This window comes from Callospermophilus lateralis, chromosome 6, assembly GCF_048772815.1.
Source record: "Callospermophilus lateralis isolate mCalLat2 chromosome 6, mCalLat2.hap1, whole genome shotgun sequence".
NCBI classification, from domain to species: Eukaryota; Metazoa; Chordata; class Mammalia; order Rodentia; family Sciuridae; genus Callospermophilus; species Callospermophilus lateralis.
Window position 1 is genome coordinate 21,231,521 of NC_135310.1, and position 288,358 is coordinate 21,519,878.

Here is a 288,358-nt window from a genome sequence, read left to right on the forward strand (position 1 = left end):
ATATAGTGACAAAGTGATACTTGGAAAGAAAAGTTTTTCAAATGTTTTAAATAGATCATGGATAGAGCAGATTCAAGGAGATAAAGATCTTGTTTGGAAAGCAATGTGTTAAGACAGAGACAATGGATGTTTGGAGAGCACAGAAGGATGGCGTTGCTGGATTTTGAGTGTGTGGGAACCAGAGAAGGCTGAAATGATCTGAAGGATGTTGAGATTCCCACAAAGCACAGGAAGGAAAGATGTTCCTATGTGAGCCTGGAGTGGGTTTTCTGAGGCTAGAAACCAGGCTAGTATTACACCCATTGCTTTTATTCTCCTGTCCCACTCGGTCATCATTGCAAAACAGCCAGTCCTTGTCTTCAATTCTGATCCTTCTTCTTCCCAAACCTGCTGTGAAAGGCTCTCCTCTGAATCTCTGAGCTGCATGGCTCCAGGTGCCTGCTTGCAGCCTCCCAGGACTGGCTGGGGCAGGGTTGGTCAGTGCCTGGGTAATTAGTAGCTTGTTGAGGTATACACTTTAGCCACTGCTGCTCCTGTTTTTTTTTTGTTGTTGTTGTTTGATTTTGGAGGATTTCAAATGATAATTGATTTTTAAAATGTCTATTGCTCTCTCTTGCCCTTTCCTCATAAAGAAAAAAATGAGTCCCCTGAAAATGTTTGCTCTCAGTCCAGATGTGTGTGGCACAACCATAGGTACGTGTACACAGAATAGATGACTGGGTTGCCGTACTCTCCTGGAACTGCTGACCCTCTGTGGGGTCACACTCTCCACACAATGTGTGGAGTTCTCTCTCTCTGCTGCTCAGAGTCTTGGGTAGAAAAGATGTTAGTCCTTTTTGTGATTGTCACTCAAACTAGCAGGGTACTCACACAACTCTATATGATATCAGATCATCTATTTATCATGAACATGGTGGTTTTTTACATTAGGCCTTGAGGAGCTAGGCTGGCAGAGAAATTTATGTGACACACAGTATACATTGTACTTATATGGAATCTTGGGAAGTAAAATATGTCCAGAGCTTTACCCCATAACTCATAACTTACCCATTCTATATGGACATATTTAGGATCATTGGCCTCTTGTGAATACAAAGAAGACTGAAGACATAAGGAGCATGAATACATGATCATGTCCAATAGGGTCTTTTTGTCATATTGTCCCTGCCTTATTTTGCCATTGCATGTCAGTATTCAAATTTCAAAGGTAACTGGTATAAATAACTTAGTTAGGTTCTCTTACCTCTTCTGGGCAGAGACTGTCATGCCAGAACACCAAAGTCATAACTGATTGGGCTGTTTTTGTATCATCCTTTTCCCTAGTTCCCAACCAATGGGGTGGGGAACAGCTGGGCTGGGGTTTCTCTCCTTAGCAGAAGGCTGTGGGATACATTTTTAGCAAGAGGAGGCCTCTGAATATGGCATGCCTGATAACCTGCATATCCCCAACACCTGTCTCCCAGCCAGTGTGTGGGCTGCTACACTCCAAACCCATTTTGTACTTTGCTACTGTTTTTATCTGTTGGTTTATGTGTTTTCTGGCATTGTTGACGTTTCTCCCTTCGCTTCAATCGCCAAAATTCTACCTACCCTTAAAATACAATTGAAACTGCCCAAGAAGTGTTCCATGCTTATCTCGGAGGGGAGGGGGGAAATAAATTTTATCATTGTTTTAATCAATTAATGTAGCTATTTGAAACAGAAAATGTTAAGACAATTCAATAAAGCAAAGTGGATTACTCTATTAGGTTAATTACCATGACATTTTATGTGGCATTTATTTAGCATCATTATGTACTACTTTTTATCACCTATTCTCATGTCCATTTCTCATCTCCCCAACTGTTATATGTTATTTGAGGTTACATAATAGATGATTAATAAAAGAAAAAAGTCCCTTCTGTCATCTTGGAGAACTCTCACAGGTCTGGTTGTCTCTTATAATGTCCTACAAAACATCTCCACCTCCTTGGGGTACTAGTGGACCAGAAGTGTACTAAGGATCCACTCACTAGAGCTCTATTTTGTCAGTGAGGGGAAGGAGGATACCATATTCCATAACAGAGAGAAATATCAGGAGAACAGTGGACAAGGAAATACAATGACCTTGATGACCTAATTTTAAGGCAGCAAGTATTTCAAACTCTCAGAATTTTACCCATTCCAAGTAAAGCCCCAAAGGCAGTTAGGTGGGTTATCAGAATTCTTTCCCACTAAGGTACACCACTGCATAACAGCATACTCTGCTACTGCTTTTATCTGTTGGTTTATGTGTTTTCTGCCATTGTTAGTGTTTCACCCTTTGCTTCAGTTGCCAAAATTCTACCTACCCTTAAAATACAATTGAAACTGCCCAAGAAGTGTTCCATGCTTATCTGTGTAAGACAAGAGACTCACAAACTGGAATATTAATTTAGAATCTAGTGGGAAACCAAAGGCTGTGATAGTTTGACCTTTAGCACAGTCTATTTCAGACTAAATGTTATTAGGAAAGTACATTACACAAGGTTTGCAGTGAGAACAAGAATCTAATCTACAGCTGATGGCAGTTCCTCAGTAGAACCACAGTTTAAGTGAGAACCTAGTTTGGTGGGAAGCTGAAAGAAAAAAGGAATGGAATTATAAGTGTACCAGGGTAACTCAGGAGAGCTGGAAGGACACACAGCAGTTATATGAATTCGAGCAGCAACCATCAAAAGGTTTAAACAACTCGTGTATTTACAACTAAATAAATGCTGGTTTTGAAGCCTGCCAACAAGAACTCAAGTTGAGAAGTAGTTAAAATCTACTAAGTTAGAGAAAATACAAGAGAAAGAAATGATGTAAGAAGTGAAAGTTTTAAAATAAAAGAAATTACCTTAAAATATTCTACTCTTTCTCTGAAGAGCCCATCTACAGAAACAATTTTTAGAATGACGAAGCATGTCTAAAAAAATCCCATGGTTCAGCATTACATTTTATTTGAAAAGGGAATTTAAGTCTTTTAACCATTGTACAAAGAGTAAGATAGAAAAGTATAAAAAAGATGAAATGACTTTCTCATCATTAGACAATGAGTCAGCATGGGCTCAAATTTTGAAATATAGATCGCTTGGCACCAACTTCGGGAAAATGCTTTTGAACTCTAAAAATCCTATAAAAATGGAAAGAATAATTGCCCATAAAGTCTTAGTACCTTTCATATAGTAAGCATTTTACTCATTGTGTTGAATTCACTATATACAGAAAATTGCTTTTGTTCATTCCTTCTTTTTCTCTTGAATTATTTTATAAAGTATCTTTTTTTGAGTCTTGATATTACCTGAGCTTGATATAAATTATTTTTACATTTTTATTCTTATACTTTATTGCTTTATCCTTCCTAAATGTTATGTATTTCATTGTAACTAATTATTATAAGTGAAGGATATATGTTTCATAATCCTGGTTCATATTTAGTTTGTTTCCAGTTTTTTTATATATTACCAACAGTGCTTCAAAGACATTTTTTGTGTATATTGATAGAACCTCTCTCTAAAGATGGAACTTGCTGGACCAATTGGTAGGATGCATCTGTACTTTTGTAGATATGCCCACATGATGTTCCACAAACTTTGTTCCCATCAACAATGCATGAGAATGCCTGTTTTCCCCAAGCCCTGGTCAATGTGAGCATGTTAACTATTTTATGATGGACAATTTTATTCTTGCAAAATGTTATGTTATTTTAATGTCTTATTTTTTCTTAATGTAGTGAGCATATTGTTAACTATTTTAAAGTAATTTATTCATTTACTTGAATAGGCAGAATTAGTTTTAAAAATTATCTTTTAATTGAATTATTAATTAAGTGAATTATAATCTTTAAAAGTTAACAACACTTTTAAAAAAAGTGTATTTGATTTATATTGCAATGACTGATGTCACCCTCACACTAGACCTATAGTTTTTGGTGAGCCTCTTCATTTTTCTCATGCAAAAGCAGAGATGTGTTTGTGTGTGTGTGTGTGTGTGTGTGTGTGAGAGAGAGAGAGAGAGAGAGAGAGAGAGAGAGAGAAGTGCTTTATCACCAAGGTGACTTTTATTCAGGATTTCTTCACCAAGCTTATATATCTGTCCCTTCATTATCTGTCTTATGATGTTAAAATATTCATGAGTACAGTCTATCTGGATATGTGATGAGATTGGTATCAATGAGGGAAAATGTCAGAATAAGGTGAGGGTTATTCTCCCTCCCACCTTTGGAAGGATTATTAAAGGATTATTCAAAATTTTTCTTTATGATGAACATCTTTTGCAAATTCTTTCTGTGACTTCAGTTCACCATTAAACCTAACGTCTCTAATTCGTCTTAGAGATTCTTCTTTATTCTCAAGAATGGAAGATAGATACACTATCTGAATATTTTAGGGGGTTCTGGGGTTAGTAAAGGAAATTCCATGACAAAGGAAATAAATGACTTTTACTGAAAAAAAGTAAAAGTTTTTACTGGTTTTATTTTTTATCACGCAAATAAAGTCTACATTATCAAAGGAAATGTTCTTTGTGAGATCTTTTGGCAAATGATTGATGCCATCCCTGTGGCTGCTGGAAACGTCCCTGCGTTTGCACAGGCCACATTTCTCTAATCTTATTTCCATGAAAACTCCAGTGGAGAGTGACAGCCTATGTGGCAACACTTGACTGTGTCACATGACAACATGCAGATCAGAGTCCGACAAAGGAACCACACTGGTCTCTGTTGTCAATCTTATTGACAGAAAAATGAATCATTAAAAAAGGGCATGTGAAATTATAGATCTAATTTAGTTCCTGTGTATTAACTAGCAATTCGATAAGGCCCGAGAGCAGCCTTCATGCACTGGTTTAAAAATCTATTTAGTCTCTAGAAAAGACAGAGACCTGCTGATCTCTCTCCCCTTCTCCAAAACCTGTTTTCTGCAGACTTATAGAATATTCAGTCTTATAAAAGATGGAGGTATCATTTTAAAATGTTTCTCACATTTTTATTTTAGATGTTATTCAGGGAGAACAAATCATTTGTTTCCTGATTTGAAGATTTGGTTTTATACTTTGAAATGTTTCATTAAAATCTTTGTGATTCTTTTTAACTTTGGCACTACTGTTTAAAAAGATTTGCTTATAAGAGTCACCCATTTGACTCTAATTTTATCTCTCTATTGCTGTCACAAATACCATTGTTAAAAATTGCTATTGAATGCAGAAATAATTAGGGGAAATTTGACAAGCAGAGAGATTTATTACAAACCTAAATGCCTATAAATTCGAAAAGTAACTATAGTGATTAGTTCATCCTTCATAACTTTTGTTTTTTTAAGACACATCTTAGTGATATTTTTAGGTCTAATGGAAAACCAAATAGAGAAAACAAGGAGAATATCCTGTGATTCTAACTTTCAACAATATGCACTTTATAAAAAATATATTTTTTAAAAAATATATTTTTTTAAAAATAAGGAGCCACTCAATTAATGAGGAGTTATCAGTTGAGCTTATACTGCATATTCCCAAGATAGTAAGAGGATAGTATTTTCCTCTATACTAATTTTACAGACAGAACATGGCAACAAAGATAGACCATATTTTATGTTTTGGTGGCTGGTTGAAAATAAAATATTTATACTTTTTTAACATTAATAACTGCTAAGAGCCACAGCCAAGTAATATGATGCATGGCATTTTTGGTTGAAAGGTGACACCAGCAAGCCATTGAGATGATATGATTATGTTAAGATTTGCATTCATATGGATATTTTACTCCTGCTGTCCACCTCGGCCTGCTACGGGACTCCTGGAGAGTTCCCATTGGTTGGGGAAGTGCGGTAGGAGGGAATTTTGGAGGAGGACCTTCCTCTTGTGGAGTCGGGGCTCTGTTTGTGTGTTTCCACAGGGAGAACAGCAGCCGATTTGGATTCCAGAGAGATTAACCAAAACAATTTCTACAGATCAAAAAGAAGATGATTTGATTCAAATCCATAACAGCTGATATCCAGAACTCCAGCTTGGCTATTCTTACATCTGCGACAGTGATTAACCAGGATGCTTTTTTCAATATCTATTTTATTATTTCTTTTTCCCACATCATAAAGTTCTATTTTATTTTTGAGCTCATACAGACCTAGGTTAATGTTTTTCTGATCAGTTTTATTTTTTGACTGTGGAGTTTTTAAACATTGCAATGGAGATTTTACCTAGGTAAAGCTACAAGGCCTTTACTATTGTCTTATGTGTTGTATGTTAGGTGTGCACACTTCTGTTTTGTGTTGTATGTCTGTATGTGCGTATGTCCATATATCATACATGAGGAGCACTCATGAATAAATAGATCGGAATTTTTTTTTATTATTCACGTGATTTTAAAGGTTTAATTTAAATTGAGTAAACAGCTGTTGAAGATTGTTTTAATATGTGTACAAATAAGCAGGTTAACAGATCTGTTTGTTTACTTTCACCTCTCCTTTTCATTATATTTAATAATTCTGTTCAGGATAATGTAAATTGTTCTAAAAATTGTTTTCTTAGTACCTGTTGAAATGTTACATTTTTTTTTTTAAACATCATTGTCAGAATTCCTATTTTCATCCCAGTGCCGGTGAAGACAAAGATGAAACCAAACTACAACTTCTTCGATAATTATCACAACAAACTGTATAAACTGATACATCAATGAATAATAACTCAACAAGTAATGCTCAATCAATGAGTCAATTTATTTTGGGAGGAAATGGACATATTGATACATTCCTCTGCTTTGAACTGCTTACAAAACTTGCCTGGACTATGTATCACTTGTATGCACTGTGATCTAACTGTTGATGCAGTGAATTGTGGTAGTGCTGGCATATCTTTGCTAATGTGTCACCAGTGATGCAATTTTTCCTAAAGAGCCGTCAATTGACTTGGTGTCGTGGCATTTCTGTATCCTCCTCCTTTCTACTAGTGATGGTCTAATTTTGGGGGCCAACAGAGGTGAGGCAAAGAACCTCACCCCGCACCCCACTGGTGCATAGGCCTATCCACAAGTATGGCTATATGCTGGACCGGTAGTCAGTGACGGGTATGATCCAATTGCAGTGGTATCAACCTAAGACAGGAGGCTGACGCCTAAAGGTCAGTTTTCCAATGACAGGTAAGAACCATATGTTGAATTGGACAAACCTAACAGGCACGGTCCCTAGCCACATTGCTTGTTGCTTAATTAAACAGAAGGGGGGAGATGCTAAGAGCCACAGCCAAGTAATATGATGCATGGCATTTTGGGTTAAAAGGTCACACCAGCAAGCCATTGAGATGATATGATTATGTTAAGATTTGCATTCATATGGATATTGGACTCCTGCTGTCCACCTCGGCCTGCTACAGGACTCCTAGAGAGTTCCCATTGGTTGGGGAAGCGCGGTAGGAGGGAATTCCGGAGACAGACCTTCCTCTTGGGATCAGGGAGATCACGGCGTGGGTCGATCGGGAATCTTCCCAGACTCCTACGGAGCATTGGCGGCAGTTTCAAAAAATAAAGTTTGTTCCTGCTTGAGTGGCTCGTGATTTTGTGCCCAGCCAGACTGCGGCAAAAAACCAGTTGTACTAACCATATAGAAATACAATAGGTAAAGGATACCATTGAAAATAACAACAAACAGAGAAAATCTCTAGGTATTACATGAAAAGAAGTGTCTCTTTATGTGGACAAAACTAACCTTCACTAAGAAACACATGGATGACTTGAGTAAATGTCTTCCAAATTGGAAAACAAAATATTGTGTGAATGTCAACACTTTCCCAAATGATGTTTACATTTGATGCAATCCTCTTCAAACAATTGAATTCTTGAGAAAATTTTCTGAAGTTTATTTGAAAGTGAAACCATTCAGAATTGCCATTTTGGAAAAGGAATTATAAGACAGAACTTGCTAAAGACTTGAACATATTAAAAAACTAAAAACATGAAATATCATAGTATGTGTCATGATAGATATGCAGATCAACAAAACAGGGTAGATACAATAGAAAAAAACACCCAGATTAAAGTTTTTAATATATGATTTAATACATGATTAAAATGACATTTTCAATACTTTCCAATGAGTAGGGAAAAGAATGAAATAGTTGGATATGTTTTCAAAGGTCACATTTTTATTTTGCTTGTATCGAAAGTGCCACAACATAGTGCTATACTGGGCCTGGATCCAGATGAGCTGGGATGAGATGCTCTCAGTTACCAGAGTGGCTGGTAAACTCCACTGTAAGCACCCCAGAATACCATGAAAAATAGCAATTTCAGATGCAAAACATGCTAGAAAGCAATGGGTTCAAAAATTAAATGTAAATGAAACTGTTAAAGAACTACCAGAAAATATGATCAAATGACTTGGGTCCAGGAAGTCCTCTGGAAAATTAAAACAGAAGTTGTGAAGGAAAATGAGAAGATTTGATGAGATAAAATGAAAATTTCTGAATCTCAATAATAATAGAGTTAAAGGGCAAGTTGCTGCAGTCCGGCTGCAGCAAAATAACTGGGGGTGACGAGCAACTTGTATACATTGATATAGCAGGAGTGGGAGCCATTTATTGTAGGACAGGAGGGGTATAAATACATTCTACACAGCTTATCTTAATTAACATAAACTAGATACAGCAGTCACCAATAAGGAATCTCCACACTTAATGGCTCGCTGGTGTTACTTCTCAAACCACTCCCTCTGGCAAAATGCCAGGAGCCATCTTGACTTGTTTACAGACCCTAACAGCAAGTGACAAAATGTGGAAAATATCTAGCAGAGTGGAAATAATTGAAACATCCTACAAATCTATAAGGGAAATACAGAAGGCTCCATATTTTTAGAAAGTGAAAAGTATGAAAGAAATTTATACCAATGGTTTTTAAAAACCATCAGTTTTGGGAATATGTTAAAGATCATTTACATCAAATAAATGCAAATTAAAAGAACAGTGATATTTTTTCAATTATCAAATGGGTAGAGATAAAAAGATTCCTAATTCCCAGGGTTGACTAGCACATGGGACATTGAGCACTTTCATATATTACTGAGGAGTAAGTGATCTGAGATAAACTGTTAAAAAAATATTTGAAAATCAATTTTCTAGGCCTTTAGATTTTTTTATACACTAGGGACTGGGGTTGTGGCTTAGTGGAAGAGCACTTTCCTGGCACATATAGGGCACTGGGTTCAATTCTCAGCATAAATAAATAAATAAACAAATAAAATAAAGGTATTGTGTCCACCTATAACTAGAAAATATTTTTTTTAAAGTCCACAAACTATAACTTATAACTCTTAGGATCTATTCTAAGTAAATAATTAGAGATGGGGCCAAAGTTCACTATTAAATGTTCATCTCAGCATAATCTATAAAAGAAACAACTTAAAGAAATTTAAAAGTTCTTTAAGTGGAATATCATGAAAGTTTGTTATGTTTTTACTATGGCATTCTGTTTAGTCATTGAAAATGTATCGACTGATAAGAGAAGATATTCACACTATAAGGCCAGGCAATAAAATGCAAGTTTTAAAGAGTATGATACCATTTCTGTAAGTCAATCAATACACAAGCAAACAAAAACATAGTTAGGCAGATAGCAAAATGTAAATGATTATCTAATATGTCTAAAGCATAGATAACGTTTACCTCTTCTAGATTTTTTTTTTTCATTTTTTAAGTTAACTACACTAAACATATTTTTTTCTACCTATTTGTTTTAGTCAGCTTTTTTGTTTCTGTGACCCAGAGACCCAACAAGAACAATTAGAGAATGAAAAGTTTATTTGGGGGCTTACGGTGTCGGAGATCTCAGTCCATAAAAGGCCAACTCCATTCTTTGGGAGCTGAGGTGAAGAAGAACATCATGGCGGAAGGGTGTGGTGGAGGAAAGCAGCTGGGAATCTAGCACCAGGAAGCAGAGACAGACTAAGCCCAACTCACAAAATATATACCTAAAGGTATGGCCCCTGCAGCTGCACTGACCACCTCCTGCAGCCACACTCCACCTGCCTACAGTTACCTCTCAGTTAATCACTACCAGTGATTAATGCACTGATTGGGTTAAAGCTCTCATAACTCAATTGTTTCTCCACTGAACTTTCTGGCGCCATCTCATGCCGCAGTCTGGCTGGGCACAATTCAGGAGCCACTAGTCAAAAGAAACTTTATTTTTAGAACACACACACACCACACCACACAGCTCCTCAGGAAAAACCCTCAGAGCCCAACTGCCACCACTGGCTTCCCACAAGCCTCTCAACCTCCCCCACTCCTCCTGCTCTTGAGGCCTATTGGCTGGGTCACATGGACCGAGCCAAAAAAAGTCCCCCAATGAGCAGCTCCATGGTCTGAAAGGGCAGGGAAACAGCCCAATGAGCATCACTGCAGAGGAGCCAATCAGTTGGCAGCTAGAAGTTTGCTGGGGCCGCTGTGAGCCAATCATCAGCTGGCAGCTGGAAGTTTGCTGGGGCCCCTTCGGCTGTGGCTCTCAACAGTCTCACACATGAGCTTTTTTGGGGAAAGCTCATATCTATACCTTAACACTATTTTAAAAAGATAGATTTTATGAAAATACAAAAAAATTTAAACCATGGTTCATTCCATTTTAACTATGCTCATATATGCATGATTTGAGTTGCTGATGAAAACTGTGGCCACGTAACAGGACTAACATCAGAGAACTGGTATTCTATTATTGATTTGCTGCAATCATAGAAGATAGTTATGATTTCGAAGATGGCATGACAAAACAGGATCAAAATATTCAGTCAGATTCATGCACTAGCCAAGACTCCACAATTCTAGCCTTGCCATTCCACAGAGATAGCATTGCCTGAATAAATACTTTTTCAACATCTAATATATATATGGTAATTTTTATAAATTTTGAAAATTCCTACTCTTACTTAAATTGCAGAGCTGTCCTTCATTTTTCTGATGAAAATTATACTAAAATTCACTATTATTTTATATTTGTTATGATCAACTTATTTAGTACTATATTTCAATCTTATATATTAGTTAAGAAGTAGTTTTACTTTTAGAACTGTAAATAAAAAGGGAATGCTTGATCTAACCTGTCTTGGTGGCACATACTAAGTGAGATATGGCCTCTGTGTTCATGGGTTTGAGAACTTAAAAAATTAATGACATACTGTGATTTATTTGTTTTTTTCAGATGCAAAATACTGAAATCTAATATTTCCATAAAAATTATTATGTTGAAAATGTATTCTTTTAAAATTTATTAATTTAAGAATTAAAAGTCAATTTTATTATACATAGTTGAAATTTACAAAATGATGTTTGAGAGACATAAAATAATTTTCAGGATGAATATCTTTTACCCCCTTGATTAAATTTGTTTCTAGAAAAAAATTGTAATGCTACTATAAATGAAATTGTTTTCTGTTTTCTTTTCAGCTATTTTTTTATTTGTATAAATGCAATTAATTTTTACATGTTTATCTAATATCTTGCAAATTTACTGAATTTCTTTATTAGTTCTATCAACTATTTTGTGGCTATTTGGGATTTTCTACATACTGGGTCATGTAACTGGCATAATGCTAGCTTCTCCTTTTTGGGGGAGTGCCTTTTATTTCTTTTATTAACCTGATTGATCTCATTGCACTTCCAGGACTATGATGAATAGAAATAAGGAAAATGGGCATCCCTGACTTGTACTCAATCTTAGTGGAAAGCTTTCATTTTTTTTCCTGCTGATGATGATGTTAGTTGTGGGTTTTTCATAAATGCCCTTTATTATGTTGAAGAACTTTTCTTCTAAAACTGTTAAGTTTTTATTAAGAAAGAAAACTGAACTTGTCAATTGCTTTTATCTTTCATTCAGTTTACATATATTTCACATAAACTGACTTGTATTTATAAAACTAGTTCTGCAGACCAGGCCACAAGGTCAGGATGTATAATTGTGTGTGTTTGTGTGTGTGTGTGTTTGTGTGTGTGTGTTGCTAGAGGTGAAACTCAGGGCTTCATGCATGCTAAGCAAGGTCTCTACCACTGAGCCACATCCCCAGCCCCATTATGTATAATTTTTTGATGTGTTGGATTTCAATTGCTTATATTTTATTGATTTTTGTATCAATTTTCATCAGAAATATTGGTTTTCCATGGTTTTCTTGTTTGTTCACTTTTGTTTTTGTTTTTTTTTTTGTTTGTTTCTTGTGATGTTTTTGTCTGGCTTAGGATCAAGGTGATCCTGGCCTTGTAAAATGGGTTGGAAAATATTTACTCTAGATTTAAGTTTTGGAAGAATTTAAGAAGTATTGGTAATAATTATTTGACTGTTTTGCAGAATTCAGCCAATCTAGTTCTGAAATTGTCTTTGTTGGAAGGATTCTAATTACTTCTTCAATTTGTTTACTGATTATCGGTCTGTATAAGCTTTCTTACTGATTTAATTTTGGTAGATTATAGTTTTTAGGAATATTATCCTTGCTTATCTAGTTTGTTGGCGTTATAACAGTCCCACCTTTTTTAATTTCTAAGGTATCTGTTGTAATAATGTCTCCACTCTCATTTCTGTTTTTATTTATTTGAGTCTTCTCTTTTTTTTCCTCTTTAGTCTGCAAGGACTTTGTTGATTTTATTTATTCTTTCAAAGAATTAACTCTTGGTTTTTATTAATTTTTCTGTATGTCTGTTTTGATCTTTATTATTTCCTTCCTTCCTTTCTTGGATTTAGTTTATTTTTCTCTTTCCCTGAAGCATAAGGACAGATTATTTATTTGGGGTTTTTCTTCTTTTTTAATGTAGCCATTTAATGCTATAAATTTCCTTTTTATAACTGCTTTTGCTGTATCTCATAGGGTTTGATAAGTTTTTTCCACTGTTGTTTATCTCAATGCAATTTTAAGTTTGTTTCCCTTTTAATTTTCTTTTACCCATTCAGGTGCATGTTGTCAACTTTATATAATGTAAATTTTTCTAGATTCTTCCTGTTATTGATTTCTTATGTCATACTGTAGTGCTTAGAAATAATACTAGATATGACTTTTAATCCTCTTGAATTTGTTAAGACTTTTTTATACCTAAGATATTGTTTATCCTAGAGAATGTACTATAAACAATTGAAAAGAATGTGCATTCACTTTCTGTTTAATGGAATGTTCTGTATTTATCAGTTATGTCCATTTGATCTGAAATTCAATTCAAGTCCAATACTTGTAAAATTTCTGTCTGATTTACCTATCCACTCATTGTTTGAGCAGTTAAGTCTCCTACTATTTTTGTATTTCTATTTCTTTTTTCATGTCTATTAATATTCAGCCATATTTTATGGATGAGCACTATGATACTAGGTGCATATATACATATGCACATATAGATACACGTACAAACATACTTATAATTGTGTCTTCTTGATTAATTGATCCCTTTATTTTAAATAATGACCAATTTTGGCTCTTGGAACAATTTTTAACTTTACAGAAAATAGAAGCCTATTTTATCTCTTATAAACTAGCAACTTTGTCTCTATTTTGATTACTATTTCATTGGAACAAACCATCCCTTTACTTTCCACCTATGTGTGTCCATAATGTTATAATAGACCTCCTGTGGTTGTATCTTGCATAAGTTGTATCTTGTTTTTTTTTTAATCCATTCAGCTATTCTATGTCTTTTAATTGGAGCATTTAATCTATTATACCCAAGTTCATTATTGATAGGTAAGGACTTACTCTTGCCATTTTGTTAATTGTTTTCTGGTTGTTTTATACATTATTTGTTCCTCTCTTCCCTTCTTGTTGTCTAATTTTGTGGTTTGGTGATTTTCAGTGTTAAGCTTTTATTTTTCTCTCATTCTCATCTGTGCATTGGTTGAAATTTTTTGACTTTGTGATTATCACGGGGCTTTAAAAAACCATAGTTATAATGGGTTAGTTTAAGCTAACAAAAACTTAGTTTTTTGGTTACATACAAATATTCTAGGATTTAATGCTTCTATACAAATTACATTTTTGTTACCACAATTTATATATTTTTATATTGCATATTCCTCAACAGTTGATTACAGCCATAGTAATTTTTGACCATTTTGTTTGTTGCCATGGTAAGGAAAAATAAGATGTCAGGATTCTTAGTAGCTCAGACTTTATAGTTTTTCCTGTTCTCATTTTTTCCATAGTCAAAAGACTTAACTGCTGGGATTCTTCTCGATATTGGATCTGACATGGGCCCCAGGTGCCACATGGTGCTGTTTCCCAGAGCACAGGTGCTCAACACCACAGTGGAGCTGGAGGTCAGGGTTCAATGTCTTGTTGAACTGTTGTGAAATCTATGACATAGATGCAGGTTCACTCTCTTAGGCACAATTGGATACAACTGTTCCACCAAACCAAGGATCGTAACTCTGAGTCCCTTACAAGTAACTCAGGCTCAGGAGGTACAGATATATCGCTGACTCGCTCCAAGGGGTCAGAGTGATCAGAGGGCAACACTGGCACAGTTCCAGAGAAGATGCGGTATTCCAGAGGCTCAGGGCCAGCAGGCAGGGCATAGCTACAATTCAGGTTCCAGAACCAACAGGGTACAGTGGCAGCTTGGGCACTGGGACAAAGACTAATGTATAGTGGTGACTTTGAACCTTGGAGTGGTGAGACACAGTGGTGGTCCAGGTTTTGTGTGGCCAGGCACAGTGACATCAATATCTCAGGAATGGTGAGGTGAAGTGATGGTTGTGGTTCTGGAGACTGGGAAGCAGGGCAATGTTGGCTTCACTCCCCAGAGAAGTGGGTCAGCTCAGCAGCTAGTTGGAGGAAGGTCACTGCACTCTTCATGAGAGTATGGGGAGTTATAGACCAGCCAAGTTTATGTTTCCATAGGGAGCCAGCTAACATGTGGCTAAAGCACCAGTCATGACTGTTTCCTTTGGTCAAAGCTCTAAATACCTAAGGCTGAGGTACTGGTTTAATTCAGGTACCAAAGGAATGCACCTGCTTTAACCAGCTCAGGTGTGGCTTCCCCTCTGGGCTGGAGCATCTGGTCCCCAAGGGGCAGAATGCCAGTGAAAGCATCTGCTCCCCTGGACCAAAGCTCTAATTTTCTGGAGGCAGAGCACTGGATTGGTTCAGGCACATAGGGCCATGAATGCTCTGCCAGTTTGGTGCAGCTTCTCCTGATCCCAGAGAGGCAGGGCACGATGTGAGCTTGGGTGCTGCAGCCACAGCTGTTCTGTTGGGCCTTTGCACCAAGTAACCATGAATGTGGTATAGTTCCTGGAGTGGGGAAGATGGAGTGCCTCCTAGGTGTCTTGTTCCCAGGGGATAAAGAGCTATAGCCACTCAAATGGGGAAGGGTGCACTGCCATGTGGGTGGGCACGGTGCGATGATGTCAGACCTTAGGGATGGAAAGATATACTGGCTAACAGCCTCTGGAACAGCAGGCAGTCAATGGCTCCTATTGTGTGCAGTAGCAGCTTGGGTCAGTGAGGGTCAGGGTACAATGTAGGCTCCATCTCTGGAGTCCTGCAGCTGGGTACATTCCAAAGAGCTCCCTCAAGTTGAGTTCAGGATTTGTGAGGACTGTAGAATTCTCTAGTATCAAAGGCAACATCTGTCTGCCATGGTATTGGGGGTTGCTGGGGGACTCTTGGTTTCCTTTTCCCCAAGGGAGATGTCCTTTCTGGTTGTGAGCTGCCCTGGACTCCAGAGGTGGGGTGGCAGAAAGAACATGCTTTGTACCTTTCTCTAAATGGCCATCCTGAGTTTCTATGCTCCACAGATCTCTACTGGTCCATTCTTGTACTCCAACACTCACCTTTAGTCATTGTAATTGAAATTTAGTTGTTTGTTCATTGGGTTGGTCCATTGTTATGGAGGGATGAGCATTAGGCACTTCTAATTCACCACCTTAATGATATGTGACAATGCATATTCTTGTATCAAGTTTAAAAAATCGAAGTCAAATGATGGGGTTTAAAGAAGAGAGTTCATGTCTATGAGCAAGTACATTCAGCAAAATGTCTTAAACATTTTGGAATCTTTAAATACGCTTTTTATTTCAAGGGATTTGTTTGAATAAAATTGGTCAAGGATGATTGTGTGATTTGTGATATCATGTTGGTGATTCTCGGAAAATTCTGGTTACTTAGGCTACTTTTACTTCAGGTAGCTCTCCCAGTGAACTTGGGGCTGAACTTGTATCTGGAATGCACACATGAAAGGCCCTCCTGAAAGAAATCCAAGGCTCGTCTTAATGGATCATGGGTAGTGCTCCACAGCATGAGTCACTGGTGTTTTGAAGCAGCAATTCGGCCATAATGTGTTTCCATGGTTTCCACACTTATCACTGTCTCCCTTGGTAATGAGCACCAATAAAATATGACCTGACTGAATTATAGCAAGAGAAGAATCTGAAGAACACTCTTTTTATAGTTTCTTTTCTTATAAAACACTTGGCTGACTCCTTTTGCTAAGGCTATCCAAAAATTTACTGTTCAATGCAGTATGAGGTAATTGGCTTTTAGTATTTCAGGATGATTCTGTGCTGCAATCAGATCAATATTGTGTGCCTTGTCTGTGTTATTAGAAGAAAAGGAAATCTGCCTAGAACTGCTGGAGAGTGGCACTAGTAGGAAAAAGCTCAGTGCTGCCAATGTCCCTAACATGCTTGAAATGTGCAAATCTCCACAGGTCACTGCATGCAGCAGTAACCAATGGAACTGTCAGGTAGTAGTGAATTAAAAATCAATTGTAATAGAAGTGATCTTCCTTGGAGCTGCTTTGAGACACACATTATTCAACTTTCAGCTGCCCATGCTGGGTGATGGTAGCGATAGAAACAGTTTTTCATGCTGTGTGGTTTAAGGGTCACAGTTATATTGACATTGTTCGTGGAGGATTCAACAACTCATTATCTTTTCTATGCTAGACTCTCTTTTTGTTTCATAAAAATTGCACCATTATTAGGACAAAGGGCCTGCTTTCTGCCACCCTTAAACCCAAGTCCCCCTCCCCTCCACTGCAGTCCCTTCTCCCTCTCCTCTTGGTTTTCCTGCACCTGGCTTGACAAGCCCTTTGGCTTCCCTTGTTGGGTGTGGAGGTGAGGGCTTTACCAGTGGACTCTTTGGAGCCTGTCTTAGAGGGAGATGTGACATGATTTTGTTGTCATGAAGGACCTTTCATCTCAAGCTTTTGGCAGATTAGTACAGCAAGCCAGGGCAGCTCTTCCTGAGGCAGCGCAACCTGACAGCAGGCATCCTGGCTGCTTGGGCTTTTACTGTTGATGAAGCCTGAGTCATGCAGAGAAAATCCCTGGCAACAAGCTATAGGGGTCTATGTTTTTTTCCTGAGCACTGGGAAAGCCCTGTGGATTTAGAAAACTCTGGTCACAGCCAGATTATTCTATCATTTGCTAGTTTTGTAAGTTTAATCAACTTAATTGCCATCTCTTATGTACAGGGCCCTCATTCACAAAAAGGGCAAAAACAGTGATTTCTATAACACAGTAATGGTGAATTTTAAGTGAGATAATGCATCTAATGATGGGGCATATGATAAAACTCAATAAATGTCATATAATTGTATCATGGTTTTTGAGAAACAACATTTTTTTAATCATTGCACATTCCTAGCCATTTGAGGCATTAGACTACTTTTATTCAGGAAAATATGTATCTATATCTATAGATATAGATATAGATATATTTTGAAGGATATATATATATAAACACACATACACACACACACACACACACATATATCCTTCAAGAAGTACTTCTATCTTTCCAGAGGCTATTAAAATTCTATTATACTAATAAACATTAATAATGTATATGCTGAATGTCTGTTAAAATGTCTTATTATAAATACTTTTGCTTTCAGCTCTACAGACACGCTCAGAAATGGTATAGATTCTGGGGCAGATGACTCTATGAATTTCATGGTGTAAGGAAGTAATGACTCCCACTTTAGGCAAGTCTGAAAATACACCCTTCCTTGTCTAAACTAAGTGGCAAGTCCAAATCAGGAAACAACCAAGAAATGATTTTTCTGTACTCTTGGGTCTGTTTTCATTAAGTCTTTATCAATTATGTATTGAGTAGCTATTGAGTTCTATATGTGAAGTGTTATGTGCTATGTGTTTTGGGACTATATAAAACAAATAAGACACAGCCTGATGATCCCCCAGAGCATCCTATAGTAAGAATATATTACATGCAAAAAAAAAGTTGGTGTGAAAAATTGAGTTATATAAATACAGGAGTTCAGAACATTCCCTTTTACACACACACAAAGGCGCACACACACACACACACATACACAAAAGTTCAGATTTTGCCTATGTCTGTGAAGAGGCACTTAATGCCTAGGATAAGAGTAGACTAGGACCTTCAACCACTTGAAGGCTCCCTCCCTGGGCCCTTTTTAGAGATGGTGCATCCATTTACATAAGAGTAAAGTTATGCTGGATATTTTTCTTAAAAAATAATTGTGGGAACTCAAAACTTAATTGAGGGAGGATGCATAAAATAGAGATGTGATCTCTTTTAAACCACAAGCTGAAAAAATTGTTATCCTGGCTATACATAAATTTTATTAATGTAATTAATTTGTAGACATTTCTTGCTCTGATATTTTCTAATTCAATATTTTAAAGTGTTCATAGACTTTTTTATTTATTTTTATTATTTGGGGGGTACTGGGGATTGAACTCAGGGGCACTCAAACACTGAACCACATCCCTAGCCCTATTTTGTATTTGTATTTAGATACAGGGTCTCACTGAGTTGCTAAGCCCCTCAAAGTTGCTGAGTCTGGCATTGAACTCCACAATCCTCCTGACTCAGCCTCCTGAGCTGCTGGGGTTACAGAGTGCACCACCATGACTGGCCTGTTCATAGACTTTATATGTCATAGTGGATATTGTGCTGAAACAGGCAGGCATAAAAAGAATACCTTTGGGGAAGTGAGAGGAGAAAACTTTGTGAAACTCCAGGGAGCCATCTCTAAAGAGGAACTTCTCCAACTCCTCTTCCCTAAGTATTGGCATTTATTTTTCAAACAAAAATGATAGCAGAAAGGACCACTTTGTGACTTGAGCATTAATTAGGGAAAACAGGTCTCCCTATGACCCAGGAGATAAGAGGTATCTTAATGCTGATTGTTCCCAAACTTCACAAGACAACCTTTTGGGTGGTTCAGTTTGAATGTTCACAGAAATTTCTGTGTAATGCACTTCCACAAATATCATGTTGGCTAGTGGGAAGACAAATGTTATAAGGTAATTAAGGCCACTAGGGAAATGTAATAAAAGTGCTATTATTTCTGAAAATATGTTCTATAAACATGCGTTTGCTTTTTATACTACATGAGTTGGGCCCCATGAAAATGACTTAGGATATAGCTGGTCTCTTTTTGTGGCCTGTTTATGGGCCCAGAGAATGTGCATCTTCTCTGACCTCACCTGCTAAGTTGCTAATTGACCATTCCAATACAAGAAGTTTGTAACTGTGTGTAGAATAGTCATTGTGACTTAGAGATAGATAAGCAAGTTGATTTTCTCCATTGCTATGCTGAGCCTCATTTCAGTACTTTTTAAAGGTACTGCTTATATCAGGTGATTGGAGAAGTTCCTGATAGTTTTACTACATTCTCCCTTACAGAATTACTTTTTTGGTGATTATATTTTCTTATAAGTTAGAGTCACTCAATGGGCTGAATGAATGTGTAGAAATAAATAAAATTCCATTTGTAAAAATGAACTTGCAAATGTGGAATTTATAATTCCTACAACTAGACAAAAATACTCTGCAAAGCCACTAAGTTTTGGGCTTCTTATTGAATAGATCCATTTTGCTTCAACTGCTCTTTTCATTCTGAAGGCTGTTAGCATCATTTCTAGCACATGACAGTAGTGCCCTATACACATATGACAAAGTGATGCTTCCTCTTGGTATGTTGCAAACTATTTCACTTTTCTGTTGCCCAGCCAAGAATTTTTATGAATCTCCACCTACAATTCTGTGCTGTCATTTATTTAACATATAAATTCATATTCAGAAGACTTAATAACATATGCTCTGACTTTTAGAACACCTAATGACTGCTTTTTAGAGCACCTAATGACTGCTAGAACCTAAATAGGTTCCAAACCCTGCTATGTTGCAGAATGTAGGATTTGGCGTCAGAGAAAGTCTCAGGTTACCCCTGCCCTATATATTAACTGTTGCATGTCAAGTTAGCAATTCTGAAGGTCCCTGGTCAGTTGCAGAACTATATCACTGAAGATGAAACCAAGAAATACACCACCAGTTCTCACAATTTCCTCTGTGCACTTAGGCTGCATCCTTCAGATGGGAAACAGACCCACTGCCTCTTCTTAGGAACTTCTGCAGTTGTCAGAGGGGATTCCATGCATGTTTACAGGGAAGAGCTCAGGGACCCGGTACTTCATTCTCTAGAGCATAACCTTGCTCTTATGCTCCTTGTCACAGCTGCATACACTCCAAAGGAAGAGGCCAAGGGCTTTGGAGAGGTAGAAAGCCAAGCACAGAGTCACTGCACAGTCTTGGACTGGCGCCAATCACTCCACCCCCAAGTACACGTGGGATCGTGGGATAATGTGTTCTGCTCTTCAAAGCAGGTCAAAGCAGGTCATGGAAATTATTTTATGAAAAGTACCTGGGATGTTGCCAAGCTCTATTTTGGTTCATTAGACCATCTATTATTAACACATGGTTTCATAATGATCACATGGTCTGAATTCTTTCCTTCCATGCATATTGTGGTGGTTTCCCCCTATTTCTAGTGTGTGCTGACAGTGGAGGTAACCCATGGTGCACACTGAATTTTTAAATTTGATCATCAGAACACTAGCAGAAATTCTTTCTGATAAATGCAGGTCTTCGGAGCAATTATTGATGGACTTTGGCATTAGGTTCACCTTTCAGAAGATGAAACAAAGAAACACAAATTATCTTTATGGATGTGCATCTGAGCACTGGAAAGAAATGCAAGGTGAAGTGAAATAGTTAAGAACCTTGGGAGAAAATAACCATGTCCTTATTAAGTGGGGTTGAAAATACAGAGACCAACAAAATATTCCAATTTTTAAATTAGTGTGGGAAATGGTACAACTCATGACTAGAGATTTTAAAAAGTAAAAGCAGCTCAAAAGGTATGAGATTCAAAATACATTCTAATGCATAATTCTGGAAGACTTTGATAAAAAGGCAATTTAAGAAACTAGTATATCAGGTGAGGCCTTCCTATGTATTTTTAGAAGGATTTTGGTCCCCAAAGGAAGGGTTAGTATATACAGATGAAACAGTTTTACATACCCATGAGGCATAGTGTTTCCCAAAAAGATTGAAGTTTGGCACTATTTATACACTTTTGTAATTAACTCCAGCATCTCTCGGGTCATCAAGTTCCTATCATGGGTTCTAGAGTTTGGAGGACTTTTGTCACTGTTCAAATAGGAAGCTGTTTCTTGTGTTGCTGGTATATGTGATGAAACAGAAAAATACAGAGGGATCCAAATACGCAAAAATATGGTGGCAGAGACACCTAGTTGCCTTACCCCTTAGTGACTCTCCTTTTCTTCATTATTACAGAACTCTGATTTTATTTGGCAAGGGTGGACAATGTAATTCAAAGAAAAGTATACATTTTGCAGCCTCCTTTACACCTTGATATGACCTTGTCACTATATTCTGGGCAATAAATACAACAACAGGTGTTAATGTGACTTTTGGGTTGAAATTATTTAGCTAAGAAAAGGGGTCTTTGCATGTCTTTGCTCTTCTGGCTACTGTAGACTTGCAATGCAGTCGTGGTCCAGCCTAAACCATCTACGTCTGACTTCTTTTACTTTAGAGAAAAAAAAAATTGTATTTTGATTAAATTATGTTATTTTGAGGAATGATATATGTTATTTGCAGCTGAACTTAATCAATTAGGATTATAAGTAGATTTTAAGAGCAGGATGTATATGTGGGTATAAATCCAAGGTGGGGGGAACTTTAAAGGAATTCTATCTTCTTGAATGTACTTACAGATAGAAATGGTGATTTAAAGGAGAAAAGATACATTCCATAGGAATTATTATTGCCAAGTCACCCTCATTTTGGGGGACCTTGTTATTAGATTACCAGCTTTCACTTAGTAACTAACATTATTAGAGGATTTCTAGGTACTTTTTTAAGTATATTTTTGTGAATTATCTTCCACAGCCATTACATCAGGTTCTATTAAACTCTCTATATTGGAAATGATAAAATGGAGGCAAAAATATTTGAATAATGGACTTGATCTAATGAAACATAATTATTTAGCAGTGAAAAAAGAATAGAAACTCATGTGAGTTCAGAGCTCACTATCTTTCCTAGTATTCTTCACTGTCTTTCAATGTAGTTGTAAAGATAAGGTTGTAGTATACAATTTTATGCCAATAGGGTGGAGGAATGTGAGATATGCATTTAGATAAATTCAAGATGCTCAGTTAACACCAATTGGGAGGGAAGTCTGCTAGTACTTGCCAAAGTTTCTTACTTGATTGGTTTCTGCTTAAAATTTTTATTAATGACTGTGAATATAGAAGATATATTTATTGAGCTTGAAAGGACAGATTAGAATAAGTTTAGCCTGGAAAAGAGAAGGCTCATGAAAATGCAGTAGTCTCATTAAACACTTATTCTATAACTGATATATCATCAGTTCATATCCTGAAAGAATGGTGAGAATGCTAAGTGGCACAAGACTAATGGAGACAATACTTTGCAATATCACAATAAATTGACAGTTGTTTTTGAAAACTTACATATGAATTTACAATTTGATTCAGAAATTTCACTTCTAAGACATTACAAAAATTCACTAATGAGAATTTTTTAAAAAGCAGAAGATTGAACAAATGAATGCCAATTGACAAAGCTTTCCAATTGCACAATAATTTGTAAAAGACTGAAAAAAAACTCAAATTAATCAATAAGGCACTTATTAAATAAACTCTGGTATACTCACTCCACTGCATTGTAAAATCGAATGAGAAATTTTTTATATACTCTACTGAAAGATCTCTGTGATATAATATAAGGTGAATAAAGCAGTGTGCAGACAACTTTACATAGCATGCGACCTTTTACTTAGGAAAGGTTTATTGGAGGGGGATGAGGAGAGAGACGAATATATTCATTTATTAAAAATTAGAAAGAAAACCCAGAAATTATGTTAAATGCTGTATAAAGAGGGAAGGAACTTACAAGGATAGATGTTAGAGTTTTCTGAATATAGTTTGATTACACATGTACCTTTCTAATAATATAAATATTTTATATAAATATGAAATAAAATGATATCTAAAAGTATAATCTCATTTATAACTGAAAGGAAAATGTAACAAATGATATTAACTATGCATCTAGCTGATGGTGTTACTACACAGGAAGAAAATAATTCACGAAACTCTAGAAAACATTGATGTCTGTTCATCCTTAATGAATAACAACAAAATCTTAAACTATTTTTAATATTTATATTGTAGAAGCTGGTGTACGCATAGTTAATGTGAGACTGTTGGTTCTTATTAAATATAGGATAGTGCTAATAATGGATTCTTCAGTTTTACAGAAGGATATACACACAAGAAACACATATGCACATACATAAAGGTATGAATACGTGTGTGCATATATGTTTCTACGTAAAAGCTTTGTAGTCTGGATTTAAGGAGAATCAGTGTAAACTCGTGATGTATTTTCATCTTTAAAGACTTACAAGCAATGACTAATTCCAGAGCAGCCAGCACCTTCAGAATCCAGACTATGGTCTCTAAAACTAATTTTTCTACTAAAATAAAACTGACCTCCTTAGAAAGGAATGTTTGGTTCTCCATATGGGATTAGGAAATGTATAACAGCAACCTGGAATTTTGGCATACCAGAGAGGAAGGAAACTATCAAAGATTACTTGAGTTACATCAAAAGAACTGAAGAGGCCATTCAAATAGAAATAGACTAGTGAAAGGTGGGACAAGCTGAGGATTATGGAGGATAATAATTACAATGAAATAAAACACATCAAATTTACCTGTATTCATCAGTTCATAATAATATTTTAAAACCTCTTAACTTATTATATTTCTTGATGAGGATATTAGGGAACTAGTAATTTTGACATCTGGTAAATAAAGGTAAAGAAGCATCTACCTGCTTTACCTATATAAATTGCATTTCAGAATAAGCAAATAATTGACAAAAAATAAAAATAAAGAGGAATGATACAATTCAAACGTGCCACTTGTTGTATTAATAAATTTAAGTAAAAGTCATCAATGGCTTGAAAATTACAAAGAGAGAGGTATCCAGATAGGATTTTCCTCCTGGTGGAAGCACACAACGTCTCCTGGGACCAATTCTGAATTAATCCTGAGCTGGAATCTCTTCAGATTTCTAGATACAACAATTTTGCCTCTGCCAGGTGACAAAGGAAATACTAACAATATCATGGTGATGTAGAAAACTCCAGACCACTAAAAAAAAAAAAACCTCCAGGATAAATAATCTCGTTTCTTCAACAAATGAAATTTTAGTGAAAAACTAAAAATGAGATGGATAGGGCACTTGCAGATTAAAAGAGACTTAAGTTACATATTAAGAAAGTGTAGCATAGCAGTACGATCACCTTTGAATCTCGATTCAAAGGATCAAAGGGAGGAAAAATGTGAACACTAGAAAATTTAAGATACTTAGGAATTAGCTTTATTTGGCAGGGGGCATGACAATAGTATTGTGGTTTTTAAAAAGTCAGAGTCCTTATGCTTTAGAGAAATAGTGAATCTTATGGGTGACATTGTACAGTCATCCAAATAGGATTTGCTTCAAAGCAATCCGGGGAGGGAAAACTGGGTGAGGATAAAGGTGAAAGAAGATTGCCCACAAGTGGATCTATTCACAGCTGGGCAGTAGGTACAGGCAGGGCATCCATTATTGTATTATACCTACTTTTGTGTATGTTTCAAATTTTCTGTAATAAAATGTAAAAATTAAAATTTATCTCAATTTAAAATATTTCTGTTTACAAAAAAAAAATCTGCTAGAAATCTACAGATATAGAGGTTTAAAAAAGAAATTTATAAGAACAGAAAAAAGAAAATGAAACCTGAAGGAAAAGGCTAACAGAGTTTGAGGACAGGTCACACATTTGATTGGCAGTGGAGTGAAGAAGGAACAAATTGGATGTCCAGAAAGTAACTCCAGTGTTCCTTCTATTCATGGCTGACTCTTAGTCAAAGGGCATGGATGCCAAAGGAAGCCCAGTCGTTTCTGGGTCAATAAAGGGAACCAATCAGTCAAAGTTATACAAAGACATACTTGTTCAGAAAATAAAAACCTTTCCTAAAATGGAGACTATCAAGCAGCACATGAGGTTTTCTTTAGATTTCAGGCAGCTCAGGTCTGAATGAACACAGGTAGATGCTGGATAGCCACCTTAGAGGGATCTTGTAGGAAGAATTCCTCTATCAGCTTTGGAGGCTGAACCAAGGGAGCTTGAAGTTCCCTTCTTACTTGCTGATATCACCATTCTATAATGAGATGATGCTTCTGGTTAACTCCTGCTGGAGACTGGCATGTACCAGAAGCAGCACAAGAATCTGACCTGGAAAGAATTTTAAAAACACTTGATTTTCAAATACAAACTCTGTAGTCCCTCACAAACTCAAACTTAAATTCTCATATTGGTGATATTGAATAAGTATAGTTTTGCCAAGTTGGACTTTAGTACATTTACTGAATTCCTAGAAAGTAAAAAGTGCCCAGATAATAAAAAGGCCAGGCCCTTGTCTGCATGCCAAGTTCCCAAATGGGTTTGGTGCCTCAAACTCTTGCTTTCCCTTTGCTGTGAGTAGCCTGTGGCATGTATACTTGAGCTCATTTTTCTGCAGGAAACCAGCTCCTAGACAAGGTTCCATTGCCCACCTTGTAGAGCCATTTTTGATCTTTCAGCAACGTGTCTCCATTCCCACATATTTTTCTTTCAACTTTATTTCTAACTGAAATATGAAGATTTATTCTTCTTAAAAAATAAATTCCTACAGTCAATAAACAATTGGGATAAGTGCTGAGGGGGGCATTTTGCAATGACCCATATAACCGATTGAGCTATTCTGCTGATTCCAAAGAGAAACTGACCACATAGTCTACATCAGAGTGGGTCAGGGCCCTTACTGCCTCAGTGACCAGCATTCAGAACCTCAAAGTTTGTCTTGTAATTGATGAATTCAGAAGGATACAGTGTGGGCCTTCCAAAATTCTATAAGGGAGTCCATTCCATCTCTGTGACGTTCTTTCCTCTACTTTCTTTCTCTTGTCAGTGACATGAATCTCTGCCATTCTACATGGAATATTTCTGATCTAATTCTAATAGCTCCTACATTTCAAGAGATGGATATAAACACCAGATGGATATTACAAGAAAATTGGATTGCTCTGCAGTGAGTGATATATGGAAAGGCCATTTCCCAACCAAGCAAAATTGTAACAGTAAGATGTGTTTAAAATAAAATGCTTCATAGATCAAAGGTGATGCTGTCTTTGGTAAAGTGTGAAATTGTTCCTTCTGTTGGGCAGAATGTGGATCAAACATACACAAAAATTGGAACATGAGCAGTTTGCTAATTATTTATTAATTATGTTATTGTCTACCTCAACTATCTTTCTGTAATACAGCAGTAAGAGTCTTTAAAAGTCTATATATTAATATGTTTTCAAGCTCAGTCCAGAGGAAATCTGGATTTTTCCTGCAGAAAAATCAATCCAGCCTCTATAGTTCTAAAGAGCTGACTTTAAACAGGTACCGACTCTTCAGATTTTGCTGGATTTCCAACATGATAGATAAAAATGTTCTGCATCCATTACTCGATTCTATTTCCTCTTATGTTTCAGTCCATACATTAGTGCACCCTCTACTATCTTCCACTCATTCTTCCACCTTCCTTAATCATTTCAGCACCCGGTTTACAAGTTTGTTTCCCATGCTACTTCTGCCAAGATCCTAGGTGTCCTGGTCAAGTTATGACAGTTCTAAAACCCTAGCATTTAACGCTGAACAATCTGTGTTGAAGCTTCTGTAAATACATTTTTCTTCCCCTGTACATTGTAAATCTATTGAAATTGGCATTTCCCATGCAGAAGCCACAATGATGCACCACAAATAATATGAGCTTTTTGGATATTTGCTATGACTCAATATGTTAGAGGATGATTTTCATCTAGGGTTTACTTTCCTTACCATCCCCCTCCACCTTTAATCCTTCCAAGTCTAGTAGCTATGAAGCCTACAGCAATAGAAAAGAATGTTTAAAATGTAATCAAGCTAGGAATGGGATATACTGTTTTTTTAAAGGAAAACCCAGGAGGAACCAACAGGAAGCTGATCCCAGTGCAGTGTTTCTGCTCCTCTCTTTGTCTACCGTTCAGAGGCCAGATTTCTATGAGAGACCCCACTCTTCTTGCCAGCCTCAGAACTTTCCAAGACCCCTTTCCTATGATGAATCAAATGCACGGCAATTCACCCCAGGGGCATATCTACGTGGAGAGTGCAATGATTATTATATACTTATTTTTGATCGATAGTGTGATCTGAAGGGGTACAAAGGGGTTTTATTTGTAAGTTTTTGTTAAGTTCTTGCCCCTTCCTTGGCCTTTCCTTGCCCCTGCCTCTGTAACCAAACAAACAGCCCTGGGAAATCCTGGAGACAGGAGCAAAGGAAAGGACAAGGCAAGCATGAAACTAACATTTCCTAAACATCCTTAAGATTTTGCAAATTGGGCATTTGGCAAATTTGTTTTTTCAGTAAATTGGTGGTTCTGTAAATTGACTTGGATACTTGGCAAATTGTTTTTCAGTAAATTGGTGGTTTGGTAAATTGACTTGCCTCTCTAAAGCACAGTTATCTCCTAATTGTCTCTTTCTTAGCACAAGGTCATACTGCTGCTTTCATACTCAGTTGAAATAAGGAGGGACAACACAAAAGGACACTCTTGCACATTTGCACATGACAAGATGACATATGCGTACCTGTATGTGAAATCCACTTCCTGAATTTGAGTCATAAGGTGCAGATGAACTTCTCAACTTCATCCCCTTTTTTCACATTATAGTTTTGACTCACGTTAGGCCATCTTGAAAGCAAACATCCCCAGAGTTCATGCATTTAGACTTATTGAGCATTAATCATCACAGTTGAGTGATCATATTTAAGAATAACGCCAGCTTAAATTGCCGGTTCCATTTGGATGGCTATAACAAAATACCATAGACTGGCTGGCTTATATAAACAACAGAAACTTATTTCTTACAGATCTGGAGGCTGGGAAGTCCAAAATCAAGGCACAGAAAGATCTGGTTTCTGGTGCAGACCCACTTCCTGGATCATAGATTGTTATCTTCTCACTATGTCCTCACAAAGTACTAGGCAAGGGAGCTTTCTGGGGTCTCTTTGACCAGGCCCGCATCCCTTTCAGGGGGCTTTACTCTGATTATCTCCCAAAAGGTTTCACTTCTTAATACCTTCACATTAAGAATTAGATTTTAACATATAAATTGGGGGTGGGGGACAGAAACATTCCATCCAGTGCAGGTCCAGTGTGGCTATAAAACATGTTTATGCAAGTGACACCTCTCAGTAAATCTCAGACATCTTAAATGCCACATTTCCCTTTTTGCTTACAATGGAATCTAAGCCCTTTAGAAAGATCCAAAGACCCTTAAGAATCTGAGAAATTCAAGAGGAAAAAAACCCCACAGGAATGCAAATGAGAACAACAATGACATACATTTGTAATCTACAAAATTGACAAAGCCCAAGAAAAGGACCTTTACTGGCGTTGGCTCCTACTGTTAGTAAGAATACAAACTGACACAGTGCTTTTGGAAGAGCATTTGCAGACACACACTAAGTATCTCCAAGTAACCACTGATCTTTATTTTCTAGGGATATTTCCTAAGGAATTAAAATATAAATATATACAAAAATTACTAACCTAGTGATGTTTGCAAAAGTTCGTAAATGGAATATATTATGTTACATTTACATGACATGAAAAGGAATACTATGCAAATATTAGGAATTATTAAGATATTTTAAGGGAAATAATAGATATATATGTGAAACAATAGATTTTTAATCAGTATGTGTAATATAACACTTTCAAGCATAGCATATATAATGTCAGGAAAAATATCATCAACAAATGTAATATAAAATTAAGTGATAACCATTATCTTGAAGTTAAGGAGTTGTAAGAGCATTTTGTGTTTTTTTTTTTCCTAGATGTGTTTTTTCAAAAATTTCTACAGTTATGTCTTCAATGATATAAGCCCGGTTTTGACATTTCAAATTTCTTTTAAAATATTTAATGATTTTGTTTATAAGAAAGAGAGAAAAGGGATTAAATAGCAGCCCTATTTCCTTACCAGAAAGAATTCCATGCCTCTAATCTCCCTCTTTAATTCTTCTCTAGAACAGTTTTTAAAAAGATCACTGATACATTTGAAGGGAATTAACAAAACAAAGGCTTAAACAATAAAATGGAGAAAAGATGAAGCTCATTTAGGAAAAGCAGGCAATTTTCATACTCCTGCTCATTCTCTAAACACAAGCTGGCTTTTCTCTGTCTCTGTCTCTCTTAGGTGGAATACATTTCTCTTTCTTCCTCCTTTTCCTTTCTAAAAACAAGCTGTACTTAGCTCAGCAGGGAGCCTGTTGTAGGACCCCCGCCCCCCCTACAGGTGGGAGGATAAAAAATAGCAGAAAAAAAGATACATCATGCCTGTCCAGCCCCTAGCACCCTGGAGGCATTCAGGGGCGGTTCGGGAAAGGGTGCCTATAATAACCGTTATTATTTAGTCATAAAAAAAAAAAAAAAATCAGGGCAGTCCCTTTCAGAAAACAAACAGGAGCCCTGAGCAAGTGTCACCCAGCTCACAAGCAGCTGAGAGCTGTATGCAGCAGCAAATCAACCAGAAAAGCAACTAAGCGGTTTCCAGGGTTTCATGGGAAGGAAGAAGATTCCTGAGAGTCCGCTCTCTCCTCTGGGGAAATGGGTCCCAGACATTCCCGTCTTTTCCCGACTCAGGCCTGCGTCAGCATCCCCAGGCGCTGGAGCCTGCGCCCTCATCATTGCATAATCTGCTGGCGCGCCTCTCCGCCCGCACGCTTGACATCGGCGCCCCCTGCTGGAGAAGCACGAAAATGGCGTTTGGGCTATTCCTTTTCCCAAGTTTTCTCCCTTTCCAGGACACTTTCCTCATCGTGCAACCACAGGAAGGGAATTTTCTGCAGAGAAAGAGAAGAAAGGAAACTTAACGTGCATCACGAAGCACACCGTGGAGCATCCGCCCATGGTGGTTTTGGAGGAGGGAAGGCTGGTTCTCAGCATTTTCCCCACTCAAGCTTAGGTCCTTTCCCAGCACCTGCAGGAGGTAGGGGCCAGGCCTCAAATGGACAGAGCCCACAAAGGGCCAGAACGGATTTCTTAGTGCCCAGGAGAACGTGAAAGGGCTGTTTTTAAAGACTTCTCATGCTTTTAACTCTGCATCTTATCATAGAATCAGACTCTCAGCCTGAAATATGTCCTAAACCTCATTCTTTCCTTCCTTCATTCCTTAAAAAAATCACAACAAACTAGTCTGTCATTTCCATAGAACTACAGTGTTATCTCTCTTGCCATAAAATTTTCAGAAATATTTAAAATATAAATCTCTTTCAAAACCTATGACCCCAATATAGTTTGTCCCCAAGGGTTCACGTATTGAAGGCTTGGTCCCCACTGGAGTGATATGCGACATTTAAAAGGTGGAGCTTAGTGGGGACTATTTAGGTCTTGGGAGATGCTGCCCTCAGAAGGAAGTAGCTCTTAGGGAAATTGCTTAGTGCTTTAGAGAGGGTGGTTATAAAAGATCAAGACTGGCCCCTTGAGACACTCTGGCTTCCAATCTGTCCAGGTGATCTCTTGTGGTCACTTCCTTTTACCAAAGGTCTGCTTAATCTTGGGCTTTCAGACTCTACAACTGTGAACTAAATAAATCTCCTTATACATTTCTCAGCATCAGATATTTTGTTATAGCAGTGAAAAGCTGGCTAACATAACCCCTGAACCTGGGAAGGGTGCAGCCACACATTTCCCAAGCCACTGTGCACTTACATCACAGAAAGGTTATTTTGCTGAGAAATAGTGACAGTGACACGTTTTCCTTGCTCAGTTTGAATCAGATATGACACATGTCTCACTTGAACTGTAGCTAAATTGTGGTCAGGTTGAGGTGATGACACTGAGCAGAGATGGAGGGGCAGGCAGTGCCATGCAGGCCAAGGAAATGGACCTTTCTCAGAGTACTCTTTCAGAAGCGTTGAGGCCTTGCTTTTAATTTTTATCTGTGATTTATGCCCTTGTCTTCTCACGGTTTTCAATCCCAGCTGCACTAGAATCATTCAGGGAGTTTAAAAAAATCAATGGTCATCAGGTTCTGCACCAGACGGATTCATTCAGAATCTCTCAGGATGAGACAGAGCCATGTGACTTTCTTTCTTTCTTTCTTTCTTTTTTTTAAGGTTTCCAAATGAAGTATAGTTATCAGGCAAGATTAAGAACCACTTCCCTCTTCTTTATCTTCCCAGCTTATAGAACATGACTATATACAAAGTAGGAACTCAGTAATGTTTGATGAATGAATGAAGGCTGGGATAAGCAGAAACAGACAAATACCCTTTTATGACAAATACTAAACTATGTGATTAATCAATAAATGAATTATTAAAAGTAGGGGAAAAAATGAAGACAGTTGGGATAGAAAGCTCAGTAGATAGACTTCAAGGGAGAGGTCAGCTATCTAACACTGATGGAAAAATGCCCCACAGTAACCTGTGTTTGTTGCTGTTAATGGTCTAGTAAAATTCTTTCTGTAAAGGTGGTTTAGATATGAGGTGTCCCCCAAAAGCTCATGTGTGAGACAATGCAACAAAGTTTGGAGTGAAATGATTGGGTTTTGAGGGCCTTAACCCAATTAGTACATTAATCTACTGACATGGATTAACTGTGTGGTTAAGTTGGCAGGTAGGGTATAACTGGAAGAGGTAGGTAACTGGGGACATGCTTTGGGGGTTTATATTTTTGTCCCTGGTGAGTGGAGCTGTCTCTCTGCTTCTTAGTGTCATGTCCTGAGATGCTTTCCTTCGTCATGCCATTCTCCCATGTTGTTCTGCTTCACCATGGGCCCAGAACAATAAAGCGGGCCATCTATGGACTGAGAGCTCTAAAACTGTGAGCCGAAATAAACTTCTCCCCCTCTACATTATTCTTGTCAGGTCTTTTGGTCACAATGACAAAAAAGCTGACTGAAACAGGATGCCAATCCTGCCTGTGTTCAAGGAGTTGGCCCTACAGAAGGTTTTCCTGAAAATGCAGAGCATGCAGAGCTTGGCATGCCCAGAGTTGGAGAGAGGGCAGAGTCCCTGTCTGCTTAGAGGAGGCAGAGCACAGCCCGTCAGGGAGACTAAGGATCCCGGCACACCTGGTCTCCTACCCTAACCAGAAGGTGAACTCCTTGAGTCAAGGAGTAATGTCTTTCTCATACACTTCCTGGAAAGTTTTTATTTCCCCCAACATATAAGAGTGAACTGGCTTCCAAGATGGGGAACCTACTGAATAATTAAGGATGAAATTAAAATTCAATGGGATTGAAAATGGGTCTACCATTCTTGCAGTGAAGAATGGTACCAAATGGAGGCCTTCAGGGCAGGCATATCTCTAGAAAGAAGCCAAGTGGTGACGTCATGCCCAGAAGAAAAATCACCTTCAGTTGGACAGAGTTGGCCCTTAAACTTACATCTCCAGGCTTTCAGCTGACCAGTTACCACCCCCCCCCTCTCTCACACACACACACACACACACACACACACACTCACACACACACATTTCCTTTCTTATTTTCAGATTTTCTGTATTCAGAAAGTGGAACTAATATATAGTTTTTCTCATTGGCCAGGGCAAAGCAACAGCCATGTATCTTATTAGTCACCTCAGAATGATTTGCTTTATTATTCTAAAATATCATCTCTGACCCAGCTGACACTCCAAATACCACAAGTTTATTTAATGCACTGGAGTTGTTGGGTAAAATACCCTGATAGAGGTGGGAGATTTTAGGGAAGCCTTGAATACTAACTCATCACTGTTTCTGTAGAAAGTCTCGTCTAGTCTAAGAATCACACAATTTGTGCCTATGGTTACAATGCAGACTCTGGATGCTCATGAAATTGGGAGCTTCTCCCTTCCTTCAGTTTGTACCTGACCCAGGCCTGGGAGTCCAGAGAAAGGTAAGAAGCATAGTTGACCTTCTCCCTGCTTCCTAGTTCTGCCTCTGTCCTCATCTGTCAACTGCTCATGTTTTTAATTTCTCTGGAATTGGGTCCATGGGAGAAATGAATATAAAGAAATGGTAAAGGGTCAGTGGCTGATACATTGTCTTCAAGTTCTGGTCTCCTCTGGCCTCACTAGATATTTGAAGCTTTCTCGGGGGATATATGTTGTGAGTCTTCTGAGGTTCTTGACCATCAAGTCCCTCAAAGTGGGAAAGCACTGTTGCCTGTCACCTGGTGGTCAGGTGTGACTCCCAGATCAGTCCCTGGACTCACAGTTGTCCTCTGCTCTCTTCAGTTCTGCTAGGAACTGAATGTTTGTGTACCCAGAATTGCTATGTCAAAATTTAATTCCCAGGGCCATTGGGAGGCAATTAACTCATGAAGGTGGAGCCCTTATGAATGGGATTAGTGTCCTTCTAAGAGAAATAGATGAATAGAAGTGTGGTTTATATACACAGTGGAATATTATTTGTCCTTAAAAAAGGGAAATCCTGCCATTTGTGATCATGTGGATGAACTGGAAGGACAGTAGGCTAAGTGAAATAAACCAGACACAGAAGGACCAACACTACATGATCTCACTGACATGTGGAATCTAAAAACTTCAAGCTCATAGAAGTGGAGAGTAGAAGAGTGGTTAACAGAGGTTACGGAGTGGGGCAATGGAGAAACGGTCAGAGGGTACAAATGTTCAGATAAGGTGAATGAATTCTGGTGATCTAAGGTGCAGAACAGTAATTATGGTTAATAATGTATTGTATACTTGGAGTTGGCTTAGAGACTATATCATAAGTATTCTCACTACCAATTTTAAATAAGGTAACTATAAAAGGTGTTATATGTTAATTAGGTTGGTCACAGAGTGTGTGTGTGTGTGTGTGTGTGTGTGTGTGTCAAAGCACCATATTATATATCTTAAATATATACAATTTATCAATCATACCTCAATTATGATGAAAAAATGAAATAAAACATGAATGAAAAATACAAAAATAAAAAAATAGGCAATCTGGGGCTAAAGGTAAGAGACAAGAAAGTTGCCTCTAGCACTGTGAGAAATAAATGTTTTCTGTTTAAGCTACCCAGTCTGTAGTAATGTGTTATAGCAGCCCAAACTGACCAAGACAGGGTCAGATTGTGGCTCCAGGTATTTCCATGGTTGGCATTTTCTATATCATGCCGAGTCAACTTCCTCAATGTAGATATATTTCTGGAGGACTCAGTCTTTTGCCCTGCCTAAGAGAGGGGACGCTGGATTCTCATGAAGTTTGCTACCTCTCACTCTCTGCTTCTCAGATCTATCCCAGAATTTAGTCTTTAGGCCCTGCACATTCCAGGACAGATAGATCAAACTCTCCCAAGAGTCTCTTTAACTCCCTTCTTCTCACTTGGGCTTAAAGTAGCAGGGATGGGGAGAACCTATCCTTCCCTATTGTTGGAAGGATATGAAGGACACAAAAAACTAATTTCAGATGTTTTCTGGACCTTTCCACCTTACTCTCTCATAAAAGATGCAAGTAAGGTCCACCTCCTCACTTTAGATTATAGGAGTGCTTGTTATCTGCTGTGATTTTAAAATATGTCTATAAAGTACTTTATATTCCTTCTTTTAAGAAGTGGGGTCTAATTTCTTTAAATCTGAGTGTGGGTTTGGCTTAGTAACTTGTTTCTAGAAAGTAGAATCAATGTGTGAGATGTCTAAGATAAACTCATAAGGTCTTTTCACTTCTGACTTTCTCCTTTTCTACCACAGATGACTTGTTCTGGGGGAAGCCAGTTGCCATGTTGTGAAGACACTCATGCAACACTCTGGAGAGGTTCCTGTGGTAAGGAACTAAGGGCTCCTGCCAACAGATCTCTCCCAAGGTGAGGGAGCTCCCTTGAAAACAGATCTTTTAACCCAAAATCAGCCATTCAGATGGCTTCAGGCCCTACCAACCTCTTGACTGCAAAGCTCATGAGCTAGAATTATTCAGCTAAGTTGCTTCAAATTCCCACAGAAATTATGAGATATGGGAGAAGTCATGGTTTAGTCATAGATAATCATTTATCATCTTTGCCTAGAAAATAAGAACTTCCTCTTTTGAGAAGTACCAGGAAGCACTGCTTGTACCTGACAGCAGCTGCCAATGCCCAGCTCGTAACCCCACAGCACTTACCACTGCTCTTGATATCCCTGCTTCCTGTACAAGCAAATAAGAGTCTCCACATAGTGGCTTCCTTTGTCCATAGGAACCTACTCAGTTGAATGGGGACCACTAGAAGGACTGGTGAATTAGATCCTCCAGGCAAGGGGTCTGTGAATGATGGTAAGGGTTAGTGGATAAGCACCTCAGACACCTTCCTCAAGTGTGGGCAACTTGAAGGTGTCTCTACACAACAGTTCCGGAGCCACATCACATACTATTGTGTGTGTGTGTGTGTGTGTGTGTGTGTGTGTGTGTGTGATCAACCTATATATTTCAAAGTCATATTATGTTGTCTGAGTCAGGACACATTAAACTTAGGTTAGTAACATAAAGTTGTAAAACACATTTAAGGTCTTAGAGTGCTTATTTCTTATTCATGAAAAATGCAATAGTATTTGTTTTCCAGGTGAACTTAAACCAACAACATTAATAAACATCATGCAAAATCTAATATAGGACAGGAGAATTTTCATGGCTATTGTCTTCCACATGTTGCTTAAAGATGAATATTGCTGGATCTTGTGGCTCTGACATTTCAACACGTGCCCTCTACATTTTCTGCCTTAAGGAACTCAAACAATATGAAATCACAAAAGGGCTGTTTTTGCTCCAGCATGGAAATAATACTCGTATCGCATCTGTTCATATCCACTGGCCTCAGTTAGCCCAAACATCCTTTTCACTTGCTAGAGGCTGGCAAATATCATCTTTGGAAACCTAGACAGGAGATAAGAATCACGTATTAGTGGGCACTGTTGAGGTCTAACATATATAGCTGAATAAAAATTAAAATATTTTCAGATAGATCCAAATATAAATTATAATATTGTAACTAATGGTAGAAAACATTGGCTACTAGTTGCAATAAACTAATGGTGGATGAAATCTATTTAAACAAGAAAATAAATTAATCTGCCATAAAGGAAAAGTGGCAAATGTAATTTCAAAATATGCTACAAACTGTTAATATCTCTAAGGAATAAATAAATTCCAATAAATGGGTAACAAAACAACAATAAACCAATACAAAAATGGGGAAAAGATATTTGTAGACTGCCTAGAGAAGATGTAATCAAATTGACAATGATGTTATAATCTCCAGCAATCAATGAAAAGTTTCACTTCTCAGAACTATGGAAGTTATTTCAAATGGGTGATTCTAACTCCAAAGAAGCTGTGGGAAAATAGGCAACAGTTTAACATTATTGCAGGGAATGTGGATTTCAATAACTGTGTGCAAAGTAATTTTATTTTTATATAAATTTTGTGCAAGTGTGTCCCACAACTCAGCAACTCCACATTTAAAAACCGAATAAAGAAATCGTTGCACTTATGCAGAAGGATGTAAGTTTTAAAATGTTCAACTTTATATGTAATAGAATCAACATTTATTAAATTTCTAAAAATTAAATAAATCTATGAAGTGTGCTGAGCTTTTGGAATAGATTTTCCTATGCCACATATGACTGCCCTCTCTTAAGGAATTTGAAAAGTGTATATATTTGAATAAGTTTGAATATGTGTTTTTACAACATGACTGTAGAGCTCTGGGTCTAGCACCGGTTCTGTTTGCACACTCCAACTGCTGCCTGACAAAGATAACTTTCTAGTTTAGGATTCCAAGGTAAAGTAGAACCTTTTACCATGAATACCATCATTTTAAATAACAAATAGATTTTTTTTTTGGTATAATAGGTAAATTCCTACTATTAAGTTTTGTTTCTTTCTCATGTTGCTTTTTGTTTTCATTTTTTAGGAGAGACTTGGTCATGATAATGCTTTATGTGAAAACCCTGAGTTCCAGGTTTCCACTCATCTGCTGGCTGGAAAAACTGGTAAAAGGGGTTGGGAAATTGAAACTTGTATGCACTGCCACACCAGAGACAGGCAGGTCCTCACAGATAAATTAATGAGGCAGCAGCACACAAAGTCACACCAAGCTGATTTGGTTTACACCCCAGGGACAGCATTCTTTGGTTGAGTGTGGTACTTAGAAGTACTCAAAAAAAGAGACAACAAATAGACCTTCTTTTCCTTGAAATATAAACAAGAGCCTGCAACTGTGAAGAGGAGGAGGATGGAAGGTGGAAATTCAGGAGGGAGAAAAAATGTATAGCAAGCTGTAATTTTGTGGGAAATTGGAGTAAACAGACCTGCAACATCAAACTTTCCCCCTCCCCCACTTGGTCTTCCTTGGTTTTAGATCCTCACAGGTTAGGATTGTTCTGGTGACTCAGCCCTGCGTCTGAGGCTGGGAATCATTCCATACCTCAACAGAGCTTTAAACGTGGCATCGAGTTATTTCATAACTGAGTCTGTGTTTTATCACACAAAATTTCAGCCAAATTAAAATATAACAGATGGGAAAAGTCACTTGGAAAGGAACACTAATGAAGCAATTTCACATTCTCTTTGAAAGCCAGGATTAATATGCTGATTTCAAATAACTGAGGATATGTTTCGAACCCTTGGTAATATAAATGTGTGCATGCAGAATCCAAGCAGCAATCCATTCTTTGAAACCTGTGAGGAAAACCTCACCACTGCAGATGTCATTGTCATGATGTGTCTTCCCCATCACCAGGTGCTGAGCTTCTGCTGTGCAAAGCCCAACCTCAGACTGCTTCACCCACTTCCTACCTAGAAGTAAAGCAAGCAGAAAGCAACAGTCAGACAGCTCTGGCCACTCCAGAGCCCTCAGGCCAGGCAGGCCAGGCAGGCCAGGCAGGCCATATGATGTCACAATGTCACAGTCGGATTCTTGGCATCAACAGTTCACCAGTTTTACTCAGATTTCCATGGTTTTTCCTTGTTCGTGTGTGTGTGTGTGTGTGTGTGTGTGTGTGTGTGTGTGTGTGAGTTCTACACAGTTTTATTACCCATGTAGATCTGTGTACCCACCACCACAGTCAATATTTGGAGCACTTCATCAGTAGGATACCTTTCAAAACTGAACCAAATCCTGGCAGCAACTACTCTGTCCTCCATCTCCAAAATTGTGTGATTTCAGCAGTGTTAGAAATGGAACCAGTGTGTAACCATTTGTGATTGACTTTTGTTCACTGGCTGATTTCCTCTCTACTTCTAAGGTTGGTAAGGAGGGCCAAAGAATCCCTTACTATGCTTGCGTCTATTTCTCCTTTCAGTTCTGTCAGTTTGGGGGTCATGTTTGTTGAGATTCTGTTATTTGGTGCATACACATTTAGGATTTTTTTTTTCCTTCCTGGTGGACTGATCCTTTTATTATTATGTAACATCCTCCTTTCTCTCTAGTTATCTTCCTTGTTACATTGATCTAGACACTTCTTATGTTTTTTTAAAAATAATAGTTGCATGATATTTTTTCCCACATTTTAATATTTTACCCTTGTTGAACTTAAAGCAAGTTTATTGAAGCAGGATTGTTAGATTGTGCTTTTCCATCCAAACTTTGAATATTTACATCTTTTGATTGGTCTCTGCAGGCAATTTACATCATAGTAATTATTGATAGGCTGGCATTTCAATCTAGATTTTTTTATTGTTAATTTACTAGTTATTTTCCATGCCTCTTGTTCCTTTCTCTCTTCCTGGTGTATTTTTGAGTCTATCTTTTTGAGTACCATTTGTTGTGGTTGCTCTGAGAGTTATAATATGCATACCTGACTCAAAGAGGGCACTGGTTTCAATATTTTATCACACAAAATGCAGATGCCTCATTCTACTCCAGTCCCTTTACCATCTCCAAATGTCATCATCTTGGATGCAAGATGGTGCTGTGATTTTTGACTCAATCAGTTTCTAGAACTTGTGAGGAAAATGCTCTTTGGGTTATTCCTTCTTCCTTCCTGATGCTGTGATATTCCCACTTTTACCCCTTCCTTTCTTTTGAAGCATTTATTTTAACCACTCTTTAAGGGAGGTCTGCCCACAATGAATTCTTTTAGTTTTTTCTCACGTGAGATTGTTTTTTTCTCACGTGAGATTGTTTTTATTTCCTCATTTTCCATGAAGGATAGTGTTTACCAGAAATAGAATTCTGTCTTGACAATGTTTTCTCCTACAGTTTTTAAGTATTGTGCCTTCTGACCTCCCTAATTCCAAATGAGAAATCTGTTTCATTTCAGTTTATCTTCCAGAACAGGTCTATATAATTTTCCTCTTCTTGCTTTCAAGACTTTCCTTTATCTTTGCTAATTAAAAGTTTAATTACCCATCCATCTTGGCATATGGTTTTTGTTTTTTTGTTCTTTGGGGTTTTTTTTGGATTTCTGTTATCTGGGGTTCAGTCAATTTCTTAGATCTGTAGGTTTTTGATTCTTGTTTGATTTGGAAAGTTTTCAGTCATTATTTTTTTAAGCACTCTTTCAGCCTTATTTCCTTTTTTTCCCCTTTTCTTCTGGGACTCTGATGATATAAATGTATTTTTGACATTGTCTTAACAGAATCTGGAGTCTCTGTTCACTATTTTTTTAAAAGACTATCATCTATTTTCTTGTCATTCACATTATGTAAATTAACTTTCCTAAAATTAAAAATTTGCCAATTCTATCTTTCAAATCTCCCCTTTACTATTGATAGGGCTGGTTATCCTGCTTCCCACATGTTGAAGTTTGAACATTAGAGAAGCACTTCTGGGCAAGCATATAAAGCAGGGTTTATTTAAAAAGGGGTAACACAGACTTCTCCCACGAGGGAGAAGGGGGCCATGGCTGGTATCCTGGTATCCCCAGAAGAGAGGTGTTCTGCCCTTTTTATCTGTCCTAGGCTTCCTTTGTTCTCCTGCCTTTCCCCCCTTATCTTTCCTCTTCCTGCCTAGGTGACTAGACCCAGGAACTGCTTGGTGGGAGGGCCAAAGGGTGGGAAACAGGTGGGCTGAAGGGGGAAGGGTAGGATGGAGTAGACAAGGACACATTAACAACCTCATAGCTCCCTGCAGGGAGGGGAAATTCCTGGGACAGGTTACCTTGGCAACAGGTTGGAGCAGGGGTAGGTTCTTGATAAGATCCCTCAGGAGACAGTCTCCAACTTCCTAGTCTCACTCAAAATTGGCCTCCTTGACCCGACCTGACTGATTTACTCTCACGGACTGCCTAATTCTGGCTTCACTATTTAGTTCCTCCAACAACATTTTTCTTTTATCGTTTTCTACAATTCTGTAATTTCCAAGATCTATTTCCATTTGCTTCTTTTTTATAAATTTCATTTTTTTTTGCTGAAATATTCTAATTTCTATTATTTGAAGAGAATTTATAATTGGTTGATGAAGAATTTTTATAAAAGTCCTTTAAACTCCTTTTTCAGATGATTTTGAACAAACAAACTTTGATTTTTCTTTCAGTGTTGGCAATAATTCATTTTCTTATTCCATCATAATTTTCTTGATTCCAGATATTAACCAATGATATTTTAGACATTTTCTCTTGTTATGCTTGAATTCAGGACCCCCAAAGACCACCAGAGACCCAAGATCGATGTAAGCAGCAAAGAGGTGTTTATTGCGGGATAGCTCTGTCCTCCGCGCACACATACAGCAACTGGTGATGCTGAGAGGCCCTGAGCCCAAGGTTTTGCAGCATTTTTATACATTCTTTGGAGAGGGCAGGGACTACACATACATCATAGCCTCTTTTAGCAAATCATCACACACCTCAGGAAAATCAAATAACAACTCTAAAACATGATTAGCACATTCACTGGCAGGAACAAGTTGGGTAGGGGTGATTGGTCAGTACAAGAGGGGGATTCATTTGAACTGATTGGTTTAAGCCAAAAAGGGTGTTCCTGCTGAACTACATGGTTTCCCAACATGTTATCAACTACCATAAACTACTGGGAGGGTCATCTGGCATCCCAGGTATTTCCCTGTCTCATGCTGATTGGTGGCTGCTAGGGGACTGCTATGGGTCCCTCCTAGCCTGACTGAGTCAGGGACACCTGGCACAGCAGATCTCTCCTGTTATTTGTAGATAAACAACTTAGCTGGGTGGGAATGTGCTTAGGAGTGCTCTGTGGGTCTTTCCAAGGACAAAGGCCATGTCCCTTCCTTGGACAGGTTTTGCTCTGAGATAGAGGCTGGTTTTTCACTCTCTTATGCTAGAAAACTCTGGACTCTAATTTCTTTTTGAAGGCTGTCTCACTGATTAGTTTCAGCATGTAACTCTTCTCTATTTTTGCAGTTTATTTTAATTTGCAGAGCCTTTATGGTGATGTTTTCATTGCCTGGCTTATCTGGTGCTCATGGGTTTCTGTTGATCTTTGCTGGTATTGCCTCAGGAATGGATCTGGATTTCCTCAGGGAAGCTGCTGAGGGGTCTTAGTGGGAGTGAGGCATGATGGGATTCTTCTGTCTATGCCTCTTGACTTTTATTGTCTCTGGCCAGAGGAGAAAAGCCTCAGTCAGCTGACACAAAATGACTTTCTAAACGGGACCCCTTTCTCTGACTGGTTCTTTGCCTCCCTGTCGTTTTTCTGAGTGGGAAAAGAATCTTGGGTGCTTGGGGACCAAGAGGCTTCCTTGACCAGGTACCGACTATAGCTGAGTCCTTTCTCCTACTCCATTGACCTGTTTGGCATCTCAGTTAAAAAGGGAGTCCCACACTGAGAAACTGATGTAACTCCATTTTTGAGAAAACAGCTTCTACCTCAAGGCCTGTCCTAAGGGAGGGGGCGTGATCCTTGTCCTTGGAAAAACCCACAGAGCACTCCTAGGCACATACCCACCCTGCTGAGTTGTTGTCTGCAAATAACAGAAGAGATCTGTGGTGTCAGGTGTCCCTGACTCGGTAGGCTACCTGAGAACCCATAGCAACCCCTTAGCAAATACCAATCAGCATGAGACAGGGAAAATACCTGAGATGCCAGATGACCCCCCTAGTAGTTTATGGTGGTTGATAACATGTTGGGAAACCATGTAGTTTAGCATGTACAGCCCTTGTGGCCTAAACTAATCAGTTCAAAGGAACCCCCCTCTTGTACTAACTAATCACCCCTACCCAATTTGTTCCCACCAGTAAATGTGCTAATCAATGTTAAGAGTTGTTGTTTGATTTTTCCTGCGGTGTGAAATGATTTGCTGTGTGATGTTGTGCTGCATAGAGTATCCCCAAAAAACCTACAAAATCTCACTGAACAAAGGTGAAAAACCAGCCTCTACCTCAGAGCAAAGCCTATCCAAGGAAGGGACAAGACTTTTGTCCTTGGAAAGACCCACAGAGCACTCCTAAGCACATCCCCACCCTGCTAAGTTGTTTATCTACAAATGACAGGAGAGATCTGCTGAGCCAGGTGTCCCTGACTCAGTCAGGCTAGGTGGGAACCCATGGCAACCCCCTAGCAGCCACCAATCAGCATGAAACAGGGAAATACCTGGGATGCCAGATGACCCTCCCAGTAGTTTATGGTGTTGGGAAACCATGTAGTTCAGCAGGAACACCCCTCTTGGCTTAAACCAATCAGTTCAAATGAACCCCCCTCTTGTAGTAACCAATCACTCCTACCCAACTTGTTCCTGCCAGTGAATATGCTAATCATGTTTTAGAGTTGTTGTCTGATTTTCCCCTGCAGTGTGTGATGATTTGCTAAGAGATGCTATGATGTATGTGGGGGTCCCTGCCTTCTCCAAAGAATGTATAAAATGCTGCAAACCCTCGGCTTGGGGCCTCTCAGCGTCACCAGTTGCTGTGTGCACGCGGAGGACCAAGCTAGCTCGCAATAAACACCCCTTTGCTGTTTACATCCATCTTGGTCTCTGGTGGGCTTTTGGGGGTCCTGAATTCAAGCAATACAAGGACCAGGACTCACTTCTTGGGACCGCTGCTTTGGGAATGGTTGTGAGTCCAGGCTGGAGCTTGCAAAAAAGTGTTGAGAGCCACAGCTGAAGGGGCCCCAGCAAACTTTCAGACTGCCAGCTGATGATTGGCTCACAGCGGCCCCAGCAACATCTAGCTGATTGGCTCCTCTGCGGTGAAGCTCATTGGGCTGTTTCCCTGCCCTTTCAGGCCACGGAGCTGCTCATTGGGGGACTTTTTGGCTCCGCCCATGTGACCCAGCCAATCGGCCTCAAGAGCAAGAGGATTGTGGGAGGTGTGGAGGCTGGTGGTTGGGGAGTGTGGCTTGTGGGAAGCCGGTGGTGGCAGTTGGACTCTGAAGGTTTTTTCCTGAGGAGCTGTTTTGTTTGGCGTGTGTGGTTCTAAAAATAAAGTTAGTTTCTTTTGACAAGTGGCTCCTGAATTGTGCCCAGCCAGACTGCAGCAATAAAGACTCTTGTGTGCTTGCATCGGATTCGGCTCCTGGCGGTCTACTGGGGTCCCACGAATCTGGCATTACAACACCAGGTCTAGAAGAAGAATATTTCCTCTGGTTGCTTGCTTGTGTTAGGTTACCAACCGATCATACTAACTGTAGCAGTTCACCTAATATTGACAGAGGGATACCTAGTCTAGGAGAATAAATCCCTATCTTTGCTGCCTTTTTCTATGCTTAGTCAGAAAACAATAAGTCTGATGGGTGGGGGAGAGGGAAAGGGTTGCCCTGCTGCTGGGCTGTTCTCCAATGCTGGGGTTTAAAATAGGCTCATCTTCTTATCCACTTAGCTACGTTGGTTGTTTATTGAATCATTTCCAGACATTATAATTGGGTTAGTGAGAGGGATCAAAAATCAGATCAGAAGTCAGGATCTATCAAATAGATTTTTTAAAATCAAAAATAAATGGTCACCTAAAAATAAAAGGTATACTAATATACAAGAGCAGCCCTTGAAACTTTATGAAGAATTGTACCAAAATTTTAAAGCCTGGAAAAAGAAAACTATATTTCAAATTAATCAATGTTCTTGTACTTTATCAAATATATATTTCTTTCTTTTTTCCTTTTCCTTTATCAAAAATAGAGCATGGGCTAAATTCCAATTTGAATAAGTATACTGATCTTCCAACTTCCCTTGGGACTAAAAATCACATGTGGTTTTCTTCATGTTCTATCTTTAACTAGCGGAACATGACACTTTTGTAAATTGAGATAGATGCTGAGCTCTACCAAGGTCTGTCTGGAAAGGAAACACCCTAGAACACTCTGGAAATGAAACAATCTTCCTAGTTGACTTACACAAATATCCAAGCATAGGAAGCTGTGTTTTTGAAGTAACACTCTGTCCCTGGTTTGAAACAGCCTTATTTTCCTTGACATCTTTTTATCTGCTTAATACTTTTATGAAAATAAAGGAATAAAGAAATGTTTCCCGAAAAAAAAAAAAGTTAAAAACCTCATATTGACATTTACAAGTGCGACATTTGAATGAGGATCCTGGCTGCTACAGCAAATCTATGCTCACCTCAGCCCTCCCTCCTCCCACATAACAATTCTGCTGCAAAAGGAAAGCATCTCCACCTTTACTTCTTCATTGAAAACCTTCTAATTAAGTCTTTCTGCTCCTATTTCATTCGGAACACCTGGTGGCCCAGAATTCTGATATCATACATCATTTTGTATTTAGATGCTATCCTACTTTTCTTCAGAACATGGGATCTTCAAACATGGAATTGGCAAGGGGTTAAGATTCACAAATTATCTAACTCAATCTTTTCAAGAGAGCAAGTTTAAACCAAGGATTTACATTATGTTTAAGAACCTACAGAGAAATCAATTTCATAGTATCTCTTGATGATGCATTCTAATATTGAATAGCCTCTAAATTATTTCTATGTAAAAGTCTCTAAATTGACTACATATTTGGATAATCTTAAAAAGAAATCTTCATCAGAAGAAAATATTTTACTATTGTACTTCCTTATGATATTTGGAAACCAAAAATAAATTTCGAGAGCAGTAGTTCTTAGCAGTTTATAGGTTATAATTCTTGTAAGAATCTGCTGTAAATTATGAGTTTCTCTTTATATATATCTGAAACCCCTCAGGGTAAATGTTGTAGAGATCCCCAACAAGAGATGGAGAAAGAAGCTTGGTCAGGTCTGATTCTATAAGACTTCTCTAATCACTGGATCTCCATTGTTCCTGCTTCCATTCTCTTAGAATTTTTTTTAAATCTGTTGTACTCTTTTGGTAGTTGCAGGAGGTACAGAGATTGCTTAAAGCAATTGCAAAGTTCTCACATTAAAATCCTTTGCCTGGAGTACAGGTAATTTTCTCTCAGAACTCTCAAGCTGTATCTTCTAAACTTCAAAATCCCTCAAATAGGGATTTCAGGGGATAGTCTATCAGTATGGTTCTTTGAATTTATATAACAGAAACAAACTCTGGTTCACTTGAGTTGGGGGGAAGCCACTGAAGATAACAGCAGGGTGCCTAGTTTTGAAGAAAACCCAACTAGCAAGAATAACTAGTAGAATTAACTAGTAGTGTTAATATAATGGACCCCCTCATAGAGATGGTGCTCAGAACTTATCTTCAGCTCTGTTTTGGCTGCCAGAAAACACACACACACACACACACACCAGTAGAAGGAATACGGGTCAGGAAGAGATGAATAACATCCATGAGAGCAGCTGCAGGTTTATAAGAAATTAAGAATGTTACTGTCTTTGATATTTTCGTAATGACCATAATTATTCTCCTAACTCTCATCATTTTACATAAACCAGACCTTCATGAATTTGGAGGAACCAGGTGGAAACATTAGTCAGACAAAGTCAAGAAGGACATATTTTTAGTCACTTTAGATATCACCAGCTGGTTGGACTGCGATATGAACTGGGTTCAAAGGAGCTGGCTGTATCAATAACTAAGAAAATGGCAAAGAAACCACACAGGACACGAATGCAAGTTTCTAAAGCAGGACAGCTCGGTGACCCCAAGAGTCAGCTCCAGCACCGAAAGGAGCAAGACAGTGAGTGCACCTGGAACCCCTGTTTTTATTTAAGGGAAAGACATTCAAGAAAGTTCCACCCAAATAAGGCAAGGGATTGGGTTTTGAAGGGTGGAGTCTTGCTTGGTGATGTCTTGTGGTCAGCAGATTGGCTGACATCTTGGAAAACCACACCCATCTCAGGTACTATGTGGGATCACAGGCAGAGAGAGAGGAAAGGCACACATAGGTCATGCAAGAATGTCGGGCCAGTCCCTCATCTGCTCAAACGCACATTGCTCTCACACACAGCCCATGGATGGCTTGCAACATTCAGATGTGACCAAACAATGCAACCCAGGAGAAGAAATTCTAAGAAGATGGAAAGGGGCTGTGGAGATCAGTGGACAGAAAGGTCTTAAAGGATAGAATCAGACCTGACTGAAGACCTTTCTCTGCCTCCTGGTGGGGATTTTGCAGTGTTTACCATGAGGGAGCTGAGAACTGCTTTGAATCAGTAATGGGGAGATCACCCATTTTCCCCTTTCTCAATGAGAGTGTTAAAATTGTTTATTCTCAGATAAAAAATTTTGTTAATATCACTATCATATTTTAACATCACTCTTAAACTTTAAAGATTTTTGCAAAGGCAAGTTACATCCTTATTAAAAAGTAGGTAAAAAACAAAGGGGTGCCCTTCTGGACAAAGATAGAGGTAAAATATGTATATTTGAAAGCTTCTCACTTTAATTGCCTATTGAGCTTCCAGATCAATGACTTCCTGCCTGGCTTAATGATATATAAATCAAGATCCACTTTTGAAAATGAAGCCATCATCAAGATGGTTTGATGGTTCATGGTACACATCTTCTGTGGGCTTTACAAGATATTACTATTGACAAACTGCCATCTGGTGTTATTGCAAATTAAGGGTGAAACTCTTTCCTTTAAGCAATGTGAACTGTGGTTCTATTTTCACTTGAAAATAATTCAATCTGATATTTTTGAAAAGTGACTATAAGTACATACAAATTACATATGTAATTTGTGTTATTTTGAATTATTTGGACCATTAGGCTATAAAAATGGTTCAATTATAACCTATTAAAAACAATTCTGAGTTTTTGTGCAACATTCTGTGAGTATTTAAAATACATAATACATGAAAATTATGATATTTGGTTTTTTTTACACTCAAGGGTACTATAGCCCATTATTTAATAGAAAAATGAAATCTTATATCAAATAATATAAAATGGTCTTAATGGACAATTAGTTAAACAACAATAGTATAACTGCCCTTATCAGCCATATTATAAGCATCCTGTCCAGATTTCTAAAGGATAAGGGTTTTTGAAATGTGTCAGGGATATTTAAATATCTCATCAGGAATTTCAGCTTCCCTCAAGGAACTTTTTGTCTTATCTGCAAATCACAAATTAAACTACTTCTTTATCTTTATATTTATGGAAGCAGATATGAGTACTCAGGTGACTTAATGTTGATAGAAATGAAAAGGTATGGTAAATATAAGAAGACTATATGAATTGAAAATAAATCTTTGAATTCTAATTGAGTATTCTAAAATCTATAATCCTAGATTCTACTTTTAATAATTTAATGGCTTTAGATGATTTTCTAGAGAGATGATAGTTCTTAGGAAAACCTTAATATTATTTTCCAAAGTTCATTTTCTACATAACAGATGGTAAAGTATGCAGACTTTGAACACATGCTATTCTAGAGGTAATTGAATTAAAATTTAACTAAATCCATGGAGATGTTATATAAACAGTTCTGAGTTCCTTGAGAAAAAATACTTGGCAACAATATTATATTTTATTATTAATTAATGGAATGATCATTCATCAGTTTGTGCCTAATATGATTTTGGCCATTTACATAAGTATAAAAATAGCATGGGACTTGCCTTTTCAAAATTGTTAAAAATGTGATAGTGATATTAACAAAATTTACCCATTTTCACCAATGATATAACACCATGATTTATATTATTTAGTCACTTAAATATTAATCAGTCTTTAATATGACATAATTATTTGAATGTTTTCCCCAAAATCATATACATTTTTTTTGATGAGATGTCTGTGTATCCTTCTGAATATATCAATTACTCAGAGTAAAGAGACTTCCCTGTATTACCTGAATTACTGATTCTGAATAGTATGACTAAGAGTGAAAATAGGAAGTGTCATTATGTAAAGGTGAAATTTTTAAGCTGACTCTAAGCCGCAGAGCCCGAGTTAAAGTGTAAAGGACCGGACATTGTGAAGTTTCTAACTGCAGGGCTTGGGTTAAAGAGTAAAAGACTAAGTATTGTTAAAGTTCCCCTGCTACCCTCCAAACCTGTAATCTCTGTAGCTGGTAGGACAATACCCGAACTGCCCAGTAAACATTCTCACTGACTCCTCTGGTTGTCTAATAACTTGGGGTTCTGTGAAGCTGGCACGTAGGCACCTCGGGCCCCAGAACCAATCAGTTTAAATGTTCACCCCGCTTAAAAGTAACCAATCACCCCCGTCCAATCTGTTCCCGCCAGTGAATGTACTAACCAGGTCTCAGAGTTGTTGTTCAATTTTCCCGAGCCTCATGATGATTTGTTCTGATGTATGCAAAGCCCCCCGCCCTCTCCAAAAAGTGTAGTTAAGCTCTGCCTGACCTCTGCTCGGGGCTCTGGGCTGCTCTATCTTCCTGAGTGAGCCTGGAGCCTCAGCATGCTGAATCAATAAAACCCCTTTTGCCAATTGCATGGAGCCGGTCTCTTGTGGTCTCTCCCTCAGGCCAGACCCTTACAATCAGATATCAGATGGGAAAGGCATTTATAGATTAGATTAGTAAATATTTATAATTAGTAAAATTAATGAAAAATATTTGGTTTATTTGAATAAAATTAGAATTGTTTAAAGTTATGAGAATATACATATGCATGGTAGAGTTATTTGTTAAATAGTTTCATCTAAAAAAATAAATCATATGTGTGGTGATGCAGCCATATGGGCTCAACCAAAAAAGAAAAAAAAAAAAAAAACAAGGATATTTAGCTTAAAGTTCTAAGTGCATTCAAGATGCAATGGAGCTATCCTATGAAAATACACCTGTAGTTAGAAGCTGTTTTATCTAAATTAAAATGAATAAAATCTGTTATATAATTGATTAGACAAAAACTTTATAACAACAGATTGAAACAAAATTCTTCACAAAGTTAATTTCAGAAATGTCTGTGAAAACCATTATAAACCTCCTTTAATCTAAAATTTTTTAAAAAATCCATTTGTAATAGGGCCCAAGCCAGGGCATGAAGGTGGCAGGGCACAGTGTTTCTTCTATGAGAAATTCTCCCTTCTTATGTGACTCTTCTTGCCATTTCTCTTTTTATTTTCCTATTTTCCAAGAAGCAATGGTTGCAATGGTTTGTTTGGAATGAGAGAAGGATACAAGGTAGATCCTGCCTATCATAACAGATTATTGTGCCACCTTTGCTTGTGTGTAAGTAAATTATATGTGTGGGGCTCTGAGACTAGAATTTAACTTTTGTTTTGTTTTGAAAAATTCAATACCTAGAAGCCAGTTGAGAGCTAATTAAACTATCAGCAGTTTCCAGATTCATTTAAATGAAGACTATTACATTTCAAACAACACTTTAGTGGACACTGTTGTTATATAGAGAGGGAACTACAATCCTGTTCTTTAGTGGAGGCAATGAGTAGTGGAATCCCTCTGTGTAATGATACTTCATTATCTTAGAGTTGCACCCTGAGGATGATTGCTATTGTCTCAGAAACAGTCCTGTGTCCACAGAAGAGAAACACTGTTTTTGTTGTTGTTGTTTTGTTTTGTTTTCCGCCCTTATAAGAGCTACAGAGAAGTAGGAGAGATGACCTTGAAATATCAGGGAGGCTAATATAGATACTGTAGGTAGTAGGGGGCTACAGAAGAGTAAATGGAGAGATAGGTCTGACCCTTGGTCAATGGCCGAAGGGATGTGAGACACTGTGACATTCTTTACAGATATACCCTGCTTCACTTAATGAACCCAAGGGAAAGTATTTATATGAAAATGTATTTCACCAGTCATTTACTGTGATCCACAGACTTTACTACCTTATCTTTTCAACAATCTCTACTCTTTTTACACATGGAGATCATGCTCAGTGCGGACAAGACATTGTCTAGGGAATGTTATATTAGAACATATGTGGAGAGATTTTTAGCTGTCTCAATAATGAAGAAGAACCACTGCTAATGTAGTGGTAGAAGGCAAGGATATTAGACATCTTGCAATTTTTGAGATAGTCACATGCCCAAAAGAATTATCTTACCTTTTATATGATTTGAATGGCCCACTACTTGTTTTTGAAAAACAGTTAATAACCCCAGAACCTATCTTTTTAAGATACATAAAATCAAAGTAATTTTTATACTTTTAATGTTCACGGAATATTTGAGGATTTAAATAATTATGTACAAAAGAACAGTGTATATAATATTGTCTTTGGGAATTTACCCAGTAAACCAGATTCCAAAATGAGTCATACATGGCAATCCCATTCCAAATATTTGAGTCATGATTACAGACCACCTGTAAAAAGTGTGTACTTTAAAGAAGAACTAATACCAATCTTCCTCAAGTTATCCCATGATATAGAAAAGGAGAGAACACTGCCAAAGCAATTCTACGAAGCCAATATCATCCTGGTACCAAAACCAGTCAAAGACAACCAAGGAAAAAAAACTTCAGACCAATATCCTAGATGAATATAGATGCCCAAATTCTTAATAAAATATTGGCAACATGCTATAAAAAACACATTAAAAAGTATTGTGACCACATGGAATTCATCCCAGGGACAAAAAACTAGTTCATTTATTGATACAGAAATCAATAAATGTAATTCACCACATAAATACATTAAAAGACAAGAATCACATGATTTTCTCAATAGATGCAGAGAAAGTATTGGACAAAGTACAGTACCAATTCATGTTTAAAGCACTAGAAAAACTAGGGATTGAAGAAATTTACTTCAACACAATAAAGGCTATATACAACAAACCCAAGGCCAACAATATTTTGAAGGGAGAACAAAATGAAAGCATTTCCTTTAAAAATAGGAAGAAGACAAGGACGCCCACTTTCACCACTCCAATTGAAGACAGTCCTTGAAACTCTAGCCACAACAATTAGTTAAGAGAAAGAAATTAAAGGAATACAATTGGAAAAGAAGAACTTAAATTACCTTTGTTTGCTGATGACATGATCCTAAAAGACTTCAAAAATAAACTTTAGACTTCCAGAGCTTAAAACGATTTCAACAAAATAGCATGATACAAAATCAACACCCCTAAATCAATTGCATTTCTATACTCCAATGAAGAATCTGCTGAAAAAGAAATTAGGAAAAGTATCCCATTAACAATAGCATCAAAATAAAGTAAATAAAACATACTTGGGAATTAATCTAACAAAAGAGGTGAAGGACCTCTATGATGAAAATTACAAGACACTAAGAATTGAAAAAGACCTTAGAAGATGGAAAGACCTCCCATGTTCTTGGATAGGCAGATTAAATATTGTTTAAATGACCATACTACCAAGAGTGCTATGCATATTGAATGCAATTCCCATCAAAATTTTAATGACATTCTTTATAGAAATAGAAAAAACAGTTATGAAACTCATTTGAGAAAAAAAAGAGACCCAGGATAGCCAAAGCAAGAGCCATCACAGTGGCAGATCCCAAATTATACTACAGAACTATAGTAACAAAAACAGCATGGTATGGGCACCAAAACTGGCACGAAGATTAAAGGTATAAAATAGAGAAGACACAGAGACAAACCCACATAAATATAGGTATATTTACTAGACAAAATAACAAAAACGCATTGGAAAAAAAAGATAGTTCTTTAAACAAATTGTGCTGGTTAAACCAGAAACCCATTGTAGTAGAATAAAACTTAACCCCTTTCTCTCACCCTGCACAAAACTCAGGCAAAGTAGGTCAAAAGCCTAGGAATTAGACGAGAACCCCTGCAACTGCTAAAAGAAAATGTAGGCCCAACATTCCAACATGTTGGCTCAGGAACTGACTTCCTTAACAAGATTCCTAAAGCTCAAAAAGTAAAATCGAGAATAAGTGGGATGGCATCAAATTAAAAAGCTTCTTCACAGCAAAGGAAACAAGAACATGAAGAGAGAGCCCACAGAATGGGAGAAAATCTTTGCCACCTGCACCTCAGATAGGATGTTAATTTCCAGTATATACAAAGATCCCAAAAATAACACCAAAAGCAAACAACCCAATAACTAAATGGCAAAGGAACTAAGCAGACACTTCTCAAAAAAAAAAAAACCCAAAAAACAAAAAGTCAACAAATTGGGTTGGGGATGTGGCTCAAGCAGTAACACGCTCGCCTGGCATGCACAGGGCGCTGGGTTCGATCCTCAGCACCACATAAAAATAAAATAAATATGTTGTGTCCACCAAAAACGAAAAAATAAATATTAAAAAATTCTCTCTCTCTCTCTCTCTCTCTCTCTCTCTCTCTCTTAAAAAGTCAACAAATATATGAAAAAATGTCCAATGCCTCTAACAATTAGAGAAAGGCAAATTAAAACTACACTGAGATTCTATCTCACTTCAGTCAGAATGGCAATTATTATTAAGAATACAAGTAACAATAAATGTTGGCAAGGATGTGAAGAAAGGGTTTCACTCATATTTTGTTGGTTGAACTGCAAATTGGTACAACCACTCTGAAAAGAAGTATGGAGATTCCTCAAAACATGAGAAATGCAACCATCATTTGACCCAGTTATCTGACTCCTTGGTATATATCCAAAGGAGTTAAAATCACTATACTACAGTGATGCAGTCACATTAATGTTTATAGCAGCACTGTTCAAAATAACCAAACTATGGAGCCAAACTAGATGCCTTTCAATAGATGAATGGATTAAAAATGTGGCATATATACACAATGGTGTATTGCTCAGCCATAAAGAAGAAGACTTTATTACATTTGCAAATAAATGGATGGAACTGGAGAATATCATACTAAGTAAAATAAGCCAGTTGCAAAAACCAAAGGTCAAATGTCTTCTCTGATATGTGAAAGTTAATTTTAAAATAAGGAGGTGGAGGGATAAAAAAGAGAATAGAAGAAAAATCACTGCAGTACAGAAAGGGGAATGAAGAAAAAGGAGGAGGAATGGGATAGGGAAAGACAGTGAAATGAATATTATTGGAATTTCCTATGTACACAAAAGAAAATACCACAGTGAATCTCACTATCATCACATACATCCACAAGACAGTAATTAAAAATTATATGTATATATATGCAATTTTATATATTTATAAAATTTTATCTATCTATCTATATCTATATATCTATATTTATCTATCTATCTATCTATATATATATATATATATATATATAGAGAGAGAGAGAGAGAGAGAGAGATTACAGTAGAGTAGAGGGAAGGGAATGGGAGGGAGGAGAGAGGGAAAGGGAAAGTACTGGGGACTGAATTAGAACAAATTATATTCCATCTTTCACAATTGTGTCAAAATGAATTCTATTGTCATGTATAACTAAAAAGAACCAATTAAAAAATACTATGGTGGGGCTGGGGTTGTGGCTCAAGAGGTGGAGTGCTCACCTAGCATGCATGAGGCACTAGGTTTGATCCTCAGCACCATATAAAAATAAAATGAAGATATTGTGTTCACCTATAACTAAAACATAAATATTAAAAAAAAAAACTAGTCCTAACATTCCCGGTGGGCTGAACCACTTTAGTTTTTGCACAATGAAGGAGATTTATTGAAATTTGACTAAAAAAACCCAACAAACAAATGAACAACAACAAAAAACAGGCACAATTCTGATTACACATTTATTAATATTTTAAAATCCTTAACGTTGGAGACAAAATTTCTTCTAAGGACAATAGCTCTTTTTCTCATTGTTGAATTTTTCAAAGATAGTCCTCTTGACTCATTTATGATTGATCTTGTTTTACTACTAATTTGAAATGTAGGCAATTCGGAATGAGATATATAGAATATTATTACAATCTACAGATTTGTTAGCAATTTACTGAATCAGAACATTTTAAGGTCTAACAATTTCAAATAGTTTCTGAGAAATTTTTATTGTAATCTACATATCTGTTAGCAACTTTACTAACTCAGAACATTTTAAGCTCTAACCATTCAAATACTAACTTTAATACCAACGCATTAACATTAGGAACAATTTGTAAGATAGGGAAATTTCTATTTTCAATTACCCTGATACTTTATCAACAGGCAAAGCCCTAGATCACTAGATATATTTCTTCTCTACAGAAAAAGGGTGGCTCTGGGCACCTCCTGGTTACTTCTTCTTTCCTTTCTTCCCCTTTGCGTCAGGAGCTGGGGTCTTCTTCTCAGACTCCGCCCGCATTGCTGCCTCCTGAGCAGCCAAAGCTTCCAATCTCAGGCGCTCAGCTTCCAGCAACTTGTTTCTGTACTCCTCCCGGATGGCGAAGATCTTCTGTCTGGCTTCATCTAAGGAGTCCTGTTCCAAAACAAGGCCTCAAACAAATCAATCCCACTTATAAAGGTTTACTGCCAAAGTTAGGGAGAGGAGTATAATACCTTTATCCTTCCTTATGCCAACAGAAGGTTGAGGAAAATTATTGAAGATGAAAATCATGGTTTCAAGGTTTATCAATAAACAAACATGTGACCGTAATATAAGATTTTAACAAACTAATAAAAGCTGTGGTAGGAGGAAAATAAAGAGAAAGGTAAAGAAAGAAAGTATATAGGGATTTTTAGGAAGGAAACCATTTGCTTTAAATGAGTTGAGGTAATATCTATATAAAACAGCCCAGTGTTGCTCATCGAGTGACTGTGCTCAGTAGATGGCTAATTCCCCACCTGTATTCTAGCTCTCACAACATATATCTGAGCTGTACTTGAAGAACTTCCAAATAAATAGTTTGTTTTCTTTGTTGGCTTTTACTCACATCATTCTACAAAACTGCATTTCTCAAGGACACTGATCACCAGCAGGCGGCTAAATGCAGGAATGTTTTTTTTTTTTTTTGCTTTTGTTCATATTTAACCACACACTGTCCTCCTGGATGAACTGATTGCCCTTGGCTTTCAGGACATCACACGTCACCTTTCTTCTGTCTTACTAGCTGCATTTCAGTCACCTTTGCTGATTTCTCCTTGATCTCTTAGTGAGGAAGTGGTCATGCTGTTAGTTACAATTCCAAAACTGATGTAATAAAAGAAAACGACTCATGAACTGATACTAGCCTCAAGAGAACCTTCTAGAGATTCCTGCTCTTTTCTTCATTCTGAATTGTTCAAGAAATTTTCCATGTTTCTGCAACGGGTACAATTTTGTCAAGATATGGGGACCAATTACTTGTCAGAACAGACTTCCCAAAGCATCTGATGAAAGTACTGCCTCTACCATCCATCATAAAATTGGATTCCCTAAGCCAAATGCCCAAGGACAAGATGATAGCCTTGACATATGATATACAGAGAGAGCAAGAATGGGGGCGGGGAGACATACTAAGGTTTTGTGTAAAGTAAATTTAATCTGTGTCAGTATTCTCTTGAGAATTGGCATGTTTTCTCCTGTTTGATAAGAAATATGTTACTATCATGTTTCTCTTAAAATGGCTCCACTCAAAACTAGGGTTTTTAATTTGCACCTTACACTTTAATGAATGGGGTCTGAATTCAAAGTTGTCCCAGTTAATATGCAAATTTTGAGAATGCTAATTTTGAAAGGGTGCCTAGTGAGGTCCCTTTAATGAAGTGGTAATAGATGAGACAAATCATAAAATGAAGACATAAACCATTTGACTCTCTGGGGAAAGGTCTTTCTAGGGAGAATTAGTTAAGTTCAAAGGCCCTGAGGGGCTTGTGGGTGGGAAGCCTAATTCAGTATGGTAAAAGCAGAAAGATAAGAGGGACCTGGGCCTATGGCTATGTGCAGCTCTAGGGGTCATAAGTCTGTGTTTTGCCTACCTCCATTTTAAAAATACTTTGCCAAAACCATCCAATTTTCTTCCAGGTACTGGGTAGTATTGACCTCTGTACTGATTTTCTAGAGCTGCTATAACAAAGTACCACAAGGTGAATAGCTTGAACAACATAAACTTAGTGTCTCACAGTTCTTGATGCTAGAATTTCAAAATCCAGCTACCATTAGGATTGTTCCTTCTTTGAAGCTATGTGCCACAATGGGACTTCCTTTAATTAATAAAATGTGAATGGAAATAATGTGTCATTTCTGTGGAGCAATAGTAACACCTGATGTGCACTTTTGTTGTTTTAAGCCAGGGTTGGTAAACTAAAGCCTAGGGAACAAACAGAATAAAATTTGTTTTTCTAAGTAAAGTTGCTTTTATTTATAGATGATCCCATTCATTTAAGTATTACCTTTGATTTTGTGTTCACAATGGCAGAGTTGAGTAGTAGATGGCCCAAAGAAAAACTACACAGCTAGCAAAGACAAAAATGTTTACTCTGGGTCTTTACAGGGAATGTGTTTACCAAATCCTGTGTTAAACCACTGACATATTGTGGGTTTTGTTACCATAGGTAACAGATTATCAGATAATCAATTGATTATGATATACTATGGATCAGCAACTGCTGATCATAAAACACATCCTAGAGATGGCAAAGATGAAGTAGGGACACCAGATAGGGGATTGTCGCAGACTCTGAATGGATAGCAATGATGGTTTGGACTAGGGTGGTGGGGACAGAGGCAGTGAGAAGGGGTCAGACTTCCTTCTATTCAGTTATTGTATGATTCTTTTTGGGTGTGTGTGTGTGGTGCTGGGGATTGAACCCAGGGCTTTGTGCATGCAATGCAAGCATTCAACAAACTGAGTTACATCCCCAGCCCAGTTATTATGTAATTCTGATTGCTTTTGAATATTACAAAAGGAGAGTCAGCTGGGATCCATGTGTGCATAGGCTTATGACCCCTAGCACTCCACATAACCATAGGACGGGACTTCACTCTTACCTGTTTCCCCCACCTTTCTGCTTTTACCATTCTGAATTCGGCGCCCCATGAAACTCACCCTCATTTCTCCATACATGTCCAGGACTTCATCCTTTAACTTAGTCCGCTCTTCCTGATCCTCATCTCTAATGCTAAGCATTCTGTTCCTGTATTGCCGAAACTGATGAATTTCTTCTGCCTTTTGCATTGCTTGTAGCCGATTCAGCTCCTCTGTTTGCAGCATAGCCTCATCATTTGTTTTCCTTGATGTAAAATCAACAAAACAAATCCATGACTTTTGGTCACTCTAGAAGACACTTAAATTTAAAACTCAAAAATAAGCTAAAATTGTGTCAAGAATGTGGTGGTCTGAATCAAATCAAACATTAGGGATAGAAAAAATAAACTACTAAATTTTAATTGCTCCATTGACTGAAGCACTGATATTTCAGGAAGATATTTTGTAAAATGTCAGTAAATTTGGATACATCATTTGATGTGGTTATGGAACTGTTTAAAACTACATGAATATTTTGTAGATTTTCCCTCTTTTGAGCTTATGCAGTTAAATAATTTTAATATTTCCAAATTTACAAATATGCATGAGTTACTATCTCTCCATAAATCTGATTGTCTGGTTCTTAAGAAAACTGAATCTGTAATTGAATAATAGTGGCAGGTATGATGGGAATTTTCTGTAGCTCAATTTGACTTAATCTGGCCTCAAATTAAAGTTTTACAAAAAAGCATTTAAATGCATTAGTGATTGAATTAGTAAAATGATTGCCAAAGTTGATATGAAAAACCACATCGTTCTAAAAAATTTTTTAAAATTACTAAAAACATTTAATTTCAAAATTTCAGTTGCTTAACAACTGCCCATTGGCAATGTATCCAAAATTCTATAACAAAGTTGTCTGCATTAATAATGTTTATTAAAACTTACCGTACATATTGACTTAAGTCCACATATTCTAGTGCTTTTTGAATGAGTTCTGGAGGTATTTCCAAAATTGTTGGGGATCTTGACTGTTGCCCTGCTTAAAAAAGAAGACCTAGGTTTTTTTTTTTTTTGTTTGTTTTTTTTTTTTTTTGTCTTTTGGGAGTTTTTTGTAGGAGGAATTAAACCTAGGGGTGCTTAACCACTGAGCCACATTCCTAGCCCTTTTTAATTTTTTGACCTTTTTAATGTTTAAATTTGTTTTAATTAGTTATACATGACAGTAGAATGCATTTATGCACTTTGATATATCATACATAGATGGGATATAATTTCTCATTTTTCCGAGTGTACATGTTGTACAATCATATTGGTTATTTTTATTTTTTGTTTTTAAGGCAGGATCTCACTAACTCACTTGGAGCCTTGCTAAGTTGCTACGGATAGCCTCTACCTTGTAATCCTCTTGCCTAAGCCTCCCAAGCTGCTGAGTTTACAGGCGTGTGCCACTGCACCTGACAAGACCCAGGTTTTCAATAACTCATAAAGAAGTAAATCGTTGCTATCTCTCAATTTAATTGAAAATAATATTTTCTGTTAAAAAATAGACACCAATTTGACTTGACATTTACTATGGTTTTATCAAAAATATGCATAATGATATTTTATATTTATCCCCAGTATTGAAATAAAGGAGATAAGAAGATTAATGTACTCCATTAGAAGAGTAACACATGTTTTCTAATTGCATTTAAATGAAAGAAGAGACCATAAGCCTTACTTTAAGTTACAGAATGACCCAAACTTTAAAGAGCTTAAGCAATGTGTGAAAACTATAACAAGCACTATGGGAGTTGAGATATAAATGTTTAAGACATTATCCAGCCTTCTAGAAACTTACCATAAGTAATACATAAAAAATAAATATTGAAAAATTAACAGCAGCTAAAATTTTACTACAGTAGACCCATGGATTTAAAGCTTTAGATTCTGTAGGTACTACTCTTCTGGTCTCTCCGTACCATTAAATCTTTTTTAAAAACTTATTAAAACAAAATTTGTATACAATAACATTAACCCATTTTAAGGAGATAATTCAATCCATTTTGAGTACCTAGTTGTATGACCAAAAGGTAGTTTTAAAACATTTCCATGATTCTAATGAGACCTCTTGTGCCCTTTTGCATTCAGCCTCAACTTTCATCATTAGCTCCAGGCAACCATGAATTTTCCTTTGTCTCTATATTGGTAGCTTTAATTGAACAGTATCTCCCAAAGTTCATAGTTTGCATTAGGATTCATTTCTGGTTTTGTATATTGTATAGATTTGGATAATTGTATTGTGACATGTATTCACCATCACAGTTTTATACAAAGTAGTTTCTCTTCCTGCAAAATCCTCCATGCTCCACCTGTTCTTTCACTACACCCCTAACCCTGGCACCCACTGCTTTTATTTTTCCTCCTTTTATTGTTTTGCCTTTTGCAGAAGACCATGTACTTGCAATTGACAGTGTTCATAGTCTTTTTAGATTGGCTTCTTTCACTTAGTATTACGTCACTAAATTTCCTCCATCTCTTTTCCAGTTTGACAGACCGTTTCTTTTTGTGGCTGAGTAAGACTCCATTTCCTAGATGAACCACAGTTCATCAATCTCCCTATGGAGGTCATCTTGGTTGCTTCCAAATTGTGGATCTTATGAATAAAGCTGTGGAGTAAACAACCATATGTAGGGTTTTTGTTTGTTTGTTTGTTTGTTTTGTTTGTTTGTTTGTTTGTGAACACATTTTCAGCTCCTTTGGATGGATACCAAGAAATGCAATTGCTGTATGGTATGGTAAGAATGTTTAGTTTTGTAAGAAACCACCACAAAACTGTCTTCCAAAGTGGTTTTGACATTTTTTTTTTTATCCTACTAGCAATAAATGAGAGTTCCTATTGCTCCAAATCCTCACTAGTACTTATTAGTGTTCTAGATTTTGGTCATTCTAATAGGTATGTGGAAGTACTTCCTTCATTTACATAATGACCTAAGTAGAGCATCTTTTCATCTGGTTTTTTTTTTTTTTTTTTTTTTTTTTTTTTTTGCCATCTTCTTTAGTGAGGTATCTCATCTGTTTAGGTCTTTGGCTCATGTTGAAGTCCTGTTGTTTGTTTTGTAATTGTTGATTTTTAAGAATTCTATGTATATTTTATAAAGTAGTCTTTCATCCGATATATCTTTTGCAAATATTTTCTCTAAGTCTGTGACTTATTTTTGAATTCTCTCCATCGAGTTTCTTGTAGAGCTGAAGTTTTTAATTTTAAGAAGTTTACCTTATCAATTTTTTCATAAATTGTGCCTCTGTTATCACCAAACACCAGACCATTTAGATTTTCTTCTATGTTATCTCCTAGGAGTTTTACATTTTACATTTAGATGTGTGATCCATGTTGTGTTAATTTCTGTGAAGGATTATAAAATCTTTTTCTAGACTCATTCTCTTGCAAATGGATATGGAGTTGTTCCAGCACCATTTATTGAGAAAACTCTCTTTTCACCATTGCCTTTGTTCTATTGTCAAAGATCAGGTGACTATCATTTTAATTCATTTTCTGCTGCTATAACAGAATCCAAATGACTGTGTAATTTTAAAAAATTTAGTTCATTTGGCTCACAGTTCTAGAGTCTGGGAAGCCCAAGAGCATGGCTCCAGCATCTGGCTAGGACCTTTGTGCTGCATCATAACATGGCGGAAGGGCAAGGAAGTACCTGTGAGACAGAGAGAAGAGATTGGGTCAAATTCATACTTTTTCACCAAGAATCCGCTGCTCACATAATAATTGACCCATTTCCACAATAATAATGACATTAATCCATTGATGAGGATGGAACCCTCATGGCCTAATTACTATCAAAGGCCCACCTTTTAACACTGTTAAAATGGTAATCAAATTTCAACAAGAGTTTTAGAGAGGGCATTCACACCACAGCAGTTACATTCACTTGGGCCTCTCTATTCTGTTACATGCATCTATTTCTCTGCTCTGTTGCCAGTATCACTCTGTCTCCATTATTGTATCTTCATAGTAAAACTTGAAGTTGAGAAGTGTCAATTCTCCAACTTTCTTCTTCTTCGATGTAGCAATTGCCTTTTTGAATCTTTTGCCTATCCAAGTAAACATCAGAATCAATTTTTTGATATCCACAAAATAACTTGCTGGGATTTTGATTGGGATTACATTGAATTTATAATTCAATTCAGTCAGAATTGACATCTTGATAATATTGAGTCATTTTATCCATAAATACAGAATATCACTCCATTTATTTTGTTCTTTGATTTCTTTCATCAGAGTTCTGCAGTTTTATTCATATGTATATTTGTATATACCCTGGTAGATTATTATTGTTGAGGGTATTAATGTAAATGGTATTGTGTTTTTAATTTCAAGATTTACCTATTCATTGCTGATATGTAGGTGAGTTACTGATATTTATGTATTAGCAAAGCATATTGAAATCTTGCTATAACCACTTAATAGTTCCCTGAGGTTTGTTGTTGCTGCTGCTGTTGTAGGTTTTTGTCAACTCTTACAGATTTTCTACAAAATCATAGCATTTGTGAATAAAGAGACTTTTATTTCTTTGGGACAGCCTATTTTTATTTCCTTTTTTATTGGAGTGGCTAGGACATATTAATGGGGTACCATGTGATATTGTGATATATGCATATATTGTACAATGTTTAAATAGGGTAAAACATGTCTATTTCTTCAAATATTTGTAATTCTTATGACAAAGCTTTCAATATAGTTTCTTCTTTTTGGATATTATAGTTCATTATTGTTATCTCTGTTCACCCTACTGTGCTAAACAAATCAAAATGCCTATCTATAACTTGGTACTCATTCTTCCTACCCCCATACTCCTTAGCCTCTGTTAAGTACCATTCTACTTTCAACTTCCATGAGATCAGCTTTTTAATGAGTGAGATCATGCAATATTTGTTTTTCTATTACCAGCTTATTTCACTTAACATAATTTTGAATTCTATCCATGTTGTTGCAAATGATAGTAGTTCATTCATTTTTATGGCTGAATAGCATTCTGTACCAGATTTCCTTTATCCATTCACCAGTTGTTAGGCATTTAAATTATTTCCATTTCTTGGATATTATGAAGAGTGTTGTAATAAACATGGAGTGCATATGTCTCTCTGACATTCCAATTGTATTTCCTTTGACTATATATACATTAATAGGATTGCTGAATCACATGGTGGTTTCATATATATATTTTGAGGACCTCCATAATGTTTTCCATAATGGCTGTATTAATTTACATTTCTACTAACAGAGTACAATGTTCCCTTTTCTCTATATCCTCACAAACTCTTATCTTTTTACTTTTTGAAAAAAAAAACACTTCTATGGAAGCAAGATGATATTTCAGTGTAGCTTTAATTTGCATTTTCCTGATCATTAGTGATGTTGAGCATTTTTTCACATACTTGTGGCCCATTTGTATGTCTTTTTTTGAGAAATGTCTATTTAGTTCTACTGCTCATTTTCTAGTTGGATTGTTTGGTGTTTTGTTATTGTTTTGTTTTTATTTGCTATTTAGATTTTGAGTTCCTTATATGTTCTGGATATTAATTTCTTTTCAGATGTTTGGTTTACATGTATTTTCTCTTTTTCAGATAATCTCTTTACTATTAGAATTATTTCCTTTGGTGTGAAGAGGACCTTTATCCTTTATCCATTCACTTTATGTAACTTTATGTAATTTCATTTTTTTAAAAGAGAGAGAGAATTTTTTAATATTTATTTTTTAGTTTTCAGTGGAAACAACATCTTTATTTTATTTTTATGTGGTGCTGAGGATCGAACCCAGCACCGCACGCATGCCAGGCAAGCACACTACCGCTTGAGCCACATCCCCAGCCCTGTAATTTCATTTTTTGATGTAATAAAACTTAATATAATGACATTCGTGTATTTTTGCCCTTTTTTGTGCTTCTGAAGTGTTCTCTAAAATATCCTTACCAATTTCAATATTTTAAAATACTTCCCTTATGTTTTCTTCTAGAAGTTTCGTGAGTTTCAAGCTTTATGTGTAAGTCTTTAATTTTGAGTTGATTTTCATGACTTGTCAGATACAGAAATATAGTTTGATTCTTCTGCATGTGAATACCAAATTTCTCAGCACCATTTACTGAAAAGAATATCCTTTCTCCAGTGTGTGATCTTAGCAATTTTTTTGAAATGTAGTTGGCTGTAGATGGTTGGGTTTACTTCTAGTCTCTCTATGCTGTTCCATTGGTCTATGGGCCTGCTTTTAAGCCAATACTATGCTGTTTTGATTATTGCAGCATTGTAGCTTATTTTGAAATCAGTAAGCCTAATGTATCCTTTTTTCTTTTTGATCAAGATTGTTTGTTATTTTTTGTAATTCCAAACAAATTTTAGGATTGTTTTATCTAGTTCTGTGAAGAACACCATTGTTATTTTGATAGGGATTGCATTGAATCTGTATATTTCTTGGTGTAGAATAGACATTTTAACATTACCTTAGTCCTTGGATATGGGATGTCTTTCCATTTGGTGGGTCTTCTTCAATTTATTTTATCAATATTTAATACTCCCCAGGGTAGGCACCTTTTACCTGTGGTTCAATTTATTCTTTGGTACTTTATTTTATTTTTGTAGCTATTATAAATGAAATTGATTTCTTGGTTTTTATTTCATATAATTCACTCTTAGCATTCATTTTTCTATATTGATTTCGTATTCTGAAATTTTGGTTAATTTATTTGTTCTAATAGTTATTTTCTGGTGAAATCTTTCAGGTTTTCTATATATATGTTTTGTCATGAGCAAAGGTGATAATTTGACTTTTCTTTTTTTCCAATTTGGATATTGTGCATTGTTTTTTCTTCATGGATTGTTTGCTTTGGCTAGGATTTTCAATGCTATTTTGTTTGCTCCTTCTTTCCCTACTTCCTTTTCTCCCTACCCAGGGTCCCTTTTTTCTACTGTATTAGACTCTCTTCAATTTTCACGAGACCACTCACCCACCTTTATTTTCCTCTTTCCTTTTTAGCTTCCAAATATGAGAGAAAATGTACAACCCCTGAATATCTTATTTTGCCTAAAGTAATGTTCACGAGTTTCATCTCTTTTCCTTCAAATGACATAATTTTATTTTTCTTTATGGCTGAATAAAACTTCACTCAGTGTATATAGCACATTTCTTTATCTATTCATCCATTGTCAGATACCTTTGCTGATTCATAGTTTGGGTATGGTGAATTGTGCTGCTATAAATGTTGGTATGATGGTTTTAATTCTTTAGGATAAATACTGAGGAGTGCTACAGCTGGGTCATATGGTGGTTCTATTCCTACTCTTCTGAGGAACAGACATGCTGATTTCCAAACAGCTGCATTAATTTACAGTCCCATCAACAGTGTAGAAGTGTTCCTTTTTCTTCACATCCTTTCTAACACTTATTATTATAATTTGTATTCTTGATGGCTGACATTGGAGTGGGATGAAATTTCAGTGTACTTTTTTTAAAAAAAAAATTCTTTCCCTAATTTTTAATGACAGTGAACATTTTTTTCATATATTTGTTGGCCACTTGTAATTCTCCTTTTGAGAAGTGTCTATTTAGTTCATTTTCCCATTATCAATTGGGCTTTCTTGTATTAACTTTTTTGAGTTCTTTGTATGTTCTGAATATTAATCCTCTATCAGTAGAGTAGCAAGTAAAGGTTTTCTCCTGTTCTGTAGGTTCTCTCTTCACATTCTTATTTTCTTTGTTGCATCTTCTTAATATGCTATTCAATTTATTGATTATTGGCATTATTTTCTGAGCTATAGGGGTTCTATTGAGAAAGATATTGCCCGCACCTATATGTTGGAATGTTGACCCTGTTTCTTTTATTAGTTGTATAGTTTGTGGTCTAATTCGTAGGTCTTTGATTCACTTTGAGTTGACTTTGGTTCAGGTTGAGAAATAAGAATCTAGTCTCACTCTGCTACATATGGATGACAAGTTTTCCCTGCACCTTTTGTTATAAAGCCTGGCTTTTTCTCTGCTATATTTTTTGGCACCTTTGTAAAGGATCAGATGATTATCTCTTTGGGTTTGTCTCTGTGTCTTTTATTCTCTACCATTGGTCTATGTGTCTGTTTTTATATCAGAACCATGACAGTTTTTTTAATTACAACTCTGCAGTATAATTTGAAGACAAGTATTGTGATTCCTCCAGCATTACTTTTTTGGCTTAGAATTACTTTGGATGTTCTAGGTCTTTCTTCCAAATAAATTTTAGGACTTTTTTTTTTTCTTGTTCTGTAAAGAATGTCTTTGGTAATTCAATGGGGATTACATTGAATCTGTATATTGCTTTTGATGTCATGGACACTTTAACAATATTAATTCTGCATATCCATGAGTATGGGAGTCCATTCCATCTTCCTGTGTCTTCCTCAATTTCTTTCTTCAGTGTTCTATAGTTTTTATTGTGGAAGTCTTTTGCCTCCTTGGTTAGGTCTATTCCTAGAATTTTTTTGAGGGTATTATGAATGGAATTGTTTCCCTGATTTTTATTCTCAGCAGATTCATTATGAATGTACAGGAACCCTGTTGATTTTTGTATGTCAATTTTGTAGCCTGATCCTTTGCTGAATTTATTAACTCTAGCAGTCTTCTGATGGAGCTTTTTGGATCCTCTAAGTTTAGGATCACATCATCTGCAAACAATGATAATTTGACTTCTTCCTTTCCTATTTTTATTCCCTTTCATTTCCTTCTCTTGCCTAATTGATCTAGCTAAAGTTTCTAGTACTGTTGAACAGGAGTGTTGAAAGTGGGTATCCTTGTCTTGTTCCAGATTTTAAAGGAAATATTTTCAGGTTTTCCCCATTTACTATGATGTTGGTTTTGGGTTTGTTGTGTATGACCTTTATGATGTTGAGGTAGGTTCCCTTTATTACTAGTTTCTTCAGTGTTTTTATCATGAGTGGGTGCTGAATGTTTTTAAAAGCTTTCTCTGTGTCATTGAGATGACTAAATGATTTTTGTCCTTAATTCTATTTATATGATGAATTACAATTATTGATTTGTGTATATGTCAAACCATCCTTGCATCCTGAGATAAGGCCAACTTGGCCTCGATGTGTAATCTTAATATGTTATTGACTATCATTTGCTATCACTCTTCTACATGTGGATGACAAGTTTCCCCTGCACCTTTTGTTATAAGCCTGGATTTTTCTCTACTATATTTTTTCTACAATATCATTTGCAATACTTTATTTAGAAATTTTGCCTATAAGTTCATCTGGGATATTGGTCTGTAGTTTTCTTTCCTTGATGTGTCCTTATCTAGTTTTGATGTGAGTATAATACTGGCTTAACAGAATGCATTTGGAAGTGTTCCATCCCTTTCCATTTCAGAGAATAAATTAAGGAGAATTGGCATTAGTTCTTCTTTAAAGGTCTGGCAGAATTCAGCTGAGAATCCATCTGATCCTGAGCTTTTTTTGTTGTTGTTATTGTTATTGTTGTTGGAAGGCTTTCCTATAACTACTTATATTTCATTGCTACTTATTAGTCTGATAAAGTTTTCTATGTCCTATTGATTTAATTTTGGCAGGCCATGTATGTCTAGAAATTTATCCATTTTCTCTAAGTTTTTCCAATTTATTAGAATATAAGTCTCAAAATAGTCCCTAATGAATCTCTGTGATGTTTGTAATGATTTCTCCTTTTTCATTCCAATTTTTTCTTTTCCATTTTTCTTTTGATTAATTTGGCTATGGACCTATCAATCTTAGTTATCTTTTGAAAGCACCAACTCATTATTTCATTGATCCTTTGTACTGTTTGATTTATTCTAAATTTCACTTTTACCTTCTTTCTGCTTGTTATGAAATTTGTTTGTTCTTGTTTTTCAAGGACCTCGAGATGCATCAAGTTATTTACTCTGGATTTTTCTGATTTTCTTATGTAGGCACTTATAGCTATAAAAACTCCTCTTGGAAACAACTTCATAGTCCAGAAATAATTTTGGTATGTCATATCTCTATTTTTGTTTGATTCTAAGAATTTTTAAATTTCTCCTGATTTGTTCTGCCATTAATTCATCATTCAAAAGTGTATTGTTCAATTTCCATGTTTTTATATTCCTCTTCTTAAATTTTATTTTATTGGTTCTTACTGGTTAGACATAACAGTATAATTGATTTTGATAAAATTATACAAGCATAGGCTATATCTTATTCTAATTGGAACCCCATTTCTTGTGGGTAGGCACGATGGTAGGGTTCAATTAGGTAATTTAATATGCATACATAGGAAAATTATGTTAGATTTATTCTACTGTCTTTCCTATTCCCCTTCCTTTCTTTTATTCCTTTTTGTCTAATCTACTGAACTTCTCTTCTCCAACTGCCCCCCCCTCATTATTGTGGTTTAGTTTCCATACATCAGTGAAAACTTTTGGTCTTTGGGTTTGGGGATTGGTTTATTTCACTTAGCATGATATTCTTAAAATCCACTAGATTTTAAGATTTACTGGAAAACATCACAAAGTCATTCTTCTTCAGTGTTTAGTAATATTCCATCATGTATATATACCACAATTTCTCTATCCACTTATCTGTAATGGACATCCAGGTTGGTTTAATAGTTTAGCTATTGTGAATTGTACTGCTATAAACATTGATGTGAGAAAACTGGGTCCAATGGTGGTTACGTTCTAGTTTTTTGAGGAATCTCTGTACTGCTTTCCAGAGTGGATGTACCAATTTGCAATCCTACCAGCAATGTTTGAGAGTTCCTTTTTTCTCACACCCTTGCCAACATGTGTTGTTAAATGTATTCTTGATAACTGCCATTCTGGCTGGAGTTCGATGGAATCTCAGTGTAGTTTTAATTTGCATTTCTCTGATTGCTAGAGATGTTGAACACTTTTTCATATATTTGTTGATCATTTGTATTTCTCCTTTTTAGAAGGGTCTGTTAAATTACCTTGCTTATTTATTGATTAGGTTATTGTTATTATTATTATTATTATTAGTAGTAGTAGTAGTACTAAGTTTTTGTAGTTCTTTGCATATTCTGGAAACAACACTCTATATGAGGTATAGATGGATAAGATTTTCTCCCATTGTGTAGATTCTCTCCTCATATTCTTACACTCTTGATTCTTCCTTTGTCTTTCTTTCTTCCATTTTTTTCTTTTCCTTTTTTTTTTTTTTTTTTTTAGAACTGGGGATTAAACCCAGGGGTGCTCACATCCTTACCCCTTTTAAATTTTATTTAGATACAGGATCTAGCTGAATTGCTTAGGACCTTGCTAAGTTGCTGAGGCTGGTTTTGAACTCATGATGCTCCTGCCTCAGCCTCCCCAGCCACTGGGATTACAGGTGTGTGCCATTGTGCCCGACCTGATTTTTTCTTTTGCTATGAAGCAGCATCATAATTTGATGCCATTTCATTTATTGAATTTTTATTTTATTTTTTGTACTTTATGTGTCTTGTTCAGGAATTCAGTTCCTGTGCCAATATGTTGAAATGTTTTGCCACATTTTGTTTTTGTAGGTGCGAAGTTTCTGGTCTAATACTTAGGTCTTTGATCCATTTAGAGTTGATTTTTTTTTTTTTTCCTGCATGGAGGTAAAGATTACCTTTCATTCTATTACATATGAATTTCTAGTTTTCCCAGCATCATTTGTTGAAGAGGTTATCCCTTCTCCAGGGTGTGTTTCTGGAACTTTGTCTAGTATGAGGTAACTGTATTTATGTGGGTTTCTATCTGTGTCTTCTATTCTGTTCCGTTGGTCTTCTTGCCTATTTTAGTGCCAACACTATGCTGTTTTTGTTACTATAGTAATGTAGTATAATTTAAGGTCTGGTGTTTATGTTTCTATAGAGTCGCTTTTGGTTGATTTCTAATTTCATTTCATTTTCCTCTTATAAGATATAAGAAATTATACCTTTTTTTATTTTCTAAGAGTTGCTTTGTGGCCTAAAATATGACTCATTTTGGAGGAGTTTCCATGAGTCACTGAGAAGAAAGTGTATTTGGCTGTTGTTTTATGAAATATTCGATAGGTGCCTGTTAAGTCCATTGGATTTATCATATTTTTCAAGCTCAAAGAGTCTTTACTGAGTTTACATCTGGATGAAAGAGGTATGTTGAAATGACCCAGGATTATTATATTCTAATTTGTATAGTGTCCGTTCTATGTGATTAGATGCACCAACATTTGGGGCATAAATATTTACTATCATTATATATTTTTTTGATTGTTCCCTTTACCAGTATGAAGTGAACTTCTTTGTCTCTTCTGATTAATTTTAGCTTAAAATCTACTTTTTCACAGATGAGTGTGTTTTCTCCTGACTGTTTTCCGGCTCCACTGGAATGGTGTAAAAATTTTCATCCTTTCACTTTCAGCCTGTGGCTATCTTTGCCTTTCCGTGAGTCTCTTGGCAACGTATAGTTGGATCTTGTTTTTTAATTCATTCTGCCAATTTATGTCTTTTAATTGCAGAATTGATACCATTTACATTAAATGTTATCATAGAGTGATATTAATTCCTGTCATTTCAATTTATTTCCAATTTCTTTCTTGTTTCTCATTTGCTTAGAGATGCTGTTCAAAGGAGACTTAGTAATTTGTTAGTCATAAGGTTTTGTTTTTTATTTTCTCTGTGTGGATTTAAGTATTTTCTGTTGTTTTAGCTTAGTTTCTATGAATTACTTGAGCTTGTGCTTCTCTTGGAAGGTTTTTATTGCTAATTTTATTCTGAAGGATAGATTTTGTGAATATAGAGAAATTGGTTGACAATTATTTTTCTTTTTCTTTTTTTTTTTTTCAATACAATGCCTTTATTTTTATGTGGTGCTGAGGATCGAACCTGGATCCTGCCCGTGCTAGGTGAGTGCTCTACTGCTGAGCCACAATCCCAGCCCCAACAAGTATTTTTCTTTCAGGACTGGGAACACATCATTCCAAGTCCACTAGATTTTAGAGTTTGTGTTGAGGAATTTAAAGTAATTCCTTGGAAATCCTCTAAAGTGACCTGACATTTTTATCTTGAGGTTATTAAAATTCTTCCTTTGTTCTGTATTTTAGGCATTTTAATTATAATTTGTCATGAGGATGTTCTTTTTTGATATTGCCTATTTAGAGTTTTGAATACATTCTGTATCTGAGGGTCCTATCTAATTCCAAATGTTTGGAAACGTTTTAATCATTTCCCTGAAGAAGTTGTCTGCTGCAAAATTCTATATCTCACCACCCTTTTCAATTCCAATGATTCTTAATTGGGTATTTTAACATTGTCCCAAAGTTCTTGTTTATTCTGATCATAGTTAATTATTTTCTTTTCTTTAATACTGTCTGAATGTTCAAGGTCAGTGACTTTGTCTTCCAGTTCTGAGATTCTGTCCAGTGTAGCCTACTCTATCAGAGAAACATTCAACTGAACATTTTATTTGATTTATTGTGTATTTCATTTCCAGTATTTCCTCTCCTTACTTGTCCTCTACTGACTTGCTTAATGCATGCAATTGTTTTTATATGTTCCCTTAGAATTCAGCAATAATTTGTTATAATAATTTGAATTCTTTATCTTGTATTTCATCCATTTCAAAATCTCTGGAGTTAGTTGCTGATGAATTATGAACTTTAGAAAGCCTTGTGTTACCTTGCTTTTTCATAATTCTTATATTCCTATGTTGGATTTTATGCACATGTTGGGATAAACTTCTCTTCCACGCTTATATATGAGGCTTTTGTAGGGCACAGTATTCTCTTGCTAAAGAGTCCTAGAGTGATCTAGGTTGAGACCCTTCTTAGGTGTGTTATTTACAGACTGTGATCATTCTATCTGTTTTTGCTACAGAAGTAGATGTCCATGAGTGAGACCTAAGACTCCTCCTACAGCTATTCCTACTTGGGGCCTTGTTGGGGGTTTTGCCTCTTCTATTCTTTGTATTAAAGTGTAACTGAGGTTTGAGTGTGGTTAAGTTTTGTGTTGAGCAATGTACACTTTCTTTTAACTGGGTGTATTTCAGCAGCAGAGTTTCTACCCTGTGAACTGGAAGTGTTCCTTGAGATTTCCAACACTTTACTAAGAAGCAGGAATCCCATTTCTTGAATCAGGAGTCATGGATCAACTGAAAACAGCCTTCCTCTGATCCACTATCTCAATACCCCATTTGAAAAGCAGAGATTCCATTATTTGCTTTTTATAATCCACAGAGGTTTACGTGAGATAATACATATAAAGTCACTCTACAAATTAAATATTAATATAAAGGGAATTCCAATAAGTGTTAGTGCCACTGTCATGTGTATCATTGCTTATTAAATAGGCACTTTGTTTCCATCAGTTCAGATATATCAGAATCTCTTATTTGTACAGTAAGAGAGGTCTTTGAATGTTGTAATTTTCCTCTTTACTATAGAAATCACTCAAGGCCATGCTTTAGACTTGAAACCCTTCTTAACTTTAAAATTCTCAGAACGAGTCAGCAATATTGAGAGTAAAACCAACACTGTAGTTTCTGAGAATATTTCCTTCCTAAATATTATTCTTTCTAGCTTGAGTCCTGAACAAGTGGAGAAACAAAGAATAACCATTATTGTTGATCAGGTTAAATTAGAGATGAAATTTGATGTGAGAAGTAGAAAGACCATTTTCACAGAACCCCAGGGTTGGCAGACTCCTCCAGCCCATTTGGGTTGCTCAGGGAGAAGCACACATTCAGGCTCCCGTGGGGGCCAGGCTCCCAATGGATTCCTTCCAAATATATCAATAAATAAGACACTTAGCCCCAATTGGACTGAAAAAGTCAAGGAGTTTCTTAGGAATAATCTCTCATCATGGAAACCAGGAGTGTGGAATGTTGTTTCCCTGTAAACCCTTCCATCAAATATTTTGATCCATTTTAGTGAAGAATTATAAATCCACAAAGACACAAGTCAAGTCAATGTGACTCCTGTACCACTGAAAATTGCTCTCTTTCAGCATTTTATAAATAAAATACTTAAAATGTAAAAAAAAATCTATTATACAGCATGCTATAGATAAAAGAATGTGAATGGCATTTTCAGTATTTATAGCCACAGAAAACTTACACACAAACATACACAAAAAAATACCTGCTAATTTGTTTTTTATGCCCACTTTTTCTTTAAATATTTAGCAATCAAGTTCTTAATTATCAATTCAGACAAGTAAAATGAAAACCTTAAATCCAAAACACATTTTTTTTGTTTTATTAACCTTAGCATCACATATATGTTAAGGGTCTTTTATAGGATTCTTATTTCAATACTTACCGATGATTTCCTTCTTCAAACTTTGCTCACGCTCTTCCTTCCCTGGTGAGGGCACTATTCCACTTTCACTGCTAACAGTTTTTGTCAGATCCTTCAAGCCCTTGCTCAGTTGCCACTTCTTCCACAACATACTTCCTCCTCCTGATAGTAGTACATCCCTACTCTCTTGACGCTGAAGACTCTTTGCATCTGCCTCTTTCAAAAATGCAGTCATTTCTCCTACAACACGACATGTACATTGCTGATAAAGTTTGCATTCTACTAAATCATGGCAAAAAGTAACAGGGCTTGCATGTGGAAACACAGATTTTGGAGGAGGTGACTCAATAGCTTTGCAACTTATAACCACAGCACTAGCAAAACCTGTCATCTGTACCTCCAGAAATGGTGTGAACTGTGCAGGATGGCAGTGTCTGGAAGCTGCCTCAGGATGTCAAAAGTTTATAAAAAAAATGGAAGCTTTTCGGAGCTGAGACAATACAAATAGAAATGAGATCTTGGAACTACTTGGGTTGCTGTGAAGGTGAGCCCTGGAGAAAGTGCCACCAGCCCTGTCCCGACCACTGTACATTTTAAGATACTTCTCTCTGGGAATGGAGTCCTGTATGTAGGCACTTATAAAATTGTTCTAATTTATATTTGAAAAGGGATTCTGCTTGTGAAATCCTAAAGCTTGGTGGTTTCTCTTTAATCCACTGTTTCAGTTCCCTACGCCATGCAAAAACTGTAAAACTTACCACAACTTCCACATTAGGCAGACTTCATTTCCCTATTTATTAATTGTGGATGACTTAATTTACACTATATTCTGCTTTGAATGAAAGGCAGCAATCGGGTAACGCTTAAGAGCATGAATAAATGTTGAAACAAAAGCAAGACATACAGTAGTCAAAATTTGGTTCTTTAAAAATATTATCAAAATTGATGTACCCCTAGAATAAGACTGATCAAGAACAAAAGAGGAGGAAATTAAAATTTATTTCAATAATTTTGACTTAGGTAAAAATAGAAGAATCTCTTGTAAAAACAACCATGCCTGATACAGGAAAAAATAAAACTGCCAAATAGTGAGACACACAGAGGACATATTGTATGAATATAAATAAATGAAATTCAAGAATAGGCAAAATTAATTGATGGTGGTGGAGGTCAGACTAGTGGTTACCTTGAGAGAGAAAATAACTGGGAAGGAGAATAAGAAGACATTTGGGCTGCAGTGAATATTTTATGTCTTGATTTAATCTAATGGTGGTTCCATATGCAAAAATCAATCAAGCTGTACCATTAAGATTTGTGCCTCAACCCTGTGTATGTTTTATGACAAGGTTAGGCTTCTCAGAGCCTTGTTTTTAACTAGGGATTCTCCTTGGCCTGTTTTTCTCAGCTTTAGCAAAGAATCCTGCTAGAGTCTCCCTACCCAAGGTCCTCTTTCCTCAACTCTGATATCCAATCAAGTTTCTTTTCCCTAGTCATTGATACTAAAGTTTCTCTCAGTAATTTTCCACCCACTCTCCCTACCTTTGGGTATAAATACCCCCTTGTTTTTGTTATATTCTGAGTTGAATTCTATTTTTCCTTTCTATTTCAGTAGTCTTAAAGTCGTTCTTGTGTTTTACAATTGTCTGCATATTTTGTCCATACACCTTAATACAATTTTCAAAATAATTGAATGTATATTCTAAAGGACAAGAACTTGATCCTATTCACCCTTGTCTTTCTAGCATTACATTGGACTCCAATAATGGGGGGATGGGATTGGGAGTTAGAAATATTTCAAATTCTAATTTTGTCACTTTCTCGACATATGACTCAGGAAGAGTAAAGTGATTCTCTGAGCTTTGGTCTCTCTATCTGTAAAATGGAAGTAGTAATGGACTGCCTCATAATTATGATATATGCAAATGGGATAATACACAAAAAACATAATTCACAGTGCCCATTCCAGGAGTAGGGTGATATGGCTATTCACACTATTCATTTGAAAAGGGATATTATTCCCGTAACAATTATTGATTGACATTCCTCAAGATGTGAACATGGAATAACACAATTTGGAATGTGAATCCCTCGTGCCTCCATGAAAGCCCAGAGGGATGATAGGTAGAGGTAGCTAAGATGCTATGAGAAGACATTGTCATGGAGGGCCCATCTATGTGCTGGCTCAGTCTCTGGGTGTCTTGTGAACTTAGACATATTACTGAGGCACTCTGGGCCAGTGTTCTAATTGGTAAATTGGAAATAAATAATGGTGTATACAGTTGACTCGACATATTTGCAGATTCTGCATACATGGATTTGAACAATCATGGATCAAAAATATTTGAAAAAAGTTATATTGTCATATACTAGGTAGTTAGTCCTATGATTGATGCATATGTAATAAACATGTACAGAGTATTTTCTTTATATTATTCCCTAAGTGATATACTAAAAAAACTGTAGAATTTATATTGCATTAGGTATTTTAAATAATCTAGAGATGATTCAAAGTATGCAGGAGAATGTGCAAACACTACATTATTTTACATAAGAAACTTGAGCAACTTTGGGATTTTGGTATCCATTGAGGGTCCTGAAATCAATGCCCTGTATATGAGGGCTGACTAAAATTAGAATAATGTATGTTGACAGGCCCAAGGCAGTCGCTCAACAAAAGTACCTAGCTTTATTATGATGATGACGATTGTTATTATTTATTGTAATTGTTATTTTATAGGTACCAGATTTATAGCAGTAGACCTGCCTTCAAGTTTCATGCTAGTATTTTCTAGCTAGTTGTACTCTCACGTTTGGTTTTCTCTAAAATTGGAAAATCCTAACTACTTGGGAGGAGGGAGTAGGATATAAATGATAAAACAAGTGGAAGTGATTTGATAAATTAATTATTATATATACTGATCTGAAATTGCAAGGCCTTGCAATACTTGAGACTAGGGATTCTGAAACATTTCCTCTTCACCAAGCATGAAGCGCTGACTAATTTTTAAGAAGTGCAGGCAATAGCTTTGTGTTCAGAGGCAGCAGGGACAGGATCCACTGACCTTCTTCCCCAAATTTAATCTGGCTGTCAGGCAAAAGCAAACTCTCAGGGAAATCAGGTGGTCTCTTAAATAACTGGTTGAGGTAGAGCAAACGAGCTTGAGAGGCCTACAGGAGAAACATTATCAGTCTTTAAAATGCTTTGGAAAAAAAAAAAAAAACAGTACAGGCAACAACATGTTAGTGGTAGGTGAACAAAATAGGAACACGTGAATTGAATAAGGCAATTTGAACCAGGCTAAATCTAACAAATAAATTCAAATTTTGAGTCATCTGTGATTTTGACAGTTATTTTTAAAAAGAAATGAAGAAGCAGTCCTAGGCATGCTATCTTAAATCCAGGTGCTCCTGGATCTTTTTCATCTACCCCAATTACCCTGCGTGGGGACCTGAAACACTGAAACAGTAGTAATAGTGTTTCACTGGGGCAAAGATTCCTGCCTCAGGCAGAGAGTGGAGGGAGAGAATATTCCAAGGTAGAGCAGCGTATGCCTTCTATCTAGGGCTGGTCCAGGAACAGGCAGGCATACATTAAACATTGCTCTGAAAGAGAGAGGAAACTTATAGTTTGGATGAATAAGTGGCACCATTATGTGCTTTGGTTTTGCAGATCCTCTGGGAATCAGGAAGGTAATATTTTACATTGTGTCCAAATGTGGTCTTAACATATTTAGCTAGGCAATGTCTGATAACATTCAAGTATCATTCCTAAGAGGAAAATTGCATGATTTCACCAACATGGCTCTTCCTTCATATCATGCCTAATGATGACACGTAAAAAAAAAAAAAAAAAAAATGAGAGGTTTTCAGTCACATGACCTTAATGGCTCTTCCAGGCTCAGTGGTCTCCCAGGCCTGCTTCATGGCTCGGATTTCATCTGCTCGTTCTGTATCTTTTTTCACATCAAATAATTCAGTTTCACTGTGTTCAGAAACCAACCTCAAAATCCAGTAGGGTTTATTTGGATCTTCTTGTTGCAAATGAACAGCGGGTACCTGAAAGGTAAAATGAAACTTTGAGGCAAATGCTCTCCTCTTTTCAATAGGATCTAAGTTTTACACCCAATTCATCATTTTACTATTCGGTATTTGCACAGGAGAAATGAAATCATAATTCACAGAAGACTGTACAAGAATGTTTATTGCAGTTTATCAACTGATGAAAGGATAAGTAAATTATATATTCCTATAATTGATAATGTATTATAATATATACTCCTATATATATATATTCCTAAAGTTGCATACTACTTAATATGAAGCATTATGAAACTACTATTGTATACTATTGTGTGGATGAGTCTCTCAGGAAGACATCATATTGCAATGAAAAAGTTGAGCACAAAAGAGCACACCTTGTGTGATTCACTTGTATAAAATTCCATTACAGTCAAAACTACAGTTTGAAAGCAGGTGAGTGGTTGTCTGGAGGTGAGGTATAAGGAGGACAGAATTGACTGCAGTGAGTTTAAGGATGTTATATAATCTATACCTCGATAGGGGCATGAATTATATCATGGTTACAGTTGTCAAAAGTCATTGAATTGTACAATTAATATTTGTACATATCACTCTCTGTAAAATATACTTACAATTATGCACAATAAAGTTTAAATTATACTGATTGTACTCATAACATCTCTTCACAAAAATGAGAGCAGGATAGTTGACCATTTCCAGGTCTGTATACTTGTCATCCATTCATTATGAAAGTGAAAAACATTTTGAGCTTTCATAGGATCCTGGCATGGACCATAGGCTAGGGCAGCCTTGACACAGAGTGGGCAATTTCTATATAATTGATGCTCATTGATGGCAATCAGGTAGGGAGAGAGACTTTAGTTCTTCACATAGCCTTTTTGCCACTGTTATGGTTTAGATGTGAGATGTTGCTCCCAAAACTACTGTGTATTTAAATGCAGGAGGTAAAATGATCAGATTCTGAGAGCTTAACCTAATTTGTCTATCCTAGTTTGAATGGACGGTGTAGTAGCTATAGGCAGGTGGGCAGGGCTGGAGGAGGTGCATCTCTCCAGAGGTCCCTTTCCTTTCTCTTTTCTCTCTGTCAGTCCTGCCTCAATGGCATGAGCAGCCCTTTTTTTCTTGGTGCTTTGTCTCACCTTAGGCCAAAGGGATGGAGTTTGCTAAACATCAACTGAACTTCTTAACCTAACAGTAAACTTTTCCTCCTCTAAGATACTTTTGTCAGGTATCTTGGTCACAGTGATGAAAAGCTAACACAACCACTTTCTCTGGCTCGTATTCCTCTGTCATTGCCATCATGCCTGTTAGTATGCCGAGGTGTCTCTCAGATTTCTATGTATTGTTTTTTTTTTCTCCACCCTTTATCTTCTGACTGAAAAATCTCAATCAAGCTAGTTCTCATCAGGGGGAGAAGCCTTCTCACTGTGAACCAGCCTGGAGTCAGTTTCGGAAGTGGGATTTTCCAGGAAATCTGCTAGACAATTAAATAACAAAACTTACAAGGGCACATAGCACTTAGGTTGAGACTGTTAGTTATCCATGTGGAATAGTGCATTTGGGGAAGGGGATTGTTGGAACCATTGAATGACGTTTTCATGTACAGTTTGGTTTTAGTGCTACCCAAAAGACCTTGCTTTGTACAAAATTCCTCTAATATTCTGTTGAGACCAAATCCCACAATCAGAAATTCTTCTATTTCTTACTTTTAAAAGAGGGGAGTAAAGGGGGGGTGGGGAGGGGATATGAGGATAGGAAGGATAGTAGAATGAAGCAGACATGATTACTTTATATATATAAAGTAATAATTTTATATATATATATATATATATATATATATATATATATATGTAATCATATATATATATGATTGCATGACCAATGTGATTCTACAACATATATACTCAGAAAAATGAGAAAGGGTACCCCATCTATGTATGTTATAGCAAAGTGCATTAATGCATTCTACTGTCATGTATAACTAATTAAAACAAATTAAAAAATTTAAAAAAGAGTTTTTAGCTTTTATCATCTTTTAAATGGCTTGATAAATGAGTTTTTCAGAAACTTTTCCAGGATCAAATTTTGATCAGGAAAGAGAGAGCTATGAAGGTACTAAGGGAGCTGTGTGTCTTTTTGTTGTTTTTAGATATACATGATAGTAGAGTGTATTTTGACATATTATACACACATGGAGTGCAACCCATTCCAATTAGGATTCCATCTTGTGTTTGTACATGATGTGGAGTTATACTGGTCATGTATACATATATGAGCATAGGAGACTTATATCTGTTTCATTCTACTGTCTTTCCAATTCCCATCTCTCCTCCCTTCCTGTCATTCCCCTTTGTCTAATCCAGTGAATGTCTGTACTTCCCCAAATACCAGACAGGTCCAAAATACCAGACTGACTTGATCTTGCCTCTGCATGTTTTTGCTCATTGCCTCAGTTCAGGGCCTAGTTCTCCTAGAAGAGGTGGGATTAAATACCTACCCTTCCTACCATGGCACACACAACATCGAACACTAAAGTCCTGTTATCTTTGGCTTCCTGCATTTCAGTGTGGGTTACTTAAGGGTAAGGACTATATGATATTAATCTTAAGAACCCACATTCCAGTAATAGTGTCCTGCATACTGATAGTTCAATTAATGCTTTTCGATATTGAGCTGGTGAAGGGGTTTTGGGAAATATGTCCAAAAAAAGTCCTCAAGGTATCTAGGTTGCTGCTGCAATCAGAGAGATAGAATTATTCACAATTTCAACTTCTGTACAAATGAGCAAATAGGGAACCAATGAGCCAAGGTTCACTAAGTGACTCCGATAGGAGAAAAGACCACACCCACCTGAGGCTCAAAGCGAGGTGCTTGTTTTTCTTTGGTTGACCTTTCTCTGTCTGAAGACTTTTCTTTGCCTTTCCTTGTTGTTTTGGAAGTTCCCGAGGATTTTTGACCCTCACTGATGGTATGAGAATCTGGACTTCCCATGGTAATTAATTCTTCATGCTTCTCTCCATGAGCTAGGGAGACACAAAAATGGAAACTAGTGGCTATTATATGACAATAAAATCATTTTACGTAAGAAGCAGGGGAATGAATTGGTGAAATAAATTCATATTTCTTTTCATTCTTCAACAAGAAAACATATCTTTTATGAAGGTATGTTTAATTCTTTTTATAAAATTGAGTTATAATTCATCTACCATCAACACCCTAGGTGTATGTGGGTCAGTGGGTGTTGGCATCTAACAGTGTGCAGCAATCACTACTATTTAATGTACTTACATTTTGGAAGGCTTTTATTTCATTTGTTGAATAATTTCCCTGTCTGGTACCTGCAGTGCAATATTGATCTCATTTATCTCAGGTCTAATCTTTGCTGTTTCCCTCTTAACTATTTTTACTGCATCCCATAATTTTTGATATGTTTTGTTTTCTTTTTAATTTATCTCTAATACTTAGGTATTTCTTAATTTCTCTTGCTATTTAATCTCTGAGCCATAGGTTAAGGGTACATTGTTTAATTTCCACATATTTCTGAAATCCATAACTTTATTTATTATTGATTTCTAATGTTCTTCAATTATGGTCAGAGAACACATTTATATGATTTTCAGTCTTTGACATTTATTTAGAGTTGGATTACCTATAGTTTATCCTGCAGATCTTTCAAGTGCCCTTGAGAGGATATTCTGCTGTTGTTAAGGGGACTACTCTAGACATTTGTTAAGTCGATTTGGTTTACAGTGTTATTCAAGTATTTTATTTCCTTATTGATTTTCTGTTTAGTTGTTCTACTCATTACCAAAATTGGACTATTAAAGTTTCCAACTATTATTGTTGAATTATTTCTTCTTTCAGTTGTACCCATTTTTTTTTGTATTTTAAATTGTATTTTTAATATGTGTTTTCCTTCTTGAATATGTGACCCTTTACCCTTATAAAAGATGTCCTTTTGCTATTAGTGTCTTTTGTCTTAAAATCTTTTCCCCCCTAGCATTTGTATATTTACCCTAGGATTCTCTGGTTACTATTTACATAATACTGTTTTTCAATTCTGTTTTCTTCAATCTATTTGTATTTTTGAAACTAAAGTGTGCCTCATAAACAGCATCCAGTTAGATCTTGTTTTCATTGTATAATGTATTTAACTTGTATTTAAAATAATTACTAATAATGAGGGATTTATGTCTACTATTTTACTGTTTTCATCTAGGGCTTATCTCTTTCTCTTTTTCCCCCTCCTCCATTGATACCTTCTTTTGTCTCAAATAAATATTTACTAATGTACAATTTTAATTCCCTTGTTTTTTGTTTGTTTGCTTATTATATATTTTTATTTTCTTATTGTTTTCCTTGGGATTACAATTCAAATATTAATTTATAACCATCTACTTTGGATTCATGCAGTTTAATTTCAACAGCATACAAAAATCTTTGCTCTTATATAGTTCTGTCCTTTATGCTGTTACTCTGTCATTTTACGCATGTTGTGTCTATCAACATTGACCCATTATTGACTTTAGCTTGGAGTCAGCCTTGTGAGTGGGGTGTTTCAGGAAACCACCAGACCACTAATAATGATATGACTTTGGAATAAGACCTTGAAGAGCTCTAGCACCATTTTATTCCTAACGGCTGCCATCCTGGACTGAAACATAGACTATTGGTTTTTAATAGCATATATCTTGCTTTCCTTAAATAAACACTTTTTATTTGTTTTGTAGTTTTTTCATTGCTTTATGGAGAAGGTAATTATCAAAATTCTTACTCTACCATTTCCCCCAATATGCTCCTGGATTTGTTTGCTTCTCTAAACCTGCTAAGAATCTTTACACACTAATAGTCTGAGGCAGGGTCCTGAGAAAATGGGCAGTTTATATGTCAGTTCTCTCACAGCTGCCTGGAGACTTTGTTATAGTAGCACAAAATGGGTTACAATACCTTATGTTCTATTAATTCTTTTTAATAGTTAAATATCCAGGTGGCAGAGAGGCAAGTAATTTTTTTTGAACCCTACTATGTTTCTTCCTAGTTTGATTCTCAATGGGTCCCAGACAGAAAGATTCGGAGAGTATCTGTTTATGTAATTTACTCAGTTAATGTAATTTACTGCTAAGAGCTGAATCAGCATTCAAATTTAAGTTCAAAAATGCTGTCAGTCCTTTACAAAATCAAAGTTTTGTGAGTCACCCCATTAGCCAAGTAAAATAGTAATCGTAAAAAATCCGGATTTCATCAATTATTTGATGCTCTGATGTTACGTACTTTCAAATTGGAAGCAGGTCACACTAGTAGATGGCCAAGGGATGATGGGTATCACTTGTTCTTCTACTGACAAGACCAACTGCTAAGAAGTGTTGGGCCATAGAAAATTTCATGGTTAAATAATTTCATGACTTGGCAGTGAATCATGGCTCAGGCATTGGATACATTCAGTTTGCCAGGTAATTTGGGCCTAAGTTGCCCCTCTGTATAATGAAGATACTAACTCTGCACATACAATTCTAACACTAATCACTATCGAGCAGGTAAAATAGCATTCTACCTAGTATCATACACCCTGGGTTCCTAAGGTGTTTAATAAATTTCTGCTGAAATTGAATCTCAAGGTGTTCCTGAAGTACTTCTGGGGCTCTCTTTTCTAACTGCCCATAGTTAGTAATGTTTGAGTCATACCTTAAGGTGTATTTGATTCCCCTGAAACATACTTGATATGAAAATTTATACATTAATATGTATAAATTTATACTTGATATGTAAATTTATACCTACTATTTTGTCAGACACAGCTGGTGTGTGCTGCCCATTTTCCTAATGTTGTTAATATAAAACTAATTTCCATATTTCTTAATGGCATAACATATATTAGCTTTTTCTCCCATAAAGTACAAGTTCTTGGAAGGCCAGAACATCATTATATACCTCCTTTCAAATCCCTGATTTCACATCTATTATAATATGGAATTCATAATACGCATTAACTCTTGTCAGCTTCCCTATCACTCTAATAAAATTCCTGAGGGAAACAAAAAAAGAAAAATTTATTTTAGTTTAAGCTTTCAGAGGCCTGAAACCCATGGTCACTTGACTATTGATTTTGAGCCTGAGATGAGGCAGAACATCACAGTGGAGAGTGTGTGGTGGAGCAAAATATATATGTTTTTGATAATGATACCATTCATATGTGTTTCAGCAAATATACCAGAACCTCAAAGGCATAGGTCAGCAGCATAAAGATGGTAAACATAGGCAAAAGGAATTTAAATCCTGCCACAAATTTATCTGAAGGCAGATGATAGCACTAAGTTCCTCCCTGCTCAAAGTCCTCCAGTTTCATGTTTCCTTAAGTGAAAGGTACCTTGATAAGCAATATTTACTGCAACTTAGGGATTGAAATATACTAAAGGTGGCACTGTTGCCTCATGTTTACCAGAGGCCACATTTTAAAAAAAATTTTAAAAGAAATATCCTAGGTTGAATATTACTATAATTCGGGCCTTATTTTGTATTGTGAGATTGTGAGCTGAGCTATAAAGATGTGAATTTTTGAAAAAAAAAATCAAGTTTTACACTTATTTCTCACAGAAATTCAGTATTTGATATGAGTAAATAAAGCAACATTTCTATTGACTTTGGAATGAATATTTTAAACAATATAATAATAAAAAGAACTTGACCAATTTCTTCTTGACATAAAGTATTTATATTTTAAAAGCAAACAAATTTGATAATTTGAAAACATTAGTAAATAAATGTTTCTAAAATATATCATACCCTTAAAATTAGGATATGTGGGTTTTGAGTTGTAAATATAACTGAAGCATAGCAGTCAATGCATTGATATGTTTTAATAATCAAACTGTCTAAAAATCCACATTTACAAATATGCCATTAAAGATCAATTATTCTGAAGTTGAAAGCTGCCTTTCAAAGATCGTCCAACATTTTCTTCCACATAGAAAAACATCCTAATTCATTCTAAACACAATTCAGCTTTAGTTTCTTTGCTTGTTGCTTTTCAGCAACAAACATATTATTCAATAGAAGGTGTAATTTAATTTTAGCAGCTGCTCTTTCATACAATAAATTTTCAAATGTTATATCAGAAAAGAATACATATTGTTTCTCCTAAAGCCTTTCTGCTACTTAGAGAATAACATCTTTTAAAATACTACTAGGACCTAGGAACTTCTATACATGAATTGATTCTTCACAACAACCTTGAAAGACAGCACTAGTTATTCTAGTCTTGCAGGTGATGAACATCCTGATTCAGATCACTAAACCTAGGGTGGTTTAGCCACTGTGCTGTATTTCCCCAATTGATAATACTGTTCCTTTAAAATTTTTAATTCATTTTAACTTTGTTCTCTTACATAACTCTGTTTTTCTTACACTATTTGATATTCTGATAGCATTGTACTATATGGTGCTAACTTGCCTTGGAAAGCTTATAACATTTCCCCCAATATTTCTTCCTTTATTGTTGCATGTTCTTATAAATCCTAATGGATTTACACACCAGTTTTACCTATGAATACAATCTCAAATTAAATTTAATCAGAACATTCAGTAGGTTTTATTGTTGTTGTTATCATTTTCCAGTGCCTGGGACTGAACCCAGGACTTTGCAGGGGCTACGCAAGTATTCTACCACAGAGCTATGCTGTAGTTTTCTTTTCATGATTTATGCTGGGATTATTTATTCCCTGTCATGTAGTCTATATTTATACTTGCTATAAATGACAATAGTATGACTATTTTCGAAGTAGCAAGACAGGCATAACAAAATATTGCAACATAAAAAATCATGAAAGAAATACAGGCAATTCATGAAAGAAGCCATGCAGGAAAAAAAACTGGGATTTGGTTCTCACTCTTGATTTACTGTAATTTCTAGTTTCCAGGAACATAAGGTAAAATTTACTAATACTACAAACTGTCCTTAAAGAACAACAACAATGCAGCAAAAAAAAAAAAAAAAAAAATGAGAATAGCTTTGCTGAACACATTAGCATGAACAAAACTGTGCTGTTTTCCTATTATTTTGATTTATTTCTGTAATAGTGAATATTTTTATGTGCACATAGGTCTTTAGCATAAAATATTTAATTCCACTGATATTAAGCAGAAACTATGTCTCTACATCTTGGGAGGAGGGGAATACACTACCACAATTTGTACCACTCTTTCTAGCACTGATTTACACACATAAAAAAGAATTTTTTTTTAGGTATAGTATGTAAGGTTCAAGAAATTTTGATTTGGACCACAGGGGAGATGGAGATAGGTTAAAGGCTGATTTAAAGGATAACAAAAGCAATAGCCTGACAGGAAAGAATATACAGAGAGAAAGAGAGAGAGGGAGAAAGAGATGGTGGTGGCGGGGGGGGGGCGAGATAGTAATCCACAAAGAGGAACAAACAAATAAGATTAATAGTTTGTTCTCACTTATTTTTCATTTGAACATTGTGGGCATGGACAGTGGATTCCAAAATAAAGGCCTCTGAGTCACTGCTATAGGGAGGGAGTCTTTAAGACAAAGTTCAGGAGAGTTGGGTGGACCTAGGACACCTTCACTGGATCCAAAGGAAGGCCTGGGGCCTGCAGCACTGGGTCAGGGAGGCTGCTGCAAAGCAGTGACAGCCAAACAACCCAGTGCCTTTGTCACCATGAGGGAACCAGTGGCACATGCAGCATTAGACATGGCCTGCAAGGAGCTTTCAGCTTGCATGTGATGCTTATTCATGGAAAAACTCTTCTGGTTAGCAAGAACACCAGATCAAAATCTTGCCTGTTCTGTATTTCAGACATCCTCAGTGGTGCTGGGCAATGGCTGTGGAGGGGAGGCTGAGCTAGAATGAAGAGATGGTTCAACAAAATTCATATTCCATGAGATTAACTAGGGAATATGTCACAAGGTCGAATGTATATCATTATTAAGCAGTTGCACAGGTTTTTTGTTCATAAACCAGTTTTTGAGCACCTGAACAACTGCTTTGGGAGTTATACATGACACAGATGAATAGCAAAAGAAGTGGCCACTATGTGGCTCAGAGGCCACGGCTTTCCTTCTGTCTGTGTCAGACATTGATCAAAGATGACAACATTTTCTCACTGAGCACAAACCCAGCCTCAGAATCTTGTCAACACTGCAGGCCAGGGAGCCATCAGGATTTAGGCATACCTGCTGACACAGGCAAAACACTTTCACGCATCCACTCAGTGAATGTTAGGGAACTAACATTCTGTCTGGATCTTGTGACACAAAGATGAGTCTGGGAAAGACATGGTTCCTCTCCCCAAAGAGAAGAGCACTGCAGGGGAGGCCAACAAGGTCAGGATCTCCACACAGTCGAGGCACACAGAGTACACTGGGAAGAAGTGGGGACTCTTTTTATTTATTTTAATAATTTTTCTTTGAATCGTATGACCCACACTAGAATGTGCCCTTTTAATAAACGTAGTAATAACCGTTTTCTCTTAACTTCTGAATAAATGAAGCTCTATTAACACTTACCTGTTTGGGTCTAGGTGATAACACAGGCAAGCAAACACCTGAATAGAGTTTTTAACAACTGGTAAATAAGGCAATAATAACAAGAGTAGTTTACATGTCTCCTTTCATTCAGTCACTTAACAAATATTATGGAGTGCTAATCGAGTGGACAATACCTAACCAGTGGCTACACAAGGCATCAGAAAAGCAAAAATAGACAGAACTCCTTGCCTCCCAGGCTTCCATTCTAGTAGGGGAATTTAGATAGTAAGTTCCCCCTTGTCTGCGGAGAATATGTTCCACGATCCTCAGTGGAAGCCTGGAACCACAGTATATATATCTCTATATATAATGTTTGTTCCTATGTATACATACCTACAATAAAGTTTAACAAATTAGGTGCAATAAGAAATTGACAAAAATAAGTAAATATAAAATTCAATAATTATAACATGTAATATACCATATTAAAAGTTATGTGAATGTGGTCTCTCTCAAAATACCTTAATTCCTTATTGCACTGTGGTAATATGTTCAGTTCATGGTTGACCACTGATGACTAAAACCACAGAAAGGAAATTGTGAAAAGGGGAAATTACTGTACACTGTTAGAGGATGATAAGAGCAGAGGGTTTGTCTTGTCACATATATGATAGATGTGCACTAAAAACTCTGCAAAATACCAAGGAAGCGCTGATGTGGTCTAGCATGGAATATTAGGACTAAGGCTTATGGGATCAGGGAGCTTTTATTTTTGATGTGATTCTCTCTAGTTTTGTGTAGTTTTATTTTATTTTAAAAATAATGTACATGTATTATTTTACTAGGCAATTGGGCTTCAATTTTAGCACATAAATAGAAAACACACACTCCATCCCAATCTGTAATTGAAAGATTTGTTAATATTTGAAGAGCTTGTCTTTAGTTTTATGATTTTCCAATAACTATGGACAAATGTAATTTTAAAATGTAATAAAGTTTCCTGTGTGTTTCTTGAAAATGCTAAGGTATAATCAATATGTAATTTTTGCAAATTATACAAAATGTGTTTAAATTGGCCTAAATAATCAAGTAATTTTGTTTTTCAGGAACTAGGCAGTAATAACGTGAAACATAATTAACACAATGGGAAATATGGCAGGTCACAGGGGATAAATTATAGACAACAGTTCTAATAATTATGTGATCCACTTACTATTAAATATTTATATGAAACGCAACATGCACATACAAACATTTAGAGTGACATACCTTTGTTATCACTTTTCTCTAATTCTTTTAGTGCTTGAACAAATATCTGCTGACTTTCAGTGAGAGGCCAACTATTATACAATATCAAGCACTGTATGATATACTTGTAGTTCTGTGAAATAAAACACAGTGTTTAAGAACAAGCAATAAGAATATACACAATACGTACATAATAGAATTTGTTACACTGGGCATGTGATAAGTATATACTTTTCCTGATTATATGCTCATAATTTAATTCAATAACACCGGATGTTCTCAAACTCTATTGCACAACACTTCATAAGTTTAACACTCTCGAGGCTGGGGTTGTGGCTCAGTGGTAGAGTGCTCGCCTTGCATGTGCAAGACCCTGGGTTTGATCCTCAGCACCTCGTAAAAATAAAAAAATAAAATAAACATATATAAAAAAAGTTTACACTCTCATATCTCCACCTATGCCTGGCCATTGCTGTTTCTATTTTTTGCCAGTACAGTGGGTATAAAGTGAAATCTCACTGCTGCTGTATTTTGCAGTTTTCAAATTATTAAAGAATTTGAGTAGTTTTTTCATTCTCTGACTTTTAGGATTTTCTTTGTGCTCAGGCACAAAAATGGCCTCCTACCTCATCAGTTACTGTTTCTGTGGAGTAAAATTTCACAATTAAATCTGAAATAACTTTGGAGTCCACCTTTATTCATGGAGTTAGCTTTTGGTCTGGTTTTATTTCTGTCTTTGTAGAGGTCATTCCTGTAGCATCATCTACTTAATGGATTAACTTTCCTCCTTTTATTTATGATATCATCTTTATACTATATCAAATTTTCATAGAAACATGTTCTGTTTCTACTTTTTCTCCTACTGCTTCATTTATGTGTTCTTGTACTAATATTATTTTATTGCAATGACTATTTGTCTTAATATTTAGAAAGGGATGTCCCCTGTCTTTGCTTTTCTTTTTTAAAGTGGACTTAACTGTTTGTGAGTTTTGATTCATTGTTATTCTGAAAAACACAGTGGGAATTTTGATTAGCACCACATTGAATTTAAAAATTAATTGGGAGAATAAAGGATGTCTTAACAGCATTATGACACCTTATTGAAAAGCATGGACTGCTTCCCTGTGTTAGAGAAGCCATCTATATTCTTTAGTTGATCTTTTAGTAAAGGTCATCGAGGTGATTAAAACAACTTGATCCTTTAGTAAAGGATCAAGTTTTTCTATGTAGAGAACTTGTGTATTTTTGGTTAAGTTATGGTCTAGATACTTGCTGCTATTGTGAGAGTTGGCACATTCTACTGTCTGATGCATTAGTGATACTTGTAGAGAAAGGCTACTGAGTGTTATAGTTGTAGAAGCAGCAGAGCATGGTGAGTAAGGGTATAGCCTCACAAGTTGGACCTGTCTGGGTTCAGGTTTAGTTTTAGCACACACCTGGCATTTGGCATTGAACAAATCACTTAAGGTCTATGTGCTCTGGGTTCCTCAACTGTCACACCAAGATAGTGAAACTGTTTACTTCAAAAGATGATGGGAGGATTAAAGATCAATGTACATACACTGTAACAGGTACATAGTTGGTAAATAAGTAAATATACAAGAATTTGCTATTAGCAATGTCTTGCCAATCTTCCTAAAATCTCTTGTTAATTCTGAATTTGTCTATTCTGTTGGTTTCTTTGAGCATAAGTCATATGAGCATAAGTCTGTAAATAACTCAGTAATTCTTTGAAGTGGAATTTCTATTTTGTTTCTTCTCATTGTTCTAACTTTCCACCATCATAATGTTCCAGTATCATTAAATATCAACAATGATAGTGAGCATCCTTATCCTAATTTTAGTAGAAATGCACTTCAATTTTGTATGTTCATATATTGCTTTTGTATATAAGATTTCTCAATTAATTTTAAGATTTTTGGTATGTAACATTTGCAGTTTAGAAGTTCTATGCCTAGTTTGATAAGAGAATGTTTGAAAAATACCCAAAGGTTGTTGAACTTTATCAAATGTTTCAGGGTTATCTGATTGTTCTCATCTAATCTGTTACTGTGGTGATTTATACTGACAGATTTTTTTTTTTAATTGCAAGCCACTCCTGAACTCCTGAGATGAATGCTCCCTGATTGCCTGGCACACTAGAACTGATTATCTGTTATCTATACTTCTTCATCCATTTTTATAAATAAAATTTACACATTTTTCTTGTGTTACTCTTATCTAGTTTTGGAATCAGGATTACAGTAATCTCTTAAAAGGATTGTAAAGTTTAAACTTTTCTTCTGATTTTTGGAATAACTTACTCCTTGAAAGTTTGACCTGGCTTTTGGCACTTTGACAAGGGGAGTCTTGGGAGATGTTGATTACCTATTTAATTTTATAATTTTTTGTTCTTTTATTAAGATTTTATTATGAATCAGCTATGCTATTGTCCACCTCCCCTTCCCACACAGGAATTTGTGTATTTCCCAACCCCCATCCCTGCCAGGTTTTAAGTTTGCTAGCATAGAGTTGTTTATAATAGTAATAGCAATAAAAAAAACACCTATAGGGTGTAGTTATACATCAACTGTGTTTTTTTTTAATTTTTCATTTGGATAATTTATGTCTTCTCTCTGTTTAATTGATTGATTTTACTAGAAGTACATTTACATTATTAATCTTAGAAATAAGTACTTAAGGTTTATTGAATTTTTTTTTTTTGCTTTTTGCTCACCATCTCATTGATTTCTGGTCTAATTATTAAAATCATTTCTTCATCTTTGAGTTGATCTTGAATCCTTTCCTTTTTAATAGCTAAGCCCATGTAGTTCTAATCATTCAGACCTCCTTATTAGTTAATCTAAAAGTCAATATTACACTAAATGCTACTTTAGATGTTGTATTTAGATGTTGATTAAATTTTTCAACTTGAAAGTTTTCAAATAATCATTGAGTGATATACTTTGCATAATTTCTTATTTGATGTTCTTTTTAACAACAGGATTATTTGATATATTTTATCTAATTTTCACATTTGGGGACTTTTACACTATCCATTAATTATTACTTTCTATTTTATTGCATTATGCTAAGAAAACATAACTACATAGTACAGATAGCTTGAATTTTATTGGATTTTTAATCCACTAATTGCTTATTACACGGTCTGTATTTTTAAAAATATCCTGGGTGTGCTAAGAAAAATTGTGTTGGTGTTTTATATAGATATCTACATAATTAGATATGTAATTAAACTTTTCAAATCATCACTGTTATGATTTGGATAAGGACTTCCCTCCAAAAGTTCACTTGTAAGACAATGGAGCAATGTTCAGAGGTTCATTTCATGGATTAATTATTTGAAAGGAGTACTGTGGCTAGGTCACTGGGGGATAACTTTGGGGTTTGTATTTTGTCTCTGATACCTCAACCAGCCTCTCTGCTTCCCAGCTACCGTGAGCTGAGCAGTTTTCTTCAACCATGCCCTTCCATCATGATGTTCTGCCTTGTCCTGGACCCAGAGCAATGGAGTTGGACCACAGTGTATTAAGAACTCTGACCCCATAAGCCCAAAATGACTTCCTCCTCTAAGCTGTTACTCTCAGGTATTTTTGTCACAGAGGTGAAAAGCTGACAAATATATGCACCACCATTCTCATTTTGTTTTTCAGCTTGATTTATTAGTTTGTGAAAGACATGCATTAAAGTCTTCAATTGTGAATTGTGCACTTATCTTTTTTCCCCTGTGATCCAAAAGTTTTTGAGTCTTATTTATTGTCTCTTGGTAGTTAAGTGCCTCTGTGTTACTTAATATCATGTCTACTTTATTTGTTTTTTAATTTTCATATACTATCCCTGTTGAAGTCTATGTATTATGACATTTAAATTATTATTGTAGCTCTCTCTTGATTAATGTTTACCAGATACATTTTCCTCTCATTTTGTCTTTACATTATCTGTGACCTTTTATTTAAAAGTGTTACTTAGAACTACTTATACTTGAATATTATTTTTATATAACTTTAGAACTGTAGCTTTTCAGTTGATTACTATGTTGATATTTATTGTAATTACTGTCATATTATGACTTATTTCTGGCTCCTTATTTGCTTTTCAATTCCTTTTACTATTTTATGCTGTTGTTTTAAATGGCTGTGCCATATTTTATTCTGCTGTTTTAAAATAAATGCATTGTCTTTTTTCCTTTCTAACTTGGGTCACATACACTCACCTTTTATTAATGTGTAATTGTTATAAGAATATGACCTTTAGTGGTACGTATTATAACTTATTTTCAAACTAACATGATTACATATACATCCTACGGTTGGCATAGAGGTTAAGTTTGCCATTTGATTAAAGATCTTAGCATAGAGAAACTGTTCAAGAAAGTCTCATTCGTCAATTCAGGTTGTTCACTGATGACATAGCAGATAGAAAGTATTTGACAACTTCTAGGAAGAGAATCATTTTATTGTTAAATTTTTTTAGGAGCAGTGCAATTGAGTGATAATTTTTAATGTTAATATACCTGCTGTGGTGTGCTAGAATTTTCTTCTACAGATGACATAGTGACCACTTCCTCCTCCACCAGAGGCTGACCAGTATCTACTATTGCACTTCCAGGTCTACTCTTATAGGATTTCTGACTTCCCTGTGCAGATTTCTTCTTAGAATATACTTCTGGCTCTTTTTTGGTTGATAGGTGACTTGAAAGAATTTGCTTGCTAGCTGAATGAGAGAAATAGTAAGTATAATATTAATATGTGATATGCACAACTATTAACTAAAACAGTTATATCTCTTTATATTATGTTCAGAGGGAGAGGTTTATCTTAACAAGATAAAAACTACCACCACTGGATTCTTTGGAATATTCTGGCTTTAAAGAAATCTACTCTAATAATATGTGACCTGCATAGAGTACTACATATTCTGAACAACCACTGATTGCTAAAAGAATATGTTACGATCTCTTATTCATTTGCTGTTGCATGAATGACACCACACACCAGGCAACTGGTTTCCTTTAATTTTTAATTTCTATATTAATTATTTTGTAATGAACAGATGATAAAAGTACCATTGGGAACAATAAAAAAGGTATTAAATGTCATTAATTAAATTTTCAAATATACTTGGAGGTACATTAAGTGAATGAGAAAGAAATTCCATTTCTAGTCGTGACTGAATAATGGGCACTGGACGCATTCTCCTATCATAAAAAGAATGATAAAATTGGACAAAACTTATAAATCAACTCTTTTCAGCAACTGGACAATATACAGTCCAGGACTATAATCCTTGAGAGTAAGAAAATGTACAAGGTGATCTCTCTACTTCCCCAGATTTCTGCCTGAGCAGTAATGCTGCCGGGTTCAGAAATAAATATGGAGTTTGAAAGAACTATAGTTTGTCAACTGAGTAAGCAAAGAGACATATCTGAGCAGCAGAGGAGCTTAGGATATACACAAGGGTTCATTTGAATCTTTTGCTGAATTCTGATCTTCCTTTTTACAAACACTCAGTAACTCCTGGCAGATCATAACTACTAGAAGGGGGCAGGAGTGGGGAGTTAAAGGAGATTCTGTTAGTTGCACAGTATTGAGAGATATTGATGTTCTCACCTGCCAAAATGAAGTGAATTTAATAAACACACAGAATATGCTGTTGAGACCCAAGGAAGTCCAAGCTTCAAGAACAGAGTTAGCCTCATGTTAGGGTAATGGCAACTCAGGAATGGATTCAAAATATCTCATGATCAAATCTTGGTAGAAGCATGCTAAATTGTTAATAAATCAACTAACTTCCAGAACATAGTTCAACATTCTTTCAATGAGGAGAGCATAATCTAGATCATTAACAATGTTGCATGCACAATGTATAATACATAATTGATCTGATATATTAAGAAACAGGAAATGTGACCACATCTGAAAAATAAAGTCAACAAAAGTAGAAGTAGGAGAATTGTGAGTTCAAAGTCAGCCCTAGCAATTTAGTGAGGCACTAAACAAGTAAGTGAGACCCTGTATCTAAATAAAAAATACAAAACAGGGCTGGTGATGTGGCTCAGTGGTTGAGAGCCCTGAGTTCAATCCTTGGTGCAAAAAAAAAAAAAAAAAAGAAAGAAAGAAAAAGAAAAAGGAGATACATAGCTGACATAGATGATGGATTTAACACACCTGTAATCCCAGCTATGTGGGAGGCTAAGGTAGAAGGATTACAAGTTTGAACCCACCCTTGGCAACTCAGCTAGACCCTGTCTCAAAATAAAAAATAAAAAGGTTAAGGATGTAGTTCAATGGCAAAAAAAAAAAAAAAAAAAGTCTGTGTGGGTTAAATCCCCAGTACCACACATACACAAAATAAAAAACTTTTGCATAAGTTGTTAAGGGAAAAGATGAGAATATCTGATGAAAAATGGTGAACACCAACAAGAAAAATAAAATATATAAAGAATCAAAAGAAATCTATATTTAGCTATGTATGAAATATAATTTCCTATCAAATTGAGAATAACAGATCAGTGAACTTGAAGATAAGTAATAGAAATAATCTAAAAAGAAACATGGAGTGGAACAATGGATAGAGGCTAATGGTATGATATTGCAGTAGATTAAAAAGTGACGCTCACAAAACACATACATACACACAGCACCTCAGTATATGACTTTACTTGACATAGGGTAGCTGTATCTGTAATTAAAGTATGGATCCTAAGATGACATCAATCTGGAATTATACTCATGCTAAATCCAACAATGGTATCCTAGAAGAATCAGAAAAGAAGAAGATACAGAATCATAAAGAAAGACATGAGCCTTGTGAAGATTTTCGGTCTTCCAGAATGGTGAGAGAATATTTTTTGTTTGTTTGTTTATTAAGTTACCCAGATTGTAGTACAGTAGTCTCTCCTAATCTATAGGGATATGTTCCTAGACTCCTGTTTGATGCCTGAAACTGAGGATAGTAACAAACTCTAAGATGATATTTCCTTAGAAGACACAGAAACAAACCTATATAAATACAGTTATCTCATACTAGACAAAGGATCTAAAAACACATTGGAGAAAAGGTAGCCTCTTCAACAAATGGTGCTGGGAAAACCGGAACTCCATATGCAGCAAAATGAAATTAAACCCCTATCTCACCCTGCACAAAACTCAACTCAAAGTGGGTGAAGGACCTAGTAATTAGACCAAGGACCTTAAGCCTAATAGAAGAAAAAGGAGGCCCAAATCTTCATCATGTTGGCTTAGGACCTGGTCTCCTTAACAAGACTCCTAAAGCACAAGAAATAAAATCAAGAATCAAAAATTGAAATGGATTTAAACTAAAACAGCTTCTTCTCAGTAAAAGAAACAACCAGTAATATAAAGAGAGAGCCTGCAGGGTGGAAGAAAATCTTTACCACATGCACATCAGATAGCACACTAATCTCCAGGATATATAAATGACTCAAAAAACTTAACACCGAAAAAACAAATAACCCAATCAATAAATGGGCTAAGGAGCTGAACAGATGATTGAATACTATCCATTGATAAATATATGAAAAAATGTTCAACATTTTTAGCAATTAGAGAAATGCAAAAATCGAAACTACGGTAAGATTTCATATCACCCCAGTCAGAATGGCAATTATCAAGAATACAAACAACAATAAATGTTGAAAAGGATGTAGGGGGAAAAGGCACACTCATACATTGCAGGTGGGACTGCAAACTGGTGCAACCTCTTTGGAAAGCAGTATGGAGATTCCTTAGAAAACTTGGAATGGAACCACCATTTGACCCAGCTATCCCACTCCTCAATATACACCCAAAAGACTTAAAATTGGCATTGTATAGTGATGCAGCCACATCAATGTTTATAGCAGATGAATTCACAATAGCTAAACTGTGGAATCATCCTAGATGCCCTTCAATAGATGAATGGATAAAGAAACTCAGATATATATACACACAATGTAATATTACTCAGCCTTAAAGAATAATGAAATTATGGCATTTGTAGGTAAATTGAAGGAGTTGGATAATATCATGTTAAGCAAAATAAACCCAATCCCCCAAACCAAAGGCCAAATGTTTTCTCTGATATGTGGATACTGATGCATAAAGGGGGTGGGGGTGGGGAGGTGACAAAGGAAGAATGGAGGAACATCGGGTTGGGCAGAGGGGAAGGTAGGGGGTATGGGGGTGGGAAAGTTGATGGAATGAGATGTACATTATTATCCTATGTAGATGTATGATTGCACAAATGTTGTGAATCTGCATCGCATATAACCAGAGAAATGAAAAGTTGTGTTCCATTGGTGTATAATGAGTCATAATGCATTCTGCTGTCATGCATAAGTAATTAGAACAACAGCACCAAAAAAAATCTAAGGTGGGCAATCAAAAAAAAATCTTTCATTCACATATATATGATAAAATTATAAGTTAAGCACAATAAGAGATTAATTATGAATTACAGTAGATGGGGTAGAGAGAGAAGATGGGAGGGGAGGGGAGGGGGGATAGTAGAGGATAGGAAAGGTAGCAGAATACAACAGTTACTAATATGGTATTATGTAAAAATGTGGATGTGTAACCGATGTGATTCTGCAATCTTTGTAATGTCTTGAATAACCAATAAAAAAAAAAGAAGAGATTATGGTTAAAAAAAAAAGATGTAGAACATTATAGACACGATTAAAGCCCCTCGGGTCCAAAAAAAAGAGATTAATTATAATAATAACAAAATATAATAACATACTCTATTAAGAGTTGTGTGGATGTAGTCTGTCTGTCTCTCTCTCTCCCTCTCCCTCTCTCTCTCTCTCACTTGAAGTATTTGTACTTTCATATTTTCACTTAAAGGAAACATTTTCCAAATCCAAATTTCCAACATCACTAGTCTTGGGTATTGGGACTATTATTAAGTAAAATAAGGGTTACATGAACCTAAACACTGTGATACCCTGACAAAGATCAATGATGACCTGATAAGCTAGATAGGCACTAAGTGACTAATGGGCATGTAGTGTATAACGTGAGGACACACTGGAAAAAGGGATGATTTGCATCTTGGGCAGGACAAAGAAAAATGGTGCAAGATTTTATCAGACTACTCAAAATGGCACAAGATAAATTGCTATTGCTAGGATTTTCCATTTAAGATTTTTGAACCATACTTTATCATGGGTAACTAATTTAACTAATCTAGTTTGCTAAAGCAACCCAAGGAAAGTAATGCAGATATCAATGGTATGATGTACATATTTTCAGTCCTAGATGGAACTCCTATAAAAATACTTAGAAATAAATTTTAAAAAGTATTGCAAAATCTTCTCATTGGCAATATGAAAATTGCTGACAGAAATAGAAGACTAAAATAAATTGAGAGATATACCCATATTCATGAGCCAGAAAAACTCAAATTTTGTTAAGCTCTCCAAATTCAACACAAGCAAAAATAAAAATTGAAAGCTAAGATTTTCAAGCAAATTGTGTTTTCAGAGTAAAATAGATACTAAATCAATTGATTAAAACAGAGTCTAAAAGTAGACTCACACAGACGTGGTCAATTGATTTTTGAATACTATCGAGGTAATTCAATAGGTAAAATATTGTATTTCCAACATACAATGCTAAGACAACTGGATATACACATGGGAGTAAAAAGAACATTTACCTCATTCCTGATATCATACATAGAAATTATTTCAAGATGGATCATAAAAGTAAACATATGTTAATATTATACAACTTATAAAATGAGTCATGAAATAAATTATTTATCATCTTAGATAAAGCAATTTTTTATTAAATAAAACAAAAAAATACTTGTAATTTTTTTAAAACAACTTTGACTTTATCAAAATTAAAAGATTCTGTACTAAAAGTTTACTGTTAAGGAATTTGAAAAGAAAAGGCTTCGATTAGAAGATCATATTTGCAAAGTATATATTTGATGAAGGGCTCTCTAGAATAAAAAGGATAGTTTAATAAGAATAGGGAAACTCATTAAATATGGGTGTAATGTGTGCATAGAAATTCACTCAAGTTATATACATGACAAAAACACATATAAATATTTTTAATCATTAAAATCATTAAATACTTTAAATTAAAAAATAAAATTGCCCTTTAAAATACCACTTATATGGACATCATTTAGAAATATTCTGTGGACTTAGCAAAAGGATCCTTACTGTTTTGTGCACCTATTATTTAAGTAAGCTTCATGGGCTTTCTTCTTTATTGTTTGTTGTTGTTGTTATTTTTTTGTTTTATTTTTAAAAATTTTTTATTACCAGGAATTGAACTCAGGGACATTCCACCACTGAGCCACATCCCCAGTCCTATTTGTATTTTATTTAGAGAAAGGGTCTCACTGAGTTGCTTAGTGCCTCGTGGTTTGTGAGGCTGGCTTTGAACTCTCAATCCTTCTGTCTCAGCCTCCCAAGCCGCTGGAATTACAGGTCTGAGCCACTGCATCTGGCTTTATTGTTATTTTTATTTACTTATTTTTAAATTAATTTCTTGTGGATATACACGATGTTGAGATTCACTGTGGTGTACTCCTGTATTTAGGAAAATTATGTGAGATTCATTCCACTTCCTGTCCTTTTCCTATCCCCCTTACATCCCTTTATTGCCCTTTGTCTATTCCATTAAACTTCTGTTTTCCCCACTACCTGCCACCTTTACATGGGTTAGCTTCTACATATCAGAGAAAGCATGCAACCTTTGGTTTGGGGGATTGGCTTATTTCACTTAGCACGATAGTCTCCATTTCCATCCATTTACCAGAAAATGTCATAAAATTATTCTTCTTTATGGCTGAGTAATACTTCATCATGTACATATACCACATTTTCTTTATCCATCTGTTGAAGGGCACCTAGGTTGGCTCCATAGCTTAGCTATTGTGAATTGTGCTGCTATAAACATTGATGTGGCTGTGTCACAGTAGTATACTGATTTCAAATCCTTTGTATATATACAGAGGAGTCAGATAACTGGGTCAAATGGTGGTTCCATCCCTAGTTTTTTGAGGAATCCCCGTACTGCTCTATAGAGTGGCTGCACCAATTTTCAGTCCCACTAGCAATATACTAGTGAAACTTTTCCCCCACATTCTTGCCAACATTTATTATTAGTTGTGTTCTTCATAAATTAACATTCTGACTAGAATGGCATGGAATCTCAGTATAGTTTTAATTTTCATTTCTCTAATTGCTGGAGATGTTGAACATTTAGTTGTATTTTTGTTCTGGATAGAACATTGTATTAGGAAAAGAAAAAGGCTCACACTCCTAATCTCTGTGTAAAGTGGTTGGATATCAGAGTATTTGCAGTGGCTTGCAGCTCAGCCCACTCTTCCTAACCTTGCCCACCCACAGTTGTTAGGGAGAGAAGGAAAGGGGTCAAAAGTCTGTGTCACCAGTTAATGTCTATATTGCTTGGTAGGTCCAGATATATCCAACCCCCCAAAAAGCCCACATATACATATTAGACTGGAAATAGGTACAAAACTTACTTTATATATAAAAAGAAATTTATTTTTAGCAGTTTGCTAGCACACTTAATATAATCAACACCAGCTCTATTTGGAAGCAGCACCCAGGAAGCATGCTGATAACCAAATAGCTATGCAAAGGTCAAGTAGAAGATATAATCAATTAGAGAAATATAACAGGATGGCAGAAAAAATTCTGCGTATCAAAACAAATGTAAGTAGATTGTATCCTCTATTTAAAGTCTAGAATCTTGTATTGAACAGAAAAAAAACTCTATAAGAGAAAGTAATAACCAATTTTAAACTTATATTAATTTTAATAAATAGAATATTATAAAAAACAATAAATTAGAAATAAAAGAAAGGCAAAAGATCTTTCAAAATGAGAACATTCTTTTTATTATTAAAGCCCATAAAGAAGAAAATAAATTTTTATTTTTCTTCAAGGCAAAGAGTCTTTAAAGTATAATTATAACCAGTCTGCTGATAGTCATAGCCTAATTTGAAACACAAATGTCAGTGGCATAAAATAATGTTTTTTTTAATATTTTATTCTACTAGCAATTTTTACTGATTTAGATGGTAACTTGCTGTCTTATCTTTAAACCTTTAAAAAATGTTACAAAAAAACATAATTTATGGATCCAGATCCCCCTGTCCAAAAGGCACACTTACACTGGGAGCTCACAGTTTTCTCACTCCCCAGGAAGTTAAATGCTGGGATGAGAGCTTGACCTTTTCCAATGGAGCTCACCATAGCTTCTTCATTTTCTAGCACCTGAAGCTTGATGAATACGTCTGGCTTGGATGTACGTACCTGTATTGTAAGAGGATGCTGTAATGCCACCTTAACACAATACCTATTGGGAAAAATATGAACTTCATAAGCAAGTGCATTGTTTTTCTTCAAGTCAGTAAACAAAATGGCATAATTTTCTAAAAGCATTGTCAAAAAGTAAAACCACGCTATGAAGTCCTCTTTAGCAAAAGATCCCAACATGGTAGGGTGAAACAAAATGAGTCTACTTTTATCATCCTTAAATCCCCAAGTAGGAAATGCATCTTTTTGTTTGGATATGATGAGCCACTTTTGGAACTTGACAGACCCAAAAGCCACCATACTTCACAGAGCTGCAACCTGCTACTACCACACCAACTCATTCCATCAGATCCTCCTTCATGTTGTTGCACAAAGAGCACAGCTTACAGAGGCAGAAGCCTTGCATGCATCACTCTTCAGGGTTCTCATTTGATCAAACACACAGAGAAGCTGAAATAGCACCCACAGCCTCCACCCTCACCCTTTTCCGTATATATGAGAAACCTCAAAATCTAAAACTTGCCATCTAACCCATACTTTCTAACTCCTCCCTGGTGCCACTGAAGAGTTGTAGGGGCCTTGTTTGTTTTGTCTTATTTTGTTTTGTTTTCATTTTTCTATTTCTAGTGATTCCTTACAAATGCTCAGGACTTTATCAACTTTCCACTTCTCTACAAACTTGCCCTTCTGAGTATCCTGCTACCTGTATCATACACCCTCTCTTTGTTCCTCCTTGTCATTAACATTCCTACATGTGCAATTGAAGCAAATACATCCACCTTGCAGTCCGGATGGCCACACTTCCTTTCTGGGAGCCATCTCAGCAGATCACCTACTTCTGCTCTTCACACCATGTCACTTTCAGCAGTCTGCTCTGTCACCAACCCAAGCGCTAAACGTGTTCTCGTCAAGGTGTCAAGCAGCTTGTCACTACTGTATACAAACTTCAGTTCTCGTCTTCCTTGACCTCTCAAGAGAACTTGACAGGGTTGATTCTACCTTCATTTCCTCCTGCTTTAAAAATCCCCCCCCATGAGCAGAGCAACATTCCCTCTTTTTTTTCAGGACTGCTCTTTTCAGGCTTCTCAGACATTGACATTCCCACGAATATCAGAGAATCCTAATGTTCTTTTCTGAGTCTGATTCTCATTTTATACAATTTCCTGGGTACCTCACGAGCCTAAAGAGAAAAACAATTTTTAAATAAAAGTGTCCTACCAACCATATACCCGTGTCACGTGACTATTTTGCTTGTCTACTCTATTAAACAGCTAGGAAGGAGTTAATTGTCTTCCTGTTGACCACCACCTTACACATGACTTTCTCCCTCTGTATCCTCTACTGCATAAATGGCACTATCCAAATATTTGTCAAGCCCCAGGTATTCCAATAAATCAACGCTCTCAGTTTTTGCCTTGATTTGTTAAAATCCTTTTTCCTCTCTCCAGATCCAGGTCACTATAATGGACTGAACTGCGTCCCCTCCTCGCACAAAAGATGTTTTATAGTTCTCACCACCCCATGCCTCACAATGTCACATTATTTGGAGATAGGAGTTTTCAGAGGTAATCAAGTTAAAATGAGGTCATTTGGGAAAGAGTCCTAATGGAACATAACTGGTGGTTTTATAATAAAGAGGGGGAATTTGGGAATAGAGTCACATAAGAGAAACACCATGCAGAAACTGAAGCAGAGATTGAGGTGCTGATCCACAAGCCAGGTAGCACCAGCAATTATCACCAAACCACAGGATGCCAGGAAAAGTGAAAGAACAGATTCTCTGCACAGCCCTTAAGAGTGACCCACCCTGCTGACACCGTGGTTTCAGACTTGGAGCTTCCAGAGCTGTGAGACAATGCACTTCTGTTGTTTAAGCCCTTGTGTGGAACTCTATAATGCTACTTAAAATGATCAGAATTATAAAACTCCAGTTATGATTCTAATAATGTTCAACTTGGACACTATATTAAAATTCAACAAAATTCTAACAAATAGTCATTTCTAGGTTGTCTGGTTATGGATGACTTTTCTTTACTTAGTAATATATTTATATATTTTCCAAATTTTCTGTGCATAATAGTATGTTGTGGTTTAAATGTGAACTATCCCCTAAAAGCTCATGTGTGAGACAAATGCAAGAGAGAAAATTAGTATTCCAACAATGCACTCAAGACCAACAAATATTTAATGAAGGCCAATTATGTATCAGGTGCTGTGCTAAGTCCCACATTGAAGACATGGGTTTGGCCTTCCATTAATGTTAATTCACAGAGAAGTTCATGGGAAGGTAATTAGCTAAATTTGCATGTCATATTCTCAGAAAGAATAAAGGACTTGAACATCACCTGAGTGAACTATATCTAGAGTCTTTAATGCAAAGATTTTATTGATGAATATTATTATTAAAATGATAAATTTTTCTAAGTGTAGAAGTGGAGAGAGAATATCCCATGATAAGAGGAAAAACAAATACACAATAAAACTGTATGGTCTATATGTCAGGATGAGCTCTTTAGTTCCAGTGAGAGGTTTCACTGTGCTTGATGACTGGGTGAGGCTGATGAACTCCATTCTTTGTGATCTGGATTTTATTCTATAATTGTCAAACATTTTGACAAAGATTTTGTGGTAGGGAAATCACATTTAAATATGAGTATTAGAAAGGTGACTGCTCTAGAATAAAGTATGAGTATATAAGTGAATAAAGGGAGAATGATAGAGTAAAAAATGGAATATAATGGAATCATAGAATCCAGAAACAACAGTTTTATAGCTTAAACATAATAAAGGCCTGAAATAGTGCAGGGACATTGAGAATAGAGAGGAAGGAGAGCCGAGACATGTCAGAATTAGAATCAACAGAACCAGCTAATGAAAGAGCTTGGAATCCATGCACAGGATATTCAAGGAGAGTATAGATGAGCATAAAAGGGTCAAGGTGACAGGTAGAAGAGAAACCCCACCAGGAACTGAGATGGAGCAGAGATGGAGCTGAACAAGGAGAAAGAAGTATCAAGGAGAATGTGTAACTAAAGTCAAGTAGGATGAAGTCTAAGAAAACATCATTAACATTATGTGCAATCATGTAGTCTTGATCCTGTGAAACACCCATGTAATCACATTACTCTAAATTCATTCTTTCCAAATGAGTATAGAAATTGAAATTCAAAACTGATGCAGGATTTTCCTGCAGAATTAATTTTTATCCAGAAATATTAATATTTTTAAAATAATGTCTCTCCCCATCTATCATATACTTATACCTGAATAAAATTTTCTTATCATTGGGTATGTAGTAATCTCTGATTTCTTTTATAGTGAAGGTATTGCAAGGTGATTCCCGGGAGAGGCATGGGAGTGGAGTGTAGGAACCAATGAGACGTAGCTTCCATCGAGAGCTTGCTGCGTACATGTCACCCGTAAATGCTTCAGCCACAAATGTGTATCCCTTCTATAAGAAAGATCAATAACAGACAGGACTTATATTGTCACTGTTCTCTTAAATGTATAATATAGATTATAATATTAAATTGCTTTACTATCTTGATATTCATATAGATCCCAAGATCTCTTAATACACATGGAACCACTTTCAGTAGGCCTTGAAATTCCTCTTAGAAAGTATCATCTTAAATTTTTTCAGGAAAATTATTAACATTTTTTTGTGTGTGTGGTTCCTTAAAAATAAAATAAAGTACTTTATTGTGATACATAATTCTATGCTTTCTTTTAATTCCCCTAATGCTTCCTAAGGCAAATTTTAAAATGATTACATCATTCTGGAATAGCTCAATGGCTTCTTATTTGAGTTCCCACTCTCAAAGACACATCTTTCTCAAATACTGAGATGAAGAAATCAAGAATTCATAAGTGGAGTTCCCTTGAGATGTCTATGAAAGCTATGGAAATAACAGTGCATCTGATCCCAGTGAGCCTGGATTCGTATACCGAGATGAGCTCTTGAGATTGGAGAAAACAGACTATTAAAGAATATAGGAAATTGACTACTTCATTATAGATAAAATCTTGGTTCAACATAATTGGATATTTGGTCAAAATAATCAATTAATCACAGCTTGATATAACAAGATGCAAAATTTCAAAGAAATTCAGGATTTGTAAATCTAAATGCTTCTAATAAGGAATAAAAAGAGTTGTCTTCCAGTTATTCTGTTACAGAGGAAACTCTGATGCTTTTAGATTTCCAGAAACAAAAATTTGTATACATACAATCCAGAATGAATAGATAAATCTCAGTAGCTATCTAGGGATATCAGCCAGAAATCCAATATTCATAATGAGATGAGAATTCCAATACTGATAAGAAACTCTTGATATCATGTTTGGGGCAAATAAAAATTACATATGCAAAAGCATATTTATTCACAAAGTGTAATATGCATGGATTTATTGCTATTCTTATGTTTGAGTTTACTGTATTAATGCATTTAAAGAACAAAACATTGACTCTTGTGTTTGTAATTTTAAGAGAAAAAAGTTATAGAATCATCTGAGAGATATTGGCAAGTGAAAATCAAAGATAAACCAGTGCTAGGATTATAAGACAGGAGCTGGCTATGCTAAATGACTTTAGAACTATTAGAATAAAAGTGTTACATAAGGTACCAAGAATTGAGAAATCTCATAGGTGAGTATTCTGGAACATACTGTATGGTCTTGAAGAATCATGAAAAGAAAGAGAGCAAACTATTCTACTTTTTAATTACAATGTACCTGCAAACATGGACTAGTAAGTTTAATATTTAATAATGGTTTTTTACCAAAGTTGTACAGCAGATGATAAAAAGGATGCCTCATGAAAAAGAAGAAGAAATCAGATTTCTAAAAACCAACATGAATTTATGAGGTCAAGAACTAACTTATTTTTCTATTTCTCTCATTTTTTCTTGCTGCAGTCTGGCTGGGCACAAAATCACGAGCCACTCAAGCAGGAACAAACTTTATTTTTTGAAACTGCCACCAATGCCCCATATGAGCCCCGGGAAGATTATCGATGGACCCACCCGCGCTCTCCCAGAACCCAAGAGGCGGTTCCTCCTCGGAATTCCCTCCTACTGCACTTCCCCAACCAATGGGAACTCTCCAGGAGTCCCGTAGCAGGCAGAGGTGGACAGCAGGAGTCCAATATCTATATGAATGCAAATCTTAACATAATCATATCATCTCAATGGCTTGTTGGCGTCACCTTTCAACCAAAAATGCCATGTATCATATTACTTGGCTGTGGCTCTTAGCATTTTCTTTTTTTTTTTTCTTTTTTTTTTTTTTTTTTTTTTTTTTGCAGAATAGCATTCCATTGTGTAAAGATATAGCATTTTCTTTATCCATTCTTCTTGCTAAAGGATAACTGGGCAACTAGGCTGATTCCATGCACTGGTCATTGTGACTACTGCTGAAACAGGAAAAAGGTGCACACACCTCTTTGAGGGGAATAAAAATGTCACCTCCTTTGGATGTATGGCCAGTAAAGGAATCAGTGGATCATATGGAGTTCTATTTTTAGTTTTTTGAGGAATCTGCAAATAGTTTTCCATATTGGCTGTACTACTTTACATTTCCACCAATAGAGTACAAGAATTCCCTTTTCTCTGCATATTTGCCAGCATCTGTTATTGTCTTCCTGATGATAGCCATTCTACCTAGGGTGAAATAATATTTCATTATGATATTGAATTGGATCTTTCTGATGATTATTGAAATTGAGTGCTTTTTTTACATACTTGTTGGTCATTTGTGTGTTTTCTTTAGAGAATTGTCTGTTATTTTTTTAAGCCCATTTTTAGTTGGGTTTGTTTTATTGGTGTTCAGCTGTGTATTAGTCAGCTTTTTCACTGCTGTGATTAAAAGACCTGACAAGAACAATTTTAGAGGAGGAAAAGTTTATTTGTGGGCTCATGGTTTCAGAGGTCTCAATCCATAGACAGCAGGCTCCATTCCCCTGGGCTCAAGGTGAGGCAGAACATCATGGCGGAAGAGTATGGTGGAGGGAAGCAGCTCACATGATGATTAGACATCAGAGACACACACACCTCTTGTCAGATATAAAATATGTACGCCAAAGGCATGTCCCCAATGACTCACCTCCTCCAGCCATACCCTATCAGCCTTCAGTTTCCACTCAGTCATTCCCATCAGGGAATTCATTCACTGCTTGGGTTAAGGCTCTCATACCAGATCAGTTCTCCTCTAAACCTTCTTGCATTGCCTCACACATGATCTTTGGGAGACACCTAATATCTAAACCATAACAGGCTGTTTTAGTACCTTGTATATTCTGGATGTCATCATATATATCATATACATCATATACATATGTTGGATATATCATTTGCAAATATGTTCTCTCTTTCTGTAGATTGTTTCAATCCTCCTTCTTGTTTCCTTTGCAATGTGAACACTTCTTAATTTGATATACTCTCATCTGTCTATTCTTACTTTGGTTGCCTGTGCTATGTAAAAAATCATTGCCTATGCCATTGTCTTGCAGTGTTTCCTCCATTTTCTTATGGTAATAATTTCATAGTTCCAGCTTTAAGATTTGGGGCTTTGATCCATTTTTAGTTGATTTTTGTATATGGTGAGAGAAAGGGATCCAGTTTCATTCTTCCACATATGCAATACAGTTTTTCCAGCACGATTAATTGAAGAAACTGTCTTTTCCGCTGTATATTCTTGGTACCTTTGTCAAAAATCAGTTGCAGATAAGCGTAGTTGATTCCTGAGTTCTTTATTCTATTCCATTATTCTATGGGTTTGTTTTTAAGCTACTATCATATTGTTGTAGTAACCAGAACTTTGTAGTATGTTTTGAAGACAAGTATTATGCCTCTAGGTTTTAGTTTGTTTTTCTCATCTGTGTACCAATTTGTCTATTCTGTTTTGTTACTGTTGTTTTATGGAATTTTAGGGTTTTTTTTTCTATTTCTGTGAAAAAAGTCATTGAAATTTTGATGGGAATTACATTGAACCTTTAGATTACTTTGGACAGTCTGGTCATTTTAACAATATCAGTTCTTCCAATCCATGAATATGAATATGAACATGTATTATGTATCTTTCTGTCTTCCTTTCTTTCTCCTCTTTCCTCTCTCTCTTTTGCTGACCTCTATAATGTCTTTGTTCAATGTTTTACAGTTTTCATTGTAGAGCTCTTTCACTCCCTTGGTTAAGATTGTTCCTAAGTCTATTTGTTTTGTAGCTGATGTAAATGAAATTGCTTTAATTTCTTTTTAAACAAGTTCTTTATTTGGGTACAGAAATGTGACTATTTTGTTGATTTTTTATCTTGCTACTTTGGTGAATTTATTTATTGAAAGGTCCAACAATTTTTAGAATATTTAGGCTTTTCTATCTAGAGAATCATGTCATCTGCAAACACAGGTAATTTAACTTCATCTTTTCTAATTGGATTCCTTTATTTATTTCTCTTGCCTAATTGCTCTTGGTAAAACTTCTAGTAATATATCAAATAAGAGAGATAAATTAGATATCCTTGTCTTGCTCCCAATCATAGAGGAAACACACTTTCAGTTTTTCCCCATTCAGTATATTACCTGTCTGATTATATTATATTTTGATTTTATGATTTTGAGGTAGGTTATTTCTAGGCCTAATTTCTTGAGAGTTCTATTATGAAGGGATCTCAATTATCATGAAATGCTTTTTCTGTGTTGATTAAAGTGATCATATGTTTTTCTCTTTTATTTTGTTGATGTGTTGTGTCACATTTATGAACTCGTATATGATGAACTATCCTTTTGTCCCGGGACAAATCCTACCTGGTAATGGTATATAGGATCTTTTTAATGCACAGTTGAATTCAGTTTTCTAATATTTTTATTGAGGATTTTTGCATCTATATTCATCAGAGAAATAGATCTGTAGTTTGTTTGTTTTGTTGGGTGTTTGGTATAAGGGTAATGATGGTCTCATAAAAAGAGTTTGGCAAAGTTCCTTCCATTTCAATTTTTGTGAACAGTTTAAGAATTGGGCTTAGTTCTTCATTAAATGTTTTCTAGACTGCACCTCTAAAGCCATTGGGTCCTAGACTTTTATAGAAGAGAGATTTTAAATAATTTTTAGTTATTATAATCTCATTACATATATGTTTATAATTAATATTAGATTGTTTCTTTTCTATTCAAATTAGGCAGGTTGTATGTATTTTAAAATTTATTTCTTTTAGGTTTTCTGTTTTTGAAGCATATAATTAATTGCTCAAGGTAGTTTCTTCTTCTTATTATTATTTTTTATATTTCTGTGGTATCAGTTGCAAGATTTCCTTTTTGCCTCTCACTTTATTTGAACTCTCTCTCTCTCTCTCTCTCTCTCTCTCTCTCTCTCTTTCTTGGTTAGTCCAACTAAAGTTTTGTCAATTTTATTAATCATTTCAAAAAACAAAACAATCAAAACTCTGTTGTTCACTGATCATTCGAACTTTTTTGTTTTGATTCTCTGATCTTTATTCTTTCTTTCCTTTCACTAACCTTATTGACTTTTTGTAGGTCTTTCAAGTGCTTTGTTACATTGTTAAGACATTTCTAGGTTTTGGTATATGCATTATTGCTATAAATTTCCTTCTGTCCTGCTTTTACTGTATCCCAAAGATTTTGGTATGTTTGTTTTCAATTTCGTTAATTTCTATAAAGTTTTTTCCCTTTTAATTTCTTCCATTATTGATTGGTCATTTAGGAACATGCTATTTAATTTTTACTTATTTGTATATTTTCCATTCTTCTTGTTGATTTGTAATACTAATCTGAGAAGATACATGATATGATTTATTTTTAAACAATTATTGAGCCTTGATTTGTGACCTAATATACGATCTATGATCTATCCTGGAGAATGTTCAATGTGTTAATGAGAAGAATGTGTATTCTTCCTGTTCTGGGCAGTGGGTGGTGTCAGTAGCTGGCATGGTAGTGGCAGCAGAGGTGGAATTTGGCAGCTAGTGCAAGGAGCACAGAGAAGATCACAGCCCCCAGAACAATCCCTACCAGCACAAGCCACGCCCTGCCCACAGTGCCCAGTCCAGGGGTTGTGGCTGATATTGTGAGGAGGTCCTAGGGCTTCATCTGGCTTTGGTTAGTCTTATTCAAGGAAGGGCCTGCTGACATTAGTGAGTCTTGACCTCTGCCAGAGGCCTATGCCTCTGTTCTTCAGGAACCGGGCACAGTCTGTGGTATAGAAGTGGCTTCCAGCTAGGCCAGCAGAACTCGAACAGGTCTAAATGAGCTATTTCTATCCAAAAGGAAATCTAAGTCAAACTTGATAAACAGGCACACAATATCCATAATTTGTGTGAAGACAAATTTGTTACTGAAGAACTGGTTCTCTTCTGCAATATTTGTTTTGGCACAGGAGTTCTGCTGCTGGGAAGTATCATTTATAAGTAAAGTAAATTTCATAATACTATCATTTTTGTGGGCGGGGAGGGGAGGGGTGTGCCTGGGATTGAACTTAGGGCGACTCGACCACTGAGCCACTACTATACTATAATTTTTAGTGGAACTTAACTATAATATAAAAGGAATTGTGGGTTAAATAAAGTTTATAAATATGTGTTTAATGTACAGAAATTGATTTTATTACCAAGTTATTCTATTTTAAGTGAGACATGTATATATTTTCAAAAGTAGATAAAATAATCAATATAAATAAAAATAACTAAATACAAATAAAATAACATACTGATAAATTGGCTTTAATGAAATGTTTTAAAATTATGTTTAAATGTATAATACCAAATAGATAACTGCACAAAAAATTGTTTTTCATATTTTTTTAATAAGTATAAGTGTGAAACTTGCCCCATTTAATTCAAAGTAAAAATTTAAGCTCAAATTGCAATTTAATAATGTGTTCAAATTTAGTAAGATCTGACTATAATATCAAAAAAGTTTATTTCATGTAAAATAATTTAAAATGTTAAGGTTTTAATAAAGACATATAAGATTTTAGATTAGAATAAAATATCAGTGAAAACAATAAAAATTATTTTTAAGATATCTTTATACGTATGTATGTATAAAGATATCTTAAAATATATATATATGTATATATATATATACACATATATATCAACTGGATTAAATGATTTTATAAAGATTTTATTGTTTTGACTTTGATAAAGTTTTCTAAAATTCCCAAAAGAGTTCAAAATAACTATTACATTTTTATACTGTTAATATATTTTGAATTTATCTCTGCATTCCTACAAATATGTTAGCTATATCTGTCTTACACAAAGTAATGCATGGAACCATAGACTGAAATGAATCTCAGAAGTCAAATACAACCTCAACACAAACAGAAAAATGAAGAGGTTCAAAACCATACAGCTAAAGAATGGAAGGAGAGAGCTAAAACAGATCCTGTGGCTTCCAGTTCAGGTATATACTATCCTTTGTCATGATTCCTTGTTAGAAGGAATGATTAAAAACATGAACATAAGACTTAAATATATGGAGAGGAAATAGGGTTTGAGGAGAGATCAGAGATCAGGGTCTATCCTTCATTTATCAGGAGCATTGCCAAGTGGTTCTTGATGCCAAAGGAATTTATGTGGCCTTTGAAAGGACTAATGGGGGTGGTGAGCGGGTGTATAATCTCAATCTTCTGAAACATTTATGAGTAGAATAAAAACTCAGTGAGAAACAGAGATGCCAACTGATTTGTTTGGAGATAAGACTAAAATGGGCTCTATAATTCATTTCTGCTTCAAGAGTTTGAATGATTTCAGTAATTAGAATATCTAATGCTTTCTTTTTATAATATTTTGAGAGAAAAAGTGAGAGGTCCAAGAGGTACAGGTTGCACTGTAATTCACATTAACCACCTCCCCCTGTCAAATGAAGAGGAATTGTACCAAAAAAACACAGGACCCTGTTCCTATATTCCAAGTTGGTAGTCTTCGCTGCTGTTATATCACATGGGGAGAATTAATTTTACACGTACCTTATTCTTGGTATAAAGGTGAGGTACCACTTTTTGGAACACCTTTGGCACTTGTTCCATCGTGTCATTATTAACGACGTGTAGTATACAGACTGGAAGTGTGGTGTAGACTTTAGGGACCAAAATCATATCTTGAGGAAACAAAAATGTTTCTCTGCAATCACAAAATTATGGACTTAAGATTCTTAACTTGAGTCTTAAAGTTTGAAATTAGATTTAGTGCCAAGAAAATTTTTTAGAAGTTTAAATAAAGTTCCAACTAACTAAAAGGTTCACATATTATTTCTTTAGAAATTATCATTAATTATATTATTTTGACATATAAATCTTAACTACATTAAGAAATCCCATTTTATAATTTGTTATATTTTTAGCTGATATTCTATTGCTCAGAAGTGAAATCTATTTCTATACTACAAGCATATTAATGTGTTATATTACTTTAATCATATTTCTAAATGTGACTGTAAAATTCACATCATCATATTTAGATGGAAGGAACATAGATAAGGATGTCTATATTATTCTTCCATAACAAATGTGGAAAAATTTAACCTACTTATGAAAGCAAATTATAAACTGAGTTATTACTACTCTACTTTTACTACTATAAGTAAAACTCTACAGATATAAATACTGCATGCCATTTAAAGATGATATAATTCATCACTATAAAATAGTCTCACCTGAATACTATAAACCAAGAATTTGGTGGCTGGTCTGGATAGGTCACAGAATAGTCAGCAAAAGAAATCTTAGTTTCTTCATCTTGATAGCAAGGGTAAGATTCAATAGATTTACACTTGCTTTTGAACATTAGTCTAGAAATGTAAAAGTAAATTGAGTATAAATGAAAAAAAGGCTACTTTTAAAATAAACTCTTAAATAGAGAATAAATAGTGCAGGCAATGATTTGATAGATTGAGTCCTTAATCAAAGTATGGCCATGTGAGCCAGTACCTGGTGGCAAGGTAAAGGAGCCCATCCCAAGTCACTCCTAAAAGATGTCTCTTGAAGGCACCCTCAGTTGTCTGAACTCTAGATCAAGGGAGAGTTATTGGTGGTAATCAAAGTTCATCAGTGGAAAATGAGACCCGAGTTTATTGCTGAGGAAATCAGAAGCAGGCAAACCAGCTTTAGGTAGCAGCCACTAAAGGATCTAGAACTGAGGTAGAAAATAAGAGACTAGAATGGAATTTAATATGAAAAATGGGTTTGGAAAAATATAAGGGAGTGGTGAATGCAGCTGGTTAAAAGAATTATAGACTGCAGTCTGTCCACGTTTGCCCCCTGTAAGACTGGTGTACTCCAGAATTTCATGTGATGGGTCCTCTTGGGTCTTTTACCTCCCACCCTACCAAAATCTAGATCCAGCCTTTGTAGTACCAGCAATATAGGCTCTTTTATATGAAGTCTCAGGTATTTTCTGGAATAGAGGCTATAATGGACATAGAAAATGGTTCTCTATTAGAGGTCAATTCAGACCTAGAGATGTTCTTGGCTCCCAGAAGGCAGATGGTTTCATTGGTGGTCAGTGGAAAGCAAAGCCATGGAGCCCTTATGGAGGACAGAGTTCATGTAAGCCAGTTGATCCTCAGTCTTTGGTGATGGGAGAAAATTAGCAGGGTTATACCTGGAGGGGTTTATAAAGCCTTTTAAAATGTAACAAGAACAAAGAGTAAGGTTTGCCTGGGGTGAGGTAACTTCTGCTTATAGTCCTGGCATAAATATTAATAGTTCTCCATATTTTCTTGTCAAAGCCTCTGAATGTGAATGGCAAATGACATGATCACCATAAGAGGAATTAAATGTGGTGGTCTGCTGATGCAGAACACTGCTGTAAGGCAGATGGGACTGACCCAATCTACACATGGGCTTTGGTTGAGCCAACACAAGAACAAAGCAGGTCATGTGGAGCACTGAAATGAAACCTCCCACCATCTAAAGTAAGGGTGAGACTGAGAGTCTTTCTAAACTGTCTCTGTTCCCCCCACACACTGTGTGTGTTTTCATCTAACTCAAGAAATCCTAATAAATATAAGGGCATCCAAATCTTGATGTTCCATGTGGAATATTGTGAATGACCCATAAAGACATCCACAATAGAGGTAAAAGATCTAATCATAATTAAGACTTAATTTAGTCAGATTTTTATTGACCCCACTTCTTCACAGGGGAACTTGTTCCTTAGCATGCCCTTTACATGAAAAGTAGGTGTAGGATCTGACTAGATAGAAATCTTCCTGTGTATGGGTGTGTAGTGGTACATGCCTGTCGTCCTAGTGGCTTAGGAGGTGAGACAGGAGGATCACAAGTTTAAGGTCAGCCTCAGCAACTTAGTGACACCCTAAGCAACTCAGTGAGACCCTGTCTCAAAATAAAAAATAAAAATGGCTGGGGATGTGGCTCAGAGATTAAGTACCCCTGGGTTCTAGAAATCTTCCCAGGAGAGCCCCACAATGCAGAAGCAAAATGTAAAATGTACAATTTGCAGAAACAAATTGTAAAATTGCAAAACGTATTTATATATAATTTTCTATTTCTCTCTTGCCCACAAATAAAGTCAATTTTTAATTTATATTATTAGTCTTGTATCCAACTTTCTTCAATTCTCTTGTTAATTCTAACAGTTTTATGCATTTTTTGATGTGTTCTACATACATAATCATATTACCTGTTAATAGTGGAAGTTTTGTTTCTTCCTTTAAAGCCCTAGTGACTTCCGCTTTACTTTATTGTTGTTACACCCTTCTGGGAATTTCAGGACTATCTTGAGTGTAAGATATCTTTGTCTCATTACCAATCTCAGGGAAAACTTTCAAAAATTTCACTGCTAATCATGTTGACAATGGACTTTTTAGTTTAAATTTGTGAGTTTGCTTTTAAAAAAATACTAGATACCTTAACATATTAAAAAGGATTTCTCTATTTCTGGTTTCTTAAAGCTATTTTAAATTTTGAATGTATTCTATTTTTATCAAATGCTGACTTTGAACCTACCCATATGACTGAATATTTTGTCTCTTTTTCATTTTGTTAATGTAGTAAATTAAAACAGCTAATCTTCTAACGTTAATCTGCTATTGTCTTTGGGAATGTGGGGACAGTATTCTTTTTAGACAATGTCAATATTGATTTGCTAATATTTTATTACTTTTTTGCATCTGTATTCAAGAGGATGATTTGTTTGCAATTTCATTTTTTTTTTTTTTACTGTCCTTGTTGAGTTATAGATCGTGGTTAAGAGTTGGGAAATATTCCTTCCTTTTCCCTTTCCTGGAAATTCACCTTATTTTCCCTTTAATCGGCTGGAGATACAGCTCAGTTGGTAGAGTGCTTGCCTCACATGCAAAAAGCCATGAGTTCAATCCCTAGCACCACAAAAACAAAACACATCTTCCCTTAAATCCACTAGTTAAGCTAAATTGCATCATACTAAAGAACACATCATGCACCTTTATCCTATTGGAGTCTCAACTATATTATTCCTCTTGTTGTTTCTGAAAAATGCTAGAACCTCTGAACTTTTTTTTTTTTTTTTTTTTTTTTTTAGAGAGAGGGAGAGGCAGAGAGAGAGAGAGAGAGAGAGAGAGAGAGAATTTTAATATTTATTTTTTAGTTATTGGCGGACACAACATCTTTGTTTGTATGTGGTGCTGAGGATCGAACCCTGGGCCGAACGCATGCCAGGCGAGTGCGCAACCACTTGAGCCACATCCCTAGCCCAAACCTCTGAACTTTTAAAAAGATTTTACCAACTCTTGTCTCTTACATTACTATTGCCATGAGCTTATTCCTGCATATAGCTATTAGTTTGCTTGTCCTTTGAAGATAGCATGCTTTATTACTCTGGCTGCTTTTAAGGCTTGTCTTTTGATCTCTAGTTCTCAGCAGTTTGATTACACAGAGTCTAGGTGCAGTTTTCTTTATGTCTTTCCTACGTGGGGTCTGCAGATTCTCTTAAAAATATGGCTTGTTGTCTTTTATCAGCTTTTGGAAGTCCTCAGCTATTGTTTTCTTGCATTCCAGTCACTAATTACATATACTCTAGACTCAATGAGTGTGTTCCTCAAGTCCCTTGGACTCATTATTTACTTTTACATTCTTGCCTGCTTCAGTTGGATACTTTGCATTGACCTGTCTTGTAGTACATCTGATCTCTTCTTCTCTTCTGCCTAATTTGCTGTTATATCCACTCTTGCTTTCAAATATTAAAATGTTCCAGTATACACTTTCTGTTTTACTATATTTTATTAATAAAAGTACTAAACTTTACATCTAGTTTTTCTTTCTTTCTTCTTTATGTTCTTGAGCATTTCCATAATAGTCATATCATAGTTAACTATAATAGGATTTTTTTTTCTGCCACCTCCAATATCTGGATCAGGTGAGGCTTAAAATTACATATACATAAATAGTTTTCTCTTTATTTTATTCAGATTTTCCTATCTCTTGGAACAGACTTGTGGCTAGAATAAATTTTTCTTAAGGCTCAATCTGCTTCCAATTTGCCCCTGTTGTCCTCTAGGGATTTTATCTGATTACTTTGTTTGTTGGGACATCTCCCTTACCTGATCCTAAACTCTTAACTTTTGTCTTCTTGGTTCAATAAGATTTCAGGAGGCTTTGTTCTGCTTTTATATTTAGAATTTTAGCCATGTACAATTAAGACACAAACAAAAAGTAGCAATATTTTAGATAAACTGTAGTGAAATATTTTGGATAAAATGTAGTGGAAGTTCAAAAGCAGTGGTATTTCTAACTGCAATGATTCAGGGAAAACTCAACAGGTATCGTAGCATTTGAACTGGACCCTGAAGTACATCAATGTCACTATGGTGCCTTACCTTAAGAGTGAAACTGCATACTGTTCTAAATTCATTTCCAACATAGCCCAAACTTTTTGAAGTGTATCTGCAACACTAGCATTTTCCTTTGTCTCTAAAAATAATAATAAAAATAACAGTATTAAATCTGTGAGATGCCTGAAAGATCATCTTGTTCACAGTCTTCATTGCACAGATGAAGACTTTGAAATTCACAAGAGAGCTCCAAACTCACAAGCTTATTAACCAGAAAGATCATGTGTAAAGTATAGAACTATAAGCTTTTAGGTAAGATCTCTGCTCACCACGTTATGCTATTTTCCCTTCATCTTTAGTTTGAAGATCATAAACTGTTTTTTGATGCAGTGGAAGATACTCATCAAAAGGGTTATGTAAGGAGAGATTCTGTCACACCAGACGTTTCTTATGGAAAATCTTCATCCCGGAAAAAGCAATTCAATCCATTTTTTCTAAAGAACAAGAGCTAATAGGATTCCACTAATGCTTAATCTACTGCATTTATCCACAAATGGCTTAAAAGTAGGTGATCTTGTAGGAAAGATGCAACCCATAATCAGTACCCTACAGCTAACTTGTCACAAACCAACATTCTTTTTCTAATTATCCTACTTCAATTGTTTTTGTAGAGTTATGGTTTGATGCGAGGTGTCTTCCAAAAGCTCATGTGTGAGACAATGCAAGAAAGTTTTGAGGAGAAATGCTTGGGTTATGAGAGCCTTAACCCAATCAGTGAATTTCTCTCCTGATAGGATTAACTGAGTGGGAACCAAAGGTGGGTAGTATATGGCTAGAGAAGGTGGGCACTGGAGACATGCCCTTCTGGTATATATTTTGTATCTGGTGAGTGGAGTCTCTATCCTCTATCTCCCCATCCTGATGATCACGTGAGCTGAGTTCCTCTGGCATACTCTTTAGTCATGATGTTATGCCTGACTTTGAGTCCCAAAGAATCGACCTGGCTGTCTCTGGACTGGGATCTCTGAAAATGTGAGCCACCAGCTAAACTTTTTCTCCTCTAAAATTGTTTGTGTTATGTCTTTTAGTCACAGCAGAGAAAAAGCTGCCTAAAACACATAGTCTTTCCATATATATCTAAAGCTGATATCGTAAGATATTTACCTGTCTACCGTATATATACTTAATGCAAATGGGAACATAAGTCTCATTAAGCAGAAATCTTGTCTGCTTCACTGACTTCTATAATGCCAAAATCTACAACAGTGCTTCACTCATGAGATTTACTCAATAAATATGTAGTGAGTGAAAGAAATGAAAATACCACTAAGAACATTATTAAATGGCTCAAGTTTTCCAGTTTCTAAAGGGAAAATAAATCATTGTATGAATTTAATTTTAGAATATATATGGGCAACTAAAGGTATATTTTATCATACAGTTTGATAAATACATATATTTTTCTAATAGAAAAAATTAAAATCAGGCAATTGTAATATTTTCTGTCATAAAACTAAGCAGTGAACGTTTTTCCCTTGGTGTTTCTGTATAGTTTTGGCTCTTTACATAAATATTTTGACTATTGGCATTAAATGTTTCAAATAGAGATGTTTTTATAACAAATATAACAAATATTTTTCAAGATAACCAAAAAATTTTATTGAAGGTATTTTCCTATCAACATTCTGACAGAGATACCACAATAAAATAATTAAGTATGATTTCTACTCTTTTCTCTTAAGCTATAATATACATTTTCACATAAAATTTAAATACTAAGTATATTTGGTTTAATAAATCTCAGAATACACTTAAAATGCATTTCATGTATTCTCAAAGTGGTTACTCATATGGAGGCTTCTTTATTATTCATTCATACATTCATTCATTCATTTGAAATCCACTCTAGAAATGTAGAAATCTCTAACTGATGAGTGATACAGCTCCATGATAGTCACTGGTTAGGTATTGAGAGAACGATTAGTTCCTTCTTTGAAAGAATTTGCAATGGATTTGAAAACAAAACTGATCATTCCCTTGTTCCTTCATTATTCATGCATTCTTTCAGCAAGTATTTATTGTGTGCTGTGTGTCAGGCACTCTGCTAAATTTGGGGAACAGGAAATTGAGTGTTGATACGCTTATTGACTTCAAGTAATTTCAGTATTTGTAGAATGACAATTAATTAGCAGAGCCATAAAGTAGGATGACTGATTCTTAGATATTTTCAATTAGCACACATAAATACAGTTATTCTTATACACAACAGTTCATTTTATACGTGTTCAAAAAATACCTGGTGTTCTGGCTTTCATAAGTAATCTAATGTAAGTCCCTCTCCACATGGATTGAATTTTAATTGCCGCTGCCATTTCCTCGGGAGAATACTCTTTGTCATTTGATGATGGCAAAAAAAATTTAGCGTCTATCCATTCTGCTGGAAAAGAAAAAACAAACTCTGGGCAGAAAAGTCATATTTAATCCCTTCCCCAAATTTCAATGCTTTTGCCTACTAAACCCTCTGATATGTCCAAGGCCACCATGCTGGATTTATCATTACATTGAATGTTGCCTGTTGTCTGTTTCAGAATGGGAACATTCTTGAGAAGGGAAACATGTGAACTAGGGATACCTCAGTGAACTATTAGAGATTGCTCTGTGCAAAGAGCCAGAGGTTTTCTTGAGAACTGAAAGGAAGCATAAAAATCGAGGGAATGAAGACTGCATATGGGAAGAGGGGGAAGTAAAGACAATTGGTTTGGGAGATGTTCCTAGAGTTCCTTACATGATGCCACCTAATGAGTGGCTTTCATATCTTTTTAAGGTTAGGAGAAAATAAAATGGGGAAATTCTGGAAGTAGGTGTGGCAGGGATTAGGAAGGATACTCAGCAGATCCTAGGGACTCCTTGACCTCTGTGACTATATCCACGTAGATCTGTTCAACCTACACCACAAAAACCTGAAGCGCATTCTTTACCAAGTACTTATCTCTATAGGGCTAGAGATTCTTTGGTCAAGTATTTAAAATTAATACCTAAAGAAACATCCTCTAAGGAAGAATCAAGTAATTCCACATCCAAGACCATAGCACGGAATGCAAATTTAAAGTTTGAAAGAGGCTTTGCCATTTGAGCTTTTTTCATTAAACGCCATAAAGAAATATAAAAAACCTGAAAAAGATAAAATACATTTATACATTTTTGAAACCAAGAAAATGCCATAACCTGGCCGTAGAATCTTAATGATATGTAAAAAACATTTTTTAAATATATATACAATCTAACAGAAGACTCTTTTTTTGGCGGGGGTGGTATTTGGGATTGAATTCTGAGGTGTTTTATCACTGAACTCTGAGCTATACATCTCTAGCCTTTGATTTTTTTTTTTTTTTAATTTTGAGACAGGTCTCACTAAGTTGTTGAGGTTGGCCTCGAACCTACAATCCTCCTGTATCAGTTTCCCAAGTCAATGGGCTTGCTGGTGTGCATTATCACACCCAGGTAACAGAAGACTCTTCCAAGCCTCACTCACCTAGTAAAGATCAAATTATCATTTTCTTTTTTTCTAATTTAATAAAACTTAATTACTGCCATAAGTTTATGGTAAATATCCAATCACAATACAGTGTTAAACTGGTTGAGAAGATACAGAGTAAGATAAAAATATGATCCATGTACTTAAGCAAGTTCAACACCATATGTCATTATTAAAAGATGCGAGAAAGACATCATTGTTTAATATGGTAAAAAACAAGGAAATATGTCGCTTAGAGTTTTTATCACTTTCTTATCATACAGGTGTATTATTTTATATTGAAAAAGTTCTTGCAGATATATTTAGTAAAGTTTTTCAGCATGTCACATGGGTATACAACTTTTAAAATATATAACGGAAATGTTTTGTTACCAGAACACCCCCCTTTTTGTAAGGGATGCATGCATGAGGACCCTTTATATATTAAATCAGGGCTAGCCATGATAGGCCCAGGCACAAAGTCATGGGAAGCAGAGATGCTGAGTACCCATGGCCCTACTGCACAGTCTCTCTCTCCTCTAGGTGGTCATCTAACCTGTCAGTAACAGCAACTGACTATCCTTGACATGGTGCTTGATATTGTGACATCCTCTGAGGAGTCCAGCCAGTCACTTGGTGGCAAGTGAGTTTCCATGTATTTCCAACAAGGTGGTCATAGATTTATCTTTCCTAGAATTGACAACTACCATAGGAATGAGTATCATTGTCCAGAAAGTTGTAGAAGATATGATTTATAAACATGCAATCCAGTCTAACATACTCTTGGACCAACAAACAGGCTACACAGTGAGGATATTTAACCTTTGAGAATAGTCTTGTACCCAATGGTCCTAAAATTTGCTATAGATAGAATTGAATTCCTGGTAATTGGAATGGCACATGAAAGGCTAAGTAAGAAGTCATCTTGGAATGAGAGTGTCCATCTATTGAGCTAAGATCAATATGTAGTGCTTTTTGGATCTTGGCAAGCATTTCTTGTAATTATTCCTTGTAATTGTGCCCTAGGTAAATTATTCTCACCTAGGGGTGATTTACTCCCAGGTAAGGTTGCTGGGTAAAATATACTACACTGTAGAGGCAAATGCACATTTAAAATAAGAGCCCCCCTCATTTTCTTGGGGTATTTACTTTAGAAAACATGATTCTAAGCTCTTTCTTTCTTTTTAAAAGGTAAATAAGCCTCTTCCAGCTTTGAATTCCAGAAATGTCTTTCTTAAGGACCTGGGAACCAGCTCTTTGAAATGTTGTCATCAAGGAAGGTAACGCCCTCACCTTCCATTTTCTTTGGGAGGGTAGGAATCTGACTTCAGTGGGTACTATACTTAAGTTACAAAACTGCCCCTTGTCTGAAATGTGGGGAAAATTCATTTTTCTTTTTCAAAAAGACAATTAACTAACACAAATGGACACCCCTGATGCTTAGGGAATTTAGGATGAACTATGTGTGACAAATGGGAACCTTGGGTCTTTTTACTTGAGACCTCCCTGTTGTTTGCCTCTAGAGTATGTATGGGGGACTGCACCTACTTGACTACAGAAAAAGATGAGTTTTTTTTTGTCTTTGCAATCTCTTAGCTGATTGCCTGTGATGTTTATCATATCCTGTTTTCTTCAATAGAAAATGTTTTTTTTCTGTCTTTGTAAAAAGATCTTCGAGGTTGGAGAGAAGATTTTGTTTTCAATTGTTTCTTCAATAACACCCCATATCTACTTGTATTTGAATAACAAATAACATGAATATTTTTTAGAAATATTTTTTGTTATAAGCCTGTACTAAATATGGTGCATACTGTTTGTTTACATTAAATTCAAATTTAACTGCATGTTCTCTATTTTTTTTTGTTTACGTGACAATAGATTGTATTTTGTTATATGTGACAATAGAATGTATTTTGACATATCATACATACATGGAGTATAACTTCCCATTTTTACGATCATTTTCTGTCTGGAGACATTTTCTGTTGTCACAATTGGATGCTATTGGCGACTAGAGGGTAGATGCTATTTCACATCTTGCAGTGCACAAGACAGCCCCATCACAAGAATTACCTAGCCTAACAAGTCAATAATGTCAAGGTTAAAAAATGCAGACATATGTCCACTTGACTGCTGGGCAGCTAGGGTGTACAGGTTCAAGTATGCTCTCAGTCTCCCTTGTCAAGAGGCCACCAGGAAGCCCCTGCGCTTTACTCCTCCTGGCTGTTTGTGAAGCCAGAATGCTACTTAGCCCTGGCAGAGACACAGGTTCTACTTGAAAGAAAGTTAAAGTCCCCAAGGGCAACCACGTATCAATAGGGAAACAGTTGGTGGGCAAGGGTCTTAGTCTCTCCACCCTTCTGAGGGACAACCTATGGTTTATAAGGATGATGGAGGCCCAGTAGTCCATTGCAGCAATAATCACGTTCTTTAACCAATTTCTTCCTCTTTCTCATTCTCTTCTTTTCACTCCCTCATTTCTTCTTTCTGAAATCTCTTCCCAAATAAATTACCTCCATCCAGAATATTTTCTCGGGTTCAGATTCTGGAGGTCACCTGAGATAATATATTGCATTTCAAATAGAAAGCCCCTCTTCAGGAACATCCCATCTGGGGCAAGCTTACCCTGAAGTGCTGGACCATGAGCTCTTTGTCGTGGAGAGGCACAGGGTAATGAGCCGCTTGCAGATCCTTCAGAGCTGCAGATAATCTAACCTTGTCTCTGAAATTAGCAATCACATTTCCAACAGCTTTCATAATAAGCAGAGACTGTTCTGTGAATCGGTAGCTCTCCTATAAAAATGAAGAATATATAGGAGCCAACCTTGAGTTTATTGAAGTGTAATTAAGTTTATAAAAATTTGATTTCTGGGGGGAAAACAAATTTTAACTCTATGGTTGACCCAGCAGCTCTCAGTGGAGAACTTACTTGATCAAAGCCTTTTTACTAGACGCTGTAGTCTGTGGTCCATACACAGGAGGGATAGCTAGCTGACACTGGAGGTCAGGGAAGATTTCCACACAGTATTAACATCCAGACTTAGTTCAGAAAGATGGCAAGGAATTAGTTTGACAAAAACCAAGTGGGGTTTGAGGACTGAGGGGCACAGAAAATTGTTGGGAGAAAACCATAAAAACAAACAAAAAACTGAGAGGGTGAGCTAGCTCGGGCTGTTGGCTATCAACTCTGAGGAAACAAGAAGAGCAAGAGGGAGACAGAGGTTTCAGAAAATAATTCATAGTTTTAAAAATCTGAGAACTTCCTGAGGTGATGGAAGACTGTCTTGCATGGTGTGTGGTGGGTAGTGGTGGTTGCCTGGCAGGTACTTGGAGGTGCAGGAACAGAGCAAGGCCAGAGGAGAACCATGAAGTCAGCTTTACCTCTTCCCAGGGTGCATCACAGTGCTGCCATTGCATCTTGGTTGCCTGCAGAAATACTGTGGAATGGCTCAGCACGTGTTCCTGGACAGCACAGACGCCTCACTGGGGTGAGAAACTGATGCTATCTCAGTGAATTTACCTCCCCATTACCTCTTCCAAGTCCCAGTCTTAAAAAGGCTCATTGAAGCAGTGATTCCCCTTAAGGGGAACTTGTGGCCAAGACAATGTCTGGGTAAGTAGCAGCATTGAGAATGATGGACGTTATTATCCAAAGTACACGTATGAAGACATGACTTGGTGTGAACGTAACTTTATATACAAACAGAGATGTGAAAAATTGTGCTCTATATATGTAATAAGAATTGTAATGCACTCCACTGTCATGTATTTAAAAAATAAAATCAATTTTAAAAAGAAGAATCTATGAAATTAAAAAAAAGAGAGAGAGAATGACCACTCAGGACTCTGAGGAGCATGAGTCCCCCGACCCTGGGGTCAGTCTGTCCTTCTTTGTCTCTTCAGTAGGATCAAAGAGCCATGAGTACTGGGCTTGAGTCCCAATAATCTTTACAAGACACAGAAATGGTGCATCCAAGGAAACAAGCTCACACACCAAAACAATTAAATCTCTAGGGAGTTAAATCACCTGCAGGAAAATGAAAAACTAGATAAAACAGATCATCTGAAGCCAAATTATTCTAAAATTATAAGAATTTGAAATAAGCAGGATAAACATAGTCAAGGAAATAAGGGGCACCTGTATATAAGATGGACTTGCTAATGTTCCTTCTGTGCCTCAAAAACACATGGTGTCCCTGACATGGCACAGTGGAGAGAGGAGAGAGGGTGAGTGAGGCAGGGAAGCTGCCCTTGAGCTTCACTGTTGTTAGCAGACTTGCTGGCTGGCATAGAGCCTCCCATCAGTACAAGGTTGTTCACTTGAAGTTGGATCTATTTTGTTTTGTTTTGGCTGTTAGGGAGGAGTTCTTCCAGGTGAGAAAGTACCAGGAATTATGCTATGGGGAGGGCCATATTTTAGGCTTCCCCCAAATGCACATAGGCAGAGAAAAGATCTATAGCAAAGAGAAGACTTCAGAAGAGGTGCTGGCCCTGCTGGCCCTGTCAGAGCAGAGAAGCAAGAGAAACCAAGAAGAGACCAAGAAAAAGTGGCAACAGAAACTCCCATGAGCCCTTTGCCTTCTGAATCCCAGGGACATACCCATTTCTTAAGCCAAGGAAATAATGAAAGGAGTTTTAAAAATTTAAACCACATCAAACAGGACTGTACTGATTGTTTATTCTGCAAAGGAACAATGACATTATGAGACCTCCCTGAGAAGTCAACAGATGTGAAAAGGAACTCAACAGAGAAGAGGTCAGGGCAGTCACTGGAGGAAAATTAAATTATTTTATTTATATCTCTACAGAATTTAGATTGTCCACTATACACATTGCAGTTAGGCATTTCATAAAGAATATACCAAATAGTTTAAAAGGGCAAAAAGTAAATGAAAAATGGAGATAGAATTTCCTTCAAAATCTTTGAAGATAAAACACACAGAGAAGGCAGTTGCTAAGATATTTACCGGCTCAAAGTTGGGCAGCACCACATCTTCATCCCCAATGACGAAGGTCACCATGCTGCAGACATGTACGGAGTGTCCCACTGGGGAGTGCACGGTGAAGAGCAGCATGTGTCTCCTAAAGGGAATGGGTTCTGTGAGGACCAGCTGCCTCCTCTGCTGTCATGTTTGCCTTTATTAGTTATTTGAGAACAACTTGAACTCAAACTAGGATAAAGGTCTCTGAAGCGTTGAGTTTTACTATATTTTTTTTTACATAGATGGGATAAAGAACTTTGAGTCTTCACTCAAAAAAAAAAAAAAAAACTCTTGACGATCATGGAATATATATTTGACTAATTACATAGGACAAAAATAGTTATGCCAAATGACAAACTTGAACATGCTGGAGATACCTCCCACACATTCCACTCACATTATGAAAGACTGGCTTTGATTTTTTCCTAACAACAACAACAACAAATTATGTGCGTATAGGGTTTTGTCAATTTTACAGTCTTTTTCTTAAAAAATGCATCATTTTATGTAAGTTAATAGCATATCAGCTACCAGCTGCAATATTACTGAGAACAGGGGTATTCATGTTGATGGATGGGGCTTGTGGGATGAGGAATGTGGCTACAAGAGAACTCTTACTAATTCTCTGTCTTTGGTTGTGTCAATGATTGAGTGTTCAAAGTAACTTGGGAGAATCTTTTCTCCTAGAGTTTTAGGGCAGAAGTGAGAAATAGTGAAGTTTTAAAATTCCTCATTTTCTGCAAATCCTAAATGCTTGCCATATATTAGTTTAGCATTTGATTTCATTATGTAGGCTGTGCCTTTTGCACCAGAGCCATTGGTTTATATTGATCACATAGAATTAGCATAATTGATCATGGGGGGAAAATTAGGTGAAAATATTTCACATGAAGTAATACTCTGAATTTTATTTACCAAAATCAAGAAGCCATGCTCCTTATGTATTTTTTTTTACAATGGAATGTGTGATACATTTAGCCACCTTTACCTTAATTAAAAATAACATCTAACAAAAAATAACCACAGGTGGAACTCCAGACTGGTAGGGAGAGATGCTCTTTCTCAACTATGTTTAAATGGAATTAAGGAACACACTAAGATTTATGAGAAAAAAAAATGGATTTCTTTACTAATTAATATTAGAAATCTCTGGTTTAAATGAGTCTGAGCAGTTTTCTTAACCAAATGAGTTCCCAAAATTATTGGCAATGATGAATTTTCCAAAAGAGTGACCTGTGTATGATTGTTCTCAATTTATTCATTCATGGAATTATTTTTCTCAAGGATCTGAAGGGTAGATGTGTGCATTTTGAAATTGCTTGGGGTATCAATATCCTGGAGTTAGTTTGTATTGTTCACTTCTTCATGAATCAGAGGTTTAAAGCGCTTTCTAAGATTCAAAGTGGGGAAACCAAGTCAGTCCATACCCGACAGGCAAGCGCAACATTGCAGCCTTAGCGGCATACGTGTGGATCTTCAGAACAAGGCTTCGTGGCTTCAGAGACTTCCAAGAAATCGTCTCAGCTGTTAGGAGGCCTGGCTCTATGGGAGGGCTGTCCTTCATTAAGGCTATAGGAAAAGTGAAAATAAAATGAAATTTGGATGTAAATGTACAGTTGACCTTCACCACTATTGTTTTTTGGCCAGTAGCAATATAATAGTAATAACTCAGATATGAGAGATATTCTAAAAAATCTACTTCAAGCAAATAATTATTGAAAGGAACACTTAGTTGGAACCCTGATCCTCCTCCCTATTCTGTCTGCTTCCTCATTATCATTGCCTCAGGTGAATAAGTACTGAGCGGGAATATTATGAAAAGATGATAGGCAGGTGTTTTATTGCAGTAGATCATCATTTTATTATCTTTATGGCAGTAATTATGATACCTTCCAAGATACAATGGTAATAAAAGGAAATACCTAACATCTGGGGGCAGTAAGGAATTTCTCAAAGATAGTGTCAAAGAAAATCAAAGTAGCCCATTATTCATCTAAATTTGATTGTCAGTGTTTGAGTTTATGTTGAGATTGAAAGTAATTAACAAACTTAGCAAGTTTTCTTTTTAACATGATAAAGAATATGAACTAGTTTTCACCAATGGCTAAAGACAAGATACTTTTTGCCCTATATCCAGAAAACACTCAAGGCTACACTATGACCTGGAATGTTCCAGGACATGGTGACCTAAGAGATATTGGTGAGTTAGACATATTATATCAGATCACTGAATTTTGGAAAGTTAATTATACAAATATTAACTGGTCACTTGCTGTTCACTAGACCCTACTGGAATCACTGGCAACACCCTGGTGAAAAATAAAAGTCCTTGTCCTCAATGTTGGCAAGACAGTCAACAGTAAGCATTCAGTGCATAGCTATTGAACACCTGCAGCCCTAGGTGCAAATGAGTTCAAGAGAAATACTTTAACAAAACAGGATACAGAATTAAAGAATGATGCTTTTGTGTGTGCAATGTGCTGGCCTTGAAAGGAGTGGGTACAGCCCACCCACAGCAGGAAGGCAGCACACTGGAGTGCTGGGCATTGACTGTGGGAAGATACGAGGCTCATTTCTAAGCTTATGTCTAATTTCCTCCATCTCTTCATTGAAGTCAGGAGCATGCCATCAGCTGAAAACGAATGAAGGTAAGAGTGTGGGTTGAAAATCTGAAAATAGAGATTTAAAGGGCTGAAATAGTTATCAAGAAATGCTGGCAGAATTTATAGGTCTTGTGGAGATTTGAGCTCCTCAAAGTGAAGCGGGGTTAGCCAGGGTTTTGTTTTTTGTTTCATCTTCTCCAATCATATTCAGTTACTCTGTTACAAGCACAGGATAGGAATTGAGTTAAGTTTAACCAATATTGGGATTATTATCAGGAAAGCAAGATGAGAGAGGGTAAGAACAAGTGTGCTTAGGGTATGGGCAAAGCTATCATTATAGTGGGGGCCATAAAATTCATGTTGGAGGTGGGAGAGAAAAGGACACAAGGAGATTGATGGACAGAGAAGTGGTAGAGTACATGAATAGAAACCCTGGCAGGTCAAGAACTGGAGAGCTGGGAGTTCTAGAGAATGAATTTGAGAGTCAGGGGGCAGTGGTCATAGAGTGGGTGCTTGAAAGGAACACAATTAAGATGACACACCAGTGTTAAAGATAGTCTACAGTCTAATCATGAGTGTAAGAGGTTGTATTGATCTATTTGATGCTGCTATAATAAAATATTCAAGGCTGGGTACTTTATAAAGTAAAGAGGATTATTTATCTCACAGTCTGTAGGCCTAAGAGCATGATGCTGGATAGAGAAAGAATATGGAACCTGGCCATGTGCAGAAGGGTTCAGGTAGGGGGTTGGGGTGACAGGTGGACTCCATTCATAACAGCCCACTTTCATAAAAACTAATTCATTCCATGGGACTAATCCTTTCTGAGGGCAGCATCCCCAGTGACCTAGTCACTTCCCAATAGGTCCCACCTCTTAAAGGTTCCTCTACCCCAAATCACCACATTGGGGACCACACCTCTAGCACATGGACCTTTGGGGGATGGATGAACCACATGTGAACCATAGCAAAAGCCAACATGGAATGGAGGAAAGGATCCTTCAAATTTTCAGATAAAAGAAGAAAGGGTTCATGATTTTAATAGATGTTGAAAAAATAAAAAATAATGACAAGTAAAACAGGATGTGAACAGACAACTGTGACCAGGAGAGGAGCACATGGCAGGAGTGAGCAGTCCTCTGTGTCATGCAGAGAAAGCATCAGAGGAGGTGGCCTAGGTATTCCTGAATGACTTTTGAGAAATTCTAGGAAGAGAGGAAGCTCCTTCATCTATGCCTAAAAATATGATCAAGTGTTCTCTGACCAACTGCATGTGATCTGCACATTTGCACAATTGCTTCCCCAGAACCCTCTTACCTCCAGATTCCCCCCAGCGTACCAGTGCAGAAAAGCAAACCAGTAGCTCAATAGGTTTTAGACTATCCACAAACAGATAATAGGATACACGTTCATCTGAGAACTGCAAGAAAATTAGATGTCAATCATTGTACTTATTACCAGTCCATTCATGCTACTATTTTCTACTTCTAATGATAATATATAGTATAATGTCTGCTGTTTGAAAGAAACTTACTGCATTCTAAACATCATACTACTTTATGGGTTTAATAATATGAAAAAATCCTACTGGGTAAATGCTGGAGATAGTCTGCAGTGGTTGCATCTATAGGGACTCAGGGAGACAGTCCACCATATGAAAGAGAAGCAAAACTTTTTACCGGGCTAAAGAAAAAGGATCTTCTTATTACAGAAATGCAAGGGCAAGGAGCTGAGAGCTCAGAGAATGAGTTGCTGATAGGTGGTGAGACCACAGAGTAACTTGGCAGAAAATGGAAATGTCTAATGGGGATGTGTATAGGTAGTGTGCAGGGACATATGCGATTAAAATAAACAAAACCCCTCTTTTCCTTCTTTTCACAAAATATTCAGAAATGTACCCATTGCTTGCTAATGCCACCGACTGGGTTTTTAATTTGGAGATGCAATACAGTACTGAGTAAAACCAGAAGGTCCCTGGATATGATGACATAAAAGCTACTCATGATCTTAGTGCCTATATGGCACTATATCCCTAATTATGGACAAAGATCCTAATCTTCCTTTCAGAGCAGGTAACCAGCTACAGAACACTTTTCAAAGAATGCTCAAAATGTTTTCCTCTGCCTGCTTACATTTTTTTAATCTATTATGAGCAATTTGAAGTTCTTCTTATTTCCACTGCCTCTGCATACTGCTAATGGACTTGTGGGATTATCATCAGAAGCTGTATGGTTCTTGTATCAGTACAATTTAGTCCCTGAGGATACATTTCATAGTATCCTCCAAATTCCACTCAAAGTAGTGTTTGTTAATCAACTTATTAAACAATGCCTTAATGAGTTTTTATATAATTCCATGATAGTCTTGCAGTAGCAAACAAAAACAGTTTTTCTAAAGTGGCTAACATCAAGTGAGGGGCAGGAAGGGTGCAGAGAAGGAACCAGGCAGCAGGGATGGTCAGAAGGTCACACCTGGGTAAGCACAGAGCTGACAGAAAGCATGAAGTCCTGCGAGCGGACCTGATGTCATAGCCAGGGAAAGTCAAGGACACCTTTTCTGCTCTATAGGACTTCTAGACATTAGCTGGATGAAGAAAAGAAGGATGAAAGCAAAAAGTTGCTAGAAAGTAAAGAACATGGGAAAATATCCCACCAAACCAGACATGGTAGGGACAATGTGCTTGTGGTGGAGCAATTACATACTCTTCACTAAATACCAATTAAAACCAAATATAAATTTATTTATGCATCTCTTTAATTTATTCCCAAATCATTTTTTTCTTTATGTGAATTTGTATCATAATACATCCCCAGATTTAACCACTACAACATGGCCACATGTGGATCACATTTAGGGACTTGACCTTGTGGAGTCTTATTGTTTTGATAAGGGCTGAAAAGTTTAAAGATACTTGAGAAACTTGAATGTGTTTTTGCTAGTGAGATTCAACTAAAAACTTAGGGGTATAAAGTTAAAGGTAAGAGATAATATATTTACCTTAAATTCTGACTTTTGAAAGTTAATGCAGTAAGAACTTGGCTTGTGAAATACATATATATTCCTGAAGAAAAATATTTAAAACAGGTTATTTTCATCACATGAAAAGACATGTACCACATGTTCAGGTTCTTAGACTCAAAATCAAATAATTAGAGATAGAACGTTTAAAAATTGTAGAAAGAAATATTGAATCAGTTTCCCTAAATGGACAAAAATGATTCAGTGAAAAATTTATGTGTCTCTTAACAAACAAATCTTGAGGAGAAACTGAAACTGACCTAGGATGGGTTTTGTTATTAATGTACTGTGTGGATAATCAAAACATCCATTTTTTCCTTTCAAAACTGTTATTTGATAGGCCAACACCCAGCTAAATATGGCTTAACTCTTTAATGATAGCTAAGAATTAATAAACAATGTAACTATTACATTAAGTACAAAAATAAATCCTAATGTATATTGGTATAATAATGCAGCTAAGGATTTATCCAACACAGTAGGGTCTGATGATTCCCATCTGAATACTTACTGAAAGCAAACACAGAAGTCTTCAAAATCTAACCATATTTCTTTAGAAACACCATTATTTATTGTTACAAGTTCTTCCTGTGATTTTTCCTGTATTTCTGTTATCTGGCTGACGGCATCCTTTTCCAAACCAGTACCATCAATTTGATGGATGTCATTCAATCCAAGGTCTATTTGTTCATCTGTCCATTTTTATTTGGGGAGGGGAGACATTTAATGAGATAATCATTTACATACAGACCTCAAGTTTATGGAGACACATCTCATACATGCAGGTGAATTTGAACCTAAATTCTATGCAGATTAGCATGTTCAGAAATTTTGAATCATTGATAAATTTATGAACACATTCTTCAAAAATTGTGATGTTACAACATTAGTTAGCTTATGTACTTAAAATATATTCACATAAGTGAAGAAGGCTCAGAAAACAGAAAGGAAAGTGAAAACTTGACAGATTTGTTGCCACAAAAGCATTTCAGTAAGCCATTTAAGAGTTCCCAGTAGCCCATGATTTTGTGTCTCCTTGGGTTTTGGTAAAGCATTGTCATACAGCTCCTGTAGAATTCTTAAACCAACATTTTGTGTATCTACATGCCACATGACATCTTTCTGGATCTGCATCCTATTTGAGTCTTTCTGGATCTGCATCCTATTTGAGTCTTCAGCAACTGAAGATGACACATGATGTCAGCACTTTGACCATGCTGTGCACACATAGGAAGGCATGGGCTCTACGTGTCGATCCACATCAGATCCTTTTCATTTTTAATTTGAATTAAACATTAAATTAAACACGTAAAAATATATCTCACTTTTCCTAGCCCAAAGCAGATTAGACTCAAAAATCAGGGGAGGTGCAGAAGCGCTGTGGAGGAGAGACCCCTGTTTGCTGCAGTGTTTACTAGGGGGGGGGAAAAAGCCATGAAAGATTAATTCACCTTTTCCAAGTCCAACTTGTGATGAAGTATTACCCTGTGAAATGAAAGGAACACATTAAGAAATGATTTTTAGTGCAACAAAACACTACAGCTATGCGAAGCATTAAAGCTCTTAAGATTTTTTATTTTTTATTTTTTTTTTTAAAGAGAGAGGTGAGAGAGAGAGAGAGAGAGACAGACAGAGAGAATTTTTAATATTTATTTTTTAGCTTTTTGGCGGACACAACATCTTTGTTTTTGTATGTGGTGCTGAGGATCGAACCCGGGCCGCACGCATGCCAGGCGAGCGTGCTACCGCTTGAGCCACATCCCAAGCCCAAGATTTTTTAACATTTCTAGAAAACTGAACTAAAACCTAGACAACAGATAGTTGATTTTTAATCTTAAAATTAAAAAGGTGTGAATGCAATTGAATCATCAGCTGAAGATTTAAGCTTCTGATATTAAACAGAATATATGAATTTATAAAATGATAAAACCTTATATAATAAAAGTAAAACAATAATATCACTTGTCATGAGGTAACTTCCATAAATACAGAGAAACTGAGAGTATGAGTGTCAATTAGTGTACAGAACCCAGAAAGGCTGGTCTCACTTACAAAAATGGTTCTTGAATATTTTAATAGAGAAATCATGTTGAATTCATATGTACAACTCTGTTTTATTTAGAACACAACTAAAATAAATGTAGAAAAATGAAATGATGTAAATTTTTCTAGACTGACTATGGGTGATATATAATAGTTTGGATGATATAAAGTGAATGGAAGAAATACAAGAGTAGAAATAACAAAATACTGCATGCTAGTTTGAAGCACTTCTGTCTTTAGGACCCCAGAAACAATTAGCAGGTATTTGAAGAGGAGAGAATGAGAAATGAGCTAGAAACATGGAAATGGATTGATTTGACTGTATAAGCAGCTCCACTTCTCTCTAATCCCTTCTGCCTAAACCAGACACTGGAAAGTTTCTCATGGAGAAATGAGAAATCTCTAGGTCTGAATTCACAGAAGTGTGGAAAGCAGGAGAGCTTAGTGTACAGAAACCAGAGGGTTTAAATGAAAGTTCACAAGCTGAGTGTTGAGACTTCAAGTTCCTCTGTGCTGCTTGGCCTTGGGCTTTAACATGGATGGATATATATCCCTGTGGTTCCCCTCAGATGAAGATCAGGGGACTCTCAATTGAAGCAACTGATCCAGCAGCAAAGAAAAACATAGCGATTTTGACATTTGGAGCCAGCCTCTCCTCCAATTCAATCTTGCTCATCCCTAATTCTCCTAGGTTAAAGCCACCAGTTGACAAGCTGAGCTGTGCCACATACTGCTTCTGATCAGAAGATCTTAGCACCTTAAATTCCTTATGTATTCAAGTGCAATAAAATATCCTGAGTTGAGTCAAGGTTCTTTACAAAAAAAAAAAAAAAAAAGTCAAGAGTATGGATGAGGAGATTCATAAAAACCAAAGGGAGTATCACAGCACAGCTAGGGTTACAGTTTTGCTCCTCTAAATACTTTCCTTTGGAAAACAAGCCCTGGAGGGTTCTTCTGAGTTTAGCATGCTTTGTTCTAGAGGACGAGTACATGCACAAAGAGTAACTATAAGGAATGGAAAGCTTAAAAAGTGGATCCTGAGAAATGACACTCTTTTAAACATCAAGGTCTACCTTGGAACAAACACTTCAGTGACAAAAGATCTGGTATGGTCTACTGAGGGATACAGTTCGCTAGAGAAGTAATTCAATAACGCTTGTGAATGGAAATGTAGTCCCCAAGACACATTCTGTTTAAGGGGCAATAAATACAGATGAGTCAAGAACAATAACAGCAATAGGGGGCATTTAAAAAATAATGATATCAGAGATATCATAAAGAGAGGAGGATATTCATCTATCAAATAAGAAACTTTTACAGAAAGTAATAAAGAATAAAGAAGAGTTCGGCAAAATTGAAAATAGGATAATGAAGCAAATTCAATAGAAAGGTTATATCTAACAGGTTATATATGTAAAGGTTATGTTTAAAGTGAATACAAAAGACGAAGAGACAAACTATAAAACTTTGAGAAAAATCCAGAGGGAAACCCCCGGATCTTGGTGACCCTGAAGTAGAGGCAGCAAAATGAATAGCAAAAATGAATGTCAAAACAAAAGCAAAACAAAACAAAATGTTCATCAAAGGATGCAGTCCACATAGTAAAATGTAACCTACAGAGTGAGAAAAAGTACTCGCAAATCATGTATATGATAAGTATCACAAAAAGAACTTAAGAAATTCTCCAAAGAATAACAGCAACAATGAAACCCCCAAACAACCTTATCAAAAAATAGATAAAGGTGCTAGGCGCATGCCTGGGATTCAGGGGCCAAGGCAGGAAGATTGCAAGTTTGAGGCCAGCAACTTAACAAAAGCCTGTCTCAAAATAAAAAACAGAAAAAGAGTTGGAGATGTAGCTCAGTTGTGAAGGTCCCCTGGGTTCAATCTCTTGTGCTCCCCCACAAAAAGAATAGGCAAAGGACTTGAATACTCGTTTCTCCAAAGAAGATATACAAATGGCAAACAGCCCATGAAAAGATTTTCAAACTCATTAATCATCAGGGAAATGCAGATTAAAACCAAAATGAAACATCAACTCACCCCAAGAAGGATGGCTACCATGGAAAACAAAAAAATAAAATAAAATAAAACCCACAGGAAATAACAAGAGTCACCAAAAATGTGGAGAAACTGGAACACTTGGGACCTGCTGAAAGAACTGAAAGCAGAGTCTCAAAGAAAGGTGTATGTGACCATGTTATGGAGGCCTGGTCCATGACAGCCCAAAGGTGGAAGCCCCCCAAAAGTCTCTTGAGGGATGAATGCATATTTTGAATGTGGTGTATGAGTAATGGTCAATTTGAATTGTCAACTTGATTGGATTAAGAGATGCCCATGATTAAGAGAATTATGGATGTGTGGATGAGAGTGTGTCTAGGAATGATTGGCATGTGGGATAGCCAACTGAAATGGAGACCCTCCCTAAGTGTGGGCAGCACAGTCCAATAGGATGATGGCTTGGATGGAATAAAAGTTGGGAGAACAAGGAGGAAGCACCAAATTCAAGCTTGATTCTTCTTGAACTGGTTCTTGATTGCTGCTGCAACTGTCTGAGGATATCCGATTATCACTTCTTCACTCTTCCAAAGAGGACTCTGACAGTGATTCACCAGAAGTCTTTGGTCTCAGACTAGGGTATCACCATTGATCCCTCATGTTCTGAGGCTTCAGCCTCTTGGGCTACTGGTTCTTCCAGCTCTCCACCAGAAGACAGCCATTGAGGACTATCCAGCCTTTGGTCACGTAAACCAACCTAATAAGTCCCCTTTTTATAATTATACTTCTTGTTGATTCTGTTCCTCAAGAGAACCCTGACTAATACAGTATGCATATAATGGAATATTATTCAGCCTTTGAAGGAAAATAAATTCCTAACACCAATCACAAATGTGACATGATATTAGAGGAAATAAGCCAGTCACAAAAATGCAAATACTTTATGATTCCCCCTTATAGGTGGTACATAAAGCAGGAAAGTGAATAGAGATAGAAAGTAGAGTGTCAGTTTTCAAGGATCTGGGAGAAGAGAAAAGAAGGTTGTTGCTTAGAGATAAAGTTTAAGCCTTTAAAAATGAAAAGAGTTTTGCATATTGGTTATACAGCCATGTGAATATCTTCAATGCTACTGAACTGTACATTTGAAAAAGTTAAGATGATAAATGTTATGGGTATTTTAGCACAACTAAACATTTTTATTACGAATGTAAAGTAAAGGCAAATAGATGAAAAGGAAAGGGAAAAAATTCAAGCACATTAGTGGGTAAATTGAGAGGCGGTGAGTATAATAGAAAATCAAGAAAGCACAGAAAATAAGAAGGAATTCTCAAGGAAACAATGTAAGAAAATTCTTCAGAACTGAAAATCATAATTTCCCAAGGACCTCACAGAACATCCAGCAAAATTCATGCCAAAAGACCCAGGACAATCATTGTGAAATTATATTGTGCCAAGAAAGAAAAGATGATCCTAAAACTTTCTAGAGTGGCGCAGCAAGTAGCACACACATTAAGAATCAGAATGTCACCTGTATCGTCAAAAGCAATGAGTAAAAGTAGAAGACAGGTACTAACACGACCTTCAGAATTATGAAGAAAATGACATCCAAACTGGAATTTCATATCCTGCCCAAATATCAACCAGGTGGGAAGGTGGAATATAGGTACCTTCAAGCATACAAGTGCTCATAATATTACTTCTTTTACTTCTTATTGTAGGAGGTATTGGAAGATGTACTGCACCAAAATTAGGGTACAAACTAAGAAAGAGGACATGTTGTTCCCAAATAAACCCATCAGAGGGAGACAGAAGGAAATCTCAAGAGGACAGTTGCCAGTCATTAGTTTTGTATGAAAAGAAATCAGAGGAATCCAGGAGGTGATGTGTCCAAGATAAAAACTGACATTTATACAATAGCAGATGTGTTTTGTGGATTATAGTGATTAGAGGAATTTTATGTTTTTTAGAGCATGGGAATAAGCTTAAGGGGTTTAATGTGCCACACGGTGACTGTGTAGTTGATAAAAATGTATCAGATTATTAAGCATTGCTAAGAGAGAAGATTTTAAGTGTTCCCACAGCAAAACATATGTTAAGTATGTTGGTTACCTCAATTCAGCCATTCAGTAATATATACATATTTCAAAATATCATGTTGTACATGATAAATGTGCTATTTTGTCAATTGGAAATAAATTAAAAGGAAAAAGACAATAAGAAGAGTGAAAAGATTAGACAAAAACTTGGAAAAAACATATCACAACACATATAATTTGTAAAGGGTAACTGTTTCTATTGTACCAAGAGCGTCTATGAATTGGTAAAGAAAAACACTGAATCAACAAAATCATGGTATTTGCAGGTAAATGGGTGGCATTGAAGAAGATAATGCTAAGTGAAGTTAGCCAATCCCCAAAAAATGAATACTGAATATTTTCTCTGATATAAGGAGGCTGACTCATACTGGGGTAGAGAGCATGGGAGGATTAGATGAATTCTAGATAGGACAGAGAGGTGGGAGGGAAAAGGAAGGGGGCAGGGGATTAGCAAGGATGGTGGAATGTGATGGACATCATTCTACAAAGTACAGGTATGAAGGCTTGAGTTGGGTGTCAACATACTTTATATACAAACAAAGATATGAAAAATCATGGTATATATATATGTGTATTAAGAATTATAATGCAAAAAACCAATAAAGTACATGTATAAAAGCATGAATTGGTGTGAACATACTTTATATACAGAGATATGAAAAATTGTGCTCTATATGTGTAATATGAATTGTAATGCATTCCACTGCTGTCGTGTATTAAAAAAAAATAAAATCAATAGAAGATATATAAAAAAAGAAAAACATCGAATCAAGAGAAAAGACAAAAGCAAGTACCTCACAGAATCACACACAGAAATGGCAGTTAACATACAGGAAGATGTCAGCCACATTATCAGTTAAGTAGAAATTTAAAATAAAATGATCTGCTTTTCCTTACCAATCTGCTTAACAAAAATTGAAAACAGAATTTGACATCCTCTCTGTGAGGCTGCAAGAAAATATTTATGCATGCTGGCTGTGAATGCAGAATAATACCAAGCCTAGGGAAGATATTGACAATAACCATAATAAAATTTTATGAAATCTTATTTGTTTTTTTTTAAAGGTATAAGTTCATGCTGCCTGCTTCTTTCTTTATTTATTTATTTATTTTTTTATATTTATTCATTTTTTAGTTTTCGGCGGACACAACATCTTTGTTGGTATGTGGTGCTGAGGATCGAACCTGGGCCGCACGCATGCCAGGCAAGCGCGCTACCGCTTGAGCCACATCCCCAGCCCCTGAAATCTTATTTGTTGATCAAACCATACCACTTCATGTACTTCATCCACAGGAGCATTATTTATGGCAAGAAAAGATAGAAAAGGATCCAACAGTGCATTTATAGAGGTTGGTAGAAAAAAACTATGGTTCATTTACACAAGAAATAATATGTAGCTAAGAATAAAGACATTTCTCAGGTATAGATTAAAATTATCATATTTAATTTTTTAAATTTTTGGATAAAGAGAAGTTGTGGAATATTGTGTTTGTATGTGCGCATTTCTTTCCTTTCTTTTCCTTTTTTTTAAATCATGAAACTGGGATAGAAGCCTGGGTGATTTACCACCAAGCTGCATTCTCAGTCTCTTTTTCTTTTTTTTGAGACAGAGTCATGCTATGTTTCCAAGGCTGTCCTTGAACTTGCAATCTTTCTGCCTCAGCTTCTCAAGTTGCTGGGATTACAAACGTGCACCACTGCACCTAGTTAATTTCTTTGCATTTATGTAAAGAAATTCTAAAAGTTTCCTATGGAAGATTGAAGATGGAGAGATACATAGATAAAAGCAATGAATACATTATTTTTATTTTGGAAAATGTGAATATATTACCTATTTTATACATAAAACACCCCTTTACACCAAGTAGATTGACAAATATCATACAGTATTGAATGTTGGCCAGTATGCAGAACAAAGAAAACTCTCATTTAGTGCTGATAGAAGTGGGTATTGCTACACTCATACTGGAAAATTCCTTGGCATTTCATTATAAGATTAAGCAAGTGAATGTTCCATGATCAATTGATTATATTCCAGATTCATGTCATAGTTTAGATCTGGAATGACTCTCAAAGGCTCGTGTGTTAAAGGCTGGGTCCCTCAATGCAGCAGAGATCAGAGGTAGGAACATTGGGAAGTAGTTGGATCATGTAGGCTCTGATCTCCTCAATAGATAAATCCACTGAAGAGTTCATAACTGAATGGACTATGGGAGGTGGTGGAAACTGCAGGAGGTGGGGCCTATTTGGAGGAAGTAGGCCACTTGGGTGTGTTCTGGAAAGGTACATCTTGTTCCTGGCCCCTTCTGCCTCTGTTTTCCAGCTTCTGTGAGGTGAGCATCTCTGAAGCTCTCTCTGCCATGATGCTCTGCTTTATCATAGCCAAGCAGCAAACCTCTAAAACCATGAACCTCAATAAATCTTTTCTCCTTTTGATTTTCTCAGGTATTTTGTCACTTTACTGGAAAGCTTACTCATACAATATCCTAGAGCAATGATTCCTAATCTAATGCCATAGTTAGATAGTTGGGTTCATAGTTAGATTTCGAAAACCCAGTACCACAGATGGTTAACATGTTACATCTTTAACTGGATTTCAGCATTTTCTTCAGTTGTCAATTTATCATTGTAAGGAAGTAGCCACAATGTTAACAGCAATGACTTGGACCCTACCTACAAAAGAAATCAAAATATTTTCAATTATATTAGAGCTGTTGCAAATATCATGAAAGATCAGGTACGCCAAACACTACCTTGAAAGGAACAGTTACTAAACCCACTGTTGTATTTCATGTGATCACATCTTTCGGTCTACAGATGCTGCTGTGGCCTAAAGCTGGCCACTGTCAACTCTGCATAGCAGTCATTCACCCATCAAATAGTGAAGTTGTATGTTCTCACATTGCTAACCCAGAGAGCTATTTTGCTTTCCATTGTTCCCTATCAATAATCCTCAGTTAACTAATACATAGAAAGAGGTGAGTTGCTTTCACTGAGCACTAAAGTTTAATGTAATTGTAAAGAGGAGTCATAGTTCAAAAAAGATTATGAACCCTGTAACTAAAGAAATTTGTACATAGGTATGTAGGGGACATCAAATTATTTGTGGTAAACTGGGTACCATGGTGCAGGCCTGTCACCTCAGATATTCCAGAGGCTGAGGCAGGAGGATCACAAGTTTGGGACCAGCCTAGGCAATTGAGTGAGACCCTGCCTTAAACAAACAAACAAACAGGCTGGGGATGTAGCTCAGTGGTAATGTACCCTGGGTCCAATTTCCACTACTTGCCCCCAAAATAATCATGGTAAGAATGCTTACAACATTAAGAAATAAGAAGTGATGAATACAGCCATTAACACCATGATACATTTTCCAAAACTATGAGCATGGTTTTACAGTAAATACCACTGTTCAGTAAAATGAATGAACTGTGAAACACAATAAGAGAGGAAACTCTCAAATATGTTAAGGGAGAGAAATCAAAAAATTAATACAATCAAATTTCATTAAAATGATGTAACAATTAATCTGGGATGTATGTCAATTAGAAATACATATACACCCACGGCAAAATTAGAAAAGTATAGATTTGATTAATACCAGTGTCTGAATGACAGATAGGAAATGCCCCAGAGGAGACACACAGGGACTGATCAATATTCCATTTTCTCACCTAAGTCAGAGATACATTAGAAATTTATTTTAATAGTATTCTTTATGCAGTTTAATGCCTAATACACATTCTTAATATGCATACTATGTTTCACAATTAATAAAAAATATCATACATGCTGGCTGTGAATGTAACTAAAGGTTAGGTCAAATACCTGGGAAATCATTCCTGTTATTTGATTCAATTCTGGCTGGCTGGGGCTTACAGTTTCATCATTTTCCATGAGAGAAGGTAAACCAGATCCTGGAGTTACCCCTTTCTTAATAACAGATTGTACGTAATGCCTAATGGGGAAAAACACAAAACTTCCATAACTTTAATTTCAAGATTTAAGTGACTATGGTTTTTCAACAAGAGAAAGTTTGGATATTCTTCATTTTGTTGTTCTCCCATTTTTACAACCTGGAATTTTTTAAAGCTTCATGTTAAACCATGACCTTTATTTGATACTACTGAAGAATGTATATAAGTTCTCTAAAACACTATTTATATTAAAGTTATGGTAACCATCTGGATGTTGATGATCAAAACAGAAATCAGATATTTAGAATTGCTCTAGTTAATTATGAGGGTAATGTTCATGAAACAGGGCCCAGAGGCATAAGTTTAATTACAAATGCTGAGCACTAAAGTTCATAACCGTGATATTTATGGTATCTATACAAGTATTTTTAGTAATCCCTTTTGAATAATTATTATATTTCCCCAAATTACAGGCACAGTAAAAACACATGTGTCATATTATATATATTTAGACATGTTCAAAAAATAATTAACTTTGACATGTATAGAAGTTATAAACTATAAATTATATTCCCAACATGTCTGGCAAAACTAAACTACAAGCTCAAGTTTTACTTGTTGACTTGTTACCTGGAACTAAACTTCTCTGATTTACACAGATTGGCCACTAGAGTGCAGCACAAGCATATTTAAGAGACTCCCATTTTTCCATAGGCCAGAATGGGCAAACCTGGCCTGTTGCTACAGGCGCAGCCTTCCAAGGAAAGCAAGTTGTTACAGGGGCCACTTTGAAGGGCTTCCCAAGAAAGGGCTTGCTCTTATGTTGTTCTGGGATCTCTGACTGTACAGCAAGGCAGGACTAAGGACACTGTGTTTCATATAGGATGTGATGCTGTTCACATTTTTGCATTGGAGTCTGCCAGATAGCAAGGACATGCAGATGAATTCATCAGAGATCCAAGCAGGGAGTAGATTAGTTGGATCCAATCAAGCCATGAAGTCACCTGTTTCAGGTATTAGAATTTCCATCCACCTTAATCACATAATAAAGCTGAATGAAAGTAAAAGAAAATCAGGTAAGGGAACTGGGTTAGGAAATCAACTCATTTATGGTTCCCGAGGGCCCAGAGATTCTTCAAAGCTGGGTAAAATACGAATTGTGAGAAAAATTTTCCTGCTGGTCTGCAGCTACAGTTCTGATAGCCAGCTAGTCTCTGATTAGTACTCACACCCAGTCAGCTTAAAGATAACCCAAAATTTACTCGGACGACAAAATCATACTCTTAGTAGAGGGGAGAGCTAATTTCAGGTGTTAACTTGACTGAATTAAGGAACGCCTCGCTAACTGGTGTGTCTGTGAGAGTGTTTTGGAGGAGACTGGCAGGTGCATCAGTGGGCTGTATGGGAATGATCAGCCTTCAGTGTGGGCTGCACCACCCATCAGCTGTGGGCCTTGATAGAACAGAACAGCATAGAAAAGGAAATTCATTCCTTACCTCCTGGAACTGGGACACCCTCTTTTCACATCCTTGGAGATCAGATCTCCATGTTCTCTGGCCTTTGGACTCCAGGACTTGCACCAGCAGTTCCTCAGCCTCTGACCTCAGATGCAGTTATACAACACTGGCTTCCGGGGCTCTGAGGCCTTTGGACTTGGACAGCCACACTGTGGCCTCACTGGTTCTCTAGCTTACAGATAACTTGGGGGACTTCTCAGTTTCCACAAATGTGTGATCCTACTCCCCCAACAAATTCCCTCACACCTATCTATCACCTGTCTGTCATCTATCTACCCGTCCTATTGATTCTGTCTCTCAGGAGAATCCTGACAATACAGTGAGTAAATTTTAATTAACTTTTAATAAAATTAATAAGAAAAATTGTGAAACATAAACATTTTTTATATTGTTTAAAAAAATCCACATGTATGCTAGAGATTGATGGTTTGCATCTCTCCAAATTCAAATGTTAAAGCCTAATTTCCAGTAATGGTATTTTGAGGTGGAGATTTGGGAGGCCATCAGGTTATGAGAGTGGTGGAGCCTTCATGAGTTGATTAGTGTCCTTCCAAAAAAGACCATAGAAAGGTATATTTCTATGGTCTTTTTTCCACTACATGAGATTGCAGAGAAAAAAAATGTCATCCATGATACAGGAAGCACCACACTAGACACCAGCTCTACTGACATCTAATCTTGAACTTCCAGCCTCCAGAACTGTGAGAAATAAATTTCTGTTGCTGATAAGTTACCCAATCTAAGATATTTGTGTTATAGCAGCAGAAACAAACTAAGACACTGTATGTGGTATTTTGTAATAAATAAACGTATTTAGCATAGTACATAATCTAATAAGTTAGGCTTTTAAATGTATGGCTTAATATTTAATTTTAGTTATATGATTAAGTTAAAAGTCAAATGAAAATTTTGGTTTATAAACATTAATGATCTATATAGGAAAAATTAAGTGTCTATGAATACTTCAGTTTGGTTATATGACATTTTTGTGATGATTTAAATACTTGCCAAGATTTTTTTTTTTCCTACAAGTTTTGGGTTTTAAAGTACTCAAAAAAAAATTATATATACATATGTGTGTATCTGTACACACACACATATATATATAAGTTTTAAATAAAATTTACAGTGTTTAAATAAATTTAATGTATTTAAAATGTTCATAGAAATTGATTTACTTATTTAAAAAGTTTGAGTAAAACTAGATTTACAAATTTGTAATAGTAACAGATTTTTAAAACCAATGAAGAACAATTTTTTTTCTGTTTATTAACCTCTTCCTCATGGCTTCTCACTACTAACTGCTAATATTTGTCTACCCATACTATGTAGGAGTCCCTACCCATGCACCTTAGCATTCAATCATAAATTCATGAAACTCATAAAACTAATAGAACCTTGAAGGTAAAAGTTGTAATTAGCATTTCTAGTATTCTGAAATTTATAAATACAAGCTATAGAAATGTAAATTAACTGGGTATGAAGCAAAGTGTCCCTAAAAGTGGTCTGTTAGTATAACAGACTCTTTTCCCATCTCAATTTATAATCCCATCATGGATTATAGTATAGCCAAGAAAAGGCTAATGCTCCATCTGATGGCATTAGATGTGTGTCTATTATATCTTAAGATATCAGCTGGCCAACCATTTTTATTAAAAAGTGGAAAATACATTTTTTAAAAAGTGCCCACATAATGTACACTTGCTGAAAAACTTCAACATTCTCACGGTTGTATCATCACCATTCAGAGGAAGGGATTGAGTGTCAGCAGCACCCCAAAAGCTCTCCTAGAGTACCTTCCAGGTAGGGTGAATATTCCATACCACAACTGCCACCACAACTTCTAAAACTTGTATCATTCTGGAAATTTTTCTTTTCTTAATGCATATTAAAAGAATAATTGCAAACAAACCATATAGTTTTACACCAGATTTCTTTGGTCTATTTTTTTTCTTTCAAGATTCATTCTCTGCTGCTTTGTGTAGCAGTGTTGCTTTCATTTTATGTCTGTATATTATTACACTAGGTTTATCTATGGGTTGATTATGATGTGTCTAGTTGTGGTGTTCATTGTACTTTTATTGCTTGGTGTTTTCAGGAATTACTGAATCTTGACTTTAATTTTATACTTCTGGGGTTCTTTTGACCACTCTTATTATTTCCAAATATTTATCCTTTATTTCTGAGGGTACACTCTGTACTTCTTGATATGTACTAAACACTGCACTGGTCGTTTTCAACTTGTCGTGTGTCTTTTACTGTACTTGTTATATTCTCTCATCACCACCCCCACCATTTTCTCCATGCTTCAGTCTGAGTATTATCTCTGACCTATTTTCCATTTTGCTAATTCTCTTTCAGGCTGCATATAGCTTGCTATTTAACATACCTATTGAGTTCCTAATTTGGCTTATTATATTTTGGGGGTCTACAGGTTTTATTTAAAAAAAAAATTTACATACATTTTATATTTTTACAGTTCTGTTGAGGGATAATTGAAGTATGATTAGATTAACAAACTCACATATTGTTCACAACAAATAAGCCTTCTTTTCACATAAACTATATTTTCCTTGCTAGTAAATCATTATGCACTTCAACACTATTTTGACATTTCTGATAGGAAGGCTCACCCAGCCTTTCTCATGTTTTATGCCAGCCTGTTCAAAATAGGTCATATTTTACTCAATTTAAAATTTATCTTAAAATGAGTATAGATTACTATAAAGAGAAAGCACAAACATTCCTCTCCTATAATCACTGTATTGACACAAATTTAGTATGTTTGTCATCAAAGCATAATTTTCTATGAAATAAAATTTACTGAAAAGATTGAAATACTTTATTACATTATAACAATTAAATTCAATTGACCTTTCTGTTAGGATGAAGAAAATTTTATATACCTGTATTATATAAATAAGCCAGCTTTTCTTTATTTTAATCAACAAATAGAAGTACAGGTAGAGTTAATAAAAAAAAAAAAAACTAAAACTAACAGCATATAAAATAGCAAAAATAGCATTATAATAAAATGCTACAACTATGGGCAGGTTCCCATATACAATTATATAATTATTAAATGTTCATTTAAAATATTTGACTATTGATAAATTTGAATGTTGTTGATTTAACTAAGGGAGTTAGGGTTTTTTTTTTTTTTTAAGGGATTTAGCTTTTAAGTTTACATAATATTAAGTAACAAACTCATATAGTACATGTGCCTTATGGCTACCATATTAGATGGAACATAATAAAAAATCTTTAATAACTTATATCCCAAAATATTTTCTATTCAATTAATATCTAGGGAGTGCCTGTTATAACTGTGTTAAGTATCAAAGTGTTACAGTGCAGATGCAAAGCCCCTAGGCTGATCCTTGAGGTCTTCATTATCAATATATATAAACCAATGTTAAATAATTCTAAAAATCTGGTAATATTTCTCATTGCATCTAGAACATTAGAAAAATTGGGAAGAGGCAAGGCTACTAGAAGCAGACAATATTAAGTGTAATAAACAACTCATTCATAGTGTGGAATTAAAACTTCAACTAAACTAACAAAAGAAATAAAACCCAGAAAGGGCCAGTAGTTTGGGGTCATTGAGTGTTAGAGTAATTAATTGTATTTTCTCAAGTCCTTGAGGTTCGTTTGACATAATAAGACAGTATAGTAGTAATGCTGAATGTGATTGTCAAGGAAACAAGAAAGACTTTGAATATGCTCTATTAAGAAACAAAGAATTTAAAACTTTCATTATATGTGCATTATAAGAAGCTACTAAAGCACAAATTTTTTTTGACCACATTAATGACAGTGATGACAAAATTGCATTTCATTTATACTATATTGCAGCATCAGTTAAGACTAATTATATCCCAAGTGACAGAAGCTTTATTCATTGCAGCTTTAATAGAAAAAGAAATTCCGTGGGCTTTTAGGACTGAAAAGTACAGTGGGAATGAAAGCTAATGTACACAATATTCAGTTACATACCAAAAAACCCAATAACATAATGGAAATGGAGTAGGCATAAAACTGTTGCCAAATATTTGAAGATTTTTCATATAGAAAGGGAATAAAAAACGGAAACATTTTACTTTAGCAGCTTCACGGGTTATTTCTCTAGGGGAAAAAACTAAATTCATTTTGGAAACCTCCTGAAAGAACACATAACTTAAGAGATACAGGGTGAGGGGAGTGCTGTGATCTGAATGTGTGTTGGTACCCCCAGAATTCATGCTAATTCCTAACCCCTGAGGTAATGATATGAGGAGGTCGAGATTTGGGGAGGTAATTAGGTCACAAGGACAGAACCCTTATGAATGGAACAGGTGCCCTTGAAAAAGAAACTCCAGAGAACTTATTTACCCCTCTCACCATGTGAGGAGACAGCCAGAGGGCCAGAAGCACAAGGAGGAGGTTTTTTCCAAACATTAAGTCTACTGGCAAGTGCAGCTTTCTTAGGTTCCAGAATGATCAAGTAAAATTTTGTTGTTCAAAAGCTACCTGGTCTATGATATTTTGTTAGAGCAGCCCAAATAGATTAAGACAGAAAATTGATGCTGAGAAGTCAGGTTGCTGCTATAAATGACTACCTAAAAATGTGGAAGCAGTTTTGGAACTGCATAATAGGGAGAGGCTAAACAAAAAGCCAATGTTGCAATGCACGTACTTTAAAAGATGATTCTGGTGAAAGCTCACAAACAAAAGAGAACTGTATAGAAAGTCTCAGTCTTCTTAAGGAAGTGGTTATGAGATAGAAATTTAGAAATAAAGAAGGAAAAAAAAAAAACTAATTTCTAAAGGAGAAATGTCCTTGTTGCAATGTGGAATGGGTGGCTTGTGCACAACTCCTGAGCTGTGAGCTAAACAAAGGAGGCTGAGGGACCGAAAGAGACCATTAGCTCTCTAAAGCTAGGGGCTCACATCTGAAGCCAGAATTAGGCAGTCAGTGTAGGTAAATCAGTCAGGTCGGGTCAAGGAGGCCAATTTTGAGTGACTCTGAGAAGTTGGAGACTGCTCCCTGAGGGATCTTATCAAGAACCTGCCCCTGCTCCAACCTGTTGCCAAGGTAACCTGTCCAGGAATTTCCCCTCCCTACAGGGAGCTATAAGGACGTTAATGTGTCCTTGTGTACTCCATCCTGCCCTTTCCCCTTCAGCCCACCTGTTTTGCACCTTTTGGTCATCCCACCCAGCAGTTCCTGGGCCTAGTCACCTAGGCAGGAAGGAGAAAGATAAGTGGGGAAAGCAGGAGAACAAAGGAAGCCTAGGACATACAAAAAGGGCAGAACATCTCTTCTTGGGATACCATGTTACCAGCTATGGCCCCTTCTCCCTCACAGGAGAAGTCTATGTTACCCCTTTTTAAATAAACCCTGCTTCATATGCATGCTTTTCTAATGTTCAAACTTCAACATGTAGGGAAGCAGGACTTGTCACTGATAACCGGCGATATTAACCTGATCAACCTGACCACCAGAGATTTTGATGTGAACTAAAACCTACATGCCACACCAGAACCACTATCAGTATTTCCCAATCCCGAAGGAAGTCCAGTCCCTTTAGATCAAACACAGTTCACCTAATTATTTACCTTAAAAAATCTCAGACTTCAAGTGCTGTCACCACCCATCTTGCTTTCTAGATAGCACATGTTCTGAGAATGCTTACTTTTACATTTTGCTTCCTAATAAAGCTCTTCTTCTTGTCTTTGCTAAAACATGACACATCCCTAAATTCTTTTCTGTGATGTGTCAGGAGCCTGGAAGATCGGAGTAAAGGTCTCTTCTGCCTCTGAGAGACTTCCTCAAACTCCCATGTGGTGAGTTATAGGCACAGTGATGGTAGAAAAATAGAAATATGGACGGTAAGGACCAGTCTGTCGAGGTCTCACATGGAACATATTATGGGACATATTGTTGACTATCATTTTTATCAAGTGGGCAAGAACACAACTGAATTATGTTTTATGCTGGTGCTTTGTGGAAGGTGGAAGAGACTTTTACTAACTGTAGTCCCAGGAATCTGGGGGTTGTGTCCTCACATGAGAAGATTTCATAGTAAAATTATAGCAAAGCTTATTAGAGGAGAAAGTAAAAGATGCCCTCAAGGAAGAGGATAGGTTCCCTCAAAAAAGAGAATGCCCGCATGCTCCCTTTGTTCCCTAGTTGGGGATCTTAGGGAAGTTTCTAGACAGTCCCACCAGATATCACCTCTTAACTCTTGATTGACAGTAGTATTGCATCAGATTTCTAAGTCTCTATTGTGCATGGTCTTAGCCACAGGTACCCTAGCAAAACCCACTGAGAGGGATAATTTTGCTATTGTAATAAGATTAAAATAATGTTAAAGCTCTAAAGGTAACTCTTGGTCACCTTGGCCAGTATGAAATTGTTCTGACTGGAACTTGTATTTCAGATTTTAGGATCAATGGTCTTTGCTTTTAATTATACTGTTTTTCTGGATCTTGGAATCTTTGGTCTGTATAAAGGTCTTGTGTTCTTTTCTACAGGGAGGAGTCTTAGATTTCTCTGACCAGAGAATAATCCTGGGGATGACAGGGTATTTATAAAGAAATGTAAAATCCCACTGACTTAAGCCAGAGCAGGACCAGATTGGCCTCAGGTAAATAGCTTTTTAAAAAGCATGTGGGGGGCCTGCGAGTAAGCCCAGTCCACAAAGCACCAGCACAAAACAGTAAGCCCTGAACTTCATGTTCCTGCAACTCATGTCTGTCTGTTTCCTATCGAAATGAAATTGGATTTTTAACTAAGGATATTTCTAGCAAACTGTTGAAGTTGTGGTTCAGTTTCTCTTGACTGCTTACTGTAAAATGCTAGAAGATAAAATAATTCCAGAATTTTTAGTCAAAAAGGAAGCAGGACTAAAAATTTGGAAAACATTTGATGCATCCGTATTGGAAAAAAATAAACCGAGAGACAACACAGAAGGTGTTGCCACATTTGACCAGGAGATTGGGCTCAGTCACTGCACAGAATCTAGACAATGGGGAATTTAGTCCTTGTCTATTTAAAAACCATCTAGGGCCTATTGTTCAAGACAAGGGAAGAATGGACAGAGGCATTTAGCGGATCAGGAGTGTAGCTCTTCTCACCACATACCCTAGACATAAAGGCCCAGGGTGGGGAGGGACCTCCCTGCCCAGCACTGCTGCCCAGTGCTGCTTCACATCTCAGGCTCCACTTCCCACATTTGGTTGTTGGGATCCTTGGCCACCCCAGGAGTGGCTCTGGCAGGTGCCACACTAAGATAGGAGAGAAAGGGTAACAGGTAAGTGCTGGAGAGCATGATCTGTAAGGGGGCTGTAATGCAAAACAAAAATGCAAGCTAGTTTCCTCTCTGAATAACAATGAAATAGGACCACTAGGAGAGGAAGAGACAGGAGAGGCCACACAGCATGGTGAGAAGCTTGGGAGGCCAAGGCTGATGGTGACCAGAGGAATCCTCATCAGTGCCGTGACTGATGATTTAGGAGCAACAGTACCTAGGATTCCCTTTTTACTTATTTGGATTGCTCAAATATGACCAAAATACAAGGTGTCCCTCAATCTATCAAAACTTTCCATCAAAACTTCAGAAAAATTTGTGACTTTTTTTAATAATTGGGGTATTTTTCTTGATTTCAGTTTGTTTGGTTAATTGGTCATAAGAAACAGGGAATGCAGATTAATCAAGGTGAAGAGAGTTCTGAGTCTGACTGGGTAAGGAATGAGGAAGAGCAAACAGGCTTGGGAGGTGAAATGTCAATGAGGGGATAGCCCAAGAAGGCTTACACAGTTCAAGATAATAGACTCAATACAGAAATGTCCCCCTTCTCCCAACTACCATTCCACTAGGGTCTCAGAAGAAGTCAAAAAATAAAAGCAAAGTCATGTAGAAGTGACAAAATAGGAGTGCCATGATCTGGGCTGTACTACATTCCTCAGGGACTGATGAGAACAGATTGTTGGCAAAACATCAGGCCAGAAAAACCCTCAGTACCATTAGGAAAACCAAAAGGCACCCCCAAACCAGAGAGAGAGTACCCAGAACCTCTCCATTGAATTCTAAGTCAAATCCTAAGTCAAAAGCAGCAGAGGCTGGTGACAGACAAGGGCTGGGACCGTGTGGCAAGAAATGTTTGTAAGGGTAACTAAGCTAACCATACAGTCATCGACACAGCAGCTGCCTCCAAACTTTACCCTCCATTGTGTCTCCAAAGTGTGGACTTTCAACTGGAAGACTGCATGGGTGATGGAGGAAGAGGAAGAAGAAAGGACATCAAGCTCTGGATGAGCTTATGCCTGACAGGAAGAGGGGACCTTGATAGTCAGAAGGAAAGTCACCCACATCACAGGCTAAAGGCAAGTTCTTCACCTCTAGCACGAGCACCGAAGCCAGGATTCCTGTACTTAGGGCTCTAATTATTTGTACAAATATGTTTTTTGGAGATACAACCACAGAATCTGAGTCATAACTTTTTAATGGCAATTATTAAATTATATTGTAATTATTTACTTACTCATGCAACAGATCCTTCCCCCATCCCAAAAGCTGATATCTATTCAGAATGAGATGTCATTTTTCTGTCTTCCTGTGAAATATAGTGCTTGCTCTGTCAGTCTGCTTGGGATTCCATGACAAAATTAAAGCCATGTGCTTGTATGAGCTTTCCTCACAATGTGTGCTTGGAGAAGGCACTTCCTAGTGTCTCATACTTTAAAGACATTAACTTTATTGGATCAGGCCTGGCCCCATACTTATGACCTTGTTTAACTTTAATGACTTCTTGTCTTAATCTACTTTCTGTTGCTATACCAGAACACCTGAGAATGGGTAACTTAATTTTTTTTAAAAAAGAGGTTCATTTGGCTCATGGTTTGAGAGATTAGGAAATCCAAAATCCATGCTGCCAGCATCTGGCAGGGTCTTCACGCTGCATCATCTCAGAAAGGAAAGAGGTCAGAAAGGAGTAGACCAAGTGAGCACGAGAGGTCAGAACCCTTGTCTATCACATATCCCCTCTTGTCCTCTCATGATACTGACCCACGCCATAATAATGTCATTAATTCTTTTATGAGGGTTTGATTTTTTTTGTGTGCTGGGGATTGAACCCAAGGCCTTGTGCATACAAGGCAAGCACTCTACCAACTGATATATCCCCCCCTCTGAGGGTCTTGGCTTTTAATAAGCCTTTTCTTACTCTCCATCTTCCCATGTGTTGCTTTGGGTATTAGTTTCTAATGCAAGAACACTGGGGAACACATTCAAACCATTGCACTTCCTTAGAGGTCCCATCTTCAAATAGAGCCACGCTAGGGGTCAGTCCATCGGTGGAGATTCAAATTCTCAGTTGACAGCATTCTACTCCCGGATCCCAAATTCCTTCTCACATGCAAAAATACATTCACCCAGTCTCAAGAGCTCCAAATGTTAACTTGGCCAAACATCCACTCTAAAATCAAAAGTCCCAGTTTCCCCAAATATCATCTATGTCAGATACAATTGAACCTCAGGGTAGGATTTATCCTGAAGCAATAATCTCTTCCAGCTGTAAATCTGTGAAACTAGACAAGCTATGTGCTTCAAAATACAATGTTGGTATGGGCATAGGATGTACATTCCCATTCCAAAAGGAAGAAATGGGAAAGAAGAAAAGGTGACAGGTCCCAAGTAAATCCAAACCCTAGCAGGTCAAAGTTCACTGGATCTTAAGCATTGAGAATCACCCTCCTTAGTTTGCTGTTCTGCCTTCCATGCCTGCTGGGGTAGCAGTGTCACCTCCAGAGTACTGTGGGGTGGTCCCGCTGCCTCAGGCTGAAATCAAGGGCCTGGGTGGGAGAGGTGACTTCTGAATCCTCTCAGGGGTCATTCTTTCCATAGTTGAAGGTGCATGTTTGCAGCTGAATAGTTCTGTTGAGTCTCAGAAGTCACACAGCCTTTCCTTATTCAGTCCTATTCTCATCTCCTTCAGTACAAACTATTATTTCTGTTGGTGTCATCCCATTATCTAGTGATGGCTCCTATATACCCTTGGCCTTCTCCTCACAACATCCTTTCTCATTTTTTTTTTTTTTTTGCAATAAGATGGAGTTGAAAAATTTCCAAATCTTTAAGTTCTGGGGTTTTGTTTTTGTTTTTTACTTGATAATTCCTTCCTCAGTATCTTTCTCTCATCTTGAGTTGCTTAGAGATCTCCTTGGCTAAATATCCAATAACATTGCTAGCAAATTCTAACTTCCATACAACACTAGAACACAATTCAGCCAATTACCTTGTTACTTAACTATAAGGCTTTCTTTCTCTCCAGTTTCCAATAACCTGCTCCTTGTTTCCACCTGAGATCTCCCCAGGACAGCCATTAATGTTCATATTTCTACCAATATTCAGTTTATCGTCATTTATGTGTTTTCCGTGATAATGGGGCTTCCTCTCCTGCTCTCCTCTTTTCTTTTGGAGCCTTGTCAGCATCTCCTACCAACAGTTTCCTCCCAGCAATGTGCAATTTTTCCAGCATGTACCTCACAACTCCTCTAACTGTACCCCATTCTAAAGCAACACCCACAATTTTCAAATTGCCATTACACTGTATTACACTTTTTAGTACTAAAATCTATATTAGTTTGCTGACATAATAAAATGTCATAGGCTGGTGATTTAAATAAGAAACATTTATTTTCTCACAGTTCTGGAACAGGAAGGCTGAGATCAGAGTGGGTGCTGGCAGGATTGGTTTCATAGAAGGGCCTCTTCCTTGCTTCCTTGATGACAGTCACCTCCTCTCTGTGCACATGGCTTTTCCATGGTATATGTGCAGGGAGGAGGAGAAAGAGACAGACTAACAGACCAACAGCAAACTCTCTGGAGTCTCTCCTCTTAGGCCACTGATATTATCCGCTCAGAGCCCCAACCATAGGCCTCAATTAACCTTAATCACTTTCTTAAAAGGTTTCATCTCCAAATCCAGCCACATTCCAGGTTAGGACTTCAACATATGAATTTGGAGGGAAGAAAAACATTTAGTCTATAAGATTCACACATAAAAAGGTGAGTCAAAGATGTTTAATATTAATAAGTGAATAAGTGTATTCACAAGTGTTAGGACATCAAGGAAATATCTATTTATCATCTATTTATCCATCTATCTATCACCTATCTACCGACCTACCTATATTTTGCCTTTTCTTTAATGTTCTTCAAAAACGCTTCCATTTAGTGTCATTTTTTTAACAACACACACCACAAAGTACTGTATTTGTCAACAAGATGTATTTCTGAGAAAGAATGTTTATACTTACGTTTCTGTTGGAATTGTAAATGGAGTCATTCTGTAATTCAAAAATGGGCTTGAAATCTCAAGAAACTGTTCAGGCTTCTTTATTACTGGTTCTAAAAAGTAGCAGTTAGGAATTGTGACATACATTTTAAAAAGTCTTTTAGAATTGTATGCAGATCTTAACATTAAATGCAGTTCTGATTAGATTAATTATGCAACATATTTTTATGTTTATGCAACATATTTCAATACAGTTAAATTGAAATTTACAAAGATACTTAAGGGTTTTTTACTGAAACAGTTTATGATCTTGCCAATATTAATTTTTTTTTCTGTACCACATTTTTCCTAGAGTGTGACATGAAACAATTAAGTCTCGAGGGGGAAAGATGGTAATATCTTAAAGAAATATTACTTGGCATTTGCTGCTATTTCAAGTACAAGAATGATTTTTCTATAAAAGAAAGTTTTTTACTAAGAAAAAAAATGTATTCCCTTTGTTAGCCTCTACAACACAGTGACTTAAGACTGGAAGAGGAAATGGGAGAACTTACTGGAAGAACAGAAAATGTAATAAACTAAAGGTCAGAATAGAAACAAAAGCACCAGGTGAGAGAGGATCTGCGGACACTCCTAACTCTGAAGCTGATCTAGAAGAGGGAACCCAGCTTGTGACTTCCCATGGTGAGCACTGAAATTGGACATGAGGAAGAAAAGTGAGGCTATAACACAGTACAGACAAATTTTCTCTCATTATTCCATTGTCATCCTCCAAAATGATCTCTCTCCCTATTTTTTGGTTACTTTTTAATTTAATTATTGAGACTAATAGAGAGAATAAAGACAATTATATGACATCCCTAGAGTAAGGACACTGCTGGTATAGAATTTTACCAATCACGAGATTACCATCCCCAATTTACAGAGAATATGACATAGAATTACACAACAGTCAGTTGCAAAATCAGAGAACACCTGTATGTTCAGTATTCTTCCTTTCATTCTGTTGTTCCTTAATGCTCTGAATGAACAACTGTTTTTAGTGACTCACTGCATTTAACTGAAACATAGCATTTAGGAGGCAGGCAGGCAGGAAGAGACGAGGGAGGGAAAGAAGGAGTTCTTGGAACTCAAAGCAGCACACGCACTTTGTTGGTACCAACAAGTCACTGCTGAATTCAAAATAATATGTGGCAATGTCTGAAAGAATTTAGCAGAAAGGGGAGAGGTGGCTGAGCCTGAATAAAAAATAAATCCACCATTTCTCTTTTCCACCCCAAACAGACTTTTTTTTTTCTTTTTGTTCCTTTCTGGCAATGATAACCCATGTTGTGCTAGAGAAATCTTTGCTACCAGCTGTACTGGTGGTGTCAATGTAGGCAGAGAGCAAATGTGAGGAAAATTACATGGTTACCAGTTGTAATTTATATTTTTAAAATGTATAAATTATGGTGGGATATAAGAGGCGAGGAACAGGTAAATATTTCAATCTATGTGATTAGTGCAGTTTTAGGCTCCTGAGTACCACTGAGTCTTACAATTTCCTCTGTGACTGGGACACAGTTCTTTTGTCACTTGAAATGAACTATTACCCACCTTTGAAGTGACAGCAGGAGTTAAAGCAATGCAAAGACAGTCCCACCACTCATAAGGATACAAGGATGAATCCTGGGATCGACCGCTGAAGCATATCTAAAGCTCAGCAGCGATGCCTTTGGTAAGTGGCAAGTGTACATTCACTATGGCTCTGCCTTCACTGTTTCACTGTATTTCAGATGACCTTTGAATGAAACTCCTGCTATAGTTTCAAGGTTGAATAACCTCCAAAGACCCAGTGTTTATTTAAGGCGTGGTCCCCAGAATGGCACTACTAGAAGGTGGTGGAACCTTTAGAGGTAGGGCCTTGTGAGAGGTCTCGGGCCATTGCGGATGTGCCCTTGAAAGAGACTGAGGGCTCACAGTCTTTTTTTCTCTTCTTCTTCTTCATTGCTTCCTGGCTCATGAGATAACCGGTCTGCCTTTCATGCGTTCTGTGTATGATGGCTCCTTAGAGTACCAAACCAATTTTAGAGTGGAATCTTCAAAGCATTAGCCCAAATAAACCTTTCCTCCCTATAAGTTAATTGCCTCAGCTATTTAATTGCAGTAACAGAAAGTTGATCACTTATACAATCTCTGATGCAATAACTTCCAGAAAATGATGTTACTGAATTAATAGAATTATAAAATAATGAAATATCAGACAAAACAAATGGAAAACATGCAAAATCAAGGAGATGTACATTAAAATAATAACAAAATCTATTTTTGAACAGGATAATTTAAGCTTCTGGGAATGAGAAAAAAATAAATATATATATATATTTACACACACACACACACACACACACACACACTACACACCCACAACCCATAGCATTCCAGTTTTCCTCATCCTGTATACATGCTAAATTAGCTATGGGAAGAATATGTATGTTGAATAAACATACATAAATATGAATTATTGGTTTATGTCTCAATTGTTTGATTATTAGTGTTTGTTTTTAAATCCATCCCCTCATTTCATGTTTTTGCTTTAAAATTGATTTTGCACTTCTGGTCTCATTCATTCCTTTTCTTGCTCTCTTGGTCCTGCTTTTATTTAAACATTATGTGCATGGGAAAAAAATAGAGTAAGAACAAAGACTTGTAGAGAAAAAAAAGGGGGAAGGTTTTAAGACATGGACTGTGAGGAATTTAAAAATGAATTGTGAGAATATAATAACAGAATGGGAACACACTCCTCCCTCTCCTTAGCCCATGAGAACCTATTTATTTCTGAGGACAACCATCATTCACTGTGTCCATATGAAGGTACTAACTTGGGGGCCACTTCATAGTAGAAGTTCTATTTTTATAGAAGTTCTAATTATAAATCATATAACTCAAAGATTATGTTCTGCATGATATTCCGTGGTGATTTTCCCCTTGGAAATTTATTCCAGAGGCTTGATATACTCTATTAAGTTTCCATATTATTTACTACAATCTACTTTCCTATCATGCTAAGAATAACTCAAAGAGAGCAGTGATTGGCTGGACAATTTAGAAATGAACAAAAATGCTTGGTTTCTGAGATGTAGAGATTTAATTTTTTAGGAACATAGAATTTAGATATAAAATTCAAGTAGGTTTTAGGTGTAGTGATGGAGCTGGACCTCAACATTCATCTTTTATCACAAATGAAATTATTAAACTTTTATGAAGAGAACTGGTAACTGGAAACATTTCAAGACAACACGACACTACCTTGAGGTTCATCTGTTATGACCATCTCTTTTTTGGGGCGGATGAGCTTCCAGCGGGGTAAGGGAGGTGGTTTTGGCGGGGCTGTAAGGGGACATGACCTGCTTCGTGTCACCAGCACAGGATGGCTACAGATGTGGGAGAGTCCATATTCTCTAAGTTTCTCAGCAGAATTTGCCTAGGAAATGGAGAGAAGACGCAAAAGGATTCTTTCAATCACCTCCAGCTTTAAGATCATACTTTTGTCAATATAAAAATGCTCTTGCCATGAGACTTGACCACCCATTTTTGTATCTCCTTTATTATAAGCACTGTCACCATTTATATTTCTTTCCATCTTTTAATTTTGATGGAGGAGAGGCTAATGTTCTTATTTGAAAAATAAAAATGAGAGACTAGAACTAGAATCAGTTCTAAAAGCTCAAGATCCTCATGAGACAGCAACAATCTTAGCACTCTAGTCATTGTCCAAAATTTTCACCATGATTTTTATAGGTCCAAGTTTTAATCCTAGTGTTTATTATTGGGAATTGTTACCTAATATTAAAGACAATTCACTGTCCTAAATGTGCTCAGGTCAACTGGGTGACAGGCGGTTGCCTTTTCTAAGACTATTCCCTCACTCTCTAACAGAGGGCTCCCTCGTGGGAAATCCCCCTGATTAGTCATGACAGTGTGGCATTCATGCAAGTGCAGGGGACACAGGCTGCCCTGCCAAATCTAGGAGTGTTTCCATGTTCAAATGCTCAGCTCTCCTGAAGCCACTCTACTTTGGAATAATTCGGAATAATATTTACATAGACTTGGGTTACTGACTTCTGCCTAATATATGCCATCAGAAATTAAAAAGTGTGTGAATTTTGAAGTTATAAATACACACATACACACACACACACACACACACACACACACACACTATGTAGAGTACTAGTCTAAATAACACATGTATACCATAACTAAATTCTGACTTCCACAGCTTGCTTTAACACTTAAAATGCAATATTAATTACATTAAAGTTGGTTTTGCCAATAACTCTTCCTTCCTTCTAATTTTGCATCATTAATTTTGATGGAATAACTGCAATTGAGACCCTAAATTTACAAAAGGGTCACTTAGAAGGACCTGCAGTCTACCCATCAGCCTCTTCCAAATTACTGCTTCAGCTGGAATCTGCCTTGCTCTCAGGACTCAGCTCAATTTGTACTTCGCCAAGACACAAAACAGGTGGGGACACTCATGAGCTAGAACTGGGGGAATCATCCTAAGAAGGAGCTAATCAGTGAGTCCAGTAGAGCCATGTAAAAGTATCATTCAAAGTAAAGATAAAAGTGACTTAATGGTCTTTAGAGTGGCCTAATTAAGAAGTAGAGAAAAATTCTTCTTCTTATCCTTTTTATAAATTAGATTTTAGCAGTTTGCTGAAAAATATTCCAAAATTTCTGTAATTATGTCTTAAAGTGACTTTAAAAAAACTTTCCTAGAAACTTCTCCTACAGCTTGAACTTTGTCAGGTTTTAGAAGTTTCCATGGATCAAGTCAATACTTGAAAGTAACCCTTTCAATGAAATCTTTTTTTTTTTTTTTTAATTTTGTTTGTTATAGTTGTAAATGGGCAGCATGCCTTTGTTTAGTTTGTTATGTGGTGCTAAGGGTCTAACCCAGTGCCTCACACATTCTAGGCAAGCGCTCTGCCACTGCCCCTTTCAATGAAATCTTATGAAAGAATTCAAGGTCATTCAATAAAAACCTGCCTCATTTAGTATTTAAAAAGGTGTAGTTCTGTAAAAGTCACACTTTTGGGGGCACGTGCTTCTAATCCCAGCTGCCCGGGAGACTGAGGCAGGAGGATCACCAGTTCAAAGCCAACCTCAGCAAAGGTAAAATGCTAAGCAATTCAGTGAGACCCTTTCTCTAAATAAAATACAAAATAGGACTGGGGATGTGGCTTAGTGGTTGAGTGCTCCTGAGTTCAATCCCCAGGGACCCCCCAAAAAGTCACATATTAACAGTATCAAAAATAGAGGTCAGACTCAAAGAAGTATTTATACATTGAATAAATTAAACATTTTTTCAAGTGATATTTTTGGCCTACCTATGTTAATTTCTCATTATTGCAACAAGCCTTTGCATTTTTAAAGTCTTTCTTTATTGAACTGTAGAGTGTTTGAAAGTAAAATAATTTTAAGTATTTTGAAAATGTAAAGTACCAGTCCGAATAACTAAGTATGGTGTCAGCACCTACTTATTGAGTCATCTGCCAAAGTACCAACTTGACTTTAGCATGAGAAATTTTAAAAAGGCAATTTCTAGTTTTTCATTTTATTGTCAACGTACTACACAATGATTCTGATTTATGTAAAACAATGTTATTAATAAGAGTTCAATGATAAGAAATTTCATCGAAGAATTCAAAGTTCCTTGGATTAGCATTAGAGGCAGACAGGGATTTAGAATAGTGCTTGAAACACCCAGTAGGTGCCCAATAAGTTTTTATTGAATAATTCATAACACTTACAATAGATATTTCCTTTCCTAAACTCCTTTTACTCTTTTACCCCATTTCATTTCAAACTTTCTGAAGGAAGGAGCAGGAGCTTTGGCTCACAGAGGAACCTTTCTTAAAACTCCTAAGTCATCCATCTAAATAAAACTATAACCATTTAGAATACCCAAGTGGGGAGGATGTTGAATTGTGTAGGGTAATTCCTGGCATCTTGCTCCTTTTCAAGTTTTATTATAGTTTCTCTTGTCATCTTCTTCACTTATTTAAATAAATGCAAGTTATTAACTTTGTTTTACTTGATCTCATTGTCTTTGGGGTTATAATGTTTAGCAGTGTTCTCCATTTAATAAAATTTTATTAGGAAAGAGATTGTTTCCTATAGGCTTATTATTAAAACATTATATCTCTATTATAATCTGATATTTATCAGGAAACTAGAACAGCCTCATAGATACAGCTAACCTAGAAGAATCAGCAGGCAAGCTAGGAGAAGCATGACCCTCATATGACCGTCATAGCCTTGGGGGCAGGTTAATTACTGTTGCCTTTGCTGTGTTAATTGCAGATCCCCTGACAACTTATACTATTTCAACATCCAAGGTGCGGATTTATTAAGACCTGACTTCCACCCACAACTGCGGCCGCCTTTCCCGTGTCTCCCTTTACAAGCTCTTTGATTTCCAGTAGTTTCCTGAACCCAGTGGGGGCCTCCTTCACTCCAGCCTTTCCAATGTAAGATTCTCTCTGCTGCTAACACACTCTTTCTTGTTTACCTGCATAACTTCTCAAGGTCTTAGCTTAAACTGTTAGTTTTTCTTGGGAGTTCTCTAGTTATCCATTGGAAAAACTGACATTTGTGCTTTTTCTTCTCCACTGATTTTTTTTTTCATTCATTCATTCAATTATTCATTTGGTCACAACCCCAAACACACATGGTGCAGCTACATCTACCATGATGGAGGCACCTCATGAGCCTGTTGTTATGACAGGTTTCTAACTGTATTAGCAAAGTTTGATTAATTGTCTGATTGCCTCATCAGATTCTTAAGCTTTGTGAGGAAAGACTTGGTCAATCTTACTTACTTTGTATCTTTAGGACATAGCATATTGTTAGCATATAATAGATAATTAATAAACTGAATTAACCAGCAAATGCACATATGTGCTTATAGGATTTTTTTTTGTCTTTTAAATTCAAAATTAACTTTGTGTTTAATCTTAGATTTTCAGTAATACCACCATAAGTTCAATTAGATTATTTTGCATACTGTTGTTTGTTAAGTAAAGCATTCATCCTAGGCCTACATGTTAATGTTTTTAAAAGAATCTGAGTACCTCTCAAGACCCAAGGCCATAGCACTGTACAAAACACGCTAGTGCGGGCTGGGGATGTGGCTCACAAGGTAGCGTGCTCGCCTGGCATGCGTGCGGCCCAGGTTCGATCCTCAGTACCACATACAAAAACAAAGATGTTGTGTCCACCGATAACTAAAAAATAAATGTTAAAATTCTCTCTCTCTCTCTCTCTCTCTCTCTCTCTCTCTCTCTCTCTCTCTCACTCTCTATTAAAAAAAAAAACACGCTAGTGTTCTTTAATAGTGCAGATAGTCTTTAACTAGAATATCTGAGTCAGACCGCATCAGTGGCAGGAAAAGAGGTTAAGAAAAGAATCAGGGATGAGGTGGACAGCCCTAATCTCAACAAGAGACTTGATTTGAGAAAGAAGTTGGAAGCACACTTGGAATATTGTGCTACTTATTTTAAGGATCAGAACAAATTTCTGATTCTGCTATTGAACTATAGCTAATCACAGCTTCACTTTAAAATCAGAGAAACTGCTACTATCCCTCTACTCAAGATGGCATGCTGTGCCTGATCATTTTTATGATGTTATCACTGCTCCATGGTATATTTCTGCAGTTAGGAATGGCTCTATCTAAAAAATTGAATGAGGAGGAAGGAGAAGAAAGAGCAAGAAGAAGGAGGAGGATGAAAAGGAAAAGGAGGAGAAGAAGATAAAAATGATAACATTATGCTCCCAAGCTAATCTAAAAGACAAATACAATGCATATAGTAAAGTACTATGATCAGTATCCAATAGGAGTATTTACATTTCAAGCTAATTTTCATTAAAGTTTTAAAGCTCAGCTCTTTCGAACTAACCAAAGGAACATTCATATGTACTTATGTCACTGTAACTCTTAGTCTTATACTTTAAGGTAGTGACTTTAGAATGTAAGGAATCCTAGCAATTAAGTATTAGATGTCTAAAGTTCCAAAACAGTATTGGGACCCAATACACTCTAAATGCAATTTAGCATTTGTCAAAATATATTGTATAGAAACTTGATACACTTTACTGTTACCAGAGAAATGGAAAAAAATTTCCCTAATAACTAAAGGTAGCTTACAAATTATACAACAGCATAATATTATGCATCTACTAAAAATTATAATGACTAAAATGTAATGCCATGAGAAAAATGCTAATAATGTAATTGTTAAATGAAAAACTGGTTTCCACTCTATAAAAAAAGTACAGAGAGAATAGATACATAGAAGAAAATTAAAGGATATGTGCCAAAATGTCAGCAGTGCCTGTGCTTAGGCATGTCTACCATGAATATTTTGTTACTTTTGACCACATTTTCTAAAATTTGTTAAATTTGAAAGAAAACAAGCAAGTAGCATTTACATCATATTATTTTCGGATACAAGGAAGTTCATAAAGAGGCTTTCCAGCCAGAGTGTGGATTAATTTAAATCATCTTAGGTTAGGAAAATATGTGTGGTCTATGTATGGGAAGTTCATTAATCAGTATTCAGGAATGGTATGTATCATTTTCACTGACATTTATAAAGTCAACGTTTCCTTCTGTGTATAATAACAATTATTTAAAACTAAAGTGTGACTATTTTTTTCTCTTTTTAAAAAATCAGAATTATAATCATCTAAGATAATTTTGGATGTGCCAGGTCCCTATAAGTCAAAGAACCCCTCCACCCTACACCATCCATACACACCTTAAATAATAATGTATTTCTTGGTTTTGAATGCTTACCATCTTCTCTAATGAAAAAATCTTGTTTTCAAACAAACAGAGAGGTGTAAAGGTAGCATAAACAGCCATATGAGGGGACTGAATTCCTGAAGAACCTGTAAAACAAACATTGTCACAAGAAAATTCTAATAAAAATGGGTCTAAGCAGTCACGTTTTCACTGTGCCTCATGTGACCTCACATGGCAAAGGGAAGGGGGGAGAGAGAGGAAGGGGGGAGAGGAAGGGAGGGAGATCTGCTGTCTTCCTCTTTTTATTAGACCAGTCCCCACTGAATTAAGGTACCACCCTTGTGACCTCATTGAACCCTAACTACTTCTCTAAAGAAATTATCTTCAAATAGACTCACATTGGGGGTTAGGGATTCAACACTTGAATATGGGGGATACACATTTCCTTCTGTAACCTTCTGATCTCAGCTCTTTAAATGTATGCCCTTCTTACACGCAAATGACATTTATCCCATCCTCAAAGCACCAAAAAAAATCTTAGCTGATTTCTACCTCAATTTCTACCTCAGACAAGTCCAAAGTCTTGTATAAATATCTAAATAGCATATGGTTAAGACTTGAGGTTTGAGTCACTGCTCCATTACTATGAGCCTGTGACACTAGACAAGGTAGATGCTTCCAAACAGGATGTTGAGGCAGGCAAAGGAAAGATGATTTCATTCCAAAAGGAAGAAACAGGAAAGGAGGAAAGAGGAAGAAAAGACGGGTTCCAAGTAAGTCTAAAAGCTCACAAGGCAAAGTCCAGTCGATCTTAAAGCTTTAGAACAATCTTTGGCTGGATTCTCTGCCTTCTGGGCTCACTGTTACCCAATAGCTCTAAGTGGTGGCCCCAACCACTCAGACCTGGGTGGAGGCCTGGCCTGGTGACTCTTTGCAATGGATCCACTCATGAGGATATTGGCAGGAGTGTCCACCTGCTCTTTGTAGGGGTAGCCTGACTTACTGAAACAGGAAAGGTGAGCCTACCCACTGAGGCTGGGGTGGAAACAGTCTAGCTCCCTGGGCCTTCATGACAGTGGAAGCCCCGAGTGTCTTTGAATCACTTCAAGGGATCATTCTTCCCTTTTCTTGAAGGATAACACATATTTATTTTCAAAGCCAGACAGCTCTATTGTTCTGTTCTGTAGACTTCAGAAGTCCAACAGCCTTCTTTTATTCCATCCTGATTTCTCTATTCCCTTAGTTAAAATGGTCTTGACTCAGTGGGTACAAATTCATTTGTATTCCTGATCTTTGCTGAGATGTCTAGTTTATTTCTAATCTCCTTATAGAGTGATTGTCCACACATTCTTGGTATTGTTTCTATAACAAGATTTATCTCTCTCTTTGTGTTTTGCAATAGAGACTGAGGATTTCACAAATATTCAAGTTTTTTTTTTTTTGCTTCATAATCCTCATAATTTACCTCTCATTCTCTCATATCTCACTATATGTAGTAAGGAGAAGCTAAGCTTCATCTTCAACATATTTTTGCTTAGAAATGACTTTATGTAAATATTTTTTAATATCACTGATTTTACAGTGCCATCCCCATTAAAATACCAGTGATGTTCTTCTCAAATTAGAGAAAATGGTGCTAAAGTTCATTTGGAAGAATAAAAGACCCACAATAGCCATAGCAGTTCTAAGCCAATGCTTAGAGGCATCACAAGACCTAACTTGGTTACTACTACAGAGCCACAGTAACCAAAACTATATCGTATGAATATAAAAACAATTACATACAGCAATGGTACAAAATAGCAGGCATAAAGACAAACTCACACAGATATAGTCTTCTGATTCTTGACAAAGGTGCCAAAAATATACATTGGAGAAAAGACAGCCTTTTAACAAATGGTTCTGGGAAAACTGGTTATCTGTATGTAGAAGAATGAAGCTAGAGTTGCACAAAAGTCAACACAAAATGGATTGAAGGGCTAAAAATTAGACCAGAAACTATGAAATTCTCAGAATAAAACATAGGGTCAACACTCCAACATTTAGGTTCAGGCAATGACTTTCTCAATAGGAATCTAAAGTTCAGACATAATACCAAGTGTTAATAAATGGGATAGCATCAAATTAAAAAGCTTCTAAACAGCAACAGACACCATTAAGTTTGTGAAGAGAAAGACCTACAAAATGGGAGAAAATCGTTGCTAGATACTCTTCTGATGGAGGATTAATATCCAGAATATATAAAGAACCTAAAAACTTAATATCAAAATAACCCCCAAATAACCCAATTGATAATGGGCAAATTAACTAAACTGACACTTTTCAAAAGAAGTAATTCAAATAGCCAACAAATGTATTTTTAAAAATGCTCAATATGGTTAGCAATGACAGAAATGCGAATCAAAGCTGCACTTAGATTTCTTCTCTCTCCAGTTTAAATGGCAGCCTTCAAGAATAGAAGCAATATTAAATGCTGCAGAGGATGTGGAGAAAAAGGAACACTTTTACACTGTTGGCAGGTCTGTAAATTAATAAAACTAACATGAAAAAGAAAAAAAATATGGGGTTTTCTCAAGGAGTAGGAATGGAGCTATCACATGATGTAGTTAGACCATGCCTCAGTATTTATCCTAAAAATTAAAAAGTCAGCATAGTAGAGTGATATATGCATATTCATGTTTATTGCAGCACAATTCACGATAGCCAAACTATGGAACCAGTGTAGGTTTCTGACAATGGATGAATAGATATAAAAAATTAGTATATATATATACAATGGAGTTTTATTTAGCCATGAAGAATGAAATTATGTCATTTGAAGAAAAATGAATGGAACTGAGAACATTATGTTCAGTTAAATAAGCCAAATTCAGAAAAGTCAAGGGTCATATGTTTTGTCTCATATGTGGAATCTAAAGAGGAAAAGGGAAAAGAAAATTGGGGTGAGAATGGAGAAATCTCATGAAAACCAAAAGGAAATCAGTAGCACAGAGGAAAGGGACCAGGGACCAGGGGGGAGGGAGGAGGGAATGGCAAGGGGAAATACTGGGGAATGGCATTAGCCAAATTAGATTGTGTGCATGTACAAATATATAACAACTTATTACATATATGTATCTATATACAACTATAATGCACCAATGAAAGATATTGGAGGGAAGGGCTCTCTAAGACAATCTTGGCTCTTTCTAGAAGGCACCTCAAAACTCTTCCAGCCATTACCCGTCACAGTTACAAGGCCACCTCCATATTTGTAGGTATTTGTTACAGCAGCACCCTACTTCATGGTATAGTATCTGTATTAGTCAGGTATATCCAGAGAAACAGAAACAATGTGAAATATATAAAAGGAGATTTATTATAAGGAATTGGTTCATATGATCATGGGGGCTGACAAGTTCTAACTATAGTTCCTGTCTGAAGGTCAACAGACTCAAGTCCCAGGAATAGTCAGAGTTTCACTTTGAGTCTGAAGGCGATCAGGCAGCAGGAATTTTCTCTTATTGGGGGACAGCCAGACTTTTTCTCAGGCATTTAACTGATTGAATGAGGTCCACTTGCACTAGATCAAGCAGTCTATGTTATCCAGCCTACTCTGTTAAATATTAATGGCTTACAATCAAATATCTGGGCATTACATGGTTCAGTGAAGTTGACACATAAAATCAACCTCCAAATTCTTTCTTTCCTAAGTTCTGATTTTAAAATCTTTTAAGTTTAAAAGTGTTTTAGGGGCTGGGGTTGTGGCTCAGAGGTAGAGCAGCTGCCTGGTGTGGGTGAGGCACTGGGTTCGATCCTCAGCACCACATAAATTAAAATAAAGACATTGTGTCCACTTATAACTAAAAAATAAATATTAAAAAAATTTTAGTTCAAATTATATTCCATATTTGCATATTATACAATGAAAGTTTTTATGTCTTTCCTAAAGTTTCTTAAAGCTAAATATTTAATATTAAGGAATCAAATACTTTGCCATAAACCTATAATGTCATTGAAGCTCTAGACTCTATATGATATTCAAATAAAAGTTTGACTATGATGCAAGTATTTTGAGAGAACATTTTCCATTTATTTTATACTGTTGCATAATAAAATCTACAGAAACTTGGGAATTCTAAGTTAGGTCATAGAACAATAATTACTAGAAATATGAGGTAAAGAACATGGTCTTAACATATAGCTATTAATAATGTTGATGACAGAAAGAATGTGCTTTAAATTCTATGACAATAACATTTTTATGGGACTGCAATATTTAATGTGAAAATATTTAAAAAATCAGCGTTTATTCAGGGGTCAACTTCTAAATATTTGATAAGCATGTATCATGGCACAGACCATCAAATTGAAGCTGCTTATAAATACTGGTATCACAGTTTTGGTGTTATCATCTTATCACTAACCTATGAATTCTGGGTAGCAACATAATAAAAATGGGATATTTTGAGCTAAAATATTTACATCTTATAAAAGGGATTCAGGGGTCCAGAAACTCCCCAAAACAGGTAAAACATTGCACATTTGTGTGCATACTGAGTGCCTTAGTCTATTTTGTGCTGCTATAGCAGAATACCTCAAACTGAGTAATTTATAAAAAACCAAAATTTATTTCCTCACAGTTAGTGGCTGGGAAGTCTAATACTGAGGAACTGGCATCTGGTGACAGTCTTTTTGCTATAATATCCCATGGCAAAAGCCAAAGGGCAAAGAGACGATTAGACAGAAAAGAGGACGAAACTCCCTCTTTTAGAGTAAGACTACTTCTGTGATAACCAGTTCACTTGTGCAATAATGCCATTAATCTCTCTGCTCCACCCTCATGACCTAAATCACTTCTCATTAAGCCTCACCTCCCCCAAATTTTGCATAGTGGCCAAGTTTTCAAATCATGATTGTTGTGGGGCACATTCAATCAATGGCACTAAGTATTTGGGAAAAGAGAGAAGATTCATGATTTTCATAAGATTCTCAAAAGAGTCTGTTAAAAAAAAAGATAAGAGATATTTGAAAAGAGTCTCAGAGAATTCATATTTGGTCCATTATATCTCTGTAAATATGCTGATATCCATAATACTACTTCCTCATATCATTACATATGAAAAAAATGCTTTCAGAATATCTTAGAGGCAAATATTTGGATTCAGGAGCTCTGTATCTTTTAAAGAACAATTCATTACATAAACCATAGAATGTTCTTATTTATCTTCCCAGATGTTAAAGTAGTGTTTCAAAGTAGTAGTGTTGAATAAAAACAAATGCATACAATCAAGTCGAATAATTGATGAATAAATTTGAGGGAGAAAAAAGACCCACTTAAGGAGATGACATTTAAAATCCTAACCTCTAAAACTGCCTTAAAATATCTTTAGAAGTTGTGCAGTTTCCAAAACTGCCTTGCTAATTACATGTATTTTATTGCTTAGGAGGATTTCATTGGTATAATTTAGATGTTGCAATTTAGTGCACCTCTTCTTATTCCCTATATTTCAAAAGTCTCTGCTATAAAATAAATAAGATTGCTTAAGTATCACTTTTATCATTGATTTCATTTTATGTTAGATATTCACTGCCTTAATAAATAACAGTTTCAGCCTGAAACGATGATTCACAGTGAGATGAACTCCAAATTACTACATAACTACTGCAAATTCATAAGGGATATTTGTCTAAGATTATAATTCATTTTTCAGTGTGATATTAACTCAATTTCTTATAGTGACTAACTTTTATTGAATGCTTACTCCATGGTAAGCTCTGATCTAAGTATTTCACACAGACATGATTAAACCCCAGACAGATTCCAAGCAGCAATTCACGTCTCCCTGCTCTTCCCAATCTTCCGCCATCTTTAACAGTGTACCCTTAACCACACCAAGTTAGAAAAGGGGGACTTCACACAGGAGCATTTATTTCAGGGGTCATCTGGCAATGGTGCACATTGCTTCTGTTCCTGTTCCATGGGCTAGAACACAGGCACAGGCCACATTTTACTTCAACAGAGGCTGGAAAAATATGTTCTCAGAAGGAAGAAGAAATTATGAACAGCCAGCAAAATCTCTCTCATGGTCAGAAAACAGTCAACCTTACTCTTCCAACAAGACATATTCCAATCTTACTGATTTGTATTTTTTTAAAAACAAAATTTTTAACAGTTACCATGTTACTGAGCTATTTTATATTACTAAACATTGCTGAAGTTGTCAGAGCCATAAGAAATTAGGAGGCTGGGTCTTCCAAAAACCATTTAGAAATGAGCTTCCTGTCAATCATTAACACAGGTCTTTGACTTTATGTAATTTATATATACATAAAATATATATATACACACACATACACACACACATACACACACACACACACACACACATATGTACACTGTTTAAACCATTTTTAGTTACCTTAATGAATACATTTACTTTCAAAATAACAAAATAAAAAACTCTTAAATGCCACCTAGTTATTAGGGTATATATTAGATATATAAATGTAAATATATACATATATTTATAAACATACAAATATCTACATGATTTTTGACACGTTAAAATTATATATTATTTATAACACTTTAAAACTTTGAGTGACATATTATTTTAATAGCATCTGTGATAAATGCACTACTTTCATAAAATTAATAAAATAGGAGTACTTCATGTTAAACTTTCCATGATTTCTCAGTTACCTATGACATTTTATTTATGTCAAGTTGAATATAAATAATACAAATATCATGTAATTTTTTTCATAGAGTTTGAATTGTAAGTCAATTACCTTTTGAATGCTCATGGTCCCTGTAAAATCTGGTATAAGTAAAACAAAAACAGCTGTTTTAAGGAAATGAATTTTAACAATACCATCTCCCAAACCACTTACATTTAACTGTATGGGAGAAGGAAGTTCATATGGCCACTGTCTTTTATTTATGGTAGATAGAGTCCTGTAGAATTCATTTTAACATGGTATCTTGGACATGTTTAAGAATTAACAAAGACTTCAGCAATAAGTATACTAAAATGTATTTCTACCCACATGTACCAAACACTTTACTTGGACTTTAATACTTAATAAGGAGCCCTCACAGATACCATGCTCACTTTAAGAAATCAGAAGATTCTGATTTTAAGGAGCCTCCATCAATTGCCTGGTGCTTACTCTTTCCATAAAGGATTTGACTTAGGCAGTGGCTCCAATCGGAACCACGTTCTGTATATTGACATTGACCTTAACTATGGTCCAGTGGAAAAAAGGTACCGTTACCATCACTTTCACAAAGAAAGAAATTCGAGCAAATTTCAGCCATTTTAATAAAGATGAACTTTGATAATGTGATGTTTCCCACTATCAGAAAATATTACTTATTACAGAAAATAAATTTTAATGAAGAATTAAAGATGCAATAACTAGTGACTATTTTCTTTACCACATCACTGGACTCATTTCAGTAAACATCAGAGACCAGAACTATTAAAATCCTCTCTTATAAATCATTATAATATATTAAGGAAGAATACAAAATGAAAATAAACCAGATAAAGCACAGTACTGGAGGCAGAAAGACATATTTTCAACCATGCAATGAAGGATGAGCTGAAAATTGTAATCAACACTCTGGGAGCACTAAGATAGATGACCTCTTTGTTGGGACTACAGAGTCTCAAAAGAGATATTGAAATCTCCTCTTGAACAATCTGAAATGTAATTTTTTTATAGTATATGATATCATTAGAGGCTGTTGTACTAGATTGTTTTAGGTGGTACAGAGGATAAAGGTCCCCTGACCCAGGACCTTTGGAACCATCTGTCTATGTAAGTTGGAAAGATATTAACTAAAATGAGGGATATACGGTATGATTTTTATGTAGTAGATAGAATCCTGGGCATTTTCACTAAGAAAACATGATCTTTATACAATGAGACTGTATAGATCTGCTATATCTGTCCAGTCACAATGTGATACACAAAAAAAGTATGGTTGTCAGTAAACAGGCCACCACTATAGAGACCATGATTCATTAGTTATTTTCTGAAACTGTCAAAGAGCTGGAGGTACATACACTGTGAGCAAAGAATTACACACACACTTTTTCTTCAATTTGGATGTTACTAAACGAGGAACTTCAAATTTACTTGGATTTGGATGATAAATTTAGACTTGTAATCATCTTTCAGAAAAAATGCCCACATGGGGCTGCTTCTCCTTGGACTGTCATGCGGGAAGAACTTGGCTTGCTTCTGTCTTTTACAGAGGACCTGGCCGCGATGTGCACAGCCATCCTTTACATAGAGGGCCCAACACTTATGGGAAAAGCCCAACAATCTTTCTTAGATATTTCAAAACAGAAAATACATTTCTGTGCTTCCACATTTTCCAGCATTTTAGGGAACGACTAAAATAAAGAGCATTCTGAGACAAAGAGCTTACAATCGGAGAGGGACTGCATGGAGTGCTGTACATCTGATGAAGGTCTTGAACCATGAATCGAAAATTTGAATTTTTCCTTTTCCTTTTCCTTTTCTCCATCTTTACTCTTTTTCTTCCCAAGATCTTTCATATCTGTTTTCTCTAACATAGCAAAAAAATCATAAATCTTTTAACTAGTAACTCTCAAGCTACATTTATGAGTCATTGTATTAAAAAAAAAAGACCAGAACAATTATATTTTGAAAAGTAAAACTATAGCCACAACTTCCCCCAAACATAATCTCCTTTAATTAGAAACATCACAATAAAGCCAAAGAAATTTTTGAAAATCCACAAGTACTTTGAAAGACATACAACATTGCTTATTGTTATACATAATAACTAAATTATTATACATAATTTTGCATTTCATGGAGATCATTATTGGAATATATTTTATTTATATAAAATTAGAGTGTCATGTTAATTTTCTCAATTAAAAAATGAAAACAACAAACAACAAAGCACGGGCTGAGGGTTGAGTCCTGACTATGGGGCCTTCTAAGTCTTATGTGGGGCCTTCATCTCAAGGAAACATGTTTTGTTTCCAAAATATCTTTTTGTGGAACTGGAATTCAACCAACACCCACAAACCAACCTCCTTTTGCCAGCATGGCATGTGTAATAAAACCCATGAGCCTAGAACTATTCCCCCTGTTTGAATTCTTATGCATAAATGCATCTCTATGAAATATGTCCTCCTTTAATATAAAACCAAATTTCCTCCAAGATTTTTTTTTACTCACAATCCCTTCCAATTCTAAATCAGAATTTAAGATTTTGGTCATTTCATTCTATAAGCTTCTAAATTTATAATCACCATTGGTCACAGGGTTTATTTTCTTAAAACTTTGCATAAATTAAAAACAATGGGTATTAGAAACTTTATACAGTTCCTTAGCACCCAAAGTATACCTGTTTCATTTCTTAGCTTTAACAGATTTAACACCTATGTTTGATATAAAATTGAGGAAAACCATAACTTCAAAGGGAGGAAGAAATATTTAACGAGGAAACTTCCGTGCAAAGATATGTTATTAAATTTTCATTTTGTGGATTTTGTATAAATGTTAATTTGATTCAATGTGTCAAATTTGGTGTAGCAGTTTGTGATTTCATTTATAATTTTAAAATTGAACTTTAACAGTCTTCAGATACCTATGCTGAATTTATTATTTAAAAATAATCTACTATCTATTGAAAATAATAGAAAAAATTAAGCTGTTTTACTTAGAAATTTGGATAATATGTAACAGTATTTACCAAAATGTGTTTTTGGCAAATATCTTAAGTAGTTGTTATTTCTCTTCCATTTAAGTCCAACCATCAGGCAAAACCCTGTTCTAAATAACTTGCTAGCTGAGTCCTAATTCTACAATCCTCTTCATATCAACTCAAATCTCCAGGACACTACATTTTTCATCTCCACCTCACTCTCAGCTCAGAGTTAAGCTTTCTATTAATAGAGAAAGTAGAAGTCTTTTGTCAGAAATTCTCAACTTCTCCCAATTAAATAAACCTGTTTACCCACCCACATCTGTATCAAACACCCCTGTCCCTATATGACCTGTGTCCAGCCATTAAAATGGAAGAGCCATTAGTCTTCCTGGGCTGGGACAAACCCTCCTGCTGGACTATGGATCCTTCTCCTCCCACATTCTCAGGAAAAGTATGCTGTTGAAGTCATCTCCCTGGATCCTCCCAATCATCACCTAAAACCACTGCCAGAGTTCTCCCTGATTAGGTGAGCAAATATATATTCTGTCTGGGTCCCACATTATTCCCTATCAGTTCCACTTTGTGACTCTCCTGTTCTTCAAGAACTTCTATAGATTATGTTATTTCCCAATTACTTCATAAGTGCCTCCGCTACATACTTCATTCCCATCAGTCCCCAGTGTCTGATGACATTCCCATTAAAACATCGAATGGAAAAAATTAAGTTCTCTAGTTCATCTCTCAACAATACCTGACAATCTCTCTGATTCTTGAAACATCGTTCTCCCCTCTGATTTCAATGCCCACATGCTCTGTTTAGGTTTTCCCTGCTTCTCTGACCCTCCTTAGTTTTATTCATCATTTTGTACTGATCTCTCAGATGTGTAGGTGTTTCAAGTCTCAGCGTTCCTAGTCTTCTCACACTATACTTTTTCCTTGTGAAATATCTTCTTTAGTTTTAGTGTGCACTTGTCAGTGACTCCCAAATGCACATTACCAGTCTTGAAATCAGTATAAGAAATTCTCTTGTCTTAAAGGCATTTCAAAATCAATATATTCAAAACCATTTTGTGCTCTCTCCTAATAGGTGCTACATCTATCCAGGTTTGCAATTCAAAATTTTCCCAATTATCTTTGTTAAGTTCTGCCATTTTTTACTTCTTAAATATCATTTGAATCAACCACCTCATCTGCATCTGCACTGCCACTACCTTCTTCCCCATTCAAAGCTTCCATCTTATAAGCTGATGTGACAGTCACCAAGTTGGTTCTTACACATTTGGCCCACACCCCTGATATCCTGTTCCACCTCCAGACTATTTTTCTCAGGCATCAGAGTGATCCTTTGAAAGAGCAATCAGATTGTGATTCTATTCTAAACTCACCATTGGCAGTCAGTAACTCTAATGACAAAAAGATCAATAACCTTGGTGCGGCCTATATGACTTGATCCAATTCTTTTTCTTGAGCCACATTGTCTCTTCGCTTCCTCTCCTACTAAACACATTTTCTACCCACTCCTTCAACACATGGTCATCCCTCCGACTGCCTGATAATCGTTACACTCATTATTTACTCTGTCTGGGTTCTCTTTCCTCTACAGTCCTCATCTTCCTCTAGGTGATTCCTCAAAATTCCTGGAGAATCCTTCCCTGATGGCCTAGAACAGGTACCCCAATGAATTGCCAAAGATCCTATATTTCCTTTCAAGGCTCATATTTTAGTATGTGGTTATATACTATTTTTGACATCATTAATGTTAGTTTCTTTCACTAGACTGTAAGTTCTAGAAGGCAGATTTCAATTCTTGGGAAACAACTGGTATTCTAATCAGCAAGCAGTATATTTGAATGAATTAATGAATGGATGGATAAATGATAATTTGTGAGTCTACATGAGAAACAGCTTCTAGAAGCAAATCAGTTTGGAATATACTGGGTAAAACTAATTTAGCCAGGCTTCTTTTCATAATGAATACATGTTAGATCATTTCAAGAGGGGTCTATAGGGAAAGATATCACATACACAGGTAATTTTGTTATATTTTTGAGGAAAATCTGAAGTAATAATTTCTGTGCAGTATACTGGAGGAAATGCTGGTGGACAAGATCTTAATAAAGAATAATTATAATAAAAATCAATATTTTATAAATAAACATTTGAAAAATCATTGTAAATAATACCAAGATATACAAATAAGTTGACTATTTTCTAGTACATTTGATTCTACTCCATTATACAAGCATTATTGTTCATATAAAATGTTTTAGAAGACACAAAATAAATAATTATCCAACACATTTTTCATCTTGACAAGAGAAATGATCCTGTATTTCATAAAATTAATCAAAATTACTTTTCTCCAGATTTGAACTTTCACTTTAGAATAAATATTGGAAAAATCATCCATGCTTGTTTCACCTTCCCTGGAACAAAACAGGATAACTTTTCCCCTTTATTGTTTGGGTCCATCACTCTGTACATAAAAACATAAGAGAAAAATGTGTTTGATAAAAATTTAGAATTTGGTGTCTCTTCCTATATTAATATTTTATCTCCTTATATGATAACACAGAATTAATTTAGTATCATTGAAGTAGAGAATCACCTTTAATGTTTAAGGAAAGCAAAATATGGAACAATAACTTATGCATGGTAAACACTGCTGTAAATTCTGAAGTCCTAAGAGAACCATGTTCATTACATGGCAGTTTTTACAACATTTAAGGATGACTGTGACACTCAAGGAGCTTTAGGTTCACAATATGGCAAGGGATTTACACGCAGTGTCCATGTTGAATGAAACTTTGATGTAAAATGTCTTACCCTTTGTAACCTTGTCACCTTTCTCAGGAGGTTTGAGAGCTGTCAAGGAACCATCAGTTTTGAATTCCTTTGAGTCTTTCACTTCCTTCCCATCTTTGACTTCTTTGCTATCCTTTGTGTCTTTCCCTTGTTCTTTTAGTTTGTTTTCTATCTCTGCTATTTTGCTTTCAGAGTTGAGCTCATCTGGCAGCTTAAACTCCGGCAATATTTCTTTTAAGAGATCCCAAACTTTATCCATATATCCAGGGCTTAGAGAAAAAAACATCAAAAATAACTTTCAAAAGATACCTTTACACTTCATATCAATAAATTATTGACAATTTTCTATTTTTTTAGAGTAATTTTAATCATTACATGAATTTTTAGTTCGAAAACCTCCACCATCATACATTCATTCATGCAACATGCTTTTACAGAATACCTACTGTGTGCTGGAGTTTGCTGACACTAAGAGACCAAAAACAGTTTTACTCGTCTCAAGGATCACTCAGTCCAGCAAGGGAAACAGGTATGTTGAAACCACGATGGGGAAAAAAATGTATATTTATGTGAGTAGCAGGTGGTCTCCCATGCAAAAGGGAGACCTAATGGACATCTGTCTGAAAAGGAATAAAAAACAAGAAACAAGTGTGTCCTGCTACCACCTTCTACTAAGTACTCAGAACTAAAAACTGAGAATGACCAGATTTCTCTCCTTAAAATCCTGATCAAATAAAATCCAGTGTCACTTTGATCTTATCTTCTCTCCCTGCAGTAAATCATGTTTTCTCCATTTTCATCACTGCTTCCTCAGCAGACTGCCTTAGAAAATCCCTCTGGAATACTGCCCAAGCCAGTCTCCTTGCTCCAGTCCTGCCATTTGTTGTACGGCTCTGAGTTATATTCCCAAATCACAAATATGATAAGGTCATCCTCTCATCTAAATTCCTCAATGACATGCTTTCCCTGTGAGGATACTGTGAAAACTTCTTAACAAGCCGTAAAGGGCTGTGTCTATGTGGCTCCTGCTTATTTCCACCCCAGACCCACTCATCTTCTAGAATTCAGCAGCACATAATCCAGCCACACAGAATCAAGTGCTGCGCTAAGATTACTCTATTCTCTCTCCCACTCCCTTGCTGTTCTTCCTTCTCTGAGTTGGTTTTCCTACCTCAAACACCTTCATTAATTTCAATGCCTTTGATGGTAGTTTAAGTATGATGTTTGGGGAAATTACACTATTTGTTTTTGATCTAAATTCCAAAGACTCTTTTATACACATCTAGTGTGGCCTATAAAAATACTTTTCAAGTTACTCATTTATCACACACTTACTCTATGCAGTTACTCTGTGTCATTGTTTAACCACTTTAGGCATAAAATTTAGTAAGATTAAAAAAAAGAGTCATTACTCCCTACTCTCATGGACCTTAACATCCAGTGAATGGATACAGCAGAGAGAGAGAGAGAGAGAGAGAGAGAGAATGAGAATATAGCATGGAGTATAACTTCCATTATGAAAATGAACCAAAAGCAGATGGGATATGGCATAAGTTGCTAAAGGAATAATTTAGGTTGGATGGTCAAGCAGGCTTTGTCTGGGGAATTGATATTTATGGTGATTGAGACCCAAATTCTGTAACATATTCAGCAAAACAGATATCTGATGGACAAGAATTCCAGGCAAAACAAAACAGAAAGAAAACAACATAAACAACAATGGCAGGAACCACAACTCAAGAAAAGACCCCAAGGGACCATGAGTTGTAGCCAATGAATGGTTGCTAGGATGGAAATAAGGCCAGGGAAGAGATAAGAGACTGTGTAAGAGTCAGCATGGTGTGAGGACCAGGGTGAAGATTTGGAAACTTCATTCAAGGGTCATAGCTAACCACTGAAAGGTTTAAAAGAAGGTGAGGGATATGATCTGACCATATGTGTGTGTATACACACATATGGTCAGATCATATGTGAGGAATATGACCACCAGATTAAACAGTGTTGAAGTATATATATCTTATATATGAGAGGGGGGGGTGGGGTGGGGGGAGAGGGGGAAGGAATGTTTGTTTATTATGTTTGTTTTTTTTTTAAACTACTCTGGTTACCATGCAGAAAATTCACTAGAGGACGTTAAAATGGACCCAGAGAGGCCAGCTCATCCTGTGAGCTGAGGTGGTGAGCTGAACTGGGAGGGTAATAGTGAGACACAGAAAAACAAATAGATTCAGCCCAAGTAGAGAAGCTACAGTGGGCAGAGCTCAGTGAAAGACTGCTTGTGAAAGGTGAGGAGATGAGTGATCAAGGAAGATTTCTAGAATTTTCTTTAGGTTGAGAACTAAGTGGATGACGGTGCAATGACCTCAGAAGAGGGATGGTAGGAAAGGTACAGGTTTGGGAGACTGAGAATCTAGAGTTCCTTTCTGGATATTTTGAGTTTGAGATACACTTTTGGCACCAATGTAAGCTATATCATTTGGAAAGCTGTGTACAAGTGAAGTCTACAGTTAAGAAAATACAAGGCCTGGATATAAAAACTTGAGAGTTATAAACAAACTGTTCATTAAAGTCATGGGACAGGATCTCTTACAAACCATCATTTAGTGGTTGAGGAACTATTCAGGAAGGCTGGGAAAGACCAGCAAATAAGATAGGAGGAGAACACAGGGTTATTATGGAAGCCAAGAATATCAAGTGTTGCAAAAGAACTTGTTCAAGAGAGTCAAATAAAGGGATGGTAAGCAAATGGGGGAGTGGGGAATATGACCACCAGATTAAACAGTGTTGAAGTCTTTATTGACTTTACAAAAAGCCATTTCATTGGTATGACAGAGAGGAAGGAAAGTTCGATGAGAAGACAGTGGGAGGTAGGAGGATAGTGGTGTATATTGACCCTAACCCTACCCTAACCACTCATTCATTTGACATTCTCTGAGAAAAATCAGTGAGATAAACTCTGATTTGAAAAGAATAGGGTTCTCTGTGTGACTGAGACTGGCTTGAGTATCTGAACTGCCCTCTAGTCCTCTTGGATTCCCCATATATTGCAGCCTTCAGTATATTTTATCTGTGCATTTAACCCCACTACAGCTCAGCAAGATTGATTTTACAATTTAATTGAGTGTTAAGAGGTTGTAAATTTTACATGGTCACACAACTAGCAAATGAGAAAGTCAGGATTCAAAAAGAATCCCAAACACATGTTGTCATTTTTTTTTCTATCTACAATATAAAAAATGCTATTCTATAAAAATGATATGTTCAAATGTTACCATGGAATGACAGATAAAACTTCTTGGACAATTTGACTTAAAGATGAGGTGGCAGAGTGCTGTATTCACAGATGGGCCACCCATCAGAAAGGCAAATGATTATCCCTCTATTTGAAATTGTCTGATTTCTAACAACTACTCTGATATGTCTTTAATTCTGTGTTTCATGGAGAATTAGAATCAATTCCATTTTTTATTTTCAAAGATAAAACTTTACTATCTGTAAAAGAAAAAAAAATAGGGAAAAGATCAAAATTCACAAATAGAACAGTGCCTGCCCTTGGTGGTCCACATGGGAGAATAGGAGGAAGGAGTTTTCTGATGGAGTTGCTACAAACACACTTTCTCCCTTACTGATTTTCCTATGGAAAAAAATGTAGTCAATAAAAATTTGAAGTCTTGACACCCTACTTTTCCTTGACTTGCAATTATTACTATGAATTATTACTACAATTATTACTATGAAACCAAGAATAGGACTAATATTTAAATTCTTCTTATTAACAGAGACATCCGACTCCTGAACATGCCGTGGGCCTTTGCTCCTATTGTTTTCCTTTTTTCATCATCTTGCCTTCCTTTCTCTAATCTGCCCCAGACAATGCTAAAAGCTCAGGTCAAGTCAGAACCTTGTCCATAAAGCCTTACCTGACCCGTCCCTGCCCTCATGGCAGATGGTGTCTGCTCCCATGTTTCAATCTGTGGGGGGTTATTCTTCTATATAACAAAACATTTCTGGACAGTTTTTTTATATACTGTTTCATGACATCTTTTTTTTAAAATTAAATATGCATTTATCTACTAATTAACTTTTTTAAGTTTACAGTATAATTGTAAGGTAAAATTACTTGAACATTATGGCAGAAACTTCATATAAAAAAATTCAACAAATTATGACATAGTAGACAAAAGTGTGTATCTTTTACTTTCTTGTTGTATTTAGAAGAAGATTGATAAATTTTATGATCTGGGTTTCCCTTATTCTTCACTTACTATTATTCTCACTTATTCAACCTGTTTTCAAAGATCGATTATTAACTACCAAGCATCTTTCTAGATAATATTAAACAATCTAATGAAAGTCATTAGAGATTGCAAAGGCATTTTGAATAATTATGTCTCTACCATAATCTAACTACTTTTTTCTGAGTAGATGCCTTTTCTTTCACCTACTCAATCTCAGTACACCATCCAGAGTACATCATATTATCTCCCATTTTACAGATGAGGAAACTGGGCTCTGAAAATTTATATTACTTGCAAGATTCTCATAGCTTGAAAGTGGAAGGGTAAGAAGTTAAGTCTCACTATACTGTTCTAACACCAAAGCTCATGTTTGTTATTTTTTTTCCCATTATGTTAGTTTCATAGACATTTTGTCAACAATTATAATTCATGTGGTATCTTTATATTATGAAAGTATATGAATGCCTTTAATATTCACCTACAATTTTACTCTTTGCATTCCATCAACACTAGAATTAAAATTTTACAGAAGTTCATAGTCTTTCAATTTCATTCTCCTTCTACTTCTTTCACTAACATTGTCCACACTACATCAGAAAATCTTTTGGATACCAGAAAAGGGATTTGAAAAGGTGCCATTTTTTACTTCTCCCTAAGATACAAAGATCAACTTTCTTTCAGGAAAATTATCCATCAAGGAGGGTCACAACTAAGACAAACACAACTAAGAAGCAGCAGATAACAGGCAAGTGCTCTGTCTTCCTTCTATTTTCCTAAAATCAGAACTTAAATTTGCAAAGACAGAAAGTATCCTACCTCCTTTCTCACTTGTCTACCAGAAAGAATAGAAGTTAGCCACTAAAGGTAACAGTGGACTTCATCTGCCTAAAGATGGTGTCAGAAGAATCTATGTCAACAATCTTTATGCCCGTTCCAACTTTTATTTGCCATTCACAGGTTACCATTGTGGAGACTGAAAGTCTTTCATTTTTCATATTATTTCTCTAAAAATTTACTGTTCTTTAGTGATGATACGGATGCGCTGAATTAAAAAAAAACCTCTTTTTTAATATTTATTTCTTAGTTATAGGTGGACACATTTTATATTTATGTGGTGCTGAGGATCAAACTCAGTGTTTCACGCATGTCAGGTGAGCGCTTTACCTCTGAGCCATAACCCCAGCTCCAAAACCATCTCTTTTAAAACTACTCGTTTTTTCAGTGTTTCCCATTTATATGTGACATATCCATTCTTAGTAAGCTTCTAGGTTTATTATTATTACTATTATTATTGATGTGTCTTTTGTTACAGGGGTCAGTTTCAACCAAGAATCTGTGGGGGGTTATTCTTCTATACAACGAAGTAGAATTTACCCTGAAATACCCAATGAGTTTTATGTAACACTGTAAATGTTATTCTCACATATGTAAAACAGAAACTTCATTGAAATTTTCTTAATGATTAAGAATATTTTAAATACATCTTGGGAAGAAAGAAAAAATAGATATGAGCGACTTAATAGTCAAACTTACTGAAGAGAAATTACTTCCGGTAACCACCCTGTGAGCGCATGAATAACTGTGAACTCTCCCAGTTCTCGCCTCTGTGCTATGTGAATGCTAAAAGAGAAAACACATCATGCAATACTTACCAAAATTTGGAACACAGAGGAATATATAAGAACTAGAATCACTAATAAACAGCAGCATAATAATCAACATAGGGGGGTCATAATGGTTATACATTATAGTACAAGAAAATATTGTCTCATCAGTTAGATGATTCATTAGAACCCTAAGTATGTCCCAATGGTAAAGTTAAAAATATATGTGAAAAACATGCATATAAGCTATATTTTAAAAAGATCTAAAATTAATATTAATGCCATATAACTTTTATCTTATGAAATATATAACATAAAAAGTGCATAACTCATTTCATATTTTTAATATATGATTATATTGTTCTTTTGAGACTACAGCAGTGATTTTCATTGTTTCAATTCAATAAGTATTTTAAGTGGCCTATGAGGGTGTGTGTTAAGTCAGTCTCAACCATGGTAGGCCAAGATGGGCATCAGAAGTTCTTAATGAATTCCTTATATAACTGCAGAGAAACTGGACATCTGGTTCACCCTATAAAGAATAGTGGACCTGCCAGTATAACATAAAGTCAGAGGTAGTGTTTAACCAAATAATACTATTCTCATTTGCTCTCTTTATTTATATATATTTTTGGAGGTGTTCATACTATTTACATTCATGAACAGAAATGCCATACCTCCATTCCATTCAGGACTCACAGCCACAATCCACTATACATCAACAGTGGTGGCAATGGCACTCACCAACACCTGTGTCCTTTTCTTCAGAAAGGAATCCTGTCTCACTCATATTTAGCAGTATTTATAGATTTCCGTTGGTTTGTTGTATATGGATTATGAATTGCTACATATCTTAAATGATTTTATATATATATATATATATATATATATATATATTTAGAAAGAGAAAATACCACTGTGGTCATATATAAATATATTTTTCTCAAAATCTTTGAGACTTTTAGTGTACATTTTGTGTGTACATACACACAAAATCTTTGAGAAAGACAAAATGTCACTGTAGTCACACACACACACACACACACACTGTTGATAAATTTCACAAAGTCTAGTCTGAACTCCTTTTTGTATGATTTTATTTATGAATCAACTGCAAACCTTATAGAAATAATGCTCTTTTCTTTACATGTTTCACATGGATATTTAAATAACTGTTATGATTAGATTTTAAATTTAAAAGCTAAATCTCATATGAAAATAATCTCTATATATCATAAAAAAAATTAAGAATGTATAGAAAAATATAAATTGTACCATGTAGGGCAGGTTTCTACAAGAAATCCATGAAATGTATTCCACTTAGCTTGGTCCTTTATTTTCAAGTTGGATTTGTTCATTTTATTTAAGTAATAATAACCCTGTTACTCACATTCCTATTACATGCTACTGAACTACTGCTTTAAGAAAGACAAAATGCCACTCTGGTTACCCAGATTGTGTATTTCACGCCTCCTGGTCTTGCAGTTCCAATTCTCAGAACTTCAAGTGAGGTCTGAGAATTAGAACCATTGGGAACATCATCACCCTTATGATTATTGTCAAGTAAACATAGTTTCCACCAATAAGAATTCTCATTTAGTATTCATCTATCATTAAAAAAAAAAATCATTGAAATTCGGGCTGAATGCTGGGTAAAACAAATTCTCAAGAGAAAATTGAGGGTTAGTAAGAGAAAAGAGAGATGGAGAGGTGGCAGCAGGAAGGACTGTTTTTGTTTTGTAGCCTCAGGAGACAAAAAAGAAGCTGAGCCAAAAGAAAATCCACACAAAGCAGACCTGGCTTCTGACTGACACTGCTATGTTTATTACTGAAAGGGAGGGGGCTGTGCTTCAAGCAAATAGCTGACAGGGTCTGTAAAACATGTGGGTGTCTTCTATTGAATTCTGAGTTGCTATGACAAGCTGCAGTAAGGTATGAGAACCAGGCTTGTGCAGTACGTGTGAGGATTCTCCCACTGAGCAGTGATAAAAGGTCGCCATGCATTACCAATTCAAGCTCCTATGTTCTTTTCTTTTTTATTTTATTTTATTTTATTTTATTTTATTGATTTTTGCACTGTGAGTTGCATTGCTAGCACCAAGAGAGAATGACTGCTTGTCTATTGACTTCAGCAGACATGCCTCATGATACGTTGGGCACACAAGTCATATTGGCATAGAAGACACGAGCTGATTTGTAAGCATATTGAAGCAAATATGAGTAGTTCTTATCACGAACATTTTAAGAAGGACCAATGTTACCAAAGTATAAGGAGCACATTGATATCATTCTGAAAAGTCCAGATTTTTCAAGTTGTGTAAGATGTTGTTGAATGTAGAGAACTTAGAACTTTAACCAAATCCTAGTACATATTATTCAGTATTTAGATGAACCAATATTTCCCCCTAAAAAACAGTTTCTTTTTCTCCCATTAAACGGAAACTATTTTTCACAATGTATTTTCCATTTATAGTAAGAGAGTCTGGAATCAAATAATTTTCAGTATTTTTCTTGAGGGAGTTTTGTGTGATAGCTGACTACCCAAAACTTCAAATCAGTGGCTCTGGCATATTAGCTTTTGTACGTGAACGTTCACACTGTTGGGAAGGAAATCCTTTTTAAAAACTAAAGCAAATCAATACGGATGTTCAGTTGCTCTTGTGTGCCTTTTTGTTTTTATATAAATGATGGATAATTTCTCACTACATACTCAACATTTGCCAGCTTGATGATGGCTTTAGACAACAGCATTGGCCAGAGTTCAAATTCACAGGTTGAAACTGGAAGCAATAGATTGTTATCTTCATCAAAAGGCATGATGTCATCAACAGTTATCTTTCTCCAGCAACCCTAAAATAAAGAAGGAAAGAATGTAACATTATCAGTGATTTATATTATTTTTCTCATATATTATCACACACTGCTGACATTGTAACTTGCTGTTGTATAAATTTATGTCAGCATCTCACATTTGAAGACTGATACTGTTTTTTAGTAATATATTGGTGGGGCATTTTAGCTTATGATTTATTTAATTATAGCACATCCATATTAATATTGTCCTTATTTATGAGGGCTTGTGAGCACATAGTGCAGTAAATTAAAATGTTTCATATAGCAAAACCAAAACATTATACAACCAGGGATTAGTTTAGGCATAATTAATTTACTTTATATTGTCATAATGTAAATTCCTCAAATATAACTTTAATAATTATGGCTTATTCTGATATGTGCTACTTGATCTTATACTTTAATTCCCATGTTATACCTATTCTGAATTTTAAAAAGCTAATATTTTAATATGAAGTAAATTCTTATCTCATTTAATGAAATCAGTGTATATTTGCCTATATGCATATTACTTTCTAATCAAAAACATGAAACAAAATGATAACATTAATTATTTTGAACTTTTAGAGATTTTTTTAATTTTAGTTTTATGTGCTAACTTTTATTATGAACTTATTCCTCAAAATATTTTGCCCTGTTGTGTCAACCATTATAATTTCCAAAATATACATAACACATGGTCTACTACCGTTAATTACTTAAAATCTAGTGGGGAGTGCACGTATGCCAACAACACAGAATATCATATGTTCAAAGTACTGTGGGACAGAAAGAGAAGTGCAACATTTGGAAGTATGGAAAATGAAGTGAGACTAGAATAAAGATTCATGAAAGCATGGTTTTCTCAGGTACATGTGAGCAATATGATAAAAAAAACTTTAAAAAAAATACAACACTCACCACCATCTTTAATTTCATGTTGCTTTATTTAGTGGTCTATCTCTTTTACATTCATCGTTAAGAAATTATGTAGAGTTAGCCAGGGTCAAAGGCAGGGGTATGATACCTGCCTTCTAATTTCAAATGAACTGACCAATAAGAATTCACAGAGAAAGAAGCAAGATGCAAGAGGACACTGTGTGATTGACACCTATTTAAGATAACTAGAAAAGGCAAATTTATGCAGATAGTAAGAGGTTGCAGGTGGCTAGGACAGGGGAGAAGAATGGGACATTATTGGTAATGAGTAGAGAATTTCTGCTTGGGATGATGCAATTTCTGGAAACAGGTAGTGGTGATGATTGCACAACAGTGTAAAAATACTTAATGCTGCTGAATGGTGCACTTAAATGATTAGAATATTAAATTTTACATTATGTTTATTTTATTTTTTTTAAAAGAGAGAGAGATGGAGGGAGAGAGAGAGAGAGAGAGAGAGAGAGAGAGAGAGAATTTTTTTTAATATTTATTTTTTTAGTTTTCGGCGGACACAACATCTTTGTTTGCATGTGGTGCTGAGGATGGAACCGGGCCGCAAGCATGCCAGGCGAGCGTGCTACCGCTTGAGCCACATCCCCAGCCCCCATTATGTTTATTTTACCACAATAAAAAAAGCAGCAATTGGTGTTCCCTTCCTACACTTCAATTTTAAAGACAATTTTTTAAAGGGATCAGGATTCCTACAAAGGAAAAGTCTTAAACAACTATGAGTTGTTAATCTAGACCAATTCAACAAAAAACACCTGCTCACAGATGATCAAAGGTAACATTTTTCTGTTAAGAATGCTTTTATTATTAAACACTACTGAATAGTGCATTTAAATGAATAGATTATACAGCATGTGAATTGTCTCTCAAGAAATCTATTTTTAAAAAGCACAGGAATAGATATTTAGCATTAACATATTTTTAAGTATAATTTGACTAGACCTATAGCTATTTTCATGGTAATATTTTTGATCTACTGATATTACACATTGCTTCCTTAAAGTATAACAAATTAAATTGTACAGTTTTGATTTAAATATGCATATAAATGACACATTTAAGAAAACTAGACCAGAAGGGAACTGTGTAGAGGGGCCAAAAATTGTGGTAAAGTATCTACATTCCAATTTATGTAGTAAAATGTTAATATTAGTATGATATATCAAGATTATTGTATTGTCTTGAGCAACTAATAAAAAATGTTAATATTAGTTGAATGTCATAAGCTGTGCATATATATTTTTTTCATTCCTAGGGAACCACTGGAAAACAATGTGCAAAGAGATACACTGAAAGCACTATGATTGTATAGGTAATTCAAAAAGGAATCCTAAAGAACATTCAAGAACTGTGTTGGAGGATTCAAAAATGGCTAAAGAATCCATAAGTGCAAATTTAAAAATAAGAAAAGTCATAAGCAGATAATAAAGTGGTAGACATATCACAATCTATAAAAAAAATATAAGAGTAACTTGAGTATACTTATCAAAATTAACAATTTGCATTTTCTTAACAAAATAATTCCACATGTACGAATCCTAGAAAAAAAATCCATATAAATGGGCAAAACATATATACATAAAAATGCTCTTTTAGAGCCTTGTTTGTATTGGTAAAACACTGGTTATGACCTATTAATTATATTAATGTAGCAAAATACATTTACTTATTTATATATCCATAGAGTCGATTATAATATACATCAGAATATATTAGCATAGAAATGCCCATGGCTAGAAAAAAGAATCGTTTACAGAACAATAAGTATTATATGAACTTACAGTTATAAATTACATATAATACATTTATGTAAGTTTATAAGAATAGAGGAAAGCTCAGGAGGGTTTAGGTGAATTGTTGACTGATTGTCTGAGTAGGATAGAATTACAGGGAACTCTTTTCCTGTCTTGAACATGTTAATAGCTTTTGAATTTCCTTTACTAAAAGCATGGATAATCATAATAATTAAACATTAATATAGCATTTTCTTTTTGAAAGATAGTAATTGATAGAAAAATAATTTGTCCTACCTTGAAAACATTGTTCCTCAAATTTAATAAACACCAATGTCACTGAGAGTTGATTTAAAGAGCAGCATTCAGGTTCTTCCACCAAAGGGACTTGGGGGGTCAGAGGTGAGACATAGGAGGCAGGAGTTTATGAAGCACCAGAAGTGCTATAGGTGCTGAGAGTTTTTTGTATCCCCAGTTTAAGGATCCCTGAATTCTACAACTATATTGTATTTAGCATTAGTGTCAATGAGAAATAAGAGCTAACCCATTTTCATATGAATATATTGATAGCAACTGAGAAAAATTGTGTCAATGTCTCTTTTTTCCTATTTATCAGAGACAAATGAAAGCATAGAGAAGTTCAGAGAAAAGCCACCGACAGCAATTGGTCTTCTTTCAAAATAGAGAGGAAAGGGCTAAATTGCTTCTTTCAGGGAACCAAAAGGTGCTCATGCTCACTAGGAAAGCAACTGGTAAGATGCTATGTGCCCTCCACATCATTATCAATGACAGTGGAAGAAGAGAGGAAATTGATCTCTCTTTTATGACCCTGTTCCTACTGCTGCTCAATACAATTTTTATCTGGCTGATGTCAAAGAACATTTTGTAATTTGCTTAGAATCCAAATTGGAAATAATGGAATGCTTTTATGGAAAAATGACATTCTGGTGTGAAAGTCAGAATTTTGAATGTCATGAAGAAAGGCCCTGCAAGGTTGCTTTACCCCAGTGAAGACATAAAGGCAAATACTTCAGGAGAACACAGGAAAGGGGAAGAAGAAATTCTGTAACAAGACAGGCAAGGAAAATCTATCCCCAAGAAGAAAAAAGTAAAAAGGTAGGAAAGCATCAAGAAGGTGAAGAATAGTGAAGGGCAGACGTCTAATGAGGGACCAGGAAGACACCTGATTTAGTCTAACTGCTACAGTCCTAGCCCTATAGAGCTGAGACAGACCTAAAGAGATAGGCTAAATGATTGGATCAGACTGAGATTTCCAAAGTGGACTAAATATTTTTTCCCAACCTTATATTTCAACATGAAAGCATCATAAATTTTAATGCATATGAACTTGAACTTACCATCCAATAAAGTTTCACAACATACTTTCCATAGCTATTGAACAAAGGCATATGACCCTTCACAGCCTTGCATAGGGAATAGATATGTTCCCAGGGTTTCCAGAGAAGAAGAGGAGGTTCCCCTGGAGTTCCTTTAAAATAATTGCTCAAAATCCCTCCATTGAATATCTTCCACACTGCATAGATTTCACTGATAATCCACCTCATCAGCTAGGAACAAACAACATTCATGTTATTTGGCTACTTTTCAAAGATAGATACTGAATTTAGAGGGAAATACAGTAAAAAAAAATTACTTCAAATAGTGATATTAAAAGTCATTCCACATTTTGGTTTTTCACATACCGAATAAAATCATAGGTTTTGCTTTTCTTTTTAGGAAATACAGTTACATTACAAACTAATATCTAATAAAACAGGCCTCAATTTGACATTGACATTTGTTCAGCTCTATGTGTGTGTGAAAGTGAGAGATTGAATTTATCTGAGAGATCTAAAGGCTTTAACAAATAAGTGAGATAAGATAGTAGACTTTACATATTCTCAACACACACAACAATATATGGGATGATGGATATATTAATTTTCTTGTTGATGCATGTTCTATATTGTATATGTATTGATAATCATCAAATTGTATACCATAAAGACATATGATTTTTTAATTGTTAGCTATAGCTAAGTATACTTTGATGTATACTTCAAAAAGTTGAAAAAATACAATTCTCAATTACAGAAAAACTGAAAGGTGGTAAAGGTAGACTTGCAATTGACTTCCTGAAAGGTCTTCTGCAAGGAGACTTAAGACAATGCTTCCCTACATACCTCGCTGCAGAGCAAATGCTCATTTGCTGAAAACAAGTCAAACATAATTTCATTTTTCACAACTACTGGAACCTGAAATAAAAAATATATGTATAGATATTACTCCATAAAAAACACACACAAAGGAAATACAACCTAATGAAATAGGCCAAAACTGATCTCATTTCTTTCAAACAAAAGAGAAAAAACACATAAGCACTTTATTCCCTAAGATAATCCTTAGAGCTGTAAGTGACATTAATTCAATGTAACACTGATAAAACAGAGTATTTTAATATGCAAATAAAGTATTACAATATATTATATACTCAGATAAACCTAGCATGCATACACACAGAGAGAGTTTAAAAAGTGATTCGAAATTTAAATTAACCACTCAAGTAAAACCTGAAGCTTAGTTAACATCTGGTAGCTGGAAAAATATCTTCATCTTGCATGAAAAATATTAGCTCTGAAAGTTTTTTTAAAATCTTGTCCACCTTTAAATTCTATCACATTTTAAAATAAATTTGATGGTCATTATTTAATTTGGGTAATTTAAAAAAACAAAAAAATAGGAAAATATTGCTTATAACATTTTAAATGAGTTATAATTCACATTAAAGCTTATATAGTTAACATTACAAATTAAAATGCAAATGGTCTTGATTATAGAATCAGATCTTTATGGAAGGTAATGTGATCTTTTATCTTCAATCACTTATACAACTAGCATCTTTAAAAAGTCAAAAAATGATTTTTTTTTATGTTTGAGAAAAATTTACCTAAATCTATTTTGAAGATCTGGATTGAATCTTCTAACCATAAATCATAAACATAGTTTTTTATAGTTTGACTATGTTGGAATGCTCCTAAAATACCTTAGCTTTCCAGCAAGTACCAATGTGCAGTGAACGTGATTACAGATATTAGATACTTAAATTTTGAAGCATTAGACATAATAGTCCTGCCGACAGAATAAAAATGGGCACTGACATCATAAAAGATAACAGATATTAAGCAAAGGTCTCTCCAGTGGCATTCCAGTGTCTCTATTCCCTCCACCTGTACTGGGGTGAGAGAAATCTTTAAGATGTTTTACAGTGCTCAACATGATCAGTGCTCAAGGGTCTGGATCACTGACTTCTAGTGCTAAAAAATAAGCACATCTGATCAGTCGCTCTGTGATCACAGCTTACTAATTAATTCTCTTGGTTGGAATGACCTTTGTCAACCCTGTTACCTTAAAGCCAGGATTTAAAGATCTTAGTAACATAACTTCTGACTTAAATCATGTCCTTTGATTTTGTCTTTTGCTTAGAGAGTTCTGTGGTATGTTCTGTATTGTTTTAAATGTGGGTTGCAATTATTTAGTGATTCATGAAATCAGCTTAGGGAAACAGGATTGCAGAAGGAGAGAGAGGATAAAATAGAACATATCTTATATAAGAAGATTGTTATTGCCTTGTGAAATTTTTGTTTCAACTTTATATATATGTACATTTAATGAGCATCAATATTAAAGATAAAAGGTAGGTATCGTTGTAGATAAGGACAATGAGGCTTGAAAGCCACTATTCTAAAACATTTCCTACTTAGCCAGACTTTCAATTCTCCCTGATCTGGCCCACATTCCAGCATAATGGATCAAGATGAGTGTGCAGAGGAAGTCCATGTAGAGAGGCACAGAGAGGCGCAAGCACTGTGATACAGTGGCAGAAGTTCCATCCACAATGAATGTACTTTTTTCATTACCAATGTATCTCTCAGAACTAAGAGCTCTTTCACAAAATTTTTCTAAGTATTCGAATTTATAAAATTCTCACAAAAGTAAGCCATGAATATATAATAATTATATGATATACTATATAATTATTAATATTATTACTAATATACTATTTTTTGGGGGGGGGACCAGGGATTGAACTCAGAGGCACTCAAACACTGAGCCACATCCCCAACCCTATTTTGTGTTTTTCTTTAGAGACAGGCTTTTTGCTGAGGCTACCTTTGAACTTGTGATCCTTCTCCCTCAGCCTCCCAAATCTCTGGGATTACAGGCATGCATCACTAAGCTCAGCTAATTACTATTAATATCACTATCAACTGTGTTATATTGACATCACAGAATTTATATTCTTCATGTCAGTGTTATCTAATGTTAACACTGATTTAAAAGCATGCCTTGTATATATTTGACTTATTTTATTTAAAATGTCTTACAAGGCATTGAACACATTTTGATGAGCTAGGATGTGCCTTTTTATTTTCTTGTTTTAATAATTTTTTAAAATTTGCGAATATCCAGTTTTGTCAATTAGTATTGTAGATAAATGATATTGCATTAGTATCACTGCCAGTGGAGGCTAGAACTTTTAGGAATAAAATGGCTTTGTGTAGAGACAGAGATACAATAGATTCTGAAAATATACAGAATCAGCTCCACTACAACCATTTGGTTAGGACAGAATAATTTATCTACTGGTTTTCTATGCATTAAATGAAAATGATATGAGATCCTACAAGGAAAAAACGCATTAGTGATTATTAAACCCCTGGAAACAAACAAACAAAAAAATACACTCAAACTAACATAGCTATTAAGAAGTTAGACTAGTGTGTTTTAAAGTATCTAAGTGCTGTTTAAAATGAAGGTTTCTCAGATGATGTCCCAGTCAATATGATTCAAGTGGGTGAGCACGGAGTCCAGAAATGAAGTGGCCTTTGGAAAACGCTTACAGAATCCCTGCAATAGAGGAATCCAAATGCAAGCCTTCTGGACTGGAAAATTAATGCTAATTAACACTACAGGAAGCAGACCTCCATGCCATGTGAGTTTGTGCTAAGCAAAAGTAAGAAGAAAATCTGTGCATCAAAAATGAATGAATACTTCACATAACGTTTAAGCAATCACCTGTCATTTTGGAGAGAAGTAGAAAACTCCTGTCTCTCAAGTAATTTCTTAGAAATCAGCACAAAAACATATTAAACTATACTGGTAAACTTAAATTTCTAATTTAAATCCCCCAAACAATTATTTTTCTTCTTATTCTATGCCATAGGAAAAAATTCCTCTAAGTTGTTTAAATATAGCATTTTTTTATCATGTGGATATTGTATTCCTGTAGTTAATAAATATTTTGTTTAAAAATAAAAATAAAACTATTTCTTACCCGACTCATTATAAAATCTTGTGGCCTTTTCCAGGAATAAATTTTCAATGATGGTGGTAATTCAATCTTTCCTTCAGGGTCTTCAAACAAATGCTATATAAAAATATAAATTAAGTTTTTTTTTCATGAGGTTTTATTAAAATACAAACAACTCAATCTTGATAAAAACAAGTAAGTATATAGATGTGATCAACAATTAAGGATATATAAAGTAATTTACATGTTTATTCTCAGAGCAAGTTCGTGGAATATTTGGAGGATTTAATAATTCTGTATATCATTGACAGAACCTTGATCCCTGAGCAGCAGTTTGATTGTAGAGGCAGCAACTCAAACAAGCACAAACTGCTCTGGAATATAAATTAGATATGGTGGGAAAATTATTTTGAATGAGCCAGATATGGACAAACTTTCCACTGAAAATATTTTTATTTTACTTGAGAAGGACTGAAACTATTTACTTAGTTGTCAGCTGCAGGAAACATAAATAAGATTATATGAGGGCTGGGGTTGTAGCTCAGCGGTAGAGGTCTTGCTTCACACCTGCAGCACCACATAACAATATATGAATAAAATAAAGGTACTGTGTCCAACTACACCTAAAAAATAAATATTAAAAAAAATTATATGAAACTTCAACCTTTGACTTGACTTTTGATTATTAATTATTATAATTAATCTTGTTCCTTTGAGAGAATGACTTTATATAGAGTGCAGCTGTATGAAATAATACAAATAGTTCTTGAATTCTCATTACCCAATTTCTCCAATAGAAACACTTTGCAAAATTGTGTAGTATAGTATCATAACCAAGACGTTGACCTTGACACAGTCATGTCCTAGAACAGCTTCATTGCCACAAAGATCCTTCCTATGCCTTACATAGCTACACCTACCTTCCTCCTTTCTACCCTATGCTTCATCTTTAACGAATGGAAAACAGTTTGCCCCACTACTGTGTAGATAGAATCATAAAGCATGAAATTTTTTGGATTGGCTTGTTCCCCCTCTCATCACAATGACCTACAGATTGATTAGAAATGTTGCATGCATTAACAGTGTATTCTTGTTTGTTGCTGACTAATATGTCACAGCATAGGCATTTATTTGTTTATCACATAGGTTATTTGGGCTGTTTATTGGCTACTACCAGTAAAGTTTCTATAGACATTCATGTGCAGATTACACATTTTTGTGAACTTAAACTTCTATTTATCTGGGATAAATATCCAACAATACAATTAGTTCATTAATATTTTAATCCTATCTCTAGAAAGATATTCATATGTCAATTCTCCAATACTTACAGTCTAGTAAGCTAGATATACTTCAGGTAGCTACTATGTAAAAGTTCTCAGAGCTCAGAAGGTTCTGGGGAAAATGGATTCTTACAAGAAACAACATGAAAAGTGCTAGAATTAAGAATAAAACACTTAAGGAATATCAGCATGGGAAGAAAAGGCAACTGTATTTCACCTAATAAGGGTAGGGGCAGATGAACCGTTTTGTGGTTTTCTTAGTAATCCTATTTTTACCCTAAGACTGGTGTGACCTAAGAAATGGACTAAATTTGAAGGCATTGACTGTTCACTTGACAATATAAGTACATATGCTTATCTGGAACATTTGGCTTATTGCCAACTTTAAGATGCAGGACAAATTCGAAGACAAATCAGGACACTTCAACATCTAGCCAAAGGGCCCACAGAAAGAATCTTAGAAAAACTGAGGTTTCTCAGAGGACTTACAGACTTCTGGGTTTCCCTCACTTTGATTGGTTTTCCTTTTTTCTTACAAATATTAACTTAGTTATTTTATTTTATTTTTTTTTAAAGAGAGAGAGAGAGAATTTTAATGTTTATTTTTTAGTTCTCGGCAGACACAACATCTTTGTTTCTATGTGGTGCTGAGGATCAAACCCGGGCCGCACGCATGCCAGGCAAGCGCGCTACCGCTTGAGCCACATCCCCAGCCCTTAACTTAGTTATTTTAAAATACTCTCTATCTGGCAGTCAAAGCCACCTGTGGATCAGTTTCTATTATCTGATTTTTCCTATTGGTTTTCAGCTACTTGGTTCTTTTTTCTTCATGCTTGGTGATTTTTGATTGAATAATATATACTAGATATAAAAATGAATATAGTCCCTCAAAAATGATACTTTCTTCCAGAGAGGAGGATTTTATTTCCTTTGGGCAGGTAGAATATAAGATGAATTTGACCCAGTTAATACCTGTTCTCAGAATTGGTGCAGCAACATAGTACCTATTTTGGGGTTTGATGTTCAGCCCCATGACTCATATATGCTGCCCCCAAATGAAACAGACATCAACTTTCCAGCATAGTTACTATTGCTCCATTCTTTATGCTTCCACCCTGAAAAGTGTTCTAAATGACTTGACCTTGCTTTAATAACACTATTAAATCCCAGAACTCGATACCGGACCTTTCAGAGATCCACAAGCCATTGATGAACACAAGTAATTTTTATACCTTATGTCAAAGTTTTCAGGCACTGCTTGCTCTCCCCTTCATATTATTTCTCTGAACCTGGAATGACTCATCATTAGGTCTTTTCCACAAGTTCTTTTCCAGAGCTCGATTGCTCAACTAAGGACTTTCATACTTTATGATGTAAATTCTGAAAGCAACAGCCAACACACACACACACACTCCCCATAAGTTGTGAACTGCTGCTAAAAATACATAGAATAGTTTACATTTGAATTGAGAGGTTCAAAGACCTTTTGCTTCTGCAAGTTCCACAATGACTTTAGGTATGGTACAAAGAATGCACACCCACACAAATTGCTATTTTGGAAATCGTTCTGCAGGTCCAATAGAGCCAGCAATTAGATACATTTAATAAATATCCTTTGTGAAAAAAATTTACTGACATGAATCATGCAGTTTGTGCTTCTACCTTTTCTGAATAAAATTTAAAAGTTAATATTGACCACTTTAGAATTATCTATGCAAATGAAAATATGATAGTTCAATCTAGCCATTTTGGCAATTTTGTTTGTGTTTTGAAATTTTTTTGTTTTACAGATATTTTTTAATGAATTGCCTCACCTAATAACCAAGTCATATTTTAGATATAACCCAGACCTACAGAAATCTTTAGTAATTGAATATAAATTTTTTAGACCTTTTTTTTTTTTAGTTGTAGATGGACACAATATTTTTATTTTATTTATTTATGTGGTGCTGAGGATTGAACCCAGTGCCTCATGCATGTGAGACAAGCGCTCTACCACTGAGGAACAACCTCAGCCTGAACATAAATTTTTAAATAGACAAAATAACCTAAATTCATATGGTTGGAAAATGGAGAAACTCCACATAGCCCCAACCTCAGGAATACATCATGCTTATAAGACTAAAAGTAAACAACGAACAGTTCAGATCCAGGTATTAGGAGGGGATTCTGAGTTCTTATTCGGTTCTTATCTCACCATAACATCTCTTTAAAACCATCTTTCCTAAAATCTTCAGAGAACAGCAATTGTGCGGCAGATTCTCATTATTTATACCACCCTCTCTAGATGCCTGGTTTCTGGTTCCATTGCCTAGACTGCTCTCTCTCTCTCTCTCTCTCTCTCTCTCTCTCTCTCTCTCTTCATTTCCCTTTATTTTATTAGGACTCCAATCATATCTCATTCCTCCCATTTACCCTAAAGTGATTTACCTAAGCTCAAGACTAAGGCTTGGAAGAACAAAGAGATAAGGGAGACCAGGTTGACAAAGACAAAATTTCTCTTTGGAATGGAGACTGTGGAGAAGAAGAATGAATACACTTTCCTGTTAACAGATCTTATTCCATTCTAAAACTAAAAACCCAAAGGGGATCTGTCTAATCACTGGTAAGCCTACTTACGAACACAGGGCTTTTCCCTGTCTTGTCCTTTTCTTTTCCACTTTTGCCTGCATCCCACTTTTCTGCATTGATGTCAGCTTCACTCCATTCTGGCCAGATTGGGAATTTCCCCTTCTTTTGTTCACCAGAACTGGGTACTACATTGCTGCCAAAAGAGTACAGCCTAAAGAGAAAGGGGCGGGGATTAGTTTAATTAAAATATCCAAGATAAAAATATTGAACTAATTGCATGACATACCTTTATTATCTTGTCAGCAGAATATATAAAAGACATTTGTCAATCAGACAGCTTCTATATGTTTAGATTCTACAACTGAAATGACCCCAGACAGATTATTTTAGAAGCATATTTTGATCATAAATCAATCCCTGCTTGTTAATGCAAGATACTCAAAATAAGATATGAATAGAACTTTGTATTTATATTATCCTGAACACATAAAGATATTAAATATAATTCACACTTCCAAAAATCCTTTACTCATAATAGTAACAATTCTGAAATATCAGTTCAAACATAATAATTTTGATTTATCCCATTATAAAAGTACTACATGATTATTATTTTAAAAGAAATAAACGAAATACAAATCAGGTAAATAAAAACATATCCCCCCTCCCCCCAACACCACCATTAATGGCTACTATCTATCCTTTCAGACCAACATGGAAGATACACATATTTATTCAAAATTAAAATCATTCTGAATTTTCTTTTATAATATATGTTATCAGTATATTATTATATGTTTAACCATGTCTATACATGGATATCAAAGTAGTAATTTAATGACTGCATATTCTAGTGTATATTCTATAATATGCCATATTTTGTTTAACTGAGCCTCCATATTTGGAAATTTGGGGGCTTTGATTTTAAAAAACATTCATTTTTATAAACAAGGTTATTTAACAAGGTGATTATCTTTAATTATTTATCATTGATTATCCTTTATTGATCATTCATTATTGTTAATTTAAAATCAAAAGTAAGAATCTTACTTAATTTCTCAAGTTTTTAAACTGCTTATGAGGCTAGAATGCTGCTTCAGATCTTGGAATAAGCATTTGGAAAAAAATAACAAAGACATTGCCCTTAAAATGTTCAAATTCTAGGGGCTGCTTGTGGCTCTTGCCTAGCATGCACAAGGTACCAAGTTCAATTCTCAGCACCACATATAAAGAAATGAATAAAATAATGATCCATTAACATAAAAAGTTCACGTTCTAGTGAGTTGTAGATACAAAATAAATAGCATAAATCGAGGTAAATATTTACCATTGTTTTAACAGTAAAAAATGCTCAGGGGAAATATAAAACAGGAGAAAGAAAACTAAAAACTATGGTAAGTGCTCTTTGAAACAGTAAAGGAAAGGATCTATAATAAGGTAAGAATTAAGTAAATAGTTAAAGTAAGTCATGGATCAAGTCAAGTGGCTATCCATAGGAAGAATGTTCTAGGTGCAGGAAATAGCAAGTATAAATATCACAGAGGAATCCTCCAGAAGCAAAGAGTATGCTGGCTTTCATTAAGAATAATTTGGAGACCAGTATGGCTGGAAGGTGACTGGAAGGGGAAGTGAAGGGACCTGACTCCAGAGAACAACAGGAAACATGAAGATGGTACATGTTATTTGAAACAGGGAAGAGCAAGACAGGTGGCCAAAGCGGGGTAGAGTAAGAGGAAAACATGGTAGGATTAAATTTTGAGCATTATTCTTGAGACAAGGGAGACTTCTCAGAAGGTTTTAAGACAACATGTGAGAGTTCATGGTGGCCTAGAGCAGGTGATGACTGCAGAGAAGGCAAGGAGTAGGGATGTAAAGACCTTGGGACGGTCAAGACCCAGGACAGGAGGTGGAAATGTCTGGGGCTTAGAGTTACTGGAAAGGTTAATGTTAAGGCTACTTATCAGTTAATAGAAAAATAGTTCAATATGTTAACAGTTTCCATAGCTGTGTATCTGCCTTGACACTCTGCATTTAAATATCAGAAACATAAGGAGGAAACAACTAAGAAAACTGAGGGGAAAAGCAGTATAATGATCCCTGCCCCAAAATATATACTCTTCCTAGTCCCTGGACACCAAAGATCCTTGACCTCCCATGGCAAAAGGGAGTTTGTAGGAGTGACTAAGTTAAGTATCTTGAGATGAGGTTATTCTGGAATATCTGGATGGGCCCAATGTCACCCCTAAGGTCCTAAAATGTGGAATAAAGAGACAGAAGAAGTCAGTGGGGAAAGTGACTCCCGAAGAATGGTCCAAAGCAAACTTCCTGGCTGTGGAGGTGAAAAAAGGTGGCCACAGTTCAAGGCATGCCAGAGTGTTCTAGAAGCTGGAAAAGATAAGAAAGGAACTCTCTTCTTGAGCGTCCAGGAAGGAAGGCAGCCCTTCTGACACCTTGAGCCTAGCTCACTTTGGATTTCTAACCTTTGGAATTTGGAGACAATAAATATGTGTGATTTTAAGCCACTGAGCTTGTTGTATTTTATTAGAGCAGCAACAGGAAACTGACCTCATGAGAAAGGTAAAGCATAGCCAAAGGTGGTGCCCTGAAAACCAAGTGAGGCAGGTCTTTTTTTTTTTTTTTTTTAATGAGGGAATAAGCAACAGATCCAAATGCTGCTAATTGTTCAAGAAATGGGAAATAAAAACAAATAGATGTTTACCAACAAGACACTTGAATCCTCTCTCCCAGAAGGCGAGGGCTGGTGGGAGGACTTTCCTGGATGTTACAGCAATGCTCTCCTCTCGTCTATTCCTAGTGCTTCATTTTTATGGCACCTGACAGCTCTCTCCTGAATGCTTTATTCATGAGCTTATTGTGTGCTCCTCGGGCAGGATTTGGGCATTCCACAGTGGTAGGAAACTTTGGAGTTTTTGTCAATTTCCTGTATCTTTAGCAAGTAGAACAGTGTCTGAACAAAACAGGAAATCTGTCTCTATTTATATGAAGTAGAAGAAGGAATGTCTTTTGTCTCTTTACTTTTACAGTTCCTAATTAGAGTAGCTTCAAATTGGGTTATGTAGGTAGAGATGCCCAGATGCTCACCCTCCTATTTCTGTTTCTTTGGCAGTTTGGCTGATAATGTGTGCAATGATGCGTTGGCAAATACGATGTGGGGAGATGTGCTGTATCCCTCCTTCAGGCTTCTCAGACATTCTGTCGCTCTCTCCCTGCTTAATGCTGGCTGTATGCTATGAAGATACCTTGGAAAATGGTTACACCACAGATAGAGGGAGCCAGGAACCCTGTTCAGCAAATCCTGTTCAGCAAATGCAAACTACCACTATACATCCTCCTTCAGGCTCTGTTATGACTGATAAATATCCTTCTTGCATTATGTTGCTGAGGTGTGGCAGGTGTTCGATATTATAGCTAGTATTAATAGCATTGACTAATGCAGAGCATAGCTCTTGGGATTTCAATATCATCTTAAATCATATAATATATATATACATACACACACATATACATATACATACATATATATGTATATGATAGTTATATAACAGATTATTTTTCTATCATCTTAATTTTTTTTTTAAAGATCAGTTTTTAAAACTCTTTTTTTAACATTTGTTTTTTAGGTGTAGATGGACACAATACAATACCTTTATTTTTATGTGGTGCTGAGGCTCGAACCCGGGTCCCGCCCATGCTAGGCAAACGTTCTACCGCTGAGCCACAATCCCAGCCCCTATCATCTTCAGTTTTCTAACTCTTGATTTTCTTGTTTGTTGTGACTTCAGCTTCTTTTGTGTATTTTTTATACGTTTGTCCTTCTTAGAATTTTCCTCTCCTCCTCTACCCTTCTGCTGAGGTCATCTGTGTTGAGAGTATGTTCCTTCAATATAATATTGAGTTTTCTTCTTTTGGAAATTCCAGTGACTAAGGCCACCAGGACTACAGAAATACTAACAAAGCGGCTATCAACCCAGCAAGTCCCAGTCGAAGTGTTCATTTCTCGCGCATGACTTTCTCTTTCTTTGGAGTTTACTGTCCTCTAAAGGGATTTAAACTCTGAAAGCCATGCCTTCCTCTGAGGTTGGAGCACTTCCTTTCCTCATTTGGGCTCAGGACTGTGTCCTACATGTGTAAAAATGAAATATTATAAAGGAATGGCTCAGGAGAGATTCCTTGATCTTCAACTCCCTCCTCATTTCTGGATCCTAAAGATTCTTATTAAAATAAAAGCACCTCTAGGTATCATTATTTTCTAAAGAAAAAACTCAAGCTACTATCTTACTGGAAAAGAAAGTCTGAGAATATATACATTGTTACGGAGAAGTCCTAAGAATATGTGAGGTAAAGATGAATAGAATAACTGACAAGGAAAACTCTAAGTTCTTCATAGTATTAACAGAAATCTCAAGACATTATAAAATCTTCATTTTATTGAAGATTGGGATACACCTACAGATGAAAAAAAATTGGTGATTTTGTATCCCTAAAAAAATAAAAATGATAAAATAACTTCTTTCAGGAAGCTCAAAATCTTAAAACCTATTGTTTGAAAGGACCATCTAATTTTTAAAGAAGTAATGGCTCCACCAAAATTGTATTTTGCTTCTCTTTTCATTCTGTTAAGTGTCAGTAAATGTTCTGGCTCCCTTTATCACTAACTGGCATGCTTTCCTCGGAACACATCAAAGGTGTTTCCACAGAATAATACTTAAAAGATCTGATTAGAGGTGTCAAATCAGTCCAATAGATCACCTGTAGTGTTATGCACACAACACAAATTCTGTGTGAATACAGTCCAATGTCAAATGAACTGTAGGCTTCAAATGACCATGTCACTTTTGAAACTTGGCACAGGCACAGTATGTATGCCTTTGAAGTCTGCTGGCAGAGTGACCCTAGTGCTCTGGCATACTTGGGAGCCTCTAAGTATTCAGAGCACGTTATTCCTGGTCTCATCAATTCTGAGAATGAGCTAATTTTTAATCACAAAGCAATCAAAGAATATTTAGGAACTCATAATATTGGAAAATAAATTGCCAAGCTTTAGAAAATTTAAACATGCAGCCCTGAAAATCAGCTATCCACAGCTACTTTATTCATTTAGCAGTATAGTCAATTAGTAGTAAATGATTCAATTCATTAAAATTACAAGTTGGGGGCTGGGGTTGTGGCTCAGAGGTAGAGCGCTGGCCTACCATGCGGGAGGCACTGGTTTCGATCCTCAACACCACATAAAAATAAAATGAAGATATTGTGTCCAACTATAACTAAAGAATAAATTTTAAAAAATTACAAGTTGGATAAAAGATTTCAAAGATAAATACAATAATATGGTGAAAATATTACTTTAAAAAACATCTTATTAAAATCAGAAAGGAATGTTTATAATATAAAATCTGTATATTCCAAATGGCCAATGTGGGATATTCTAAAATAAGCCCATGTTTGGAGGGAGGAAAAAATTTGGATAGCTAGGCAAAATGCTGGATCCCAGAGGATAAACTCTAAGTGTGAGTGAGTCTGTTTCCAGAGGAAAGAGGCTAAGCACAAATGAAGCAAATGATTATGACTGAGAATCATTGGAAAATATGGGTGGACTAATTACAGAAAGAACTTGTTTAATTTGGGGGTGAAATATCATAATCCACAGGTAAATACTAGGAAATGTATTTGGACAGTAGCAAACCAAGCTTGAAAGTCTACAAATCTATCCTGGAAAAGAAGCTATAGTTACCCTATAAATGTTGGAAGATTAAAAGCAGGTAGCTAGAGGGTTCATAAGCACCTAGTCTTGAACCAAGACAGGCACAGCTGCCCCTGTAGATTATGGTATAACAAGCAAGGTGCCATTTCCTGTAATTCTATGAGGAAATAGAGAAAAATGAAGGGGGGCAGCCTTCTGCACAATGTGTGTTGTCACCAGCTTCCAAGGTGACAGAAAATGGTCCAAATTTCCAATGTTGAGACTTAGGAGGACGGGCTAATATAAAACTTAGGAAAAAAATGCTCATGGCAAATGTATCCATTAATCAGAAGAGACTGCTTTTGTATTGGAGCAAACTGCTACAGGTCATCAGAAGTTAAATATAGCAGGCACACTGTGGTTCGGTTCTAGAACTCCTAGGGACGGGTCAGAGTTCAGAGGAAAGAAGCATTCTTCAGAGAGTTTGTCAACTGATAAGAAATTATTTCAATATTTTAAGAGCCACACTGTCCTTCTTATGAGAGTACACCAACTGCATTTCAGCAATTAGTAGAGTTGATCATCCTGAAAGATTATCAATGGCAGAGAATTATGTGCATGAGTTTAAATTATCTACAACAGATGAACTAAAAAACTAAAATTATGAAGCAAAATTAAGAGAAAATTATATATCAACTTTGGAGAGAGATATTGAAGAATACCTAAATTAATGAATATCTATATATACATATATAAATATATAGAAGCAATATTGGTAAGACATTAGTGCACCCCAAATTGACAGAGTTTCAAGATAATCTAAATCAAAATCCTAGCAGGTTTTTACTTAAAGAGTTTGACAAGTTGATTCTAAATATCATATGGAAGCACAAATAATCCTGAATAGGCAAAACAACTTTGAAAAAAAAAAAAAGAAACATATTGAAGGACTAAACAATATTTGTTTGTAGTCTCATTAGTAAAGCTACATTAATTGCATTAATTGAGATGGTAAGATGGTGGCATTAAGACAAACAGATCACAGGAATAGATATGAGAGTTGAAAAATAGGCCCACATGCACATAGAGACAACTGATTTTTACTCCAGTCACAACCTATGTGTGTAAGGGGGTAGGGTAAGAAGGAAAGAAGAGGAGCCTGGAATTTTAAAGCATGAATTAAGGAAATTCAAAACATAACTTCACAAGAGCAATATTATCTGTTCATAGACTCATAATACGTAGTTAAATTTAAGTCTACACTCTGTCATATACTTGATTGTCAAGTCATACTACACAGGATGTATTTTGTCTCCATATTCTCTCCTTCAAATACACTATTTTTGGAAAAAAATAATTTGGAATTGGAAAAACATCAAAGTTGTCTTTATGTATAATAATTAAGTTTATTAAAATATATTTTATATTTTATAATCCTATTATTAACAAAATACTAAAAAATAACATTTTTGAAACCTAAAAGCACTCATTAACCACATATTTTTCAAAGGCAACAAAATGACAAGATTATAAAACACAATAAAAGTTCCTTGAAAAATTGTCTTTAAGGAAAACATTGGCTGGTACAAATGTATACAGCCATTGGAGACTTTTAAGCATTAATAATAATAATAAAAGCCCAACTGAATCTGCTTTATGGAGACACAGACACATTCATATATCTGCTTTAATTAGATTATTTTATGGAAGCTGCTTGTTGTAAGGGTATTAAAATTCCAATAAAATGAAGGTCTGGAATTTTGCCATTGTTTTCTTAGAGCAAGCTGTTCAGTGTAAGAACATGATTTTATTCCTAGTGGGAGGCAGTAGACTTAGGCAATGTGCAGTCAGATGCCTTCCTAAGTAAGTTGTGTCAAAATAGCCTGAAGGAATCTGAATATGAATAGAATTACACAATTGACTTAATTTGAGCTCAGGGCATTCTCAGCTAAGGGCATTCTTCAGAAAATCAAATATGTAAGGAAACAAACTGCAAATGGAAAGTGTTTTTAAAATCAAAAATATTTAAAATCTTCTTTCCCTTCTTTTTCACCAAAATTCTTTAAGTAGATATTCAATTTGAAAATTCAACATTTTTCCCCAATACATTGCGCTTGAGTGAATACAGAGATTTAAAAGATTTTTGTTTCAATCCTCAAATAATTTAAAATTTGGGCTAATAAATACAGGAAATAGGCAAAAATGCAAGGGCAAAAGTTAAAGAGTGTTATAACAAAGTTAAAAACGAAGTGCTTTCTTAGCACTCCCTCCCACAGGGAAAGTCAATGTTGTCTGCAGGAAAAGAAGACCTTTGGAATAGGATGGGATTGGGGTGGTGTGAAGGCCACTGCAGAGGCAGAGAGGAGATGGGAAGGGGGGTGGAGGAGGAAAGGTGGAAGAATGGTAGTATATTAGTAATGGGCTGATGCAGGGGTAGGAGGGAGCTGAAACTGAAGCTCTCTCTCACTCTCTCTCCCCACCCTCCGCCTGTTCCTCTACTTCTCCTTTTTTTCCTTCCTTCAATCTATTTTTTTTAAGCAGAAACATCCTACCAGCCTTTTGGTATAGTGAGAAGATTACTAATAGCATTTACAAATAAAGTAAATTGGATAAGAACAAACCTGACTAAAGGCCAAGGGATTTGAATGTTTTCTTTGTGGTTCTACCTGGAGTTAGAAAAGTCCTCAACTTCAGGAAGTCAGGGAAGAAAATAAATGGGAGCCAAGGATAAAAATTAGAATAACAAGGAAAAGAGCTGGATGTAACAGGAAAGGAGAGGAAGGGGTTAGAGGTGACTGACCTCTGAGTTAGGGTGACTGGAAGTTGGTGATAACATTCTCTAATAGGAATAACACAGGAGTGTGGCCTTTTGCGAGAGAAGAGGAGGCCTCTGGTTTTGTCAGGTTTGATTTGGAGCAGGAGGACACACCTGAGTGGGTTTACACAGGAGCTTATTTTCATGACAAGGATCACAGATGTTAATTTAGCTGAATTAAATCAGGAAAAGTTGTTTTTGATGATCAAAAGGAAGTAAAAAGAGATTTTAAGTCAGACCATCGGAGAATGACTTACTTTGGGGTGTGGAAGGAAGAAAACAAGATGGGGCTAAGGGGACAGAGAGGAGCAGAAAAGAGCCAGAAAGGGGAGATTGAGCTGCAGTTCTGTGTGTTCCCTTGTGGGTGCCTGAGCAGCCTGGCATAGGCTACTGTGCTGCTCTGGCCCCAAGTCAAGTATGCAGGCCGCTAGGATCTTCAGCTTCTGCCATTTCCCAGGATATGACACCTTCAGCAGCAAAGCTGAGATTTATGAAGAGCAAACATTATCATGGTATGCAAATACACCACACAGCCTTCCTAATGACTCCAGTCAGAATCCAGGAAGGGAACAAACAGGTCTGTAGGACCCAAAGGCTCCTACATGCACAGGCTCAAGCCAACCTATTTTTACACAGGCCCAACTATTTTTCTCATAACATCATTTCTTGTGGTGTAAATTAGTCTTAAATTCTTCCTAGATCTCGGCCCAAGGTACAGCAAGCATGTAACTTTGTCTCATTTATTCATCTGCCTTTTCCATCACAGTACTATGAGGAAGTGTCCTGCTGCCAATTTGTGCAGTACACAGACTTAACCCTTGACCTTAACCTTATCCAGTTAAACTCTCACTGCATTTCTGGCTCATGCCTGGGACAAAATCAAGCAAAATAGCCACAGTCCTTCCTTCTTTCTCTCCCTTTCCTTGTACATCCACAAGGGTTTGATGAATGTATTTTATTAATGACTAAACTAATATGTGCTCTATCCTTGGAGTCAATAGATGGTGCCCCTGAATACCCACTCTACTAAAAGGAGTCCTCTTGGAGTGGTGTTACTCAAATACAAATGCTGCAGAATGACTGAAGGTGAAGAGCCTGGTGGCAGCTTTGGGTTAACCCTGGCTCCTGAACCCTCTCCATGAGGCTGTGGATGGAAGCCAGGACTGTGGACTGGAGACTGGGGGTTGAGGTTTGGGGGCAGAAAGGGCCCACTGGTAGTCTTTTGAGGACTTAACTGAAGTGATATATAAAATTCTGATATTAATCAGAAGAATGGAAGAAAAATAAAATATTTGAAATACTATTCATTTTGACACCAGTAACCAAAACAAAACAAATTGTAAATATTTATTTACTTTAAAAATATAACATGTATTAATTTAGTTCATTCAATAATATAAATTAATGTGGCTACAGCTATATAAAATGGAATTCATTAGCTTGCATCTACCCTGGGAAGGAAGGTTCACAATAAAATTCAAGGAAGGACCCATTGGGTGAAAATGAGAGACTGGCAATATTTCATCCTGTCGGGAGCCATTCTCACATGTGACTGGGTGACTCCCGGTTTGGGTCTGAGGCTTCTGGCTGTGTCGGAATTTTCCCGGCCCTCTCCTGTTGAGAGAACCCATCCATGTGGGGGTGTGACTGACCACTGACCCCGGGGGCCCAATCACTGACCCTGACCTTGGAGTGCGGCCCCCCTTCAACCTTCATTGGATGAAATTTTCCCCTGAATTTCTTGTTCCCCAATAAAAGGCTACTCCCTGGAGTGCTCTTTCTCTCTCTCTCCTGCTAGCCCTGAGTAATCCTTGCTGCCCTGCCGGGGCGGTTAGAGGTGGGAACCAGAGAGGGGAGCCGTCTCGGACCTGGTCATGGAAAAAGGTAACTGAGTCTGTGTGTTTATTTCGATCTCTGCTAGCTAACTTTTATGCCAAGAACCTCATTAATGAAACCATTGCACTGGCCGCATGGTGGATCATCCAATCTTTCAAGTTATACAAATTTGTCAAACATATTTTTAATCTGTCTTGGAAATAATTTTTAGTCATTTTATCTCACATTCAGTGGCAAAATAAGTTTATTATATATTATTTAAATTATTTACTTGATTTAAATAATCTGTGGCCTAGAAATGTCGAAGTAACATGAAAGTCAATTGTTTTTAAATATTCCCTTTTAATAGAGCATCAGCCTGTTCATCCAGAAGCATTAGCAATGATGTTATGAGTGTCAAAGCATAAATTTGATTGTTTTTAGTTAACAATGAGTAACTCATTCTATGAGTTTATAAATTTAAGTCTTTTCAAACTAACCTTTCTACCTGTCCAATAATTCCCCAGAGCAAACTTAATCTGCTTCTGCCTCAAAGCTAAGAAAACTGAAATATGGGCAACTATGTTGAGAGCCACAGCCGAAGGGGCCCCAGCAAACTTTCAGACTGCCAGCTGATGAGCTGAAGGGGCCCCAGCAAACTTTCAGACTGCCAGCTGATGATTGGCTCACAGTGGCCCCAGCAACATCTAGCTGATTGGCTCCTCTGCAGTGAAGCTCATTGGGCTGTTTCCCTGCCCTTTCAGGCCACGGAGCTGCTCATTGGGGGACTTTTTGGCTCCACCCATGCGACCCAGCCAATCGGACTCAAGAGGAAGAGGATTATGGGAGGTGAGGAGGCTGGTGGTTGGGGAGTGTGGCTTGTGGGAAGCCAGTGGTGGCAGTTGGGCTCTGAGGGTTTTTTCCTGAGGAGCTGTTTTGTTTGGCTTGTGTGGTTCTAAAAATAAAGTTAGTTTCTTTTGACAAGTAGCTCCTGAATTGTGCCCAGCCAGACTGTGGCATTTGGTGGCCCGTACAGGGAACGAACCCGTGACCTTGGCATTATTTGAGGTAGGAGGGCAGCGAATTTATCATACTTTAAATTTCAAAACAGTGAAGCAGCTAAAAGAGGCTGTAACAACCTATGGTCCTCAAGCACCCTTCACTATAAGCTTGGTCGAATCCATTACCAACTTGAACATGATGCCAGCAGATTGGGCTAATATGTGTAAAGCTGTGCTAAATGGAGGACAATACCTGTTATGGAAGGTTGCCAATGAGGAATTTTGCAAGGAGACGGCTAGGCGAAATGCAGTAGCTGGTTATCCTCAGAGAAATCTAGATATGTTGTTAGGAAAGGGACCTTATGAGGATCAGCAGCAACAAATTGCTTATGATCCTGGTATATATTCACAAATTGCTGTAGATGCAGTTAAGGCATGGAAGACTTTACAAGGACATGGAGGTTTACAAGGTCAATTATCTAAGATAATACAAGGAGCTAATGAATCTTATGCTGAATTTGTAGATAGGCTTATTCAAATAGCTACCAGAATTTTTGGGAATATAGAACAAGCAATGCCATTAATAAAACAACTGGCTTATGACCAAGCAAATCGTTGGTGCAGAGATATCATTAGACCATGGAAACATGAATATTTAAACACATATATTAAATTATGTAGAGACATTAATGAACAAGAGCAAGTCATGGCAACTGCAGTAAAACAGGCTTTAGATGCCAGAGACATTAATGAACTAGGGCAAATTGTGGCAGCTGCAGTAAAACAGGCTTTAGATGCCAAGCCAAGAACATGCTACAATTGTGAACAAACAGGACATTTTAAAAGGAATTGCCCCATAGGAGGAGGGTTTAACAAAACCGGGTATTTGCCCACGATGCTGCAGAGGGAGACATTGGGCTAATGAATGCCGTTCTCAAATCACCATAGAGGGTACTCCATTATCAAAAAACGAACAAGGACCAAGTGTTTATCCACGATATCATGGAGAAAGGCATCAGGCTCCATTGCCAAAAAATGGACAAGGGGGCCCAATGCTCCGGGGCCCAAAACCACAAATATACGGAGCACTGGAGGAACCCAGCAACCCCATCAGGGTAGTGCCCAGGACACTTTGTCCATCAGATCCCTCATCAGACAAACCAGAGGGAGCGCACGGTTGGAAATTCGTGCCTCCGCCAGAGCAGTACTAACTCCAGAGATGGGAGTTCAAATCATTCCCACAGGGGTAAAAAGACCTCTTCTCAAAGGAACAGTAGGCTTATTATTGGGATGCAACTCTTCTACTCTAAAAGGACTTATGATAAGTCCTGGGGTAATTGATCCCGATTATGAAGGTGAAATAAAAATTATAGCTAGTTCTCCAAACGGTATATCTGTAATTTCACCAGGAGATAGAATAGCACAGTTACTAATAATACCAAGCCTACATGATAAATTTTCCAGTCATGCTGTAGAAAGAGGTTCCAAGGGATTAGGCTCCACAGGTGTAGATTGGGCTATGCTGTCTTTAAATTTAGATTCTCGCCCCATGCTAAAACTAAATATTCAAGAACATGAATTCAATGGGCTACTGGATACAGGTGCAGACCTTAGCATCATCTCTCGTCAAGAATGGCCAAAACATTGGCCATTACAACAAGCCACTCAAATGCTTCGAGGCCTAGGAGTGGTGACTAAATCCCATAGAAGTGCAATGGTATTAGATTGGAAGGATCCTGAAGGATGTGAAGTAACTATACAGCCATATGTATTGGATCATCTTCCTATAAATTTATGGGGACGAGATGTCCTAGATCAATTAGGTTTGACATTAACAAATAATATCAACCAAAATGCACCCACTATTATGACTAGACAAGGTTTTAGGAAAGGAAAAAGATTAGAAAAACAAAAACAAGGTATAGCAGCACCAATACAAATAGATCAAGGAACAGACAAACATGGGTTGGATTTTCAGAAAGGGCCACTGAGACAATAAAAATTACTTGGAAATCAGAAAGACCAGTATGGGTTCCTCAGTGGCCCCTGACTAAAGAAAAGATACAAGCAGCCCATAATCTGGTCAAACAACAATTAGCGGAAGGACATATACAACCTTCTGTATCTCCCCATAATACTCCCATTTTTGTCATCAAAAAGAAATCTGGTAAATGGAGATTACTGCAAGATTTAAGAGCCATTAATAATGAGATGGTTATTATGGGACCTGCTCAATCGGGGATTCCTCAATTGTCTGCTTTGCCAAAAACTTGGTATGTTTTAGTTATAGATATTAAAGATTGTTTTTTTCAATTCCAATTCATCCTGAGGATAGTCCACGTTTTGCATTTACTATCCCTGCACTGAATCATGAAGGTCCTCATCAGAGATATGAATGGAAAGTACTCCCTCAAGGGATGGCTAACAGCCCAACTATGTGTCAAATTTATGTTAACAAAGCAATCCAGCCACTTAGAAATCAAAATCCTGAACTACAAATATTTCACTATATGGACGATGTACTATTAGCACACAAAGCTAAAAACACATTGCTAGAATATTATGCCACACTTACAAACTTATTAAAAAATTATAATCTAGAGATAGCAATAGATAAAGTACAATTAAATTTTCCAATTAATTATTTAGGAGTTCTATTATCCTCAGCCATGGTCCGTCCACCAAAAATTCAAATACGAGTAGATCAACTCAAATCACTTAATGACTTTCAAAAGTTATTAGGAGACATAAATTGGATAACGTCTTATCTAGGTATACCAACAGGAGAGTTGGGACCTTTATTTGATATCCTAAAAGGTCCATCAGATCCAAATTCACCCCAAATGTTAACGCCTGAAGCAAGAAAGGCATTAAAAATCATTGAAACATATATGGAAAATATGCATTTGGATAGAATTGATATAAGTTTGCCTTTATTATTTATTGTACTACCAACAAAAAATATTCCTACAGGAGTATTTTGGCAAGAAGGTCCATTATTATGGATATATTTATCTTATTCTCCTAACACTATTCTTACTAGGTATCCTGAGGCTGTAGGACAATTAATACTCAAAGGAATAAAAGCAGCAAAGGGAGTGTTTGGAATTTCTCCCAATAAAATTATTACTCCATATACTATGAATCAAATTGATGAGTTAGCTAATGAGTTAAATACTTGGGCAATAATCATGTGCAAATCTTATGTTTCATTTGATAACCACTTACCATCTAATCCTTTATTGTCTTTTTGGTCATCGCATCCTGTAATTTTTCCAAAAATGACAAGAAAAATACCTATCGGGAATGCTCCAAATATATTCAATGATGGATCAAATAATGGTACAGCAGCAATAGTTACACCTGATCAAACTTTTACATTTTTAGTACCCAAACAATCAGCTCAAAAGGTAGAGCTTAATGCAGTATTACAAGCTTTTGTGATGTTTAAAGATTCTGTATTTAATTTATTTTCCGATAGTCAGTATATAGTTAATGCTATAGTATCCCTTGAAGATGCTGGTAGGATTTCCCCTTCCTCTACTGTTTTCTCTTTGCTTTCCACTATACAAAGTCTAATCTGGGACAGAAAAGATCCATTCTTTATAGGACATATCAGGGCACATACAGGATTGCCTGGAGCCCTTAGTTTGGGCAATGATTTAGCAGATAAAACTACACATGACATACATATTTTCTCTACACTAGAAGAAGCTACAAATTTTCATAAAAAGTTCCATGTCAATGCTAATACTTTACAAAAGCGTTTTAAAATAACTAAGAAACAAGCTAGACAAATAATAAAACAATGTCAAAATTGTGTGACTTTTTTACCACAAGTTAATCTTGGAGTCAATCCTAGAGGACTGATACCTAACCATATTTGGCAGATGGACATCACACACTTGCCAGAATTTGGAAAATTAAAATATTTGCATGTTACAGTTGATACTTCTTCTGGATTTTTGATGGGCTCCCTTCATGCTGGAGAAAAAACTAAAGATGTTATAGCTCATTGCTTACAAAATTTTGCCACTGTGGGCGTTCCAAAACAGTTAAAAACAGATAATGCCTCTGGTTATACTTCAACCTCTTTTAAACAATTTTGCTCATCATTTGGCATTACTCATATAACAGGAATCCCATACAATCCACAGGGACAAGGCATAGTTGAAAGAGCTCATCAAACTATTAAAATGTACTTATTAAAGCAAAAAGAAGGAATTGGGAAGGGGTATATATTCCCCAAAGATTAACTTAAAATAACCCTTTTTACTCTAAACTTTTTAAATTTGGATTCATCAGGGCTTAGTGCTGCGGAAAGGCATATGTGTCCAAAAAATGTACATAAGCCCAAGGTACTTTGGAAGGATATTCTAACAGGACAATGGAAAGGTCCTGACCCAGTAATTGTCTGGAGTCGGGGGTCTGTTTGTGTGTTTCCACAGGGAGAACAGCAGCTGATTTGGATTCCAGACAGATTAACTAAAGCGATTTCTACAGGCCAAAAAGAAGATGTGATATCCAGAACTCCAGTTTGGTTATTCTTACATCTGCGACAGAACCAGAATGCTTTTTTCAATATCTATTTTATTATTGCCCTTTCCCATATTTTGTTTTTTTGAGCTCATACAGACCTAGGTTAATGTTTTGCTGATCAGTTCTATTTTTTGACTACAGAGTTTTTAAACATTGCAATGGAGATTTCACCTGTAAAAAGTTATAAGGCCTTTACTATTATGTTATGTGTCGTATGAATTATGTGTGCACACTTGTGTTTTGTGTTTGAATGTACGTATGTCCATATGTCATATATGATGAGCGCTCATGAAAAAATGGATCCAAATAATTTTTTTTTTATTCACGTGATTAAATGGTTTAAATTGGGTAAACAGCTGTTGAGGATTGTTTTAAAATGTGAACATAAAAGGAGGTTAACAGATCTGTTTGTTTACTTTCACCTTTCCTTTTCATTATATTTAATAATTCTCTTAAAGACAATGTAAATTATTAATAAAATTGTTTTCTTTTAATGCCTTCTGGAATGTTACATAATTTTTTCTTTAGCCATTATTGCCAGAATTCCTATCTTCATCCCAGTGCATGAAGACAAAGATATAACCAATCTACAGCTTCTGCAATAGCCATCACTGAACTGCTTACAGAACTTGCCTGGAATAGGTATCACTTATATGCATTGTGAACTCACTTGTATGCATTGTGAACTATCTGTTGGTGCAGCGACTTCTGGTAGTGTTGGGGTATTTATGCTGATGGTGTCATCGGTGGTACAATTTTTCCAAAAGGAGCCGTCAGCTGGCTTGGTGTATCTTCCTCCCTTCTGCTTGTCATGATCGTTCAGCTAAAATTTGGGGGCCAACAGAGGTGAGGCAAAGAACCTCACCCCCCTGCTGGTATGAAGACCTCTACACAGGTGTGGCTGTATACTGGACTGGTAGTCAGTGACGGGTAAGATCCAATTACTATGGTACCAACCTAAGACAGGAGGCTGACGCCTTGAGGTCAGCTCATCCGATAACGGGTAAGGACCATATGTACTATTGGACAACCTAAGGCAGGCACGGTCCCTAAGCCACATGCTTGTTGTTTAAACAGAGAGGGGGAGATGTTGAGAGCCACAGCCAAAGGGGCCCCAGCAAACTTTCAGACTGCCAGCTGATGAGCTGAAGGGGCCCCAGCAAACTTTCAGACTGCCAGCTGATGATTGGCTCACAGTGGCCCCAGCAACATCTAGCTGATTGGCTCCTCTGCGGTGAAGCTCATTGGGCTGTTTCCCTGCCCTTTCAGGCCATGGAGCTGCTCATTGGGGGACTTTTTGGCTCTACCCATGCGACCCAGCCAATCGGCCTCAAGAGCAAGAGGATTGTGGGAGGTGTGGAGGCTGGTGGTTGGGGAGTGTGGCTTGTGGGAAGCCAGTGGTGGCAGTTGGGCTCTGAGGGTTTTTTCCTGAGGAGCTGTTTTGTTTGGCTTGTGTGGTTCTAAAAATAAAGTTAGTTTCTTATGACAAGTGGCTCCTGAATTGTGCCCAGCCAGACTGCGGCACAACTAAATTTTTTTTTTTTTTTAAAAAGGCTTTATTGCCAGATAAATGGTTCACAGTTAATGTCAACTTTGAATGAATTACTACATAAATGTTCAGGTGAAGATTATTTCAATGGGAGATCTAAAGGCAGGCACCGTTAAGATGAGGGCTTTTTGGCTGAAGGTTTTATTAAGAATTTGCTATTGACATGTATCTAAAGCCCTGATCTGCACCAAATGTTTCCTGGGAATGGGATGCCTATGACAGGACCTCTTCCCTCTGGCTTTTCATGGTCTAACCCTCCAATTCAGAGGGATTTATGGCTTGGCTACTATGCCTGGATTCCAGTTCAACTCAGTCAAATCACACATGCACTTATTAAACACACACTGTGTCAGCCCCCAGGAGAACACAAATGACTTAGGTGAGGTGTTCAGAAATCTGTCCTTGAATCTCATGGACACACATTGTTTTCCTTTTCTTTTCAGACATGATGACATCACCGCCACATTATACTGCCACTGCAGGCTGGAACCTTGGCTTCTGCAGTCTTCAACCACAATTAGCTCCCATGCCAGCAAACCCAACCCTCTTTCACTGTGTTTCTCAATGTATCAGGAGTGCCCAGAATTGGACATGCCCCATTCTCTCAGACCACTGCCTTTTGTTGCTACGATGATTTTATTAATCCAGCACCAGATCCATGTTTGTGGAATTATACCTCATAAATCATTAGTTGGTTATTTAAAGTCATTTGCCTCCCCACTACATAGAGTTCAAGTTCTTTAATCTGTCCCTCTCCTACACTCACTTTAGATCTTTGATGTATCAGCACTGAGTAAGTTCATAACCCTCCACCCAGCCAAGGAGCACCATCTCACTGCCCAGTAGCTGTTAAAGCTTTGGAGGAGCAGCTCCAGAGGAAAGCAGCTTCCTCTCCTCTGGCTCACACAACCTCACCCGGAAAGTCTCAAGATTTCTTTTACCTAACCCCAAGCCGACACCTATGATTTCTAATATGCCCCTCCCCTTCACCATACCAAAAATCATGATGTCACCATATATTTCCTACTTACTTCTGCATGAATCTTATCCCAGTCTAGTTTACAGATCCTTTGATAAAACCTACCATGTTTCACAATCCCTTACTCTTCAGGACTTACTGGTAACTTGAGAAGGAGATATGCTCTTTAAATGGTTGGGAAATGTACATAGAGTTCCCTCTGGAGAAGTTTCTATAAATGAAATTAACCTCTTAAATTTGTTAATTGACTTGAGTTGTTAAGATCCACAAAGGTCAACTGGGGAAATCACAAAGCTCAGTATGCACCTGGTTTCCTTCCTCCAGGGTCCCTTCTCCTACCTCTGCCTTTCCATGTGGATCTAAGGAGTGACCCTGGAGCTATACAGGGCACCTCCTTACTCTGACTTGCTTTCTTTGGAAGGTTCTTTTTCTGATCTCTGCAGGCAGAGGATCATCTCACTTACCAACCACGCTGCTTATTTTGCTGAACCTGCTCTCTTGAATCTCACGTTAAGAACTCACTGAATATTCAGTAAGATATTTATTTCATGTTGATTTAATATTATTATCATAATTCAGCTTTTGCAATAGTCCTGTCTTCAAATTTCATAGAAACAGATGTTAGTCTTTTCCAAAAATTCTACAATATTTAGATGTGCCTTATGTTTACAAAGAGATTCACTTGAAGCCTAAAAAAATGCATTTCAATTCTGTTTTGGAAAGGGGTTTGAAGATATTTCATCATCATTACTAATCTAAAAGTCTACATGGCTCTCGTTAGTAGAACAGATTATTTGTTTTTCCATCTTTGTTTGAATGTACTATTAGAAGTAGAACAAAATTTGGGATCAATAAATGCCATATTGTATTCCAATTTCAAACTGCCCATTAATGTGCCAGATATTGTAGTGTAGGAAGGTCTGTATTAATACTTCTAATACCATTTTCCCCACATTTTATTGGACGTCTACTAACTTTTAATACTTAAATCATATGCCTTATTTTGCCTCTGATGTAATATCTGTGATATACAAAGGCTTCTGTTCAGTATTTCGAGAAGATAAAATTTTTGTCTTGATATCACTACAAATTCTTCTAGAGGCATCTAACTGGTTAAAGAATCTTTACCGTGCCTACTAGTTATCAAATCAATTAAACGTCAAATCAATGCATTTGGCTGGGCACAGTGGTGGCACCCCTATAATCCCAGGGGCTCAGGAGGCTGAAACGTGAGGTTATGAATTTAAAGACATTCTTAGCAATGGGGAGGCACTAAGCAACCCAGAGAGACCCTGTCTCCAAATAAAATACAAAATAGGGCTGGGGATGTGGCTCAGTGGCTGAGTGACCCTGAATTTAATCACTGGTACCCCCAAAAACAAAACAAATCAATTAATTTAATGTGTTTATAATTGTGAATTATTGTTAGATATCATTGCAGACTGAGTGTCTAGGATCCCGCAAATGCATATGTTGAAACCTGAAGTCACAAAGGAGTAGTATTAGGACATGGGGCGTTTGGGAGGTAATTAGGTCATGTGAGGCTCTCAAGATGGGGTTAATGTCCTTATAAAAAGAGGTAAGAATGAGCTCTCCCTCCTTCTCTACCCTGTGAAGGTGCAAAACAAAGACAGCAACATGTGAACCCACAAGAAGGTCCTCACTAGAACCTGACCATGCCATGCCCTGATCTTGGATTTCCAGCCTTTACAACTGGCCTTCCAGTGTTGGTTGTATAAGCTGCCCAGTCTACAGTATTCTGTTAAAACAGGTCAAACTAAGAAGAGTAGAGAGAACAAGAGAAACACCCTGTGAAAGGGTGGTACAAATTATGTTAAAATCTGTTATGTGAAAAAGTTACAACTTGGAAAAACCAATTAAATCAAGACGTTAAACCTTTTACTGTAACAAAATGCCTTTATTATGGACTCAGAAGAGTTTTTAAAAAATCTATAGACTCATAGGAGTTTAGAATAGTAGGAAAAATAAAACAGAAAAAAGAACAAGAAGTGTGTGGTGAAAGCCATTTTAATTAGATACTGCTCTTTAAAGACAGAAAACAAAAGTCAGAATATAAAATGATGTGCCCAAGACCACAAAAATCACTAGTGCCAGGGTCATTCCTGGAAGAGAGATTTCATACTGGAGGTTACAGAGGACTAGAGATAAAAAGTAATAACAATGACTGAATCTAATGTAAAAACTGGCGACTCAGTAACTGGCATGATTTTCATTGCTGATTCATGGTCATATTTACTTATGAATTAAAGTCATAGGTCATTCTGCTGTATTCCTAGTGACTTCTTGGTTTTTGAACTGTGCCAATAGCTGAGCAATAGGAAAGGAAAGGAGAATTGGAATTCCAAAAGAATGAAAACCAAGGTAGGTAGCTAACCTATCATCTCATTTAATAAACAGAAGAGCTTATTATGTGCTAGTCACCTTAGTGGGTAAAAGTCAGACATGGCCCTTGACCAAGGCTGACACATGGTTTTAGGGCAAATAAGAGAAGCAACAGATGGCAGTTCGGGAGAATAGAGTGTTATGGGATGCCTTTTTCCAAGGCTCTGAAAACCTTTTTTCTTATTTCTGCATCCAGGATGAGTGGGTTGCTTTTATTGGATGTGTAACTACAAGGTGTGGTTAAGGCAACATAAAAATTTCCTCTAAATTTCCCCAGTGTATCTCAAATGACAGTCATAGTGGAGCTTTGCTAGACTTTGACCCCTGTACCTTATGGCAGGTAGCACTTTGTTTGTCTTCTGTCTATGATTTTGCCTGGTATCTCTGATTACTTCTTCAATAAACCTCAGAAGATAGACCTGATTTACAATGAACTCTACATCCTATCATTTAAGGCTACTGCAAAATCTGATTTGGTATTTAATGCTTAGTAGTTTGTAGCAAAGCCTAGCTTTTTAAATTTTTAATAACAGTCCTTTTTCTTCTATTTTCATAAATGAAAGCATATTGATAAAGTTCAATTCAGATATTTCCTGGAAGAGAGAAACATGTGAGAAACACATTATCATGACAAAAAGAAAACAGAATTCCTGGCAAGGGACAAGTCAGTGACCTACCAGCAAGGACCCTGTCTCTACTGTGCGCTCCACCCTCACAGGGCAGGGCCAGGTCATGTATTCTGTAGCATCTGGTTTTATCAGTTTCTTCATGGGAGTTAACAATTTCCTCTCTTTCAGAATATAAACCCAAAATTAATATGAACTGGAAGTCAAAGATTTTTCCCTAGCTCCTAACGAGTTGTGAGCCTTCAGTGTGCATTAATCATCATTGCATAATTATCATTGAGTAAGCTATTTTTTTTTCCTTTGGTGTATTCAAAGTTCTTTTGCAATACTGTTACAATCTCTTAGTCAAACACTATCATGCATGCATTTATTCACTCGTTTAATAAATATTTGTATGACCCAAGAGCTATTCTAGGCATTAAGAACTGACAGTGTATAAAAAGAAAGAAAAAAGTCTTCATGAGAACTACATTCTGTTAGGAAGACAAATTTAAAGACATAATTTTAAAAAGATGAAATATGTTCAAGAAGGAAAAACAAACAAACAAACAAAAAAGCCCAATGGAGAAAAATAAAGCACTGAAGGAAGATAAGGAGTGTTTTGGTTTTGATTTTGGTTTGGGCAGGAAAGTGAGGTTTGTAATTTTAAATCAGGTGTTCCAAGAGGATGACAGGAGAAGATGACAGGTAGGCAAACACATGAAGGGGGTGAAGGAGAAATCATATGAAGATCTGGAGGAAAGAGCTTTCCATCAGCAGAAACTGCAAGTGCAAAGTCCCTGGGGTGAGAACAAGCTGGAGGTGTTTCCAAAAATATAGAAGATGCTACTTAATCTGAAGTTAAGTGAACAAAGTTTAGATTAGAGAAGAAATAGAGACCTAATCCTCTAGGACTCTGTAGGCCTTGAACCTATAAGAATGGAAGCCATTAAACAACATTGAAATGGTCCAATTTGTCCTGGTACACAGAAATAAAACAATCATGTTGAAATCACTTACATATACAACACAGTATTTGAAATTTAAGGTAATAACATGAATGTATCATCTTCCAGATAGTTGGAAATCTGCCTGGGACTAGAGAATTACAGATGTTGGAACAAGTCCAGAAAAAGAGTTCTCAAAGTGAAAGAGTTTAAACTAGGGATCGGTGAACAAAAGTCCAATATGGGATTCTTTAGGCAAGGAAGGAGATGCCCAAACATCAAGGGTGTAAGAAAACAATTTAGCATCCACCCACTTTAGGCATTGCATGAAGAACATGATGATCCCAATCAAGTAGGGTCAGGTCTTTGGCATTCTCTCAAAGCTGGAATGTACTAGAACTTATATACATTTAAGCCATAGGATATTGTTTAATATTAATTACTAGTTATTAATTCCTAACTATTAAATAGTTATGCTATTGATGACCAGATATCCCAAGGGAAAAAGATCGACAACACCTTATACCACCACGCAGAAAGGAGCATCATAAAGATCCCACGAGCTGTGGTCTCCTCAGAGTGAACGTTAGTAACTCGAACTATGCACCTAAACTATTTTAATTTTCTGAAGCCACTTTATATCTGATTCCATCTGATACAAAGTAGGGGATCACCATTAAGATGAAAACTTTCTCTCTCTCATTATTGGGTCCAGGTAGACATTGCCTTTACTGGAAGTCTTCGGCCCCTTCTGTAAGGAAGCTACAACTTTTGAACTGCTTGAGTGGGGGCTCCGTGCAGAGGAAGGAGGTGGGGGATCTCAGGGTGGGAGTCAGACACAGTGAACTTCCAAAGCAAGAAAACCAGGGCCTCTGGGGTAGGCGGTGGCCCAGGTTTCCAGGGCAGATAGAGAAGCTGCAAGGGGCCCAGCTAACCTCCTGCCCTGGGTTCGCTCAGGGAGGCAGTCCCAGAGCCAGTGGCTACTGGGGGAGGTGGCGGGGTAGGGGGGCGGATGGGCAGGCAGAGTCCCTTACTCTTTAGACTTTTCCGATCCGTGCGCGGAGTTGATCCGATTCACCTCTTTCTTTTTGCCTGGTTTGGAGGTCATGGCCGGGCTCAGAGCGCAGAGCCGCTGAGCACCCAGGGCACCGCGTCCGCGGTTGCCAGGAGACAGCGCTGCGTCCTGAGCGCGGGGCGGGTCCTGCCTGGAGCGCGCAAGCCGGCTGCAAGCCTGTCACCAGTCCCAGAGTTCAGGTCCCCACAACCAGGTGGAAGCCGAGAGCTGGTGTATGGGGAGTAACTGAGGTGCCAGGCGAGGAATTAGTTGGATTGATGGCAGCTTTGATTAACTAACTGGAGTTCTGTTGGGCGGACTCTGCCTGGCTTTGTTCTTCTGAACTTAAGACACATGTGGCCTCTCCCAGGTTCAGCCCTTTGAATATTAGTATTCAGTGGATATTATTTGAGTCCCGCCCCGCCCCCCCCCCAGGTCTTCTCTTGGCTAACATAAGAAGTTCCTTGAATAATTCTCAAGGAGACATTAAGGACACACCGAGTTTGCCCATGACTTAAAACTACTGAGATTCAAAATATGAATCTGGTGGGCGTAGGGGGTATGTTCCCTACAGGAATGACAAGTCAGGTCACCCTTAGTCACTTAAGGTTAGATGATGTAAGATATGTAAAATAATCATGCAGGTGTCTTAGCTATTCATATAAAAGAATAAATCCAAAGGGTACTTTTCTAGAAAGTCTGTGGAGCCTGACCACACAGATCCAAGTAAACTAAGACTATTGAGACTGGCGCTTAATTATTAGTTAATCTATGAAGGTATTTATTAGTTATCTTGTCTTGGCTAGTTCTTCCCTTTGGGCCTCAGTTTACCCATTTATAAGCAGGAGATGCTAATACCTAATTCACAGTTCTGTTTTGAGGATAAATAAGAAGCATGTAAAACATTAGGCACACCATAAAAGCACAGAAAAATAGAGGTCACTCTCTTACAGATGACAGCTCAGATGACTTCAAGGAGCAGACAGATAACATGAATAAATGAAGCCACCCAAGTAAATATTAAGTAGCGGGGGCCTATATTTAGTTTGGAATAACTTTCATATTCATTAAAACAAAACAAAATGTTGTTCTGTCCCAACGTAGCTTCACTTCAGAGAGACTTCATGCACAACCCTAAGAACTCTAGGCTGTCTCTCCCACAAACCTACAAATCTTTACATAAAATAAATACTTTCTGCTCTTGGGAAGAAGGTATTTCCCAGAGTCCTAGTTGTGTAGATGAGAAGCAGAGAGGAAGTGAGCCTTGGCAAAGAAAATCTTTTGATTTCTCTGACAAATGAATGCCTATCCCCCTCCACCCAGCATAGTCTATGCCTTGTCAAACTATTCCAAAATTATTACTATTGAGGGTTACAGAGATGACAGTCAGTAACTTCATTGTATTCCTATATGCAAATTAAATGAATTTAGTCAAAAGTATTAATGTTCTGACTGCAGGGGTGGCCTAAAAATCTCTATATATACTATATCTGAAGGCAATGAAATCATCTTCAGAGCCTCCCTGCTTATCCCAGGACTGGAATTTCCAGAGAATTATCCTGAATGATAGTTTCTCACTAAACAATGAGGAAATGTAATTTTACACCAAATCTTATTAGAATTATCAAATGCATAGTCATAAGCATATGAAAAGACTCCTGGTTCAAAATAGCACAACTTAAGACAGGTGAGATTCATCTTGAGAAATGGCTATCCCTGAAGCCTCTATTAATGGCTGGAAGATACCAAAACCTGTAGAGAAGAAAAGCCGTAGAAATCAAAAGAACTACATACCACTCACATTTGTAGGAAAGCACTTCACGGCAAGAGAAGCAAAGTGTCTTGCCAAAAGTTACAGGGATGATTATTGATGGAGTTTGGGCCACAAGCACTAAAATAGTTAAGTGCTGACTTTTAAGTCAAACATCATTCTTCCACTTAGAATCTGCTTTCCTAATAGCTGTTAAAATAGGATTAACATAAGGGGATTGTCATCAGAATGGAATGAGAGAACTTGACAAGTATACAGTGCCTATGATACGCATATGTGGAATTTCTCTTCTTTCTGGAGTTAAAACACTGGTCAAGCTATGATTATAAGAAGGAAATATATTCCTTTGTAAAAATCTAGACCTTAAGATGATATTTATATGTGTCAGTGCAAAAATGTAGCTGCTCTTTTTTAAAAAAAAAAACAACAATTTTTATAATCACAACCAATGTCACTTTGGAATAATAACAATAGCTGTGATTTACTGAGCGCCTGTGACATGTCAGGTTTAGGAAGAGGTTCTAACTCCTTTAGAGACAGACCTAGATTTAAATACTGATTCTTGTTAGCTGAGTAATCCTGGGTAAGTTGTTCAACTTCCATTTTCTTCATTTGTGAAAAAGGAAGAATAATACCTCAAATATGATTGACACATCATAATACTATATCATAGATAAAGAAACTTCAGTGCAGAGAGGAAATGAGCCTTGGAAACCATAATGCAGAGAAGATGTGGAGCAGGTGGTGAATGATATAGCAAGACAAATCATGTCATGGCCTAGACTCCCCAATCTACAGGCTAACTGTTCAGGTTCTTACCTTTCAGTTGTTTGCCCTGAACCTCGATACAGAGATCAACATTCAAAGACTAAGAAGCAAGAGCTTTAGAGCTACTAGGCATAGCACCTTTCCCCAATCTATACTTAATTTGGGGGGAAGAGATATTTGACTTAGGGCAGCAGCAGCCCCTGCTCCACAGGGAAGTGGTTAGAAATACTTCCCCATATTAGCAGAAACAGAAGAAGCAGGAGTCTCTCTGCTTGGGGTGGGGGTGGGGGGTCTGTCTAAATGGGGAAGTGAGCTTCATTAACCTCTTCTCCCCTAGCCACTGGGAGTCCTGGATGGCTGGAACTGAGTTAGGGAATTGGCGAATGGCTGAAGAGCAATATTTTTATTTCTCAAAGCCATAGTTCCAGGAAGCTTCAGAGGTTTAATTCCATGGCCTTAGGGAATTATAAAGATGGTGCTGTTAAGCCACTTCTGCACAATTAGGATTGTACAGTGACTTGGACTTTAACCAGTCAAATGAGCAAATGTTAAATTCCACATGCTCTGAATAAGTTGGAGGTTGATTGTCATTTCAAGTTCAATTTTCTCATTTCTTTAGAAATTCATATCCTTTCCCTTTATTTTCTATAGAGCTTTATTTGTTCGTATTTCTATATTTCTATAATATTCGGCTTCATTTTTTATCATTATTTATGCCCAGGTTCTTCTCTTTTACTGGGGTGCAACCTCACTCAAAGCCAGAACAGTTGTAATATTTCACCAAATGTTACCGCTGTTTAATGGTGAGGAGTCCTTGCTTCCCCGAATGCTGAAGTATAACACCAGAGAAGCAGGCCCAGGTAAGTTTAGAGTGGAAAGTAGAAGCTTTATTAAAGGACAGCAGAAAGGACTTCTCCCTGAAGGAAGAAGGGGACCCAAAATGTGGAATCCCCTCCCTTTTTTTATAGCTAAGGTTTCTTTCAGCTTTCCCACACTCCTGTCCATTGTTTCCCTTTATCTTGCAGTGATAGAAAGCAGGTGGGAAGGACCAAAAGGTGGGAGACAGGTGGCTGAAGGAGTAATCTGGGCAGGAAGGGCCTGGGGCAGCTTTTGATTAGCATTGCCCTGTTTGCTGGGAGCTGCTTCGTTAATATTTCCTGAGGATGGGCTCTGGGCCTTGGGGACATTAACATTTCAATTTCCCCAAGTGCTGCTCTGCTTCCCTGGACTCCATTCTCAATAATGGTCTCCGTTTTATTTATCTTACTCCGAATATTAGACCAGATTTACCTAACTACACTGACTACCTATCTTTAAATCTGGCTTCATAAATTCAGATTCAATGTGAAGACCTTAAGCCCCTGATAATTAGAGCTCAGAGTCATTGACTACCTGTTATATGCTTAGCAGGCTTCTAAGCAAAGCAACTTGCCTGAAGTCCAAAGCACTCAGGGAGTGGAGCTAGAATACAACTTGACTCCTCAGCTCCCTTTTACATTGCCTCCTTTAAGAGTTTAACAACGTTTACTAAATATTATTGAAAATAGTTTTGTAAATCACAGTTTAGATTCAGTTGTTTATACTAAGGTGCACTCTCTGCATTTGTTGTAGAGGATTTGAATCAGGGTAGATATAAAACCCTTTCATATAGTTTTCCTGACATGGAAATTTTCATTATTCTGAATAAACCTTAATTCATAGTTTTAATGATCTTTGAAAATCTGAAAAGAGATTTTTTTAAAATGGGGAAATATGGAAATAAGAATTAGTCCCACTTAACAGATTGTGCTCAAATTATTTTCAAATTACAGCATCACAGAAAAAAAATCTTAAGAATATTTAGAAGAGTACTAAAATATCCAGCATTCAACAAGGGAAAGTTCATAATGAATGGTATTTAATAAAAATGACCAGGTATGAAAGTAAACAGGAAATGATGTCTCATTAAAAAAATCAATCACTTAAAAATGACTTAAGAATATGGATGACAGAATTGGCTGATGAAACAGTAAAATACTTATTATAACTGAACTCTATATGAGTGAGAAGCTAGAAGTAAGTTGAATATGCTAAGTTCATTTTAGAAACATTTAAAAATTTAAAGTACAATGTTTATAATGAAAAAGATATTAATGGTTGATGGTTGATTCGATATTGCAGGAAATAGATTAGCTAACTTGAAGACAAAACAATATAAATGTCATTTTTTTCCTGACTTTTAGTTTTTGTGCTTATCTAAAGGTTTAGTTTAGATTTAGTTTTATGCACTGTGAATTTCTAAAAAGGTAAGTAAGATTTGGTTCCTGCCTCTGAAGAACTCATAATCTTGTGGGGCAAACAGAAACTGGAACTGATATTCACAAAACAATGCCTGTGAAATTTACAGGATAGCCATGAATCAAACTCTGAGGCAGCCCTAAACCACATTGTAACTGGAAAGAAGTCTCTGCTGAGATCAGGACACAGGGCATAGCAAGGGACAGATAGATAGGAAGCAGGTGAGAGGGACCATTCAAATCTGGACCATTGAGCAGCCCTGGTAACTTGGTGCAGGAAGAAGCTCTGGATGGTAGGAGATGATGCTCTGAGGAACCTAGCACAAGAGAAAGAGCAGTATAAAGACATAGGGAAAACCTCCCTATTTTCCCACTCTTGCAAAAGTGTGCCACCAAATCAATTTAAAAGAGTCTACAGAGACTGCATGGCACTAGGGTACTGGCACTTAGACTTAGCCTTCAACTTACCTTCATTCTGTGTTAGATGTCTAATGTTTTAGGCAAGCTATTTAGATTCTCTGAACCTCATTTTGCTCATCTACAAAATGTTTATAAATTTCATTCATCCTCTGATTATTCTGATTTGTGATTAAGACATCTATGTTAAGCAAAAACAGAGCAAATAAAACAGTGCAGCTATTCTCTTATGAGGCTCTGTCACTTCATCTTTGTGAAGTTTCTAAAATAAATTGGCAAAAACTAAAGTTGCAAAAAAAGAAACTAATAAAATATGTGCTATGATGATTTGTAAGGCTTATAAAGAATTCTAAAAACTTTGGGAAGGATAAAAATTCATCAGAATTAAAAAGAAAACACAAGAATTTCATGATTATAATCAGCTATGTTATTCTCCCCAAAGAACCTTCACTTTATGTACCTTGTTAATTTAGTTGGAAGTGAGTCTCTCTTTTGACTTAGTTGCTTATAGTTCTTTACATTGATGATTCTTATTCAGTTTTCTATGCATTTATATCTCATATCTTACAAAGACTATAAAATAAAATTTAACATTCATTAATATGATATAGTTTTTTTTAAAAAAACAAAAAGTTAATTAAGAGTGTGGAGCAGAAAAAAAGTTTAAAATATTTTATCAGAAAATTGTTCATTTTAGAAACATAAAAAAGTAAAGATATGTAGAAATTTTCTAATTCCAACTTCCAGAAATAGACACTGATATCATTTCCCACAAAATATACAAAATTATTTTATAAAATCAAGATTATACTATTTGACTTTCTCTTCTTAACTTTGTTGGTAATATTTACCCATGTAGTTTAATGGTTTTCTACATCATGAATTTTAATAACTGTGTAGCAAGCCAGCACATGAATCTACTTACCTATTGCTCTCTTGTTGAACTTTTAAGCTATTTTCTATATTTACCTAATGTGAACATCAGGCTATAGTATAGAGGAGATTAACAGGAATGAGGAACTGAAGGCTTGGACTTTGGTTCCAACTGTGAGTGGTTCTGGTTAAATCATATCACTTCTGCAAATTCTAGTTTCTCTCACTTGGAACATTTTAGGTGGAGTAAATGAAGGTCCAGTTCTTGTTAGACCTAAAGTACTGATACCAGCCCTTCCAGGATTACTGCACTGTGGTGGGAAGGTCTTGGGTGGGGCATTGCAATGGGCCATCTGAACCACCGGAAAGTATCATGAAGACCTGTGCACTGTTGGGCTGGTTGCAGAAATGAAACAGCAGAAAGTGAGCTGTGGCAGAGGCCCAAGAAAGCAGTAAAAAGGTAACAAATTATCTTTGGTTCTGTCCACCCTTTCCCCACTGAGGGCTAAGAAGATGGACAGTAATTTGTCATCCTCTGAACTCCAAGTTTGCATTGGTCATTCAGAGGGATATTTTTCACTGATTACATTTATGCGTATTTTCTGCTTTATAACCAAGTTCTTAAAAATCCTATGATTTTAAAATGCACATTGCTTGAAAAGTACTTCTTTTAAATTAAATTTGCTTTATCAAGAAGTCAATTAAAAAACACAGAACTAAAGTTTAAGGTTGAAAGTGGGAGAAGCATTGGATAATAAAGATAGGCCTAATAAACAGACCCATCCATTCTTTAAATTAACATGTATTTATTGGACATCTGCTATGTTCAAGGTCCAGTTCCAAGGGATGAAGAGATATAGGGAGGGGTACAAAATAGACAGAAAGCTCAGTCCTCGTGAACTTATATTCTAATGCACAGAGACAGATAATAAATACTTCATAAATAAATTACATTGTTATAGTATTTGATGGGGCAAAGGGATATAAACGAAATAGGAAAGATGGAAAGGAGGAAGGAAGTTTTTTTTGTTTTGTTTTGTTTTTTTACATTAAGGGCACAGGAGTGACCACTCTGATAATGTGACATTTAAAGACAGACTTGAAGTACATAGAGAGTAAGTCACCTGGACCTATGGGGGGTAAGAGCATTCTCTAAACTGTCAGCAGGAAGTGAAATTTTTGAGATAGAAGGGTACATGATGTTTTTTATGCCTCTGTGAGTAGAACAAACAGCAGAGAAAAGGAGTAAAAGGTGAATTTAGAGAGGTGCCGCAGTCCAGCTGCAGCAAACTAGCTGCTGAGGCAGCAGGATGACAGGTCCTACAGATTCTATTATGGATGTGGTATTTATTCTGAGTCAGATAGAAGAAGTTAAGAGAATTTGGGGCAAAGACGTGATGTGATGTGATTTAGGCTTTAAAACGCTCTCTTCAGATGCTTTATTGAAAATAGATGTGGGTGGGTGTTGAGGAGTGAGGAGGTTAGGAGCAAGGGAAATCCCATTAAAATGCCTAAGTTAATTTAGAGAAATGCAATGTTTCTGACACTGGGATAAATTATAGGAGAATAAGACTCAGTGTGATTATTGGTGTATTTTGTAGCCACTAGGATATCTCTGATAGATTGAACACGGTATACAAAATAAAAGAGGAATCAAAATGACACCGAAGGTTTGGGCCTGAGCAACTGAATGACTGGAACTGCCTTTTCCTGAAATGAAAGAGATTTTGAGAACCTAAGGTTTGGGCAGAAAATAAGAAGTTGAGATTTGAATGTGGTTTGCTAGAGGTTAGGAACTCGAGCACTGAATTGCTACCTTCCTTTTATAGAGGGATATTGAGTTAGATAATTGAATCTGGAGTTCAAGCAATAGGTCTGAGATAAAATGGGAATGGGAGGGGCGATCATCATAAGACAAATTCTCTAAAAATCTTCACTCATTCCATAAAAATATTTTAATTTTACAAGAACATAGGAAACAACTCAGTTAAGTCAGAAAATGATTACTTTTAGGACAGAATGCTGAAAGAAATCTCTGGAGACAGAGTCTCATGCTCAGAAAACAAAGTTTATTAACAGGGAAAACCTGCCAGGCTGCCCAGTGGAGTGGCGCAGCAGTCAGTTTCTTGAATAGAGTTTTTATATCATTTTTTTTTCTTTTAACAAGGAACAAGAGCAAGATGGAAATGGCCTTGAGTGTAGCAAGTTGGAATTGACCTTGAGTGCAGGTGGCTGGGTAATAACAGAATTTTGAATATAGGAACCTTGTGTGTGTGGGGGGGGTGGTTTATGGGAACAGAGTATTTAAGGTTCCTTTCCTTGACAGTTTATAAGTTTTGGTTCTGAGTCCCAGAATCAAAATGGAATTACTAATGCTAGGATATCCCATTAATTACTAAGGATATGTGCTTCTTTTCTTTTTTTTTTTTTAATTTTTATTGTTGGTTGTTCAAAACATTACATAGTTCTTGACATATCATATTTCACACTTTGATTCAAGTGGGTTATGAACTCCCATTTTTACCCAGTATACAGATAGCAGAATCACAACGGTTATACATCCACTGTTTTACATATTGCCATACTAGTGTCTGTTGTATTCTGCTGCCTTTCCTATCCTCTACTATCCCCCCTCCCCTCCCCTCCCCTTCCCTCCCCTCCCATCTTCTCTCTCTACCCCATCTACTGTAATTCATTTCTCCCCCTTGTTTTTTTTTCCTTTCCCCTCACTTCCTCTTGTATGTAATTTTGTAAAACCATGAGGGTCTCCTTCCATTTCCATGCAATTTCCCTTCTCTCTCCTTTTCCCTCCCACCTCTCGTCCCTGTTTAATGTTAATCTTCTTCTCATGCTCTTCCTCCCTACTCTGTTCTTAGTTACTCTCCTTATATCAAAGAAGACATTTGGCATTTGTTTTTTAGGGATTGGCTAGCTTCACTTAGCAAAATCTGCTCTAATGCCATCCATTTCCCTGCAAATTCTATGATTTTGTCATTTTTTTAATGCAGAGTAATACTCCATTGTGCATAAATGCCACATTTTTTTTTACCCATTCGTCTATTGAAGGGCATCTAGGTTGGTTCCACAGTCTTGCTATTGTGAGTTGTGCTGCTATGAACATCGATGTAGCAGTGTCCCTGTAGTATGCTCTTTTTAGGTCTTTAGGGAATAGACCGAGAAGGGGAATAGCTGGGTCAAATGGTGGTTCCATTCCCAGCTTTCCAAGAAATCTCCATACTGCTTTCCAAATTGGCCGCACCAATTTGCAGTGCAAATAGTCTCCTTCATCACTAGTTTTTTAATTCAATCCATGCGGCTAAGAGGAAATTCCCACTTTAGGATATTGTCTTTTATTGCTTTAGATGATTATTTTACTTTATTGAAAACATCACGCTAATGTTCTTCTTCTACTCCAAGAAACTATTCATGTACATGAAACTTGTGCTAGAAAGGATGGAAGTTTCACAAGCAATCATTGGATTTTAAACTTAGGATCTCATTTTGTCCAGGACTGCATTAGAAAGTGGGGTAGTGGGCACACCCTCAAGTTCAAAGAGTGAAATGACTTACTCAAACAACTAACATAATTATTACTTACTTACTTATTACAACAAATATCTATGAATACTATGTGCTGGGTGATATTCTGAAGATTGGAGATAAAGCAGCCAGCAATGAAGACTGTCACACACAATTTAGAACCTCTGGAGGGAGCTCGAAAACAAACAGGCAATGTACGATATGACAGGAAATTATAATCATCAGGAAGAAAAACAAATCAGAGTAAAAGTAGATTCAGTAACTCATTATATGAAAATTTGGGAGGGTCTAAAATGAGGGGGATTATATTTTTCATGTGAGAATAATATAAACAATATATCTTTAAAGAATATTGCAAAAAGACTTCAAAAAATTTCTATTTCTGTAACAATGCTCCTTCCCGTGTGACTTATCAAATGCTCTCAATAAGGGCAGAGTCTCTATTTATTCTTTGAAATATGTATTTAGCCATGTGATTTCCCTACTGAGACATTAGTAAACATGACCCAAGCAGAGGTTTGAAATGTGAAAGTGAATTGGAGCTTGTCTTTTTTTTGGTTTTGTAACCTAGAAATGTAAAGTTCTACCAGCTTCTCAGACACCCAAGGCCAAGTCATGACCACCAGATTCTCAGTTAACAATGAATTAACCATCAGATATACAAGTGAGGCAGCACTGGATCATGTGGCTTAGGTCAGTGTGATTTTATGTCACTAAGCTATACAGCAATTTGTTGCAAAGCAAAAACTAACCAGATCAAATACCAACACTGGGGAGGACACAAAGCAATGGCAACTCTTGGTCACTGATGATGGAAATTACTTTGGCAAACTCTTTCAGTTAATTATGAAATTAAACACATGCCTACCCTTTTAAGATCCAGCAATTTCAATCTTATATATTTATCTAACAGATATGATAACATGTGTTTACACAGAGATAAGTGCAAGAACATTCACAGCAGCATTATCCATGATATTAAAAATTGGAAATAGCCCAAATGACCAGAAACAGGAGAATAAAAAATTGCAATATATTCAGTAATCCTATTTGAGAACAAAAGAAACAAACTATGATGCATACCTGGATAAATCATTTAAAAAATTAAATCCAGTCAGTAAAACAACAGGAGAGAAATACTATGTGTATACTTAGGTTTCTCCTGAGAAAAAAAATCAATAGGAGGACATGGATGATGGATAGATAGGTATTTATCATGGGAATTTGTCCATGTGAATATGGAGTTGCAGAAATCCCATCATCTAGCACCTGCAAGCTGCAGAACAAGCAAAGCTTATGGTATAATTCAGTCTGAATTCAAAAGTCTAAAAACTGAGGTAAAAGTGGTGGTATGTTAGTGTACTCCCAGAGTCCCAAGAAGCTCCAGTGCTTGAGGGCAGGTATGGCTATTCCAGCTAAGGAAGAGAAAAAGAAAATTCACCATTTCTCTGACTTTTTGGTCTATTAATCCCTGCCTCTATGAATTAGATGATGAGCACTCACCTTGGAGAAGCCCATCTGCTTTACTTAGCAATTCAGATGCTAACCCCTTCCAGAAATAGCCTTGAAGACCTTTACCCAGAAATAATGTTTTACCATCAATCTGGGTACCATTTAGCCCAGTCAAGTTGACACATAAAATTAACCATGGCACCCTATGTAACTGCATTTTTTTTTCCAGGAGAAATATATAAGGAAAAAGAAAGGTGAGAGTGGAATGTGCAAGGATGTGATTAAAATGATAAGCCACAGCATCTCAGCTACATGTGGGAAAAAACTGAGGCCTCAGAAATTGATGAACAGTATACTGGAGGGAGAATCTATAGAGTATTGGTCTTGGATGGGTTAAAATAAGCTAGAAAGAAAGGAAGATTTGCTAGAGGTTTGAACACTTGAAATTTTCACCTTATTTTTTGTGTGAAGAACTATTTTATTTTATTTTTTTCTCTTCTCTCCCCAATATTTCTGCATTGGTTTAAAGTCCCAATTAAATCTCAAGTCAGCTCCGGAGGTCTTTATATGCAAAGTAGGCCAAGATGCTACAATATACCAAATGATCGACTATGGACCACAGCAAAGTGCAATGGAATAATTTTCTGAACAGAAACATTAAAAAAAACCCCACAAAATTATTAGAAGCAAAATCATCAAGAACAACTGTTCAATTTTTTTAACTAAAATAAATGGCTTCTACTCTGAAATATCCTGAGACATTTATGATCACTTGATTTTGAAATACAGTCCTTCCAGGTAAACAGGGCAAGAATGGTCAATATTCTTTTTCTTTTATTTTTTCTTGATTCAGATACTGAGGGAGTATACATTAGCAACTTAACTCAGAGTCACACAGCTAATAGTTTCCCTCAAAGCCATCCCTTCAAATCATGGTACCTAAGACAGTTCTGCTAACACAGAGTGCACCATGATTCTCTTCAGATGACATTGGGAAACTTATCAATCCACAGGAACACATGTTTACCTTTAACTCAATGGTAGAATCTGAGATAAAATCCAACAACCTTAAAAGGGACAAACCAATGTAGTTTTATATCACTGAATCCTCCTGTCCAAATATTGACAGATACACTCAGATGATAAATTCAAAAACTTACCTCAACATGTAGAGACTCCTATTCATAGTTACCTGAATCTAAAAGTTTTCTTTTAGGGTGACTAAGTTTACTGTCCTGTGGGTTATCTGCTTATGTTTTAATGTATTTTTAAAACATATCAGTGGTAACATAAAAGTTCAATGTCAAACAAACTTCTTGACACTGTTCTGTTCTCATTTTATTAAAACATCCAAACTTTATTGAGATAAGTGTCTAAATAAAAGTCTTGTCTCAATACATAAGTTTAGGGAAAAGATAGCACTTCAATTTGTTATATTGAAGGTTTTTGCAGATTTTTTATGTACTTTTTGTCTAGGACCCAGTGAAATATAAATTTGATTTCAGGAAGAAAGATCAGGGCCACAGGCAATCTATTGAGTTGCTAAAATTACCTTGAGAAAGTTTTGATTGGGGAGCAGATGCCATTGTTCATATAGATCAAGTTTCCTGACTTTCTATTCATGTTGCTATCTGTAATACTCGGCTTTTAACACAATTTAACATAATCCCTATGCCAGATGAGCATTGTGATTAGCAATTCCTGCACAAGGAACCAGGCACGATTTAATAGCTTGAAGCATCCATTTTGCTATTCCCCATAGTTCTTTGTGTTGTCAGGGATCGCATGGGCACTTCTAGTTCTGAGTTGCTACTTCAACTACAGCTATCTGGAGGTCCTGTGGGACTCAAACCCCAAAGGTACCTCACTCACTTGGCTGTCAGTTAATGCCAGGTGACAAATGGTCATGTTGACCATAGCACCTTCACATGGCCCCTCACAGCGTGGTGGCTGAGTTTTGAGAGGCAAGCTTCCAAGACTGACAGCATCCAGGGAGCAGAAGCAAAAGCTGCCTGTCTGTCCTCTAAAAGGTTGAGACCAGAATTAACACAGTGGCATTTTTTTTTTTTTTTTTTGGTCATATCTATTGCTTAAACAGGCACAGAGTCAGACTTGATTAAAGTTGATGGAAAATAAATTCCACTTCCTAAAAAAGAGAGTTATAAAGTAATATGGCCATCTTGAATTCACTACTTTCGATTGGATTGTACTCCTTCTTGCAAATTCCTATGAAGTCCTACTCTTCAATGTGATGGTATTAAGAGATGAGGCTTTTAAGTGTCATCTAAGTTTAGATGACATCGAGAGGGTGGGACATTTGTGATAGGATTAGTGCCCTCCTGAGAATAGACACCAGAATTTGAACTATGAGAAAAAAATTTCTGTGGCGTAACCTATTCAGTCTATAGTGGTTTTGCTATCCTAACCTGACCAACACAGGCACCAGACTTCTTGTCAATTAGTACAGCTATTGATTCACAATATTTGTCTTGGTGAAAATATTTTCTCCGTCTTCCATTTCTTCAATGTTATGCCAGTGACATGATAAAGGATACTACATTCACAATCAGTAGAAAATCTATATTCTTGCTTTTATTTATGGGTGATTAATTTTTTTCTGTATGATACTACCATGAAGGCATAACTTGAACAGTCACATTTGTCCCTTCACAATAGACTTTTTTTTTCCTTCATTTACTTATGTGGAATTAAAGTCAGAACTGCCAGAATTTCTTTCAGATTATAAAGCAAGATCTCTCTACCACGAGGTCATGTTTCCATCTTCAATCATCAGCTCCATCCTACACAGAACATTAAGTGTGAACCTGGATGACCTTTCTCATTATTTATTCCCAATTTCTAACCTCTGCGTGGTAAAATTATAACTGAGTGGGAAGCAATTTCTGTTCAGCTCAAAAACTGTTGAAGTCTTTCAAGTAATTTGCCCATAGCAACAGAGAGAAGCTGCATGTGACACTTGCAATTTAATACTGAGCTCTGCAAATTGCACAGATAAAATGTTTCTTTCTTTTTCACAAAAATTAATGGTTCAAATCTCAGAGTAGGTTTACTCCTATGTATGAAACATAATATTCAAAGTCATAAATTGCAAATCTAAATTAGAAATGTAGTATTTTCCCTCTCATTAGCACTTACCTCTTTATTTTCAGATTACTTATTGCCATATATAGAAATATAGCTAATTTCTCAATAAATCCATTTTTAGAGTTCATCTGGATCCTGCTGCCCCACTGCTCTCTGGTCTCCATGGATTCTAGACAGAAGCAATTGCCATTCTCGTGGGGGATCTCCTATGTGACATGTCACTTCCCCCTCCCTACTTTCAACGTTCACTCTTTTTCTTTAGGTAGTCTGACTATGACATGTCTAGGGCAGATGTGTCTGCATTTATTCTATGTGGAATCCCTTGAGCTCCACAGATGAATGGATGAAATTTTTTCATTAAATTTGGGAAATTTGCGTGATTATACTTCTTCGAATGTAATCCTCTGGGTTCCTCTCACACTGTATCATGCTGATGTTGGCATGCTCTGTGGTGAGCTCTTTTCTTTGTTCTTCCTTGTCTTTGGTTTTTCCGACACAGTCATTCTAATTGTTAAGTTCACTTATCTTTCTTCTACCTGACTGAATCCGCTTTTGAGTCTCCCTGTGGAATTTTTCATTTCCATGTCACAACTTCTATTTGCTTCCTTTTCTAGTTTCTGTTTTTTACAGTCTATATTTTTCCATTAGCATTTTATACATGGCTTTCACTGGCTCTTGGACTATAGGTAAAATAACTGAGTTAGAGTAGCTCTGGATCTCCTCAGGGATGCATTTCCTGCTTCTTGTGTGCTTTTTTGCACACTGAACAGAGATTTCCTTAAATGCCTGGAACCACAAAATCTTCAATCTTTGCCGAGAGCTATGCCTTCCATACCCACAACAGTGATTTACAACTCTCTACTTTAGCCTTTAATTCCTGCTTCCACAGAGACCTAAGGACAGGAGGTGAGAGCTTAGAGCCTTTCTCAGGTCTCCTGAGAACATAGGCACGGTCCTAGGAATAGACAGACTTCCAGTGTTATCAGCGCTTTTCAAAGCCCTTATAACACATCTAATTCCTCACCTTCTCTTGATTTTTAAATAGACCATCTTTTGCCCTAGTATAATATGTGCTTCAGCTCCCAGAGACTAAAATTCCTACCTGTTAATATTTTAGACAAATGCCCCCCTAAATAATAACTTTAGCAGTATGTTAATTTGGAGTCAGGTGAAATATTGAGTGTATTGAGTTGATCTTCCAGGAAACAAGTAGATAGATAAAAATAATAGTCTGAAATCCTCTAGTACCAGCAACAAGTGTTGTTGTTGTTGTTGTTGTTGTTGTTTTCCCGAAGTTGTGTCTGAGCTGGGAATAGAGGGTGGGATAAATTTAAAAGACGAAGAGCTCTGGGCTCTACTAAGATTCCCTATTGTTCTTGAACACATTTTCTGAATTGCTGCAAGGCTTTGGCTACTTTTCAGAGTTCCAAAAGAATTCATTCTCACAGTTTTGTCAGGTTTTTCTTTGCTTTTATCAGGGTGGTGTGGAACTTCAGAACTCCTCTGTCATTTTTACTGTTTAATATTAATTGTTTAATATTTCACAAATGTGAATAACCTAATCTGGGCCCCATTAAGTTTTATAAGAGTTTGTTGTTGTTGTTGTTGTACTTTTCTTGGCTGAAGATCTCCCTGGTCCCAATTACAACTCCTTCTAATCCATCTGTGGCATTCCTCATGCTCATGCTGCAGGGTAAATTCTGCACTCCTGTTATGGTATGAAAAGCTTGCTCCTAAGTCTGTCCCACCCCTGAGGGCAGGCTATGAACACAACAGCTTTACTGCTTCACACTGGATGTTCCCAGGTGCCCCATTCTCTCAGCATCTTGGGTTCTGATTTTATTTCTTCCCTTCTCCCCCACTGTCGGAGGTACCCTACCCCCGACAAAAAGCTTCTCACATGTGCAGGACAGTTTAAATGCTTTTGAATCATAACAGGGGCACTGTCATTGGATTAGAGGGAGTTGTGATTAGAACCAGAAAGACCAGTGAAGAACACTATTTCAAAAATTCTACAACATAAGGAGGCTCAGATTAAGTCAGTAACAATTTGTGAAATATTAAAGATGTAGCATCAGCAAAAAATGGTTAGATGAGGAATTTCAAAGTTTGCCCCTCCATAAAAGCAATGAAAAAAACCTGTCAAAACTGAGAATAAATAGAGGATCACTGTCGGGAGTCCACCTCCAGCAGGGGGTCTCAGGAGACCAGTGGATGGTGAGGAAAGGGGCTGGAGAAACAACACAGACACAAGAGTGAAGGGGCTGAATCCCAATCTTTACTTGTGAAGTTAATCATATATACTTTTCATTTTGGCAGGCTCACAGTACTTTGTCGTTTTTTTTTTTTTTTTTTTTTTGTGGTACTTTTCTTGGTTGAAGATCTCCCTGGTCCCAATCACAACTCCCTCTAATCCAGCTGTGGCATTACGTAGCTACAAGAAGAATGTATCTTGGCTTATGCATAAGCAAGCATTTTTACTTTCAGGTCGCGTTTTGCTTTGAGCTGTTTCTGCTTAGTTAGCTTTTCATAATAGTTAGAAATGTCCCAGACTATTGGCCTATACCTTGACTATTCTTTCTTGACTTACTGACTAGAACCGGTGCTGCAGTTATGGCAAGTGGTTAACTTGAAAAGAGAGGCTACTAATTTTAATCAAACAAGAGTAAGAGCACCAAGCCATTGTGCACAGGAACAAGTTGCCCAGTACTAAGCACTAATCTGTCTTCTTAATATTAATTTTTCTTCTCTAGATTTTAATTTAATTTCTCAAAAACTTCCTTGATTTTTCCTACAGGGGTTTCTCATTAAACATTAATAACCCACTTGAATCAAATGTATGAAATATGATATGTCAAGAGCTTTGTAATGTTTTGAACAACAAATAAAAAAAAAAAAAACAATTTACATTCCACAACTGAAGCACTGCATTTAGAACAAACAGATTTATTCTTTAGAAGTAGTTGCATTAATTGGGAAAGTCATGTTTTTTCCTTCATACTTAATGGTCATATGAGAAGTCGCAACTATACTTATTAAAGGAATACAAAAATAAACCAGCCCATTCCCAGAAACATACTGCGCTCCTCCAGAGGATGGATGCCTTGCGCCATCCACCTCAGTAGGGCCTTGCCTTTGCCTGAGTCAGGGGAGGGGCGCAGCAGATCACATCCTCATCATATACCTGCATTGTGGAATTTTTATAAGGATTAAATAAATTTACATGTATAAATTATATACATAAACTGCATACATGTTTATTATTATGTTTACCATCATATAAATATAATGGCTAATGGCTGGCTTGCTTCTCTGCCTACACTAGACAGTGGACAGAATGAAAGAGGAGACTCATTACTCCTTAGAATTCCCAGTGTCTAGTCCCATGTTTGATGCATGCCTTTTTCATCTATTGCAAGACATCTTTTACATTTAAAAAATTAAGCTGAGGGCTGGGGGTATAGCTCAGTTGGTAGAGTGCTTGCCTTGCATGCACAAGGCCCTGGGTTAAATCCCCAGCACCACAATAAATAAATAAATAAATAAATAAGTTGATAGTTGATGAAGTCTTACAATTTTATTAGCTACACAGAAGACTCAACAGGATTACTATTGCTTGAACATAGGAGAACTTGCTCATTCTCAACCAGGATTCATGAACTCAATTGAATTTTGTGTATTATTGCTTCTGAACATGTTGAGTTTAACTGTTACTTAACCTCTTTTCAAAACATTAGAGCATAATTGGCTTTGAAATAGAAAGTTTCTCTGTAGCATTGAAGCATCAAATTGATATTACTAAAGAAAAACTTTGTTATATGAGGTACAACAAATTTCATTTTTCTGTGTCTGTTGCTAAATAACCCAACATCAAGTGTTCATTATATACCTAAAAAAGGATGACACTGATTCAGTTGCTTATATAACTGAAGTCATCAGAATAAAAGAAAGAAAATCCAAGACAATGAGAAGCTGGTGGGATCAATGTTTGAAGGATTATCATTAAGGCATCAAACATGAATTTATCAGAAGCATTTCTGCTATCCTAAACTTTTCATATGCAATTTGATAGAAGATAATATGGTGTGATGCATATAATTTGCAAATTATATCTTTTCAGAGGAACATAGAATAGTGATGTGTTTTACTACATCTTTGACTTAACGGTATACTATAATAGCTACTCTGGAATTGTTTGTTGTATAAGTAATGAGTCAGCTCATCGGAAGGGGCTTTGCCACACAGAATCATTTTTGAAAAATGCCTTATCTTTTGGAACCTCTAATCTTCTCACCTGTAAGAATATGGATGTTGCGTATCTTATTAACCAGTAAGGATCAAATCCACACGAAGACACATGCATACACACACATAATGAAAGGGGACTTGTCACATAGTATGTGCCAAGTGTGCTTATCTCCTTCTTTCTGACAGTGTAGTACGACCTGGCAATGCAATTGTCTAGTGGTAAATCATTGAATTTTGGGCTTAGCTATTTAATTTCAGAATGAATTCAAATTTGGATGACACCAGAGAGGATTTTGAAATTAATAAGAGCTAGTTCACACAAATTAACAGGGAGGATGCTTAATTCCTCACTTCTCTTGACACATGAGGACACTGGGAAACAATAGTTGTGTACAAGCCAAGAAGCAAGTTTTCCCCAGACAACTAAACTGCAGGTGCCTTGATCTTGGACTTCTTAGCATCCAGAACTGTGAGAAGTGCATTTCCGTTGTTTAGAAGCCACCCATTCTGTGGTCCCTTGTTATAACAGCCTGAGCACACCAAGACAAAAAATATTTCTATTTTGTAGATTAGAAGGTCAGTTAGGATTTTAGTAGTGTTATGGTCATAATCAGGAAGCAGTTATTAGAATGCCTATGTTCCTTAAATGATTGTTTGGAAAAGCTATATAGAATCACTGGTTCAGGAAAGTCATGTATGGGGGATATATTATCAAAAGCAGGTGGAATAACCTTTTTTATATTGCTCAACACATCATGAGCACAATCATAATAATGAATCATTCCCTGCTAAATCAAAGATACACATTGCCTGAAAAGGTTTTATTGCTACTATTTAAAATCGATTGCAGTTATTTTAGCACTTAACTTTCAAAGTACTCTTAATAACCGATAAGTTTTCATATACCTGCATAAAAGATGTGTACTTTTCTGTATCAATGCCTTCATCTGGTTAAGAAAGAAATACTACTGAACCATTCTGCTTCTAACCTGTAGTTTCCAAAGTTTTTGTTTTATAAATATTACTGCAATGAACATCCTTGCTAAATAAATTAAATTGAAAGTCATTCAAGTAACTGTAGGATGAATGTTTATGTGGGAACACAATAAAATAAATAGCATCTGTGACTTCTGATAGGCACTGTCTTTCACATAAATTGCATTGAATTTCACTCTTTCAGCAACATGAAACATGTTTTGCCACAACCTAGCAGTTTTAGCAGATAAAGTTTTGTCCAATCAAATCACATTTCAGTGTAGTTCTGAATTTTCGGTTTTAAGCATTTTTTCACATGTTGAATGGCCATTTGTAATTCCTCTTCAATGAACTGTTTCTGTTCACTCTTTGCTCTTTTTTATTAGGTTGTTGATCTATTTGATTTGTAAGATATCATTAAGAATTAAAGAAAACAGTAAGTTAGCTGTTTTATGGGATACTTTTTCAGGATTATCTTGTAAGTTCAGTTGTGGTGATTTGGGGCCATGTATTTATTTATTTTTGTGTAGTTGAATATCAGATGGGATAGTCTTTTTTGTCATAATTAGAAAGGATTTTCTGTTTCAAAACTTTAGAAAAAGTCCCATGTTTTATTTAGGAAGTTAAAATATATTTTTCATTTTAATTATTAATTTACCTGGATTTTTTTTTTTGGATGAATAATGACAGGGGTCAACATATTCCTTAGATGGCTATCCAGTTTTTCAACCCATTTTATTAAGTAATCAGTTTTTCCTTGCTAATTCGAATAACACCCCATCCTATACTACATTCAGATTTACTTTTGGACTTTCTAACTCTTTGATCCACCTTACTCTTCTGAGGCTGATATCAAGCTGATTTGCATTGATAGATACTCATTTCAACAGGGTGTTGAATGGCCCAAGACGATATCACAGAAAGAAAACTTCTGGTGTATAGAAGAAAAAGTGAATTAAATTAGTGGTTTGAATGATAATATTTTTAATAGAAATATTATAGTAGCTAAATTTTAGAAACAGTATTAAAACACACAGGAAGTGTTTCTCAGCTAGATTGTTCTTGTCCACTCTACTGTAACCTGATACTAAATTGATGTTCACTAGAATCTTCTTTGATAGTTTTCCAGGATAGGTTATCCATGATGATGATGTTGTTCTTTTTACTTTCAAAAAAAGTCCCATGTTTTATTTAGGAAGTTAAAATGTATTTTTCATTTTAATTATTAATTTACCTGGATTTTTTTTTTTTTGGATGAATAATGACAGGGGTCAACATATTCCTTAGATGGCTATCCAGTTTTTCAACCCATTTTATTAAGTAAACTAAAATGTGCATTTATTTTTCCCTACAATTTCTTGGTGATGATGTTCAGGTTCTTATATCTGGAAATGAAATCTCACATCCTCCTAGAAGAAGGGGCTTTCGGAATATTTCTAGAAGTAGACATGTATTATTTAAGCAAATGCTTACTCATATTTTCTTGCATTCCCATTTCACATTATGTGGCTCAAGAAATGAAACAATGAATAATGTTTTTCAAGGTAAAAAAGTAGTCTCTTCATTTTTTAATCTGCATTTCAGTTACATTGGTTCTTCATCAATATCAGGATTTTCCTTGGAGCTGAATGATAAAATAACATTGTAGGAAATAACATATAAGAAATATTCAACCTCTTCGGGCTGGGATTGTGGCTCAGTGGTAGAGCACTCACCTAGCATATGCGAGACACTGGGTTCAATCCTCAGTACCACATAAGATAAATAAATAGAATAAAGATATTGTGTCCAACTACAATTAAAAAAATTAAAAAGAAATATTCAACCTCTCATTCATGCTAGTTCAGTTACTTCATCAGAAGACTCCAGCAAAGTTATTACATCCTCCACAATCATTGATCATTAAGAGAACTTGAGCTATTCAATAATTAATGATTTTGATTCCATTTAATTTCCTTTTTACATGTAATACCTCATGTTCTACCTGTTCAAATATTTCATAAATGTTGAGAACTGACAGTTGTAAAATCTCTTTTATGTCACATAATTTGTCTTTGACTCAAAAGAAGTGATTAAAATGGCTTGCTATTTTTATTCTTCTGTCCAGTAAATATTACTTTACCTGGGACTATAATTACTTACTGAATATAAAAATAATATTTACAAGATGCTAAATTTCTCAGTTTCCAACATACTTGTTTTACTGTCAATAACAATTTCATGTCACTGTGTTAATTTCTGTGAAGGACAAGAAATCTCTCTGCTATTAAGTAAAACAGAAGCATTACAGAATTTGTTATTAATGTACCATGTTGTCAAACTTATTATTCCTGCATGTCCAAAAGTTTAAAATATAAGACTCAGAATAGTATACTTATTATCATTATGATTTTTTTTTAAATGCACAGAATGTAGTTGGGGAAAGAAAAAAAAATTCAGTAACATCATCTAAAGGAATTTTTACTATAATTCCTAACTGGAGAAAACCTAAAAAAATTATCTTCTTCAACTTCTAAATATTGTTGGAAGTCTATGATGATACTTTTAGATTGTCCTTTAAATTTTTAGTTCTTGTAAACAGAAAATCCGGCAATTGTCTTGTTAGAATCTTGTAGCAAATCTTTTAATTTGAAGTCTGATTAACAGAAAAAAACGTTTAGAATATGAGGTATTTTCTTCAGAACTTATTTTTTCCTATTATTATTTAGATACTTCATTTTTGTCTGGCTTAAAGTTTATCTATCACAGATGTTGTTTATATGTAGTTTCTATTACTTTGATTCCGTAAGGAGCAAAATAAACATTCTTGTTTTAATTTACTAAGAATTCCTAGGAGGAATCTTTTCTTGAATATTCTTTGTCCTAAATGGAATCAAACAACTAAAATGGAGATGGACCCTTTACAGGATAATTCATTAATGTTATGAAAACTAAGTAATTTATTAGTGATTTCTACCACCATGAAGAGTCTGTAATTGAGAATTCCCCTCTACTACTAAGAGAAACATTCTTGGACTCAGGTAGGTTTCATTTGACATCATATTTATTTAGCTTGAATATAGGCCATCGAACAGCACAAAACATTTACAAAGGCATTGCACATGTCCAGGTACAGTTTTCAATCCCCAGTAACTCAGCACACATGAAAGATCCAGAGGAGGGCAAAGGCGGGTGCACCATCTTGTCTCAGAAGGCCCTTCAGACTTGAGCCTACCCAGTCTTCTAGAGCTTATCCTTCAATGAAACTGCTTCATCTATGCTGATTGCTCTTTATAAATAATATTGGTGATGAATTAGAATTTCTTAATTTACTATGTAGTCCTCAGCCAGTTTTGTCTTGAATCCAGTGAAGACTTGAACAATTTTCTGAGTTAATGTTTCAAGGTGTATTTGCCAAGGCTAAAATTCCCCAAGGGCCTTTTGAAAAAAATGCTAGTGAACCATTTAATAATGTCTTCCTTTAAATAATTTCAATCTTACATTTAAAACTTTCATTTACTTTATGTTAATTATATATTAATACAATTTTGAATTATATTACATTTTTGGAAACATTTTTTACTTTAAAAAGAATATGCCATTTTTAGCTGAATATAATCTCCTAATAGTGCTATTAACTATCAACATACATCTGTATTTAACTAAAGGACATTTACCAGTAACTTTTGTACACAAAACTGTTTTCACAAAAGTTACAAGATGTTTACATAAGTTAAGATAGAAGACAGTATATAATGAAAAGAGAAAGTGAATGAAAAAACATGCATCTTTAACTGTTAAGTAACCTGTTTTGTTAGTGCACATATTTCTTAAATTATATTTGCCATAACAATAATTTAATCTTTTAAGTATAGATAACATATATTGTTTTCAAAATAATAATATTGTCTTTTACATTTAATTTGCATCTAATTTATATTGATCCTTCACAATGTCACTATTTCTCCTAGATATTGAGTTTCGGTCACAACAGATACACATACACACACACACACACTATATATATATATATATATATATATATATATATATATATATATATATATATATATCTGGGAATTCCTTACTTCTATGATTCATAAGTTGTAATACATTTTAATAAAATTCTGTTTCAGCATTATGAAAAAATCATGTAGTCCTCTTTTGATCTGTTTCATGGTACATTTCATTAACAGCTTTCCTAAGGATCTTAATACTGAGTGATTATGTGCCTCTTAGGCATCTTACATTGATTTTTATTGTCGTGTTGATTTCACTTGTTAACTATACACAAGGGGCTTTTGTTCTATATTTTGGCTTTTGAAATCCCTTAAAAATTTTGTACTCTGTGACTTATTCTAGACTTTTATATTGTTGTTTTTTATGATAATGCTTAGAGGGAGGGGGGCAGGAGGTTAAGTTAGATTTTCTTTTCACTCTGCCCTGCAATTCACATTAGTTCTTGCAACTAGCCCCATTGTTTTTTTAATCAGCACTCAAGCTCAGTGATCTACTATGAAGGATCAAGGTAGATTTTTTCCCCCACATGTAAAATTAGATTCTTTTTCTCCTTGGGGCAGTGTAAGAAATTTGTTTGCCTTTGAGTTAATTTTCATAACTTGGGATACAATTTTTAATTAGAGTTCTTTTACTTTCTTACATAAGTGTGATTATTTTGTCTTACCAAAGTTTTTGGATATTATTTATATTTTTCCTGTCCCTCCCAAAACCTTAGTAATTACTGTTTTCTAGTGAACTAACTTCTGCTTTTAAAATTATTTTTTCTGTCACTGGTCTTTAAAAAACCATTTAAAGTTTTATTAAGATATGATTAATACACAAACATTGTACATGTTTAATATATCCATTCTGACTAGTTTAGATGTATGTATGCACTTGTGATATAATCAACACAATTGCGATTTTAAAAACCTATCTATCTCTCCAAATAGTTTATTTTTTATGGATATGTGCTTTGTTTCATTTGGGGCAAGAATACTGAGCATAAGCTTTGTCTTCTTAATATATTTTTAAGTGAAAACTACTGTATTATTATTTATTATACCCATTGAGGAACAATTCCTCATTTTCCCTTTGCCCTGGTAACCACCTTTCTAGACTCTGCTTCTCCTAGCTTGAGTATTTTAGATCTCTCACATAAGTGGAATCATACAGTATTTGCCCATTTGTAATTGGCTTAGCTCACTTAATAGACTGTCCTCTAGGTTTATGTATGTTCTTGTAAGTGGTAAAATTTTCTTGTTTTTATGGCAGAGTAATATTCCCTTTTATGCCCATAACCACATGTTCTTTGTTCATGCATCTATGGACTTGTGGCTTGCTCCCATATCTTGGCTGCTGTGAATGACACTGTGATGGACATGAAGGTACAGGTGCCTCTTCAAGATTGTGACTTCAGTAGTTTTGGATATATATATCCAGAAGTGGGACTGTTGGATCACGCTCTACCTTGGCTTTTAATTTGATGAAACTCCATAACAGCTTCACCATTCTTCCTTCCCATTAATGTGTAAGGCTTCCAATTTCTCCACATATGTTGAGAGCCACAGCCGAAGGGGCCCCAGCAAACTTTCAGACTGCCAGCTGATGATTGGCTCATAGCGGCCCCAGCAACATCTAGCTGATTGGCTCCTCTGCAGTGAAGCTCATTGGGCTGTTTCCCTGCCCTTTCAGGCCACGGAGCTGCTCATTGGGGGCCTTTTTGGCTCCACCCATGCGACCCAGCCAATCGGCCTCAAGAGCAAGAGGATTGTGGGAGGTGTGGAGGCTGGTGGTTGGGGAGTGTGGCTTGTGGGAAGCCGATAGTGGCAGTTGGGCTCTGAGGGTTTTTTCCTGAGGAGCTGTTTTGTTTGGCTTGTGTGGTTCTAAAGTTAGTTTCTTTTGACAAGTGGCTCCTGAATTGTGCCCAGCCAGACTTCGGCACACATACTTGCTAACACTTGACTTTTGTGTATAATATAATCTTAACAAGTATGAATTCATACCTCATTAGGGGTTTTGATTTGTAAAGCCCTAATGATTATCGATGCTGAGCATCTTGTCTTAAGACTTTAGTCTTAAGACTTTTTTTTTTTTTTTCCCCAAGCCTTTGTTAGAATGTTTCTATGGCGATGCCTTGTAGAAGAGTTTTCTATTTTGGATATTAGCTCTCTATCAGATAGATGGTTCAAACATTATATCTCATCTGTAGGTTGCTTTTTTACTTTGTTGACTGCTTCCTGTGCTGTGCAAAAGAGTTTTAATTTGTTGGGGTCCTACTTATTTATTTCTGTTTGATTTTTGCCTGTGCTTTTGGTATTAAATCCAAAAATTACTTGCTGTGATTGATGTTAAGGAGTCCCCCCCCCACCATGTTTTCTTTCAGGAGTTGACAATTTGGGGTCTTCTGCTTAAGTCTTTGATTGATTTTGAGTTGATTTTTGTAAATAGTGTAAGATAAGCATCTGATTCTGTTCTTTTGCATGTGGATTTGAGGTTTTCCCAGCACCATTTGTTGAAGACATTTTCTTTTCCCAATTGTGTGTTCTTGGCATCTTGGTAAATATCAGTTGACCATATATGAGTGAATTTATTTTGGGGTTCTCCATCCTGCTCCATTGGTCTGTGTATCTGTCTTTATGCCAGTACTATTTTATTTTAATCTTAAAATCAGGAAATGTGATGCCTCCAGCTTTGTTCTTTTTTGAGATTGCTTTGGCTACTTTAGATCTTTTGTAGTTTCATTTAAGTTTTAAGACTGCTTTTTCTATTTCTATAAAAATGCCACTCTCATTTTGATAAGAATGACATTGACTCTCTCAATGGCTTTGAATAGGGTGGACATTTTTATAATATTACTTCTTCCAGTACACTAGTACAGGATATTTTCCTATTTAATTGTGTCTGCTTTAAATTTTTCATCAGTGTTTTTTAGTTATCTGTGTATCAGTCTTTCACCTCCCTGGCTAATTTTATTCTTAAGTATTTTATTCCTTTTTATGCTCATATATATATATATATATATATATATATATATATATATATATATATATAGGGGGGGGCGGTTAGCACTTGATCACTGAGCCACATCCCCACCCCTATTTTGTATTTTATTTAGAGACAGGGTCTCACTTTTTCTGAGGCTGGCTTTGAACTTGTAATCCTTCTGCCTTAGCCTCCTGAGCCGCTGGGATTTTTTTGTGCGCATTGTTTTAAGAGAGTTCATTTTCAATGCATAAAAGTTCAATAGCATTTTGAATGCTGATTTTCTGTCTTAATTCTGTACTGAACCAGTTTATCAGTTCTAATAGATGTGTGTGTGTGTGTGTGTGTGTGTGTGTGTGTGGAGGGGTATGATTTTCTGTAGGTAAAAACATGTCATCTGCAAACAGAGACATATTTACTTTTTTCTTTCCAATTTAGATGCCTTTTATTTTTATTTCCTTTTCTTGCCTAATTGCTCAGACTGGGACTTCCACAACAACTCTGTGAGATCAAATGGCAGGAATCAGCACTCTTACTTTATTCCTGATCCAAGAGTAAATGCTTTCAGATTTCCCAGAGTATGATGCTACCTATGGGCTTTCCATATATTATCTTTATTACACAGAGATACAGTCTTCCTAAACTTAATTTGTGGAGTGCTTTTATCTTGAAGGGATAATTTATCCCTTATATTTATTCTTTAATTATTTAGAAGGAAACATTTTCCTTTGGCATTATGTTATCTGAAGCTCAGAACTTTCTATATAGAATATTTTCATTACAGTGATTTCCCAGACACTCTGTAATTTTGATTTTGACTGTCTCCTTGGACTGAGATATAAGTCCATGTTAGGTTTGCTTTATTTCATTTTGGGGGGTATCTTTCTGATCATATTGCTTCTGGTGATTGTTGATAATGCTCTTAATATTTTTAGGAGCTTGGTACTTCATTATGGTTTAGTCTAGTTACTTTTATGAGATTGATTATTTGAAGATCACTTCTGTATGTTTGCAGAAGATCTATCTTATGTTAATTCTCATTTGTTTGAGGGAAAGTTCAACTGAAGTCTCATACTACAAATGTTTTTCTACCCCACAGGTCTTAGAACTTGCTTTATACATTGATTATGTCATGATATTCATACTGAATTATTCTCTCTGTAATGAAGTGTTTTCTTGTGTTTCATTTAGGGCTTCTTGCCCTGATTTTTTTTTTTTATAAGTTTGACCATTTTTTTTTAAAGAGAGAGAGAGAATTTCAATATTTATTTTTCAGTTTTTGGCAAACACAACACCTTTGTTTGTATGTGGTGCTGAGGATTGAACCCAGGCCGCACGCATGCCAGGCGAGCATGCTACCGCTTGAGCCAAATCCCCAGCTCCATTCTTGCCCTGATTTTATCTTGCTTGATTTGTGTCTTCTTTTGGTTTGCATTACTCTTGTATTATCTTTGACCATCTATTGTAATCAGCTTTTTGTCTGCTATGACCAAAAGACTGAAAGGAACAATTAGAAGAGGAAAAATTTATTTGGGGGCTCATGGTTTCAAAGGTCTCAGTTCATAGATGGTCAACTCCATTTTTCAGGGCCTGAGATGAGGTAGAACATCATGGCAGAAATGTGTGGCAGAGGAAAGCAGCTGGGACCATGGCACCAGGAAGGGGGTCCACAGAGAGCCAGCAAGCACTAGGGGCAGGTTCTGTGTTTAACAATGACAAAATATAATACCCAATGGCATGCCCCTAGGGACCCACCTCTTAGCCACACCCTTCCTGCCTACAGTTATCACCAAATTAATCCCTATCAGGGGATTAATGCACTGATTGGATTAAACCTCTTATAACCCAGTCATCTCTAAACTTTCTTGCATTGTCTCACACATGAGCTTTGGGGGACACAACATAACCAAACCATAACACCATTCTATTATTTTTCAAACCATGCGTCACTTTATTTAAACATGTTCTAAATACATAATTATTACACCTCCATTGTTCATACTCCCTTGTTTTCCTTGATATTTAAAAACATTGTATTTACTGAAATTTCTCTTTGTGATCCTGTATTCTGTATCCCTTACTCTGTTTTCAACATTTTCCTTTGTACTGTTTCTAATTGGACCTTTATTTTCTGACTCTTTTCCCCCATTTCTTCTGATCTAGTAGAAGTGGAGCTTAGCTAAGTTGTGGCACAGGCCTGTAATTCCAGTTGCCTGGGAGGCTAAGGCAGGAGGATCACAAGTTTGAGGTCAGCTCTGAAACTTAGTGAGATCCTGCTGCAAAATGAAAGTATAAAAAGGGATGGGGATATGACTCAGTGGTTAAAATAATTCATGGTTCCATCTGCAGTAGCAGGGGGGGAAAGTGTAGCTGGTATTGGAGTATGTATTCATTTCTTAGGGTTATTTTAACAAATCATCACTACCTAGGTGGCTTAAGACAGCAAAAATATAATCAGTAGCCCTGGAGGCTAGAAGTCCAAGACCAAAGATGTCAGGGCAAGTAAAGGACCCTTCCTTGCCTCTTATTAGCATGCGGTGACATTATTATTATTAGCTTATTAGCTTGGTGACAATCTGTGTTGTTTCCCAGCTTGGAGACAAATCTCTTCAATCTACCGTCTTCACATATATTTACCCTGTGTCTTCACGTAGCTGTCTTCTAATAAACACACGATTGATATTGTTCCTTTTTGTCCTAATATTTTTGTAAAAATTCTGATCTTGTTATAAAGTCAAGAGTGCTAACAATGTAAATTCTTTTATCAATGTAAATAATCTTGGAATATACCAAAACATTTTGTAAGGAAAAAGCAATTTTGTTTTGGTAAATAGCACAATTATTTTAAATGTGGTGCTCATCTTTCTGGGGGGAAGATGATGGCCAGCGTCTCAATAAGGGGTTCTTCTTTCTGCCCAGGGAAATCCAAGCCACCCACATATCACCCATCTCAGGTGATACGTGGGCCACAGCAGAGTGGGAAAGAGATTCACATTGTCCCTGGGCAATTGACCAGAGGAAATGACCACTGGCCATTCCCAGACACCAGATGTCTCTATCCATGAGGCTACCATGCATGGTGATATACATGCAACCCATTAATGGTTTGTGACACTCATCATTACTAAAAAATTATTTTTAAATGTCTACTATTGATTTCTATATATAAAATCTTGTTTTAGAAATAGTAAAACTCTCACATTTTAAGGTGACCCCTAAAACAACTATTAGAACAATTACCAGCCATGTCATATTGGACATCTTATCTGAAACATCACGAGTGGGAACAAAATGAAAAATTGCACATAAGGACTTAATGGATTTTGTCTACTGTTGCTTTTTTAATAAGAACAAATTGAGTGGGTAGAGAAACTAATAGGTGACTCCACTTGACAGAACTCGTTTCATTTCCCTTCTCAACTTCATCATTAACCTTGGTTTGAAAAGAACAAGGAAGCATCAAAAAGGAACCTACAAATATATCATTTAGTAAAGGTTAAAAGACAGACTCTTTTATAATATGCAGTTCCAAAAATATCATTGTCAGTAGTCACCTAGAAGCTTGTCCACCCCTTTAATGAGACAAGAAAGCATCTGTTTCCCTTCTTTTTCTGTTGATTTAGTATATGGTATGAGGAGAGAAGAACTGTAGTCAGCACCTCTGAGATGTAACAATGGGATTGGGGAGCTAATAATCCAATAGTAGTTCATGCTCATGCATGGACATTGCTTTAACTAAACTTAGTCATTACATCAGAATTGTGCCTGGCACCCACAAGTCAGGAGAGCCATAAATCAGTTAAGGAACTGGGCACAGGATTGGATTTCCTGTACTGTGTATGGATTTAGCTTAATTTGTTTCATCCTAGAGCTGAATTAAAATATGCATGGAATAAATTATTTGGGGAGCCTTCATTAAATTGTGAAATACCTTGAAAATTTCTTGCAGAGTGAAATACTTATTTTACATTACTTTTGTACTTAAATAAAAATGTGTGATGAGAATGCATTGAAATAAATATTTTTATATACAAATACACAAATAATATCAGAACATAACATTTTGAACTTAGCCTGGATTTAGCAATCAGTCTTCAGTCTTCACCTGATACTGGGATGAAGTATAAGATGTTTAAATATTTGACCATAAGCTAGTTTCTACTTAATCTATTACCATTAATTCAGAACATTCTGGGCTTACAATTTTATGTCCCTGAGGAATGACTTATATAACTACCCTTTCATCAAGTCTCTGTTTTACTGTAATTCCTTTCCATATAAGCTCTACTATTGCCATATTGTACATGCATTGCATTTATCATCAAATCATCTTCCTGTTAAATAAGATTAGATAAAAATGTTTATATAGTACTACAAAACAGTCTGAGAATATATTCAGTTTTCAAAGATGTTATGCTAGGAAAAATTAGACTCTTCTTCTAGCTATTAAAATTATTCTGAATCAAACCAGCATGAAAGTACAATGGCACTGTATTTCTATAAGAGAAAAGTTTTTGAAGGCTACTTAAGTTTGTAATCAACAATAACAAAAAAAAACCCTAAATCCAGAGAAATTAGTCTTTCACTACAGATAGACAAGAAAAGCAGTATTGAATTGAAATTGAAGTTAGATTTAATCATCATCATTATTATAAGACCCCATTTAAAGCAATTGCTGTATTCCTTTAAAGTTCTGTAGGCTCTCAAATCACAATTTAACAGCATGACTCTTAAGACTATAGACAGAAAAGCAAAGGTTCTATAAATGCATGCTATAAATTCACGCAAATAATCCTGCAACTACAAAACAGCATCATGTTATTTTATTTTTTACAGTACTGGAAATTGAACCTAGGTATGTTCTGTCACTGAAATATGTTCCCAGGGTTCTCCATACGTTTCCCAGGCTGGCCTCATTGCAATTCTCCTGTCTCAACCTCCAGAGTATCTGAGACAACAGGTGTGTACCACAATGCCTAGCCATTGCATGTTATCTCAAGAACATAATCATAATTTATTAGATTGTAATATAGAAACATTTAAAACTTCAGAGCCTGATGGTGGAATGTGATGGTCATGTAATGAAGACACGAATTGGTTTGAACATACTTTATATACAACCAGAGGTATGAAAAAAATGTGCCCTATATGTGTAATATGATTGTAAAACATTCTGCTGTCATTTATTTTTTTAAATCAATACCAAAAAAAATAAAAATTCAGAGCCATTTTGACAGCAGTAAGAAGACTGAAAAACAATGAATTTGATGAATCTGGTTTGGGAAATGTCAATGGAAGTGTTGGAGAATACCAGGTATTAAAGTGACTTTTCAGAAATAGTGGATTGAATCACTAATATGTAAATTGAGTCAGTAGTCCTTTAAATGTAACTCTAGAACTGATCATCTCATCTTTCTCCTCTCCCATATATGTACCACATAAAGAAACAGAAATTTAAATTTTTCTTTCTTTTTTTTTTTTCAGTGCTGGGGATTAAACACATGCTAGGCAAGAACTCCACCACAAAGCTACACTTCCAGAACTTGAATCATGTCTTCACAGGTTCATCTTTCAAAACAGAAGCTTATATAGGAAAAACATAAGGTGGTTTTACATGCATATAAATCCTATTCTACAAATGGCAGTTGTCTGTCTTTGAATACTCTCTAAAATGAACAACAAAAATTCACCCCATGGAAATGTAGACATACACTTTAATTCTAAGTTTGATATTTTGTGCTATTAATCTTTAAGCAATTAACAGATTTGTTAAATAAACCAGATATGTAATATCTGGGATGGGTAAAATCAGTGATGATGTGATTAATGTAGTAAAAAAAAATAGTATAATTCAAACTACTTTTTGTTTTTTTAAAGCACTATGTTCCAAATGGAAATGCTCCTTTCCATTCCAATGATAGTGCAGAAAACACTGTGATTAGTGTAAAATAAATTGTCAATAACACTTGTAATACATTGCCATAAAAATGCAAACACTGTCTAAAGCTAAACTCAGCTTTGACCAACATCACCAATTCTGGCACCTCTCTGAGGCAAATGCAACCTTTCCAGATGGCTCACTAAGTCTTTAAATTCTTTTTACATGTTTTTATATAAATGTTACCACACTACTGTACAATATCTCCTACTATGGATATAGCATTGACTGTTTTTACTTTTTTTCCTACAGAAGGGCATTTAGATTGTTTCTATTTTTTCCCATAAATGTATATAAGCAATGCTGTGGTGAAGAGACTTCTTTATCTTCTTCACCGTATACTCCCAAGAAGGTACTTATCCACAGTTGACAGTAAGAACAAATACTTTTAAAATGTTAAGCTTAATTCCCTGTGTTGAAAATGAAGGGGAAGAGACTCTTAAACATCCTTTTCCGAGAGTTATTTATATTAAAAACCTTTCAAGTTATTTCTCTGTTTGAAATGCGCTAATTCTTTTATAAACTAACTTAGCCACTCACTAGCTTTCTTGAGGACCTGGGAGTCCATCTCTGAAATGTGATCATCAGGGAGGATAGTCCTCTACTTCATAGCTTCTGTAGTGGGTGGGGTAGAAGCCTTGAACCTGGTAGGTACCTCACACCAAGTCACAAACCTATCTTTTCTCATACAGCCCTGAGAAACTGATCTTTTCTCTTTTTTTTATTGGTTATTCAAAACATTACAAAGATTGCAGAATCACATCGGTTACACATCCACATTTTTACATAATTCCATAATAGTAACTGTTGTATTCTGCTACCTTTCCTATCCTCTACTATCCCCCCTCCCCTCCCCTCACATCTTCTCTCTCTACCCCATCTATTGTAATTCATTTCTCTCCTTATTTTTTTCCCATTCCCCTCACAAACTCTTATATGTAATTTTGTATAATAATGAGGGTCTCCTTAGATAAAAACAGCTGGCTAATAAGGATGATCATCCAATTTCTAAGTGGATTTAGGATGAACTGCTTAGTCCTTCTGATGGAGGACTAGTTATTGTTTATATTGAGATATGTAATGTGCTGAATCTCCCTGATGGAGATAACTGTAGCCTGAATATATAAAAGAATGAAATTTCCTCTTGTCTTTGCAAACTCTTATTGGATTTCCTCTAATTTGCATCACATTTTGATTTAACACTTATTCAATAATAGAACACTCATTTATCTTATATCTCTACAGAGAAATTTTCTGGATCAGGAAGGGATTTGGTTTTGAAGTATATTTCCCTATTGATTAACAGGTTCACTTCTTGGTAAGACATGGACTAGTAAGGTAAACTGAATAGCAGTTTGGGGAGAAAATTTGGTAGCATCTATTTAGATAAATTAAATTCAACAGCAATATATGAGTACCTATTTTTATGTATGTTCATGAATATGAAAGACATAATCAAACTTACACATTTTTATGAATCTAATATTACTGGCTTTATTTTCTACTTTTTTCCTTACTAATATTTGACACATGCATACCTTTTCTGTAAAAATGGTGGTTTTGCATCCTTTGCCCATTTTTACTCATTGCCTTTGTTAAGCCTCACCAAATTGGAGAGATTAATTTGTTTTCTTTTGTCTGTTGCTTAACTTTGCTTATATCATCTTGCTCCAGAAGATTTGCTGTAATCAAAAGTATTTGTCTTTTCCTCTTTGGCTTTTAACATTTGATAATGTAAAAAGATCTTAACATCAAATTTTCTCCATCCACGCCAAAGTTTTTGTACTATTGTTTCTTATGTTTACATTTAAACTAATTTCCACATTATATCATGTTGAGAAGTGAGATTGAATTATGACTTACTTTATCCACAAAGGGTTAACTGGTGGGAGCAACAATACTTGGAGATAACTCTAACCAGTCAAAACCCTAAGTCTCTGTTTCATTCAGTTCATGAAAGCAAATTTTTACTGCTTTTCCGTTGTTCAAAGTATTCAGACTTTATAATAACAATGATTTATAAGTGGAAAGAAAGTGCTATATTTTGAGTATTCATGTTTTGATTAATACCATACATTTTAAACTGAATAACATTTTACTATTGCTATTAAATATAGGAAGTTTTCAACAAGAACATCAGATTTTTTTTTTTGTAAAAATGTATTTCTGAGCTCCATCCTTAGAAAGCTACCTCTGCAGGCCTGAAGGAATTTTCATTAAGCAATATGAATGTTTCATATGTTTCTCAAGAAACAAATTATACCTTGAAAAGTTACAATTTTTGACAACAATCACTTTTAGAAATATTATTGAATTACTGACATACATGTAGCAGATTAGACCATTGGTAATTTCATGACATGAGATTAACACAATATTAGTTGAATTATGATTATTAATTAAATCAACATCTTCTATTTCTTTACCTCAGAAATTCTGATTCTATGTAGAATACATGTCTAAAGAGATCATCTGTGTGATTTGGATTTAAGGAACAGAACGATCTATGCCTTATGGCCAAGAGCAACTTCTATTTATTGACAGAACACACCTGTGAGTGCAAGTGCAGGCCTGTGTTGATTTTCTCCCTATTCTCAAAAAATGTGTGGATCTTTTCTACCAAGTTCACTTAAAAAATGAGACAAATTTGGCCAACATCTCATTTTGTGTTACTTTTGGATTATGACACAAAGACCTTTAACATTTCTTTGAAAGAAATAAGTTGGAGCTTTCACATAATATATCTTTCAAAAATAAACAGCAAAAATGAACAGACACAAAGTTTTCTAAGGCAGAAAGTATCTTCTTAGAACGTTAGTTTAAAACACGGGCTTTAGTTAAAATATTTATTCTTTTCCTCCTTTGGGTTAAGTGGTAATAGAAATATTGTGAATCGGCCGTAGGTTTCTCAAGCATTATATTTTAAATGTCTAAAATCTTCTATAAAAACTAACATGACTTGGTTTCTTTCACATCTCACAATATAGAAGCTGAAGTATAATTTTATGTACTCTGAAAATAGCTGCCTTGTGACCATTGCCATTACAGACCTGCAAAGCCTAACTCTGGTTAGAGCAAATTCCAACAGCCAGTCAAGGAGGCCCTTGGGGAGCAGCATAAGCACACAAGGAGAGAGGAGAGAAGAAATGGTCATTCACATTGTTTCTAAGTGACAGCAAACAAAACCGAAGGAGGCTCCAACATACAGGTGTTGCGGGAACACTTTCTGAGTAATTAGGAATGGCACCTTAAAGTGTTAAAGGGGGAGTGTGACCCATTCTTCACCAGCCTTGACTGCTATAATTACATAATTAAGGGTAACAATTTTACATAAAGTACTGAAGTTCTGAATAGAAAATATAATTGCAGCCAAGCATGGTGGATCACGCCTGGAATCTCCCTGACTTTCTAGGCAGAGGCAGGAAAATTGTAAGTTCAATGCCAACCTTGGCAACTTAGTGAGACTCTATCTCAAAATAAAATATAAAAAGGACTAAGGATGTGACTCAGTGATTAAGTGTCCCTGGGTTCAATTCCCTGTACCAAAATAAGAAAAAAAAGAAAGAGGAAATCAAGTTACTAAACATGAACTTCCAAGCATTTGTGTCTAACACCCTCATTGTAGAGTGAGGATGGAATATGGGGACAAAGACATACTCAAAATGTAAGGAACACCACAGGGAAGCTTTATTACCACCCCGAGCGCTTACACTAAGAGCTACCATTGGAATCATTTACAGAGCTGTTTAAAGGGATGTAAACATGATCCTGCAGATGATGGCAACAATAACAAAAGCCTAGGTGGGGGTCATCTATTTAGCTGCAGGGCCACTAGCAGGGATACTTCTCCAACTGTTCCACTTTCAAATGAGGAGCGGTGCCATGTGTAGTTGCACTGTGATGTGCACCTGTGGGGAGATTAACAGTGCAGAGGGTTACTGATCACCATTCTTGGGCACATGCTTAGGACTGAGGCAGGCACATGAGAACCAGAAGCCACGTCAGCAGCACTGGGATCTGCGTGCTTCTGTCATGCTCTTCGGATCCAGTTTAATTATGCCCTCATCATTTTCTTCACTAGAAAAGCTTTGGTGGTTTGTGAGAATATTCTCCACAAGGAATCGGGCGGCTTCATCTATGTTTATGTTATCCTGTAATACAGAAGCAAAGAATAGAATCAGTGGTCTGGTCCATTCTTAGAGTAAAGCATTGAGTACTAAGGACAACTAGGGAAATTTGCCAGAGGGGGCACTGTAAGTATACCAGTTACCATTTTCTTTAGTAATAAAGTGCACATTAAGAGTTCAATGCCACTGAGTCATGTGTCTATGAAAAGAACCCTCTTCTTTTTAGCATGGACACCCTATTTGATGTTCCTGTTGTAACTTTTGTCATTGAGGCTCAATGTGCTATCTCAATGGTTGAAAATGTAAACATGATCCTACAGATGTTGGCAACAACAACAAAGACAACCTAGGGGTCATCTATTCAGCTGCAGGGTGACTAGCAGGGATACCTGTCCACCTGTTCTACTTTCAAATGAGCAGCAGTGCCCTGTGGAGATGCACTGGGTTGACACATAGATGGAAGGCATTCAGATTAGAAAACCGGTACCCTTGAATGCTGTGTTAGTCAGCTTTTTATTGCTGTGACTAACACCTGAAAAAAAAATCAACTTAAAGGAAGATTTATTTTGGCTCATGATTTCAGAGGTTTCTGTCCACGGTCAGCTGATTTCCATGACTTGGACCTGAGGAAAGGCAGAACACTATATGGCAGAAGGGTGTGGCAGAGGAGAGCTACTTACCTCATGGCAGCCAGGAAGCAGAAACGAGAAAGGAATATGATTCACCCTTCCAGGGAACAGCCCCAGTGACCTACTTTCTCCAATTATACCCCACTTCCTGGAGTTTCCACCACCTCCCGATAATCCATTCAAATTATGAATCAATCAATGGATTAATCCACTGATGTAGCTGAAGCTTCCATGATACAATCACCTTCCTAAAGGTCCTACCTCTGAACACTGCTGCGTTGGGGACCAAGCTTTCTACATGTGAGACTTTGGGGGACATTCTAGATCCAAGCCATAACAAAGATGTAATTCAAATATTCAGTATACATTAAGAAGAAAACTGCGAAAGGGCTCAAACCACATAAAAAAATGTACCACACTGTTCCTTCATCTGTGAGTACAGATTGCTACTTTTAGTTGTCATGCATAAATTAGACTGAAATGATGTTGTGAATGTGTTTCCATTAAGGATATCCTAAGGAATTATTAGCTATCACAGCATTTGTGTGACTATTTTAGAAGTTATCAGAGAACACATAATAAGCAGCACATAGCAAATACTGTTCTTGCTTTCTAAAATAAGTTCAGATTTTGCAAAATATCACAATAGTATGATTTACTGTATACTCTTCACTCATTCCTCAAAAGTTAACAGCTTAGATAAACCAGAGTACAACTTCTGAAATCAGGAAATGAGAGAACAACCTTAATCTATCAACCTTACTAAATTCCACCAACTGTCTCAAGGCCTGTTTCTGACGCAGCTCCACAAGCTATATTTTGTTGCCACGGGCTCCTTTCATCTGGAATGGTTCCTCAGTGCCCTCTTGGAGAACACTAGCCAGAGAATACCCCTCATTCTGGGCCTGCCTGATGTTTCCTTATCATTCAAGTTTTACAGGACTAAGATAGGAGCCTGTGTCCTTCTCAGATTATCAGGAGACACACGAATTAATGTCATGCTGCCAGGCTTATCAACTAAGATGTTACCAGCTTTCCCCTTTGTATTCAGTAAGTGCAAATATGTAAGTACTCTGTTTCTCACCATGCTTTTCCTCCCTGATGTTAGATCTATTATTTCCTCCTTAAAACAATTATTATTACTGCAGGGTTTAACGGTTGACTTTTTAATTCCATCATTCCTTCTACATTTATTATTTGAGACTCCACTGTTAAGTAAAGGTTCTTCTTCAAGTATTTAACATTTATTTATGCATATTATGGATTATTTGCTTCTATAGTTTAAGCCCATTACACTAGACATTATACTTTGTTGCTCTTATATGCAGGCTCCCATGTCTTTGTGACATGCTTCACATCTGGTGAATCCTTTTTTAGTTTCTGGAACCATAAAACATCTCAGGTACTTCTTTACATGTCAGTTCCCCCAGCCATGGAGTCAATTATTTTTCCAGTCATCCTAAGTCTTTTTACTTTAAAACTATTCAAAAAAAAAATTTCTGAGGACTAGGTAGGTTCATTCATATTATAGTGTCATTGCTTCCAACCCCTCTCAGCAGATAGAGCTAGTTAAACACACACACACACACACACACACACACACACACACACACCTACACATCTTTACCTTTCTGTTAATCTCGGTTTATAAATATGTGTGTATGTATGTATATGGAACTATACATATTTATATATGAAACCTGTTTATATTGGAATCTCCAATTGAATTCAATACCATGAGATTCACTATTTGTGTCCCTTTTCTCAGACCAGGGAAACCTGGAAGAGTTGTGCTATTTGTTTAGGTTTCTTTCATAGCATCAATAGTTCTTTAAAACTTTGTTCCCAAGATAAGAATTAACTTTAGTAGAAATATAGATCTTCAGATGTCCAACTGTTATCCAATCTACATCATATCCATCACATCAATAATTATAAAATTCTCTAGCTGCATTTGGTTATAATTCCATATTTTAGTAAAATCAATCTCAAAGTTTAAAGTCAGAAAATGGTGGTGTTTTTCCATAAAAGGGAAAGGAGGAAATTCACAAATTCAAATTGTCTTTTGGCTGTATTCCTATTAGAATGCTAACCACTGGAATCCAAGCAAAAATCAGATGGCTGGCTCTAAAGTATAACTATTAATGACACTTAGGCAATACTTGAAGCTTGACTCAAAATTTTTAACTTAAAATTCATGTTACTGTTTTACTTTCTGAAGATTCCTGGCTTATTACACAGGAAATTCTTTAAAAGCCATTTTTAATATATTTGTAGGGAAGCGTAGAACATACCTGACCCTTTTAACAAATTTTCCTCTCACCTATCCGTGTAATTTCATTTGTAAATTAATAAAGCAGATTGCTTACACACTCTCAAATTATACATCACATAACATCATCATTTATGACACTTACATGTAGAAAATATGTAAGAAAATATCCACCTATTAGCTGAAATATTAAGTCAAATAAAACTTAAAGTGGAATTTTATCTGCAATATAGAAAAACTATACAACCAAATAATATGCTTGCATAAACATTTTCATGTACTGTTATGCTTTTTTTTTTTTCTTTTTAATGAAGCTAGAAAGTTAAGGCAATTCACTCAGCAGACAGAGCTGCAGCCCTGAAAAATTCCTTCTCTTTGGAATCCTTTCCTCTGGACACTTCATCCTTCCTGCCAGATGAGTGCTGATGCACCATCTCGGGACTTCATCTTTCTTGTGATGCAATTTTTCATTTGTGAAAAAAAAGTCAGATGCATATTTATCTAAACAAGGAGTCTGTGGCATAGGTATGCACACTCCTGCCTCCAGGAGACACTCTTTTTGTCCTGAGACTCCACCATCACTTAACATCCCAAGGTGACCCCTCAGTAGAGTCTTTCATTACTTGATTTCATCATTATGATCACCACTGACATCAAATTATCTTTCATTTAAAGGAAAGTTTCTAGTAAAACCAAAAGTAAACTGGCGTTCAGACTCCAGAAGAGGGAGGTGATTTGGAGGAACAATGATACACATGCACACACATGCTTATACATAAAAGAAATCTACAGAGCACATTCTAAAAGCTGGAACTCTATTATGAACATCAAATTCAGGATTTGGTGCTTATCATCACAGGATTTTCACAAATATCATCATTATTCTATTTAACCCTCTTATAGAAACATCTGCTGTGCCCAACCTTCCCCATATTTTGTACTTCTCATTTTCACCTTCCCTTTTTTATACACCTAGGTGGTTAAGCTTTTGAAAATTCACTTTACTAGGTTTTCCCCTTCAAACAAACATTTCATCCAGCTCTCAACAATGGAAGACAAAAATTCTACTATACTATTCATGAAGAAGCTTGTCACATACATTGACAGCTTCCTCTTGTTCCATCTTTCCTACACAGTTAATCTAAAGCTTTTCAAATATCTTCTGAATAAATATGCTTGCTGACCGTTCAATGTCTTTGTTTATCCTCTATATGACATACACCTTCACCAGAGGCATGTTTCCACATTCTTTAAGCCTTTTGTAAAAGTCAAAAATTCTTGTAACTGACAATATACCTTATCTCTCACTCCAGTAGCATAAGAAGTAACTCCATTAAAAAACCTCACAGAAAATGTCACTTGATTTGCTTGATTTACTCATTTTCGTTTTAATGCAAATATTCGGCTGGCCTTTGACTCACTTCCCCATTATCCAGTTTTTAAGCATTCCTGATACAGAATGGGGAAAGCTATAATATACCCATGTGTTGCTTTTTCTGGCCTCCGAAAACCCTTCACAGAAATCCATCTAAATATTTAACAGTTACAGCTCAAACTGAGAAGGTAAGCAGAAGGGCAGATTCATCTAGAGCAGATCTCACCTTGGCAGAGGTTTCAAACCAGCCAGTGAAGCCATGGTCTTTGCAGAACTGGTCCATCTGGGGAGGACTCTGGGCAGCATCCCTCTTCTGGTCACACTTGTTAGCTAAGAGGACTGCAGGAATAGGGCTGCCACTGGGAAGATGAACTTTACTATCCAGATCATTTTTCCACTTTAAGACTGCCTCAAAAGTGGAGCCTCTGGATATATCAAAGACTACAAAAGCACCAACAGCTTCCTTGTAATACACTCGGGTCATGTTGCCAAATCGCTCCTGCCCTAGAAATAAATATAAAAATAGAGTAAACACTCTTAATTCTTAAGAGTCATATCTAGGTCTGACCCCATGCCCAAAGAATAATACTGTCAGCAAATACCTCCCATTCCAGAGCAACATAAACCAGTGAGATTAAGGTCATCCATACAGAATCAGGACCTGCAAAGCAGAAGAGGCTGACAATTTGCTTGAACACATCATTAACTAGTTTCTGTGTGTGTATAACACCTATGTGATGAATTCAGCATGACAGTACTGAAGGCTACAAAGTTGGCCATTTCTTCATTCTCTCTTTTTAGTCTAAGAGAGGATAAACAATTGAGGAAAACAGAAAGCTGGAAGCGGTTCTGTGTGTATATAACACCTATGTGATGAATTCAACATGACAGTACTGAAGGCTACAAAGTTGGCCATTTCTTCATTCTCTCCTTTTAGTCTAAGAGAGGATAAACAATTGAGGAAAACAGAAAACTGGAAGCGGAGGCAGAGACAAGAATAGCAGAAAATTGAGTTTGCAGGAAGGAGATAAGGGCAGTGGTCAAATGCTGGTCAGAATGATTAGCACTAGACAGGAGATTAAGCAGATCATGCTCTCATCTTTCCTTCACATCTCGAGGCTAAACCCTCTTCTGAGTCAACAGGCAAAATTGAGCTCCTCTAAGATGCAGAAACATGAGAACCTACAGTTTCAGAACAAGAAGTGACAACTGGTTGTGATTATAAGCAGGATAAATTGCAGAGTTCTTCAAATCTCATTGACATTTGAAAATATTTCAACTTATGGTAAACACTCTGGATAAATTATGTTCCTTCCTATATTTTTGCTCATGCATCACACAGGATTATTACAAAGCATTATCTCACAATCTGTGACCACACTAACCTTTCACATAGCAAGGAGCTTATCTTCAACTGACAGATAAAAAGACAGACAAAATTATAATACCAACTAATGCAGGTCTTCTGACTCCTCAAGCCTCTAGGTTAAGATCCTTAACTATCTTGTAGCTACTTTTGACTTGTTTCAGGTGTCAAATTACTGACTAGGCTAGGAGGGGGTTAACCAAATCAATGTGAGTCTAAGATTTATAACTCCTGAATCTATGATAGGATATTTTCCTGTTAAAACACATGATGGATGATAAACAAGCTTTATCTGTCTTTTATTGATGCAATTTTAATCTACACTTTATTCCCACAAATGAAAAGCTACCTTAAATTACAAAATTCTTTCTCTTCCAAACACCACAGTGCATCATACAATGTTATATATTGCTTTATAGAATAGGGAAGAAGAATATGACAACTGTCAAGCTATCTGAATACATTTATAGTTCACTTGCTTTGTGGAAATTCCTCACATGGGTGTATCTAAAGTAGTATTACTATAGTCCAAAGGTCAGAATTTTATTCTGACAAATGGACACATATAAAACCTTGATGTTATAATTCATAGTTTATTGGTAAGATAAATCGCATCAGCCAGCTATAGAGTTCATTTAATCAAAAGGCTAATATTTATAAAAAGTTAACATTGCACCATTTTCTGTAAACATACATATAATAATCATAGAGGGTATGCCAACCCAGGATATTTCAAATATTCAAAGTCAAAATCACTGTTCTTCAGAAAAACTACCTATAGGTGCATTAAAATGGTTCAGACTTCAATTTCTACTGAAGATAAGTATCACCAGCCACTTCCATTTTTAGGCATTTTAATTATTGAACATGAAAGGACAGGAAGAGTAACTGCAAAAAGAATCATGGCAAGAATCATGGCATCATTAAGATAGATTAAGAAACATCAAAGGATTAAGATTTCAAGATATTTACATAGTTATAAGAAGTTACTTCTTTGGACTATCCTTTTAATCTAGCAAAGAGGATAGGGTGGCAAATCAGTAAAAGAAAAGTATAAACATCCAGATGTTACAAAGAGCGACTAAGCTTTGGTGACTACTGCTTCTTTTAGTGAATCACCTATAAATCTCAAGTAATTCCTTTTATTAATCACACTAAATGATGTTAAAATTTATTCATATAAACTTTCTGATAAATGTTAATCAATTTTCTTTAGATCCTAAGGTGAGGATTTAAATCTCTCTGACAGCCCTCATATCAGCTGCTTTGTCTTAACAAGGACACAATGTCAAATCGAAAAAGTGTCAATTAAGCAAATGAAAAGTAACTAGGAGATTAAAAAAAAATCTGAAAAAGATTTGTACTTGGAGTAAGTACATTTAAAAACTCTCAAGAATTCCACAGAAGAAGGTGAAAACTCAATAAATAATCGAAAGAAGGAAACACACACTTTACCAAAATGCAGGCAATTTCTGCCATGCTGAATGTCCTGGGTTGAGTCCTGGTGAAGTCTTGTGACAGGAGAGGCTGGGTAGTGGAGGAGGTCTATGTTTATGAAACACACTCATAAATTTTGCTGCATTGGGGTGCACATGTGCAAAGTTAAAGCTTGCTTAATCAGAACCTTGGGGAGCATCTTCATAATAGGTTTGTTGAATGAGTTCAGGTTAGTTCAGGAAGAAATATAACCAATAACATCTTCTTTGAGCAGTACTGAAATGGTCATGACTAACAATAACAGGGAGGCACCCCAAATTATCTAGTCTGACCTCTCTTATTTTATAGATGAGAGAATAAATTCCCAGGAGCTGAATTTACTGGGTTGATTTGTCATCTACTATGCTGCCTAATCTGAGTCAGATGTTTGCTGCAGTAGGCATTTCTGCATGTGGCCTGTGTGTCCACAGACCTTCTGCAGTGTGAGCATTTAGTGACTTGCTTAAGGATGGCACAGTGCTACTACAGAAGTCATATCTCCTTCTGTATGTCATGTTGGGCTTCACCCACAGAAGCTAAGGAATGACTTCCTTTTGCAGAGTGCATTAGTAACTAATATTAGGGACATTATTGTCATCCACGTGCTGTTGGAGTACTGACAACACATTCCTAGTAACTGTCATAATGTCTTGACCTGTGAACAGTGTGCTACTGCCTTCTTTGGAGGAAGGAATGGTGATTATAACTGGACATCTTAGCACAAAAAAGAGGAGAAACAGAGCACAGAGCTAGTCTACAGGAGCAAAAGATACTTAAATATTCACACAACCTATTCTACATGTGTTGGCAATAATTGAAATGTTTACCTTAATAATCAGAGATACCCAATAAGAATGGCACTAAGAAGAGCATCAGAGCCAGGCACAGGGGCACATGTCTGTAATCCCAGCAGCTCAGGAGGCTGAGGCAGGAAGACTGTGAGTTCAAAGCCAGCCTCAGCAAAAGTGAAGCACTAAGCAATTCAGTGAAACCTTGTCTCTAAATAAAACATAAAAAACAGGGTTTGAAATGTGGCTCAGTGGTTTAGTGCCCCTGTGTTCAATCCCTGTTAACCCCCCACCAAAAAAGAACATCAGTGTAGGGATGGTAGAGTAGTGTAGTTCAGTGGTAGAGTGCTCACCTAGCATGCACTAAACCTTGGGTTGGATCTCCAGCACAGAAAACAAAACAAAACAATAACAATATAAAAAAAAACATAAATAGAACATCATCAAAAGAAAGAAATCAAGACCCTGTCTCAAAATACAAAAATAAAAATAACTGGGAACATAGCTTAGTGGTAAACCATCCCTAGGTTCAAAGTACAGTAACAAAAAAAGAAGAACTTAAAAACAACAAAATTAGTGTTTCCAAGAATATGTATTCCCATTAAGTTAAAGACAATATACAAAACTATTTGCTTTATCTCCATCAAAGCTAATAAAAATACTAAAAATGAAAGTATTTCCCTTCAGATATGATAAGAAAAATATTAAATTCTTCTGTTATCAGAAAAACAAGTTAGAGATATTTTCTCTAGGGATTTTCATCACTGGTTTTGTTTAGATATTTAATATCTGTCTCTAAATTTTATATTCATGCTCCCATATAATTAGGTAAATGTATGAAGTTGAAGAATATAATGCTAAGTGAAGTAAGCCAATCCCAAAAAACCAAAGGCCAAATGTTTTCTCTGATATGAAAATGCTGACTCATAATGGCGATGGGCAGGGGGCATGGGAGGAATACAGGAACTTTAGATAGGACAAAGGGGAGGGAGGGGAAAGGAGGGGGTGAAGGGGTAGGAATGATGGTGGAATGAGTTAGACATCATTACTCTAAGTACATGTATAAAGACATGAATGGTGTGAGAATACTTTGTGTACAATCAATGATTTCAAAAATTGTGCTCCATATGTAAAGTATGAAATGAATTGCATTCTGCCATCATGTATAACAAATTAGAATAAATAAATAATTTAATTAAAAAGTTTCTATTAATGTTAGTTGAAATTCAAAATATAAATCCCATAACCCAAACCCAATCAAAATGCTAGGATGAGGGGATGGCTAGCTAGTTTTCCAACTACAAACACTTACCTTTTCCCATCCACTGAGAATTACCAAGCTACACATTACTACTCAAAGTGTTTCACTGAAAATGTATAGTTCCTAGTTAATAAATGGAAAGTTATTCAAAGAAAATCCCTAAATCTCATTGTACATTTCTGGAATGAAGTATTTACAATAAGCTACCTCTAGCCATTGGTTATAAATGAATAATTATCTATCTAAATCAAAATCACTTATTGATTGGTGTCCAAACTCCTAATAGCCTTTTCCTTATGAGTCACATTTAGTCCACAGGAGCAAAATTATCCTTTCTCTGTCCTGAAAGTCCCTCTTGTATCCATATACCAGCCTTAACTAGAAACTCCTGGTGGCTATGCAGGATGAGGATGTGATGCCACTTCTGGGAGTTGCTATGAATCTGAGAAAGGTACTGATAGGTCATGGAGAGAATGTGAGGGAGTATTGGCAGCAGGGAGCTTGTCTGGTAAGTGCAGAACTGGAGCATCTCAAGAAGATGGGCAAGATGTAAGGGGGAAGCAAAACCAAAGGCAGAACAATGCTTCTTAATTGCAGTAAAGATCAGACTTGCCCAGGGTGCTCAGCAGATTGCAGTTTTCTAGACTCCAGGAATTCTGATTTGATAGTCATGAAGGATTGCTAGTTGCCTATCCCAACTTCCCTTCACAGAATTTTATCTGGGGAGACCATGTCCATTTGATCAGACTACAGAGGCAAAGGACATAGTCTAAGGATAGCCCAATGGTGAAAAGCTTGCCTTTGTCCATGAAGACTTGGTGGTGCTGCTCCCAGTCCTGGAATTCCCAACCATAGACTTATGTATGAAAGAAGTAGCTCCTCTCCTGCTGAACCATCATGCACAGGCATGTTTATCAGATGAAGTCAAATCTGTTGACATGGTAGATGCTTAAAAATCTGCATCTTAAGCACCTAAATGATTCTGATGGAAGAGGTACCATATAATCACACTAAGAACACTTAAACTCTTGGAATAATTTTAAGAACCAAAAACCACTGTAGAAGATGCTAAGAAAAAAATGTGTGGAGAGAAGTGAGTGGAAGTAATAGGAAAGAAGATAATATAGATCAACTGTCAGAAAAATCAACAGAAGTTCTGAATGAAATCTTCGCAATCCAGTTATTTTTCTGTGGTTGTCTCTCTCAAAAGAGTGAAGACCTACGCTTAGGTAACTTGAGCATAAAATGCAAAAGGCGTTTGAAAATGCAACTGAAAGGATGCTAAAGCACCTTTCCTTGGTCCTCTGTCTCACCCTCCAGAAATTTCTTTGCATTTATATGAATACATTTTTCTCACCACTCCAGAAAAGATCTGTACACCTATAACAGAATGTGAAATTGCCTACTTAGCCCGCTCTCCATAACCTAAGTATTGATTAAGTGTGAAGTGCTCACTATTTTAAGATTATGCTATTCCTGAGATATAAGCCTAAGTCTTCAAATTTTCTTTCTTCACTCGCATTTTTTCTTTCTATCTACTTCAGTATGTGCCAACAATATGTAATAATTTTTAATTTTCTATATTTTATGATGCTTTGACATCTTAAGGCCTTGCAGGCTTGGGGAGGTACTGCCCCTACCAGAATTTACTCATGTGTACAGATTGCAAACTACATGACTGCAAGCACAACTTTCATATGCAAACCAACCAATCCTAAATATATAAGTCCCCATCAGTCTTCACTTAGCAGGCTCCTGTAGACTAGGACATTATTTCCCTGCCCTAAATCACCCCAGGGACAGGTTTCAGACAAGAAGTCTTATCAGAACACCTCAGAGACCATTGAAATTACTCTAATTATCCAATCACAAACTTGCTTAGCTTATAAACCCTTGCTCAGATTCCACATATTCTTTCTACCTGGGCAATGGTCCCTGGTACTTCTTCCTATGGCCCTGTATTGCATAGTATGACTCCTCATCTATGGAACTGTGTCAATAACCAAACACTTTCAATGTCATTTGGCTCCTGGTCTTTGGCCTCATCATACAGAAATAAAAATAAAATTCTGGGTACATTATAAAACAGAATGAGTATTATAGAAAATTCCATGTAAAAAGTTTATCCTGAAATACATTTTAAAATAATACTCCAGCCCTGGAATAATAATAATACATGGCTTACAGGTTAGAAAACATCTATAATTACTGCCTTGCTTTTCCACAGTGTGTGCTACAATCATATACCAATAATACAACTTTGTTACATGGCAGAAGAGTGCATGGTTTAGAAATAGTTTTTCACAATATACAGAAAATGATGTAGCCAATCAAAAACTATCTACTTAAGAATTTCTGAGTCTCATAAGTAGAGAAGTATAATAACTATAAATTCCACATTAAAAACAGGAGGAGATAGTGATTATTGCAATGAGTTATATGCTCCCATTTAGTGGTAATCAGACTGTTGAAAAACTATAAAAGAATTTTACTATTAATCTTACTAGTGAACCCAAACCTCCTATACTATACTATCAAGTTTATTGTATTCCTATCTCAGAATCATTAAGTCTGTCTCTATAGCATTTTTACCTGTGTCTTTTTGTTCAAGTTGGTATACTTCTCTGTTTATACTCTGGGGCATCCAGAGCCTATAATGCAGTTCAGAAGAGAAACATTTCAGGCAAATATCTTGGAATAAAGGAAGTTTTAGAACTTCCTATCAGCATTCCACTGTCTCTATTAACCTGAGTATCTTTCAACACAAAGGGCTGATTGAGGCTACTGAGAATGGTAACATATTCAGAAGGGAAAGGCCACAAGCATATCATTACCAGGAGAATTTCCATGAACAGTTATACAACTATGCTGTTATACTAATCAACTATCTGTCTGGGCAATTGTGAATGACAACCCAGACTGTGGACACAAAGGTGTCTCAGAACTTAGGAACTGAGAAAGATTTCAACATGTCAAGTGGAACAGCAGGCTTTGAGCCTCAAAAAGGCTCGGATGGCAAGATTGTACAAGAGCCTGATCACTCATATGTAATTTAGCTTGAAAAGAGCCTTTTAGATGAGTGTATGTAATCAGGCACCAATAAGCACCAGGAAAATTACTGTAGTATCTGTGTGAGACAGAGATTAGAAATAACTACCTAGACTAATTCTCCCAAACACTGACTCTTCATATTTAGAAAATTACTGAACGTTAATATCCAAGACTGACAGCTTAAAGGTCAGGAAAGCATCCAAGGTAGTATTTCATATTCTTTCTCATGAAGGTTTAATGGAGAGTTATGAAAAAGAGTAAGAAATTACTAGGTATTATAATTGGCAAAGTAAAGATGGATGAAGGCAATCAGGATCAACATTCTGCTTTAGGATTGGAACTGAAATAAGGGAAAATGAATTTAAATATAGCTTTATAGTGTTATATAATTTATAATATCTTCTAAGCAAGCATTTTGTGTTTGGGTAAAAATTATTACATGAACTTCAGAGTAGACTATTCCCAATTTGTCCTTGGTCCAAAGAAAGGTTGCAAATCACTTTAATCAATACATCAAATTTAAAGTATAAATGGGCAAACCTATTTTAGGATTTTAATCTGCCTGGAAAATTCCATAGTTGCTAGTAGCAAGTCTTACAAATCATGATTACTCAAATATTATTTATCTACACTAAGCATTGAAAGGAGTATTAAGGATATCTCTTACTACATCTGAATTTAGTGTGCATTTATTCAGTTCTTTTTAAAATATAATTAAAAACTTTAATATTAGTATATTTGCTCTGTATTAGCAGCAGTCTTAAAGTAGGTATGAACTTAAGAGGCAGCAATTTGTCTTATACAAAAATAGTATTAAACTACATCTTTATTTTAAAACATGGCTTTAAAATGCCATGAAAAAAATATTCATTAAGTTTTACAATTGAAAAGTTTATGGTTCTTATTTTGAAAAGTTTAACTAAATCTGATTGGCTACATTTATAGAAACCATTCAACAATTCTTGCTTATTATATTTGCCAAAGCTTTCTAGGACACATACTATTGGCATAACTACTTTATGCCCATACCCAATTTGAAAGCCTCCAAAATAAGAATAATAATAAAAAGAAACTAGCAATAACACCAAACCTTAGGTTAGTCATATCAAGTGGCTGACTTGTTTTGCAATCAAGGAATATTCCTATTCTTTGAGAATCCAATATGATCCAACTTTGTATTAACGCATAAGGCAAGTATGCTTAAGCTTTGGGGGAAATTTTTGGAGTGGCCTTCATTACATCATTTCTACTAAATTCAAATGGTACAAGCTAAGGTTCTAGTTACTCAAATGTTCAAACCAAACACAATTAATGATATAGCTCCCCAAACTTTAGCCCAAATATGTTATTTTTTTGTCTCTCAAAAGCCTTATATTAGAATTCCCTCTCTGAATATTTTACTTGGAAGAAGAACCTAATAATTTCTAATTACCTTATAATTTCACCTCTAATTTTATTAATTGCTGACGGGTACTTGCTGAATGGTACAACAGTTCCTGTTGAAACAACAGTAGCTTTACAACCAGAAATCCCTTTTAGAGATCTTAAAATGCTGCTTTTCCTCCCTGGCAAAGTTTGAGCTTTGGATTTAGGCAAATTGCAAAGATATCCCATTATGGCAGGTGTGATAAAAAATAGACAGGTCTCCTTCCTGGCTATGTTGGTCTGTTCAAGGACAAAAAGGGAAGAGGTGATACCCAAAAAGAAAAACTCTTGTTTTCTTAAGTCAACAATAGAAGCATTTTTACCTTGAAGCTTAAAAGCACATGTCATAAAAAAATATTGTCATTCATACTCTTGCTTGCAGTAGGCCTCAAATATAATTTAGTATCTAAATACTGTATTAATTTACATAAAGAATGAGACAAGTCAACTGCCCTTCTAGACAGAGGATTAAAATCATGTTTGTGGAAAAGCTACACTGAGGATTGCTGGATGATGACTGTCACATGGTACGGCAACCTTTAAAATCCATGGCTTTGTCAAGAAGCAGTATAATGTTCACTTATGCTCTGGGCAACAGCAGGAAGTGTTTCGAAAGAACCTCTGGCTTCAAAAGATGACTTTTCAAACGTTCTTTTAGTTTCTGGTAGAAAAAGAAGAAACAGTGCCCAAAGCGCTCTTTCCCTGAGGATTTGATATGTGTTCTCTTATCTGAGATATAGAAATCTGCTCTTTAAGTAAATGAGTATAAAGTTAATAATTCTTCAGTACTTACTTATATGTAACGGGCTATAAAAGAGCACGTGGCAGACAGTAGCTTTGTGTTCCTCCCACTGTGCCCCCAGTCCATGTCCTTGATGGACTTTAGGGAAAGGGTCTGTAGGAAGGATGCTAAGGTGCCCTCTAACCCTAACGATGCTCCCATTCAATCAAATGCTCCATGGTTGACTGAACCTCTGCAATGAATGAACAAGATATACTTTGGTACCATTTCAGTAATTAAAATTTCCAGTAGTTTTCTTCTGTTTTAGATACCCACATTCCACCCACCACACTAGCCAAAGTACAATTGTTCATAAATGCAGTAAGAGCAATGTGTAGTTCCTCAAAGAGAATAAATCTTATATTATTCTCTTTGCCAGGGAAACAGTATAATATTTATGGAATGGGGAGGAGAAGGCCAGGGGTAGAAGCAGGTGTTGGTTTGGGGAGGGAAACGGGAGGACAAAGTTTCAGGGAAACTTTCCCAGGTCTTCACCTGGGTGACCCAGCCTAAAGCAAGCTATTTGAGGAATGGAGTTTCCCTCACAAAGGCTGGGCTCAGATCCAAGCTTTTCTTGTCCATGGCTTGTTATTAGTCAGTTAAAACTTCTGGAATAGTCTTCCTGACTTCCTAATCTTGTCAGGAGAGAGAAAACCCTCCCCATACTAGGACAGATCCAAGATGGGTGATAAATAACGGGCTGAAAGGAGCCAGGCTTTTAGTTGGGATTGTGCCCCTAACTGGCACATCTTTCAGTCACTCTGAACTTCAGTGACAGTTGAAGGAGGGGAGCTGGCGGCCCCTCCAAACAGCCTTTCTAAGAACCCTGTCTCCCCTTCACGGGAACCCTCACTCCAACTCTTCCCGACATATTATGATCTTGTCATTCTTCAGAATTAAAACTTCTGGAACAGCTCTTGTTGCTGGTCAGGCCAGAGAGCCCTGGGGAGCGGGTAGGGCCTCTTTTCAGACTCTTGGCAGTCCAGGGAGCTTCCCACCAACCTAGCAGGGCATCCACGCTGGGCGGTTGCTTATGCACTGCGCTGTCCTGCCTTGAAAGGCCTGCACTGCTGCCCACTCTGCTCCCCTCGAGAGTCCCCCGACCCCACCCCACGGCATCTTCCCACTTCACTTGAACTCTTTCTTCTAAAAGTACAGAGGCAGAGAGTTCAGGGCGGAGGGAGGGAAAGCCAGGGGCCAGGGGCGGAGTCGCGGGGTACCCCTCTGGGACTCAGGAAGCGGGCGCCGTGCTTACCCGCGATGTCCCACAGCTGCAGGCGCACCAGTGTCCTGCTGTCCCAGTTGAGGACTTTGAGGGCGAAGTCCACGCCGATGGTGGCTCGGTAGTGCTGGGAGAAGAGCTGGTGAACATAACGCTTGATGATGCTGGTCTTGCCCACGCCGAGCTCACCGATGACCAGCACCTTGAAGAGGTGCTCGCGGGTCTCCGGCGCCGCGGCCGCTGCGGCCGCCCCGGAATCCCCTGCTCCCCCGCCCGCCATGGGCGCCGCGGCTCGGGCTGCTCTGGGCTCCACGCGGCTCCCCCGCCGCGCCCTCGGGGCCGCCCGGACGCAGCCACGGAAACTCCCCCGAGGCCGGCCGCCGGCCCGCCCTCCGCGCTCCGCCGCCTCGTCCGGCCGGTCACAGGACCCGGAACCCGCCGCACTCGCGACCGGGCGGGTCGGAGGCGGGCCGGGGGCCGGCCCGGGGAGGACACGCGAGAGGCCGCTCCCGTCGCGCCCGCGCCCGCGCCGGCCAGGCCCGTCCGCCGCCGCAGACTCCCTCCCCCAGTGCCCGCCGCCCCGCCGCTCGCTGGGAGGCCGGGCTGCCCCCTGGTGGGCCCCGCGGGCGCCGACCCAGAGCCCTCGGAGCGACGTCCACTGAAGGCCGGAGCAGGCGCTGCGGCCGAGCCAGCGCGTGTGGAGCGCGGCGGGTGCGCGGCTGCTGGGCCCGGCCTGGAGTCAAGCCCCTGAGACGGCCCGGAGGAGGGCAGCGCCTGGCGCCTTGGGCCTCCAGCAGCCCACGTTAGGAGGGTGGAGAATGTAGGATGAAGGCTGGGTCGTAGGTCGTTCTGGCTTTAATGTTTTGAGGACCTTCCCTGCCGCTTTGCATGAGGACTGTTCGCACAAGGGCTGTACCAGTTTACATTCCCTTCTCCAGATCTCTGCCAATCCTAGTTATCTCTTGTCTTTTTTTATAATAACCCTCTTCATAGGTGTGAGGGCATATCTCATTGTGGTTTTGATATCCATTTCCCTGAAGATTGGTGACATTGAGCACCTTTCATATGTCTGTTGGTCATTTGTGTGTCCTCTTTAGAAAAATGTCCATTGAGATCCTTTGTCCTTTGTTAATTGGGTTTTTGAGTTGCATGATATTAACCCCTTGTCAGATATATGGTTCACCAGTTTTTACTCCCAATCCATAGACTGCTTTTTCATTTTATTGATTGTGTCCTTTGCTGTTCAGAGGCTTTTTGGTTTGTTGAAATTCCCTTTGTCTGTTTTTGCTTTTGTCGCTTGAGCTTTTGTTGTGATATCCAAAATATTATTGCTAACGCCAGTGTCAAGGCCCAGCAATCCTCTTCATGTGTATACACAAGGAAATGAAATCAGGATCTCAAGGAGATAAGTTCATTGCAGTTTTATTCGCAATAGCTAAGATATGGAAACAAGTGTCCATGAGCAGTTGATTATATAAAGAAATTACACACACATACACACACAATGGAATATTTTCAAACTTAAAATAGGAGATCCTGTCATTTGCAACAAGAGGAAGAAATTGGAGGACTTCATGTTAAGTGAAATAAGCCTGACACAGAATAAAAAATGCCACACAATCTTAGTTACATGTAGGGTCTTTTAAAGAGTCAAATATACAGAAACAAAAATTAGAATAATGGTTACTGGAATCAGGAAAGAAATGGAAGACATAAGTCAAAACGTAAAAAAAAAATGCAGTTGTGGGGGATAAGTCTAGAATCTATAACACTGTGTGATAGCTATAGTTACTAATATTGTATCACATACTAAAAATTTCATAAAACAGTAGATTTAGATGCTCTTCCCATAAAAAGCATATCAAATGCTCATGTTGTATACCTTAAATATATGCAAAAATATAATAAACATCATCTATTAAAAAACTGATAAGGATTTAAATCAAAGTGTGAATCTGAGAAAGAAGACATGTATCTTTAACTAAGGCAACCTTATATAAAGTCCCTAAAAAAGAAATATTTTCAAGCATTTAGCTGGTAATGTTTACAATAGATAAAACAGCACTAAGAAAAAATCCAGATAATGGATTGAAAGTTGTTGTACTTTATTTTAAAGATTTCTATATTTATGAAATTGAGGGATGCCCCCCATTGCCCTAATATTTAGGAACACCTGCAGTTGGTATCCTCTGGTATCTTCCTGAAATAAACCAAAGCAGCTGTTTACCCTGCTGTCTTCACTATAATCGACAGCCAAGGAAAAATGTTTTTCAGAGGTGGAGACATTTTCAAATTTAGAAGTCAAGACAGGAGTAAGACCTGTATTAGAAGAGCTATTAAAAAGTCATAGATATAACTCTAAGGAAGTTTTCAGGTCAACCTGCACATGACCTTTATGTTCATCCAATTAGAGCGCCCTTCTAAACATCTCCAGCCAAGGAAGAAAAGAAAGCCTTTGATTCTTGCCATAAGGGCACTATTTTGTTCAATACATGGGTAACATCATCGATTTTTATTGATCCCTTCTCTAACCCTTCTGGATTTCCATTGGATTAGAAGTAGAATTGTGGTGCTAAAAATTATATTCTGAGTTAAAATTAGAAATGGTCACTGCTTAAAACAGATACTAAGGGTTTGGATCAATGGTTTTCAAAGGCAAGATCGTGGTATACGTAGTGTTTCTTAAACTTATGAAAGTTCTTTAAAAGAGATTTCTAAGACAGAGGAATCTGATTTAGATCTAGACTGCAAATAATTTGTATTCCTAACAGGTTCCCAGAGGTGAGCATCCAGGAGTACAATGGTTTAGACCCAAAACCGCTTCTCAAAATTTAAAGATCTTAATGTATATGCCACATTTCTTCATCTTATGTATATGCCCATTCATCCTTCCATAGACACTGTGGAAGGTTGTTTTCACATCTTACCTGCTATAGAGAGGGCTGCAATGAACACTGAGGTGTTAATATCTCTTCAAGATCCTGCTAAAATCCTGGAAGTGGGATTGCTAGGTCCCATAATAGTTCTATTTCTCATTTTTTGAGGAAACTTCACATTGTTTTCCACAGGGGTCATCCACTTTTCTTCCCCAGAGGTTCACAGTTTCTAAGGTTAATGTGATTGGTGAACCACACTCCAGTTAGCAAGGGTTCAGGTGAGAATTTGATAGATCCCATGCCTGCTATGTGTGTGACTCGCCTGAGTAGCTAGCTATCAAATTAACCCAGACCCTCCATTTTAAACTTTCAGAAGGAAAACTTAGGAATCTGTATTAAAAAACAAACCTTGATAAGCATGATGCACACACTTGACTTAAAAAACCAGACTTACATAATAGTAAGTAACATAAGTAAGTGTTGAGCAGTCTCTGCTCGCACAGCCCCAAAGTGGAGAAGGTTGAGAAGTTGGAGGGAGAATAGACAATTCTTAGAATCCTGGGCTATTTTAATAAGAAATATTTTTTTCATAAACAAAAATGAGAAAATAATATAAGCCATCTGAGACTTGTGACCAAATAAATGATTACTTTCATTTTATTTTTAAAGTATTTTCAGTTATACATGGTCACATATCTTTATTTTGTTTATTTGTTTTTATGTGGTGCTGAGGATCAAACCCAGTGCCTCATGAATGCTAGGTGAGCACTCTACCACTGAGCCACAATCCCAACCCTGCTTTCATTTTAAATAAATATTTCCAGTTACTACATATAAGAATAGTCCACTTAGTCAAACTGAGATCCTACACATTTATTATGCCTTCTTCATTTGCCATCTGGAATATGTTCCAAACCACGACCTTATTCCAGGCCCTCTCAGGTACACTCTCCTCATCCTTCACGTGCTATACCAAATGATTATCTGATCTTCTCATCCTTAACTTTCTTGGCAGATTTATATATTGATTTATATATTTATTCATATATTCAAAAGCTTACAATTGTTCCAGGCAATGTTCAAAACAATCCAGGAACAAAGATGGTTTAACAAACACAGTCCTTGATGTTAAGAACTTTGAATTGTGTTGGGTGCAGGGCAAATAATTACAAAGCAAAAAACAAAAAGAGAGATAATTTCAGTTAATTATAAATTTTACAAAAAATCAGTGTCCTTTAGTGATCATGAAGAAGAAGTGTTACACTAGCTATCAGGTTACTCTTTAAAGAAATTTTGAAGAAAGATATCAAGTTTCATTTGATGTTCACATGTATAACCAATCAATCCAGGATATTCATTGAGAAGACTGCCCTTTTCCTATTTCTCTGCAGTGCCACCTTCATCTTAACTTAAGCACTCCTGTAAGGATGGACTCTTGTCTCTATTCTTTTCTGTTAGTCTGTGTGTCTGTATGTACATCAGTTCTTAATTAGCTTTAATATGTCTTTAAATCAAATTATCTCTGTTTTTTAAATTTTTAATTCTGAGAAAATTCTATAACTCTTCAAGTTTGCTTTAAATGGGCTGGTTCTTTTACATTTCTATAAAATGTCAATTTTCACGAACACATGACTGGAAGTAATGTGGAATTGCATTGAACCCATAGATCAGACTGAGAATTGAAAATTATACAACATTGAATCTTCAAAAATATTTATATTGTATAATTATCATTTATGTAGTCTTAATATTGAATAAGAGATCTGTTTTTAGGGTTATCTAGAGGAAAAAAACCCAATAGTATACACCCATACACACACACATACCTAGATTTTTGTGTGTATAATTATAATTACAAAAGGGGATTTATTAGACTGGCTTACATCCTCAGAGGCTAGATAATTGCACAATGGCTGTCGATTGGAGAGAGAGAAACTAGTAACTTCTCAGTCCAACAAGATGGAGACCTCAGAACAAGACAGACCAATGATACAGCCCCACTCTGGGAGTGAAGGCCTGAAAGCTCCCTAAAGAGCCACCGGTGAGAGTCCATCTTGAAAAAGAAATAGCTGGAGTCTATGTCCAGGGGAGATGGCAGAAGCAATACACTAGGTACACCAGGTCAAGAATCAAGCTCGCTGGGGCTGAGATTGTGGCTCAGTGGTAGAACACTCCCCTAGCACGGGTGGGACCAGGGTTCAATCCTTAGAACCACATAAAAATAAAGGCATTGTGTTGTGTCCATCTACACCTAAAAAATAAATATTAAAAAAAAGAGCTTGGTGGGCTTCTTCCTCCTCCTGTTTTGTTCCCTTGGGCCCCAGCCTGTTGCACTATATGATCCATATTTAGGGCAAGTCCCCCACTCATTTACTGAGCCACATGCTCATCATCTCTGGAAATGCACTCACAAACACATTCAGAAATGTTTTACCAATTTCCTAAGTTTCTCTCAATCCAAGCAAGTTGACAAACAAGATTAACCATGACAAGATCTGAAAATCTTATACTTAGTATATGATATTGAAATCAAGTTGATTTGTGTATGATGGATTAGAGTTCAATGACCATATAAAACTATCATTTATAAATATATACAAACCTATTGCTTTTCTAACTTTCCAATCCCTATTTGTTTGATTTCTTTTTAATATCTTATTTCACTATATTTTGATTAAAAGTGGAAATAGTACAGAATTCACTTTTAGATGTAAAATTATCAACATATGGTCATTAATTTATTTTAACTAACATATTACTTTAGGGTAGTATTAGATTTACAAAAATGTTGCAGAGATAATACACAAAGTACATAGGTATACATACCTAGTCACTTTGTTGTTAATATCTTAACGTTAGTATGGCACACTAATAACAATTAATAAACCAACATTGATTCAGTTTTCGAACTCCATGTCTGATTCAGATTTCCTTTGTTTTGACCTAATGTCCTTTTTCTATTCCAACATCCCATTCAGGATACCATGGTAAATATAACCAAACATGTTAGCCTTCTTTTGGTCTTAACAATTCTCAGACTTTGCCTGTTTCTGATGACCTTAATGGTTGTGAGAAGTACTGGCTAGGTATTGCATATAATGTGCCTCAGTTGGGTTTGTCTGATTTTGTCTTCACAATTAAGTTAGAGATATGAGGTTTAAGGAGGAAGACTGCATAAGTAAAGTACAATGCTTATAAATCATATCAGGAGTATACATGCTCTCAGTATGACTGTTGGTAGTATTCTTGATCACTTGGAAGAAGTAATATCTTTCAGATTTTTCCTCTGCAAGTTTGCTTGTCTCCCCACCCCCATTTATAATTTTCTTTTTGAAATGAAGTCACTGTGCACATTCAACATGTATGGGGTTGAAGTCATGCTCCACCTTCCTGAGTGAGAATCTATGCATAATTTATTCTGCATTTTTAATTTATCTCTTCTCCTCCATTAATTTATGTATTCAATTATTTCTATTCATATGGAGTCATTGATATTACTTTAATTCCTTGACTTATAATATAATGTTACATTACTTGTAAGTTTAACTCATTCTTTCAACTTTGGCCATTGAAATCTCTTTCAGTTGGCTTTTGTATCTCTTTGATATATCCGCACCATTATGTTTTTATCTTTTTAGGTCTAGAATGAGGTCATGATTTGAAACATATTCCAGATGGCAAATGAAGAAGGCATAATAAATGTGTAGGATCTCAGTTTGATTAAGTGGACTATTCTTATATGTAGTAACTGGAAATATTTATTTAAAATGAAAGCAGGGTTGGGATTGTGGCTCAGTGGTAGAGTGCTTGCCTAGCATTCATGAGGCACTGGGTTTGATCCTCAGCACCACATAAAAACAAATAAACAAAATAAAGATATGTGTCCATGTATAACTAAAAATACTTTAAAAAATAAAATGAAAGAAATCGTTTATTTGATCACCAGTTTGCATATATCATTTTCTCATTTTTGTGTTTAAAAAAAATATTTTCTAATTAAAATAGCCCAGGATTCTAAGACTTGTCTATTCTCACTCCCAACTTCTCAACCTTCTCCACTTTGGGGCTGTGTGAGCAGAGACTGCTCAATACTTACTTATATTACTTACTATTATGTAAGTCTGGTTTTTTAAGTCAAGTGTGTGCATCATGCTTATCAAGATTTGTTTTTTTTAATACAGATTCCTAAGTTTTCCTTTTGAAAGTTTAAAATGGAGGGTCTGGGTTAATTTGATAGCTAGCTCCTCAGGTGAGTCAGACACATAGCAGGCATGGGAACTACTAAATTCTCACCTGAACCCTTGCTAAATGGAGGGTGGTTCACCAATCACATTAACTTTTAAGAAACTGTGAACCTCTGGGGATGAAAAGTGTATACCTACTGTGGAAAACAATGTGAAGTTTCCTCAAAAAATGAGAAATAGAACTATTATGGGATCTAGCAATCCCACTTGCAGGATTTTAGCAGGATCTTGAAGAGATATTAACACCTCAGTGTTCATTGCAGCCCTCTCCATAGCAGGTAAGATGTGGAGACAACCTTCCACAGTGTCTATGGAAGGATGAATGGATGAAGAAATGTGGCATATACATAAGATCTTCAAATTTTGAGAAGCAATTTTGGGTCTAAACCATTGTACTCCTGGATGCTCACCTCTGGGAGCCTGTTAGGAATACAAATTATTTGCACTAAATCTACAAAAGCATCCTGTGAAGGGATCAGGCAAAGGGGCCTGGCAGACACAGGGACCAAAGAAAGGCCAAGGGAGGGCAGCACAGTGCTGGTTGTGTGGGAGAAGAAAGAGTGGGGCCTGGACCCAAGCAAGGAGCCCAGGCTAGGGAACTTGAGGGGGGCCCATGCAAGGGGAAAGCAGGGAAGGGCCAAGCTGGGCAGGCGAGCGACACAAGGACAGGGAAGTGCAGGAAAACTAAGGAGAGCAGGGAGGTGGTCCAAGTAAGGTCCCAGCTATCAAAGCCCATGGGCGCAATGAGCCCTAAGGGCCAGCACAGGCTCAAGGCAGGAGCCAGGCCAGGGAGGGCAGAGCGAGGGGCTAAGGGCTGGGGCAGGGGATTCTGGAGTGTGGACGGGGTGGGAGGGGAGGGGGCTCGAGGCCCAGGTCTACGGCCAGGTATAAGGGTTCGGGGTGCAGAGTGCAGGACCAAGGGCCCAGGGAGAGCAAGTGGCCCAGGCAAGGGGCAGGTCTGTTTCCCATAAGGCCCTCTGGCCCAGATGCGAATCGTGGGACAGGGACATAGCAAAAGCGGCCTGGCAAGGGACAGGGGCCTGGAGGAGGGCGACTAGAGGGCTAGGCATGGGGTCACGGTGGGGTGGAGAGGGGTGAGTGCCAGGACCCAAGCAAGGAGCCCAGGCAGGGGATGGACCCGACCAGGATGAAGGATCAAAGCCACCTACTGACAGACCCAGGGAATGAATGAGCAGGAGGCCTGTGCCAGGGGAAAGCAGGGAAGTGGAGGAAGGAGAGGTGGGAGGATAAGGAAATAGTAGTCGGCTCAAGGGACATCAAAAAGAGTGCAGTAGGGGGCCCAAGCAAGGGGCCCTAAGCTCAGACATGATGCCTCACCATGCCACACAACATGATGAGCGTCAGGGGTTCAGGGGACTGGAGCGTGGAGGGTTAAGCTTGGGGAGGGCTGGGTTGGGGTAAGGGGCAGCATGCAAGGCCAGAGGGCAGGGGCGGGAGTAGGGAGGGCATGGTGCAGGGGAAATCAGCCAAGGCCCCATCCACTACCAGGTGTCAGGAATCAGGCAAGAAGGGGGCCAGGCAAGGGGCAGGGCTGTATTTCCCATAGGAAGCCTGCAGGGTGCACAGACCAGACAAGTCCACTCCACTGCCCCAGGGGAATAGTTCCTCACAAAGGGACTGGGAACCAACAAGGGCCAAAGGAGGGCACCTTATGGAGAGATACTGGGTCCCAAGCTAGGGTGCGGGGAGAGCCAGGACAAAATTGAGGAGCCCAGGGTAGGGGTAAGCAGGGCACGGGTGGTCTAGGCAGTGCAAGTCAACACAGCACAAGGGGAACAGAAGGAAGGCACAGGAGGGGGCTCAAGCAAGGGGCCTGAGATCATGGGACAGGGACAGAGTCCTCCAGAAGAGAGGCCTGGGCTCAAGCAAGGAGCTGGGCATTGGAACGCAGAGCCACGTTTGAGGACCATGGCAAGGCTCAAGGGAAAGGACAGAGCCCAAAAGGGATATGAAGAGAGGGGATGGCACTTAGAGAGGTCAGCTCAAGGCCCAGGTCCACTTCTGGGGGTCGGGCTTGGGGAGCAAAGCCCAGGCTGAGTGAGGGCAAAGGGACCAGGCAAGAGGCAGGGCAACCTTGTCTCCTAGGGAGCCCGAAGGGACCAAGAGGCCAGGCCCACTACCTGACCCAGGGGAGCATTTTGGGAAAAGAATCAGGCAAAGGGGACTGGCAGGGACAGGGACCAAACAAGGACCAAGGGAAGTGAGGCACTGCGGGGGCATGGTGGGCACAGAAGGGAGGCGGTGGGGCATGGGGCTGGGACACAAGCAAGGAGCCCAGCCTAGGGACCCAAAGGGAGGCCCATGTAAGGGGAAAGCAGGGAAGGGCGGGCCAGGCAAACAGGTGTCACAAGGACAGGGCACTGCAGGCAAGCCAAGGGGAGCAGAGAGGGATAGGGAGCAGCATGCAAGGGCCATTAGAAGCAAAACCTTGGCAGTCTACTACAGGAAGGTAGTCCAATTGGCATTAAGGCATAAGAGGTGGCCCAAACAAGGGCCCAACTGTCAAAGTTAATGGGTGCACTGAACCACAAGGGCCAGCACAGGCTCAAGCCAGTGGCCAGGCCAGGGAGGACAGAGCCAGGGGCTAAGGGTTAGGGCAGGGGCCTCCTCAGGAGTGTGGACAGGGCTGGGGAAGGGCAGGGGAGGTGCCAGCAGGGGGTGGGGGGTGGAGGCCCAGGTCTAGAGCCAGGTGTCAGGGTTCAGGATCGGGATAGAGTACCAAGGGAGAACAAGGGTCCCAGGCAAGGGGCAGGCCTGTTTCTACTAAGACAGCCCGGGCCCAGATAAGGATCGTGGGACAAGGACATGGCAAAGGGGGCCTGGCAAGGGACGGGGGCCTGGAGGAGTGTGATGGGAGGGCTTGGCATGGGGTCATAGTGGGGGAGGAGGGGGTGAGAACCAGGACACAAGCAAGGAGCCCAGGCAGGGGACAGAGATGACTGAAGATGATGGACCGAAGCCACCCACCAACTTCCATGTAGCCAACCCTAAAATGTACTTCTTGATCTCATGAAATAATAATTACAAATGGATTTTAAAAATTCACAAATTGCCTTCTATTAAATCTTTAAGCACTTGCTCCTGGGAACTTTGACATTCCAGGCCCATGTTCACAGGATGTTGGTTCAGCCTTAGTTTATTCCCTGACATCTTATTGTGTTACTGAAAACCTAAAGTAGAATATGAAATTCTTTAGGCAGAGCGGGCCTTGTGGTGACCAACTAACTCCACTAATGGTGTAATAATAATAGCTACCATGCACTGAGAAAGTATGGAAACTGTGCTGAAAACGTTTCTATAATTATCATTTAATCATCACAACAACCTTTTGTAATCACTACTGTATCCCTAATGAACAGTAAGGATATTATGGTTTATAAATGTTAATTTTCTCATTCATGCTCACTCTATGAGCTAATTAATTATTTGCTCAGTATCCACTCACTTTTTCTTCTTATCCCTCAATTTTTCTTTTCAGGATTCTATATCTTCCCCACTCTCAGTCAATATAAAGATGACTCTGTTCTGGCTCCAGAGAAGAAAATCTGCTCCAGAACTACCCAAGCAGACACATTCACTGGTAAAAGGGCAGGCATGTGCACTACATTGGACCAATCAGAGTAAATTCAAGCAATGTTGGCGATTTGGAAGACTATTACAGCTTGAATGTCAAATGTTCCCCAAAGGCCTATGCATTACAGACTTGATTCTCAAAGTGGTCCGACTGGGAGGCTGAGGAAATTTTGGGAGCCAGAGCCTCATACAATGTCCTTAGAAGGACCTTCATTACAGGCATTCCCAAAAAGGGCATTTGAGGACGTTGGCTAGCCCTTTCTGCTTTCCAGCTCATGATATGAGCAATTTCCTCCCCCATAGGGTCCCCACCATTGCCATCTACCTTTTCTCTTTGTAAGTTAATATTCTCAGATATTTCATTATGGTAATATGAAGGTGACTTAACACAGGGACTCAATGGATGCCTTCCTGCAGAGGTTGCTGGACACTAAGATGTAAATCTACAGTTCATGGTGGCTATCTTTCCATAATTCAGGGAGAAGCCAGAAGGAATGAGACAATTTTTAGAATAAATCATGCCTGAAGTCAGACTACCCTTATATTTGGTGTTATATACATAAGCAAATCTTTTTTTTTTTAATTTAAAGACTGATTGAATAGATTTCTCGGCCTTTTTGCAGTAGAATGAATGACCCAGACTCTAAGCTGATACATGGCAGACTAGAAGTTAAACTCAGATTCCTGTTTTAATCCCCTTTCATCAGTGTCTGGATTTAATATTTAGTTACTTCCAAGGAACTTAAACAAACTAGAATAAAATCTAGTCACAGGAGTTGCCTTAGGTTAAGTCCGTCAGAAACACACACTGAGTCAAAGATTTATGTGCAAATAATTTATGAAGGACACATTGCCAGAGTTAACTGACAGGAGTTGGGGGGAGTAGAACATGAACAGAGAAGAAACCAAGCAAAGCTGAAATTTCCAGTAAAGTTCCAACTTCAATCTGACGCCCAAGGTTGTTATGGGGTGTATGTTTCTTACTACTGCAATTTGTCCTGCTTCCACATGGGGTGTTGGGCTTCCTGATTATGGACCAGTCAGCCATTGACTAGTGGACAATCCTGGGTGGAGGGAATCTGTGCTCCCAGTATCTATCTGCTCTTCTCAAGTCCAGGAGATGAAACAGCATGAGTAATCCAAGAAGAGTCCTCTGGAGAAGGGCCATTAGAAGCAAAACCTTGGCAGTCTACTGCAGAAGGTAGTCCAATTGGAGGGGCCCTTCCTGGATACATTCTGGCATAATCATCTTTTCTTGACCAAGATCCTGAAAGTCAAAAGCATATCAATAGGTGATGTAAAACTGTACAGTTTTTTCTATATCTTCATTTTCCATTGACAGAAACTTCCCAAAGTCTGTGATTTTCTCACATTTCCTTTAATTTCAAGGACCATAGGAGAGAGGTCTCAGGAAGATTCAAATATTCCTTAGAGATTTTAGATTCCAGACTGTAAAAAAAAAAAAAAATGTTTCCCTTATTTAAGCTACAAATTCTGTGGTATTTTCTTATAGCATCTCTAACAAACTAATACACATGTCTATCCAAACTCTTATGTCCTTAGTTTTTCATCCCAATATCCACCTGGGTATGTCTGAGGAGATGACTATCTGGCAAAATAACAATCTGTCCTCTGCTCAGTGTTTTGTGCTCACTGAGTTAGGCATTTCAGAAACAAACTCCAGAATGAAATGGTATAGTTTGTCCAGGAGGAAACATAAAATGGACTTTCATTCCACACTCCCTGATACTGTGTTCTCAGCAGTCAGGAAATTATTTTCAAGTCTATAGCACTAAGACCACAGTCATATCAGCATGAGGACCAGATGCACTAAAACTAGGATACAAGTGCATTTATTTTCAGAGCATTAGTAAAGGTTGGGGTAGAGGGCAGGTTAAATCTCCCTTTAGTCTTGGATCTAATATTGGCTCGCCAATTCTATAAGTGCTACTTAGGAATACTAGGTTAACAGAAGTCAAACAATGTCTGTCATGTCTATCATTCTGAAAAACAAATCTAGAAAATCAAAGTCATACATCTCTTTATAACTGCCTTCCAAAGGAAACAATTTCTTAGATGATTTTTATGGGAATAGTAAGATCAACAAATAAATCCAGAGGCCAAATAAAGCTTTTCTAAAAAGAAATAGAAAACTGAGTTAAAATATTAGAACAGAGGAAACAGAATGGCTATGTGCATCTCTTTTTGAAATCCTAGTAAATTTCCCGAAGTAGAGAGTGCCTCCCAGCAGGCACCCAGCATCTTTCTTGACATTCTCCACTTGAACCTCACAGAAACATGGTAAATAAACATGGAAAGGAACTGAAGGTCATAGAGCTAACTAGGTATCTTGCCTTGGATCAAAATGATAAATGAATAGAAGAGAAAAAGATAGAATGTTTTAGAGCAGCTCTTATATGTAGCCATCTGATGGAAATATTCAGAAAGCTAAAAGGTTGATAATATTAAAATCAAGAACACTGTATTTAATTCACTATTTTAATGAAAACATAGTTTGTTATTCAATAAAACTTTAAGTTGTATTCCTCATAATTTATTAACAATAATCAAATACAAGAAGCCAAAGGCAGGAATAGAAGCAAATTTATTAAAGTTAGGTCACCCTTGAGGATATGCAAAGACAAAGAGCTGGAGTCTGCCCTTTGGAGTCACAGGTGATTTAGCTTTTGTGATCTCTTCAGGGAATTAGAATGAGAAATTCACCAAGCAATTCTTTCCCATTATTTATTCAGCCAGAAAAAAAGTCCAGCAATCTACAGATAGTGGAAGGTCTGTGTGAGTTGGAGGTACATATCAAGGTAGGAAACCACCCTAACTGTGATGGTCATGGTCTGTGTCAATGTGGATAGGCTACAGTCACCACTTAAGACATCAAACATCAATCTACTTTTACTGTGGAGGTATTTTGTAGGTATGACTAAAACCCATGATCAATTGACTTTAACTTTAGGGAATTATTCTAGATGAACTGAGTGGATCTGATTCACTAACTGAAAGACTTTAAGAGCAGAACTGAGTACCCTAAGGAAGAAATCTCACCTGGGGACAGTAGCTTTCGAGCCTGCAAAATGCTGCAGCCTACCCTTCTGGATGGGCTATTGTGTTGATTTCAGAAGTGATGACCCAGCATCCACAATACTCTAAGCCAATTCATATACACACTCGATTCGTCATGTCTGTGTATTCTGCATCTGAGGGTTCAAATAACCACAGATAAAAAATAGTTAGAAAAAACATTTGTCTTTACTATACACGTATTGGCATTTTTCTTGTCATTATGCCTCCCCAAATACAGTGTTACAACTCCTTACATAGCAGATACATTGTATTATGAGTAATCTAGAGGTTTTTAGATGTTTTTTAGAGTATGTATGAGGAAGTATACAGATAATATGGAAATATTGACAATATTTTATATTAGAGACTTGTGCATCCATAAATTTTGGTATTCATTGGGAGTGGGGGACTAGAGCCAATCCCCTGTAGATACCAAGGAACAAGTATATGTAAATGTATATGTACAAGTATGTGTATATATATATATGCATATATGTTTTCTATAAATCATATATACATAAATATGCATGTATATAGATATATAGGACCCTTCTGGTTCTGCTTCATTACTTGAATTCGGTATACTAATTATTTGAACAATGAGAATTTAAAATAATTGTTTAAGTAAGAAGTTATTAGCTAGGTAACTGACGGTGAAAAACAGAACTCAGAGCTACTACAGAGTTAAAAACTAAGTTTTAATAATTATTAAAATTAGAAATTAAGTTGTAATAATTTTAAACCCGAAGAGAGATCCTGAGGGCCTTGTAAGCCCTCTGGAAAAAACTCTAGGAGTAGTTGACTGATTCCAGTGTTTCTGAGTATATACTGTGAAACTTACTCACAGAAAATGAAAAAAAAAAACCAAAAAACTGAATTGCCTTTAGTTGCTGCTGACTGGAGTGAAGAAGCCAGGACAGACGATGCTCATGTGAAGGAAAGGCAGACAGGTAGGAAGCTCAAAGAGGGATGGCTGCACTGTCTCCGAACTGTCTCTCTCTTCCGTTTTCCTTCTAGTGCTCCCAATATTGGAACCTAAAAAGAGAATGCAGAGGGCAAAAATAAAGTGTGGAATCCCTGTCCCAGCAAAGCAAGGTGGCTTAGAGTACAGAGGGCCTGGTTTCCCATGAAAGACAAGAGCTTAGTTATTGGAACAGAGTCCTGTGTTTCTCAGAACATATACTTTTGGCAAAATAGCTTTTCAAAGTGAAACAAACCAACAAAAAGCACACAATTGGATATTTCTGTAGCTTACCATTTCTTCAGTTTCCTATTTTACTAGATAGAATTAAATTCCCTTCTTTTTTAAAAAGGAGGCACTTAGGGTGTTGGAGTAGGATGCTGGGGTTGTGACTCAGCTGTAGAGCGTTCGCCTAGCCCGAGAGAGGCCCTGGGTTCGATCCTCAGCTCCGCCTAAAAATAAATAAAATGAATGTATTGTGTCTAACTACAACTAAAAAATAAATTTTAAAAAATACGTAGGCACTTAAATCCTCTTCTTCTTAACAATTAACTTCACATTCAAGACCTTGTAAATGAATTTTTATTGTGATCCACTTAAATATCAACAATACTCTCTAATTTCCAAAATATTTTTTATAATACTCAATGAAGCCAATTACATGCGTTGAATACGGGTCAGAACTGAAGACAGAATACAATTCAATGCAGTCTACTTAAGATTTGGAATTCTCCCTGTTTAAGGAAATGTACTGGAAATCAACACAATTTAAAGTGCTGGATATTAGAAAGTAATAAATGATAAAATCTGGACACCAACCCAGCATGAAGAGAAGAATAAGAGGGAAGTTGGGATCACAACTAAGGTTGATTTTATGTTTGTTAATTTTGTTGGTTGGTTTTAAACAAAACATGAGAAAGACAATAACAAATCTGGCAACAGGTCACTCCGATTGGTTCTCAAGTGTTGATTGTGCAAAATGTGTGTCTTCGGCTCTCACCTTAGAGAACAGCCTGAAGTTTTTTGAAAATGGCATGTGTGGGGCTGGGCTTGTGGCTCACTGGTAGAACACTCGCCTATCATGTGTCAGGCCCTGGGTTTGATCCTCAGCACCACATATAAATAAATAACATAAACATGAAAAAAAAAAACCTCATTAAAAAAAAAAAAGAAAATAGCATGTGCCATCCATTATTCTATGACTTTTCCCAAGCTATGCCTTTTACCGGGAATGCTTTTATTCTTTACCTTTCCATGGATGACTTACTTAAACTTCCAGTCTCAATTCAGACTAGTATTAATTTAATGTATAGGCGTACTTCAGAGGTATTGTGGGTTGCTCCACACCACTACAATGAAGAATATAGTGGAATAAATTAACATACACATTTCTTTGGTTTCCCAGTGCACATTGAAGTTTTGTTTCACAGTGTATATAAAAGATATGACTCTGTTATGAGTGTAATACCATTATGTCTATAAACCAGTACACATACCTTAATTTGAAAGTTCGTTATTGGTTAAAAAGGCTAATTATCATCTCAGCTGTTCGGAAAGTGGGGTTAACTCCTTGATGCAGGGCTGGTACAAACCTTCAATCTATAAAATAAAATAAAATATCTCAAAAATGCAGTAAAGCAATGTGCAATAAAATGAGATCTGCTTGTATAAAGGAATGAAGGATAAGCAAGGTCACCTGCAGCAGGGAATGGATGCCATAAATGCACCGGATATACAGCTTTGAAAGTTTCAAACTTCTGGCCTAATACGAAGAAAGAAACATATGCCATTATAACATAGATTGGCATAAACCACCTAAATGGAAGGAAAATCACAAACTGAACGATCTACTTTTTTATGAATGTTTAGGTTGCAAGAAACAAAATACATGACTTAAACTAGCTCAAATGACACAGGCAACATTTTTACCAACAAATGTAAAATCCTAAAAAGTATAGGTTTCTGGTCAGTCATGATCTAGTGGTTCAACAATGTCACTCAGAATCTAGTTTCTCTTAATTTCTCCTGTGCTTTCTGCTTAAGCCTAAATTTATATACTTTTCAATTATAAGAAAGCAGTAGCAACTGTAGAAGAATTATGTCTTTTTCTCCCTAATTTCCAAGAGAAAGAGCCTATCTCCACTGAAGGATAATGAAGCTGCTTTTCTGAGAAACCTCTAAAAAATATTTACTAGCATCTTAGTCAGCTGCCTATTCATCAACCAATCTCTATGGCCCAAAGTATCAGATGTGCCTTTTGGCTTAAGTTAATCAAGAGATGTTACTGAAAGAGGGGTGTAGACTACATGAGGAAGGGGTTGAGAAAAAGAATAAAACAACCCAATGGCTAGGGAGGCTAAGGCAGGAGGATCACAAGTTCAAAGCCAGACCCTGTAACTTAGTAAGGCCTTAAGCAACTTGGCAAATAAAACAAGGGGCTAGAGATGTAGCTCAGTGGCTAAGGGTCCATCTGTTCAATCCCTGGTACCAAATTAAAAAAAAAAAAAAAAAAACTACAGAAACATAGAAGTGAGACCATAGATGATTTCCTAAATAGGAAGAGACTGGGTCACAGTATTGAAGTTTCTAAATGTCACTATATGAAGTTTCTTGTTAACTTCGTGGCTGGCATGGGTCCTTTAAAAAGCGGATTGTGAGAATATCTGATCTGAATAGAAGATAATAAAATTAATTTCAGATCTCATTGATACATTGATTTTAAGATTATGATACGACAGAGCCTAAACAGGAAATTAGTATGGGGAACTGAAGCCCAGGAAAATAAGTGAGATCAAAGACACACTTGTGACAGTTTGGAAGTTTAAGTTAATATAGCTGTCATCATGTAGAAACTATCAAAGCAACAGATTCCACCAACTTCTTTCAGGGTGGCTCGTGTTATAGTTCCTGATCACTCAAATAAAGTGCTTCCATCGAATCAGGGCAGTGTGCAGGGAAATGAAATTGCCTTGGTGGAATTGATTTTGCATGAGCAGTTTTTAATTTTTTTTCACAAAAAACAATTTTGCTTCTACAGTACTTTTAAAATATTGTGGCATCAAGTCAATGTGCCTTTCTTGTGGGATTCTTACCTAATAGAGAAAACTTTTAAAAATGCCTACTTATTTTATAAAACAGTATATATTATTACATTTTTTAAAAAGGTCAAATCAGGAAACAGTTAATCTTGAATGTGGAAAAATTCTGTGTTGTCTTTCTTATTAATGGTTAAGATTTACATTCTATGTAACCATCACCATGTGATGTTCTATAGTAAGAAACCCTTCACCTGGATAGGCTGCACTGCAGAGAGACCACGGGCACAGGAAGAGAAGTTGGAGGAAAGACAAAAAGCAGCAGCTGTTCTTCAGGGGCATTAAACTGCAATCATTCATGTGAAACTGGACACGACTAGGAGATAATAAATGGATTCGTTACACATTATGCTTTTAAGACTTGTCATTAAGAATTCATCAGACTCATTCTTTAATTTTATTGTATACGTATAATGATCTTACGTCTTATGATAAAAAATTATATATCAAAATCTGTGGTTCACAGAAGATGTTAAAATTATCATAATGCTGATACATACCTTCATTTGGGATACCTGTGGATCTCCATCTTACCTTTTGAAGACTTCAGATTAGTTCCTCTGCCATAGATATTATGTACTTAAGATTGGTCTGTCTCATTGCAGCCTTGTACATTCTAGTGGAAATTTTTTATTAGAGGTTTTGTAAAAGTTCTGTATCTCAATCCTT

General features: G+C 36.5%; 2 protein-coding genes across 2 annotated transcripts; both read right to left on the reverse strand.

Moving 5' to 3' along the window:
* Window positions 1-54,763: 54,763 nt before the first annotated feature.
* On the reverse strand, window positions 54,764-217,826 carry Adgb (androglobin). Its single transcript, XM_076859659.1, has 37 exons — window positions 217,723-217,826; window positions 194,383-194,545; window positions 190,505-190,597; window positions 187,353-187,424; window positions 186,528-186,737; window positions 182,367-182,506; window positions 179,586-179,672; window positions 173,836-174,083; window positions 169,753-169,893; window positions 161,379-161,473; window positions 155,816-155,990; window positions 152,550-152,640; window positions 139,639-139,768; window positions 131,120-131,157; window positions 130,184-130,366; window positions 129,652-129,715; window positions 127,972-128,074; window positions 125,479-125,620; window positions 124,037-124,151; window positions 121,695-121,862; window positions 118,591-118,726; window positions 117,852-117,992; window positions 115,601-115,694; window positions 111,440-111,574; window positions 110,754-110,907; window positions 103,037-103,224; window positions 99,629-99,813; window positions 91,977-92,176; window positions 87,485-87,596; window positions 79,579-79,751; window positions 76,567-76,743; window positions 75,750-75,855; window positions 72,709-72,927; window positions 71,414-71,416; window positions 58,362-58,455; window positions 57,495-57,678; window positions 54,764-54,946 (listed from the first exon to the last, which is right to left on the reverse strand). The coding sequence occupies exons 1-37, from the start codon at window positions 217,794-217,796 to the stop codon at window positions 54,764-54,766; spliced, it is 5,016 nt and encodes a 1,671-aa protein (XP_076715774.1). The 5' UTR covers window positions 217,797-217,826.
* Window positions 217,827-253,733: 35,907 nt separating this feature from the next.
* Window positions 253,734-270,273, reverse strand: Rab32 (RAB32, member RAS oncogene family). The gene is made up of 3 exons (XM_076858166.2): window positions 269,875-270,273; window positions 258,698-258,975; window positions 253,734-254,219 (listed from the first exon to the last, which is right to left on the reverse strand). Exons 1-3 carry the CDS (start codon window positions 270,119-270,121, stop codon window positions 254,070-254,072), a joined length of 675 nt encoding a protein of 224 aa, XP_076714281.1. The 5' UTR covers window positions 270,122-270,273; the 3' UTR covers window positions 253,734-254,069.
* Between the last annotated feature and the right edge of the window lie 18,085 nt (window positions 270,274-288,358).

Excerpts from the sequence above, each read along its gene's own strand:
- Rab32 (XM_076858166.2), bottom strand. The coding sequence starts at position 270,121 with ATGGCGGGCGGGGGAGCAGGGGATTCCGGGGCGGCCGCAGCGGCCGCG. Across the intron at positions 258,976-269,874 it reads GCAGCTGTGGGACATCGCGG|GGCAGGAGCGATTTGGCAAC; the intron begins GTAAGCACGGCG and ends ATTTATTTCTAG. Across the intron at positions 254,220-258,697 it reads GGTTTGAAACCTCTGCCAAG|GATAACATAAACATAGATGA; the intron begins GTGAGATCTGCT and ends TCTGTATTACAG.
- Adgb (XM_076859659.1), bottom strand. The coding sequence starts at position 217,796 with ATGACCTCCAAACCAGGCAAAAAGAAAGAGGTGAATCGGATCAACTCC. Across the intron at positions 169,894-173,835 it reads AGGTGACAAGGTTACAAAGG|AGAAAACAGATATGAAAGAT; the intron begins GTAAGACATTTT and ends TTGCTATGTTAG. Across the intron at positions 54,947-57,494 it reads ACATGTATGGAGAAATGAGG|GACTCCTTAGATGAAGCCAG; the intron begins GTGAGTTTCATG and ends GTTTTGGAACAG.